Source organism: Anopheles marshallii, chromosome 2 (genome assembly GCF_943734725.1).
Source record: "Anopheles marshallii chromosome 2, idAnoMarsDA_429_01, whole genome shotgun sequence".
NCBI lineage: Eukaryota > Metazoa > Arthropoda > Insecta > Diptera > Culicidae > Anopheles > Anopheles marshallii.
Genome location: NC_071326.1, coordinates 17,752,458 through 17,971,859, shown reverse-complemented (window position 1 = coordinate 17,971,859; position 219,402 = coordinate 17,752,458). Strand labels below are relative to the sequence as shown.

The window sequence follows — 219,402 nt, the reverse complement described above, 5'->3', positions numbered from 1 at the left end:
AAACACTCACACACCGTCGCACGTGGTCGTTGTGTATCCATCACCCGGCAACGGTAGCGATCGCGTCTAGGTGTACCGCACGGAGTGAGTCAGCAAAATTAATTACCGAGCCCATTAGAATTGTTGCATTCCAACGGGTTACCAATGGGACAGCACTTGCCTGTCCAGCCCGTACGGCTGCATCGCCTGATCAAACGCGGCACTTGATGATGGATGGGGCTTTGTTTCTAAATTGCGGACGGGGCGCGTCCAGACTATCAGTTCACGAATGTTTGATATTTAAATTTTTGGGCTCGGACAACAACAACGTTGTCTTTCGCAAAAAAACATCCCCCGACTGCTCACGCTAGTATCTTATCGAGGATATGTCTTGATACGCATTCGTTACGCGATGATGTGTCCTCCCATGGTGATCGGTGTGTCCCATGCTCACGTCTCTCTCTCTCTCTCTCTCTCTCTTTCTCTCTCTCTCTCTCTCTCTCTCTCTCTCTCTTTCTTCTGTGAGTCATTTATTTATTTCCCATTCAGTATCTCACAGTTCGCCGTACTGCACACAGCGACACAATCAGCAGCTATTGATTGAACGACCGATAAGGGCATTGAAAGGTACGCCGACAAAAATCGGCGCGCTCGGTTGGGTTAGGCCAGTGAAGGGTAAATAGAAGAACCTTCCTCAACCAGTTCCGAATATCACGTTCGTGTCCCGGTGGCGGTATAAAGTTTCCCGAGCCTCTGCTTTCCGGCCGCGTCCCAATCACGTGCCCGCGTGATACGGTGCCGGTGGGTTGTGATGGATTACGCGACCACGGCGATGATAAGAGCGCTCGGCATCGAGTGCTTCGAACTTGCGAAAGGCGTACGACCCACGTCGTCCGTTTTGCCGAGATCTGCCACGAAATCCTCCCCTTGCGCCGTGATTCAATCCGTTCGATGGGGATTGGGCACGGTTTGACATTTGCAATTGCGCACCCTGGCAGCGTGACCGGAAAACGTGCTTGCCATCGTGCTGGAACGGGTCTGACAGGTGCCTTTAGTGTTGCAGATGCTTGACACCGTGCACCGTGCCCAATCGTGTGAGAAGATTAGCTTAGCCGGGAACCTTCATAATTCGTCAAACTTTAGATGTTTTCGGTAAGAAAACAAAACAGTTTATCTGTTTTAACTGTTATATACTACGCATTAGGTGCCCGCTAAGCATGCATCTACTCGTACGATAAATTAATCGATGTTGGATCGTCATCGCCACCAGACCGGCTTAATAAAAACCGGCTCTGTGCGCCTTCCCTAGCTCATTATCCACACCGGTACCGCTCGTCAACGAAACCCTGGGAAACAATGTTGTAGCAAGAACCGAACCAACCAGGATCACCATTCGTGCCGCGGGCCGCACCGATTCTGCAGCCGTTGCTTTTCGCGTCTTGGGCGACCCCTAAACTTGTTGGGCGAAACAAGGAAATTGTTGAATTGAAACAAGATAGCAGAAACAGTAACAGAGGCAGCAAAAGCCCAACAGACAACACCGGACGAGCCGCACCATCGCACGTGTTCGCGACGCGTAGATCGTGCGTTCGGCTTCCCATTGTTGGAACCGCATCGGGTGAGTGTCAGACGACGTACGAAAACGTAAAACAAGACAACGGCACGCTCGCCAAACACGTTCTTTCAATGTCACGGAATGTCATTTACCTCCGCGATTGTTAAAAAGTGGTTTTATACCGTTGCGATCGAAAGGCGACTGCGAAACGCGTTCAACGCGGTGTGTCTTCGCAAAACAGAAACAGAGCCAACCAATGCGCGGTGCGCGGAACCGATCGCTACAGATTGGCTCGGTGGACAGTGAATCCGTTTCTTTGTCCGCTCCGGAAGCGCATGACATTTGACAGCTGTCAGATTTTGTAGATAGTGTACTGTACACTTAATGCGCGCTACTTATTGATTGGAAGTACTACTACACCAACATTGAGAGACAATTTTAGGTACTGCTTCTTAAATTAGTTTACTTCTGACGAAGATTAACGCGATCATGCCACAGCAATTGACGTGCAAACAGTAGAATGCGTCGCAAATGGTGTTGATAGCTCTCCAAAGACTGTCCAACCAACGAAGATGGAAACAATCTTTCACTGTGTGTGTGCTTTTTTAATTTTATTTCTACCCACGGAAATCCAGATAACCTCTCCAGATTTCGGCACAACCTCAACAGCAGCCGTTTGGTAAAGGCTATCGGTGTTGAGCTCAAGGGGGTCTTGATTAGTTGGGCAACCGCAAAAAAAAACATCACTTCTTGGAACAAGTGAAGCAGGCAGTCGCAAAAAATGTCTGGTCGCCGATGGAATGGACCAGCCTCGTGCTTCGTGTCACGATCGAATCGCTAATCTACTGCTGCAAACGTTCTAGAAAGTGTTGCACAGTTGACTTCAGTATGGAAATCTCGCCTTACAAGCGATATCACACCCTGCGATCAGTGCCACAATAGTGTGCACATGTTCGTAGGATGAAGTCATTAGGCGCATCGAGGGCTAGTGAGTAAACTTATCCTAACAATCCGCTACTCGTATGGGAAATGATGAGCGAAAAAAACAGCAGCAAAAAAAACCATCAGTCAGTAATTGTAACATGCATCCGATATTCGATTTTCTCGTCGATTCTCCATCACACCGCGTGTGGGGAGAACGAGGGAACAGAGACTAGCATGACGACCAGTGCACCTTTACGTAACGTATCATACGTAAGGCATGACAGCTTAGTACCGCTTAGTACGCTTCCCGTGTGGCTGGCGGTGGCGATTCTTGGTGCACGCGAGGATAAAAAAAATTCTTTCGCCCAAGTTGCACTAGAAAGGCACCTGATAGTGCTAGTGTTACGCTGTTACGAGTGGTAGCACGTGTTATTCCACGTTCCACCGTTGGCACGACCTAAAACCCACGACTCATAGTGTCCAACGGTAGTTACGCTTCATCGATGACGCTCATCGATTTCGAGTTCAAATATTCGGCAACAGTACAGTTGTTTGGGTGTGTTATACCCAACACTACGGCCGGTCACGGTGCAGGAAATGTGCTCATTTGTCCAACCGTTCCCAAAATGCCAAATGTCACGCCGGAGTTGCGCGCAAGAGTGTTGACCATGTTGCGGTACGGTACACCTTGTGCACTGCCACGTGCACGTGACGTCAAGCCCTGGTCGGGGGAGGGGCGGCATGTTAGGCGGAATTTGCATTTCAGTTAAAGTTGTTCTTGCCATTTTCTTACAATTCGTTACATTCGTACGTCCCGCGAGTGAGTGCTGGTGGCTGTGAGCCAGAACGGGACACAAGCAACGTTAAATTATGCCCTAGCTTAATCAGGATTGACTTAGTGACATTAAACTGGATAAGTGAGGTGTATGCACGAGCTATCGCCCAAATCGGGGTGATGAATCGATAGCGAGAAAGAGCATTACTCTTCCGTTTGTAGCATGGGTAAGCTTCTTGCTTAGGGCTACGGTAACTTCAGCGTAGTTGTGCTTACATCGTAATCAGTGCCGCGAGCGTCCATTTATCTACAACTCCCATATCCTGGTCGAATGGAACATCATTTCATTCGTTTGTGTGTTTACCTCTGCTTATCAGTTCCTTCCGTACCCATGCAAAGCACACATCGCATTGTCTACGCGTTTATCGGCCAAACCGGTCGGTCAACCTGTCCACTATGCTTGTCTGCAAAAAAAAAGCAGTGCGACATCAATAATCACGCGAATTTCTACCATTTCCACCAGCTACGACCTTGACGAAGGTCCCGGCGTGTGTGTGGGTGTGTGCCGGTAGGTGATGGTCGCACGGCAGTACTGCTACCGGTCTTATCAACCGTCCCAATCCTGTTCACGAGCCCACGAGCTGGTCGAGAGGCAAAGAATCTAGTCACGAGATATGGGAAGCTTGCGACACGGTGAGCTCTTTAAGCTCGCGATGTGACGCACAACACAAGATAACAGTCGTTGGCGTGCTTATCGATTGTGGTGGAATTCTAGGGTTTTTTTTTTGTTTGTCACTTTTTAACAGTACCATGCGCCTCCATCATTAAACTAGTAGCGGTAAATAGTGCAATAAAAGCTAGATTTGTGGGTGGAATTGCTTAGATAATTCAATCTAAATTATGGTTTCCAAAATTTGATACTAACATACTTTCATTCACCATTGCACCAAGTATGCTTTAGTAATGAGGAAGTGCTTCAGAAATTATCTCCTTATCTCAGGTGTACTAAAGATGTCGTAGTTCACTGAACGAATGGGACATTCTTGTATCGAACATTAAGCATTACTATTTCAACCACACCAACACTGTTTCACTAACCAGTACCTCATTCATAGGCCAATGGTTAAAGAAACTGGGCAAAATATGCTCGGGCCCATATCAGTAGCGTGAGTGCACACGTTACCATCCCTTATCAGCCACGTACCCCGGTTGGAAAGTTGGAATGGATTCTGAACGGTTGCGATTGTGAACCACATATACCAGTGCCCGTTACGCAATTGTTTCGCTTTCATAAATGAAATCGTACTGCAAATAACGAAATTAAAGCGAAAAACAAAAAAACGATTTAATTGAATCCCAAAACTAGTTTAAAAACTGAACTTTGTACGATTAATAGCTTTATTTACGTTGATAAAATCAGACGAAAAACACCTTAACTCGATGTAAATTGCCCACTTAAAGAAAAGTCCCTAGTTTAAACGTTTGTTAATTCTAAACATGGTTACCTTCAATGTACAAAGTTTAAGATTTAGCGAATTTCTCTGCTCCTTGCTGGTGTATTGGATCACCATTTGGACTTGGAACTCATACTCGTACTTTCGCAGAAGCAGAAGCATAAACACCGCCGGCACCGTATTTTGTATACATTCTCTGTCACGTGTACGTCCGCGTTAGAATGTGCATAATGGCACGACGTGAGCCACCGACTACAATGGCGATCCAATTTCGGATCGATTCCCCTTCCGTCCTCCCGTCACGCAGCAAGCGCTGAACGGTCGATGGTACGAATTAGGTTCGTTGTAACCGCAACGTACCCGGTCTAGTTACTGAAAACGTTCCGAATTCCATGTGACGATCAACGTGATGTTACGGACAAAGCTCCACAATGACAACGTGTCGATTGGCATGCGTTTAAAAGTGGCTTTCCTTTTTACTGCACGTGGGCGGCAGCTGTTTGCAAAAAGAAAAACAAAGAGGGGAGAAATAGAAACTTACTCTTTACTCAAGTTGATGAAAATAAAGATTACTATGGGCAGTTCCGTTCGATGCATTCCATTTTGCGCAAATAACGTATCAAAATCATCATAATCGTAACATAAATCAATCCTGGTTTGTTCTGAGTTAGTACAAAGTAGTACAAAAGTTAGTACAAAACGATCGTAATTCTTCTCACGACTAGTGGTAACTCGTGATCGGATGGTGAGAAATTCCTAACACCATACTAGTGAAACTGCCTAATTAGTAGGGAGGATTTGCATTGTAGCGTTGCATTCGCTGGTGATCACAATCTCACGCAGTGCGAGTGCAACTTTCGTTGTTCGATCGTACATTCGTTAGTTGCTCGACGACGTAAACAGCACGAGCAACAATGGCCACCGGCTTGAACAGCAGGCGAGCCTTATCGATGGATCTGGTGAACAACAGGTTTGCTTTGACTGCACACACATCCTGGGGACTGCTATCGGCCGACAAACGAAATGGCTGGTACTGGTTCTTAAAATAGGTTCTCGGTGATCAAGAGATGCAGACGCGCGGCGGTCCCTGGGCGCTGGACTGGAGGTGTAAAGATTACGGCAGAAACAGAGAGCCGAGACGTGTTGGCGAGATCGCCTGCAATCGAAGTGGGGTCTCGGCTGGGCGATAATGCTTATCACGCGTTATTCATTCTCAGCGCGTTTGCTTAGTGCTCAAGTGTTCCGATAAGCTCCGGCAAGGAGCGCTTCGGGCAAACTTGGTTCATGAGATATGAGGTGGGATTATGGCAAACGCAACAACTAAAAGCCATGGTGGCTGAAAATTGTTCCATTTTGGCTGTTAATACAGCTTCAGCTGATCCAATTGCATAGATTACCAATGTACTTCCTCTCAAAACATGGGTCAATGTTACTAGAACAGGAAGAATGTTGCCGCCAGGTTGAAAGCGCTATGAATATCATAGACCAGCAACTTTCTGACAAATTAATTAAATTGGATACCAGAAGAGTATTTTACACGATCATCTGGAGAGGATGAACCTTCCGTGTAAACTGCTATTTATTGCATGTTGAAAAACAGTACGTTTTTCGTTAATACACTCTGCTATAATCGTGTCCATCACTGTAGGGGTGGCGTTACGCAGCGTAACGCTTGAAGCGGAATAGCGTATTCTATGTAAAAATGTATTTCTTTACTTGCGTCATTATCTTTGGAAAGTCAATCTTGAAAACATGCAAACCAATTCTTTTAATGTGCCTCACATTGAAAATGTTTTAAATAAATTTAGAAAAAAGCTTAAAGATAACCACGTAACGAAAGCATTGAGCTGCACAATCTAAACACGCATTTGACATTCATCAACTTCGTCCTGCAGCTGTCACAACACAAATCACATTGAAAAATCAAAGTTACGAAAACTTAGGCAATTTTTTCGATTCACCCGCAAATAGGCCAAGTTTGATTAGAATTTTGTCAAATTATTCAATCCCACAGGTAAATAGTGCTTCTTTAGCTATCTTAACTACAAATACAGGTTGAGGCTATTGAATTATGTAACCTACCGGCTGGATAGAATCACATGCGCCATACACCAAGTTTTGCTATTAATTGTTACTCTATTTTCTACCTAGCCATGGGAAACACGGTGTCAGCGGCAGAAAAGGTTGCTTCCAACATCGTGCCCAGCACGCTGACGAAGGGTGAAGAAGCGACATTACCAAAAGGACACCCGCCTCTCGGCGATAAATCAGCTATGGGCGGTAATCCACCACCCGAATGTCCGATGCATCAAAAACAGCAACCCAAAGAACAACCAGTGCTGGTATCGGAATGCCCTGTCAAGCACGATGGAGCTGATGTAAATCCGCTTAATATGATGCCACCCGCGAATCAAAACCCAGCTCCTGGACAACCGTTCCCACTTCCTACGGACCGTCAAACTTCGTCTATTCCAAAGGCAACCGCCGACGGAAAGCAGGAGTTCTGGTTGTACCCAAGTCAGCAAATGTTCTGGAACGCAATGCTGCGCAAAGGATGGCGCTGGGAAAAGGACGACCTCGCACCCAAAGATATGGATGACATTATAAAGATTCACAATGCCAACAACGAACAAGCTTGGCAGGAGGTACTTAAATGGGAAGCGCTGCATGCTCGCGAATGTGGCAACCCACGCTTGAAGAGCTTCGGTGGAAAGGCAACAGATTTCAGCCCGCGGGCGAAAATTCGCAACATGATGGGATACGAGCTGCCTTTCGATCGACACGATTGGATCATCGATCGTTGTGGCAAGGATGTGCGCTACGTTATCGACTACTACGACGGTGGAATGGTTGACGAGAAGTACAAATTTGCACTGTTGGATGTCAGACCCGCCATGGACTCGTTTGAAAACATTTGGGACCGTATGAAGGTAGCGTACATGCGATGGAAGTTTGAGCTGGAAGATAAGTTAAAGGAGTTGACAAATTAAGCACGCTGCAATTGATCGTAAGAACGATGTAGAGCCTACAGCTTACCGACAACATGTATCGCAAATTCGGTTTAGAAATTACCGAACAATTCGTGAAGGAGAATATTTAAATCAAATAGATTTATTGCACACAGTAATAGCGAAGTAACGGTTATGATTGAAACAGTTGCGTAGAGAATATAACAAATTCTCGAAATAAATTCAAGGCGTCGATTTTTACCCACCCAAAATATTGTATATTATAGAGGATTCGAAACTAGTGCGTTTAAAGCGTACTCTATATAAGATTATTTATGATTGAGAACATCTTTTCAAACAGTTTTTTAGCTCAAATCAACATACAAATTGTAAGACCCAATGGTCATAATAGTGCACATCAATCGCCCACTGTGCAATGAAATTCAAGGCAACCCTGCACAGCACTGTCATCCGTTTCATTGTTTACGTTTCAACCGGCGCACGTGTACTGAAAAGTGTATAAATACGAGGATAATAATTGTGTGTTTTCCGTCGTCTTATTAACGCAAATAACAATGGAAGGCGTTGGTCAGCTATTTGGAAGCGTGCTTGAAAGTGACGATGGTTTACAAGCTGTATTTCTCAACAATTTGGATGAACATCAATCATTTTGGACGGATGTAAGAAATAGCGAAAATCCTTGGAACAGCTTCTTTGCCATGTTGTTGACTTTTGTTTTATATTTATAGCCTCAAAATGATTTGGATGTTATATTCACTAGAATCGGGACATTGTTGGCGGGCGCCAAAACACGAGATCGTGCTTTAAACATTCTTAATCACCTTCTGTCCGACTGCCCGTTGGATCTGGTTGAGGAAAAAGCCCAATTCTACATGAACGTTTGCACGAAAGTATGTGACCAGTATGGGCCAATGCAAACGATTCCGCTTGTGTATAAACTGTTGCAGCAACTGATCCATCGTTCGCTGGGTTCGAATGAACTGCACAAACTGTTTGTGAGTAATTTACCCAAACTGCTGGAATCTGTCGGCCCGAAGCTACCACCGGCTGCTATCCCGTCGGCTTTAAGCTTCCTGGAAGTGGCGATGCAACATTATGCTGGCTCATGTGGCCCACTAAAAAATCGCATCGAATCGTTCCTTTACTCGCTGGTCGATTCTACCAATCGGCACGTTATCAACAGTACGGCCCGCTGTCTGCTGCTGTTGCAACAGATACGAGGTGGCGGTCAGCACGGTTCCTTGCATAAGAAAACCTGGCAAGAGTACTACCTGAAGCTGGTCGATACGATTCACGATCTGTTGAACCAAATATTCGCCCACACGCCGGAAACGTTCGATGAAGAGGAGAATTTAGAATGCTTAAAGCTAGCGCCGATTGCAAAAAATATCAACCCCATTCGCAAAGCTCAGTTACTGGCTATTCGTGCTATCAATATGATAGCTTGCCTTGATCAAGCCATTGTGGGAGCGTATCCAGTGCAGAAACCGATCACCCCGTACAAAGCACTGAATCTTATCCTCCGAGGGCTTTCCGTTTCCTGCGAAGCGATGGGCAAAAATCCTATTGCGGAGAATATAGCTTTCGGTACATTCCTACCATCGATCCATGTCGGACTGCTGGAGGTGTTGGATGGGTTAGTGTTGGCCCTGGGTACCAATATGCTGATGTTCGGTGAATCAATTTGCGAGATATTCCCAAAATGTCTCAGAGCGACGCAGGGTAATCGCAACGATTCGGAAGGCACGAAAAAATCCTTCACCCGCTTGCGCAAGAAGATATACGAAAGTGTGCAGTTGTGGTGCGAAAAGATGCGCTACGGCAGTACTATTGAGATGGTAAACGAGCCATTGCTGGAGCAAATAGTGCGGGACATCACACCGTATGCAAGCGAGGTGACGCTGAAGATGGGTGCTACCGGCAATAAGCGACTGTCGTCCAGAGCCAAAAGAAAGCTGCAAAAGGAGCAGAATGCTGCCACGGCTCTTAATCAGAACCATTCGAACCGAGGCGGCATTTCGGAACATAAGGAACAATTAATTGATGCCGGGAATGAATCGCTTTGCCAGGCGGCCTTAGAGTGCCTGACGGTTATGCTGCAATCGGCCGGGTGTTTCATAAAACCCGTCACCCATAAGCTTTTGGAGGAGAAAATTGTTCCGCTGTGTTTTTCGTTTATTGCAAACCATCAGCTCAATGGACTGTACAGTAAGGATGGCGCACGGGTAGCGTTACTACGCACATTTGCTGCCCTGATCGTGAATCCACACCGTCACTGTCCTCCACCGTTGCAATACGCGAGCTACATTTTCAACACACTGCAAACGACCGATGGCAGTCCGGCTGTGCGTTCCGTGGCGGCTGAGTTAGCTCGCACGATGGAACTGGTGATACATCCCTGGAAGGAAACACTGTACTTCCCCGCTGATAAATCTGCCGTTAAGGATGCGTTGGCAAACAAAGAGAAACACCCGTTGGCAATGAATTTATTGAAGCTACCAGCATCAGCCATATATCATAGCAATGGGCATTATCAAGATAATGATAGTGTTGATGTTGTAGATTTGCTGCCGGTTGAACCACAGAACCGTAGCTCACCGAAAAAATCACCGGCAAAGAGCGCTGAAGAGGTAACATATGAAAGCGATGGAGAAATTAACGAATCGCTAGCCGTAACGGAAGCGAGCGAAGATTCATTGGTTGCTGGCGAAGAAGAGCAAACTACCGAAACGGAACCTAACGGATGGGTAGAACATGTAAGCCTGGATAACACGAACGATGAGGGAAAAGCTAATGAACCACAGTTAACTGTCCCGGATGGATCGGATTGTTATAATGAAGGAGTTATTCAATGCTTGGATGATGACGATGATGATAAGCCAAAAGATCCTGCTGTAGTTTCGATACTGGATAGCGACGAGGAAGAACACCGCAATGACGACGATATTGTGGAAGTCACGATGGAAGTGGACTTCGGTGCAAAGCAAATGAATACTGCGAAGACTCCCTTAAAGCATACCATTACATCGCAAACTAAGGATGATGAGACACATGGCATAACGCCCAAAAAAGCCAAACTCTCGCAAGACAGCTGCAATGGTGCCGGTAAAACCAAAAACATTGATGATATCGTAAATGAGATGGTGGCGGAATTCGTTGACGAACCGTAGGATGATCATCGATTCGGAATAGTTCTAAAAACATCTAAATGTTCTTGAAACAACTTAAATAAAGTACAGCTTAAATGTATGCAGTTGTACATGCTTGTTTCTAACTTGTTCATCTTGTTACATTTTCTAATGACTATTCTAATAGGCTATTGAACAGCGTCAAGAAGTTACAAATTACAAATTTATGAAAATAACAGAACTTCTGAAAAAAATCCTATCTAAATGCACTCCAGCGACAAATTTGTGTATACAACCCTGCATACATGTAGCTCTCACAGTGGGATCTGAGATCTGTGACAGACTATAATGTTTTATGGTTTATTTTTCTATTTTGAAATTTTCCGCCCATTTATTTACAAAAAATATTCGTTTAAAATATTAACTTACTTTTGGCGTGTAGTCAATAATAGATGTGTTCATTTTTAAGAGAAAAAAAATCAATAAATAAGTTGCATATGAGCTCACCTGATGTACAAGCGTCCTGTCACGGATGGACGTCAAATTTGCGCGCGCAACTTTGCTATCGCAGAGCGTTATTGTTGCGAGTCTGTTTGGTTACGATTTTGTGTCTCTATTTCGCGATTTTCAGGATAGTTTTTGTTGTCTTTTAGTTGTTAAAACGCAGAAATAATGTCGGTAAGTATTAAAAGTTTGATTATCATATGAAATCAAGTGTAAACGGTGGGAATTTTCCACTTCATCGTTAATATATTTATACCCACTCGAAGGATACACCAAGCTCCCCTGCCCCGAACCTACCGTCGGACATGGACCGACGAAACTTTCGCTCCGGCATGACTTCCCCGGTGGGTGATTTCGAACCGTTCGAAGATGAAGCGGAAATCCTTGGCGACACCACTGTGCGTGAGGAAGTTTACGACGAGGAGGAAGAGGATGGAGAGGAACTGTTCGGTGATAACATGGAAGCGGATTACCGACCTGCACCGCATCTCGATCGGTACGACATGGACGATCTGGACACGGAAGACTACAGTGACATCTCGCAAACCGATCGCGCTGCGGCTGAGGCTGAAATGCGTCGGCGCGATCGCGAAGCCGGAAAGCATCGGGATCATAGCGATCTGTTCTACGATAAGAGCGATGACGATGATGAGATCCCCAGGGCAAAACGGCGCGCTGCAGAGAAAGCGGCCGAAATCGGTACCGAAACAGAAACCGATGCCGAGATGGTTGAATCGATCGAAAATCTCGAAGACACCAAGGGGCACAGTATTAAGGAGTGGGTGTCCATGTTGGCGCCACGGACGGAAATTTCGAACCGCTTCAACAGCTTTCTGCGCACATTCGTCGACGAGAAGGGTCACTATGTGTATCGGGATAGGATTAGACGCATGTGCGAGCAGAACAATTCCAGCTTCGTTGTGTCGTACACCGATTTGGCGCACAATCAGCACGTACTTGCGTACTTTTTGCCCGAGGCCCCATTCCAGATGCTCGAAATTATGGACAAAGTAGCGAAGGAGATGGTGCTGAGTCTTTACCCTACGTACGAGCGAGTAACGAACGAAATCCATGTACGCATTTCCGATCTTCCACTGGTGGAGGAACTGCGCACGTTCCGTAAGCTTCATCTAAATCAGCTTGTACGCACGCTAGGCGTTGTCACGGCAACGACGGGAGTACTACCACAGCTGTCTGTCATCAAATATGACTGCGTCAAGTGTGGCTACGTGCTGGGACCGTTTGTTCAGAGCCAAAACACGGAGGTTAAGCCAGGTTCATGTCCGGAATGCCAAAGCGTTGGTCCGTTCTCGATCAATATGGAGCAAACGCTTTACCGGAACTATCAGAAGATTACGCTGCAGGAATCGCCGGGACGCATTCCGGCTGGTCGTATTCCGCGGAGCAAGGATTGCGTGCTGTTGGCCGATCTTTGCGATCAGTGCAAACCGGGCGATGAGATTGAAGTTACCGGTATCTACACCAACAACTACGATGGTTCGCTCAACACGGAACAGGGCTTCCCGGTGTTTGCCACGGTACTGATCGCAAACCATTTGGTGGTGAAGGATAGCAAGCAGGTTGTGGCTTCGCTCACGGACGAGGACATTTCAACGATTCAGCGGTTAAGCAAGGATCCTCGCATCAGCGATCGTATCACGCAAAGCATGGCTCCATCCATCTACGGCCATGAATACATTAAGCGCGGTCTGGCTTTGTGCCTGTTCGGAGGTGAATCGAAGAATCCGGGTAATAAGCACAAAATCCGTGGCGATATCAATATTCTGCTCTGCGGTGATCCCGGTACGGCCAAGTCGCAGTTCTTGAAGTACACGGAAAAGATTGCACCGCGGGCGGTGTTTACCACGGGCCAGGGTGCTTCCGCCGTGGGTTTGACGGCATACGTACGGCGCAATCCTACCACGCGCGAGTGGACCCTCGAAGCTGGTGCGCTCGTGCTGGCCGATCTTGGTGTGTGTCTGATCGATGAGTTTGACAAAATGAACGATCAGGATCGTACCTCTATCCACGAGGCGATGGAACAGCAATCGATTTCCGTTTCCAAGGCGGGCATTGTGACATCGCTGCAGGCTCGTTGTGCCGTGATCGCGGCCGCCAATCCAATCGGCGGTAGGTACGATCCAAGCATGACGTTCTCCGAGAACGTGAACCTCTCCGAACCGATCTTGTCCCGTTTCGACGTTCTTTGTGTCGTGAAGGACGAGTTCGATCCGATGCAGGACAAACATTTGGCGGAATTTGTCGTTGCATCGCACATCAAGAACCATCCGTCGAACGTGGATGAAACTCCGGTCTCGCAGACGCAGGACACAATGCAGATACCGCAGGATCTGCTGAAGAAGTACATCGTGTACGCGAAGGAAAATGTACATCCCAAGCTATCTAACATGGACCAGGACAAGATAGCCAACATGTACTCGCAGCTGCGTCAGGAATCGCTATCCACCGGGTCGCTGCCAATCACAGTGCGACACATCGAAAGTGTTATCCGTATGTCGGAAGCGCACGCACGGATGCATCTGCGCGATACGGTGCAGGACGTGGACGTCAATATGGCCATCCGCATGATGCTGGAAAGCTTCATCGAGGCGCAAAAGTTCAGCGTAATGAAAAAGATGCGTTCCAGCTTCCAGAAGTACCTGTCGTTCCAGCGCGACCATTCCGAGCTGCTGTTCTTCATCCTTCGACAGCTGACGCTCGACCAGCTGGCCTATCAGCGCTGCAAGGAGGGCGGACGACGTGGCAAGGAAAGTGGCGACCGTCCGCGTACCACTGTGGTCGAGGTGTTGGAGAAGGATCTTTCCGAACGGGCGAAGACGATTGAAATCTTCAACCTGAAACCATTCCTGGACAGTGAACTGTTCCGACAGAATGGTTTCACATACGATGCCAAACGTAAGGTGATCGTTCAGGTCGTTCCGGAAGCTGCGGAACCTTGAACGATTTAGAATGTTTTTTTTTTTTTATGTAATTGAACCCATCGTCACAAATAGTTTTAAGTCGCTATGATTTATTAACGTTTACACTGTTCTCTTTTACACAATTCTCATTTTACCCTTTTTGTACAATACGTCAAGGAATACATTACGAATAATAAATGTGTGTTGTGTGTGCAGTTGCCCTGACCATCCAAGCTTAAATAGAGAATATGTTTCATTTGTTGGGGGTATTACACTTAAAATCGGGAATTCTTACCTTTTCTTCCCGCTGTCGGGTAGATACTTAGTAATTTCATGGCTTTTCATGACTGTAATATCGTGGCGAAGTGGCATCAGTATGGGGATTGCGTCTTAAAGCGGTTAGAACCGTACAGATCATTATTCGCCTTCCTTGCGGCGTTTTCTCCTCCTTTTTCGCTCCTTCTCCGATGCGGATGAATCCTCACTAGAACTGCTACTATCGCTACTGCTGCTGCTGCTGCTGCTGCTACTACTATCACTGGAGCTACTGCTACTCTCATCCTTCGTTCCCTTACCTTTCGGGACGTCTTTTCTGCTACCCTTTGTCTTTTTTACGCTTTCCGATTTTCGGCTACCGTTGGTGGGCTTCTTTCTCTTGATTAAGCGGGTCTTTTTCTTGACTTTATCATCCTCCGAGGAGGAATTTTCATCGTCACTACTGCTGCTATCACTCGAGCTGCTGCTGTTGGAGGAACTTCCGCTACCGCTAGTGCTGCCGCTGCTACTGCCGGAATCACTGCTGCTAGAGTTGCTACTAGTGCTGCTACCACTGCTGCTATCGCTCTCATCGCTGTTATCCGATGACTCGGTGCCAGAAGTTTTCTTTTTCTGCTCGGACGACTTACTGGTGCTTTTCATTGCTCCGGATGACTCTTTTCCCGACGCTGAATCACCACTGCAAACAATGGGGGGGAATTATGATTAGCAATAATTGAACGTATTGAATGAATATTTAAAGATGCCACATGCCAGTGCGGTGGCAAAAAAAAAAGGTTCTGTCTTACTTTTTTGTGCCGATTTTGTTCAGATTCTTTTTCAGCACCTGGGTACGGGATGAACGATGAAGATACTTGCGCTTGCCCTGGCATTCATAGCTCCAGTGGCCATATTCCAGACATTTCTGGCATCGTATCCCTTTGGGAAAAGCTGCGGCTAGTTTTGCTTCTCTGTAAAAAAAGGCAATACAAACGCAGACCCATTAGCCACTTTGGCCGTACATTGGAGTGGGGACAACTATAAATGTGAACACTTACTTTTGCTTAAGAGCTAGCTTTTGTGCACCTAAATGCATTTTGCTGTGGTGAAAACTTGCAGGACAGGAATTACTGTATCTTGCCGGCAATCGGCCAATATCCTAAATTTTCATTTGGTAAACAACTTTGTGCTTTTCCGATATACGACACAAGCATTCTCAGCTGTCATTGGTTGTTGGGTCGGAGGATAATGCGGGCGAGTATCAACAACGCAAAACAACCTTTTTGATGAATGAATAAATGTCGTTTGGAAACAACATGCATGTGAAATATTGATGAAAACAGCAATGTGGATTTAAAATCGCTATATTGTTGCATTATTTTAACTTTGTATTTCAAACATTGGAGGAAAATCGTTCGCAACGCATGTTTGATGCTCGTACACGCCATCAATGCGACGGTATAAACGCAACCAAAAACAGCTGTCATTGTTATCAAAGGCGGAGCAAAAGTTGTTTTCATTGTACGTATTGATACAATCCCAAGACGAACGAGCATTTGGTCGCCTGCTACAAACCTAGAGAAAAGTAGTATATTTTAACAGTGCGTAGTGCAGCTTACACAGTGCATTGAAGTGTATCGTGAAAACCCAGCATTAGCCCAGCAACAACACACAGCCCGTGTAAGCAGGAAACCAGACAAAATCCACAAGCGAAATTGGTTGTCTGGGGCGGAGAAATTCCAACTGTTGGGGTGTGCGTGACCGTGGTGGTGTGCTTTAAAAATTGGCCAACGCAAATCAAACAAAATAAGCGAAAAGTATGAAATTTCAAACAATCACTAGCATTACAATAGCTATGTAATACGGTAGTAGCACATAAGCGACCATGGGACAATGTTTATGCTGTAGTAGTAGTACTGTATACGGTTAATTCACGTCATGACGAGGGAATTTTTTCTTTAACAAAACTGTGCAGATATTTCGCCAGTTATGTACAGCGTTTACGGGATGGACACATTTCGCCTCCTTCCTATAGGTATCGATTTTTCTGTCCTTCTGTTCTGCACTGATGCGGCCTAAGCGAGGGATTTCGCTAGATTTTCCAGCAAAGTAAGAAGGGAAAACTCACAGACACGTAGCGGGGTTGAGGGCAAGGGTTTTTGTAAGTACACGAATGGTGTGGGACAGTCAACAGAAGCATAATTAACGCCAACGTATCGCTCGTTTACGCTCGTCATACATTCATCATTATGCTGTATGGCGTATAATTTTAGCTCCACTCATCTCTTGTATTGATTATTTCGAAATCAAATTAAATTATTTGCTAATGGCACACAACACGCTGAACCTGTATGAGTCGATCGATCCCTTCCACGGAAGAGAATTTACCACTTTCTTACCATATTTACAGTACAGTGGCGAAAGCTGCTGTATTATTATATTAGCTTATGTACCTAGTCGTTGCTTTTAAAATTGCATTCAATTGTATCACATTTGTTAACAATATTTGCATAGGCTTGCGGTCGTTTTTTTGTGCTACGTCACAATAAAAAAGGATTATTGATGCAAACTGCCACCAATTGTTTGTACAGTCATTCCCGTCAATGTTGTGCTTTGGACATGATGCAGTTGAATTATTAACTACCAACGTGATGTTACTGTCGGGGTGACCCGAAACGTTTGCTGTTACGAAACGTCGGTTTTCATTCATAAAACACCGGTGAAAGATTGGTAAAGAGAGGCAGCAAAAGCTACAATCCGTACCTTTGTCTTTCCGTACAGCAGCTGCTAAAGCATGCCATTGGGCAACTAATTCATTCCTGTCCAAACTTTCATCGGTGGTGTATGATAATGTTTTTTTTTTGGTTTTTTGTTTTAGCAATGACACGCATCAGTTCGATCGGTTCGGTCGCATGTAGTACGCATGTCATGTGGCACGATTCATACTCCTGCACAGATGGAGAGAAAGCGGGAAGGTCGCAGTTTTTAATGAACGCTTTCCCAGCTCCACCGATATCCTTTCCCTGCTCCCAAGCACACAAACCAGCGAAACGATGCAAGCTTTTCCTTTAAAAGCTCCAACGCAACGGGAAAGGAATGTTCGCTAAGTACACTACAGCACGTCCAGAGCTTTCTATCCATCATCTCTGCGGGGCAAGCGTGTGTGTTTGACGCTTTTCATCGCGATTGAGGCAGCATCAACAGCGAATGCGCAATGCTGGTTGGAGGCACTTGAAAGCTCCAGCATAAATTACGTGCCTAAAAGGACGAAAAAGGACGAAATACACACGGACGCCCGACGACGGTTTCCGATCGGGTTACCTTGCTTCGATTTAGTTTATACGTTCTTCGGACTTCTGTTGGAACAGTCCAAATTTCGATCGGCTCGCCAAACGTGACTGTAAAGCTTAGTGAACGGAAGCAATTTTTAATCTCATCTACCGTCGTTTCCGGATTCGATCCCCACGGTACGGTTCTCCCTTTTTCTGCGATCTGATTCAAGTGTGTAACGTGACAAAAAAGAAATCGGTTCAATTACGAACTGGTCGAGTAGTTGAGCAAAAAGGCTTGAGGGACGACCCTATTGCGTATGGTCTTAACATGTGTGAAAAGCAAACGTGCCAATTCGTTAGAAAAGGAGTACGAGTGTCAAGTTTCATCAGAATTGATTTTTTTTGTTCATTTCATATCCCCAAAAGAACACAAGTTTGACTTGAAGATTGCAAGTAGAAGAACATATTTTCTGCTGTTGGATAGTCTTATGTGTAAAACAGTTCCTTTTAGTATTCACGCAACTTTCACAGCCTTCTTAGCTGGCTGAAAGAAGTCACCGTAAGGCTAAATGGTACTGGCGTAATAAATCTTCCCTTATTTGCTTGTGTAATGTGAATGTGTGCGTGTGTATATGCTGTGAAAATATCAACGCCGACGCAGGATGCGGGTGGGAGCCCCTTTTGCGGATATGTCGTGAAAAGCTCGATTTGTCGTTTTGCTATTATTACCTCACTGCCCATCTTCCCTTCATTTGCCGGTATTTATGGAAACCGAAAGCTTTCGGAACACTTCCTGATTGGGAAGAAAAGAAAACTGTCCTTTCGCTCACTTTCCTCAATGACCGCGCGGTGTATGTGTGTGTTTGGAAAGTGGCAGATTCTGTTTTTTCCATTTCGAGCATCTGACGACACACGGCTACTCTCGCTACGTACGGCGTTCGTGCGTTGGCGTGTGTTTGTGTTATTCCTAGCTTTCAGCCAGTGGGGAGTAACTGATTTTCCCCACTAGCAGCGAAGAAATGGGAGAACTCTCTGGTCTCTGACTGATTGTCACATACACGACGTTATACCAACACATTTTGTTCGTGGCAACATCGAAGTAAACGTTGCCTCGCGTCCAAAGCCAATATAGGATTGCAATACTGTAAAGTCATCTCAGCAGCAGTAGTAGTCAGCAGGCAGCATCCAGCCGAACAGTGGTTACGGTCATTTTGAGTATTGTGAAGGTGCTCCTTAATAAGGATATAATCCATTGTACTGAGTTATATTATTATTTAGTAATATTCAACCAACTGTATCTGCAGTGATTGGAGTCAATTTAAGAGTGTTAAAAAGGACTTATTCACAAGTACAAGACGTGCAAATGTGCTACAAATTGTTGATAAGGACGATCTCTAGACTACTAGATCACGGCTTGGGTGTAGTACTATATATTCAATAAGCTATTGTTTTGTGTGCTGCGCGATTCAGCCCTTGTGACACAGTGTAGCTAGTATAGCTGAAACATAACACTTGGATGGGGTCGGTTTTTTGCTTGCAATTATAGTAAAGTGCAACCGCGCTACGTAAAACGTATCCTTAAATTGTGCTGCAAAAAGTAAAACTAGTATTGATTGTTAATTTAACACACCAAAGCACATCACTCGAATCGCTTGGTTCGACGCGACACCCTCCCCTTGGTAGTGTTAAGAAACGGCTTTAGTTAAACGGGACCCAAGCAAGAACAAAAATTCTACCATCACAACCCAAGAACCCTTTTCCCACTCCTCCTTGCTTGCAGTGAACATGTTTTCCGGATTAACGAATCAAGTGACTTCGTGGATTGGAGCGGCCAAGGGCGAACCGCAGGACGAAGAAGTCCCGACACCCCCGAACTCGGCCGCCACCACTGCAACAGCGACCACTTCCGGTGCTACCGCAGCAACGACTGCAACTGCAGATGCAACTGGCGCAGCAGCGGGCGGTGACGGTGGTGACAAAAGGTAAGTGGGTCTAGCTAAACGATTGGCAGCGTATTGTGTACACAACGTCATGATTTTGGTCGGTTTTTTGGGCAAAAAAAGCAAACAATTGCTGTGGGTCATTAGAGGAACAAAGCTATCCAAATATTTCTTCCGTTGGTTCAGGTTTTTCTTCAAGGCGGAAAATTCAAATCACATGATACAAAATGTTCTCTCTAGCTTGGTTAAAATCTCATTTCGCTCTTGCTCGACGTAATACTGATATTTGCCGTTGTATATGATGTTTGGCTCTCTTCGCCTTTCGGTGTAATTCAGTGCACATTTGAACTATCCTTTTAAGTCGCAGTGGGTATACGTGTGTGTTGTGTGTGTGTGTGTGTGAGCTCGGTTGCGTGCATTTTCTCACTCTCCGTCTCTCGATCTCTCTGACATTTGTGGTATTGTGTGTGTTTTTTCCGTTCCCTTTCAAAGCTTTCAACTTGCTCTATTTTTCTGCTCACATGCGAGCTTTCTTCAATTTTGACACTTCCTAGAACCGAACACTATGCTCCGTGGCGTACTTGTATTTGTGTTACATGTTTTTCTTCTACTCTTCTTTAGCGATACTATTTTTATTTACGCAAATACTTATCGCAGAAAGTGATTTATGTAAATTATCTGCTGAAAATGAAGATGTAAAGTTATGCTAAAGTTATGCTTGATTTATTTATTATATGAATTCGTTTAAAACAAACTAAAACCCTTAGATGGTATCTCATTGATCCTATTCAATTTGATTTAAGTATATTCTGACATATCTCGTTTCGAGGTATTTGATTCTCCCCTCATTTGCTTCTCGTCCTGCAATGGGCCTAGTTTTTTTATGTTTCGATGCAAAGATGTACGCACGGAGATGTGCCGTACCAGTATCCAGTTGTTCAGTCACATGCTTGTGTCTTGGTGGAATATTTGCTCTAAAAGAAATTGAAAACCAATGATGGCCCTTCGGGCAAAAGCTGTGATTGAAATCACATTCACACTTGACGCAAATCAAATTTGATTTCACATTACCGTGCTTTAACGGTGTTTCCCGTATCATATGCGACATTTTGTTTCCTTTGCTACCACACTACAATGTTGTGTAAATTTCACTGAAAACGAGACACATCGTTTTTCAGAATTTTTGTGCCATCCATCTTTCTTACCTGTTTATCGGGCGCTTCTCAGTCCTGGCCTGCTGTAGAAGAAACCACTAAACCGCGCACGATCGAGCGCCATCTTACTGTGGATTTATTAAATTACAGATATTTCTTAGATACACCAATGCTCTTGCACTTCTGTACTAACTTTTGAAGCACTTTTAGCCGTCTGTGAACGTAGGGTTTAATAATACTGTCAACGTTGTTTTGCTTCGGAGCAAAACGTACAGGAAGTCCGCCGAGATAAGCTATTATATAGGACCGCTATAACCTGGGAAAAATCTGCGTATCTTGAATTTCCGCGTAAGTCGAATCCGGGAGTAAAATCGGTTATACTTCAAAGTTAAATAGTTGACTTCCTTCCTAAGTCCAAAGATTTAATTTATTCAGCAAAGCAGGTGATTTTTTGAAAGAATGCGTAAAAATAAATTAAAAGCAAATGTTTTATATTACAAAGGAAGGTATTTTCAACCATTTTTCAATTTTTTGGTTAAATGTTGTGCTATAAACTAACTCCAGCTGTCCAATTTCTAAAATCCGCGGATCTCCGAATCCACGTACAAGTGGCACCGCTTGTCTCGGGGACTGTCTGTATACTAATAAGAAAAATCTTGAAGTTTTGACATTCTTATTACACAGTAACTCTGTTTTGTTTTGATCAGTGTTGCTGATAAACATTTATTTCTCAGTGTCGGAAAACAACTTCCATTTCACAAAGATGCGTGTCCGTGTTCTTTTCATTTTACCTTTAATATCCGTTTCGCGAATAAACCACACAGAAAGCAATCTTTTCAAAGTTCTTGGTATGTAAATGAGTCAGTAACCGTTCCATAACACACTTCTTCTAAAAACGTGTTGCGACAATTTAACGAACAACACGTTGTTGAGTTCCAGAAGAATGGGAAATATAAAAACCAGCCGATCAACTGTACTCCAACCGTCAGCTAATCCTGCCTGTGTAAGTACGGATGGCCTCACTTTATCTCATCTTGGGGATAATCCGGCTGTCTGCTATTTTTGTTGTGTTGTTTTTATTTGCTATATATCACTAGGATATCTGTTACATGCGGTACGGGAAAAAAGGAGAAAATGTTTACCCACTGTTTATTGGGCATTGGACCACCGTTGGGGTATTATTAGCTGTTTCATTTCCGTTGTAGGCCATATGTCAAACGTACCCAAACTGGGCGACAATAAAAAGGACATTCGCTCGCTCCGTGGACAGTACACCCGCCACCGTACCAGTGTCGGTCTGATGTCCTGAGCGTGGGTGACATCGTTCTGCCTTACCGGGAAAGTTACGTAACTGGCAGCTGCCAAACGCAGGGTGAGCTTCACTCACTCGAGAAGATGATCCTTCTGATGAGGGATGAGTGCGTGTGTGTGTCTGTCTGTGGTTCTAGCAAGGCTGAACAAAATAACGTAATTTTGAAGTGGAATCGAGCGCAAGTGAAGGAATAAAATGATGTGTTGTTGTTGTTTTACTACTAAAAAGCTCGATGAAAGGATATCGTTCGGATCGTTCCCACTTGGCATTTTCATCATCTCACATCATCATCACCAGGATTGGATGAATACTTTTTTCCACTCTTGCAATAACGAAATGTGGAGTAAACAATTTTTCTTTTTACCGTTTCCGTTTTATGATGATTTGTTGTTGTTCGAGGGGGTTGCTGTTACGCGTAAGGGTGGTATCAGCTATGTATACTTCTGGCTAACTTTAAAGCTATTAATTACCTATCTCTGTGGAGATGAGTGTTGATCTGTTCTGAAGCTTGTGATGATAGTCTGGTTATTGTAATCCACTATTGAGAATGAAAATGTCGAGTGGCATTATGCTTCGGTACCTATGTATTTCGTTTCTAAATTGAGAAATAAACTAAGCAAAACAGGGATGAAATATGTCTAAAGTTGTGAGAAGGAAACCCCTTAAGAGGAGAATCTCCCGCAGAAGCCCAAAATGTTCTTTTTTTTTAAATAGATTTTATTTTTTAATAGCAAAATTACCTCATATCTTGGATCAAATGTGTTTCCATTCGAGAGTATCGTCTAAAACCATTAAAATTCAAAAGTCGACATAGGTTTTGAAGACATATGCGTAAATCATGGATTATTAATTGTTGACAAAATGGTGGACGTTTAGGTTTTAAGAAACGGAGTATATGTTTTTTTTTATAATTTGGTTTTGAATATTTGATTCGAGGTATTGGGAATTGGAATCAAATTTCGGAAATTGATCCTTCAGCACTTAAGCAATATATGGAGACGCCTGGTGGTTGTCAGTACAAGATTAATTGTAAGCATAAAAGCTTGAGGAACTATTTTTATTGCGCTATTTCACAAGTAATTTAAAATGGTGTCGATAAATATGTGACTCAGATAAAACCCACGAGTGATTTTCGTCGAACACATTTTAATCCTCACTAGAGAAAAGATGTCATTATGTTCAGGTGCGGTAAAACACCCCCAACGAGTACGGTGATATTTATTGCTTAATTGATAATAAATCAATAATCCTTAATACACCCTGCCATCGTATCGTGAAGGCATGTGCTCGCATATCAATCACGAGTCGATTAACGTGTTGTCGATTTTCCAATTGCGACTCGAAGCGTTTATACCATTACGCTTGTGAGGGTGCAAAGCTCGGTAGCATAATATTCGATTATGATCACGTCCGCGAGAGTAAATGGAATTTTAGATCCGGAATATTTTCCTCGTCAGCACCTATGGTCATGGGTAGGAGAATAAGATTCAACATTCCTATCCGGTCGCCACTTAAATCATTTAGCACGGGTAGGGCGTGAGCTGTTCCGCCTTGAACATTTCGGTGTGGGCTGGTTTTGGTAGTTCATTGATTTTGTGGCTTACATTTTGCAGACACACATTGCTACGTGGCCAGAAACTTGATTTTCGAGACAAACGAAACAAAAAGGCCCCTTAACATGGAACATCTCCACAAAAGCATTGTATCCGCGCTGGGATGTCGGGTCATTCTAGACTGTTGATAATCAATATCGTTGATCTTTTCGAATATGCAATGTAAAATTGGTCTGAACAATCAATAAGTTCTCCGTAGGGATGAGCCATATTTTTAAAATCAATAAAAATGAGTTATGGTAAAGACCTGTGGAGCAAATATGAGGGTTTTCATTGTCCATCAGATTCGGTTTCGCGATAAATAATAGCTTCATTAAAACGTTATCTCAAACGTAAAGTAATCGATCATAATGTATTCCTTTTAATCACTATGATACAAAAACCACTAATGCGGTAATTGAATTCTCTTTAATATTTTGAATATTTGCAATAAAAATAGCTCAAGGAATTATGTTTAATTTTGTCTTTATTTTAAAGGTTCTTCCATTTTAAGATTGACGTCACCATAAACCATCAACAAATGCGGAGCAAAGGTTATTGTGTGATCTCTTGTTTCGGTGATATTTTATGGATTCACCATTTGGCCTTTACAAATAGCTTCCGGCCATAGGATGATGGTTTGGGCTGATGTGAATAAATATTTGTCCGTTCTTTTAAAAGCATTTTTGATGGAGTGCATAATGTCTTTATGCTGTCCATTTTTATTAGCAACGCTGGTGTTTACCAACCAGTCGTTTAAATACACGTCAATATGTTGCGGAGTATTTTGATCCAACTGTGGCCATGCAAAGGATACATTTCTGGTGGGTTTTTTTTCGATCTTTTTGTTTTTTTCCCACCGGGCTAAGGGATCTATTGTGGGCACCATTCGGGGAAGGATAATGTTCAGCTTTATTAACATTCAGAAGAAATAATAAGAATTAACATTCTTTATTCGCTGCTTATCTGATCATGTCTAACAATTGTGCCTTCTCCATTTGTCCTCGACAGCCCAACCAAAGGTGGCGTTTTCTCTGGCGTCTCGTCGAAGGTAACCGGTTGGCTTGGTAATGCCTCCATCCCGTCGATGCCAGCCATTCCGACGGTTTCGATGCCCGCGATGCCAGCGATGCCTTCGATGCCCTCGATCCCGGGACTGCGGAAGGCGAACCAGACAGACGAAAACGGTGGCATCACGAACGAGGGGCTGGTCACGTCGCCCGAGAAGGCTAGTCAAGGTATTGCCGGCTCGACGGATGCTGCCGATGAGGAGGACCGGTCAAGGTATATTAGGTAAATGGGCCTATACATAATTGATTGAAATTTGAAAATCCCGCAGTGCTAATGAATTAGAAGGGCGAGAGAAAAGGAACGAGAGTTGGATAGTGTCACTGACGCAAAATAATAGAGAGCACATAAACGCGCGCACGCGCGCTATACTATGGACAAAGTGGTTATGTCGATCGGTTCTTAGAGCACTGATGTTATCGTATGCTGTGGTGTTTTAGTGACACTGGACCCTCAAATAGTACTTGAAGCGTCCGATTAACGGATCATATTGAGCATGTTCTTTCCCACTTTATTAGTTTAGACCATGATTCTTTACCTCTCCAATAGGACTTTAATTTTTCTATTACTTGTGGTTAGTCTTTTAGTAATATTGTAGATGTAATTGACTAAGCTAGATGGAAGCTGATAAAACAGATACATCTAGTCGTTGGTTGCCTTTCATATATCCTTAGGTGCCTAAAAATTTATTTATCATTATTTAGTCCCGCCATTAAGCCAACAATAGCTTAGATGTGTTTCACTACTTCGTTTTGTAATGTCCATTTTTGTCTGTTATTCGCCGAATATTAGATAATTGTTGCATGTTATTCTTCAGTTTGTATTGTTTTTTTTTGTGTTGAGTTTACGATCAATGCCTACGATTGCACATTGATAAAGATGTATTTAATTTATCGTTACTAGAATTAATCCGATTATCGATATTGCCTAGTATGAAATCATTACCGATAGCAGTCGAGAACTGTTACGGGAACTTCGGTTCCAATCAGATTAGAATCTTCAACTTAGGGCGTGTTTGGTCTAATACGGAACTGCGCAACAGCACATTACTTGCGAATATCTTGTGCAATCGATAATTTCATTATGCCCAATGTGTGAACGTAACACATTAATCCGGAAATCATGAGCAATTAGTTGTGTGGGTACGACATACGATACCACATTGTGGCTAACAGTGAGAGGGTAGAAACGGCTGCAGCTAGACCAGTCGGTGGTAAAATGTTAATGAAATCATTCGGCATGATTTCCTGTTCGTCGTTCCCTGAACGCCGATCAGCCGAAGAGAGACGAGACCCTTTTTTACGATGCAATGTAACAAGTTAACATGTGGTCCTAGGAGAAGTTAGAAAAAAAAGAACACATCGATCTATGGCAGCAAGTTACAGCAACCATGAAGCAAAAAATAGGAACACAGAACCCAATTATCTGTACAATCTGTTGACAACGGTTTGAACACGTTGACGTCCCGAGGGAGAAACCAGTTTGTCACGTAGTGTGCTCCATCACGTTAACACCAGCGGGTGGTGGTTTTCCGTTTCACCCCGGAGCTCACTGAGCTTCCGGTAACATCCGGAGTTTGGAGTGCCTTTCCAGGCCGATACTGCCGGTCGTTGCTTACTCGTCCGGCGTAAGCTTTATGGCAGGCTGATTATTGTTGCAGTGTGGCGGGTAGGCACCAGTAATCGATGGCACCATCCCCCATCCTGCAGCTACTGCTGATCGACGGTAGCGAGAACGGCGGTTAGATTGGTCTCGTGCAACGCCGGATGGACGTCTGTTTACTGTCGGTTCCCTGCCGGGGCGACGCATTAAAACACTAATCAAATCCTGCTCGTTCGTCCTGGCTGACTGGGGTGCAAGTCCGTCGTTGACTGCCGCTGACAGATTGCTGGTGGTCACTGGCAGTGATGCTGAATAGTGAATTAATTTAGATTTGCCGTCCTTGCAGACTGCATCCAGCGATGTCGGGCGAGATAAAGCAAGACAGTTGTTAAGTAATTGACCGGTTTTGTAGGAAACACATTGTTTGCCTTGTAAAGCTGTGACATTTGCAAGATAATATTTAGCATTGACAAAAGCACACCGCTGCATGTTGGTGTGGGAGAAATGTCTGTAATTTCCATGTCTTATGTTTGATGTTCTTTTTGTTGCTCTCCCGAATGTGTGTTTAGTAATTGTTTTGCCTCCTCGTGGGTTTGGTTTAACAACCTTTTTCTCTTTCCCTACCGATTGTCAGTGACACTGTTAGTATGTAAGCGCTTGCGAAGTAGATTCTTTGCATAATTGTCAATACAACCGCAGCGTAAGTTTACCCGCGTTGCGCTCAACCAATTGGTACTGTTTGGCACGTCTGCCAGTACGCCACCGCTCACCGCATTGTTTCCATTAAAAATTGCAATGATCAATCACGATGACCACGATCGCTATCACTATCACTGTTTTTCATCTCCGTCTAGCCGGCGGTTGCCGCTCTTTGTGTTTCATTTTGCATCGCATCCTTTATGCATTACGCTAAACCATCGTGTATAAAATAGTTTCACATAAAGTTGTTTTGACCACTAACCACTAATTCGACTTTGCCGTAGCTCATCATTAGCTCAAATCGACCAACATCCAACAACTCGTACTACTTATTCTCTCGATCTGCACTCCTTTATTTTTGTTTGCAAATAGCTCAACGCATTGCCACTCATGATACACTCATGATCTCTCAACCACTCCGTAGTAAACCAAAAGCTCCGTAGCTCATTTGCGTAATCAAAGCAAAGCAGTAGTAAAAAACAAAAAAAAAATCCTAAACAAAAGAACAGAGCCGGTTAAAATAAAACTATTAATATCAGTACAAAAATATACAAAACCAACTACCGCAACTACTACCAACTTCATCAGCAAACAACATAAAAGGCAAAAAGAAAACTATATATATACTTTTCTCTTTGAATAGATAACTCATGAAAAATTTCTTCATTTGTGTATGGCCCATTTGAACTCTAGTTTTAAGTAAATATTTGTTTAGTGTGTACAATAATTCATTAACCGTTACCATTACGTTTATTGGTTTGTCAAAATTAACGCACTCGCATACAACTTCATCCCCACCCACATGTGTGTGTGTGTCACGAGGCAAAAGAGGAACAGACGAATCGTGTTTCGCGGAGATCACCGGAGCTCGGTGGTTTCTCTGTTTGCACGCCTTCATCTGTTCGTCTTAAGTATATCCGATTCTTGTGGGTTGTCTGTTGTGGCAGTATTAAATAATTGATTTATAGCGCAAAGTTACACACGAAACACATTCCATGCGATGGAGCAGCCCATTCGTTCACGAATCTTCCGCCATTGGGCTTTTGTTGATATTATTTGTTATCAAGTTATTCCACATCGGTTACTGTTTTTTGGGTTTGTTTTCGCGTGTCGCAACATTATTTTCCGTTCTTGATTGATACTTTTTCGGTTCCCTGTTTCTTGTTTTCTTTCCTCAACCTGTATTCAACACATCCATTACCCATTCATAACTCACCTAGACGAAGGTGAAGGTGTGAACAGAACCCACTAGCATCAACAACATCAACAGTACCAACTACTAAAATAACAACTACTACAACAACAGCAACAGCAGCACCACCAGCTGATACTCTCACACCGATGGCAGTAGTGAAGCAAATGTAGAGTAACAAAACAGGAACCATGTTAAGCCCCGAAGCAATGTATGAACGAATACATATAAATTCCTACCGCTGGACGGATCGTGCAAATCGCAACTAAACTCGACCAATTGGAATGTAAGGCGGGCGAAGCTTGCCGACACACTTGTACACGTTCCACTCAAGTTCATGTGTTCAGCACTATCCATCATCGGGCATGTGACAGCATCCCTGGGCACGATACGTGGAAGGTCAAGGGGTGCGAATTTTTCAAGTCATGCTCCAAGACTTGGAGGTCCATTTTTGTATGTTTACAATTATTATTATTATTAAGCAATTATTGCTCGTAAAAGATTAACTTTTACGTTTAAATCATGGCTATAATTTTGTCACATTTGAGTGTTATTGCCGTAAGTGTGGCTTGTGCTTGCAAAAACAAGTCCTATTTATGTGATGTGTTCAGCAAGATTAGTGTGCAAGATGCACAATGTTATTTATTTAATCAGCTGAAGTCTCGCTTATATCGCCAGATGCAACTGGGTGGTTTACATAAAGCAGATGGTCGTAACCAGAACAAATAGTCTAGCAATTGCGGCACTAATTTGAAAAACTGATTCAGAAATGAATCTATCGAAATCGTTCATTCCGAACCGAATGGCGTCCGGATTAATTTTATCACCCTTTTCTTTGTCCTTTCTTTATCTGCTTGATGTCAAAGCTGTTAGAAAAGCTTTCCACAGCAGGGTCACTCGAAAAATGTCAAGGATTGGAACAGGATCGAAAACTCTTCATCCGACCTTGAGCACTTCCCCCGGATGAAACTGCTGTCGGATTGATGAATTGTGACATATTTTTTTTGTACCAGCTACAGGTTCTCCTGTACTGTATTCTTGTACGTCAGTTTTTTTGTTCGTGACGAAGCTTTCATTCTCTGCGTTTAATTCGATTTTTTTCTTTACAAAAGGCAAAGATGGCAACTCATCGAGTGTCAACCCGTTTGCCGTGCCCTTTTGTCACCCTTCTGCCGTAAGGGTTGAATCTGTCCTTCGTTTCACAGTTTTCCCACAAACGTTTGCTGTCGGCCAATGTGATGTGTTTTTGTCGGGGTGAGAATTAGGATTAGATAGAGAAGAACATAGACATTGCGCGTTCTCGGAGCGTGCCATTGCGACGGAAAAAGTTGAAAGGATCGTGTTGTAATGACCTTTGCGAATGACGCGAATGTTCCTTGTAGGTTCTGTTCGTTGTTGGCAGACTTTTCATATAGTTATGTGTAAAAGGAGCTTCCACAGATAGTCAAATCCCAAAATCTTTTTCATACTATTGGGAAGAATTTCTCCTCATAATATCTAGAGTACATCTTGTTCCAATTTCGTTCCCTTCAACACCAATGTCCAAAGTGCTCAACTGTCAATCTCGAAAAAAAACCACTAACTAACCTTGTCGATCTCGAAAAAACTAACCTGTTTAGCAAACTATACACAGCACAGCATAACGCAAATACGTTCCATTAGCAAACACTGTACTGCACTACGCCGTGAATATTGTATGGATTTTCCTCTTTCAATTAAATACCATATACTTTTCTCCCTTCCTTGTCACGTTTCTCTACATACTACCCTCGTTGTCTTACCATACGCCAGCAGACCGCAGGAAAGGTAGAGTTAATTGTGGCTTCTTTACTGCACTTTCATGCTCTTATTCCGTTGTTCAGTTTGACTCTTGATGGCTTTGTTTTTGTACTTATTTCAGTCAACATTTTGGGTTTGTTTTTTCGTCCACATTTTCCATTCTATGTTAAGTCAACGTGCTTCTTTTAGAGCGATTTTCACTGGCTGTACCTTTTTGTGTCTTGCCACACTGAAGCGGCAGCGTGGAAATAAGTCCAATTATCAACTACCTTTTTAAACGTGTGTTTATTTTACATTGCGGCTGGATTTGGATTGTGGTTTTGCTTTACGCAATCTGGGTGGTTTTTTTTATTACTTCTTAATGGCTTATTTTCTTGCACTGCGCGGTTTGTCGGTTTGCTGAGAAAGGGTTATCCCAGCCCCGAGTTGGTGCGTGACAATGGCACTTATACCGCGAATTTTACTCCACCTAAATTCATAAACTTTCCAGTGCAATTTGTGTGTACGTTTTCGTTTGTTTGTTGGAGCTACCATTTTAAAATGTTCTCATCTTGAAACAAGAATTTCATCGCGCGAAATCGATATTTCTGGCTTGCGTTGCTGTTTTTTACCATTTAAACAGCGAAATTTGTTATATCATTTATATGGCTATGTCGCTATTTATCATTAAAAGCAGCCGAATAGAAGTATGATTTTACTTGCCATTCGTGACAATATTACCCGGTGCGATTAACAGTTTATCGCATTTCCAATATAACATGAACATGAAATGCAATACAGAAAGTTCGACAATTTAGCGATAATACAGTTGAAGTACAACATAAGTACAAAAAACCCGTTTTAGAAAGAAGAAATGGAAGAAATTTGCACGCTTTTTTAAATTCACTACACTGCGGTGTTACTCGAAATGTGTAATGTGTTCACTTAAGTAAATCGAAAAAAAGAGATATAAAGCATATTTTGGATAACATCTATGCTTGTTTTCAATTGTTAATTTGCAAGCAAAATTTTATATTATTGTTTCCATTGTTCGCCATTTTCCTCCGGAAGTTAGTGGATAGCTTTCCCTTAGATGTTTTACCATGTTCGTATATTTCAATTACTACGTACGTTTTGTGCGATTAAGCAGTTGGTTAAAACTCAGTAGACCCATTAGAAGCTGGCAAGACTCATCTGTTTTATCGGAAAGTATCGAATTGTGTTCCAAACTAGTTTAGATACTCCATCATAATCGGTTCCATCAATCGAGTACAGTCGCAAATCAATTAATTTGTTTGCAGTTGCAATTTTGTATTGTTAGTGTTAAAGCTCACGTGAATACACGGAAATAAAGTATTACTATCTTTTTACTCTCTTAGCCCAACACGTTGCTGTTTACACTTATATTCGTACACTTACACAAACCCTTGAACGATGTCTGTCACTTTATTTTGCATAATCGATGCAATTTTTAGCTGTTGTTTTTTGTTGTTTTTGTCTTTTGCATAAAACATCCTACTAAAAATTAATTTAAATTAAAAAAAACACTATTTTTACCATTTTTCCATTTTCTTCTCTTCATTAACTTGCTCTTACTAATATCTCTATTCACTTTCTCCTTTTGTACACCTATTTAATCTAACTCGAAATGTTACATCTTTTTTCCAAATACACAACTTACACTATCTACTTCTTAAGTCAATGCTGCGTTAATTTTTTTTGTCTGGCGTGTTGTTTTATTCTTTGGTTATCGAATGTACCAGTTTAATGCTCTTCGAATGCATTTTCTATATTTTGGCTATTTTTATTCGTTTTGGTTTTGTCTGACAGAAAGCAAGTTTTGCTTTAATATTTATTCGCTGTGTCTATTTAAGTACTTTGTTCGTCCATTCCTAAGAATCATGCTAAAGACGTATGTTTGTGTTTGTGTTTTTGCTTAATTTACCACCATACAGTGCCACTGGAGGAGCAGATTCACGTCCTGCAACCGGCCCCGGAACACCAACTGAAGAAAATGCTGGACAAATCGGACAAGGTAATGGTTTGGAATAGAGCAAGGAGAAAAGTTTACTGCACGCATGTGAAGATCGATGTTAAAATGATTTGTTTTCTTGTTTGTGTTCGTTTAGTCACACATAAAGTCACCGCCGGTGCTAAATCGATTGGTTCGTTCCTGTACTCTTCGTTCAATAAAGCTGGTGATAAGATCAAACATCTAAAAGATAACGTAAGTATCGTAACGTAAGTTTTTGTAACTCGAAACAAAGCTAATTATTTCATACATTTGGGGTGGGTGTATTGAATATCGAAAACAGAGTATTCTGGGTGAATTTAGCAAGGAGCAAGAGGCATTCATCAAAAATCAGCAAGGAGGTGGCGGTGCCGGTGCCTGTCCATGGACCGGGCATGCTAATGAGGCAAAGATCAAGGAGGAAATTCTCAGTCTTTCAGCTGTAAGTTGTGTTCAGTGGAGATGATGCAGTAAAGATATCGAAGAATGTAGCAAATCTAATGATCCCGCCTCTTTCAGGATCGCCGAAATTTCGTTCGAGCACCACCGGCAGGTGTTGAATTCGATTTTGACTACGACTCGTCTTACCCAGTCGCATTGGCCATCATGAATGATGATAAGGAACTGGAAAAGATGCGATTCGAATTGGTTCCCAAAATGTGAGTAATTCTTTACCGCCTGAATGCATCATCGCCCCAAAGAAAGCGCCTAGCATACTGTACCACTGATCTACTGATTGTATTATATTTACAGTATCACGGAAGAAAGCTTCTGGCGTAACTACTTCTATCGTGTATCCTTGATATGTCAAGCGGCCGATTTGGGTACACTGGGCGATAATAATGAGTTCGTTAAACGAGGCGCTAGTGAAGATACAGAGGGTAATGTACACTAATTCCTTTACTTCATTGTGTCCCGTTTCTGTCTGATGAAACGTACCCCATGCAAACGTTTTTTTCCCCGATCCACTGTTCCTTTTATTTATGGTCCATTGCGATATTAGCAGAAATTTTGCTTCCACTTTGCATGTTTAAAAATCCTTTACAACGAAACAACGGTTTTGTTGAGCCTACTGGTTTTGTGTTATTCTTTTCATTACCTTCCAAAAAATTGTAGTAATTGCAATATCGTGTAGCTTCCACGTGGTATGACAATAGTGCAGTTTTGAGATATAGAAAATCACTCTAGAATAGACTAATCACTCGCTTAATCTCGATGTCCCATTCGAAACCTAGCACCGTTAAGCAAAACGTCAAGGTTAGGCCGAAACTCCACAAAATCAGTTGTGATTAATTCTAAGAGTATGTTCTGATTGTACCTTTTGTTTTGTAACATATAGTTTCCCTTCATTTATAAGTAGGTTAAGTTTATATTATTTTATTTTTCTTATAATTTGTCATTTTAATTTCACCACCAACATTACTCTAAAAAGATAGCGAACAAACTTCATCTGTTGGGTCAATGCCTAATCAAAGCGGTGAGGTAAGCTCGCCTGCTTCCAGCCCTGATGAGCAAGCTGTTCCAGCACCGACGACGCCAGAGAAAACACAAACGACAAAAGAGAACACTAGTCGTAGTGTCAATGTTTTGCAACCTGCTACCAGTGGTTCCGTCGGTACCAGCAAACACACACACAGTGAGTTCATTTCTGACAGCTTTCATACAAACGAACAAGATCTGGAGGAGGTGAAAGCTGGCATGAAAAAGCTCGGAATCGATAGCCTCGCTCAACAGGCAAATGAATCGATCGGGGTTGAAACAGAGAAAAGTGGTAAGGAATGATAATGGTGACGCTTTAAATGGGTGGAAACAAGGAGTACAATGTAACAAATCGTAATCAAAAAATCATCTTACATTAGTAAGAGTTCATGTTGCATACTTGTCTCAAGCTCTGAGATAATAATGTTTTTATTATTATAAACTTTACAATGACCTTATAATGTGTTCTATCAACCGTACCAGACCAATGACCAACTGTGATCAAGGTGGTGCAGGTTTTGGTACAGCCGTACAGCATTTCCGTCTGCAAACTCAACTGTTTTCACATGTAGCACAATTGAGTGATTGTTTTGAGCGAAATGGACACACCGTATACAGTGCTGTTACAGAAGAAAACTACAGAAACAATGTCTTACCGTCGCTTAAGTTGCTTGATTTTCAAAATAGTGCTTATCAGTTTCAATGCATGGATTTGAACGATACTTAATACAATGGCAAATTTTGTGGAACATTCGCACCAGCAAAACTAACACTAGATAGCGCGTATGGCTTTGTAGACAAAATAGAAGCAGTAACAATAGTCATGCAGTTTCGGCGATTTATGTAAAACAGTCAATATCTTTTAACCTTTTTGCAGATAAGCAAGCAAACAGCCGCATAACCACCGGTAGGTTGGTTTCTGATTATTAGCCTTACCCTTAGTTGAAAAAGTGTGGTCCGTGATTAAACGCTTAAGATTTGTATCGTAATACCGTTGCCCAACCGATCGCGTTCCAGCAAGTACCGTCCGTCCGTATTTTCCATATCCAATTCTATTCCTCAGTTGCGTACAGAGAAAGTCAAGATACTGGAATGCTAACCAGTGAAAGCAAAAAGCACTAAACAAGACGAAAATGAGAAAGCAATCACATTATTAATCATTTTAATCGTGTTGGTGATTGTGTTTGCTTAGATAAGCTCAATGCACGAGAGTCATCTATTATATTAGCCTATCCCATTCTCTGCCCATTTCAGATGATCGTTTGAAAAACGGGCCAGTGTTACGGAATTGTTGTAACATACGCTTTCCCTAAATTCTTCATCCTATCGCTTCACAAATTCCACACACTCATCTGATATCAGACCGATGCAGATGGTCAGAACTGTTCTATTTGCTAACGGTAGGCGATAGTGTTTTAATTTCTCGAATTTCTCTCTATCCTTTACTGCATATTTTGATGTATCTCTCGCTCTCTCTGTGTCTCTCTTCCTTTGATTGATCATGCAACCTCTTCTATAATCATTTGTGTGTACTGTGTAATGCTAGAATAACAAACGCAATACCATCTTTTGATCGACAATACAAAAATAGTGCCGTTAGTGCTGTTTCTGTAATTGTTTCTAAAACTCCCAGTTCCATCTTCATTCAATCATTGCATTTGCCTGTTTATTGGAATTCGCATTTTTCTTTGTTTGATCAAAATTATCCCTGCCAAAAAGGATTGTATGTTAATCGGATAATACAATAGCATTTGAAAGTCTTGAACTATGGTTTAACATAAAAAAACCTTGTCGTCTTTTCTTGTCGATATCCACTTATAGTTAAATGCAATTCCTTCACATTCCTTTGCATCCCAGTATCAGAGAAAGCGAAAGAGGCAAAACTAACATTAGACTTTGTACAGCTGCACAAATCGGTGGCGTACAATTCGAGAAAGCAGATCTATTAGCGTGCATTGTTGTGCCTGCATTTCTTCTACACTCTCGCACTGTGTGGTCTGGTGAAGCGCTCTGTCCGCACAAACCCTGGCTTGTTGATGCTGTTGCTTGTCCGTCTATCGCTCACACTGGTGCCCTTGCTGAGTAACCGATATGTTATGTGCGAATGTGGAGATTTGCCTGCGTGTTCCTTTGTGTTTGTGCGTGCGTATGTGATCACTAGTATAAAAATGTGATGAAAGTATCCGTATTTGCTTTAGAATAGTTCCTATCAATGTGTGAACGCGTGATACAAACGGGTTTTTGCCGATGTGTTGATTCGCTTACCGCTTACTAAGCCGTAGTGATTATTTCCATTTAAAATTTCTTTACCATTCTGATGTTCTGTAGTTTTCTTTGTAATGCATTTAAAACGGGATGTGCTTCCTTATGTACCACGAACGTGTGTGTGTCTGTGTCCGTTATGTTTTACCTCAAACGATTTTACACGAACGATGCGTAATGCATAATATCTAGTCGCAGTGAAAATCTTCATATATTTGCGTATTTCCATTCAAGTCTTTAGAACATTTTGAAATCATAAAATAAATGTATCAAGAGTGACAACAACACCAACGAACAAAATGTAACAGTGTTTTGTAGGGATGTGAATCATCGAACACATATTTTTAAACACGGATATATTTACATTGGTAAAGTAAAGTTGGTGGTTTTACTAATTATTATTAACCTTTTTGTATTGATTCTTTGTATTTGCATTTTTTTTATATAATTGAAACACGTGTTCTTTACTCACGTGTTCGTTCATTGTGTTACAACATAATTAAATAAATGATGCATGTTCGTTTTTAAACTAGACGACAATTTCTTTCGCTTTTCCGTTGCACTAATTAAACTATTTCATAGTTATTCTTTCTCTTAAGTATGTATTCTCTTTACCGTTGATAGTTGTATTAATTGTTCGTGCTGCGTGAAAAAATGTGAAATTATGTGTGTTTTCGATTGATATTAATGCCACTTGAGTCAAGCAAAATATTTACCTTGGAAGAGAAAACATAACAACATGTGATTTTAATTCTACAGTTGAATTTAAAATTAAATGTTTGACTGTGGATGGATGGATGTTCAAGTGGTGATAAATTTATGAAAAAATGAACAATTAATCGTATTGCGAATGGTGTTGGGAATTATTAGGGATAAATAGCCGCGTAAAATTCTATATGAGAATAATGTTGCAAGTAAAGGTTTTGAAAAAAGACTTCTTCTAAAATGTGACCGTTTAGGAAGAACCGATTTTATACTCGTACAGCAGCAGAAATAACCAATCGGTAGTTGCTAATATTCTATTTGCAAAATATAACAAACCAGTCCAGGACCGGTTAAGTTCTATTCGCTAATTAGCTTCTTGTCTTGTTTTGGTAAAAATTGTGTAATGTGTTTTCCATTTGCAGCCCAGATTTGAAAGTACTGAGAGCACTTAGTTAATATAATTAAGATTCATGGATCTAAATCTTTCAGCTGAACTAATGAATCTGAATCTTTTTTCTGAACATTGATGAAGCCTCAGAAATTAGTTAATGCTCAAAGATTCAATAAATGGCGAGTTTCTCTTAGAGTAATCTAATGTGTCATTGCTTATTTTTTGGAATTTATGAAGATCAATTTAATGAAAATATGTTGATCTGATTTGCTATTCTTTGGCTTTAAAAAAATTGGCTTAATTCTAAAAGAGAGAAATAGAGAGAGAGATAGAAAGGTAGTTATATATAGAGAGAGAAAGAAAGATGAATCTTTTAGAATTCATTAATCTTTTGAGAGTCAACTACTGATATGAATGACTCCTCAGTGATGATTCATATAAAGACTCTTATAAAAAAAATTAAGCACAACGCGAGTGAGAAGCGTTTTGTTACATAGGCTGTTTGCGTGAGTTTTGTATTGGATTTGGCAACTATGTTGTACGCCCATGAGTTGGATGTTTGAGTTTAGTTCCAGTTAAGTTCTACGTGATTTGGTTGAGGTAGACAATTTTCATCGGTTTGTAGTCTGACGCTGACTTTCGTTTGCTCCACTTCTCGTTATTCATGTTCTATCTACAAACGCAACTGCTTTAAATGTTCTTTCATTTAGTTGTTTGTCGTTTTTTGTACTTTTGCATCAGGCATGATTTCAACTTTAATTCCCACTCTTTTCTGCATTTGTTTTCTGTTATTTGTACTTCATACTGTAGTACGAAATAGCATCCTGGTTTGATCAATTATCATGTTTTTTTTTGTTATCAAGTTTAGAACAATATGTATTCGCTATCCCCATTCCTCCACAACTTCTTGTATATTTCCCAAACAAACACCAGGTTAGATGCGTTTGCATCAAACTGAAGAGAAAGAAGCATTGATAACAGTGAATATTACTAACATACCTTTCTTTTTCTTCTTGCTTTTCCCGTTTTTTATACCGTTTGTTTGTCTTCTTTAATTGCGTCCTTATGCTGCTACACGTTGACTACCAAATGGATCACCAAACAGCCTAAAGCAAGCATAGTACGATACAGAAAGTAAATCTACCGTAATCGCACTTACTCTTATTGTAAATGATGGAAAGGTATCTAAATACGAAAGCAGTATCTTATTACACGTTGTATGATATAAAAACTAACGTGGAGAAAGTGATGGCAACAACAAAAAAAAAAAACAAACGAGTGCGGGAAAGGCAAAAAGCGGCATGAGAAATTCATACAACTGTGAACACATAATACTGAACTTCTTCTTAAATTCGAACAACAGAACAATTTACAGTATCTATGTTTTCGCGCCTAAAAACACGAAGTATAAGAGATTAAACTTCAAATGCGAACCTATTAAAAAAAGATAAATAATACAAACAAACAAAAAACATACACACACACATATGCAACAAAAGGACTAATTAACACACGTGCGAATAAAGTGTTAATATAATATAACAAATTATACACGCCACTGAAATGTATATCGATATCGGGTGGGTTCAAATATTGCAATTAAACAAAAACTAGAAAAAGGAAAAGCTGAAACAACCACATCAAAACCCGTTGAAATATTTTGCTGGCTGCAGGGAAGACTTAAGCCGCATACGAACACACTCACACACGAACACTCACTTATAATCGTAATGTGGAAAACAGACAGAAAAAAAACACACCACTTAATAAACTCACGTTTAAGCTAGTTATACACGCGGTAGTCGACGGAAATATTTCACTTGAAGGTGGTTCGCAACCAATAACCTTTCCGAAGCAAACAAAACAAAACAAACAAACCCACATATTATATTATCGGCATCAATTAGTGACAATTTCTCGACGAAGACAATTAGTGCGTGTGATCGCAGTACCGGCAGGCAGGACAGGCACACACTCCAGCAGCAGCAAAAAAGCGGCAAATCGTAATACAAACCGAGACACTCGAGATCCTCCTTTAGACAAAGAGACGCGCCCAGTATAAATAAATTTATCACAAAAAAAAAACATCGACCTGTACTTACAATTAGTTATCCTAGCTATGATAATCTGTTCAAACGTGACACATTAAAACCAAGCATATAGAGCAAACCAAAACGATAAGGAAAATGAGAGAATCTTATATCGAGAAAAGATATTTATTGTTGTTGTTTCCACTTGCTTAGGGAATCTTTATGTGAAGAAAAAACGGAGAACTATGGAGGAGAGGCCACATCAATTCATTCTCCCATTTTACATGCGATGTTTAAGCGGGTAGCATGAAGAAAAAAAAACGAAAGAGACTACTCAACTCTTACCTACCAAGTATCGGAAAACACTTATCACACACTGTCTATAAATTGTACTCAACCACCGCCCGATCTATTGTTGACACATACAAAACATACAAATCTATACCCTCATACCCACGATTCGGCATTGGCATGTATGAGTATACATAACGCATTACCCATTCAATAAGTGTTCCTTTCTGTCTAGATGTGAATTGTCTCTCTTTACTTCCTCGTACACTCGAACTGTGAATTCCGACAGGATCGTTGGGCGTTCTGTTGTTCTGACAATTACTAGAATGTTTGTTATAACGCTATTCGGCTGTAAACTGGAAGCCCAATATGATGAAAGCAATGCAAACCTGGCAGTTATAATCGTTGTTTTCAGTCGATGTTATGGAGTGTTTTATTTTTTTGGGGAAGAGAGATGTTTATCTTTACGGTAATCTAACATCGTTAGTCGTTAACGGGGAATGATGAACACATAAAAGCGAGTTATAAATTAAATTGTTGTGTTATCATACGTTGGCCTACAGTTGGGCAGACTGTCCGCCAAATGGCATTGTAAATCAAAAGAAAATCAAGCTGCTTGGTACCACTGGTTTTAAGTTCAACAAATCATCAATTGTTGTTTTTACTTTAACCAGTTTGCCTCAAGATGATTGGCTGTGGTTTTAAAAAGAGAGCAAAGGTATGAATGTTGATGAGAACATGGTATTATTTATAGCCATCCCTTGAAGGGAAGATTGCCGTTCAAACCGATTCGCGACACTCCTTCGCGAACTAATCGTGATTTACTTCTTATTACCCCACCTGCATGTGGAGCTATGAGTTGCCGTATGATTCGTTATCTCATGACCCACCGAAAAGACGTTCCGTTCGGCATAGCAATGTTCATTTCCCTGTCATGCTGCCATTTCAGTTACAACTGCTATTACTTGCTTTTGTTTTGAAAAGAGTACTGTCAATCGTAAAGTGGTGTGTTATGCGTTTTTAAAACAAAAGCGAAACCTTGGTGACGAATAGCGAGAGAGTAATTCTGTAGCAATAAGATATGTATATTGGATGTTAAAGTTGATCTTCCATTTTTCATGTAAAGCTTATTCATTCCACGCGTATGCCTCCGCATTGCAATATAAAAGCCACTCACTTAACAGTGCTGCGCGGTTTGGTCGGTATCCGTTATTAGTGTTCTGTGTTAATATTAAAAAGTTTATTTAACGCTAATTTACTAGTATCAATTACGAACAATAATTTATCGCCCTTTGAATGATCGAAGGCTCGCGGTACACGGTTTGTTTATTGTATCCGTTCTGTACTTTCTTCGCGTCTTTTGTCTTACCTTGATAAACTTTAAGGCGCAACGCGACCAGTTATAGGGAACTCACAAGAAACCGAAATATGTAACCCGACAAACATGCAGCGCGCGCTACGCAACAAAAAAAAAACAATTCAGACGACCCACAGAACAAATGTTACAAAGTAATAGCTACAGCAGAAGCAGCAGCAGTCAGTATTCATACCATACAAAGCTAGTATTGAAGAGATAAATCAGAGTTTTTCGATGTTATGCATTTGCGTTGATTCTATTCTAGATCAGTATATTTGCACTTTACGAATGCGTGTGCGAAGCGCTATAACAATTATCAGAATGGCGAGCGTGTTGCGAAGCGTACCACGGACGACCGATTAGGGTTGTAATAACGAAGCAAAAGAAACAGGAGGTAAAAAAACCTCAAATCCCATGGCAAACGGTACCATCGACTCCATTCCCGGTTATTCCAACAACAGCAGTGGTATCCTTGCCGGTAAAAACAACAGCAGCGGCGCATCCTTCTCCCGTTGCGTTGCACGACAAGTACAACATCTGCGGGCCATGTTGCAGGCGAAAACAAAACTGGAACCAACTAGGCAGAAATGAAAGCCAACGAGATGCCAATTGATGGGACGATCAAGGAAAATGGCGCGCTTCGTAGCTATATGGTATTGTAAGGATATAGGCAACGAGGATGTAAAAAAAAAAATCTACAGAGATATGACAATACAACCGAAAACGTGATGCAACATTAAACAAAAGAAGAAGTAAACAAACAAAAACATTGTGCGAAACCAAAGGAAAACAAAAAAAAACACACACACACATATATTTAAACGTAAATGAACGTAAAACATCAAGTATGTGAAATGGAGTTCACCCAGTAATCTAATTCTCCTAATCCCCCCTCAAAAAAGAAGCAACAAAACAAAAAAAACACTGTTCCTCTCTGTATGTATCTGTGTGTGCGTGGTGTTGAGAACTTAACAAAACTCTAACGAAACAAATCCAGTATCCAGTAAATGATGAAGCGAACCGAGCAAAACAGAACACTTATCGATCGATCGGTTCGTAAAATGTAAAATGATGAACGCATTGCGGACGCGTGGGTGTGTTTGGTGTGACGTGTTTAGGGAAAAGCGGGGGGAGGAAAAACGGAACGAGCCGACAGATTAGTAAAACACTTATTTAAGAGAAGTGGCAAGCGATCGGGAACCCGCGGTTAGCGCATAACAGGCATTGAGAGCCGGGAAGATGTAAGGGTTTTATTTTTTCCGCTGTAAAGCATAATTCCCAACAGCCCATCTGGAACTTTAGTTGCTAACTTCACACATACACCTTTTAATTCCCGTTCCCGGATAGTTTTTGTTGGCTTGCTACGCTTTTCCAGACGCGCAACAACAAAGAAAACCGGATGTGATGGGACAAAAGATGGCGTTGCAGTGTTGTCGGAAAGTATACATATGTGGCACACGAAGGCTAGTTAGTTAGTACGATGTCTCTTACCTTGTTTTCCTTCTTCTTCCTCTTCTCGTTACGTTGTTGCGTCGCCGTCACATGCAGTGTAGTGCCACGATTTATTACCGGATCGGATTAGTCAAAACTTGCAATCATGATAACCTAAGAAATAATACAAACACACAAACAAACAAAAAATATATCGATCACTGGGCAATGGGAATGGCAAGGATATGTGAGTGAGCAGGATGATGGAGAACGAGGGATGGCCTATCGGGCATTCGAAATCAGCAAAACAGCAGAACCTTATGGTTGGCAAGAAGGAAAGAAACACTCAACAACAACAACAAAAAAACAAACACACACACACACTAAATGAACATACATAAATAAATACACCAAAACAACACAACTTAACAAAAGGAAAAAGGACAACCAACCAAAAACCAAAAACAAGGTAACAATGAGGAAACAAAATATTGGACATTGCTGCACACATTTTCACAAACTAGTGAAACACACACAAGAACACTCACACACACGGAGACGATTATTCTGTATAGAGAAAAATAAATTTTAAGGCAATTATTGATTCAAACCAAACTTGCAATGGCTTTCTGCGTTGTTACTGATTGTTCGGTTTGCCCGTGCAGGGAATAGCTCCCATAGATTCTTACTTTCTTCACGCGCAGGAAAGAAAGCGATGGTATTGATGGTATTTGTTTACTCTCAAAGGTTGGTGTGTGCACTTTTGACGGATTACTTAGTGGATGATGTTGCACTGCAACTTGTTCAACTGGTCTTTTTTTTCATCCATTACAATCCATAACCAGCTTTCGGTTCTATGCACATTGTTGTAACCACATGAACATGCCATTTTGCCTTACTGTTTTGGTCAGTTTTTCTTCTATTTTTATCGTTTTTGTACAACAAATTTATTTATTGTTTCTGATAGTTGTTTTATTATTTTGTTAGACATTTTTTAACTTCAATGTTATAATTGTTTTACGATTTGTTTACGTTTGTGCAAACCCCACACATTACGTATTGTTTGCGCGTCCATCATTGGTTGCACTTATTTTGCTTTTGCTAATTTGCTGCTAACGCTGTCTGTGTTCATTCTAGAGGAGCAATGGGAGAAGGACCTGGAGGCGGAGTTGCAGGACTACGAGCTGGTGAACGATGGCAGCAACGAGCGCAACAGCAACTGGGAAAAGGACGTGGACGAGCTGCTGGAGGATGAAGCGGACCTGAAATAAAACGAATGCTTCAATCAATTATTTTGTAATATGATCAACTGCAGCGTTACGAAGTGAAAACCAAATCGAATTTGGTAAAAAGGGCGCCGAAACAAAAAAAACAAAGGCATGAGAATGGGGATATGGCAGGTTTTGAGAAGTATACTTTTTTGTCTAGTGTTTTGCACAGTTAAGCTCTAAGTCATGTCTGCACTTGTTGCGAAGGGGGGTAATGAATGAAACAGCGACACGTTCACGTTTTTTGTAACCCGGTTTTTTTGGGTTAAAGGCACAACCCGGTCCCGTCAATGAATGAACACGTTTCCATGTTGAACTCTCCAACTTGATCGCTTTCGGTGAACGGTCGAATGGAATGAAAGGATCAATCACGTTCTATGTTCCGGTCCCATCCCACGGCACTGAGATTCTAAACCTTCCTTTTGTGTGTATGTGTGTGTGTGTGGAAGCTGAATGCACCGCCAGTTTGCTCCTTTTTCTCCGATATCCATACCTTTCGGTACTGTTTTTATCTCATTTTAGCAGCGTTTTGTTATGGGTATGAGAATGTTATGGACGAGGAACAAACGCTGCTGCACCGCGCTATGCTCGACTAGCGCATCATCTTACAAAGCAATTGATTATGTGAAATGTACCGATGATGAATCGGGAGGTGACATACACACACGTGCGATCTCCGCCTCTTTGATGAGGTATAGAATAAAAACGAACTAAACACACCAAACAAGCTAACTTCGCTTTAATAGACCCACCAATAGAATCGGCCAGCCTGTGACAAAGCGCTATGTGTGTGAAGTGAGTTTAACCCATACTCAGACTAAATAACCAATAAGACATACATAAAGGATAAAGAAACAAGTTAAATATTTCGTCGACGATGGGAACACGTATTGCAAAGATTTCTCCCGATGTATGAAGTTTGCTATCGTTTTTGAATTTAATATTTTAATAGTTTAATTGTAAAAAAAATATCTTATTTAATTAACACACATTTCTAATTTGTATTCTGAGTTGCTAAACAGGTTGATGCTAAGTTTGAGGCTCGTAAAAGAACCTCCTTTTTTGTCCATTCCAGACACAACTTTACATAACGTATAGATTACAAACCGTGCGCCAAATATGCGCAGTGCAAGTTGTTAAACTTTATAGAAATGCTATCAAGGCTATTACTACCTTTTATCCAAACATTTAGCTACCACGTAACCAGAATGTTCCATTATTGAAGGAGGCATGCCATTATTGAAGGAGGGAATTCTTTCAGGGATAGTGTGGTGTGCATAATGTGCGTAGTTTAAATGGTTTAAGAAAAAATATATAAATAGCATAGCAATTAAACCATTGTATCTGATTTCGTACAAAATGTAGAGCGTACATATCACAACCTGTTTATCCGGTCTGCGATCGAATGATTTCACGTTTCACAAATCACCAAGGGCTCAACGGTAGCGCTGGTTCACTCGGGCCTGGTGCCAGGGGTTGTTAGGTTTTAAGGGAGGCTAATATTCTTGACCGAAAGCGCAATCGGAGCGTCACGATGGTAACCGCCGTCCGCAAACACAAACGTCGACCTTCGGCACAAGTGGCTGCGGAATGGAAGGAGGGGAGAGGGGAGGGAGGGGGGGGGGGGGGGGGTGGGGTATGGTAGTCCGCACCTGCAACCGCAAGTGAGTGCGGGCTTTTCCAACCTTGAAAGTGTGTGCGTTGGTGCTTCTTGACTTTCCAGCGCCATAACCAAACCGCTGGATGAGGTACAATTCTGCACAAAAACCGGGGCGTTTGTGGCGTGCGCTATGGTTTGCCATCTTCGGGGTCCGCACTTTAGTTACGTTCAGGTGCTGCGTCGGTTCGCACCATGCGAACGAATTGTCGTAAACGAACCGTAACGACGCGATACCGTGGTGCACCACCGCGCTCGCCGTGATCGCGGTATGCGAGAGATGACACCGCGCTAAAGGTCTGCTGTGGTGTCCACTGTTTGCTGCAGTAGGTGCGTTTGTGTGCGGTTGTGGGAATTACCGCGGGAATTAGTTGAACATTTCGGATAGGTGATAAAATTGATACGATTATAGTGTGGGAACTTACACAACTAGTGAAAGGAACGGTTAGAAGCTAGGGCACCTGTTTTTTTTTTCCCCACTACGGGGTTTTGTGGCAATGTGATTTTGTGTTAGCGTTACACTGCATAACAACCGAAGCCAAGCCAAATTTTGTGTGGAAAAAGGAACCAGAAAGGTTTAAAGTTGTATCATTTTTGGTTTCTTTTTTTCGCACTTTGGTAAACTCTTTCCGCTGCGTGTCACCGCGGGCTGAAAATCTACTGACCGGGGGGACACAGCAGAGGACCCCAACGTTGAAACTAGAGCCAAAGCGAGGTTTTTCTATTGAGTTATGAAAAATTTGCTGTCATCGTACGTAGAATTTATTGCTTAAGTTGTAAAATTAGTAATTAAACACATTTAAAAAAAAAACCCCAATTTAAATGCAAAGCCGAACTTAAATGTTTGCTTCTGAAAAGCTTTTTAAGTCTAACAAAAAATCGGTTGCGTACGATGACAGAAAATATTGTTTAAGATCGGAAAATTAGAATCGCATTCAAATTGGATGAATCACTTTCCCGTTGTAGTGTCGGCGCATTTAAAAAATTCGGTTGCGAGATAACCGTGCTCGGAGCGTTCCTTTATTGTTTTGGTCTGTGTCTTTAGAATGCAGTGTCTCATCGGAACTTCGGCTGAAGTTTGGGGTAAAGCAGACACGCGTAAGAAATTTTGTAAGCCTTGCCAAGTGTACTACCCCCTGCCTAATCTATCTGCGGACAATTTTCATTCCACTAGTATCAGTTCTACGCAGCGTCTATTTGTGCAAGGTTGCTCTACTTTGCTGAAACGGTTTACTTTCTTTCCTCCAGCACAAAATCGCTGGTCCGTCGGGGGTCAGACAGAGAATTAAAAAAACACACACACACACACCACGCGCTTCATGTAACGTCGGTTATGTAACGCGTCACATTTCTAGCCATAAAGTTCCCAGAACCGAGCCATGCAAAATTTGTTCGGTTACAAACCCATGCCCAACGTTGGTTCGTTTGTAAAATGTGCCACAAAAAAAACAACCCCCCACGACACCATGAGTCACCTTGAATAAGGGAGAAGAAAGTGGAGAAGCATAATGTGTGTGTGTGTGTTTGTCGCCCGGTTTATGCGAACCCCAGCAAAACGTTTGCTGGTACTGCATTGCGTCCCCATGCCGACGGATTAAAAGCATGTGCTTCTCTTGCGATTATGATTTTTTATTAATAACTGTTTTATAACTTAAAAAAAAACAACAATACTTTAGTTATAGTTATGCAAATGCTCTGAACAACCACATAGAACCCGAAAAAAGGTTTGAACCAGAGGGAAAAAAAACGACCGTCGAGCGACGTGATGAGCGCGTCATCACACAAAAGCAAAGAGTTGACAACGGAACGGAACTCAAGCGAAAATAGACACACACACACAACAGCAACAACAAAAAAGCATATTCCCTGTACACCGGCAGCTTATGTCACCTCTGCAGACCTGTCTCCTTCCCAACTCCACCTGGGGGTTTTAGTGGCAGCCGCTCTACTCCGCACCGTCCTCCGTGTGGCTGTTCCGTCACGTTGTGACTTTTGGTTTGTTTGGCCTCCGTTGCGCCGTTCGGCATTGTTATGGTAACGGATTAGCTGCCGAACGGGTGGTGGTGGTCGTCGCATACGCGTCGTACCCACAGGGTAGGCGTATCGTTCTGGCGCACTTCTGGTGGATATTCGCTCAAACGCGTCAACGTGTTCGGTATGCGGGCGTTTCGCGGCTTAGTTTTGCGCTGTCCGTGAAATTGGTGCTGTCGTAAGTGCTATGCTTCCGTTAACGGTGGGCATTTTAGTGAAAAAATGGAAGAGCACCTGCAGGATGGTTTGGTGAAGTGTGGAAGACAATGTGCGAGATCTTCCAAGTACCTCCGTAGCGCCTAACCTGCCAGCTCGCAGGTGGACACCGCTGGTAGTCAGCTTTACCGCGAACCTCCCACGTTCCCATAATCGTTTTATCGATCAATCGCTCGAATGGTTTTGCCTCCACCGGCAGAGCGATGCTGAAGCAATACTGAAATCGAAACTCATTCTTCAAACCAGGCCGCCCAGTGTTCATTCAGATATGGTAATGTGTAAGGAAAAGAACACCACACGCAGTTGTTGGTTGTGGCAACAACATTGGAAGCAATTATACGTCCGGTGGTTGTTTGGGTCTGCCTCAAATGGTGCTTCCAAAACAAGAAGCCACGCGTGCAAGAAAGTGGCGAGGCAAACACTTGGTCGGACATGCGTAAGATTGTGCGTAAATATGTGTGTGTGTGCGGGTGTGCGGGCGTCCAGGTAACCCCCACCATCTTAACACCCTCCCGCCTCACCCCCCTCCCCTCTTATCACATCATGTCACGGTAAAGATCGCGTCACCGCGTGTTGATGGCTGCATTTGCTACCAGTGCCGCGATCATCGCCCGCCGTGCACGAACACCGAAGGGCATTAGCATTGGATGCACCGAACCGTAAAAGTTTCTACACTGTGGCGTGTTTGGTAAGGTTTAAACCCGTAGTCCACGGCATATTCTCGGGCGGGTAACGACGAAGCGTGAGCGTACCCGTGTGCGTAAGGGAACCGGAAGTGCAGGAAACACACACACAAACGCCTGGACATCCTGTTTTCTGATGTTGCGCCGTGCGGGTGTATTAATGATGTTGTGTCCCTGGTATGTCCCTGCGGGATTCGACGATTATCAATCACTATCATTATCATCGCAGTCAGCACTACAATCCGCGCACCCATTTAAAGAAGGGAGCACACCCATATGGACTGTTTCACACACAAACAATACGGAAATGCATTTTCGTGTTGGTTAATGTTGTGCTCTGTTTTTTTTAATTCAATTTTAATATCTCCCGCGTACAGTTTGCATGCGTAGGAACGATACTAAGCACAGCAATAGTTAACGGTGTGAGTGTTTCCAGTTGGCTTCTGTAGTACATGTGAACATAAATGGCGGGAAAACGGCACAAACATAGCCACCGGATGCAGGTGCAAGTGCATTAACGTAAAGACTACATCAAAAACTTTCCAATGCCACGCTCCAACATGATGCATTCGTGTTTTAGCCGCTGTGTGGTATGTTGTGGTAGAGGAAATAAGCATAAACAAGACGCATAATGTTCCCTATTGCGTTGACCTGTACATTACACCAACAGGCACCTTTTCTCAACAATGTAACGAGGATTTGGTGGCTTACGATTTTTATTTTCTTGTTTGACCTTGAAAGGATTTTGGATTTTATCTTGTATAATACCGTGTGGAAATAATCAGAAATAATCTGCATATGCTGCAAAAATAAACACCAATTGTGATACAATAAGTACAAATGATGATGATGAATGTGTTGGCAATTGATTATTAATTTTTAAATGTGACGTTGATGTTAACAAGATAATGTGACCAACAAAATATGTTATCGGTACCAACGGGTAGCCTCGTGTCTCGTGGTGTTTCGTTTGAACCGTTTTAATCGAAACCGTCGTGGCGGGTACCTTTTATAGACCGCGGCTCTGGTATGAATAAATCACCCGTCCACAAGAATAAACTAAGTCTAATAAACCACTTTTGAGGGAATCTTTGAGCGCTTAGAATCTTTAAAGAAAATGATAATTTTTGTGATTTTTGTTTTATAATAAGAACAACTACACAAAATATTGAAACAGTAGAATTTCTGATGAGACTGTACAACTCCCCCAAAAAAGAACTGAATTTAGTTGTAGATCCATAAAGCCTCCAACCACAAGGTAATAATGTAAGATAATGTAAGATGGAAACATTTATAGTAAGGTATTACAAATAACGCAGACTAAAGATACAGACGAAAGAGACCTTCCAAAAACGTCCGATAAATTAAAAAAAGGTAAGGTTTTACACTCAAGGTTCCCTTGTTTCGTATGGGAAACGATGTATGTCGTGATCGTGTAACGAATTTGATTTTCCTTATTAGTATTACATGTTGTCGCCGTTTTTTTTCTGATGTAACACAAAGTTCCTCAATAATTTCCACGTTTTTCCTTTAATTTAATCAATTGCGGCTAAATAAAACGTTTCATTGACCAAAGTAATAAAAATCAAACGAAAGCAACAATCGTCCGGAAGATATAGTAATAATAACACACCCTCCATGGAACACAGGGTTTATGTTTCGCGGAGTTCGGTTGGGGGACAGGGGAGCGAGGTACCTCGTTCAGCTGGTCTCGTTCCGCTTCGATAAAACGGGCATGGGCAAAGAGACGTAGCAACAAACAACAACAACAAAACACCCCGCAAACGTACAAGCGGGCCCGTTTCTGAGCAACGGCCGACCTGGGAAGGAGCCCCTTTGTGGCTTCCATTTGTTTACCGTCGGTCGAACCGGTAGGATCATCCTCATCGTCGTCTTAGCGGTAGCTTTGGTTGGTTGTTTCTTTCGGTCGCGCCACGTGCCATGGTCAAACCACTGTCCACCGATTTCCACCGGGAAACGCCATACGCCGGGGATCGCATTAAGCTAATCGGTTAAATCCGTGAAATACCTGGACGGTCAAATGTGGATGAATCGTGGCTCCGACACTTCTACCTCCGTTTCAGGACATCGAAGGGTAATGCACGTCAGTGAACTGTGTTTAATGTTAGCAGGAATGCCATACGGTGCGGTGAGCGAATGCATTCCAGCACTGCAGCGTGCAGTTGTGTCAGAACAGGCGAATCCAAAGTGCAATATGTGGTGTTGATAGAACGCTTCTAAAAGAGAACAGAAGAAGCATGGTTTTAGCCAAACAAACGTACGTACTCAAGAAGTGTTTAACGAAAAATGGACCAATAACATCGAAAAGTGCGTCGAAGAGTTGTGTTTCATGGTTGAGAAGTGAAAAGAAAACAAAAAAAAACCCACCCTCAAACGGCATTCATGCACGAGAAGTTCCATGCGAACGCACGCTACTTCCACGTGAAACGATGATCGGATGCTGATCGTACAGGACCGTGTGTGCGTTCGATGGTAGGAAAATTCACCACCACGCTGAGGCGCGATTCCACAAAGGGCTGATTCGCCCGGTTAACGCTTGTAATCGAAGCAACAAATCGAAGTCCAGCCCAGTCGCTGTATCTAATGAGCGAAAGCAACCAGCGCCACAAACATCCAGCACGGTACGGAGTGTCGTCCGAGTGAAACCTTCCCCGTGTACGGTCGATTTGATAATGATGGAAGGAAAACGGTGGCAACGCGCGTGCGTTGCGTGTCTTATCGGTAAGTGGTCCACACCGCGGGACGATTGGGCGAATGTTTGATTTTCGCAAAGGAAAACAGTTACCAAACCGCGCCCTTCGCGTGCTTTAGATGGTCGACAGACAGTGAGACAGCGAGAAATAGGACGGAGATGACGGTGTGCGGTTCATGACAGTGCTTTGTTTCCGTTTCCGTTGGCTTCGGAAAAGACAACAAAATGCTTCAACTGTTGAATTTTTGCGATCGCATTTTATCAATGGGACGTTCGAGAGACACACCAAAAGCTGAACGAGTTAGCAGAAAACGTGTCCATTTTAATACTTATATAGAAAAATACTAAAAATTGGCTAATGATAAGCTGATGGTTAAACTCATCGCTTAATAATCGTCATTAACCTAATAAAAACGAAACAGAAAGGAAAAGCTGCTGCCGCTTTATGTCCCTCAAAACAATTTCAAGATCAAATGCTAGCCTGGCACGCGTAGGTTGTGCTAAGGTGGTGCTGCATTTGTTTCATTAGTTACGCTTTCCCAGGTCCGGCGATACCATCTACCGGCCAAGATTGCATTAGTTATGCACCAAAGGCATGCACTCATTATGCTTATGCACAACTGCGCCACCCAGCAGGGCAGGGCCGCGCTGGAAGCGCTAGAAGAGACACAGGAACCATGTACACATCGCTAAAGAATCATCATAATCGTTTTACAACAGTTTTCGACAACAATCGAAAGTCACATTAGTCTTTTAATTACATCGCCAATAACCTAATGAACTGCAACGCATCAGGCGCCGACAAAGTGGAATGCGTAATGAGTGCCTGAAGTTTGATGAGTTCGCCTACACGAAAGGGAATCCTTTCTGCGTGTGATCCTTTTGTTGACGTTCGGGTGATCGCGATAGTGGAAAGTTTTTGTTTTTCTCCCCCACGGAAGTGCATACCACGGGGTACATCGTTACGGTTCAGTACCCACTGCTGTTCTGCGTCCTGGTCGCTTTCCATAAGGGGACATTAAATACCACTCCCTTAGCTCAATTACACCCTCGATTGAACACACCATTCTACCGGGGTGAAATGATGAAGAAAATAGAGAGCGCAGCACGTGGCCAAACTAGGTGATAGGTGTTCTAGGCGAGAGTCTTGGCGAGTCCCCTTTAGTTTTGGGAACTGCTCCGTTTATTTCAGTATGTGGTATTCCACCCGCTCACACCCTCATTTCCGTCAACCCAAGACAATGCCGCTTGCGTTCTTGGATGGTTTAAGCAATGTTTCCTTATTTATTTGATTCGCTTCTTACCGTTTTCCATTCTTTCCCGCAGGTATTTTGTTCGCCTTTTGTCAAGCGATACCACACGTACGAGGGCAGGATGTGTACCCGGTACAAGCGTCATCACCTTCAACATTACCGGGCTACACAACTCCGACGGCTGTGGTGCCACTGAACACGCATGGAACTGTACCGTACACGGTACGTCCAGCAACAGATGCTTCGAGCAGTGCATTGACCGAACCCGCAGAACCGTCCGAGGATAGTTCCACATCGGAAGGTAGCTTCCTTTCCAGCGAAGATAGTACCAACTATGATACCTCACTATCGGAGCATGAGCTCACGTCGCTCGAAACTTCCGGTTCGCTCGAGGTGCAGGATGGGCGAAGTCTCGAAAGTGTGGAGGATCCTCTGCAATCGTTGACGGTAACGAATCTTACCACCGACAGCACCCAGGAAGAAACCGAATCGAACCCGTACCCAAAACTATTGTCAGAGCCAATGGTGTCCAGCACATCAGCACAGATTGACCAACCGATTACAAACACCTCACGTGTGATGAGCACTTCCACCACCACCACCACATCGAACGATACCGAGGACGAAAGCACAGGCTCAAACTGTACTGATCGGCCGTATGTCGACATGTCTCGCACTGAGAACCGACACCCGTATCACCATCAGCGGCAGATGTCGCGTGCCAACCGGATACAGCGTACATCGAACGCAACGGTTCAGTTGCACGGTGCACGAAGCGGTGCAGGACAGGAACCGTATCCGTTGGACGGCGAGAACGAGCACGTTGAGCTGTATGCTGCACAGTACGGTTACCGGGTGTATCGGTTGAAAGGTGACCTGATGCTAACACTCATTGTTGAGTCAGATGATTTTGGGGCAATGCTATTCACGATTGATCGCATTAATGACCTTCGGCTAGTGACCGGCGGGCGGGGAAACGCCAGCATAGGTAAGTGGCCGGTGGGAAATGGGAGCGAAATCAGAGAATTAGGTTTCAAAATAATTTATTCCACCGAACGACCTTTAGCAACTAAATACCTTCGATTGTGAATCGATTCTGTACGAACGCAGTACGATTTTACCGGGTGGCCTCATTTTCTGATAGAACTAATCAAACACATGCACGAAACATTTCGTTCAATTTGTTCGTGTATAATATTTTGCTTATTTATTTGCAGGTGTGAACATAATTCATCTCCTGAATACTTCGCTCAGCCAACGAACCCTGCAGCAGGAGGTAAATGTTCTGAAGGAATGCTCAACGAACACGATCGGTATCTTCGTCAGTTCGCGGCTATGGCCCTCGGTTCGACTTCTGTCGGAAACTCTCGACTACAACATATATCCGCTGCCATCAACAAACGAGCTCCTTTTTACTAAAGCCGCCCATCTGCTGTACGAACTGCCCTGGTCGAACGGGAACTCGTCCGCGATGGTATACTCCGGCTCGAACGAACTGTCAACTCGGTTCAGTACCATCTGCCGACATGAACATCTCTGCTTGGAGAACTATCCCAGTAGCGATACAATTTACATACTGCTGGGACTGGAACCGGCTATCAGCTTTGCGTTGAACGGTACACTCGTGCTGGTGCTCACTGGAACTGATCGTTTGTATCTTCCTGGTGCGTATAATACCGAATCCCTGTGCAACACAGGCAACCTTCGAATGGTCGTGCATTCTTATCCATATCTCTATCTCTTTTTAGATCTTCCGAATGGAGCGTACGTGATAGCGGAAACAGAACTGAATGTTGCCTCGCTCGGCTACTCCTGGGAGCGCTACGGCACTACCTTTCGCGGCTCGGAACTTCTAGCCTATGGCAATCTGCTGCTCGAGATAGTTGATCTTCTGAACCGTGCCGGAAGCGATTGCCGAAACGCAAGCATCGAGTGTATGAACAATTGGAAGTATCATGTAAAACGATCAACGCCGGAGGTACTGAACCGTCTCCAGCTGAAGAATTCCACCCAGTCGATCAAGTTCGAGTTACGGCAGAAGCGAATCAATGCAAGCCCGATCGTAAACCGTACGGAAAGCACGCAATACGATCATCCAGACGACAACGAGCTCAGGTTAATTGCTAGTTCTAATGCGATCACTAACTACACGACCGTCTATGAGCGGCTAGCGATCAGTGCGGACGTACCGTCGAAGTTGGGTACGATTTTTTACTGCGCGAAAGAGTTTGAAATACGCCATCCGGATTTTATCGAGCGACATCATCGTCCCGTGTACTACGGCGGAGTGCCTGATGCGGAAGAGTACGGCGAGATGTACTGGCAGATCAAGATGGAGGCTTGGGTAGCAGCAGGTCTGACGGTATCATCGCTGGGCATACTGCTCTGTGCGGCTATACTGATCTTTCTGATCGTACGTGTCTGCATGGACGACATTCTCGAAGGACATCCGTTGGGGAGCATCTTACTGTTGGTTAGCTTGATACTACAATTTGCTGCCTTCATCCCGTTCAGCCTCGAGTACACGGGATACACGGCGGATCTTACGGGTCATCGGACAGATGCGATGCTAACGTGGAATGCACACTGTACGGTGAAGATCTTCCTCGTGTCCATGTGCTACTGCATGACATTCTCGTTGCTGCTGTGTCGTGCGATCATGCTTGCCTCGATCGGTAGCGAAGGCGGTTTCCTTTCGCACATCAACGGATACATCCAGAGTGTGATCTGTGGTTTTAGCACCCTGGTTCAGCTCGGACTCTCCACGCAGCTCGTGATCGTACTGCACGCGAACGCACACAGTATCTCTTGCGGTGAAATATACTACGGACACTGGTTCTGGGCGGTGATAGCATATGATGGCGTGCTGCTGGTATCGCTCATCTTTCTCGCACCCTTCATCTTCCGCTCGCAGCGCAACTACCGGGAGGGCTTGTTGCTTGTGACGGGTTCGGTATTATGTTTGGTAATATGGACGGTTTGGATACCGCTCTGTATGTTCGGGTACGAGTGGCGTGAAGCTGCCATCTCGCTGGGATTAGTCGCTACCGCGCTGGCGGTGCTGGTTGGCATTATGATACCGCGCTGCTTCCTGATGGTACGCAGTATCGCACGTTCGGATCTTGTACAGGCGCTTCCTTCGCTCACCTCACTAGCATTTGCCCAAGCTAATCAATTCATTTCAGATCAGGTAAGCAACCGGAACGAATGACACTAGGTGCCATACACTGCTAATAATATTGTTTTGCCCATTTAGAGCGTATATGAGTGTGTTAATCCGGCAATGCGACAACGATCTCCCACGGACGATAGTTTCGTTATGGATCAGGATCTGGATGAGGCATATTCGGCAAACAGTGAAATTCCAACGCTGCCACTGCGTGGTCAACGACGTTTGCGCCAGGAAAATGGTACCATAACCATGAGCACTAGTAATGGAACGATTGGCAACCATAATGACACTATCGTTTCACCGATGGATCGGCCGGGTGGTAACGTCACCCACATAGCACCGAACTTCTATGGCATCACCAATCCGTACAGCTGTACCGACTCTTTAACGTCAATTTCACCAAACAAGATAACACGTTTCTAGACATCCCACGGCCACGAAACAGATTGCTTTGGGAAGCGATTAGCACGTATCAGCAAAACCTTATTTCGTAATATTGGTGCATAAAATCTAGTCAAACGCATCCTTGTACCGTGCAAGTAGGTGTTTCTGTATGCGTGTGTGTGTGAGTTTTGTCTTTTTAAAATCAAGTGAGAGAAAATGTTAATTTCCATGTGCTGAGCTTCGATTTCCATTAGTTTTATCCATTGAGCTATCTTAAAAACTATTTATTGTATAACAAATCGAATGAAAATAGACACACGAAATCTATGCGTTTTCAAATTGCTTTTATTCCATTTTAGTTGGTCTTGTTTCAAATGTCGGTACGGATAGAATTGTACATGGTTCTTATTTATCTTTAACGGCACAACAACCTCAAGGGGCCTGCCATTTCTGGCTTTCTGTGACTGTTTTTACTCGTAGCTGAATAGTCAGTCCTGCGTATGGGGGAAGACCGGTGCCGCTACCATCATGCCATCGGATCATTGCCGGTGCCCAATAAGAGTCCGATAATAGTAAGATCACATTCCGTTGACTTCCATTCCCTGTAAAGGTCCCAGGTAAATGTGCAGGTCTTATGAAAGTTTCCATTCCAGTATCAAAAGAGTGTCAAATGGGTCCCATTAGAGTCCATGTGGACCCTTCAAAGGTTGCTGACAGTTTCATGATAATATCCATTGAAAAACCTTATTAAGGACTCCAGGAAAGTTTCAAAGGGGTACCATAGGAGTCCAAAAAGGTCCAATGAGAGCCAATGAGGATTGTTATGGGACTGCCCGATAACAGACCCAATAACAGCCTTATCGGGCAGCCCGATAACGATCCCAATAACAGCCTTATCGGGCTGCCAGTTAACAGTCCCAATAACAGCCTTATCGGGCTGCCCGATAACCGTCCCAATAACAGTTTTATTGGGCTGCCCGATAACAGTCCCAATAACAGCCTTATCGGGCTGCCCAATAACAGTCCCAATAACAGCCTTATCGGGCTGCCCAATAAGAGTCCCAATAACAGCCTTATCGGGCTGCCCAATAACAGCCTTATGAGGCTGCCCAATAACAGTCCCAATAACAGCCTTATCGGGCTGCCCAATAACAGTCCCAATAACAGCCTTATCGGGCTGCCCGATAACAGTCCCAATAACAGCCTTGTTGGGCAGCCCAATAACAGCCTTATCGGGCTGCTCGATTAAAGTCCCAAAAAAAGTCTTATCGGGCTGCCCGATAACAGTCCCAATATCAGCCTTATCGGGCTGCCCAATAACAGTCCCAAAAACAGCCTTATCGGGCTGCCCAATAACAGTTTTGTTAAGCTGCCCGATAACAGTCCCAATAACAGCCTTATCGGGCTGCCCGATAATAGTCCCAATAACTGCCTTATTGGGCTGCCCGACAACAGTCCTAATAGCAGTCTTATCGGGCTGCCCGATAACAGTCCCAATAACAGCCTTTTCGGGCTGCCCAATAACAGTCCCAATAACAGCCTTATCGGGCTGCCCAATAACAGTCCCAATAACAGCCTAATCAGGTTGCCCGATAACAGTCCCAATAACAGCCTTATCGAGCCGCCCAATAACGGACCCAATAGCAGCCTTATCGGGCTGCCCAAAAACAGTTTTGTTGGGCTGCCCGATAACAATCCCAATAACAGCCTTATCGGGCTGCCCGATAACAGTCCCAATAACAGCCTTATCGGACTGCCCAATAACAGTTTTGTTGGGCTGCCCGATAACAGTCCCAATAACAGCCTTGTCGGGCTGCCCAATAAGAGTCCCAATAACAGCCTTATCGGGCTGCCCAATAACAGTCCCAATAACAGCCTTATCGGGCTGCCCGGTAATAGTCCCAATAACAGCCTTATCGGGCTGCCCAATAACAGTTTTGTTGGGCTGCCCGATAACAGTCCAAATAACAGTTTTATTGGGCTGCCCGATAACAGTCCCAATAACAGCCTTATCAGGCTGCCCAATAAGAGTCCCAATAACAGCCTTATCGGGCTGCCCAATAACAGCCTTATCTGCCCGAATAACAGCCTTATCAGGCTGCCCAATAAGAGTCCCAATAACAGCCTTATCGGGCTGCCCAATAACAGCCTTATCTGCCCGATAACAGTCCCAATAACAGCCTTATCGGGCTGCCCGATAACAGTTCCAATAACTGCCTTATCGGGCTGCCCGATAACAGTCCCGATAACAGCCTTATCGGGCTGCCCAACAATAGTCCCAATAACAGCCTTATCGGGCTGCCCGATAACAGTCCAAATAACAGTTTTATTGGGCTGCCCGATAACAGTCCCAATAACAGCCTTATCGGGCTGCCCGATAATTTTAGTAACTAGTTTTCCCTCTAATACTAAGTTTGTACTAGTTTAGCACCCGTATACTGTATACTAACCTAGTATTCTCCCGTATACTAGGTTACTACTATTTTAGTATCCGTAAACTATTTTAGTATCCGTAAACTATTTTAGTATCCGTATACTATTTTAGTATCCGTATACTATTTTAGTATCCGTATACTATTTTAGTAACCGGATACTAAATTAGTATTTTGCCGTATACTATTTTAGTATCCGTATACTATTTTAGTACTATTTTAGTATCCGTATACTATTTTAGTATCCGTATACTATTTTAGTAACCGGATACTAATTTAGTATTTTCCCGTATACTATTTTAGTATCCGTATACTATTTTAGTAACCGGATACTATTTTAGTATCTGTGTACTAATTTAGTATGCATATACTATTTTAGTATTTCCCCGTATACTAAAATAGTATACGGATACTAAAATAGTATGCGGATACTAAAATAGTATACAGATACTAAAATAGTATACGGGAAAATACTAATTTAGTATCCGGTATACGGGGTATAGTATACGGATACTAAAATAGTACTAACCTAATATACGGGAGAATACTAAGTTAGTATACAGTATACGGGTGCTAAACTAGTTCAAACCTAGTATTAGAGGAAAAACTAGCTACTAAAATTATCGGTCAGCCCGATAAGGCTGTTATTGGGACTGTTATCGGGCAGCCCAATAAGGCTGTTATTGGGACTCTTATTGGGCAGCCTGATAAGGCTGTTATTGGGAATGTTATCGGGCAGCCCAACAAAACTGTTATTGGGCAGCCCGATAAGGCTGTTATTGGGACTATTACCGGGCAGCCCGATAAGGCTGTTATTGGGACTGTTATTGGGCAGCCCGATAAGGCAGTTATTGGGCAGCCCGATAAGGCTGTTATTGGGACTGTTATCGGGCAGCCCAATAAAACTGTTATTGGGCAGCCCGACAAAACTGTTATTGGGCAGCCCGATAAGGCTGTTTTTGGGACTGTTATTGGGCAGCCCGATAAGACTGTTTTGGGACTTTAATCGAGCAGCCCGATAAGGCTGTTATTGGGCAGCCCAACAAGGCTGTTATTGGGACTGTTATCGGGCAGCCCGATAAGGCTGTTATAGGGACTGTTATTGGGCAGCCCGATAAGGCTGTTATTGGGACTGTTATTGGGCAGCCCGATAAGGCTGTTATTGGGACTGTTATTGGGCAGCCCGATAAGGCTGTTATTGGGACTGTTATCGGGCAGCCCGATAAGGCTGATATTGGGACTGTTATCGGGCAGCCCGATAAGACTGTTTTTGGGACTTTAATCGAGCAGCCCGATAAGGCTGTTATTGGGACTGTTATTGGGCTGCCCAACAAGGCTGTTATTGGGACTGTTATTGGGCAGCCCGATAAGGCTGTTATTGGGACTGTTATTGGGCAGCCCGATAAGGCTGTTATTGGGCAGCCCGATAAGGCTGTTATTGGGACTATTACCGGGCAGCTCGATAAGGCTGTTATTGGGACTGTTATCGGGCAGCCCGATAAGGCTGTTATTGGGACTGTTAACGGGCAGCTCGATAAGGCTGTTATTGGGACTATTACCGGGCAGCCCGATAAGGCTGTTATTGGGACTCTTATTGGGCAGCCTGATAAGGCTGTTATTGGGACTCTTATTGGGCAGCCCGACAAGGCTGTTATTGGGACTGTTATCGGGCAGCCCGTAAGGCTGTTATTGGGATTGTTATCGGGCAGCCCAACAAAACTGTTATTGGGCAGCCCGATAAGACTGTTATTAGGACTGTTGTCGGGCAGCCCAATAAGGCAGTTATTGGGACTATTATCGGGCAGCCCGATAATGCTGTTATTGGGACTGTTATCGGGCAGCCCAACAAAACTGTTATTGGGCAGCCCGATAAGGCTGTTTTTGGGACTGTTATCGGCCAGCCCGATAAGGCTGTTATTGGGACTGTTTTCGGGCAGCCCGATAAGGCTGTTATTGGGACTGGTATCGAGCAGCCCGATAAAGCTGTTTTTGGGACTTTAATCGAGCAGCCCGATAAGGCTGTTATTGGGACTGTTATTGGGCAGCCCAACAAGGCTGTTATTGGGACTGTTAACGGACAGCCCAACAAGGCTGTTATTGGGACTGTTATTGGGCAGCCCGATAAGGCTGTTATTGGGACTGTTATTGGGCAGCCTGATAAGGCTGTTATTGGGCAGCCCGATAAGGCTGTTATTGGGACTCTTATTGGGCAGCCCGATAAGGCTGTTATTGTTATTATCATCCTGATAAGGCTGTTATTGGGCATCCCGATAAGGCTGTTATTGGGACTCTTATTGGGCAGCCCGATAAGGCTGTTATTGGGACTTTTGTTGGGCAGCCCGATAAGGCTGTTATTGGGACTGTTATCGGGCAGCCCGATAAGGCTGTTATTGGGACTGTTATTGGGCAGCCCGATAAGGCTGTTATTGGGACTGTTATTGGGCAGCCTGAAAAGGCTGTTATTGGGACTGTTATCGGGCAGCCCGATAAGACTGTTATTGGGCAGCCCGATAAGGCTGTTATTGGGACTATTACTGGGCAGCTCGATAAGGCTGTTATTGGGACTGTTATTGGGCAGCCCGATAAGGCTGTTATTGGGACTGTTAACGGGCAGCTCGATAAGGCTGTTATTGGGACTATTACCGGGCAGCCCGATAAGGCTGTTATTGGGACTGTTATCGGGCAGCCCGATAAGGCTGTTATTGGGACTGTTATCGGGCAGCCCGACAAGGCTGTTATTGGGATTGTTACCGGGCAGCCCAACAAAACTGTTATTGGGCAGCCCGATGAGACTGTTATTGGGACTGTTGTCGGGCAGCCCAATAAGGCAGTTATTGGGACTATTATCGGGCAGCCCGATAATGCTGTTATTGGGACTGTTATCGGGCAGCCCAACAAAACTGTTATTGGGCAGCCCGATAAGGCTGTTTTTGGGACTGTTATTGGCCAGCCCGATAAGGCTGTTATTGGGACTGTTAACGGGTAGCCCGATAAGGCTGTTATTGGGACTGTTATCGGGCAGCTCAACAAAACTGTTATTGGGCAGCCCGATAAGGCTGTTTTTGGGACTGTTATTGGGCAGCCCGATAAGGCTGTTATTGGGCAGCCTGATAAGGCCTGGTATACAGGCCGTAACCTAGTATACGGGTTAATACCAAAATAGTATACAGATACTAAAATAGTACACAGATACTAAAATAGTATACAGATACTAAAATAGTATACAGATACTAGAATAGTATACGGGAAAATACTAAATTAGGAGCCGGATATTAAAATAGTATACGGACACTAAAATAGTATACATACACTAAAATAGTATACAGATACTAAAATAGCATACGGATACTAAAATAGTACTAACCTAGCATACGGGAGAATACTAAGATAGTATACAGACACTAAAATAGTACACAGATACTAAAATAGTATACAGTTACTAAAATAGTATACGGGAAAATACGAAATTAGTATCCGGATACTAAAATAGTATACGGATACTAAAATAGTACTAACCTAGTATACGGGAGAATACTAAGTTAGTATACAGTATATGGGTGCTAAACTATTACAAACCTAGTATTAGAGGGAATACTAGTTACTAAAATTATCGGGCAGCCCGATAAGGCTGTTATTGGGACTGTTGTTGGGCAGCCCGATAAGGCTGTTATTGGGACTATTACCGGGCAGCCCGATAAGGCTGTTATTGGGACTGTTATTGGGCAGCCCGATAAGGCTGTTATTGGGACTCTTAATGGGCAGCCCGACAAGGCTGTTATTGGGACTGTTAACGGGCAGCCCGATAAGGCTGTTATTGGGACTGTTATCGGGCAGCTTAACAAAACTGTTATTGGGCAGCCCGATAAGGCTGTTTTTGGGACTGTTATTGGGCAGCCCGATAAGGCTGTTATTGGGCAGCCTGATAAGGCCTGGTATACAGGCCGTAACCTAGTATACGGGTTAATACTAAAATAGTATACAGATACTAAAATAGTACACAGATACTAAAATAGTATACAGATACTAAAATAGTATACAGATACTAGAATAGTATACGGGAAAATACTAAATTAGGAGCCGGATATTAAAATAGTTTACGGACACTAAAATAGTATACATACACTAAAATAGTATACAGATACTAAAATAGCATACGGATACTAAAATAGTACTAACCTAGCATACGGGTTGAATACTAAGATAGTATACAGACACTAAAATAGTACACAGATACTAAAATAGTATACAGTTACTAAAATAGTTTACGGGAAAATACTAAATTAGTATTCGGATACTAAAACAGTATACGGATACTAAAATAGTACTAACCTAGTATACGGGAGAATACTAAGTTAGTATACAGTATATGGGTGCTAAACTAATACAAACCTAGTATTAGAGGGAATACTAGTTACTAAAATTATCGGGCAGCCCGATAAGGCTGTTATTGGGACTGTTGTTGGGCAGCCCGATAAGGCCTGTTATTGGGACTGTTATCGGGCAGTCCGATAATGCTGTTATTGGGACTGTTATTGGGCAGCCCGATAAGGCTGTTATTGGGATTGTTATTGGGCAGCCCGATAAGGCTGTTATTGGGACTGTTATTGGGCAGCCCGATAAGGCAGTTATTGGGCAGCCCGATAAGGCTGTTATTGGGCAGCCCGATAAGGCTGTTATTGGGCAGCCCGATAAGGCTGTTATTGGGCAGCCCGATAAGGCTGTTATTGGGACTCTTATTGGGCAGCCTGATAAGGCTGTTATTAGGCAGCCCGATAAGGCTGTTATTGGGACTCTTATTGGGCAGCCCGATAAGGCTGTTATTGGGACTGTTATTGGGCAGCCCGATAAGACTGTTATTGGGACTGTTATTGGGCTGCTCGATAAGGCTGTTATTGGGCAGCCCGATAAGGCTGTTATTGGGACTATTACCGGGCAGCTCGATAAGGCTGTTATTGGGACTGTTATCGGGCAGCCCGATAAGGCTGTTATTGGGACTGTTATTGCGCAGGTTGTAGTGCAATAAGCTTGTTATTAGACTGTTATCGGGCTGCTCGATGCCACAAAAGTAGCAACTTAAAAATGATTATATTCGATAGAAATTTAAAAATAAATAAAATTATGATTTGGTTGCCTTAAAAACTATTTGTTAGCATTAAAATCGAAAATCTACGTTTTCGAACAATCTTTAAACTCGGCTTTTTTCTTAGAATCCGTTTTGCTTTGCTTCCTTTTTTTCGCAATTTTTATTTATTTTTTTCGTGCAGTTTCCGTTCAGGGCTCGTTTTGAATCAACTTTACAAATAGCACAAATAGAGTGTTCACAGTTGTATTTACATAGCAGTAAAAAAAATCCACTGGTTTCAAACAAAGATAGATAATTTGAGTAAGGTGAGAAATAGGGGCGATCTAAAAAAAGGACGAACAATTATAATAAATATTTCGATAGTTTTCGCAAACTTTAAGATAATTTTATCGCAACTATTCTTGCCTAGTCCGGAATGAAAACAAAACCGCACAAGGCAACCATAGCGAATAGCCAATAGCTCTACTCGCGTGAGCATAATGTGGTTGCTGTCCACACACACGCAACACATAGCCACACACGGCGATCGTATCGCTCGCCGCTACGATCGTATCGATCGTATCGCTCGTATCGTACAAACATCAGCGTCTCACCGTGGCGGAGAAAAATAGAATGCTTACTCACTATGGAACACACAGCCAGTCACAGCAACTCAGTATGGAAACCTTCTGCTGTCATCACGCTCGCCATAGTGAGATGCTGTCAAATTGTGATTTGGGACCGCTTTGTCATATGGGCAGCAAGCTTGCCAAGAGGGAATGAATTAAATGAAATGTCACGATCATGTCCGAAATTCTTACCACTGTCAAACGACTTCATCAGTTTGTTTACTTTTCATATGCGCTACGAATCGATACGAAGTTGGTAACCAAATCGTTGGGATTTGCTTCCGTTCGAACGAGTTTTTTTTTAGTTTCATTTTGATCAGTTTTACTCCTGCTGGCAGACTAGTTCGATATCGTTCACCAGTGATACGGCGTTACCTCATAGATACATTTCAGCATTGGAATGCGATTGATAGAGAAGGTTTTTAATCCTACGGGCAAAAAGCATGCCGGCACGCTCATATTCTTGCACGGTTCTGGTAAGTGTTATGTAAAAACAAAAACCCATACGTACAGCATAACATGAAGAATGGGGGTCACCGGGTTAATCATGTACCGTGATTATAATTTCAATTGCCTTAACTATACATTGATGTACGGTCCGGTTTTATCCGTTCGCAGGCGATACAGGGAACGGTTTGACGGAATGGATACGATTCCTTCTAGGCCGCGATATGGAATTTCCGCACATTAAGGTGATCATACCTACGGCACCTGTACAACCGTATACGCCAATGGGAGGTGAAAACTCTAACGTATGGTTCAACCGAAAGCGTATCGAAATGGACTGTCCCGAAATAAGAACCTCGCTAGCCTCGATATACGACACCGTCAATGAAATGGTAGTGCGCGAGATGGCCGCTGGAGTACCATTGAATCGAATCGTTGTCGGTGGCTTCTCAATGGGTGGTGCACTGGCAATGCACACCGGTTATCATCTGAACCGAGACTTGGGTGGCGTGTTTGCCATCTCTTCATTCCTGAACACCGGCAGCATCGTGTACGATTCGCTCGGTTGTATTTCGGATGACGAACAGCTACCAGAGTTGTTGATGATGCACGGCGAACGGGACACACTAGTGCCGCTCGAATGGGGTCAAACAACGTTCGACGAGCTGGCCAAGCTTGGTGTACGGGGTCAGTTCGTGCCCCATCGGACCGCACTACACGAAATCAAGAAAGATCAACTGCTGCGGGTTATCGATTTTGTGCAGAAGATCATACCGGAACCGATGGACGATGTGTTCGAAACCACGGCAAAGTCCGATACGACAAAGTCTACCAAAAGTATAAAGAAAGGAAAACTATGATATTGTACCGATGCAACACATCTTAAGCAGCCAAATATCACCCGATAAGATAGAACAGTTATTTTTTATTGTTTCGTGCGCTTATCAGCCTTGAAGTGAAGATGTTTTGAACAATGACGTTGCAAAACGAATAGGATGCCTTACGGCCAACGATAAGGAAGGGTTTTGCGATTGGCGGAAATTCGGTTGCTCCTGCATAAGGAAGTAAACAAACGCCAGTCAAGTAACGCACACACACACACGTTAGTCAGTTGCGAAAAAAAAACCCTACACGGCTTAACGCATCTAAAAATAAGGCTACACGAACTTGTTAGACGTGGTATTGGGGTGGGGGGGTTGGTTACTATTATTAGTATCCTCGTGGCAAAATGCATCGTGCAATAAACCTTTAGGTGCAAGGAAAAATAAATGTTCGTTTGTTTTTGTATGATACATTACAAAATAAAAAGCTAGGATCAATGAAAATCTTTGAAAAGGATAACAAAAATTTAAAATTCCTGCTCTGTAGCAGTACAATAGATAATTAAATCAAAGAAAAGTGATTAATACTGAAATCCATTTGAGCGTTTGTTACCTATTGCATAATTTACCTGTACTAAAAGGATACTTGTGTCCGTTGGATGCAGAAATATCCCTACAATGACAACATTGTAGGTATACATTCCTATAAAGCTTTCTTAACAAGTCGTTCTTCTTGAACGACCAGTGTGGAATGTCTTCACCATTCAATGAACATGAATCATAAGTTGGAAATCACACGCAAGAAAGTATTGTGCCAAATGAGTTTAAAATCCCTTTAAGTAGGTCACATGGGAATCCATTAACGATTCGTCCCATTCACACCTATAGTACACAAACAAATCTATGACTCACAAGAACCGCCAGGGCAAAGCATTTTCCCCAGTGGTGCATGAACGATTTTGTTTTTAAGTGATGGACATCACGCGACGCATACATCGTGTGTTACAACGTGCACATTACCTTGGCGACGGTCCGTTCCCATATCCCTTGCCTTTGGTGGCAGTTCAAGCGGAACAACTCAACGCAATACCTCAGTGCATGATCGCACATTGCCATGATGACATCGAGTAACGTTCGTGGTTCGCTGCAAGATGCCCACGCCATCGGTGTCGTTGCTTCTTCGGATAACGATCAAATTCAGGATCATTTTGTAGCCCGTTCCGTTGCCGTCCTGTTCGTTTCGCAGCGAGGTCTTCAACTGCGAAAGTTCCACTCTTTACTGCCCTCCGGCAGTGGTGCCACTTACACGATACAGCGCTGTGATTTGGAGCGTTGGGTAAGAACAATATTTTGTACCGATGCACAGAATTGGCCAAATAGATAACTTATGAAGAATCTGTGTTTTCTTTAGTCGCCGCATCAAAAGCTTGCATCCGTGGGTATTACACCGGACTATTGCTCCAGTACCGACACAACGGACTCAACCGGAAGCAATCGACCGGTTCCGCACGGTAATTTGGTACGATTTGTCGATGCGTCGCACTCTACAGTCAATGAAAGCAAGCGTGCTAGAAAAGACGAAGGCTGAACAAAACCTGCGACGATTAGCGAGGAATCAAGATCATAACCGATATTACAAAAGGTACGTATACTTTACGGCCATCACACTTTTACGTTCAAACTCCATACCAATCCGTGCTCATGTTTTACATCGTTAAACAACTTTTAGTTAGTTTAAGTACATATGGAACATTTGTTTAAAATAATTTCGTTACATGAATACAGTCATTCGTAATCGAATCGATAGTGCAGTGCAGGACATTTCCGCAAAACAATTCTAAACCATCCTGTTCCCCTGTCAAGCATACGGCGGTTACAATTCCGTCGTCCTTCATTAAACCAAGAGTGGCAAAAACAATTTACCGCGTCAACGTTAACGAATTCTGCCGCACGAAAGCACGTAATTAATGAGCTGTTTGATTGCACCTGCTAGAATTCCCATCGTAAGGATGTATTTTTTCGCGACTCAAGGTTTGCATCGCTGTACGAGTGCAAAAACGCAAATAGGAATAGCACAGCAATTGACAGACGGTGGGACGAACGGTTTGGCACTGCACTAATCAATCGCATACAATGTAAGAATGCCGCCCACGGTTTCGCGTTCAATCAAATTATTTTCACTTCACGTGTCCCAATACAATGAACGTACCCGTACCCATACGCTGATGCGGTACAACTGCAATTTGTATTTGGAAACGTTAACCAAGTGTAAGCTTTTAGTTTGAATGTTCGTAAACCGGTTAGCATAAAGGTGTAGATGGAAAAAAGAACCGTACAAGCACCAACCGATAAGGAAGGTGACTTCATCATCAGCCATACTGGCAATTAAATTTGCATACATTGCAATCATACCGGCTGTGTGGAATCGGGAATCTTGACATCTGCCAATCGGGGAAATGGGAGATAGTCTCACCAGTAGCACAGCACCAGAAATAGACCAGTGGTGTAAAAGCGTTCTTTTTTTCCAACAGCTGTGTTTGAAATGGTTTGAAAGTCGTTAGGCAAATCCATGCAAATCTCCCTGTGATGAATGTGCTAGAGTAAATGTTTGTTTTGTACCTTAATATTGCTTCACATTGGAATCGTTGAGCTTTCCAATAAGCTAATGACAATTCAACATGGGAGTAGCGTTTTTTTTTTGTCTTTGGATAACATATTTTCCATTCACTGGATACGTGCTGGGGTACTGGCTGGCAACCGGTCTACCTACAACGGTTGGACGAAGCCTCTCTACTAATACCACATGTTGCGACAAATGAAGTTGGGACTATATAGAACTCGGGTTTGTTCTGGTTTCTTATTCCGATATTTGCAATGTGTAAGCTTCGCATACGACTCTGAGAACTTTGTGTGAAACTGACGAAACGCTCGTAAACCCGGTCGAGAGGTTGATGCTGTAGAGAATTGCCGGCTCCGTATTTTAGAAGGACAATGAAGGAACCGTAATAATTACAAGTTCTTTGAGGCTGTACGACGAACTCACTATCGTACTCGCTATCTATCGTCTGTAGAATGACATGAAACGACCTCCAGTCTGTAAAAACCTTTCAGGTCATTCACATGTGATGATAGATCATCCTGACATCATGCAGCGAAGTCTGTTGACTGACGACGGCACTCGACCGTGAGTAGTTTAGATGACTCCGGATAAGTTAGCAAGGAAGATCCACTGAGCACTATCAAACAAAGCGGACTCTTTAATTTCTGCAGTTTAAGTGTTGTTTATTAGTTAAACAGATACAAATGCTCACTTCTTGCAGTGCCATGCCGTATACAGTTCTGCATGTAATTTAACCTGTGTAAAATGAAGTATAATAAAAGACTTTTAGAGATCGTCAAGAGCAAAAACTTCCAATAATCCACAACGTATCATTACAGGGGCAGAATGGATGTATAGTTTGTGGCAGTTACTTACACGACAGAACAAAATGTATTCCAGACTGGTGCATCCGTAGCAACGACGGACTGTGCGGCAGCGCGGCATAAGTCTCTTAAGGCAAAAATGCAGCCATCACCGGTACGGTAAGGCGGTGTATTGTTAGCATCGCCGGTTTTCACACGACAGGACCGGTCCAAAGTCCCGCCCGGACCAATCCCCCGTAGCAATGACTGATTATCCGGTTATTTGGTAAAAATAGATCTAGTACGCCAGAAATGGCAGATAATAGAACCTTAGTAGAGAATGGTTATGCCTGTCAATGTTAATGTTAAGTTAAGAAGCAAGCAAGCAAAAAAACTGGTAGAGTATAATAACGGTTACGTTATGAATAATAATAATATCATTCCATGTCAGATCTCGTGAGAAAGATCATGCGGTGGCAATTATAAAGTCTCCAGAACTTACATACGCCCGTTGAGTACTATCGGTCGTAGTGAATAGGAAGATTGTTAGGAGAATCGACTATTCCTAGGACGTTCAAGAGGCTTCGAAGCAGCAGAGCTCCATTCGCAGATGGAGTTATTATTTTAATACCTTTAAGTTCTTTCGATTCCCAAATAAACTGCCGAAAATTTCAAATGATCACCTTAAGGTGGAATGTACTAAATCTGAAGCAACTCATTTTAGAAAATTGAAGCAACACTGTCACGAGGACAAATACCAGAAATGGGAAATTTAAAGACAAATTGGTTTTGAAACATGTGGCTCAGACTATGAACTAGAAAAATGTAATTTAAAAACAAAAATAAATTACTAACAAAAAACTATAAGTTATGGAGAGCATGCTTTGCAAAAAACAAGCATAACGCTTTTACAAATGCCGGTACAAAGCGTCAATCTTTGTTTTTTTTTCAACATTCTGGAGCGAGCATACCGACTCAGGGCGGAACTCCCACCGAAGTAACGTTTGTCTACGCGACGCTTCGATTCGGCGCACTAGTGCACTGACTTCCGTGCATCAGATTCGCTTCAGATCCCAAACAAAACAAATTCGCACGGACCGCGGAATGAGCGCAGCTTTCCATCCGGATGATGCTGTAACTCGGTGCAACCAAGTTGCGAGGTGTCGAGCGAGTACAAAACCGTCCCGGAAGATTCCTTAAAACACATTATCAATCTTCGAAACGTGTTCAGTCTACGATTGCTTCTGGTGGCGAAAGCATCGACCCTTCTGTAGCAAGAACTCTCGTTGCTTTCCGGTTTGTTTCGATTCTGCTGAGAACAGATAGGACTGCCAAGTGGTATTCAGCCTTGTGGAAGTGTGCAGTGCCAATAGTTAATGTTAAGTTATCAATTCGTGTACAAATTTTATCTTTTGCCTGTGCGTGCTTGTCCCAGCACACAAAGCAAGAATGATTCCTTGTGTTGCATCTCTGTCAATTAGCACAAAAATTCACAGTTCAACGAAGAACAATAGCTTAGTGTAGTAATTAATAAGTGCGTGTGGAAAATTCTCTCATCCCGTCGTCCCGTGGTGGGATTAAAACAACGTCTATCAGCAATTGATGTAAGTGAAAAAAAAAACGAGTGCGTTAAATTATTATATGTTTTGCATTTATTTGCACCACTTACCCCACTTTACTGTATGGTGGGATGCGGTAAACGGATATGTGAATCCTTTATAATTAATTAATCTTGCTTCCATTCATCGTCGACCGTACCGAATCATGTTAATAGCCTCGTATGGGTATATTAATTGAATCTGATGGTCAATTATGTACGTCCGATGCCCGTCGCCTTTGCGTACAAAATTGATGACTTGATGTTGATAAGTTATTGCAGTTTGTTACACAAATTGCTACGAGCCGAGCACAAGCCTGAAAACTGTCACTCAAAAAGGTGGCTGTATAAAGGAATATGAGCGGGGTTAAGCAGTTAATTACCACTCAAATCACGAACCAATCGAAAAGTACTCCTTCTGTCGATTTGGTGTGATTATTCCCTTGACGCCCGTGTATTTCGCTGTATAGCGACACAGACTGACCAGAAACAAATGTTAGAAATGCCAAGTGAAAAATTTCCAACCAAACAAAAAAAACTTGTTTTTCCACCCGAATGCATTCCACGAGTCATTCTTCCGCACCTCGAGGAACCGTCCAGGCTCTTAACCTCCCAACCCACCCAACAAACGCTTTGATGTTTGTTGCTCTTTCCGGTTTTCGTTACGTTCGCCAGCCCCTCTCTCGACCATCATCTGATCATTTGTGCGCGACAACTCAGTTTTCTTTCGAATTATCCTACCCGTTTGCACCATTCCATCTTCTACGTGACATAGCTGCAAGATGCTGCCAAATTCACATACTTTTTCAAATACCCAATAAACACATTCGTAACCATCCTTTTACGGTAACCGGCAAATCGGCAATGCCAGTGCTGACTGATGTCTTGCATTCGCGCGCTACACGGTAAACCCGCACTCCCTCTTCCCTTATTTGCCGCTTGCTGACAGAAATGTGCCCACAGAAAGTCTCAAAACGATACGAGATGAATGTTTAATAGCTCGAAACATGTGTGGTTGGTTTTTCCACAATGCTATCGGCATCGGGAATGCAACAAATTGAGAGAATGCACGAGATACAACCGAACGATATTCGGCAAGCAAGGTGCATATGTGTTCCGATCATGGGCGTTTTTTGTTTTTCATTAACTCCTTATGAATTTTATCCTTGCAAACTGGGGAAGAAATTTATTTTAGTAAATGAGTTGTTTTGATCAAAAGATTGTACAGTCGGCATCATTTCCCGATCATTCTGACGGACACGGATTACAGCCATTCCAACCCAATTTGAACCTTCCACACGTGCCTTGTCTAAGAAGACGACTCAAAAGAGCTATCAGACAACGTCATCCATTGATTTCGTAGCACTTGGAAGTCCACATCCTCTCCAAGGTGCCTCAAATCACTTAACTATCTTGAACATTGTACAAGTTCTATAATTCTGACTTCTGGCGAGTACACCTCACCTCATTGCGGACGCATCACTCCATCTTATTTCGAGCTCGATACGTGCGGAGCTCCTAAAAAGATGACGAACTGAGTTACCCGGTGTCCCGGTTTTAAACTATTGCTCGGAAAAAATCATTTGGTCGATTCCTATTACTGATCTTTTACTGATCTTCGAGGAGAATCAAACCTCGTTTTAAGTATCTTTCTGCCAAAACGCAGCGTAAAGGTCAACTTTAGACAAATTTTCAAATCAAGATAGGTGTTTGCTTTAAAGGAAGTTTCTTCAGATCACCAATCTGTACAACACGCATCTGTTTGCCTAAATCACAACTTGTACAAAAGTTTTTCTACTCCAGCTCTATCGTTTCTTCCCGAATGTGCTACATCAGAAAGTCGTAAACCAACGACATTTGTATTAGCAGTGTATTTCAAGATCTGGTCCGGTCTGTATGCGGTAATTTGAAGAGAATTCGGACTGGCCCATCCATCTGAGCAACATCTCTGGAGGTAGCAGAAATCGTTGAAAAATTGTCGAGCGGCCTTCGAGTGGTTAATCACACTTATTCCTTTCCGTAAAACCCATCTTTCTCTTTCTGTTCCAGATTCCACCAATCACGCATCCTTCGCTAGACGCTGCACAAAACGTAATGCATTCCCGCATGCTGATGGTTTGTTGGAGGCGTAAACTTTTCTTTTTCGGCGCATCCTTGCTGTTCCTGCTTGCACTGTGGTTTTGGGGCTTCCTCTATACCACCCACATTACCGAGGACGGTGGCAAGATAGTGTCGGTACGGGAGCTTATGCTTGGCAGTGCGCACGGTCGACACGAGAGTCTGCTGCAGCGGTTAGGTTTCCACGATCGTCACGATGCTGGTCAGGATGTTGGCAGTGCTGATGTGCATGGCGAACAAGGTTCGATACAGCTGGAAGGTGATGCAGGCGGTGTCAAGTTTGTCAAACCGACGCTGGGTGGATTACGTTCAGCCAAGGGTATGTGGGCATATTAAACTATCAAGCAAACGAATAAACGAATAGTTATTCTCGTGCACTATCTGATTACCAAAGAGTCAAAACTTCGACTTGCCAGCTCTTTGTTAAATGGATAATATGCATGAATGATCGTTATTTACACAAATTGGTCGGCACTATGATGATGTTTATGCAGCACTTAACCATCACTCAATAACATCACTTCCCACTCTTCCTTCTTTTCCTTAAAGGACGGCACACCAAAGATTGGGATGTAATCATGCAGGATCGAACAGATGATGGGAAACTGGTGAACCAGCAGGTGAGTGCCAAAGGGCAACGTCACATCACCGACGAAATGCGTATAGCGGCGGAGCGACAAAGCCACTACGAGCACGAGCTAAAGCGCATGGGCGTTCCGGTAATTGCCGGCATTGGTCCAGGCGGTAGACCTCCTCCGGCCCAACGATTGGTACACTTCGATCTAAAAGGAGCGCCACCGAAAGTATCCTACCTTCGGCGGCTAATGCCGATCCTCAAAACCCTAGGAGCCACGGGTATTCTGCTTGAGTACGAAGACATGTTTCCGTACGGTGGCTCATTGGCTCCGTTGGCCGCTCGGAACGCATACAACCGCGACGAAATTCTGGAACTCCTGAAGACAGCTTTCGCACTCGGACTCACCGTCATCCCTTTGGTGCAAACGTTTGGCCATCTGGAATACGCACTGAAGCTAAAAGAATTTGCCCACTTGCGTGAGGTGGAAGACTCGCCACAGGCTCTTTGCCCTAGCTACAACGCTTCGATGGCATTCGTCGAGGAACTGTTAGCGCAAGTGATCGAGTACCACGTGCCGGCCACAAACATTAATCTTCTACATAAAGAAGACATTGTGCGACTGACACCAAAGTTGACGCACATCCACATCGGTTGCGATGAGGTATATCGGCTAGCTGAATGTCCTCGCTGTCGACATCGGCTTAAGGATCAACTGTTTCTTGACCATGTGTACAACGTGGCAACGATCGTACGGCGACGCTGGCCGCATCTGCGCATCATCATATGGGATGATATGCTGCGCCATATGGCTCTCGATGCGCTACAAGCATCCGGCATTGGGAAATTGGTCGAGCCAATGATCTGGGTGTACGCGGAAGATATCTACAAGTTCGTCCAGTCGGCCACCTGGGAGAAGTACGCGTCCGTGTTCAGTACGGCATGGGCGGCGTCCGCGTTTAAAGGGGCCCACGGTGAGGGTTTGCTGATGCCTCCGATTCGTCGCCATCTAGAGAACACACTCCGATGGCTCGCGGTGATGCAGGGCGAAGGCAACCGATTCACCCACGGATTGCAAGGCCTGGCCTTGACGGGTTGGCAGCGATACGATCACTTTGCGATACTTTGCGAACTGCTGCCTGCCTCGCTGCCCAGTCTTGCAGTGTGTCTTTCAACCGCTGCGAAAGGATATTTCGACGTGAGTGCAAGGACCAACCCCGTACTCAGTAGTCTAACCTGCCCGGAACCAACCGGTGAGCATCATGCCTGGCTGGAGCTACACAAAGACTCGCTGATGGTGATGTTTTCGCGCTGCATGTTTCCGGGCAGTATGGTGTATCGCTTCATGCTTCGTCTGGCGACACTGACGGGTGAAACAGAAGAGTACACGGATGCAATCCGGCAAAAACGCGGCTGGTTAACCGATTACAACATCCGGCATAACTTTAGCAGTGCTGCGCGTGTTGACGATTTGCTGGGGGAAAACTATCGGCTGCTGAATGCTGTCTCTAACCTTGCCCGTACGGCTGCCTCCACACTAACGGAGGCGTATGATCATGTAAGTAGTTGCAGTAATTCCGTTGTATGCTGAGAACTTAATGATAATTCCATGCATTCTACGTTCTTCAGTGGACCTATGGAGAATTCATTGAGCAGCGCATTTTTCCGATGCTGGAAGAACTGAAACGCTTGGAACGCGCTGGAGAGGGACTTAAAAAGCGCCGATTCTGGTCACAACGTCCGCTGCCCTACCTTAAACCGTTCGAAGTGCTAGGGATTGACGAGAAAACCTAGCTAGCCGAGTATGTTAAAATTCCCTTTCGACACTGAAAAATGCATTACGTTGAATAGGTTTACAAGGTTTTAGACCAACGTTTCCGGTGTTAGAATATTAGCGATCGATCATCCCGCAGTCACGCACAGTCCTGTTGTCGAGTCATTTTGTATACGATTAATCATATTCTCGCCAAAAGTTGATGGTACACACGTCCGATAGCAAACCACGCGTGTGTTTCCCAACAAGACTGACAGAGAAAGTATAGCGTTACTTAAGAGATAGTGAACAGACAGTGAATTTGTAGTCGAAACAATTAAAATATAAACAAATTCGCATGAGTTAGCAGTTCTCAGCGTAGCGTGTGCTTTTCTCAACGTTCAAACCCAACCGAATAGTGGAAAACACTCACCGATTACAAACCGCAGGGACGTTTATTAACCGTATCGATCTATTGCCGGTTCGAAGCAGGCGTAACATTGGTGATCTCCATCGGTGATTGTTTTTTATTGTGATCCACCGTCTCGTGCAGCTTCCGATGCACCCGTAACGGTGTTGGCTGGGAAAATGATTGACCACAGATATCACAGACGTATGGACGTTCCTTGGTGTGCGTCCTACGATGACAGTCTAAGGCGTTGCGGCGTGCATACGCCTTGCCACAAATGTCACAGGTAAGTGGTTTCTCGCCCGTGTGGCTTGTCATGTGGACTGCGAGATCTTTTCGCGTGATGTACCCCTTATTACAGATCTGGAAAGAAAGGTCAATCAATAGATTGCTATTACTGAAATCTCAGAAAGCCTATCATAATGATGATCATACGTTTTTTGACCGTTTAACGTTTCTTTGACATGATCAGAACACCTGCAACACTTACTTCACACACGAACGGTCGCTCGTTTCGATGTATTCGCTTGTGTACGTTCAGGTAGCTTTTAGAGGTGAAATGTTTCCCACACTCCTGGCACGGATAGCGGGTGCTCGCATCGTCCCGCTTCTCGTGATGCTGTTCGATGTGCGCCCGCAACTGAGCATTCTTCGTGTACTGCTTGTCGCACAGCTCGCAGGCAAACGGTTTCACACCGAGATGGCGTCGATTTTTGTGATCTAGTAACGCTTGCTTTGACTTAAACGTTTGCTCACACAGTGCGCACTGGAAGTTTCGTTCCGTGTTGTGCGCTCGCCTATGGGCGGACAAATAGCTACGGTGCTGGAATCCTTTCTGACAGATATCACAGCTAAACTCGAAGCTGTTCGTGTGTCGGGCCACATGCTCATCGAGCCCGATGCGCGACTTAAAGGCTTTAGTGCATCCTTCGAACGAACACTTGAACGGTGCCAATCGCAGATGCGTGTTTCGGTGGATGGTGAGCTTTTGTCTGGTGCGAAACGTTTTGAAGCAAATCTCGCACGTTTTGTCGTTCGCTAACTCAGTCGTACCGTTCGTACAGGTTGTGCTACTGCTGGCGGTAGCAATTTCCGTTTCACTGAAGTCAACCAGAGAAAAGAACGAACCATCGTTCTGTTGAAGCGCTGAAATTTCACTGCACTGAACGTCAGCAATTTGTTGGGAAGATGAAATTGCACCCGTCGGCTGTATCTTGTCAGGTGTAACATTGTACACGTCCGCTATTATGTCTTGTACGTGCACTTCGGATAAAGACTGGAAAAGAAAGCGCATCTTGAAAGATAACATTATTTTACAACAAAGCCAATTTGCTTACCATTTCTCGATTACCCTCTAACGGTGTCGTTTGGATGCCTACAAAATCATCATAGTTAAGATCATCATCCTGGTCTACGGAAAGTGTGCTGCTATTGATTATGTCCTTATCACACGCTACGGCCATCGTATGGTATGGGTCGAAACAACCGTTGTCATTGGGCTCCGTAGGTTGCACAATATTTACCGCGACGTCAGTACCGTGGTGTAAGTAGCTTGAGCATTCCTGCTGCAGCACAGCCTGCTTGCTTATTCTGGTGTCATTCGTCGATATTGAGATTCCCAGTGCATGTTTCATCTAATGAATAGAAGAGAGCTTTCGGTAATAGAGCTATCGATCCGTACGTAGGCAACACATTACCACTAATTCGCCATCGTTTGTTGAAAAATCGAGGTCTTCTTTTTGCAAATTACGAATAATATCGTCGTAATCCTTACTGAGCTGGTGCTTTTCCGATTCGTCCATCATAAATTCATTTCCGGAAAAGTTTATATCGGCCAGCTCGTTGTTTGAATGAACTGACTGTTCTGGTTCAAATACGCTATCAACCGTTCCGGGCACCTGGGCCGCATCAGCTGCAGGATCTAATGATACTTTACTCGAGCAAGGCACTGATTGCTGATAGTATTGTATGAGCCCTATAGATAGAGGTAATAGGAATACATCGCTGTAAAAAGGTATCTTCCATAACATAATAAAAGCCGCTCTTACCATTGTAATAATCCTGGCTCTTGATGCTTTGTTGCCGAAAGGCGTAGAACAGCTCCAGCTTGTAGATACACTCGTTGCAGATGAACTTTGAGAAAAAGTTCGGCTCGAGATCGTTTACCTCGATGGAGATGCATTCCCGTATGATTTTCGGCAGACTACGCAGTACACCGCTCGGCGAGGTGATGTACATTCCGAACAATTCTTCACACTTCATTAAGCACAATCTGCATAACACGTTATTCATTCTCGTCGGCCCATACGATCAGCCGCCTGTGGAAAGTGTCTACGATTACTGACGAGGTGGTGGTCGCTAAACACCAAACAGCTGTTGCGATTTATTGAAAATTACAACACAAATAACTGCACACCATCAACGGCACGGAATCGCATTTGTTTGTTTACACTGCACTGAAATAGAACTGTGGAATGCTATGCACTCATTTGCTTGACGTTTCATTGCATAGAATTTAACAAAATAGTTTGTTTTATAAAAGTATAAAATTTATCTACGTCATTGCTTTAAGATAACATAATTGTATGATTAATTAGAAATGTTGTTGTGTTTTTTGTTTTGTGTAATCTAGCTACGCGTTTCCTCTGTGCGTGGAAGAAATGTCAAAACAGGCAGTGTTGCCATATTTGCCTCCTATTTAGAAAATGGCAACAAAAAAAACGGTTCAAATTATTTTTTTTATTGCATGATTAACAGCTAAACTAACCTTTTTACGTTGTTGTGAGATAAATTTGCTGAATGGTTGAACATGTGAAACATATTGGCAAACTGCTCAATCGTTCAAATAGTACAGTTGGCAAAGCACAACTCACAATGAGCCAAATCTGGGTTCAAATCCCGACTCTACCCGACTCTACCACTTTTGTTACCGGCCAACGACCAACGGTTGCAGCAGTAGAGTAATATAAGAATACGAAATTGTATGAAATTACTCAAGTATATGTTATTTTTATTTTTATTTTCCTATTGATTACATATTTAACAGATTCTCAGCACTCTTATCTTATTTCACCGAAAACAAACAGACAAACCAAAACACATTCCACATTACGTACTATGCTATTTAAACCAGACTAGAAAGTATTTACATTTAAAAAGAAAATAAAGATCGATAAAAAAGTTCAGTTCACTCTCTAAGCATTTGATGCAGCATTGATGCTAGAAATCGGTAACAAATAATATTTAAACCAGATTTACACGGTTTTGTTCCTTTGAATTTGAATTATTCCTCGTAAAATTGCACACGTTTACTGTTCGTATCGGTATAGAGTCACACACTTTTCTAGACTATACTGTTTGCAGTGCACATCATCGAAACTGCTAAAAGATTTTTGGATCAGTCAACTACACTCACTCAAGTTGTGGCTGCAATTATATAGCATAAATCTTCATTAATTGAACCGAAAATTGGAGAGAGAGAGAGAGAGAGAGAGAGAGAGAGAGAGAGAGAGAGAGAATGTAAACCCGAAATAATAGATGCTGAACATTTTTGAAAAACTGTTTCAATGTTGGGAAGAGAAATGTGACACTCTTTTCCGGACAAATACTCACTCACTACTATTGCTAAAAACGTAGAGAGTATCAATACATGATAATCATAATGCTACACTTATACATTACGGCAAGCCCTTCTTCATATCTACAATGCACATTCTGCACGGCGTCCCCTTCGTGCTTTGAAGCGAGGGTGCAATATGTTGTGCAGTAAAGGATTCAATCCTATTTGCCACATCTGGCAAACTAGTCCCCATCACACCACAATATCCGGTATCATAGCAAGTTGCGGAACTCCGTCGTTTCGGGAACAAAGATGTTTCGCTGTGAGTGATTTGAGCGGGCTAACTCCTTGCGGAAATAGTCTATCGTTTTCATGAGTCCTTCTTGTAACGGGACCTGTCGGAGTGTAAACGGAAATAAAACATATGATTTTATTATGTTGTCCCAACCAGTGAACCAGTGAAATGATCAAATACATGGTTCATGAGCGATTAATTAATCTATGAGTCATTCATGAGTCATTAAGCAATCGTGGATCTTTGAGAATTCATGAGTCTTCAGAATAGATTAGGAGTTATTCATGCAGTTCGAAAATTTCACTTAGATTCATGAAGCATAATAGGAATCACCCAACAATAATTTTAACTCACCCTAGGTTCCCAGTTGATGTGTTTCTTTGCCCTCGAAATATCTGGTTTCCGTCGCTGAGGATCGTCTTCGACGGCGGGCAGTTCGATGATTTTGCTCTTGCAGCCCACCAGGTCGCGTATAATTTCGGCAAAATCTTGTATCGTCCGTTCGACCGGATTGCCAAGGTTGACAGGTTGCGTATAGTTGGATGCCATCAGCGCTACCAAACCGTCAACCAGATCCGACACATATTGGAACGATCGTGTTTGTCGACCGCTCCCATAAATCTGCAAAAATTAAAGTTCAATACAATCAATATTCTCCTAACCTCATATTCAAAATCACTAAATACCCACCGTTATGGACTGGTTCTGTAGCGCTTGTATGATAAAATTAGACACGACGCGCCCATCGTTCATGTGCATTCGTGGTCCGTACGTGTTAAAGATTCGCGCCACGCGTACATTCACTTTCTCCTGCTTGGCGTACGCGTAGCTCAGCGTTTCCGATACGCGTTTGCCCTCGTCGTAGCAGGCACGCGGTCCGATCGGATTCACATGGCCCCAGTAGGTTTCGGGCTGCGGATGCACATCGGGATCACCGTACACCTCGGACGTGCTGGCGATCAGTACCTTGGCGCCCACGCGTTTTGCCAAACCGAGCACATTGATCGTACCGAGCGTGTTCGTTTTGATCGTCTTGACCGGGTTGTACATGTAGTGCGGCGGACTGGCCGGGCTGGCCAGATGATAGATTTCGTCCACCTCGATGAACAGCGGATTAACGATGTCGTGATGGATGAGTTCAAAATTTTCATGCCCCAACCAGTGTTCCACGTTGCGTTTCCGGCCCGTGAAGAAGTTATCCGCCACGATCACCTCGTGGCCTTGCATCATGAGATAATCGACCAGGTGCGATCCAACGAAACCGGCTCCACCCGTTATCTGCCGGAAAGTGAGAGCGCATTAGAGGAAAGTGAGAGTGAGTGTGGTGTGTTGCATGTATAAATTTCTCCTTCTTCATCGTCTGCCGCAGGAAACTGGGCATGGTTGACATTAACCTTGCCGAAATTTAACTGCCCAAAGTTATGACATCACGCACGTTGTCTTTCTTTATGGCGTGAAACGTGACTGGGCGTGAGGAATGAATTACAACTGCTGACTATCAATAACGGTCCAAATGGTTATAACAAATATGAATTTTATTTAAATTAGTATACAACATAATCGAATTCATATAACATTTCAAAATTACGTGACACACTTCGCCAGGTTTGTTGGAAATCTGAGCTTCCAAGAATGTTGTCTATTATAACGATTCGAATTATTTAACGAACAACTTGGAAAAACAACTTTTTGAAAAATGCTTAAATTTAAATTAAACAATTTAAACAATTTAAACAACCTAACAGCGACATAGTGGTCCACTAGTATAACATGTTATCTATATCTATGTCCACTAAGTATATTTATGTCCACTTAAAATAAACATGCACAGTTTTCCTAATGTAATTTGACTAGAGTTCATTGTGCTATAAAAAAAAGGTTACATTACCCGCAACTTCCTTAGGTAGCTAAAAAGATCACGATAAAAAAAGTAGCACAACAAGCAAAAACGCGTTTGTAAATAAAAAAAATGAACCACATTTTCTTGCCATTCTGTCAGACTCTCCCTGCAATATCTCCTTTCACGCAACGGATAAACCCTAGAAGGTTCATATAATTAAGTTTAACAGCCGACATTCACCTAAAACTCCGTATCCACAACCTTGATAACATGGAGCTAAAGCAAAAACCAGCTGACTTTAGAAAACCTTTTAGCCAGATCGTGCGATCGCTCTGATGCTGATAGAAGAATAAGGCAGCTAAAACTTCGATCGATAGCGAAATGGTAATAGGCTTCTGAAAAGGTAGGGATATGGAGCAAACGGGTATTAAGCGATCTTAGTGATAAAAAAGAATCCCAAAGGCGACTGCGACTGAATGTGCATTGTGTGGTTCGGTTTCTGAGATCCTCATGTATGCTACGAGCTAGGAGTGGCGATCGTTGCGTTGTGTACACATCCCCAAGGGTTTACTTTGCCATTACATGCTGCCATGACTGGAAGCTCAAAATTATGCTCCACTATTGGGGAACCATTGCATAACTTTGTTGAACTCCATTAAAGACGGTAGCATATATGTGGCGGGGTTTTTTTGGTGTTGTTGTTATAAGTCAGCGCAGTTCAACTTGGAACCCAACCCGCAAACGCTTCATCATATCAACAAGCTCATCAACGTTCGGATGAGTGTGTGCCACGCAGCTGAACAGTTTGCTCAGCCTGTTCCCCCGCTCTGTAATCCTTGGGCCGGTATTGCCAATACCCAAGCGATCGCACGTGTGTTTGAGAGTGTTATGTACCAATCGCCGCGGACCGTTCCATCATCTTTTCGGTAAATATTATCACAAGAGTTAACAGCCCCACAGCCTGTCGGCGATATATGGTCAAACGAAGCTCTTTAACATTGTTTGAAATTTTCATTCCGTGGTTAAACGGAAACATTACCGGTTGATATATTAAACCATTTTTAGCTTTTGCAAATTGTTCAAGTCACCAAGAAGTGTACACTTCTGTTACTAATATATTGGGCGTGACTCGTCCGATGAAACTGACGTCTAAACGAAAGATGTGTTGAGCCTTCTTCTGATTCGTATCAAATAAAAAAAATATATTCGAAAACTGTTGTACTCTAACTTCCAATGGATGAAGCAAACTTTTACTAAAAGAATAACCTTGAGGTGAGTTCACTAGTTGTTGTAATTTGTTGAAAGCGAAACGTTTTACTCTATGCACGGACAGTTGATAACAAAAAAGTATAATTTATCTGACATCACGTAGAGAATTGGTATCATTGCTAATGAGGTATTCATCAAGGTTAGCCACAAAGTATTTGGTCCAAATTACGTTTAATGGTCCGACACAGCGCGCATCATTAAACGTGGTGCAATGGCAAAAAAAATAACAAACTTACCAGTATCCGTTTACGATTTTTGTAGTTCAAAAACGTTACGTCCGGATATTTGCGCGGTATCCGACCTTCCAGTTCCTGTATCTTCCGTTCCAGCTCCAGTATCTGTCGTTTAGCCTCGTGCAGCTCGTTTAATCGCGATTCTCGCTCGGGATCGTCTAGCGCAACATCGTCGTGCCGTTTGGGCATCACGCCAACGGATGATCCCTTCCGGAATGACCGTAGCTTGTTTTGCATCAACACCCGTTCAACATTGTCATGGCCCAATGGACCACCAACGTCCGCATCATCATCGTTTGGCCCATCGATGCTGTTATGTTGCCTGTGACCGTTGCGATCGGCCACCGACAGTACAAGCCGTTCCGGTGATGGACCGGCCCGCCGATTCTCCTGCTCGTCGGCCGTGTTATCTACCGCTCCGACAATCGCGTTATCACCGTCATCATACGCGTAGTGTGACATCCCGTTTGTTGGACTGCCCCATGATTTGTACAAACAAATCACTGTGCGTGAAATCATTATGAAGCAAAAGAAAAGAACCAATGGAAAGTAATAGATACATAAATACATGAAACGCTCAATCTGCTTAAAAGAAATCTTTTCGTTTGAAGATATTTTGAAAGACTGTTAACGGATATTGCAACGGTGTCCGAGTGGACCTGCTCTTGCTTGTAAATAAATCGGTAAATGCCATTCAACCGCCTTTATCGCCACAATTAAACTTTAAATAAACACATATCCTAGCACCATGGTAACAACAACGCAATCACGCACTTTCACTACAAGTCTTATGCCGCAGCGAGGAGCGTACGGTCCGGCTAGAATGGTCACACAATATTTCCACAATTCTTGCTCACTTCTTGATGGGTATGGTGAACGTTTAAAAATATACTGATTATTCTCGAACATTTGTCCGATTCTCCATCCTTCGTCGGTTTTGCACACAGCAGGATAGGCGGGTAGGCAACATCCAACAATGTTAAGAACGTAAACAAAACTTTTAACGACCTTTCACAGCATATTTGACAAAGTTTACACTGTTTATTGGAACCATCTTACTGTGTGGCGTAATGCATTGCTTGTAGGAAAGATTGTTATCCTTTTATCACTGCTGAATGGGGTGCCATTTCTTGTGGACGAAAGTAAACTTTGCCAGGAACGTCCCTAGCAGAGCACGCACAGAACGATTAGGTCCCGTCGATTGGTACGCAACCAAACAGGGGAGTTTCATGCACGTAACACCTACCGAGCACGATCGTCACTCCGAACGCTAGGAACTGCTTCATCTTTCTCTTCGAAAACACCATGATCACTCGGTGGTTAAGCGAAAATTTCGTCCAAAAAACTCCACCGAGCGCAGAAGGCAGCACTGTTTTGACATGTTTATTTTGTCATTTCTACCCAGTGTCAGATAGGTATGCTACATGCGAACGTGCGCGTTGGTAGTGGTGTGGTCCGGTTGCTACACGACGAAGAGAAAAGCGAGAGCGAATATGTTTGTGTACGAAAAGTGCGTGGAGAGAAGGAGACGCAAAATCAAACACCGATCAGCTGTCATGGATGAGGGGAGGGAGGCGGGGGTGGAAAATGAAGTAGCAATCGTGGTAAAGTAGCGTGTACACTACTAGCAACACTATGCGCGGTAAATCTGAAACAGTTCGGAGAATACACGAGATCGGTCAAGTCAGCGTTTTGGATGAGAGCCTCCTTTCCAACCAATGCGCATGATCTCGTTTGATTGCACCGTAGTGTAAGCACCGCTTCATCCCATTGAAAGGGTTTACGCTACATTGCACCGGAACGTGAAAGCGGTTTGGTTTACTGTATTTATTTTGTCCAACATTAATCTCTCCACATGTTTGCGGACTATTACAACTATGTTCTACTATATGCTACTTTATCCACACTGTTAAGAACATTACTTTTTCATAATGTGGTCACTCAATGCTTCAAGCGTAACTGCAGGATACATTTTTTGTTTATCCCATGAGCACGCGCCAATCTCGCGTGCTATTAACGCCCAGTGAGTCAGCGTGCATTGTCCCAGAAAACAAGTCTATTTCGTAATGATACACCCGACGGTTTCGTAATTCGAAGTAGCTCTCAATTTTTTTTACAACGAATCTGTGAAGTTTGCCGAACACGCGCTGCCGTTTTTAAAACTAGTTTCTGTTGCTTTGCGAAATGTCTACAAAATGGCTGAAGAAATGCGAAATGAAACCACCAACGGGTTGAATAGCTATCCATTTGCATACACGCTTTTTCAAGGTTCGAAAGGTTCGTTTTAAAACGTATGTAGTCTACCAGCATCATCTCCATCATCCTCGTTTGTCCATGCATCAAAAGTTGGGATTTAAAAATCATAAGCGATACGAATCAATTTTTTCAAACAAATAACACGCTTGTCCAGTATTTCGTCAAATGAGTGGTATCTGACCTTCATGGTGAGTGCATAACATACAGCGCATTTTCAATTTCAATTGAACACCTGAAGTAGTAACAGTTTTATATAACTTGACTCTGATAACACATGCAATCGGTATCGGTGCGATGCAGGTGGAAAGTGAATTCCGGCCATGTGTTTCACCCCAGCACCTGTGGCGTGAATTGTTTCAATCATATCTCTCCGTTAATAATTGAATGATCACGATGAGAAATCTCGTTTTGATGTGTAGTAAAACACTACCAATAGAAGCAAAGGGTTTCAATGGATACACTTATGACGACTTCTGATGCAAGGTGTTATTGTATGGGTTAGAAATATTACGTGGAGGTTTACGGCGTGCGACATGCAATCGGAATTTCAGTCAAAGGAGTAAAAGCAAGTTTAAATCTTTAGTTCCACAGTCATCTTTTGATCTAATCATGTGTTCAGGCATATTGGTCACGAAACTATTAAAAATATTCCCTATTACGAAATTCTCGATCACAGCATTTAGTTTACTTTATCTAGCTTGTTGTCTGGTTTTTCTTATTCATTTTTCTGTCGTAAGAAATTTATGGAATGAAATCTTTAGATCTATTTGTGAGATTGTCATTTTTTCAATCGTATTAAATGCCATCATTAATAATTCTTTTCGTTCGGCCTTCTTGGCAACTCTACACTTCGATCAAACTGGAATCACGCTCAACCGTGTAGCGTACTAGCTTTCCGTACCGTTTTAACAATTTTTTCCAGTAACATTCGACATCGCCCATGCGCAAATTATTCCAAACATGATCGTATCCTCGCTCGGCAATGTCACGCGCCAGCTGATCATGCTGTTGGAAGAACCTGATTAATGCTTCCAGTTCCTCTGGACTACTGCGTACCGGTACCGGGACGTAATGTACCCATGGTTTCAATGAGGGATAGAAAAATTCTAACCATTCGTCACCCACATGGAAAACGAGCGAACGGCACAGGAATAGATGCTTAAATCTAAAACTAGCGGCCACACCGCGAAAGTTAAACAGAAACCGATACCGGCAGTGCTCCTCCAGCGTCACTTCTCGCGCCGGTTCTGCGTTCAGCGTATCCTGCGGAGATTTCCAGGCTTGGTTTTTCGTGTACTGCGCGTCAACGAGCGATGGTTGCGCACGGGACAGTAGCACCAAGGCATCACGCTCGTCCGAAGTGCGTGAACCACGGAAAAAGGCTTTCGATTCCTTCGAGTCCCAGTCGGTGCTTGCTTTCGTAATGCTTTTCCGATGGAGGTCCCATCTCCCTAGACCGGTTGGATAGAGAGCTATGGCTGGACCGCCCTCCCAAAAAGCCCAGGCGGGATACATTATGTCGAGATATTCATTTGTTTTGCTAAACGAAAGTACTGGTATCCTTTCTTTGTTCCAGTGCCTATGGATTTGGGGCCAATCGCGACAATTCACGATCAGATCCATGTCGGGTAGCAATGACAGCAAAGGTTTCACGAAATGTTCCACACCGGAACACCGTGCCGGGAACATGCATTCGCGTTGCCGGTACAGCTTATGACCGACCACCTGATAGTGCGTTCCATACTGCTTCGCTCGGTTGATCGAGTCTTTCGTGATGCCATGCAATTTGAACGGTTTTAGGTCAGCCTTTAGTACGTCTGTGTGGCAGTTGCAATTGGTGTTGTTGCAAGGAACATAACCCGCTACGGATGATTCAATTGCGCTAAAATATTTGTTGAAATCTGTGGAATTGAGCATACCATAAACATAAATTAAACTGAATACTGTTTGTAGACATTCAATCTTACCTGCCGAGTAGAAGTCATTGCTCACAGTATCTGTCTCCTGTACCGTACACTGTTCCTTTGCCGTGCACATCCCTTCGTCGGAGGAGTGAATTTTTCCTACGCATATAACTAAACATAATAGGAAGCATTTGAATAACTCCATGTTATTTTACTTCCGCTAACACTACACTGGCGGTATTGAGATAATTTGAGCGAGTGATTTATGTTGCAAGACTCTAAATTTTATCTAAAAACTATTACATTATGGAAATGCGAGATCCAGGGTCAGTTTGTTGTTGTTTACGTTTACAGCCAATTGTCAACGGAGCGGTTGACAGGAAGATGATTTTTTTTTCTTTCTTTTAGTTACCCTTGCTTATTTATCGGTCCGTTTGTTGTGATCTGGGTTTTCTGACGTGAATCAGTTGCATAGAGGTGTAAAGTGCGTGTAGCATGGAAGAAATAGTCGTGTAGTATCAGTGTTTTAGCAAAAAGTTTCCTCTCAACAAACAACTCCTCGTGTGGTGGAGAGTCAAAACGTAGAATGACGATAACGGAGTATATTAGTGCCCTGTCCGAAAATCCCTATTTCGGAGCCGGCTTCGGTTTGTTCGGTGTCGGTGCCGGGGCAGCAATGTTACGTAAAGGAATGCAAGGTGCACTGATACTGTTCCGGCGGCACTACATGATAACGCTGGAGGTACCATGCCGGGATAAATCGTACCAGTGGTTGCTCCAGTGGATCACTCAGAAGGGCGCCCGACAAACGCAGCATCTCAGCGTGGAGACGTCCTTTGAGCAGCGTGATACGGGTCACGTTAAAACGCGGTACGACTTTATACCGTCCGTCGGCACGCACATCATGCGGTACGGTGGCACTTGGATAAAGGTAGACCGTGCCCGGGAGCAGCATACGCTCGATCTACACATGGGTGTACCGTGGGAAACGGTACAACTGACCGCATTCGGTAGGGATAAGAATTTGTACTTCAAAATTCTGGAGGAGGCCCGACAGCTGGCGCTGAAAAACACGGAAGGAAAGACGATTATGTACACGGCGATGGGTTCCGAATGGCGACCGTTCGGTCATCCACGAAAACGGCGTCCGATTGGTTCCGTAGTGCTAGATGAAGGTGTTTCGGAGCGTATATTGCGCGATTGCCGGGAGTTTATTAAAAATCCACAATGGTACTCGGACCGCGGAATACCGTACCGGCGAGGCTATTTGTTGCACGGTCCGCCCGGATGTGGTAAATCTAGTTTCATCACTGCCCTGGCTGGAGAGATCGAGTTCGGTATCTGTCTGCTAAATCTGTCCGAGCGTGGCCTAACCGACGATCGGTTAAACCATCTAATGAACGTTGCACCCCAACAGTCGATCATACTGCTGGAGGATATCGATGCCGCGTTTGTGTCGCGCCAGGACACACTGCAGCAAAAGGCAGCCTTCGAGGGACTTAATCGGGTGACGTTCAGTGGGTTGCTTAACTGTCTGGATGGTGTGGCATCGACCGAGGCACGCATCGTCTTCATGACCACCAACTATCTCGAGCGCCTCGATCCAGCGTTGATACGACCGGGCCGGGTCGATGTGAAGGAATACGTTGGCCACTGTACACGCCATCAGATGGAGCAAATGTTTCGACGGTTCTACACCGGTACGGATGCAGAAGCGAATGCGCGCATTTTTGGCGATCGTGTTGCTGCGGACGGACGAAACGTTAGCCCGGCACAGATTCAGGGATACTTCATGGTGCACAAAATGTCCGATCAGCAAACCGTACTGGATAATGTGCAGCAAATCTGGGACAGTACATAAGTGCGGGAAGCCATTGGAGGGGGGGTATAGGTATTAAACTTATTTAAATAAATTTCATTACGAGGCACAGGTTTCGGAAATTGATTTAAAAAAGAGTCCGAAACTGTTTAGAGCGATTAGAATTAATTATTCTTTGAACATGCTACTACATCTAATATTATACGCCTGCCTAAACATATCAGCAAAGTGCTTAATGAAGAATATTTGTCTCCTTACAATGATCTTCGCTAAACGCAGCCCACCTCACATGATGATCTGCATATCTATCTAATAAGTGTTGATGTTTGAGAGCAACAATCAATCCAATATCGGTTAGGGAAACTATGTTTTATAGTTTGTACTCATTCATCCATGAGTACATTATTCAATGCTTTTCCTATACACGTGTTTTTTTTTGTAATAATACAATCCAACGCAGTACGCAAGGATACGTAAACTGAATCGTATTTTTGTTTGAGTTTTGCACAGTTTTAAATCTAGCACATAATAAACAAACGCCTGGGGGAAAGAAAGTGTTCAGTGCATTATAGTAGCATGCACTATCAGTTTTGTCATTTCCAAAACCTTTTCCAAACTTGGCAAAATCAAAACGAGAAGCAGCATGTGACGATAGCGAAATGGAACAAACAGCACAAGTAAAGTTAGAATCAATGTATCTTCGACTGCCGTTAGTAGCTAGCCTAGTGTTGGGCTTTTCGGCGCTCAAGCAGAGAACGGGGAGATCCATCGAAATTTGTCCTTTGATGATGCATCGTGCAGATCCTTCGTCGGTATATCGTAATGGTAGAAGTTACACTCAATCTTATTAACGCAATGCTTGCCAAAGCGGCACATCTTCGGATGCAGATACTGACACTGGTTGTTGACGCAGTTTGGATAGAATTTGCACACAGGCGGAAGCGGTTTCGCAATAATCGACTTATAGTTTTGTACCGGAACGACGGATGATGCTGAAAGAAACGAGACACGTTTAATAATCGATTAAACCAGGAGCTACGTTCATGCCCTACGAACCTAATGGTGGCGCCGACAGGCCACTCGAGGTGCCGGTGGATGCACTTTTTGTGTGCATGAAGTTACAGTCCAACCAGTGACATGTTTGATCGTATTTACACATTGGATGGAGATAGAGGCACTTGTCGCCAAATTTGCAGCTAGGAAACGCTTTGCAAGGTGTGGTTGGGTGGAGAAACTCGCACGCATCTCCCTGGCGGCAGATGGGGAAATATTTGCACCGTTCTTTCAATGCACCACCACTAACCAATTTGTTGCTCTTTCCTTCCACGCCCGACAAAGAAACAGCACTGAGCACTGTAAGGGTACGAAAGGAATGTAAATGTGTTTTTTTTTGTTCGACAATTTAAAAAGGGCCAATTACTTACATGGTGGAATATCATCGAATTTTCGGCTTGATTCAAGCTTCTTAATTTTCCTTCCGGGTGACTTTAACCTGGTGTCGCGACTTTCCCTCCCTTCACCTTCTCGCTCCCATTCGCGGCGCGACTCCTTTCTCGTCGAGGACCGTTCATCACTGTCACGCGATGGACTGCGATGCTGTTGTCGATGTTCCTCTCTGCTTCGTGCTCTTCGGTCGCGGTGATGATGATGGTGATAGTCATCATCACTGTCGTGCCGTTCGTCCTCATCAGTTAGATCGAACTGAATCGGTGAAACTCGTTTCCGTTTTCGGGACGATGGTTCCATCTTGTCATAATCGGACTTGGACATGTAGATCGGTGACGAGGATACACTATCGTCCATCAGCTCCTTCGTGCGTTGCAGTAACAGCTCATTCAATTGATTCGGTGAGCTGGAAACATTGCGCGTAGTTTCAGTACGCTTTGAACGACTTTCGGTTGAGGAGGTATTTTTTGGCCTCGGGGCACGTTCCGGACTAACCGATGACGTTCGGCGACGCGACGATGAGTGACTTTGGGTAGAACGAGAGTTTGATTTCGGCGATCGGTTCGCTCTCGACGAGGAAGAGTTATTACCGTAGGACGGTGCTGCTGCACGTGAAGTCGAATTTGATGTTGCAGTTGGAGAGCTCTTACTAGCTGGTTTAACTGTTGCCGGTGCTGTTACAAGCTTTTCACTAAACCGTTCCTTACGTTTCTTGAGCGTCTCTTCCATCTCTTTGGAATCCTTTGGATTGGGAGATATTGTTGCCGATTCTCGGGAACTTACTTTGAACCCAATACGATCCTTCACGGACATTCTTCCCTTAGTCTGTTCCGATGGTACTGCAACGGGCGGTGGTGGTGGCGTGTGACTTGGCGACACTTCTCTGTCCACCGACGACTTGAAAGCTCCATCTAAAGTAACCACAAATTTTGTATCCTTGCTCTCGTTTGTAGCAGCTTCCTGTTCCGTGCTGGGTGCATCTTCTTCGGTCACCTCCATTTGATAATTCTGTGTTGCGGATGGTTGTGGCCCATCGTATTCGTTCTGGAGGATTTCTTTAAATTCCTCATCTACATCGCAATCCTCCATCAGTACCTGGTTTGTTATATCTACTTCATGTACCTCCTCTTCCTCTTCCTGCTGGTCGTGATCCACTTCCTCTGTAAGTTCGTTGAAAGCTTCTGCTTCGTGCGCTGTGTAATGGGTAATGGGTACGCGTTCGTATTGGGCGTCTACCGCCAGATTACTATTAGCAACGCCGGAAATTTCAATCACAAGCTTACGCTTCATATCTGTCCGGTGCAAACCACTGCCATCCCTGGTGTTGTCTATCGTTTTCTTAAGATTCGCCACCGTCGATCGTTGTGCTTCGGCCATTGCTTTTAGCAATAGGTTCTTGCTGGGCTGTTTTGCCTTCGGCACAATGGGCCGTGGCTGTACTTTTATAACACTGGCCACTGGCACTTCGATCACGTCTTCGTTGTACTCCGGTTTCGGTGGAAGTACGATAACCCGCGAACCTATGCGTCCTCGCACGGTATCCGTCCCATTGTTAACGTGACCACCGGAACCGGAACGTTCCCGATTGTTGTCTCTGGTCCATTCGCGACTGCGTGATCGCTCCCTAGGACGAGATTTGCGTCCCATCGATTGATCATCGACTCGCTCTACACGATCGCGTTCTAAGCGACGAAAATTACTTTCTCGAGATCTTGCACGATTAGTATCATTGCGTGAGTGGGATGGTGGTAAACGTGAGACAGGCGATCTCGTCTCGCGGATATTACGTTCACGGCTTCTTTCCCTCTGGCGGTTGTCTCCCTTCATGGTACCTTCCTGACGCACCCGGTTTTTTGGTGCTGACTGTTCCTGTGATGCTTCCTTGCGCCGAAAGAGGGGCACATAAATTTCTCTCTCCTCGCGTCTGTGTGCCGATAGGCTAATGATGGTACTTTTCGTTCCAGAAGCACCTGAATTGGCAGCGTCGCTAGATTTGTTCACATCCTTCGTGGTAGGTTCTCGCGTAGTTCTTGTATCTAAGTTTACAGCTTTTTCTCGCTCGGCAGTGATGGAAGGTTTTTTGGTTCCCAGGCGTTCTAAAACTGACCGTTTCTTAGCATTAGCTTGTTGTGTGTCTGTCGACCGTGAAGCAGCCAATGGTGCAGTGCTTTGAGCTGGTGGCGCTTGCTTCGAAGGCTCCGCAGGGCCCATAGTTATTCGTTGCCTTTGTTTACTTACTGTGCTTTGTGACGGTTTGGTACTTCGCGTTGAAGATGCTTCATCAGAGCGAGCGCGCGACAGCAGCAAATCGTCCTCATTGGCCTTCAACAGCAGCAAATCTTCACTATCTTCATCTGAAATATCCGTCCCTAATGACCTCAAATGACGCTTTGCAGCGCTGATCCGCTCTTCAATTTCCTTCAGTTCACACAGTTCCTTGTGGTGCTTTTGGACCACACTGGCGCTAGCAATATCAACGATCGAAGGCACACTGCGCTCTTCACTGGCCGTTGGTGGTGTTTTGCTCTTCAGTCGATCGCGCGATTCCGATCGCTCTGCCGGTGTTTTCTTCGCGACCGGTATGCTGTCCGACTCGAGCGATTTCTTTGCCTTTTCTATGTACTGATGTGCGAATACTTCTGTTATCGAAGTTGCCGGCAATACTACTGCGGGTCTTGGCGGTGTATTGTCCTCCGTGCCGCTCATGCGATTGGAGACCTCGGCGGCTTCCTCCCCGTCAGTGCTACGGTCTCTCCGTTTCGTTTTCTTGTCTTTCCGTTTCTTATCCTTCTTTTTGTCTTCCACCTCGGACGATTTTCTTTTCGTGCTTTCTTTTGATTTGGTCGCAGCGGTCGCCGGTAGCGTCACTTCCTGCAGCTTTTGCAGCACCTGGTGCAACCAGTTTACGAATATCTCGGTTTGTGCACCGAGAAACAATGACAGATCATCGACCATCTGCTGCCGGGAGCGTTTGTTGGCCACCATTATCATCACGTAATCCGGCAGCTCATCATCGATGTAACCAGTACCCGAACCGGTGCCAAGCTCGATTAGCTTCGCCTTCACGGCACTCTGGAATGCATATCATACAACGAAATGGGTTCAGTTTGGTACAACTCTGCTGGACTGCTGGTTACCGATTGGGGCAGACCAAACAAATCACTAAACTTACCCTCATTTTTTGACCAATCTCTGTACCTAAGGTATCCATTATGTGTGTTTAGAAAACGGATCAAACACCCAATTGTGTGATAGTTTTGCAACGAAAGATGGAATAGTCTGGTAACTTTGTCTGATATTTATGCTGCACGAAAACGCAAGTAAACAGACGGAAGGTTGATAAATCGACATGGAAATTTTCGCTAGTGATGGTCCGCTGACACCAATTTCGTGCTCCATTTGACAGGTGACTGGTTCCGAACCGTTCCGAACTACAGGGTGGTTCGTGAGTTTTCGTAGAATGATGTATTTGAATTATCTAAATACGTTAAAACTTCATTCCCTATCGTTCAACTTCCTATTGAACGTGTAATACGACTATAATTTTGTATTTTACGGTACGAATAAGAAAATTGAGAAAATAAGAATAAAGAAAATAGAAATATGATGTTTCTGTACAACCGTTTCAAATTCTTGTACCGTTGTAAACATAAACAGTCTTGTTGCAAGTTTTGTAGAGTCGTAAATAAAAAGCACTTTTCCGCATGTTTATTATTTCACTTAAAACATTCTTGTATTAAGCAAACGTTACAATATCTTATACGGTAGTAGAAGGTAAGAAAGATATTTTAATTCATGTAAGAAAACTTTGGTTTCAATTCCCCCTTTCGATGTTGCCTGCAGTCGAACAATCCTTATTTGGTATGCAAGATACGTCCTTCGTTTCTCGCATTCGATTACCTAGTTGCTTGGCATCGTGATACTGCATCCGATACATGCACTACAGTAGATACATTAACTAAAATGGCCCAATGAGATGTATTGCTTTCGATGCGAGTTTCTTTTTTGTTTGTGTTCAAGTTGCCGATCCTATCCCTTTTAGTATTCATAGCTATGTAAGTTAAACAATAGTTACTTTATGGTCCTTTTCTTCTCAATTATGCTTAAAAACTTTCAGTCAAGTTACGTTCGTCAATCCTGCTCCTTACATAGTCCAGTACAAGCCTGGTTCAAGTCGGATAAGTGCTGTAGGGTTTTCGATCTGCGCCTATGATTTATCTCATGTTATATGGACTCGCATATCACACCGTTTCGGTACGTTTGCTTGGGAAAATGTGTATGCAGATCAAAAAACCTTAGTATAAACTGTTTCCTATAAATAAGTATATATTCATCCTCGTGACCTTTCCTCGTAGCACTTCCAGTAGACTAGAGTCTTTATATAAAACACATTTGAACAGTATTTTGTTAATATTTCATCAGCTATCAAAATCACACACGCACACGCAGGTTTTAGTTTGCCTCCAACGTTTGGATTTGCAAATCGTATTATGTATAATAATGTTATCGTTCAGACGATGTATAATATTTTTCCCTCATACACTGGTGATACGATAAGTGGTACCACTTTCAACGGGGTTTGCACATTTTTTCCATTCTGAATTTTATTATGCTACGGGAAACAAAGCAGGGTTTATGGTCTTGAATCATTAAATGTTATACAAAAAAACAAGATATGGCAAGAAAAATTAAAGCAAAAATTCCATTGATATATAAAAAAATTTCATTTGTAAGGGTGTACATTAATGCCTAGTATAAATTAATAAATAGATAATATCATTAAATTATTTAAAATTCCATACCATCCATGCCAAATGATTACATGTTATGGTCTTACGTACAAAATCCGTGTGAAATGAACAAACCACCATTTTAGGCCAAAACTGTTTTAAGCAAGAACAAATTGAATAAATATTTCAAATAAATTAAAGAAAATATGGCGCTTTACAAACCATTACGCCAGTTACAAACGTGTTGTCAGTTATTTTAGTATGTCAAACATTATGTGAAAGCTTTACAATTATCCTACCGATCAGAGTAAAATTAATGAATGAATGAATCTAGTATTACAATGTCCCCTGCAACACAAAGGGGAAAAAATAACAAATAACTTGGCGTTTTGCTACTGGTAGCAGCATTTTCAAGATACACTGCTTGAAAAATGGAAAGCATTCAAAAAGAATCTATATTAGCATTATGTTTCCTTCGCCGGTCAGCAGCTTGTCACCGATTTCGTTAGACGAATCATTTGTCATGATATTGTTTTGCCATTTGATCTGCTCCTCGTCAAATGGTAGCTCTGCATCTAGTTTCTCCTGAATCTGGTCGAACGATGTTTTAAACTTTTCCTCGATTAGGCTGAACGATTGAATGGTGGCATTATCATCAAACTCATAGTTGTCGATCGATATGTTACCGAACAGGCTGTCTAAGTTGAGTTGACCGCTTCCGTCCAGCGCAGTTGCACTATGATGGTGCTGATAGTGGTGGCTATGTTGGCTTTGCTGATTTCCATTGCCGTGTGACGATGATCCACTCGGACCGACCAAATCAATTGCAGTGCTTGCGATCGTGGTCGGAATAGCGGATAAAGCATTTTTGCGTAAATATCGTAGCGTATTGCTGGTGCCATTGGAGGACGGGATGATCACCGGACCATTCGGACTACTATTATGACTGTTTTCCTCGTGTGAATGCACTCCATAAGATTCACCCATCGTATTACCAATGGAAATGGTGCTGTTCGCTTGGTCAATACGACCAGCTCCGCTAGTGCACGGAGTTAAGCCGGCGATCTTCATTCGCTTACCATCAGCGACAGTAGGATTTGTGGTTGCAGTCCTTTCGGCTGACATATGTTGCTGGTGCCGTTGAAGTTCCCGACCATCCGTGCCAGCTTTACGTTTCTTTTCCTCGTGGTTCGGAGCATTCACCTGCACACTGTTTACCGCATTTGCCGGGGTGTTGCTGCTGCATGTACTGCTTTGATCGCAACTTTCCAGCACCACATGATCGATCTGATCCATAGACGAGTCTCCGATGCTGCCTTCTTCCGTGGGAAAGATCGTTTTGAACGTTAACATATCTTCGACTTGGTCACTCAGCACCGATTCCGACAGCTCATTTTCGTACATGATCATGCCACTATCTGTTCCGGCCGGTCCAGGCGATGGGCACGCGTAGTTGTCGCCAGGTGATGAGATGTCAATCGTGGCCATACCTTGTACCTGTGGCGATTGTTGCTGCTGCTGCTGCTGTTGTAGTTGCTGTTGTTGGAGCAGTTTAGCCTGCTGTTTGGCACTTTTGTTGCGAATTTTACGTTCATTCTTCATGGCCAATTCTCGAAGCACGCTCTCATCCGTCACCACGAGTGTTGTGATGAATTTGTTGATCTGTTCTTTCGGTGGTGCCCGATCTGCATGAACATTGTACAGATGCTTTCGTAGCGATGCCTTTGCCTTTAACGGGCCACGATCACAGTATGGACAGGTATAGTACACACTGTCATGAATTTCCATATGTCGCTTTAATTGGTAGTTCTGGAACAGAAAATAAACAGTGTTTGAAATTTGTTTTGGTGAATTGGTTAAAAGCATCACACACTGCTATCACAGTTTACCTCATTTGAAATGTATAATCCAATACACAAGATGCATGAGTTAAATTGTCTTGCATTACTCATCATTCAATGTTACAATAATAGTAAAACAGTAACAGAAATTAAAATGGGAAAAGCGAGTTAAAAAAAATAGTTCTTTACCTTCGTAAATACACGATCACATTCTTCACAAGGAAATGTTTGCGCTGTTTGCGAGATGTTGCACTCGTCGTCGGGAGTTAAGGTACATTCACGACCGTCCTATTATAACGCGATGCACCATCGTAATTGCAGTTGATGAAGCGTATATAAGCCATTTATATAAAGCCGCATTGGGATGATTGCGATGATCGAGAAAGGTGATAGAAGATAAATGGTTAGTGAAGCTGTGGCCATATTAGTTCATTTAACGCACACACACACACCTACTGCTTAATGAGTTGTAGGGTATAGAAATACAACGATTACACAAATATGCTTTAAAAACGAACACTTCAAAATTCCACTTACGGATAAGTCTTCCTGATTGAGACAGGTGTTGATTTTGTCGATTTGATGTTTATTATCAACGTTCATATCTTCCAGGACACTGTTGTTCGGTGAATCGTTCGACGCTACCACCGACACATTTGAGAGTGTAAGCATGCGTGCAGGGGCCGTGCTTTGCGTAATCATCGTGGAGGTGGAAGGTGTCGTAAGGATGCCACCATTAATATACCGATGACCATCGGAAACAATGCCACCTTCGGTAGCTAAGCCAACTACATCGTTTTTAAGACACGCTGCTGTAGAATTCACACCCGAAGGAACCATAATGGTGGCACCGGTTAACTGCAAAGTAGTTGTTCCGCCTAAGTTCGCACCCACAACGTTCTGCTGCTGGTGATGATGCGAATGGTGAAGCAGCTGATTATGCTGAGGAAGATGGCTGGAGATCGGTACCAGCTTCGGTAGTTTGTCCGTAGAGTTTAATACTTTCAGATCGATTTTATTTCCTAAAGCGTTAATGCCACCGTTACTACCTGTGCCGGTACCGTGTGTGTTGCTTTGATTGAGAAACAGTTGACTAGTATCGATCAGATTGTTTTTGGTAAGTTCCACGTTGGAAATGATGATGATGCTATGGGATTTGCCAGCTGCGGACGAGGTGGTTGTTGACGTGGCTGTTCCGTTTGGGATCGCCGTAAGTTCACTGTGTGGCCCCTCATTAGGGTTGGTAGGTATCAGTGGATCCGTTATCCTAACGCCGGTGATCGTACTGTTGATACCCACGATTTGAGCTCCTGCAAGAGGAACAGTGCTGTTGTACACATTGTCCAGGGAGTTCCTTCCACCGTCAGTGATACATGAGGGCGAATGCTTCTTTTTACTGTGCATCCGGAACTGCCCACCAGCGGATCCATGTTCTGTGGACAATGATGATGATACTGCAATTGATGCGTATTGTGGTTGCTTTACCATTGCACCAGCATTTCTCAGCAAAACATGTTCTTCCGTATGTTCAGAGGTATTAGATACCGTTGTTGCTGCCGCAGTTGCTGCTGCTGCTGCGGCTGCGGCTGCAGCTGCCGCAGCCATTTCTTCTTGCTTTTTGCTCTTTTGCGAAAGCTTCGTAGCCAGCGCCTTGGCAATCGCTGGTTTTATAGGTGAAGTTTTCTTCTGATTCAACTGACTTAGTACCTTCTTTTCCGATTTATAGTCGTTCGAAACGGTATAAACTGTGTGCACCTTGCGGAGATGTTTTTCGAGAGCGTTGGGATTTTTGAATAGCTTCGAACAAACGATACACTTGTACAGTTGCTTTCCGTTGGGAGCTTGCACGTTCGTGATCATATCTTGGCTGGAGCTCATGTTCGTGATCGGCATGATGGTTGTGAGATTGGGCACGTTTGGCGCGTTGGTTAGCGGTGAAGCGGGAGTCGAGCCCGTGGTTCCGTGGCTGGGTTCCTTTTTTATCTCCGCTTCCGTCAGTAATGGAGGATTCGCTTCACGATGTGCAACACCCATTTTTGAGTCGAGGATATCATCTTTGTCGTCGCCATGTGCCGTAGTAAGCCGTAGGGGGGATACGTTTTCGAGTCCCTCTAGTGCTTCGATGTTTGGTTTTAAATCTTCATTGGGGAGAGGACTGGATAAGTCTTCGAACGATGCACTTGAAACTTTCGAACCATTTGTACCATCTCCAGTCAGTTTTTCCAATTGTTCAACAGGTCCACTGTTTGTTCCAATGGTTGGGTGTTCATCCTGCGTGAGATCTTTGTGTATTTTCATGTGCCTTTGCAGTGACCAAGAATTGGACAACACCTTCAAACACTTGGGACAGTGCAGGTAAGCCGTTTTCGATTTCCGTTCGCTACACTCGTGCTCCTTCAACTCGTCCGCCTGCTGGAATAGTTTCATGCAAAACACGCACAGATACAGATTGTGTTTGCGCACGTGCTTGTCGAGATTCGATTTGGTCATATATTTGCGCAAACACACCTCACAGATGTACTTTTTATCAGCATCCCCCTCTAGCCCAACGTTACTTGCAATGCCCATCGAGGGCGGTGTCGGTGTTGCGTTAGCAGCTCCGAGACCGGTGTCATTTAGTGTGATCAGCGAATCAGATGAGGATGAAAACCGACTGTGCATTTTCTCGGCCGGACCGTCATTTTCGTTCACTGCGTGGGTCGTTGCCAGAAGATCGAATCCAGCGCCATCACCGAATGCTCCATCTATATCATCCGTACCTCTTTCGTAGCTCAATAGGCTATGGTTACCATCGGATAAGCCACCAACTACTGCCGCATCACCAAATCCCGTTTCAAACGAAATGTTTACATCGCTCGCACCGAGAGAGATGTTAATTAGATCGGCAGGACTTAACGTATCGTTCGGAAGGCACTGAAATTCAGCCACGGTCGACATTGATCCCAGCTGCTGGTGTTGCTGCTGTTGATGCTGGTGCAGCTGATGCGTATCGGTATGTGCGGGCGAGATCTGTTCCGTGGAGTAAACGTGCCGAGACAATCGTAGCTCGTTTGTTGCCTCCGTCTGTAACGATGAGATGATTTCGCCCTCGTGGTGCTGCCCCGGTAGCATACTCTGCTGCTGATGTTGCATATGCATATGCATATGCTCATATTCTAGCTGACTAGCGGGAATGAGCGAGGAAGAGCTGAAATAATCATCCACCAAATCAGGCACGCTTGTAGAGACTCCCGATTCCAGCAGATCCATATCGAAGATATGCTGCTGCGATGCGGAGGTAGAGTATTTTGGCGATGTCGTTTTCATCAGACTATCGATCGGTGGTAACGATACCGTGTCGTATGTCATCGTCGTGGAACCGGGAGATCCTACACTACTCTCCCCCTTCGCTATAGTACCATTTTCGGTGTCCATGCAGAAACTGCTGCTGTTGTTATTGTTATCTATATCGAGTGTTTCGCCTCTACCGTTGGTACATCCTAAACCGTGCTGCAGCAACGTTCGATCGTCGTAGGAAGATGAGAGCACCATGGTGGAAGAGCAGGGATTTCCATTTGCAGCCATAGTGCTGGTGCTGCTAGCTGTACTGCATTGCGATATGATGCTATGTGCGCCCCCGGTACTCCCACAGCTACCCACGGTAACGGTTGGACGGATGTAAATATCATCCAGGAAGTTGTTGCTCTGATGCTTTTCCAAATCGAAACCGTAATCCATACTGACCGATCGGAGTATGTTTGTGCAGATATCGTACGAGCTGGGTTCTAACATTGAGGCACCGATCTTGGCGGCGTAGTTGCGGGAGTACCACACCCGTAATATGTCCCCCAATTCGATGTCCCTTATTGCGGTGTAGTAGATTTCGTCGTTTTCCTAAAAATATACATGTAAACAATTATGAGTGGAAGTAGTAGTAGCGGTAGCTAACACAATGCCTGCTGTACGCACAATAAGCACTACTAATAATACATTAAAGCAATTAAAGGATTGACTAATTTTGCTTACTGAAAAGTGATCCCAACCTTCGACACAATCGGTTTCGTAAGGGGAAACATAATGAACAGGCTACCCACGAGAGTTAATCTGTCTTTAAACAACTATTTAAAGATAAGCGAACACTAATTACAATTGTTTGGAGCATTTCGCTTGCTACATTCTCGATCGCGTATTAATGATAAGCAATCGGAACCACTGGGCAACCCATACCCACACGCGCACTCACATCTCCGCTACGATAGTAAAACGGCATTACAAATTTTGTGATAACAGACTTGAAGACCCTGCGGCAATACATTTGTTGCCGATGGCAGAGTTCATACTAGAGAGCATAAGATTTCAGATTCCCCCCCGCCTTCCCCCATCCCTCCCAGTCTTACCTGATAACAAATAAGATTCTGCTCGTTGGAATACCGTGCCAGGTTAACGTGGATCATCCAGTTGCATTTTGATTCGTTTCGTGTGTCTAGGTAGATGTTGCGCGTACCGCTGAGCAGTGGCTGCAGGTCGCTGCTGTACTCGTCCTGCTGGTAGTACGGGCCCGCAAACAACACGAGCGGAAATGGAATATTCTTGATCGGGACGTAAGACTTCTGGGCGAGCAGCGGACCGAACCGGGTTCCCTTGGCAAACTTTTGCGACGTGACGACACAGCTGCCCGCATGGCTGTCCATTATCAGTAGACCGTTCGGGACCGACGACCTTGAAAGGTTAAGCGCCGGCTTATCCTTAACCTGGAAGCGACGAAATACGAATACGGGGGTATATGATAATACGGCCATTTGGTGGAAGAAAAACATAGATTATTTTACATCCTCCTGTGCTATGTGGGGTTCCGTTCCTGCATAAAAGCGCATATGCTGGACAGAATTGTTAGTTTTCACCACCGTTGACTGGAATTAGCCGAGCACAAAAACGTGCCCGCACATAGTATGTCAGACATTTCCCTGGTATGTGTGTGTGGTACACGGTTCTCTCCGTCCTGGATCCCTTCCGAGATGACACCAATTCACTATTCGGCATGAACATTGTGGAAAACTTGTTCCACACACTAACGTGAGCGGTGTTGTTCTTCTGTGAAATGGTCGGAAAACTGTTGAGGGTGTTGAGGGTGGTAAAAGGCGAATAGTGGTGTGAAATGTAACACACAAAAAACACATCCACACACACACACACACTCCCTCGACATACCGTGTTCCCGCAATTCATCGACACGAGGCACCGATCCGACCATTTGCAAAGTGGTCGCCGTCACCACCTTCAAAATCTCAGCCAAAAAGCGCAATGTGTTTTCCATAAAAATTTCCCTCTCTATTGTGTTCTCTTTTGGATGATCCTGCTCTCTACCTTGCTCACCGAATCTCGCAGATCGATCTTACTGCTCCGCTTATACGCACGGGGGTTTTTTTTTTCCTTTGGCCACCAATACTTGGACGTTGTTTTTCCCGTGCCTACACGTACACGCACGAGTTTTTCCGTGCCCTTTTCTCACTGTAGTCGTGTGCACACCTTCACACGTTGAGGATAAAAATATTGACTTTTTTTTCTCCACCACCACCACCACCACGAAATCACAGATCACCCCCGTCACCATCCCTACCCCCTACCCCCTACTCCGTTCTTCCTTCCCACACGTTTTTCCGATGGATCGTGTGGCCGTGTTGCCGTGTCTGTTCCTGACCATTCTTCTTCCAACCCTGGTGGTCTCTCGTCAGCCCTTCGCTCTCTATCGGCCACCAGCAATCCAACGGAACTGCCAACACGATTTGGACTGGGAGGGCGCGAGAGAGCCGAACTGCTGCTGCGCAGACCTGTACCGAAAACAGGACCGGATTGCGCACATGTGTGTTGTCATGGACATTATAAAATGCGTAAATTATATAATTTAATCAGAGAAAGTGATCAGTCCATTACCGCTAGGGTACTACCACTCCAGCAGATACACTTAGAATTGGATCGGATCGGGTAGGTTAAGTTGTGCAAAGGATGCTGTGATGTGTGAGGATGTGCGCCACTGTCTCGCTCGATATGGGCGGAAGTGTGCACACACGCACGCACGCACGCAAACCATGAGCTTACAAAACACACCAGAACGGCAACTGTCAGACACATACGCACAGGAACGAAAAGACATGGGGTGGTGAGATCGTGTGTCGAATTTTCTTCCATAAAAGGAATTCATTTCGCTAGTCCTGCCATTTAACCGCATGGTCTGCTGATCGTACCAATTGTACGATGAAAAAAACCTCCTATCCGCGCTAGTCATCATCGCTGGCCATTTGTGAGCGATCAGTTACAAGAGTTTAAACATTGCTTTCGAATGATACGGATGAGATTATTACAGATCTAGCACAATTACTCTAGCTGGAACACACATTGATTCGTGCCTAAAGCTGCTGTTTTGAACGAATAGTTGTACTTACATGATCTCCTTTGGCATACTCTGGGCAGTTTTGGGTGTAATGCGAAGCCCCGCAGATGCTGCACACTAGAATCATCGTACCGTGCGATGCAACGTGTGTGCGACGACCAGATGTGGGCGAATGGTGTTGGCGGACGGCGTACGCGTTGGCGGGGGCAGGATCAACCCGGACGAAATGCAGCCAAGATGAATGGGCAGGTAGTAGCCGTGGTGGGCCGTCGCACGAATTTCCCCAGCACCAGCGCACCCAAACATGAGGAATGTCCAATATGGGCACAAGAGGCACAGGATGTACGCGATCGGAACAGGTGCACAGTGTGGGTGGTGTGTGTATGTGTGCGCGTGTTTTTTTTATTCGCCCCGCGCACAGGAAGTCCGCCGATGAAACGAAACAGAACGCAGCAAAAACGGAATGAATAAGAAACACGAAAACGAAACGGTGTGATTTTTTTTTTCCACCCGCAGGCCGAATTTTGCCCGGGGCCCCAACAAGAGCGTGGCCACTCCGGTCGATTCCAGGGCCTTGAAGGATAAGGGTTTGCAAACCAGCAACGCAACGGCACCAGCCACCACCTAGGCCAGCCAGCGACTACGACTACACTAAGCGCAATACTAGCTAGTCTGGCGCCGCTTAGCCCCCCGTACGTATCGGGGAGAACAACAAGGGAGAGATGATCGTCGCCGCGGCGAGGATCGCCCGCACACACTACTTCACCGAGCGGTCTGGGATGCTGCGCGAGCTGAGCGCGAGTTTTTGCTCGCGCGTTTCTCCATTGCTCTCGTCTAGGGTTTTGCGGTCGACGAGAGAGCGCTGTGCGTGAAAACGTGATTGTGACACAGAATATTTGCGATCACGATATTAGTGTACAACCGCACTGCAACACGCTTACCCTCATACATTCGCGCGCGCGCCCGCACACACACACAAAACCCTCCCAATCGCGGAGTAATCTTCATTCACAGTTGCTACTGGCAAGAACTGGGGCGCACAACATGGAGAAGGGGAGGCAGAATGGTGGCTAGGTCTTCACACTGCGAAGGGAAATGAAACATTGTCTATTTGACTCACGGCACGTTTGGGCCGCGCTCTGTAGGGGTTTGTGTGTGGCCGATTAATTACATTCCTGCACACGCATACGCACCAGAAGCGAAAGCATTTAACCCTTGGATAATGGGCCGGTTCTAGTTAGCAATCGTTAAGAATTAATTCTTAACCCAAGCCCAACGTTTATGATGTTATAATGCATTTAATGTCCTATCAAATCCCAGTAGCCATTCGGGTATCCGCGTAGTGTTATGTGTGAAAGTGGTGTGCATGGGCATATTTTTTGAAGTAAATAGAAACTTGACCGGTATTTTCATACATTCACATCAATATAGAGCAAAAGAAGTGATGAATTCCCCAACAGTAGTAAATCATAGTTTAGGGTTATTTTTCAAACGTATTCTTCTACGCTCGTTACGCTGTAAGGGTTCTTTAAGGGTTTGCCACAAGAAGGAAAACATTAAATGTTCTTTCACAATATTGGTGAGATTTTCTCGAGCTGCGCAACTCGCAATGAAAATTAAGCTAGAAAAAAAAACCCCACACTCTTCACCCTTTCGCCTGTGAGGGATGTGAAATAAAAAAAAACAACCCCCCCTTCCCTGCAGCCCCTCCGGCACACACACACATATCACGCCACATAGTTCTGTTGTTTGGGCACTAGTATTAGAAGAGCGGTAATATTACGATTAGCCGTACAAATTGGGAACAAACGTACACATTCGTGAACAAGGAAAATAATGCGAGGCAGATGTTTTTTTTTTGTTAGTGTGTCATCTAGCAATAATGTATGATTAACAACAAACTGAATGCTTTTAAAAAGGAACAAATTGATCATCTTTTTGAATGTACATTTTAATTGTTGATATTATGCCCAACAGTCCAACACAGTGATTGGAGGGGAAATTATTTATTTGAACTAGTGCACAAATGACATTCGAATTCAAACATTAAAATGTTTTTTTATGCTTGTGAATGATTAAAAAAAACGATTATTTGTTCTTTTAAACAATTTTAATTGTTCCTTTTTATAAAACAATTTTTCCCTCGTTAGCATTGTATTACAAGCACCATTATGGTCTTTCTTACTCAAATTATTCTGTTCTTCTTCTTTATAGGAACAACAAACTCGTGGAAAGGTCTAAGGGACACTGTCATTTATGGCTTTCTTTGACTTTATTTACTAGTTGCCGGATAGTCAACCCTAGTGTTGTACTTATTGATTCTTTTGAGAAGAGTCATTCATATGAATTTTTAGCGAGAAGGCATGCATATCAGGAATCGACTCTCTAAAGATTCTATAATCCAAGAGCAGTGGAGGTCATTAATCTTGAATGATCTGAGAGTATTCATATATATTTTGAATAAGGATTCCGATTCATTCATTCCGCTCAAAGATTCACTCAAATTCATGAATCTGAATCAGATTTACCCAACACTAGTATCTTCAGTTTAAACTGGCTTACCTAATCATACTCTAAACTTCATTGAAAAAAAAAAAAAGAAATAGACAACAAAGGAAGTTTCTGGTGCACAAAGTACACATAACTACCCATCCTCCTGATCTCTCAATTACTGATCACTCGCTGATCTGCTTTTCCGATCTATTCACCCGATATTGTCGATCTGGCATTTATAATCTCTTTTTTCAACTGGAAACGACCAGCATGCTGAACAAAAGTCCTGTGCCGGCCCCGATCTAAAGATGTAGAACCAAGACGAAAAGATCTCTCCACAGTTCCCCTTGAAGGTTGAAGAAATTAGCCAAAAAGTAAAGAAGTTTCGGGACGATATAGACTATGTTATGTGTGACCAGTAGCATCTAACCAGTAGGCAACCTCCCAGAAGGTACAACTGAAGCTTTTGATGATAATTTACTTTTTGTGGTTAAGGATTACGTTTTACCGGAGATCACCAACCCTTCTAGTGGTACTCAGAAGCGATGAAATATACATTTTTGGGCAAATATTAAACATGGAATCGAATTTAATATCTTCACGACCAACACAGAGTGACAGACAGCCAAGGCAACGAAAAAGCCAAACCAAATGCACAATATTTTACATACAATATTTTATTGTGGATGGCGTTAGCTAAAGTTCTGGCCAGTTGGCGCATGATCACCCGATCTGTCAATATTTGGTCCAAGAATCGAAATAAATATCGTTTAAAATAAGAGCGATAAGTACTAGGTAAATTGTATCAAACTAATTTGGTGCAATTTTCTTGTCATATGCTTTCGAAAACTGGCCTGGTTTTAATACTGATTATAAATCTCCCCTTCGGGTTGGGTTTTGATACAAGTCGTATACTGTGAATAACAAACTAACCCTCATTTTACTATTCACTGATTGATCATGTTAACATCATGCATAAACTACGGAATAATTATTTAACACCAAAATATATGAATCCGAAGAAGTCAGACCCGTTCCCATATGTCTGGTCCCCTTAGTTCTAGTATTAATAATTTACATCTTTGGAAAGAAAAAGAATACAATTAAAGGCAAATTGTACAAAACAGTTGTATCAATACAGTACAGGTAGTGTGGATTTTTGCTGTGCCGAAATGACGATCCACGGTCTGGGCTAAAGATGGCAAACACTGGGCAAAACAGTGTTAACGAACAAAACCAACACTCACGACAGGGTAAGGTAAGTTTTGGGGCATGGCAAATTCACACGTGTTGTGTACCGGAAATTGTACTTACCATTCTCAACGAGCTGCACATTGTTCAGCACCGATAATGCGTCAAAACATGCGTTTGCCGCTAGATCGCTCATAACTGTGACTGCGGGTACGTGGCGGACGGTGAGAGTTAGGAGGCACCCGGGAATGGTTGGTGCCGGACCTAACTCCTTCGTCCTTCGATTGTTTACAAAAGCAAAACGGTTCGGGCTCCAGGCCGGTTCAGGTTGCCGCGTGCTCTAACGATGGAACGATGCGTCGAGAGCCTTTTCCTTTCAGAGAATTCCGAGAACGTAAGTACCTCCCGTTTTGCTACCAGCACGGACTGTTCTTCTTCATCGAACTGTTAAACACGATTTGATTTGTTGTTTTGTTTCACTTTCACACGTGAATGCTTTTCCAGTTACAGCAAAGACAAGCTAACCTCGAAATCACAAACCGGTGCGCGAAACCAATGCTCCATTCAACAACCTCGCGATGCACTGACGTACACTGTTGATTGATCGTTAAACATGCGCTAGAATTATGCACAAACAGGCCGTAGAGAGTGTGTCTGTGTTGTGACTCCAACAACCGCGCTAGCTAATTTATGGATTTGGTTCGAAATTTAACCAACGAATTAAATAATGACAGTTTCACAACTACCACTACTGCCCGCAAAAAATGCCCCACAGAAACGGTGCAATATTCCAACAATTCGGACCAATCAATGCAAGAACAACCATTGTCACTGTCGATGGATTTTTCCTCGAAATCGAGTCTGCACTGTGCCTCTCTTGTTCATTATCCGTTCGCTTTATCCGTACACCGTATGGGCAGCTCCTGTAACGATGTGTTGGTGTAAACCATTTTCACCAAATTTTCACCACTCGCCCTCGAACCCCAAACGGATCCTAGAAATACTGTCTCGCGCCACAACACCACACTTCATTTCACACGAAAACAGGACACAGTTTCGGTACGGACGCAGCCAACCCACACGCTACCATCGTTGCCTTCACGAGTTGGGCGGGCTTCAAGGAAATGTGCTCCCGCGGGTACGATCGCTGCAATCTCTCCAGCCAGTAAATCGTTTTCTTCATTCCCGTGACTTAACTGACAGCTCGTGAAACCTCCGTCCGAGCATGCGCAAACGTGCGCAGCATTACACGGGCGCATCCGTTCACTAATGAGGAAAGTGTGCGTGAACACCCCGGTACGCACACATGCACACGTACACGATCAATGCACTGTGCACGGTTGACGATTTGGCAGCGCGCACATAAATCTATGCAAATAACTGCCTAGGCCCACACACACCGCTGTTGCATATGCATGAGTTTTCCGGGGCTCCTTTTAAAACAATGGACAGCGCGGCCACTTCACCGTTTGAACATGTCACGGAAACCGGACCAGCGAATGACAGACATTTACACCGAGTATCGATCAGTCGTCACACGTCTGGGACGGTTCGGTTTAAGCTGTGCTGCTTGTACACAGGAGTTTACGCTGGGGCACATCAGAACTAGAGGCACACCGAGGAGATACTACGGTTATCCGAACGGTTGGTTCTTGCACGCACGCACTCTCACCGCATTGGATCGTTCACGGCGAGCAGCAGCCACACACTATACACAGTGCTCGTGAGAGCGGACCACAACGAACTCTCGCCCGAAAAAAAACACCGGAGCTGTACACGTGTTGGTTTACATTCACACTGTACTGGGCGTAGACGAATTGTGATGGTAGAGGTATGTATTACCATTCCATTTATACAAAAAAAAACGATAACTCTCCTTTTAAAAAATGCGATTAAGATAGGAATATCCCCAAGGACATTCGTAGCCAATGTACTGACAATAACCCAATTCCCAGATACGGTTCGAGATTCCGAATCGAAAAAAAAAATGTGCGAACAGCTCCCGTCTTGGTGACTTCATACAATTCGCAAAATTGAACATGTTTTCCGATCAATCCCATTTGACGCGTTCAATAGTAATGTTTCTTTGGTGGAAAAACATACCTTGGAACTGTGACGAAAAGTTATGATTCAAATCAACAACACTGGCCATGTGTACTAGACAGCGAAATTAGTCTCGCCAGGCTAGGGTAGGTAAGTCATGTCATTAGAATGGCATCGGACGACCCAGCCAGTAAAGACCTTTAGGTCTTCCACATGGACAGCGGTGGCGTGGTTAGTTCAAACTGAAATGGTGTTGTTGCGTCCGCCAAAGGGAGTCACCATTCAACAGTTTTCTATGCCTAAATAGCAGCCGTTACAAAGACAATTGTTTTGTTCAATTCAGTCTTTATTTACAGATATTTATTTACAACTCGTAAAGAATCTGCATATTTTAACACTCGTGTGTGTGTGTGCTTGTTAAAGGTGAAGGAAAAATTGGTCAGTTCATGTTTGTAGAACCGACTGCATTAATGTACGGAATCGGCGAATGTGTAGTTTTCCATGGTAGGGTTAGGTACTGTACCGTACTAAAACAAAAATAAAGAACATCATTAATGTCCAGTATGTTATCGTTACTCGTCTTGTGATTTTACTGACGATCGCCGGAACGATCGTTCGATCTATAGTTTGGGCGTGATGCATTATGATTCCTCCTATTATTTTCGTAGTTATCTTCGCGACCTGACCGATGCGTTTCGTTTCTATTACGGTTAACAGTATACGGTGCAACATTTGCACGACCGGTTTGTCTAAAGGTAAATCGACTCTGGTCCCACCTCTCTGCACGTACCTCACCTCTACTACCTCCTCTACCACCTCCTCTGCCACCTCCTCTGCCACCTCCTCGTTCGCCACCACCACCGTGGCGCCTACTGTTCCACTGATAAACTACGGGCGGAGGTTTCTCTGCGCGCTGACAGTGAGCCATAAACTCCTCATCCAAATCAGTGAACCGATGCGCAAACTCATTTTCACATTCCTCTAGAAACGCTTGTTCCTCCGGGGAAAGGACGTTGATGTGCCTTTTGGGATCAACCATGATTTATCCTTGCCTCAGTGTTTTTGTATGTGTGGGTGTCTCAATTATCACGAAGAGCTTTCTCTTTCATAAGCAATGAATTCACGTCTGGAACAAACAAAGAAAATGATCAACATAAACAAGTTGGCTCCGTTGGTTTCGCTTCCTATACTTACATCCTTCGGTAATAATGTTTTGAAAGATGAGAGCGTAGAAACCTGCCTCGGAAGGAAAACTTTGCTCAGCAGTCGCGCTCTCAATAGGTTCGAACATCCACCCGAGCAGTGTATGGCACTTGGGACATACACAAACCTTCCAGGAGTAGCCAGGGAACCAGGATGACTTGTGTGTCCACTGAAGGGTGAAGAATATGTAAGTAAATAAATCGATAATGTGAACTGGGTATGCAGGTACACCAATGCACCAGGCGTTTCAGTGCTCTAGTGTCAATCATTACCGGATGGATTTTCACGCAGGATGCTTGTTTCACTAGAAAGATGTGAAACCTAATCCCGAGCGGGTTTTGTACTTCCTGTATTAGAACGGACCGGGTGTCTGCAAATGTGTGGTTCGTAGCGCTAAGTGCCAAGGGGCTATATTTGTCAAACGCTAGGTTTGCTACACTGACATCATTACCACAGGTGCGGCATATAAAAAAATCTATAAACGATTGCAAAATTGGAAGTTAAAATGGTAAAGCACTTCAAGAAACGCAGCCGGCATAAATGTTGCTTTCGCTGATGCCGATTATAAAGCTAGCGCATTGCTTTCATTATCGTTGGCCAGGCAGTCGTTTTCCCTTCGAACAGCACTTACCTTCAATTACGGTTTCCTCCACGTTATTGTCGCCTGCCAGAGAGCCGCACGCAAATAGCAAAACGATGAAAAAGATGAAAGAAACTCGCATAAATTTATGCTTTTGATTGCACTTCATTGGATAGCATTTCAGAGTGGGAATTTTACGGAAAAGAAAAGTCAAAAACAACAATAGTGATGGGCGGGCCTATATGTCAGTAGACTGACAGTTAAATGCTTCCGATCCGGGTTCGGTTCGTACAGTTCCGGATTATAAAACGCGAGAAAAGGACAACCGTTTGAAAATGTATCGCTGTGTACCCAAATAACCGTTAATCAAAATTTTGTGTGCAATGAGTATGGGTTGAGCTCCAAAATTAAATTTAATCTATTATTAAAAACTTAAGCAGAAAAAAACTTCTTCTTTATCGGCACAACAACCTCAAGAGGTCTACCCTGCCATTTCTGACTTTCTTTGACTTTGTTTACCCGTACAGTTTGATGATCAGACCTGCGCACGGGGGATTGGTCCGGATGGGATTTTGGTACGGTCCGATCGTGAGAAGACCGACACCGTTACTAATGCACCACCGAGCCGCCCCAAAGAAAATAACTTGACTTTCTATGAAGCTCAAGTTATCTAATTAAAAATAAAATAAAATTGCATTTGTTTTTGTTTAATTTGATGTAAAGTTTTAGTTCAAACAACATTTTATTATCTTTCTCCGATATTTGCCTTGTTTTGTTTGAGGCGGTGTAATAATTACACACATGCATCATCTTATTTTATTTTATTTTATTTCTGTTCCGCTTTATAAGGAAAAAAAAATTGCTGTTACATTTGCTTTATTTACCGTGCTGCGTCAGACTCAATATTTATGATACTAAACCAACATCACAAAGTATCGTTGATATTTATTAATCTTTACGCCTAATCGTACACTAAGCATTTGGTAGAAACAGCTCATCATAAGGAACGTTTTCAAATACATTCGATATAATAGCTCGGAAAATTTTCGTAAATGCCCCGATGATGGCAGGCTTCAACTCCTTCAGGATGTCTTCCCAGTTGTCGTTTAGGAATTGGTTCATATTGTCGCCCAGTGCCTTATCGCCGTTGAACAAATTAGTCAGATGCATGTAGAACCGGGTCGTATCGAATGTGGCCTTAATTTTGTTCATCTGGTAGTACTCTTTGCCATTCGCTCGCTTCTCTAGTCCACCGTTCCACTTCATCAGGAAGTCGCAGTTAACTGTAAAGTGTGTATTGTATCAAAGACAATGAAAGAGTTGCATAAATAGTAACAGTCATTTTCTTGCAACCATGAAGATGATCTTACCCATAGTCATGTTACTGGCACCTTCACCCTGGATGGGGAGAATCAGCACCTTCCCCTTAATCTTGTAACTCCCAACAAGCGATGCGACTGGCAGCAGTAAATTCATCTCCATCACGTTGGGACTCGCCGTCAAACCTCTGCAGATGGAAAGAATTTGTTACATTGCAAATGCACCGCTTACCGGTGCGTTGGTTAGGCTTACTTACTTGGCCTTTTTCACAATTACATCCTTAAAACCGGTGATGTCAACATTTTTAAAGTTTAGCACAATGTTAACTGGCCCCGTACCCTGCACGATATCCATTTCGTCGATACGCAACGGATCCAGAGAAGCGAGTGCTAGCCCTGGAACGCCACCCTGATACTTGTGGAATGTGTCGGTCACGGCTTGGACGATGCATGGTTCGTCGCCCACCTTACAACGGCTGTAAGAGGCAGCTGTAAAGGATGTAATGGAGTAATTGGTTTCATTAAGTTTCAATGTAACTAGTGCAACTTTATTTCCTACATAGAAAGTGATTGTCTGTACACTTTAAGGTAATTTGTGCGCTGCCATTCGCTATAATAGTGTAAAGCTCCGGTGAACAAATACCGAACGAAAATAAAAAAAGCTAATGATTGCTATGACACACTAATCACTCTTGGTTTGTTACAAATGTGCGCGTAAACAATTCATTAATAGCGCGCAAGCTGGATACGGAACGTGTCGCATCTTCTATCGCACCGAGACATCACACATTGGCCGGTTTGGACGATCCGGAAGAAACAGCACGAAGCCGGTTTGTTGAAGAGAAGTTCAAGATTAATGCCAGCGACCGGTCTGATTCACGTGCTGGAGCCCATTGGCATTGGACGATGAAACTGGCTGGTGATTTCCGTTTCGTAGATTGTTTTTTTGAATATTGTTTGTATTCGAGCATCGGGTAAATGTGAAGCAAACGTTAGAGTTGCTTGAAATAACGCAGCTAAAAGGAAATATCCAGCACACACTTGCACGTTCGCTTCGATTAGCATATTGATTATAGCGAATCAGTTTGAACAATGCACTAAGGTTTATCGGAAACTTTTTGAAAACGTAATTCTGATTCATTGAAGGAAGATGATGGTTGACCTACACTCACAACCTTAACACTGTGTGCAGTCAGCAAGTAAAACTTTATGGCTTTTTGTGAAGCCGATACGTACGTAGTTTGATACCATTGCCTAACGCCACCAATCCCGACAGACACACGAAAACCACCAATCTATGCATGACGATTCAATCACCAATTTTGGACCCTACGATCGATTACGGTGGACACTTGGATTCTACACAGTGCGCCGTTTGAGCGGGATCGATCGGTAGCTGTGCTGTAGCCTTCCGAGCAGCGTGCACCGTGCGTGGTAGGCGCGAAAGTTGAACCGAAGCTATAGAAGCTGCCCGGCCAGTGTTGGTCTTATATATGGCTAGCGCGGGTGAATGCCGCACTGTTGTTGTGGTTTTCTATTTGTCGTCCGCTGATAGGCACTTCTTCTTCTTCTACTCCCCCCTCCCCTCCCCTCCCCACCAGTGGTAGCGTTTTTGCGAAGGTTTAGGTGGATCGGTGCCGGCGGGATCGGTCGGTTCTTACGCTGCCATTAACGCCATCCCGCGTTGACGTACGTCATACCCGGCAGAACTGGTTGCGATGATCTTTTTTTTTTCCCCAGCGGACGATCTCGCCCGGAGACGCACGCGTTCGGTGCACGGTTCAAACCTATTGTAAGGTGGAGCGAAACACACAACAAAAGATTGCAAACAAAGCGACCTATACAGGCGGGCGGCAGGTGAACCTGAATGATCAAATTGCTTGCTTTGGCAGGTTCGTCGCGGCGCGTCCTGAAAAGCGAGAACAGTCTTAATAACAGGATAGGCAGAACCTTATTTGCACCCCTAACACCGAAGGTGACTTATCGTTGTGGGTGGGGTTTTTTTTTCGTGTATGTTTACTATCACACCTGCAGGCTGGGATTTACATCTTCTAAATGAAGTAACCAAGCTAATTTTGGTGGTTCATACACCTGACTTCTGACTTTCCTTATGGTGATTGAATGGTTGTAACTCCTCATCCATATCATCTTAATGTTATGAAAACATTTCACGATTACATAATTCTCTATTGTCCACACCTTACTTTTGAAGTATCGTTGGATATTACCCAACAAGAAGGATTTTTTTTTAATATGCCCCAGTGTTGGAAATAACTAGACATGGAAACTACTACCGTTGCTCTAGAATCAGATGGATAATACAAATACAAAATACGATATGGCGCACGTACGCCATGCACGCTCGTTATGGCAACGGGCGGTGGTGGCATTACCCACCGCAAATGATAACAGTAATTATTGAAGATCGGTAAATGATCGGAAAAAGTAAAAAGCCCGCTCCGCACACCGAACGTTCGTGACTTATGCGTCATGCGGCACATGTAAGATGAGACACGTTCTCACAATTCTTCCCCCTCGCATTGGCCACAGCATCAGTCGATCGGTTCACGGAGCTTTAAACCGATCGGAATGGAAGCAGTACCGGCGCGTTCTGCCGACGATCAGCGAGACATAAAAGGTTAATGAAAACCAAACCTCCTCCGAATGTGCTACTGCTACGACCGGTACGTTCAGATAAATGCCCAAGTGCTTATATAGTTTTTTTTTGTATTTGCCCTGTCGGTTAGTTAGTACACGGTTCGGCCGGCTGATGCCGGGAGATTTTGCTGTTAACCCTTAAAACGTGTCGGGCTTTAAAAGTTCGTGTGCTCCTTTTGAAAATCGCACGACGTCCGGCAGGAAAGTAATTGGCGGCACTTCTAACTGTGGCAGGCAATCTGGAATGAAGGGAACGATCTTTACCACAGCAATGACTATAATTGCTCAGGTTGTTAACATTCGTTTGCCGAGCTACACAGGAAATGGTGCATGGGAAGATATTTGAATGCTTCAGCAGCGCACCGGTGGCTGATAAATAATAACAGATAGTGTACCCCATTGATCTAACCCGGTGATGGCGAGAAAAACTAAGGTGAAAAGGTTGTAGAAACAAACAAAATTGATGCTAAAATGGCACGTGTTCGGCAAAGTGCCAGGCTAGTTATCTGTCGATAAATCGAAATTGAATGAAACCAGTGAAAAACTATCTTCGCTAAAGTACACGGCATTCAGGAAGCTGAATTAAACATACTACATCTCATTTAGTATGCTCACATTACCCGCTGTGTGTTTCATTAGACATGTTCTTGTCACCGTTAATCATGCTGTATGCTGTTCCATCTGCAATGTAATGCAATCTATCCATGTTTTGCATTACCCCGTCCGGCAGGCAAAGCGGAAGCAAATCGTATCGAATAAGCAAATGGACATGTTTCCTTCGCAACTGTCACGGTTGGTCAATAGATTGTTCCTGGGAGGAAACGGCACGCTCGCTACCGTTATGCGGAATCGCATCGGTGAAGCATGGAAGAATGAGTAAAGTTGCCCCCAAAGTAGGGATATTCCTGGTTCGCTGGCCTCATAAATTCTCTTAAATTAAGTCTTTGTTTACATTCACCCACCGTGGAAGCGAATTTTGTCAATACAAAAACATAAAAGAGATTTATTTTTAATCAATGCTCAGCACAGCTGCCATGATGTCATGCTCTCGCTTTGTACCAAGTTCTCGTTACGCAAAATTGATTATCAAGCTTTGAATAATTAGTAGGACATAAACAGGAAAAACAGTGCGATGAAGATGAAGAGATCAAGATGAAAAGATGATATGTACAAAAAGTAATCCATTATAACGATAATCTTGAAGTGGAGTACGTCATGATCATTAACATCGACGGATTCTAAAGGGAGATGATCAAGTATTTTCTGCTTCGCTTTCTTGTGGCGGTACTTTGAGTGCTTTGTAAGGTTTTTTTTTGTTCCTTGTTGTCTAGGTTTTTTTATCTTGCTCTTTTGGGGAAAGAGTTTGTTGTTGACAAAACAATAAAATGTTCCTAAACAAACAGTATTTAGTGCTATGAGTACCAGGATTCACACAACAGGATCGATCGAAAATCCTCTCCAAATCAGTCCCCTGTAGCAGGAACTGCTGCTGAGAACTAAAGCCAAGGAAAACTGAACTATAGTAAGATGTATATAAATTGTTAAAATTCAGTATGTGAAGTACTCATTTTCCTACGATATGAAGTGCGTAATTAATACTTATAACGCAACGTATATATAAAATTCCACTCCTCACTTGACTTGCCTACTAGTCTTATCGGTGGACGCATCAACGCCATCACTCCACCTCAATTCGTCCAGGTTTTTGCATCTACTTGGTTGTAAAGTACTGGATAATTATGAATTAGTCATTCTCCCTAGAGAAAAGGGTATTTATTTTAGAAAACAGATCGAACCAGAGTTTGCCTTTTGGTTTTTACAGCTATCTCTTCTATCGCTTTGTTGGGTACACGATGAATAAGTAATGTACATCATTGCTTTTTAAAGTGCATTTTAATGTGTATTGCTCTGGTAACATACCTCACACCTATGAAATGCATACATACTACACTTATGTAAGTTTATTGCAAATCAATTTCATTGATAATTTATTTCACTGCAACTTATTGGTAACGTGCCTCTCCCCTCGATAACACCACATTACGCTAGGTAAAGCTCATTGTACGGAACCTTGTTGAAAACGTTGCTGACGACAGCATCAAATATCTTTGTGAAAGCCGCCGATATTGCCGGCTTCAGTTCCTTCAGAATGTCCTGCCAGTTGTCGTTCAGGAATACATTCATGTTATCACCCAGCGCCCTATCGCCGTTGAAAAGGTTGGAAAAGTCCATGTAGAACCGGCTCGTATCGAAGTGTACCTTGAATTTTTCGACCTGATAAAACTGTTTGCCATTCCTGTCCACAAGCTTGCCGGTCCACTTTAGCGAGATATCACAGTTGACTGAAAAGGAAGCATCCAGCGATCAATATTGCATTTCGTTGGTGAAGATCGTCCTTAAGATTAATGCTTCAGAAAAAACTACTCACCCATGGTCATGTTGCTGGAACCTTCGCCCTGAATAGGGAGGATCAACACTTTGCCATTAATTCTGTACCCGCCAACCAGTGATGCAACCGGTACGATCAAGTTAAGGTCCATCTTGGTGGGGTTGGAAGTGAATCCGCTGCAAATGACCATTTCAATCGGTAAGTCCACACAGTAGCGTAAATGTATACTTAGCACATATAATCTGTTTGTTGCATCCATGAAGTACTACATCACATTAACTCTAGACGTACCTTGCTTTCTTTATTTGTGCATGTTGGAATCCAGTCAGGTCTACCTTTTTGAAGTTTAGCACGATGTTTATTGGACCATCGCCTTGTACGATGTCCATTTTGTCGATGCGCAGCGGATCCAACGGTACGAGTCCAATTTCCGGTACGCCTTTGTGGAAGTTCCGGAAGGTGGCGGTAATAGCCTCCAGCAGGCAGTTCCCATCTTCCTGTTTGCACCGCGAGAAGGAACCAGCTGTAAAAAATAGAGACGATTCTAGTTGTTACCTCATTGCTAGCAAACACTTCTGACACTGCAATAAATGCATCTAGTCTACTAACTGGCCTACAACTGGGTACAAGGATACGAGAATCGAGCGCGTATAATGTCAGGTGAAACTGTTTACGACCGGTATAGAAACAACCATTTTATTAGTCGACTACTTTAGATGGCAATGAAATGGCGGTAAAACAATTAGCAACACGTGGTACGGCTTTAACCGGTCACATGTTTCGCTCGTACGGCTAAGCAACCTCGAGGCTCCACGGTAGTTAGCGATACGAGCTGCCAGGCCACCGGCCATATTGTTTAACTAATGAGAATCCATCAACTATTCAAATCATTTTGCACTGCACCGGCGCCCAGTGTAAGCTGTATGCAAACGAGTCCTGTTTGATGGCATGTGTTCGCAATTGGTGAGAATAAATCGCTTTCATCACGCAACGTTCGGTGTTCGAAGGGGATTGATTTAAAACGCAAGGCGTCAAGAGATCATCACCATCAAATGACTTGATTTGTTGTTTTCTGGTTTTTTTTTTGTTTCTGCTAATTCCAAGAACGCAATGTGTTGTCGGAGCAAGTAGTTAAATACAGTATATAATAACCATAGTGTAACTAAGTAGAAAATAATTATTTACAGATCAATTCTAGATACAATAGGCCAAAAATTTGAATAATAGCGTACTATCAAAGCGAGATGTTTTGTTGTTTTGTTGTTGTTAATTTAACTAAACAATCTCCTTCCAAAATCAATAAAAACAAAATTAGCAATAACTTCATCCGTGCGCACGTGTAAATTCAATGTCCGCCAAAGGAAAACACCGAAATTAACCCTCCACGGTTGCTGAACACTCATCATTCATCCTCATTATGCTCACGATTCACTTGCTGTGCGGGAGTTTACTGAACTAATAGCTGATGCAAACAGAGTCGAAAGGTGACTGCTACATCTAGTTAATTTTGTGCTAACTGCCCGTGAACAACTCCGAGCGGCATCATTCGTTCAAGGACACAGCCGCCCCACGGATGCGTCAGATGCGTACAAATATTAGCGGAAAGAATTAAAACCAACCGTACAGGAGAGGCTAGTGCCCTCACCGGCCATCTTAATGTTTTGAGGTTCGTATCTCATTAACAATATTGCTTGTGATTCACTTTTCCCCAACTACAGACGTCTGTGACACCCAAAATCTGACCGACACACTGACTCGCTGTGACGTAAAACGGGACAATGGAACCATAAATACGTACGGAACTTGGCTGCGGATCCGCACCCGATAATGGTGGCGGTTAGTAGTAGAACAATTTGGTGTTTCATGTTGAACGGCTTCACTACTGTACGGAACACGCACTTTACACGCACCGGTAACTGTCGAACGGATTGATCATTAGACGCCACGCGACTAGCCAGCACCGATCGCACGATACGGACTGGGACACTACGGTACCGTGCGGATCTATCTTATATGCGCAACGCCGATCTCGGTGACTCCGCGAATCAAATCGGAGCGTTGGCCCGTTCTAAAACAAAGGCGGTACAGCAAACAGGTGCTGGGCAGTGAATGCAGTAATAAGGAAAAAAAAATAACCCAACCAAATCTGAATAAAACCGACCGATCACCAACACGCACACACTCCATCCGAGCCCGATCCATACGTCACCGGTGTTTGAACGCGGCTCGGGCGTAGAGTAAGTATTGAGCACTACCAACACCAACCAGTGCCTTTAACGGTGCGTGCAACAGGATAGTTTACGGAGAGGTAGTACCTGAAGTGATCTGTTCCGATCGGCTGTCAAGTTGTGTGCTGTATGCTAGAGGTTAGGTTGTGGGTAGTGGCTGTTGAAGAGCCTTTTTTTGCCGTTCCATGTTTTGCCTTCTCACCGTCACTAATGTGAGCTTCTAGACCACACACTGTACAGCTGAGAGGTTGGCCTTCTACCCTCCAGCGTTGTGTTTGCCCCATGTTTGGGTCATGTCGCGTCATATCCAGTGTCGTACATTCGATGGTTTGGCATTGCTTGTTTTTTTTCTTACGCAGGCATAGCGGAAGGATCCAGTTATCCGGTAGACCTACTCGTTGGCAATCTCCTTAGCAAGTGCTGGTCGTTGAACTTGTGATTACAGTTAGTATTGGAGGCGAATAGTAGTTATTCCGTTTGCTTGTCAACTATTCTCATTCAACTAATACGTCAACTACTAATACGAACTACTGTCAGCTACTAGTTTTTTTTACTAGGGAACTTTTTTTTAATTTTCAATCCTCTAGTCAATCCTTTGTGCAGCAGAATCTAGCAGATATTTTAACCCGGAACGGATTGATTGTTTCTTATCATATACGAAACAACGATCGAGTAATTAATTAATCGAGTAATGAATTAAAGAATCGTTTTTTTTTTTGCATTCCGTAAGCCATTAACATGCTTCACCATTTAATGCAACGGCGCTAAAGCATTTCTTACTGCTATTAAGTGCGTTGACCGTAAACGTGATACAAAAGGACAGCCCATAAACACCGTAAGATGGCTGCAATAATCCTTACGCAGCTAATTAATTAACCACTATCGGCTGAAACACCGCACCATATGTGCAGTGAAATAAGGCAACAAAAAAACAAGGTAGATTCAATGGTAGGAAAAAGAAGCTACCATAAGCAACTGCTTGATGAAAATCTCATCTCCGCACGCTGATGCGGAACTGAAATCCGCAAACGAGTTTCACTAATGGTGTCCGCTTGATAAATGGTTCCAACCTGTCCAGCAGACTGTCGTACCGGGCATTAAACTGGAAGGATTGTCCTTGACATTGACCGAAGATAGCAACCGGTACGGTGTAGCAAAACTGGCCGTCTAACAGCTGCTGCCCTTGGAAGCTGCTGTGACCTACAAAACTGCCAGATCAAGTATCGTCTAGAATTACGTTTGGGACTAAAAAAAATCGAAAAAGGAGTAGAGAGTAGTTTAGAAAATGAACAAGAGTTCTTTTTGCCCATTGCTTTCGTTCATGTGTTACTAAATGTGAATGTGAACGAAGCGAATATGAATATCGGCGAATTATTGTAACTCCTAAATGTGCTGTTTGGCAACATAGAAAATGGTGTAAGTTCAACGGCCGGCTGTTTATAATCAGTCGGAAATCAAGTCCGATGGAACGTTTACATTGTAGCGCGTGTTTGTTGCGCGTTGTTGATTGGCCTTTTTTCGAATTTACTACCTGTAGTTGGCTGAGCTTTACAACGCAATTAGTGCATTAGTGGATTGCATAAAGGTGCATATGGAAATGTACGCATCGATAGAATAGGAAGGGAATTTCCCACGCAATAGCAAACATTCAAAATTTGTTGGATGCAATACGTGTTAGCTCTAGAGCGGGATGATACAAAAACCGCCTCTAATGATCACCGATTACTACGTCACGACGACGGGTAAGACGACGATAGCACCTCGATAGCCATAAACCGCCCGAGAAGCATTGCTGATTAGCATAATCGTAATCGCGATGGGGTACTGGAATTTTGTTTTCTTTTTTCGTTCACGATACATGACCGCTTTAGTGTTGCGAGAAGTTAGGTCATTGCGTTGTTAGCATTATGAAGCGGCTGGATGATCTCTGCCAGAACGATTTGTTCCTGTTCGAAGAGCCAGCCGTTGGAAGGGGAATTCAATGATGAGCATTGAGGCGGTTTTTTTTGTTTTGGTATAGATAATTTATATTAGCTATTGGCCTCGAAGTGTTTGGTTTGTCTGTTCCAAAGAGCTTGAGAGTGTGCACTTCAGCATACGGGGGTTTGAAGCTGAAAATTCCGGAATGTTGGCCTTGAAGACATTTTTTACCATTCATCTTAATTGCTGCACTTCGCAAATGAGAAGTCGAATGTAAATGATAAAAAGTAAACAAAGCAAAAAGTATTATGCTAATATGTAAGAAGATTTAAAACTATCTTCGTGTTGATTAATGGTAGTTGAACTTTGAACTTGAAAGTGGCTTTGTTCTTTTCTTTCTAAATTGTATTAAGTAAAATAGTTTGAAAGGGATGTTTAAAGAAATTTTCATTTTTTAAAATTGTTTCTAGTTCTGATTGAAGATAATTAATTTATAATTTTTGAAAGATTTTTTTTTCATTTTCATTAAGTTGTTATACTTTATAAGAAGTAACGTGAAGTTGTTACATTTTTGTATAGATTGTTCAGCATTGTATATATATATTTTGTTCCATACATTTTTAGTTCCATACATTCCAACCTCTACAACTTAAATATAATCCTTAGGTCATGATGTTGATTTTATTTATTGAAAACTGGATCAATAAACGGGACAGCCCGGTGGCCCGGTTGCGGGGCTGGTGTTCACACGAACGGACCGGACTAAAATCCTATCCAGACCAATCCCCCATACGCAGGACTGACTAACCAGCTACGGGTGAATAAGTCACAGAGAACCAGAAATGGCAGGCATAGACCTCTTTAGGTTGTTGTGCCGATAAATATGAAGAAGACCTCTTTAGGTTGTTGTTGCTGATAAAAGAAGAAGAATCAATAAACATTATACCTTATTGCTAACTGCTGATGCAAATTGAAAAATTTTAGGATGAGATTTCTGAGTGGTGATGAATATACAACATGATCATAGCATCCTGTACTGTACAATTGCTGTACAATCTTGACATCTTGAAAGAGATTCCGAAATCGAATTGGGACTTCAAAATTGACAGAAGTCGAAACGCTTGAAGCTTCCATCTTGCATTCATGCAGATCGCGCTATAGCCGAATATCACGAGCAGTATCAATCTTTAGGAACAATTGTGCAAAGGTTAAGGTAGAAACCAAACAATAAGAAGAAGTTCCAGAGAATGATTTAACAGGTCCGCATATTTAAGACCGAATATGGCGAAGTCTTACAAAAACTAAAAAGTAGACTAGAGAAAATTCCTGTCTCAGTTGGGTGAATAATGGGAGCATTAAGTCAAAGTACTTATTTATAGAAGGTGCTTGTTCATATCTGTTAATATCTCTAAGAAAAATGAGATTTACTAGTGAAGATTTGTAATTAAAGCTGTCTGTGTCAGAGCTAACGTGGTTCTCACAGTTTTCATTTAAAAGTCTTCACCGTTGCCTCTTTAAATAGAAGACATGTAGAGCTGAAAATTCCCTCTAGTTTGTGAATTTTTAAAGCTTTCTTTTTCATCAAAATGCGTATCGATGTTGTCATCTTTGCACATTACCGACTTAAGCTATGTGCTGCCTGCCACTTACCTGTTGCATACGGATGTTGCTAAATTATTAATTTTGTTATGGAATGACAAAGAGATACAAGAGACACATTTTGTGTGTGATGTTCAGACAAAAGCATAGGGATATTCATCAATAAGTGTTGTATGTTTTATGATGCCATTTCAACGACTAAACAAACATTCATAAACAACCAACTTATTAGAGAGAATATATTGCCACGTAATACGATTTTTAAGCAGCTTGGTATAGCGTGAGACGAGAAATTAATCTTCAGGATACACTCTGAAAATATTACTGACAAAGTAAATAAGATGCGATTGTTTGTAACACGACACTCTGCTGAAATCAGGTCTGCGCTTAAAAGTGTGCTTGCTAAATTAAACACGAATGAAAGCCGGCTGAGTAGCCAGCTAGAACCCAGAGATAAAGGACATTTTTGCACAACGAATATACAATTTAACAATTTAATCTTCTATTTGGCTACTCACTGCATTCAAACGCATTGATTTCAGATTCGCACGCGCTCCACAAAAGGCAAAGCTAGAATTTATAAATTTGATCTATGTTTTCAATGAATCAAGGGTCTATGTAGACCCATGAATTATGTTTGTAAATAATAAATAATACTTTGCTGCCGTACGTAGTAAAAATGTTTGCTCGATGAAATCATACACAACACACCCCATGTATCTGTTCTATTGAATACTATTTAATTTTATTAAAATGTCTAGGAAATAGAATAAAGTGTTGTTGTAAGGATTCATTCACACAGCTTTAAAGTAAAAAAAAAACACACACACACACATTTCGTACTCGCACCACTAATTAGTAGTTTGTAATTTGTCAACTAATCCGCCGTGCCAAGTTTCTCATCGCTGCACGGTGATTCTTGCATCGGTTGATCGGTGCCTTGATCCATTTGTGACGCTTCCAGCCGTTGAGCCGCCAGCATGGAAGCTTGCTGCTGCTGTTGCTCGTGTTGTTGCTGGTGCTGTTGTTGCTGCTGCTGTTGCTGCTGACGGTGGATATCCGCCAACAGCTTATGGCTTGCCGGTTCATAATCACAATCGGTGTGCATGGAATGTGGCGGCAACGGTTGCGAGGTGTTCTGTTGCTCCTTTTTAATCTGCGCATCTAGCTGCGAGTGCAGTGCGTTGGATTGGTGGTCGGTTGCTTCGCACCGTGCACGGTGCACTTTGGTTCCCCGACTGGGGTGATGTTTCGGTGGTTCGAGAAACATGCGGGTGGATTGCACCAGTGATTCCTGTTTGATTTTCGATTTGCTCGTACCGAAGAGCAGTGGATGCGGTGCCGGTTGGGGTCCGGTGTCCTCCAGTGTGGTCATCGCGGATTCATCATCATCGTCGATATCGTTACGCATCCCTTGTCCCTCCGGGCGATCATCGCCCGCAAGCTGATCGTTGTTGTTGATACTGTCCGCTTTGGTGTCTTCGTTTTCGTCCTCGCGCTTACCACCGTAAAATACGGCATTCCGCAAACCGTAGCCCGAGTTGAAGTTATCGCTGTACTCCACCTTGAACTGGCTGTTGTAAATGTTCTGATTTCGCTCGTACTCGTAGTTGTTTGGCTTCAGTTTGTTTGCCATCACGTCACACTCGAGCGACATCAGACTGTTGCTAAGCTGATCCTGCAGGTTGGAGAAGCGCGAACCGGCGGTGCTCAGATTGCCGGCCCGTATGAGTGTGCTGAGGCTGTCCGGTTTGATCGCCGCGTAATCAGCCACCGCCATCGAACCGAACCGTTGCTCGCTGTTTGCCACGCTGTTGCTATTTTCCTGCGATTGCTGATCCAGGCTCGGTACTTGGTGCGGGTGCTGATGCTGGGTTTGTGGTTGCTGCGTGACAGACTCTTTCCCTGCCATCAGGTGGTTTTTACCGGCAGTTCCGTCCCCGTGCTTGGAACCTTCCGTCGCACCTGCATTGGTTCGATCGCCACTTCCAGTGCCGCCGAGTGCTGATCTTGCATCCGGCCCACTGAGCAGCTGATGGTACGTGAGGATCTTCCCGTTCGGATCGCTTTGTGCGGATGGATTGCTGCGGCACATGTAATTTCCCGAGCTGTTCACACTCGTCAGTATCGTCGTCGGGCTGGGGCTGTCGTTCATGCTGCTCGTATTCATGTGCTGCACCTTTGCTGCCGTCATGACGCCCGCAATTGCCGAGCCGCCCTTTTCGTTACAGTCCGCCTCGTAGCAACCGCCACCCGGTGTGCGATACTTGGCCAGATGTTGGTACACCTGCTTAATGCGCTCCATGTTGGCGCGTGACGCGATCGCATGGTTTACCATCGGTAGCGGATAATCCTTGCCGATGAGACACTTTGCCGCACGCTGCACACTCTCGGACGCATTCCAGGGCTCGTGGATGAAGCGGGTTGGAAAGTTCTATCAAAGCAGAAAGGAGAGAGCAGCATTAGAGATTGAGTTACCATGAGGTCACTGTTTTATGGCATACAAAACTCAGTAAATTTAACAGAGATCTGAACAAAGAGCGACAGAGCACAGAACGAACAGAACAGCATACCTTTAACACCGGCAGATACCGTCGTATGTAGTCACCGTTCGGGTCGGCCTTGCGGCCAAACTTGACCGGGCAGTAGCAGTGGAAGAACTGTTGAAAAAACGACGAACACGACAGCCACATCCACATGCCGGCATTGACCGACCAATCTGCGTCTAGCAGCAGTTCCTCGAACACCTTCATGCCCTCCTCCCAGGATATCCACAGATCGCCACGTGTCAGAAAGCATGCCACGGCATGGCGCGCCAGATGGTGGATCCAACCTTCCTCCCGCAACTGCGTCATGATCGCATCGATCCACGGGAAACCGGTCTGTCCGCTAGCCCACTTGGCGAGCGCTTCCGCGTTACGGTCCCACGGTATCTGCACGCAGATTGGGTTACCGGCCATCTTGTCGAACGTAGGATTTTTGGTAGCGGCACAGTAGAAAAACTCACGCCACAGCAGCTGCCCGTGCAGCGACAATGGCGGGCACGCTTTTTTGATCTTTTTGTACAGATCGGTCAGCTGGTAGTAGAAGAGTCGCGTGCTGAGACATCCGAAACGCAGGTAGGGTGAAAGACCCGTTTGACTAGCGAGCAGCGACTGGGGTGTCATCTTGGGCCGGCCAAACGAAGCGACCCACGCTTTCCGTTCGAGGTGTCGCTCGAGCCGGGCAAGTGCTTCTGTTTCGCCGCCTATCCAAACCGGGGGCCGAAGGGCTTCCGTCTCGAAGCCCAGCTCCTCCAGCGTTGGCACACCGTACTTGTCGTCGTGGTCGTCGTACTGCGGCGTGGTAGACTTCCCAATCACATCGAGCGTGATGGAGGCTTCCGGCTGGGGCGGTGCATCCATTGAGGCGATAATGGCTTGAAACTGATGGTACGTTAGCGGCGCCCGGCCTCCATTTTTTTCGATGATTCTAAAAAATTAATAAGAGCATTAGTTTTTTTTCCTGCTTTTAAACCGCAGCAATAGGGCAGTAGTAACCTTTCCAAATTGTACAACGTGTGAGATGCAGCTGAGATGACCTCGATTCCGAGTTCCTTGCACATCTCCGAAATGTTGTGGTCTCGCACCCGGCCAAACGGTTCGGGGTCTTCTTCGAACGTCAGACAGGTGGTTCCCCATTCTTTGAACAGCTTTGGTAATGCGTCCGCCGGTTGTCCACGTATTACGAATAGCCGCGAATTTAGTTTGCGCAGGTTCCGATCCAGATCGTCCAAACATTGGAGTAGAAATCTGTAAGTGCAGGTGTAGTTTGTATCATTTTAGTTAGTTTCTACTATAATTGCATTTGTTTTGGGAATAAATAATGTAAAGAAGCTCCAAGTTGATAATCTTTTTCCAGATAGATAGTCAGACTAGGCTAGTCAATAGTGGCTAAGCCTAGACCGACGAACAGCTTCAAACCCAAATACGAAAACGGATGAATGTTTTACAAATTGTCTTCTGAAGGTTGTTTCACTGTAAGCTGTTGTACAATTCTTATTATCGGAACAAGCGTTACATTCCCTCACGTTTCTATTTACAGCACTAATGCTATTTAGTTCACAGTACGTGTGCGACCTTCAAAGCTTTAGTAACCGAGGGGAACGATCGGTAGTACAAACAGGGAATCATGTGAGCAGATAATTAGCACTGCTTAGCACAAGTTCACAAAAACCTCTTGGTCTGGTTCAATTCTTCACCGATTCTAGCGTAACATCAGTTCAACAACTGTAACTGCTGTAACTGTAAGTGTAAAAAGAACTGCTAGATTACAGCCAAAGATTAAATTGCATAATGCACACTTTGAGCATCTTCACACAAAAACTGCTAAGAAAGTTTATGAAATTCACAATATCAGATGGCAGTTTATTGGGAATAATTGGTAGCAGCAATGGTGTAAATAAGGACACTAATAGATCCCAGACTTTGTAGTGCTTTAGAGTTCTCCAAGTCCAAGTTAAGTCCAGAAATCAGCAATCAACACAATTAAATAAATGTTGATTGATTATCAGCTTCAGAGATCGTCTGTGGATCTCATTCGTGATTTCTTTAATGTGCAAGTGGAAGAGCAAGCATATTGCCCATATCAATCTAAAAAGGTCACGAAAACTAAAAGTACCCAAGGGGATAGTAGTGACCTGCACTGCAAGATATTGTGGTTGCTTCCAGAGGAAGAACCTGAACAAACGATGACATTATATTATGAAATATTTTTGACTTTTCTATATAGTTTTCAGAGGCAAAATGTGGTCATATGGACGGAATTACTATTTATTTCTATATTTCTAATATACAAGAATAATGAATGAATATAATGTTTATATATCAGCTATATGATATGCCGCACATTTATCTGTATATCTCAAGAGTCTGGTAAGAATGTACCCCAATTAGTACGTCGATAAACATGCTATTGTATATAAAATTTGTTATGTAACATATTGTTTGCTATAGAAACATTTTCCTACAATTTTAATCACCTGCAGGGGATGCTTTTCAAAAACTTTTCCTCCTAGCGAAAAATGATGAAGTTCATTATTGTAGCGTGAAGAAATGCGTCAGCATTTTCTTTCTGTCTTTAAATTTTCTCCCCATCCCCGAACAATCTAATGAAGTTCTTGTTCACATACTGTGTATGGAGAAAGGGCAGTAGAAAATGTAAAGCAAAAAAAAAAACAACTACAGGTGACATATAAACCAGCCACATCGACACATTTTCGACATCATCCGCATACTTGCGTGGTGGGTGGAAAGGATCTTGGTTATGGCAAAACCACCAGGGGCCAAGTAAGCCTAGTAAGGTACGTAGGTTGGCGATGGATAGCAGTAACTGCTACGTAACGTTTTGGTACGAACGCAGTTGCGCTTCACATTGTCTGCCACGTGATTGTTAGTCAAACGCGGCCCCGCAGTCACAATAGCACCGGCTGCGGGGTGTGCGTTGTGGTGGGAGGTAGATCGGTTCTGCGGAACCCGTTGAGAAGATACGTGCAGGAGACGTTGGAGTTGCTGCGGTATGTATTGGGTACGATTTTCCCCGCAGCAAGGCACGGTCGGTGCCGGAGTGTAAGTGCGCGGTGGTTGTGTTTTTGTGTAATCGTGGCCACACTGCTCTGTCACCTGATTGTCATCATCATACCTGCGCCGTTTTTGCCACTTTTTTACCATGATTAGCGTAACCGATCGGGGGTGGTGGTGTTTATTGAACAGTTTTTCGGGTTTCGATCCTGCTGGGGGGCAACGTATTACAGCATTCGAGACCAGATTACTTATCGGAACGTTACGAAATGCTTCATTTTCTAGAGCTTTCGCAATTGACAATATTAACTATTAATACTCATATTAAGTTCATGTAACTTTTTGATAGAATATTATGCTACATGTGATAAATGAAGAAGCTAAACATATTAAATTGATTACAAATTGATCAGAAAATATCTTATTTGTTAGATAATTGGTGATTGTTTTCGTTTTCAACAAGCTTTTATATCAAAGGTTATAGAAAAAAAATTACTCGTGACATAATTCTTCACATCTTTGAGTGACTTACAATTGATACAACCACAGACCATAAAGATTAAAAAAGGGGACTAACAAAAATGATGTATTGATTCATAACGGATGTAATTTTGCACAGATTGCAACGAATATCGCGAACGCGACAGAATTTTTGTAAAATTTTGTAAAGCAACAACTTTTCTACTAATTTTAACACCGCTCAGTACACTAAATCGTTGGTGGTGTATTTGGGTGTACGGCGTCGGTTCCGGTCAATAAAGTCAACGATGGCAAGAAATGGCAGATCTTCTACACCTCATGCGGTTGTTGTACCACTAAAGAAGAAGTAGAAGATACTGATTTTTGACAAAAACCATCTTTTTTTTTAATTCTCTTGAGAACATCCAGGTTTTTAAAAGTTTTCGAAAATAGAACACTATTTTACATCCTTAAACTTCATTTAACATTGTAATGCTTGTTGAAGAAATATAACAAATACGGTGCAAGTGTACCTTTTATGTGGTTGTTGTAATGTGTTGCAAAATGGTATATTACTACCGGTACAATCAGCAGTACACATTCACCAAGTTCTGTCACATTGCATCGGTTTGTCGCAAAAAAGTGCCACCGAGAGAGCGATATCATCATTACACTCGTACTCGAGGCCATCGAAGCCGAAGCACATTTATCGCGGGCGAATGTTGTTGTGCTCAAAAAACAAGCCGGTAGTGTACGTACAGTGTTTACCAGCACCATCGATAAGCCACCGGGGCAAAACAGAGAATAATGCATTTGTGCAGCTGCTGCAGCTGCATGGGGTGGTGTGCGAATGAGATACCCGCGAGTTCCATTCAGAAACCAGATACTAACACTACCGAACCAATGCGTGTGTGCAACGACGATCGAGGGGTGGCTATATACGGTGGGAATAACATCTACGAGCTTTTCAGGGTTAATTATATTGCTGAATGTGCTGATCGCTTCCTTTGCGAGTAGTGGTGAGTGCTGTTGCTTAGAAATGTTCATACAAAGTACGTCATTCATAGTTCCCGAAGGGGTAATTGTTATTGTTATGTGGATGCACTCGTGTAGAAGTGCCCGCCGATGATGGCGTCGACCATGATAGTGATGATCGTGATTTGTTAACGTAGGCAAACATGTGTCGTTGCATAATGGCTGTTTGCTGATGACACGGGAAGCGACACAGCTCCGACGGATCGATTAAGGGAAAAAATGGTCACAGAAATTCTAAAAAAAGGAAAATTTTTGAGATGTTCAAAAGAAAAATTTGCTTAACCAATCTTTGAACTGAGTGAATGCATCTTAATCTCTATTTCAAAGATTCATTAATCCTTTGATATTTTCTTGCCTGTCTTGTACATGATTCGCCACCGCTCGGGAGTAAAAAACGTTCCGCAACATAAAAAAGCTATGATCATTCTTAGCTTACCTCCATTTGTTTATGCCCACGTTTGAGCTACCCGCGAACCAGGGATCGATGATGAAAACACACCGAAACGTTTTGGCACCGCGGAGTCCTTCGCGCAGGGCAGGATTATCGTGCAACCGTAAGCCCTTGCGGAACCAGTGCACGGTGTGTTTGTCGCGCATCTTGCCACCGGACTGCTGCAGATGATGCTGATGATGGTGATGCTGATGAGCGTGCGGCGCCGAATGCTGACGCTGTTGATCCTGGGATGAACTTTTACCACCCTCATGTTGTCGTTGTTGCTGCTGCTGGGTTGAACCGCTGCACGATATTTGCTGCTTGTCGGAACTGTCCGGCCCACCGGTCCCGGTGCCAAAGTTATTCATGCCACCCGTGCCTCCCACCGTGCCGGATGTACTGGCCGAAAAATGGCCGATGGATGAGGTTTTTTTCGTCATGATTAAAATGTTTGCTGAAATTAAATGTTTGAAAATTATGTTTCAAATTGAAGAGCCTTGCTTCTAAAACCAGGGATCGGCAAAGCACAGTGAGGCCAATGATTTCAAAATGCGACTAATCAGCAACGTTCTTTTTCACATTTCGCCGGTATTTTGAGGATTTTGAGCTATTTAACATTGGCAGGCATTAAAAAAGCACTACGGACAGATTGCAATCATAATTGTGAAAAGACGTGTGCCGAACCCTGTTCTCATTGGAATTGGAATATATTGGAATACATATATAGATTGGCGTATAGCTCTTACCTAATAGTTAGCAACGGTCGCTTTGCTGATAATACAGTTCATTAATGAGTGTGCCAACGAGGCACGGAAATTGAGGAGGAACTTTTACGTTGTGTGATCATGTTGTGCAAGCGCATCAACTTTTATCGCACACCGTTTACAGATACACACTTTATTGCTGCAAAGCACGATCACTGTGGGATTGAAATAGGGAAGGTAAGTTCACTGTTTTTGGTTTCTTAGCACCCGAGTTGAATTATACGATTAGTTGTGTTATTGTGCAATAATGGCAGATCCTATCGGTTTCATGCACTCTTAAAACGACCATTAACCATTTTCGGTGCCAAAAGCCAATTGGCTGCTAACGATAAATATAATTTGCCTCCAACACGACGTAACACGATGCTCAACTATTTGCAACGTTGCACTTTTATGTTTTTATGCTTGTGGTGGATTTATTTAGATTTTAAACCCTTAAAACCATGCCTTCAACCTTGCACAGGGTACATTTTTTTTTTTGCAATAATGATTTTCCGCTTACAATGTATCACTATCCGTGTGTTTGTATCGGTTTCGTTCGCGTGTGCGTATCGTACTGGGGAGTTTAAAACACAGTCATTTTCACTACTATATGGTGGTCAAGTGATCGACAACACTGAGGGTCACTCACTAAGCTGCTTAACTGGTTCGAGAATTGAATCGACTGCCGTTGCACGCACACACCCTTTAATGCACCAAGCGCTGATAAGAATTGTTTGCATTATGCGCGTTAACGTCTGTGCGAAGAGTTGCATCACTGCGTTGCTCATTTAGCTGTTATATACGATAGACAAGCGAATATAGACACCAAAGCGCGGAATCCTACACTCTGTGAACTTCACTCGTTTCCGGCTGTGTTTTTCCCCCGCTCCTGTGGAAGCACAGTCATCATCATCCACACGCAAACATCATCAAACGACTGTTCCTATGAAGGGAATAATTTTTGCGACGGTACTACCTATGCAGGTTCCGGAACGTCGGTCGGGAAACGAATAGAAAGAGTAAACTCCACCGAGTGAGATATGGAGCCGAACTGTTGGAGAGCGTGAAACATACCGTGAGCCGAAAGGTTGCCACAAGGCGCACATGCGGGTGGGTTTGTTGGGGGGTTTTGCTACACTGTTATGGCTTCGGCCAGTGAAAAACGTTCCGGCGCACACCTTCGCTTGGGTAGACGATGGCTTTCCTGGAGCTGGGAAGATTATTCTCGGATTACGCAACCGTTATGGGGACACACTACGAACCACCCCTAGCACTGGTTTGAAACACTCAGCGGGGGAAAACTTTTTCCTTTCTTTTAGACCGTTAACTTTCGGTGAGGTGTGACTCATTCGACAACGGGGCAACGTGTAACAATTGATGTCAATTTTCACTCCTTGTTAAGTTTTTTGTTTATTTCATACAACATTAAAACATATTTTAATATTCACTCACATTCACATATGTTTAGTTTTAAAAGACATCTCTAGTTGTGAAATATGTTGATCATACTTTAACTCTATTTCACTCATTTCAGTTCACGCACAACAAAGCATTTTGATGGTTACCTTTACTCAAACTTTTCATTAGAACTTAAATGGCACAAATTTGAGAACGAAAGATAAGTTATATCACCTTCACCACCTTCGCGGCGGTCGATTCGGAAAGGTCCAGACAACGGTTTGGAACTGCAACGGAATAACCAACGTCTTCCGAGGATAACGAGATTGAAATCTTATGCACCAACACACGAGATCTTCTCGTTTCGTATGTCAATTTGATTCGTAGGAATGAAGGAATATATTGAATATAAATGCAGAAAGGATTCTAGAACGATCTTCACGATCTTTCGGCACTGTATACGAGCATGGAGTGAATATTCACTTCACGGTTTAAATACTACACAAATGGGATTTTTAGTAAAAATTTTACATTTCTTTTTTTTTTTCACTCTCTAAAGGTAATTTTCACACTTTTTCTAGTTTTCCACTGGTCAAAAATGTACACTTAGCTCCCTTTTTGCTATCAAACACCGTGTTCGTGTCTTTCATCTGCACTGTGCGACGTAGCATACTGGACTGATCCAGAGAGCATCCGGCTGAGTGGACGCGACTGGCCGAGCAATGTGGCTATAGTAGCTCTCTCACACTATGGCAGCCGTAGCAAAAGCAGAGTAGGAAACGGCAACGGTAGTAAGGGCTAGTAGGCGAACGAAAGGGATTGTGAGCCATGGAGCGGGAGTGCTTGATTGGAGGGTGCACAAGATGTGCAATTTGATGACGGACCGACTGCCTGTGGGAGAAAGGACAGGAAAGGGTGGCTGTGTTTGTGTGGCTCGGACACACCGCATTCAACGTGACTTGGAACGCTTGCCGATCGTTATGTATTTATATAAACGACAGAGGGGGGAGAACGGATTTCTTACCGAACCCGCACTCGTCCCACCTAATGCCACACGGGTGTACCTCGTGGTCTGAGGGATGATCCACCAACGCAAACGCGGCTGTAACTAGAACGGTCGACCGGTAACCCGTCCAGCTCCGGGGAGCCTTGGTCCGAGCTCAAGAGATGCATTACAAATTGTTAGCAACAAGCGGCATCCCATGCTTGTGACCTGTTGCGATTGATTGGACACAGTAAAACCGAACAAAACACACATATTGGTAACGCAATCGGATGGCGTCGTCGAGTTCGTGGATGTCGTAACGTACGCCTAAAATCTGCATAACATGTCGGCAAATCAGAATGACTCGATGCGTATCCAGTGGAAGCATTCGCATATTGAAGATAGATTAATGGCTCTAGTCGAAGATATTAGATGCTTCTATTAACTGCTTTGCCTATTTGCGTTTTATACGGTATGTAGACATTTGTTTTACAACTTTTAAACATGTTTCTTCGTGACATCAACTAGAAATATTTTTATTTTAGAAAGAATGATGATGGATATTTGAATAATTTGCGGAGAATTTTAGCTTAATTGTTTACGGCCTAATGGAAATTTTTCAATAATGTGTTGTATTAGTGCAGTGCAGTCTGCTAAACACTTTTAGGTTAGCAGATTGAGCAGACCCAATTAAAATATTCCTGTCCGTCGCAACGAAATTGTCGTTTCTAGCCTGTCTAACTCCTACTCACTAGTATGATTGGATGTTTAAATCTATCTTATATAATAGACAATAATTTAAATATTTGAATTACTATTGAAGCTCGATAACCTATCCAAGACTGTATGTTTACTCTAAATAGTTGCTTTCCTATCGGGCTCACATTCCCAAAGATGGATTGCAAATTGGAAGATTTGCTAAGCAGATAAGATTTCTGATCAGGAGGGATAGTAACGTTACTAGATAAGATACTGTACGAACGTACTATTATAAACTGTAAAACGATTTTATGCTCTATAGTACAACCCGTTACAGCCCATCCATTTTGTTGATTAACTCTACCAGTTTTGTTTTTCTGTTGTTTATTTTTTATTATAATTGTTCGGGATAGGTTCATCACCAGCCACAAACAGGAAGTACGAATTTGCCGATACGGTACGGATGAAATCCAATGAACTTTAGAGTGGAATAACAATGGAGCCACATCAGCAATATCAAGTAAATTTATGATTTTTTGACTGAGTTTTCCTATTTATCAACTCCATTTATTCTCCGTCTACAGCTTCTCCGTGTACTTTCTTCATGTGCTGCTTAAGTCGCACCCTTCGCCCATAGCTTAACCCGCACTGTTCACAGCGGAACGGATCAAGGCCTTCGTGTACCGTTTGGCGATGAAATTTTCGAGCTGTAGGATTGCCAAACCATTCATCACATGCATCACATTTAAACGGCCGCGGATTCACATGGCGATGTTGGTGGTTTTTAAGCGCTTGCTTTCGCTTGAACCTTGCCGGACACTGATCACACGGAAATGGTTGCTCACCAGTGTGCGTTACCATGTGGATGGGAAGCTCAAACTTTTGTTTGAAAGCCTTCAAACACACGGAACACGAAAAGGTTTTCTCAGTTTTGTGCAGTTTGCGGTGGTTTTTTAGTGTAACGATTTGTCGGAATCGTTTGCCGCAGTCTTCGCAGGTATAGTTCTTTTCCATGACCTTGCACACATTTTCATGCCGCTTTAAGGCTGAATTTGTGAAGTAAGCCGATGAACACGATGTGCAAACATACGATCTTTTCCGGTATGGCCGATTTTTATGGTGCCTAAGAAGTGTCTCGGTTAAGAAGCGTTGAAAGCACGTGTTGCATTCGAAGGGACGGATTGAATTGTCCGAGATACGGTATTTTGTGTGTTCTAAATTGCAGTGTGTATTTAGTTCTTGTGCACTCGTAAACTCTGGCGAGGGATTGCAGCCACAGCAAAAAAGTGTAGTGTTATGAATTGCTCGTTCGATTTTAGACGAATCAGTTTGCTCTAGCTTATCTGTGTGGACGAGTGTATCTGTGCCGGGTTGTTCAGTGCCATTATGATCGACCCTAACAAACTGCGATAGTACAAAATGAGGAGTTTCGCAGTCTTCATGGTTCATACTAAACTGCTCGTCTGATGGTTTGAACATTCCATGCTGATGACTAGACAGAATTGATCCTGAGGTTTCCTTCATAGGGTTAAAAGAAAGAACTAATCGTTGATCGGCAGGTTCATTTTGTAATACGCATTTAATCCTTTGTGCCTCACGAAGAATTTTATCCGAAGCTAGATATTTTTCCCGTAGTTCATTGTATTTTATCACCTCGTTCCAGCAAATATTGCACACGGTTTGTACCAGTTCCTCATTTCGGGGGATCTAAAATTGGAACACACAAATAGCTTTAGCTTATGTTTTGAGTTATTAAAAAAGAAAACCTACCTTAATACCAAAGCAAAGGCTGATGATGTTAGCGAGTGGTACACCCTGATGCAGAACGTGTAGCGATACGTACTGAGATGGTTCACAGCTGAGACACAGTCGGCACATCGGTGCAGAGTCGATATTCATTAGGGTATCTATCTTGTGAAAACTCATTGTGCATATAGTCTGCAAGTGTTAAACTGTGCAAATATTAGCAATATTAGGAGATTCTCCTTTCTATTACATGTGAATAGCCTTAATTTTCACAAAACAGCGATTGATGTGTTCAAAGTGAAATGTAAACAAACAGCTGTAAACATTACGTTGACATTTTGTGGTTCCTGCAAATCAGCTGTCAATCCTGCGTGAAGCCGTGTGATTGTAAACATGGACCTATCGTCCATTTATTTAGTGGAAAATTTAAACTCCTACAATTTTGAGGATGTTGTGTTTCTCGCCGCTGATATCAATGCAATTATAGAAGCCCTAATTCAACCGATAGTGATGAAGGATGTGGAGAAAGTACTGTTTTTAGCAAAGCTACTGAAAACTGTTCTTCACATTTGCCGAATGATCGTCTGTAACTACACTACGTTGGAGGAACTGCTGAAGGTGAATTGGAGTTCTGCGGAAGATTACACACAAAAGTGGCATTTTTTTGAGAAACTAGCGCTGGATGATCCCGTGCATGTAATTGCAAGGAGAATACTCCTTTCGAAGGATGGTGAGCAATGTTTGGGGATTATGCAGGAGTTTTACAGACTGTATTACACCAAGGAAGCTTTCAAGGAAGTGTTAGCAAGCGTCCAAAAGGCGATTCCAGCAATCGCCTCACTTAATGCATACGAAACACTGAGGAACACAATATCTGGGACGGTAAACACGCACGCATCTTCCGTGCACTCAGATGAAATAAATATTGTTACATTGGCAAACCATGCGGATACCAACGATTACAAGAAAGAGGCAGAAAGTCTTCAAGAAAAGCTGGATGGATCGGACAACGAAGAACTACTAAAACTACAGATGCAAATCCTACGATCATTATTTAACGATACAACATTAATGAAACGTTATCAGAATGCGTTGAAAAGCGGTCCATACTATCAACTGAATTTGGCTGTTCTGAAGACCTATCATAACCACCTGTTGACAAGAAATATTCTGTATGATACGAATATTATAATGCTGTTGCATTTGCTGCGACAAAACGGTGCTCATGATGCGCTACTTAGAGAGGAATTTTTCAATGAAACCAGACTGGGAGGACCGGAGAGAATGCGAATTTTGCTGCTGGAATTACAAAACTTTATCTGATGTTTAGTAGAACATTTGAGCAAGATAATTGTACGCGAAGCGTACAAAACGTATATCGGAAAAATACATTGTATATGCAGCAGAAAGCATGTCTTGAAAAACTGAAAATATTATGAGAAAAGTAAAGAGAAATGGCAAAAATATTGAAAAGCCAACGAATTTTTTTTATTAAACATGTTACCATACAAAATTAATTTTTCAACAATTCGGCCGGGAATGTACCACTGTGTTCATTGACAGCTCGTCTGAGGGAGCGCTCTACTGCGATACACCCAATACAACAATCAACAATGTAAACATTCACGATCAAAAGGACAATCATTCCGGTGGCGCTAAACAAGCGAAAAATTCTAAATTGTGGGCGATAAAAACGAAATCAACGTTACAATGAAAACGTGCCGTGCGTGTCTGCAAAAGAATGCAGAAAAATATTATTCGATTTTTAAGAAAATCCACCAAATAACACTGGACGGGATGTTTCATTCGGTTACCGGTTTAAGAGTGTCTTCAGGCGATGGTTTACCGCAATGTTTTTGTGAAGAGTGCGCTTATTTTATTGTGACTTGTAACAATTTTCGTAAAAAATGTCTAAAATCGGATGCTAATCTTCGTGCACTTGAAAGTAAAGCTGTTGGCGAAGAGTAAGTACCGGGTGTAGCATAAAATGCTATTTTATGATTGACAATGTTTAACAAAATTCCATTGCGTTTCATTTTCCAAACCATTTGCAGAGAGCTATATACAATTGAAGAATACGGGGACACTTTGGAGGATGGTTATATTGATGAATCGGAAAACCTTGTTACGGAAGAAATATACTATGAACCAGAAGTCCAACCAACGACACAACAACAACTAATCGCCAGTTCTGAACATGAGAGCACTGAATTGCAGGATGACGAAGAATCTGATTACGAATTGTACGGTGTTATAGAGGGCGTCGAAATAGAGGACAATGAATCTTTTGGTGACAATGATGATGGCGTGTTATATGAGGATATTGTGGAATCTATAGACTGCATCGGAAATTCGCACATATCTACGGAAGGGATAGATGAAGCAGCAGCAAAAGATGTGCCACCGACCAGTCTCGTTCTCAGCTGTTGTGCCTGTACCGGATTGCAGTTTACTTCGTTGGAAGATTTAAATCTGCATGGGCTTGAAGTGCACAAGACGCAAAGCTGCTCCACATCCTCCGGGGGTTACAATTGTGCCATTTGCAACAAACGCTCGTGCAAAAATGCCCAGCTAACGCAACATAAACCCCCGCTGGAACCCAAGGAAAGATACGGTTGTACCGAGTGTCCTGCCAGCTACCGTGGCCGTGCGGCCCTGCACAGTCACATGAAAAGCAAACACGTGGGCAAACGAACGTACGTGTGCGACGTTTGCCAGAAAGCGTTCCTTACCTCCAGCACGTTACTATCGCATCGACAAATACACGGCGAGAAGAAATTCCAATGCAACACTTGCTCGAAATCATTTGTTCGCCGCCATGACTTAACGATTCATCAAAATACTCATTCTACGGAACGGCCGTACGAGTGCACCGTGTGCGAGATGCGTTTTAAATCACGTTCGCATTTGCGTGACCACCAATCCGTTCACACGGGTGAACGGTCGAAAAAGTGTCGTATATGTGGGGAGGGATTCCGGACCTACAGCGATCGGCTGGTGCACGAGAAGCAGCATGAGAACATCGATCCCTTCAAGTGTGATCATTGCGGTAAAAAGTATGGTCGGAATTACAAGCTCCAAGTGCATATACGAAAGGTGCACACCGGAGAGCAGCCGTTCGAGTGTACCGATTGTATGAAACGATTCTTCCAGCGATGGGAACTGACGGCCCATCGGCGGATCGATCACGGTGTGGTGGAAGGTGTTAATACAGTCAATATCGAATAGAAGGATGAAAGTTTACTTTTAAGTTTAGCTTATACATACCGTCCACTAAAACTGCAAGCCATTGCATTGGTCAACAATTACAGGTTTATAACAGTTTCAGGCGATTTTACCCATTACAACCCAGCGTATGAAATTCTTTATAAAAAGTTGTATTTATCAAACTAAAATGTCACATCACTGTATTTCAATAATATCAGATAATAATTTAAGAGTGGCCCAAGTGCCAGTACCACTTTGTTGGTCATTTTTGATCAACTATGTGTTGTTTCGTATTGTACAAAACGTAAACGTAAAGTACGTATGAACTCTGTCGAAAAAGTGAGCATAAAAAATGTGACAATTCAGCATTTTGAAGGATTCGATACTGTCTTAATTTGTAAGCAAATGATAATAGATGAAACAGAAACCCATGAATAGGTTTCTGTTTGGTTTTGCATGAAAGCAAAAAAAAAATTCTTTAATTAAAAAAATAAAAAAACTTTTTTTATTAAAATATCTCCAGTTCTGAAGATATCTAAATGCACATTGTTATCAACCCCAATTTCGGGGTCCCTCATTGGTTAAAGATTTCGTACCGCTGGGATATAATGGACTAAAGAAGTTCTTTCGATATGGATGATTAATCTTGTATTTATTGAACAAAATAATACAAGTCATAAAAGATAGCTAAAATTTCTAACATTAGACTATAAGCAACTATTGTAATCCGTATATGTTAGATTATACATAGACATTGTATAATTTAATCTGTAAGAATGTTTGAATTGAATGAATTGAAATGTTGCAGTGTAGTTATGTATTTTTCACATATAAATGATCAAGCTTTAAACATATAACAATTTCCTTTTTTTTAGTAAATCAATTGCCGAACCATACAACTCTATTGACCAGTTTGGATGTGACGAGAACGCTACCGAGAGCGCACTGCGTAAGAGCGAATGCGAGAACGGTGTAATTTTAGCCCTCTTACGCCTATGGATGCATGCCAGACGCTAGCGAAGCGAGGAATGATCTCACGGCAAGCGAGCAATCTACTGCGCTGCGTGTGAGCACTCGCGGATGTTCACCACCGCGTTGCCGGTGTCTCTTGGGTAGTAGGTGTACTCGGTGTGGCCAGCCCAGGACTGCTCGCATTGTCCACGATTGGACACTCAGCACTTCGTCCAGATGCTCCCGTCGGTGAAACCCCGCACGCATAACGTGTGTTGTCAGTACGGAACGGGATTTGAAAGCGTTTGCAAGCGGCACACCGGGCGCGATCGCCGATCGGTCGGTGTGATATTTTGTTGTTGTGAAACTGCAAGGCACCAAAACACACACAGCCGCGTGGTTTTCTCGCGACGAGTTCGGGTTCATTGCAGTGCAGTTTTGTTTTGTTTCCGTTCGGGTAATGCTACGGTGCGTTCCCTTCTTTGTCATGCAAACACCTCAATCTACCACCAGCTCTGGCACGTGTTCGTCACTACGTCACAGTTTTTTTTCTGCCATTAAAAGGCTCATGTTGCAATAATAAGGAATGTGTAGTTGATGCGTCGGTGTAAAAAATGTAACACACTTCTCAGTGATAAAAACCTGCGGATCACAAGCAGCGGCACCGGTTCGTCATAATTTATGTTGTCTAAATGTCAGTGTATGCGCAATCTGGTCCGCGTTCGACGATCGTACGGAGAAGCTGTGTGAATCTAATTTGAGGTGTGTGAAATCAACGCCGTACGCTACGATCGCGATCGCGGAGTGATCGTATATTGAGACTTGTGAGAAAAAAAAAACATAACCTTCTCCGACCCGAACGTGATTTCAATGTTCTAACCTTTTCCGAGTTTGGTAGCTTAATAAATGTACATAATGGTAGCGATAATCGGTGCCGGGTCCTCGCCGTTCACGGTACGTTCGTTTCTTTGCACCGTACGACCTCCACCCGGCCAACACGTAGAGGGAATCGGTTGGATGCGGGTTTTGCGGTTAAAGATTTTTCTCCGCCTGCAGTGTGTGGTTGGATTGTTTGTGGGAGGGTCGGAGGTTAGTTGATGTATTTATAGCGTATTGAAAATGTTGTGAACTTTATATTTCTAAATCGGAAGAGGGGTGGGATCTCGCTTTTGCTATGCCGTTCGGTTTTGGCTGATGGTGGTAAATGGGTTCCTTTTACGGTGGATGAAGATGCTTGAGATGAATATTTTTCCACTCCACAGTGTTTATCGCCGATATTTGATTGCTTGCATCTCCACGAAACCAATTGTGGTAAATATTCGAAACCCGATTTGGGGGTTCAAGATGCGCGTCGATCGAATATCACACACATTCGGTTGGTAATGATGGGCAATAATACACTTTAACAAGTTCGCTCGTTGAAAGCCATGCTGGCAATGTAATGTGTGGTGGTTTGTTGATCAAGAGGATCCAATTTTATTCGCTTGCTAGGAAATATAAAACCACTCTAGAGTAGTTTATTTCGATTTTTTCCCCACATCACATTTGTGGTTTTTGCTATGTCGTTCTTATCCCATAGCGTGAATATTTACGAGCTTGCTAAGCAAATGGACGTCAACAGTTTCGTGCTGACTCAGTCGTACTCTGTCCCATTAGTCGGGGACACATCAACCGTAGAGCATGAAGTTGACCACGGCCCTGACCGTGCGCTCGATGGGTGCGCACAGAACTCATGTGACCCTCCCAGCGTTAGTAGAATGGCCGCACGCGTTCCAAGCCGGCGCAATGTTGGAAACGGGTTCATTGAAAATTTCCGCGTCCGCTTCGGCAAGCAGGATGCGTGTGTCCAAGCGTGCTTGTGCGCTTTATAATATTAGAATCGGCGCCCATTCTCGTCCCCGAGCTGGGGCACTTGAGCGATGGATTATGTTTCAACGGTTGTCAAGCTAACCGACAAGATGGTCTAATGAAAAATCCCGCGCTGCAAAACATGGACGTTGGTTTTTTTTTTAAGCCGGACGAACAACCTTGAGCTTGTCGGTGGCGCATCGGGTGCTATTTTTCATCACCAATGTTTCACTAAATTGTATGATCGTTCGGATGCTGCTAGTCAAGAAACAAACGATTAGCAGCAAGTATGTGAAGAATTCATAATGTATCTTTATTTCGGCAGACATGGCGTAGATTGCATTCATGGGCATTATTAGTCCAGCGAATCCATTCGACAGAAGTCCCAATTACACTTTGTTGCCACCGGGATGGGTACGACTAAACACGATTAATTGCTACGCTTCAACGGTTTCCGATTGCCAGTGATGACAAAATATTGACAGCGACGCAATTGCGGTGAAATTACGATCGATCGATGCACATTCATTCTGGCGTGTGCGATCGCTCCATACGAAGGGTCCAATTGGACGGATCCGTTACACGAACAGCATCATCCGTCAGGCTGCACGGCTGTTTTCGGCCCGATGCCGACCCTGCCGCCATCTGTCGACGACGTACAGCAGATTGCTTGGCAAAGTCACAAGATTTGTCAGGTTCATTAATTACGGTCGGAATGTTGCTGGTGCGAGAACCGGCACGAAACCCATGCAATCGCCATTAATAGTCGCCCAGTGAGGTTTCTAAGGATCACTTCGATTTTCCGTCGGTTCGTAATATTTTGGTTTTGTTTGTTGTTCTTAATTTGGCCAAGTTTCAAATATATCACCTCGGTGGTTGGTACCCCACATCGCGAATGTCTGGAGGCCTTCAGGGGGGGGTGCGTTGAAGTTAAAGGGATCGGAAAGCGAACGGGGGGACGTTCAGCTTGTTGGCCACATGGCGCACACTAGCTGTTGGAACGTACCAGGAAAGTTGTTTAGAGTAGTGTCAGTGTCAGCGGGCAAATTGATTTGTAGAAGTCGGTGCCAGTGAATGCCCTGTGCGCTATCCGGCGTTGCTGCAAGACACAGTACTGCACAAGGCGAGCTTTACCATCGGGGTTCTTCTTGCGTTTTATTTTTTGCGAACCCGGGTATACAGAAACAAACATTCATCTAAATCGGCAAACATTGTGCCAATTTTCAATGCCATTCGCAAGAGGATGTTTGCAAATTTCCTGGCAAATTAATCATTCCGTGATTGTCGTCCGAGATGTTTTAGTCTGCAGTATTATTTGTGAATATAGGGAACGGGCACAGATTGGTGTGAAGTAAATGAAATCAGCAAACTGTAAGCTATACTTTTGTCTATATATTGGTATATGTAGTGTGCATAATTCCACCTCAAGATTATGGTGATTTGCATTTAAATGTGTTCTTAAGTTGGGGTGGGCCCGGTGGTCTATTGGTCTTCACACGGCAGGACCGGTACAAAATCCCATCCGGACCAATCCTCCGTATTGACCAGCTAAATAAACGAGTAAATAAAGCCAAAGAAAGTCAGAAATGGCAGAAGAACAATGGAAAAGCTGCGATGTTGATGGGCTGTTTATGTGATTAGAGTGACCCATCCCGTAAAGTCCTCTTAGATTGTGCACAGGGACAGGGACAAATTCGTGTTATTTCAAAAATTGAGATGGGGTGATGGCGTTGATGCATCCGCCATTTCGACTCCAGTTAAATATATTTCAATGGTTATAGACAGGAAGCAGACATCAAAGGTTTGAAACACAAGCATGCAGAAGTGGACATTCAGAGTCTCGTGTCTAACACGAATCTGTCTTATTTACTTTAATGGCACTACTAGGCTTATTACTATTTCTGCCTTTCTTCGATTCTATACGCTGCAAATAATAAAACAGCATCAAACAATCAAAGTTTATTTACGAGTATAAGATTTTAGTACACAAATAGTGACCAGCTGGCAGTTGCATGATTGCCGATTAAAAACCCGATCAATGCATAATTAAAACACAAACCAGACATCCCATCACCCAGACGCGTACGCCCCAAGCACGGCAGCAAACGATTGCAAGACAAGGCGGTAAAATAAATTAAATCTTTGCACACTTCCGGGCCGAGTTTGCCATCCTCCAGTAGCGCGAGGAAGTTCACTTCAATGATTGCTGTTATTGTTCAAGCGGTGTATCTGTCATAACGTGTCCATCTGCTGTGGTCTAACATGGTCGCTACTCCTAAACCACAGCGCTCCTTAACACTCGGTTGGCATTTTCCCATTTCCATCTCCCGCGCAAAGCGGAAAAGTGGCTGGTCGATACTAACCTTTCCCAAGCCCTCGCGGTCTACTAGTGTCCCAGTCCCATGGAGGCTGTCGATGGAGAGTGATGCGGGAGGGAGGGGGAAGGGGGCGGAAGGGGGGAAAAGAAGAGTTCGTACCCTGGCCGGCAAAAGTCCGGCTGCGATGAATGTTTATTTTTGGATGCAATCCAATTATAAACGCACCATACTGCGAAGCTACGTGGGGCGGAAGATTTGGTTTCACGATCGCGGTGACGAACGAACCGCGGTGCCGAGTGTGCGTGTATGCGTGTCCTTGCCGACTAATAACAACAATCCGTACGAGTCGAGATTGTTGTTGTCCCGTCATCGAGATTGACCATCGCCATCGATGCGGATCGTCATCTCATCGTCGGTAGTGGCGGTTTCGTTGATACGTAAGTGAATCAGTGCCTCTCTCTATCCTCAGTCCCGTAGTCACTCAGCTGTGAGTTTGCGTGTGTGTGTGTGTAGTACGATCTCAGGAGTGCCAAGGAGTGTTGTTTCGAAACAACCAACAAGTTGTGACCAAGTGTACGCAATTCGATGGAGTGATCGTGGAGCGGGGTTCGGTTCGATCGTGAGAAAGATCGTGGGGCGGTGTGAATCCATCCGCCAGAATGCAGCTCGTGAATCGTGGCCATCGAAGCAGTAGCACGGTCAGTGCCGACGGGCACCAGTTGCCATCGACGACCGCGACGGACATTGCACTGATGCGATGGACGTCGCGCGGATTCACGGCCATCCCGGTTGAGCCGGACGATACGGGGTCCACCAGCAGCTCCTCGACCGTTGATTCACTCGTCGCCACCTCGCACAATGGGTCGGCACCGGTTGGTGTAACGCCCAGCGCTCCGTCTGCCGGTGGCGCACTGCAAATCGAGTACCTGACCCTAGACACTGCCACCGGGCAGTGTGGCAGCGGTGCGGCCACGGACGGTGGCAACCGCTGGCACGGGACGACACCCCAGCTGGCTCATCACAAAGGGCAACGGCGAACGAAGCAGCATCGCCATGGCAATGCTACGTCATCTTCGGCCTCCGCCTCGATACAACCGTCCACCACGTCGTCTACCTCCTGTCTGCGCGACTGTCTGCTGTGTCGGTGCTGTCGAAGTGGTCAGTATGCGTTATCGTTCGGTGACGATCAAACGTCAAATTCAATCGGCTCGCGATTTTGATTGGCGATCGGGCGAGTGTGTGATTGAAGTGGCGTTTTGGTTCGCCATTTTTCTTTTGCGGATCGGTGACACGCACGGCTTACAAAGAGGTTTTGGATGTTTCTTTTCTTTTCTCCTCTCGGATCCTTGCGGATGCTGTAGCGAACATGGACGAGCAGAAGGAAGCCAGCGATCAGGAGGAAGGCAATTACGAGTGTAAGTAGATGCGTGGGGAATCGTTTTGAAGTGATATGTAATGTTGGTTGACTGGGTCTTATTAGTGTTATTAAACAAATTTAATCTAATAAAATGCGAACAATCTTAATAAGTGTTCTATAATGAGTTTGGGAGGGTGATCAACAAACATCTGCTGAAAAGATATTTATATTGCGCAAGGTCAGAATGAAATGAGTACAAAAACCACAATAAACATCAATCATTGTATTAGATAGTACACCCTGTTTTATAACCCATATTCTCAAACCCTGATTAATGTTACTACTACTGCTGCTTGTGAAATGAGACTTTTTCTTTCGAACGAATGAGCATTGTAGCAAACAAAAACTTGAGCGTGGGCGAAACCATTTTGTTGACAAATCTGCACACAGACACACGCTCCCCTACAGCCAAACTCACCGTTTGGCATGATTAAGCAATGAAACATTTTGTTCTGCGTCTCGGGAAAACTTCCTCCACCATTCGACGATCGTCAGAGCAGTGGACGAACTGTTGTTAGTCGATGCCTTACAACAGTTTAGTTGAATGATGTAACAGTCCTATCAAATTAAGCGTACGAGCTTGGGCCGCCGCTCGTGGACGTGGTGTCAGTTTAGGTTTGTAGCGTACTGTTGGTATTTCACATTAATGATTGCTCCTTCTTTTAATTAACTGCTGATTGCTCAATTTATAGTGTAATTATAGCCAAAATAAACTATTATTCTTTCAGTAAAGATTCTTTCGTATCGTGACTCGACCCTCAACCGGCTCATGAATGTTCGTGATTCTTATTTGTTGGAATTAATTAATATAAATTAGTATCATTCGGGAGAATGAATATAAATCGATATGGATAGATGGGTTATAAATATAAATCTAAAGCAATGATTCATCCGAACTTTGAATTATTTGACTTGATTCTCAACCGATTTCTGTATCTTCGAAGATTCAAGCATCTTATCAATAATAAACCCTTTTACACATATGAAATATTCCAAGTACTGCTTGCCTTGAATTACTAAAACATATTTAGCTAGTTCTCTTTTTCTAATAGCTCTCCTATTTCATGATTCGTAAGTAATAGAAGCGATGGAAATAAATGAGAATTGATTAATTTTTTGATTCCGGTTCCGATTTCGATTGATCAATCAAGATCAAATTCACCAGCTGCATTTTTGTGGCTGGTCGGCAATCAGTCAGCACTCATTACAGTATAATTTTGGAAGAATATTTGTACTTCTGGCGTTGGAGATGTAATCCAACGTAGTCTCGCAATCACTCTTTGCATAACAACAAACCCGTTATCTTTCGAGAAAAACGGTACACATTAATTTCGCCTTATCGTTTGGCGATTAAAATAAATCACACTCGGTGGAATCAATTTTCAGCTGAAATCATATGAATTCGTTATGAAATTATTCCCTTTTTCAATCGTCTCAAAAATGAGGCAAGGCAAATATACCGTGGGTTGTCTCGGCGGCAACGAAACGTGGTTCTGTGCAGAGGGCATTTTGGTTTCGGCACGCTTACTCTGCTGGCTGTCCGGGATGTCTTATGCATACCGAATCAACTCGACGGTTCAACCATCGGAGCCGTAACCCGATGGAGCTCTGGTATCATAACAACCCAGGGCACCATCCGTTGCTTCCTTCCACCGCGTTCTCCTTGCCGTTGGCTTTGCCGGTAAACAAATCAAAATGAATTTGTGAAATGTGTGTGTGCGTTTTTTTTTGTTGCTGTTCGGTATGAATCTTTGCCAGCTCGTTAAGCCGAACCGAACGCAGGCCGAAAAACCACGTTGGCGGTTGATTTATGAGTGGTGAGTGTGTTTATCGCTTGTGAATTCATAACCGTGAATATTAAATGGGTAGCAATATCGCGTATGAGCGCATGATCACTGCCCATTTTTGGCAACAAGTGGCATATCGCTAGTAGAAAATAGTAAATGTTTAGTGGAATGAATAAAGCGCCCGTATTTCCACTACTTATTTATCTCCTTTGTTACGCTAGTTGCATAACAGCATTGCTATGGCAACCAACTACGGGTTGACCATTCATTTGCACACCTGTCAACTCGATTTTGTTACGGTTGATCGTACACTTTGGAGTCATATTTTAAATGTCCAGTTAAATTTAACGAACCGTTTTTTTTCCCCCGGGGAGAGAAATCTGTTTTTGCACTTTTCGCAATCGATCGTGTTTGAAAGTGTAAGGCCCACGATGACACGACGGGCATAAGATGGCAAGATGAGTGGGTTCTGGCGGGTTTTTTTTTTTTTGTTCAAAAATTTCGGTCACGCTCGCATCGAATACTTTCGAGGACTGGCTTTAAATTTTTAACACGCCACATCGCCGAACGTGTTTCTTTTTCGGCAGCATTCCGTTCTGCTGAAGCCAACTGTATGTGTTAGTGTATTTTTTTTTTTACTTCTTTCACTCTGATCGACCAAACAGCTGCGGGTATGAGCGTTCAATTTATCACACACATACGGACTATTCTTTCAAGGCAGGATTAAAGGCAGAGAGAAACAAAAAAAAAATACGAGTAGATGAATCAATGCAGCAGCCAGGCGTAAAAGCACATTTTGCACATTGCCCGAATAGGGGAGATGATTGGTATGGGAGGGTTTTTTTGCTATTGTTGTTGCTTTTTCGCGGTTTTGGAAGGTACCAACAGCCAGTGATGAGTTTTTGCCGATTTCGGAATCATTTGGCACTGTACATCACGGCTATCGACGGATGAGTTTTCCAATGGTTTGAACATTTTCATTTTCTCTCGCTCTCCACAAGTCGTTGGTGGCGAGCAGGGGGTTTTTTTTTGTATAAGATTCCAGAAAAATGAATCCATCCACTCATCGATCTTTCTAAATGGCAGGGGATTTTGTTTTTGTGTTAAATCTTAAAGTCGATTGTAGCTGATTGCAGGGAATTATTCTCAATTTTGTAATCAAAACGAACTTATGCTTGTAAGTAGTGTTTTCAGATGTGAAACTTATTAATACGCATCTGTTAAATATGTAGTTTAATTATTATTTCACATTTTAAGGCACATTTGAACATAGTATTGCAGATATCTATTTTTGGTGTGTAAAGGAACGTTTAACATGCAACATTTCCTCCTTCTATCGTTTACAAAATAGATCATCGTTTATGGTTTTCCTAGTACCGGTCATATCATTGGCATTGCAATGGGCGAACCTAGAGGAATGATTTGTCTCGGTATAAAAAAAACGCACGAAAAACACATTTACAGCCACTTTATTTATCTTTGCCGTTGCCGGCAAACCGAATAACCGATCTAACGATCACCATTTCTAGTGGACCCCGGTGGGTCATTTTATCCGAATAGCTCACTACGGCATGGCCATTGCGTTTGCCTTCGCCTAATGTGTATGGGATGATTCAATTTCGATTTGATTTTCCGTGCGCGCTCCGTCCGAGTTCTCCTCATTGCGCTCATCTTCAAAAAAAAAACGGAGCGTTCGTGCTTTATGGTACGACGCACTCACACCAACCTTTGATCTTGCCGTGCGTCTGTGTGCTATTACAAATGTCGTAAATGGGCGATACGTTGACCCGCCCACAGTACACCAGAATACTGCCGAGTACACCCAGAATAGTGCACATTCTCACGTCGCCGTTTTGTTTTTGCTTTGCCCGCGTGACAGCGGCATTAATGTCGGTTGCCGCGGAAATGTTCGTTGGTTGGATAAATATTTATTTTGCTATCATCATATTGAGTGCGACTAAGGGCCGCAGGTTGACGTGTTTGTTTTCGGTTGTCTGAACCGGCTCTTAGTTTCGATTACAATTGTTCCACAAACATGTGACTGTTAACATGTGGTCTTCGACTGTGCAAAAACATACAAACAAAGAGAGGGGGGAGGCATGTGTGTGCGTGTGTTGCTTCAATTGCTGGCAAATATTTAAATGTTTTACAAAGAGCGTTGCGCTCTTACGCGGGAAAAAAAAACATTTCCCATTCAATGGAGTCGCCTGGTATTTCATCTTCAGGTGATTGCTGCAACGACTATTAGGTGTACGTATGGCTGATGCTCTGTAAATGGCAATGAATAATATGAATAATGATGTATTTTATTCATTATTGCCTATTTCGCCTATCCTATTGCCTGTCCTTATGTACAAGGAAGAGAGCGCAAGCAATTAATTTTAGTTAATTTTACACAATGTCTTGTTGAAATGTCATACTCCAATAGTGTAATTATGCTTTTCATATCGTTAAAACAGCGACAATTTCAATAGAGTATTGGTTTTTTAATGTGTTTTAATGCTTATAATGTAAATGGATTTTAATTACTCTATAAAACGCTTTTTCCATCTATTTTGGGTCAAAGGCCAGCACCGACAACCATATTGCTCTTATATAGTTCCGGTACTCAAGCACACCTTTGACTTTGGACTTTGTCCAAAATTGACGAAACTCTCTGACACGCGTTCGAGTGAAAGATGCTCATTAGGAGAATGTAAAAGGACAATAGAGGAGATGCTACAATCACGAGCTCTACGAGCTGTACGAAGAATTCCCTGTCGTGCAACGAATAAGACTCATCGGGACGATCAGGTCGATGGGATGGTCATGTGATAAAAATGATACCGGTCGATCCAGCTCAAGAAGTCGTATTAGGTCGTTCTCATAGGCAGAGGGGATACGGTAAACCCACATTGAGATGGAGTGATGGTGTTGATACGTCCGCCAGAAAAACCGTAATAATGGATTTCCAGAGGACGGCGTATGGCCGTTAGTGGTTTAGAGGAATCAGCTTAATCCTGATCAATAAATACGTAAGTGTAAAATGGTCTTAACTTTTCATACTCTGCTTGATCCTCTGATCAGTATCCATTCCGTAGGAAAGCCGTAAACAAATGACTTCTAGGTCATCAGTGCATGGAAGGATTTAGATTGAATTGCAGAAGATGATCTCCGAAGCTTTCATTGCTCTGTCGCGGATGATCCAGTCTAAAGCTGGGTTAAAGAATAGTCTATAGGACCTTTAACATACTCAGGATCCTACTCCTTTTTCCTGAGCAGAACATGAAAGCATAAGAGCTTTCTGAGTAGAATAAACGCAATAACACATTCAATGAAACCTCAAATGTAAGCAGAACAAAACCGTGTGTCGTTCACCATTCAATGCATTCACTAGCATTCATCCAACCAAAGGTTTAGGTTATTGTACAGCCCATTTAGGTACAGCTTTAACACCACTTGACCATTTCTAAATGGTTTATTTATACATTTCCGCTCCCCCAAAAGGATTATTGCCATCATTGGTGTGTGTGTGTGTGTACCGATGCGTATGTAGCAAATGTTTATTCTATGCAAATTACATATTGACCACCGATATGGACGATGATATAACGGGCGAATAAAACGCTTCCCCAACAGTAGATTCCATCTCGATAGAGTCATTTAAACATAATAAAATAACCGTTCAGCAATGCTGGGTTAATGGCGATACTCGTGCCCATCACCGTTAATAGTTATGAGTGTGTCGAAAACACGGCACCGAACCTTCGCACTACACCACTCATCTAAACAAACCACGACGGGAACAACGTGAGAGAAGCATGAAGAGATTGTTCAACATCACTGCGAACTATGTTCTCCTATTCATCGTTCGGTTTGTTGGGGTTTATTTTTAGCAAACACTTTTTGTATGCGTTGGGGTAGTGTTGCTTTTCTTTTTTTAATTTCCATAATAACAGTGTACCAATTAGAAAAGTTGTTCCGAACTTTCCGATTGCTTTCATAATGCTCTACCTCTTGCACGGTACGATTTCTTTCGGTATCTCTATTATCCTCCGTTACTTACACTACATCCAACGGCAGTATTTATGTTTATTGTTGTTTGCCATTTCGTTTCGCTACCACCCACAACATCGAAGCCTGGAACGTGTGCAGGCGTGTCGATGAGTGGAATTTTCATATTTACTATTTACTTACCGTGCTTCACGGTGTTCCGGGCCAGCGTGAAGGATGGGGGCCCGTGTTGTGTTTATGAATGGCTAATACTATCGTATTTTCATATGCTTATTGATTTGCGCTCCGCGTTTTCGCTTCATTCTCCGAGGGAGTTTTTTTCTCCCTAACACTTCGTTCTCGTTGAGTTCACTTGACCGTTTGCTGTTTGAGGATTTAACGTTCTGTGTTGTGTTGACTTTAGTTTGTGGCACGCCAAATCCGACGGTATGAACATTGTGCCAACAATTCGGAGCGTGCTTTTGTTCGGATAAGCGGATCACTTACAGTTTCTCGGGTTTGATGCTCCTGTTTCATCAAACAAACGGGGTTCAATCAGTGTGTGGAGTCGAATCGATTTCGCGCGAGTTATTTGTTTGCCTTATGCCTTACCGTGAACATACCATTGCAAGAGATGGAACATACCATTGTAGTTACAGATGGAGCCGAGCGCACAAAATGGCTCAGGTACCACATGAAAGGCGCCTTTCGAACGTTAATATTTGTAGTGTTGAAGTGTTTACCGAGAGTGGATTTGCGTTGTGCTGCAACGTTTTGATTGACGGAGGGAAATTAGTTAAAATTGTAGGTAATATATTGAGCGAACGTTCAATGCATATCGCCAACAGTGTATTCAGCATAGAACGATTTATCTACTCTTTCGAATGTCGGATGCTTCGTACGCTCAATGCGCACTTGCTCCAGTTCAGAACGTTCTCCACACGCTGTACGAGTTGTTAGTGTTTGGCAGCATTGATGTTTTGAAATATGAACCACTGCAAACGTTTGGGTACGGTTTTATTTTCACACTTCTTTCCCATCTTCCGGTGCTGCGAATGTACCGTCATGTGTTATTTCTGTGTAGTAACAGAACTTCTCTCCTTCATATGCACGACTGGAATGGTGTGATGATAACTCTTCCGTAGCATTTGTTTAATTTTCTTTTTCGCGTAATACTTTTTACAACCCAATGCATTCATGCCGTTCCCTGCGATACTAATCCTTTTGGCGTATGTTTTATTCACTTCAATAAATCAAACATTCGCGTAAATTGTTTAGAAGTTTAACGTACAACATGTGCTTGAAAAAAGAAAAACAAATTGACCTTTACAGCATCAGATGGTGTAGTTGTGTTGCACAATAATAAACGCTGAATTTTCAATCTTAGGTAAAGTATTTGAAAGGCATTGATCTAAAAAGTTTTTTGAATAAACAAATTTTAGATCAAACACTCATTGTTGTCTATGCTTTGTAAATTCATTATAGTAAACTGTGAGCACTTTTAATGCAACAGTTTCAATCTCAAAAAACTGTTTAAATTTATTAAAGTATTTTTAGAAAATAGTGTTGGAACGTCCTACGTACTACGACGTTAGTTTTGTAACTTTTAGTAGCATAAAATGATTACAGACTACGATGGAGCCGCCTAGTACTTTCTACTTCGACAATAACTATGACAACTAGGAAATGCAATTATCAAGAATTACGTAGATACTTAATCATGGAACATGAAGATATATGTTGAACGTAGTTCATAATAAAAGTTAGTCTCGTAAAATTCAGCAAAATAAAACTATTTGTGAATATGATGGAGTCGCCTAGTACTTTTTAAATTCATAATATTATTCGTAAATTTTAAACGTAAACAGTGGGTGAAGTCGCCTAGTACTTATTGAATAAAGTTTTATGTAGCAAACGATCTTTTTAACAGAAAAAATCAATAATTAATCGTATAAAAAATTCATAACAAAGTTCACACCCATACTACTGACGATAAAATCCGCAAATCATTACATGCAGCATATGATCGTTTCCGTTTCCATCTTACAACAACTCAACCGGCAGAACTCGTACTCTCTGTTGTGATGGCACTCGAGAAGAACCTGGTGCGCACCACGTGAGAACGATGAACCGCTCACAACCGATTTAAGCCGATTTGAACTGCCGTCACCCACGTATCAAACCCGATGCATTGTCTTCGGAAGCAGGAAAACAACAAAACAAAACAAAAACACGTTCCGCCGATGGTTTAGCAACCACTCGCACGGATCGTGTTTGCGCCGACGCAAGCACTCATTTGGAAAATGGAATCACATCTCATCTCACGCCTGTATCCTTTGCGTTATGGAAGTGAGAAAAAAATGTATCTCACCGTGATGCAATCACAATTCCAACACGCCCCACATAGTGAGAGGTTCGCTCACAGTGAGCGTCGTGTCGTGTGTTTGTGTGTGTGTGGTTTTCGGATGGAACTCGCGCCCGAAGCAGAAAGCTTCTCGTGGTGGAGCTTACGCGTTCGGGATCATATGTTTATTGTCAGGCGGGTGTATTTTTATCAACTCCATCGAACCCAACGTTCAGTGTTTCGAGGACGGTAGATCGCACCGCAGGTCCTTTTTGCGTGTCGCCGCGTCAACAGCGTGAGTGTGGGTGTGTACGGGTGGTAGTTTCGATTGATTCTTGGTGAAGCGTGTCCGCACACGTCCGCATACAGAGACAGACTGTCGAAATCGATGCTTGCCGAATGAATGCAGCAAAAGACATCCCCCCCCGTTTGGTGCCAAATTAGTTTAAACACTTTCAGTACTGCCCGTATGCAGCAGCGGCTGCATCGTGTAGGCTTCCGTTTGTCGCGTGCCGTCGCCGAGTGGTGTGAGTGTATCTTGCGTGGAAGCTTATTGGCTCCGCAGAACCTGCTTCGTTTTCTTCGCCATAGCAACCGGCCAGCTGAGGTTGCTGATGCGCTTTTTGTTTGCGGGCGTACCGTCGATTCGTCTACCGTGCGTGGAATGCATTGGTCGATGTGAAGTTCAGCAACATACTCAGTAACGAAAAACGTGATATATGTGACTCAAACAATGCAATCCAGCTTTAAACCCGACGTACTTTTCTTTACCAACTTACGCTACAATATCGACATTTCTTTTGTCGATATACTTCAATGATGTGCTTTCTTGGTGTTGTGTCGCTCTTGAATTGTTTTTCGTTCTTCCTGTCCCAATGTACTGCTTTCATATCGTTTGCGGAACCAGCTGGCGTTCGCAAAGCTGCGCTTAGAATCCATTCATTTGTGCACACTGTTCTCTCCGGCCAATTGCAGACAGGATGTTCATTTTCTGCCAGTGGAATGACGTTCACTTCATTTCCTCCCATTGATTATTCTTTCTGCTGACAATCTTGCTTTCCTTACCGTTTATCCGTGCATTCTGGTTCGGGAAGCAGCAGCAGAAAAGCGCAAATATGCATATTTCTTATCGTCCTTCGCAACCATCACAGCAGCCACACCAAGCAGTAGCGTTAGTTGCTAACATACGCGAGTGCATCGGTGTGAGTGTATCAGCAGATCCTTCGACATTGGGGCTCACTTGCCATAATTTGCTGCTTTCCTTCCAACAAGCTGCTGACAGCTCTTGTTCGTTTTAGTGCTCTTTAGAGCGATGCGGGACCGAAAAGAAATCTCGTGGAAAGCTCCCCCGACTTGTTTTTTTTTTCTCTTTGCAAAGACGCATCATTGAATGGCCGCAACTACGTCCTCGAAGTGTGGATACTTCTTGGCGTTTTTACTGCTTCTCCCTGCAGATGTATGACATCGCGCCGGCACTCGTGTTTGCTTCGAGTGCTGGTGTAAGTGACGAATTTCACAGAATTCGTGCTGATCACGCTTGGTACATTTTCTCGCTTAAAGACACATTATGTAACGCTCGAATGAACCCGTGCTAGGGTGGGTTTTGTGCGGGCTAACCCAATGTCAACAGCGTGTGGCGTATCGGTGTGCCGTTTGCCGTGCCAGGCCTGGTACCGGCATTCGGCGGGAAGGTGCGAACGATGGAGGTGGGGGAAGAAATTAATGCCACTACCCTACACATCCGGCGTAACCTTACAAAGAGGGCTTATGACCAAACAATCAAGCAGAGCGTGACATAGGAACGCACTTGCAGCACGCATCCGTTGCCGGGACTCCACCGTTAGGGGTGCCGTGCGCCATCCTAAATCATCAACATCAATTCTGATGAGTTTGTGTCATATGTGACACGTTTTCCGTACATGTTTGCACCAGTCGATCGGAACTGAAATCTATTCGACTTCGATGCGTTGTGGGTGTTTTACGTGTGTATGTGTGTGCAGCGGGTGTGTGTTTGTTTGTTGTTTAATAGCTGGAAGTGATGTCCGGTTCGACGTTACTGGGGCGGAAATACGATGATGGATGGATGCGACCCGGCTAAAGATGGTCTGGTTCGCTCGTGTAAAAGGAAAAGCTTATTAATAATCTCCAGGAAGCGTGGGTCTAAATTAATCGCCACGATAAGCTCCAACGTCTGGTGATATCGACACGTGCCGTTGGGAGGAAATCGAAGATTCAGCAATTTATCCGTTGTATATCATAAACATTTGGTGCTCAAAAAAGGGAAATATTTAAACATAAACAACATATAACATAATACAAACAGAGATTTTAAGAAAGAAAGATAATTTAAAGAAAAAAAATCCAAGAACAGAAATATAGAATTAAATTCAAGCACCCTTCTCTTCATCCATCTAAATTTGTTGTGAAGCAAACCAAATAAAACGACATTGTTGCTCGAACAAAGCAATGAATGTTCCAATAACAACCCTTACCGGAAGGAAGTTCGTACCATATTTACACTACCGGAAGGGAATTGAACGATTATGGTTTGCCGAAGCTCACCGTGCAACATCCCATCCATCCGTCACATTCCCGCTTCATAGCTGGCAATGCATGAAGGTGTTTAGCTCTCGACACGTTCGAAGAAATTGACAAGAATGACGGAGCTTCCGGATTTGTAACCTTCGTTGCCTGGAAGTGTGTTCCCAGTTGCTTCAAACATTCACACAGAAGCAGCTTGGTACGATTCCTTAGCACAGCACAATTTGAGACCAATATTACATCTCGAAAGGAAGATCCGGCTCGACGATAGCATGTACACTGCTACAGTGGGTGACTTTTTTTTGTTTTGGTCGTTGTTGTTCTGACACACAAAAACCAGATAAAGATCTGATGAGGGTGGAGTAAAAATTTGTGTCAGCTTGCGATATGTTTCTGAGACTTTCTTCCCACACTGCTGCTGCTGATACATTGTGCTTTCGTTCGTCGAAAATGTCGGCTTCCTTTACTTTAGCACAGTCACAGCATGTTCGTTTCGTCCTACAATCTGTCGATAGTTTTCTGCTCGATTAAGCACAAGGACAACAACAAAAAAGGGGTTTCTTACCGATACCGCTCTCGTGCATTAGGAGCGTCGAAACCCGTCGGTTGAAATGATAACGAACCGAACCGGTTCAAGCTATGCCATTCTTATTAGCCCATAAGTGCTGAACGCGCTGGAGACGACTGGTAGCTTTAAGCTCGGTAGCGAAGTGTTGCTACCCAACGCACGCAGCACCAAACGGTAGAACAAATTGATTGCCATGAACTGGAGTGTTCTCAATGGAATGATAACTATTCAACGTTTGTTTGATTGCTTTCGGTGATTCAGATCATCGCCTCAGCGTAACCCTGCGTGAGTGGTACTGTATTGTGCACATTTGAATCTGGCATCCGCGGAGGTTGTTGAGCGGGCTGTAAGCCGCATATCATTCCAATATTGTATTGCCCTTTCGCTACAGTGAACGTGAAGTCGTAGGAAAGTCGAACATCAAAGTGAAAGTTTTACGTAGAAATTCCATGCGTCCGGGCAAGGAATGGTGGAATGGATGAATCATTGTGAACAATTTATCGGATTACGAGCGAATTAAGGATGGTATAAAAATGATTATTTGCTTTTGTATTTAAAACATTTGCTTGTAGATAATACCTGTTAATATATTATTTTATGCGATAGAAAATCCAACCCAATAGAAGTAAGGATGTATGAAAGCGTTTATGAAATAAATAACAAGAGAATAATATAAATTTAAATTCACGAGCTGGACCGGGCGCGGCAACGGCGTACACAACACAGACAAATCATTCCGCTGAGCGAAGCGAACAAGGGTTGGCCGTTCCCCAAAGTGATTGTATCGTTACCTAAATTGCATTAGATAACGAAGCCAGAAGACGCTTGCCGCGGAGCAACGCCATAAATATGGTTGGCAGTTCCCAAAATGCTACGCGACGGGTTTAACGCAAGGAGCTCAGCTTATCACCCCCGGGAAATAGATCTGGACCTGGTGTCTGGAAGCGTTTCAAGAACCGCACGCGCACCCGTAACTCGTAGCCGCAGAGTGTACTTTATCAAAAAGGGAAGAAAATGTTCCTTTAATGTCTGGGAACATTTTTGCTGTACCATTTACAGAAGTGCAAAAAAAAAACGGGAAATAAACTTACCACCCCCAGTAGCGAGGTGGTAAGTTTGAGTGAGTGCTATTAATGGAATCTGATAGCGCTCATTTGCATAGGAATAAACACAAATTTATGTTTCGTTAGTTCGTGACTGGAAATGTAATGAATGAATGAATGAATGAATCTATGCCCTGGCAGCTAGCAAAAGCACACACACACACACACACTTTTTGGGGAGCTGAATCGTATCGCATGCCCTCAATCTGGCCGTTTCCCCGAGGAACTATAAGTAACCTTGAAGGTCGTTTTCTGCCGAGGTACCGTGAGGAAACAATGAGAGAATTGTATTTGTATATTTAATATAATAATTAACTTGAAAGGCCTTGAGGAATTTGTGCTCTCCTCAGTCAGTATACGGCTGATAATACAACTGTGAGCTATTATAAATGTAATAAAAATAAATAAATAATAATAAACTTAGAAAGTTTCCCCATTTATCACACAAATTCTTAGAGTAATTAAAACATTTTTTCAATGACTATTTTATTCTATTATAGAATTCTGAATCCAGTTTTATTATTTTATTAAATGAAACGTGTTTCGAATTACAAATTCAAATTGTATCACAATTGTATAACGTATCAAATTTGTTATACAAACATAAAAATTATTTTTGTTACAAAAAATACATTTGTTGCAACCACATTTTGTTTTTAAATTCCATAAGTTTAGAATCACAAAAATTAAAAACTTCCACAAGATTAACTGAATTATATCGAATTAGGTCAATAATGGTCTGCTCGAAATTATTTTACTACACAACGGAATGCTTTCGCATTGTTAAATGTGTCAAATGTGTGTTAAAATTTCACTTAAAATCCCTCGTGGCATATATTGATTCCGATACCTTCGGGTAGGCGGTTTGGTAGAAAAATAGCAAAAACCACGCACGAAAGCTGAAGAATGTGCGACAAACGTGCGCGTATGTGTGTGTTGTTATGTTTTTCGTCGTTGTATGTATTTTGTTTTTCGCCGAACATGATAAATGTTGTCATGGAAGTTAATTCGTCTTCTTACGTCCGCCCATACGTCACAACAAGTCTCCAGGGTACGGTTGATCGAATGTAATGCGGTGCTGGGTGATGTTCGGCACAGAGAGCATACGGTGAAACATATACGATGTATTTTTTTTTTCAGCCAGTTCAGTATCATTCAACAAAGTACCATATCTCCTGATGTAACTTTTTGTTTTATTTATTTAGTTTTTTTTTCCTACCGTCCTTCGGATACGTTTTCTTTACCACTGACCCCACACGTTCCCCTCATCAATGTTGACTGCTGGCATTTGCTGGCTGAGGATCGGACCATCGGAACAGTTCCCCTCACCGGGGGCGTCATTTTGATTCCATAATTCCACGAACGATTATTCATTCCGCTGTCGATACGATGGCAGAAACGAGAGCGAACAATTCGCACGAAAAGCTTTACCCCAGCGGCACTGCCATCTGCAACAAATGGCTTGTTAGGGAGATGGTTTTGCAAAACACACTTCACCATTTGACGCCCGTTTGCGTTTCGGGGGTGGTTTCGTGCGCTTATCGCCAGTGAGCCGAATGCGAAAAACAAAATCATCGATACAGAGCGATACAAATGTATCAAACTGTACTAGGAATTCGGCAGAGAAAAGCCGATCGGACCGACCGGTTTTTGTTTGAGTGGGGATAAAAGAAGCTTAAAATCGGCAATTAGTGTTGTTCAGTCAGACAGACTCATGGTCTGGGGCAGTTGCTTGTCAATATCGGACAAGTGAATCGTTTGGAGCATGCATGATCGATAGATTTTATTGCATTTTGTGATGTTTGTTACCACAACGTCAAGTTATAACTTCAAGAGATTTAAAAGATTTGTTCGACATGTATTATAGAAGTGTTACCGTACTTGTAAGCACGTAACTTGTTCTCGTCGCAGCGAAACAACGTGATGCTAAAATGATCATTCCTAGTATGTTAATTAAAGAGAAAACTTTTCTCCCTTTTTGATTTTCTCTAGCCTTCCCCCCTCCCTCCTAATCCCACACCTACGAGCCCATCAACACACGAGCATCCAATCAAGTTCGGGTACCTTTTATTGCCTCCATTCATCTCAATCCAATGGTGCGATGGTTCTGCGCCACACACACACATCAAACTGTTAGACAGCCGTGTATTGAAGTCATTATCTCGCTAAGAATTGTACCAAGACACTTAGATGCCGTAGCGTTCGCACACGGGCTGGGGCCCGGTCCCGTCTTCTGGCATCTTGAATCTCGGTCGATTCGGTGATTTGGATGGCACGTCATCGTAGACGACGGGAATAGCACGTTTAAGTTGCTGGGTAATAAATTATTCCTTTCCAACGTTCCTTTACCGCATGGGCTGGCTCCAATGGTCCCAGGCACACGAGTGCCAAGAATAGTGGCATCACCAGCACGACGGAAGCTTGTAGCTGCACGCGATCGCACTTACCATTGTCTACGTCCGGGCGCTGTACATGTGCCGGTCGACACGTCCCAAAAACAGCCACCCGATATCGGTTTCTCGCATCGTAGTCACGTGTGGGCACCGCATCCTGGAATGCTTGTACACACACACACACACACACACACACACACACGTAAAGGGTCGAGATTCTCCATCCCAGAGGGATGCAGGGATGAAGATTTACAGGACACGCCAGGGCAGTACAGCTGCGGGAACATCATCAGTCAGGCCCATACGCGAGCATGTGTGTGTGTGTGTGGGTGTGTACGAGGGTGTTCAATCCATGTTCGCATAGCAATGGAGCATGTAAACGCACATTCGTCTCGTGCTTATCATGTGTTCTCCACTTGGCTGGCTCACTCAGGAGTCCTGCCTTCACCAGTGTAAAGTGGCTTCATCGATGATCGAAGCACAGTGTGATGGACGGGGGTGGGAGTAGATATATTAGGACCTCCGATCTTCATTCGTTGCTCTATGTCCTGCAGGATTAAGGCTCGCCACAAAAAACGCCCTCTGAGCCATATTTCTTGTAACGTCCGCTTCCTCAATCACCAACGGAAGACGAAAGTGATGGGATGCAATTTTCAGTATTTTAAGAAAAAAAAAAACATTTATGTCGCTCGTCCCATAAATGTGTGTTCCCCCGAACACCGAACCGGAGCTGGTGTCGAACGACGAACGACTTAGAGTACCCTTATCAATCACCCAACCGTTTTGCTACTGTCATTTTTCAAAAAGTACATTCCACACGGTGTTATTTTTTTGGCGTCTCATTAACCCCTTTCGGTGTACGGGGAAAATAAGGGGGAGGACATTTTTTCTCACATCAAAAATGTGATATTCTCCCATTCCCACGGGAGTGCGCACGTTTTGAGTGGGTAATAATTTTACAAAACTGTTTAAGCGGCTCGCTGGCACGTTTGAGCAAGCGGCGAAAAAGGGCCACCAGAAGGGTTTTAAAAGTGGGATTTTTGTTACTTTGCTTTGCTTTTTTATGTCTTCTTACCCCACCCCTGGTAAGGTGTGTAAAATCGGTGGACTGGAAAGCGAACCGAGGATCAACGATCGCTGGGGACCCGCGTTGACACAGCGTTTAGCTCCTTATAATGTCACCCACTGACACGGTACACTTCCGATGGGAAGAAGGAAGAAGGAAGAAAGACGTATGGAACCGCTCATCCCCGTATGCCCGGTGGCATGAATAATTCAAATTGCCCATCGCCACCACCAGGCCCATCCTCACCCGTACCGGGTCGCTTGTGGATGGGCCACAATGTGCAGAACCCATTGTCCCTGCGGGCGCGCTAGATTTTATGTGTTGACGAAATTATGACGAAGCCTAGCGTAGCGATGGGAAGCGTTAGAAAAAAGTGTCAGCAAGGTTGGGAATAATACTGCGAAAAACAAAAAATTAAAACCATACGATGAAGAACGTTTTGATCGAGGACAAGCAAAAACTCGACCACTTTGATCCAGTGAAAAGTGCAGGGCAAGCTAAGCCGGGTTGTTTGCCAACCCTCACGCCCAATGGTGGGTGGGCGTTTTTTTGTTGTTATCGGGTGTTGTTATTGCTTATGTACTGTTTCTGATTTCTCTCACATCATTCGCACCAAAAAGTGAGGCCCCGATTTGGTATAAAAAAGGGGAGTGAAATATGCTTTATCCCAGTTGGGCCGGTGCTTATCTCGATGGTAAGAATATAAATCCTGGCACATTCATGCGTTCATGACGACCAACTGACAACAGAGCATGGATGGGTGGTGTGACGGTGATGTGGTTAATTGAATAATTAGCTCGACGGATGATAATAACTCACTGTGTGCGTTTGCTGTCTATTCTGTCCCGCTTTTAGTTCCCGGGATCTCTCGTTTCTTCGCTCCTTTAGTCCCACCGATAATATATTAACCGCGCATCATAAATCATTGGCAAAACAGGGCCATGTTTCGAATGCCGATAATGAAAAGTTTGATGGCCAAGGATGGCCTGGAACGGTGGCACCATCAATCAATCTCAGCAATATTACTACAGATGTCGCAGTTGTCGAATGTGAGGTTTGCATGTTCATCTGATATCTGCTTAAAGCTTAACATTGCAGGTGTAATTGAACGCGGTGCCCGTTAGGATGCGTCGTTTTAACTGTTTAACGTAATAAAATCATATCGCTATAGTATTAGCATGAAATAGGGCAATTTTGAATTTATCTTTTGAGCTCCTAATAAATTGTGATTCCTTGTTACAAGACTTTCATCCAAAACTTTCGCTGAGGAAGAGGATAAAATATGTAAACTTGAAAAAGGGATTTCATTTATTTTAACTCTATTTGAAGTTAAAATTCTTATTTATTTGTAAGACAGTCATAAATATAGATATTTAACATCCTAAATGTTTATCGTAAGTCTGCAATTTCTGACTCTCTGTGAGTTCATTTACCAGTAGCTGGAAGGTCGGTCCTGCATACAGGGTCGGTATAGGAATTTGTACCGGTCCTTTCATGTGGAGTCGACGCCATTACCAAAAACACTACGGTCCTGCTCCAATGAGTTTGATGAGAACAGGAATATATGTGATTATGATAATGATCATAGATCATATTCGTTGGCAATACTGTTTCTGACATGCCATCATATGTGTTTTTATTGTGGCTAAAGACTTTTATACATCTTTAGAGCAAATATTCGATTACTGATATGTAATATATACAGAATACTGTGAAAATTCTAGAGTTTCAATACAAAACACACGTAAACTTTATACTAGATTGGTTCCATGAAATTGTATCGTTTCAATTACAGTGAAAATTGGGCCATCCTCATTGAAATACACTCATATTTTTTATGTTTAAAATATTTTTAAACTTCAAGTCATCAAAATTTGAAGACATGTTAGTTATGTGGTGAATTTGAATGGCATGGACGAACGCGAACTTTGTATTGCCACAATAAAGCAGCCCCGATGGCACATACCGCGGCGAGAAGCGAAGGACCGGGGTCGCTACCAATTGTAGCGTTACCCGGTTTTTCAGGTTTCCCCATCAGCGGAATGACAAGAATTTCTCGACCAAAAACGACTCTATAACCAATTCGTTTGCGGCCAGAATGGGATAGCGGATGCAGATGGTGATGCTGATTCTTGAATTCCAGAGCAGTTGGGTGCCGTTTCCTGCTGTACCCGCTTTTGTTCGAAAGCGCGCTAGGTGCTAGGGCGGTGTGTGCCTTTCATAGAAATTCACTGTTCGGATTTTGTGTGCGGCACTTAGCCTTCCCGGTCGGGTCGGTGTCTTGCTGGTGGGGAATAACTTTTCCCAACAATCGTGTCGTGCTATCGGGGTAAAGGATAGTTAAAGGACCACGCAAGAGCAATGCAAACCAGTCGACCGAAAGCCAATTCAAGCCAGCTTGCTGTTTTCCTTCCAAAGGGACCACACACATATACACACCATCTGTCCTTGCACGGCTTTCCTGTACGAATCTGCAAAACCGCCGGCATCTTCTTTTAATCGCCTACGGGGCCACACGTTTGTTATCTTTCGACGAGGTGTGGGTGTGTGTGTGTCATAGATTTGGGAATGAGAAGGTGCTTAACTGTTTGAGGTAAGGGTTTAAGGATTGAGGTTTGGCGCAACGCACAGTTAAGGAGTGAAACTTTTCGTCGTTAGTGCAGTTGCGAAACCGGTAAAGAATAATTGCAGTTAAATAAATTCGTCATTCAACTATGAGCTATGAAATAATGTTTTATAAAGAGTTTTCTTCTCAACAGGGCTTCTAGCTAGGATTTCAAGTACATACACAAAAAGAAAGAGCAAAAAACGAACACATTCTAAAGGTGTGTAGTGTCTAGATGGCTTTTGAATGACTAAAGCTCCACCTGCAGCAGCTCTACCTCTACTCGACAAAGAATAGACCAGCACCACAAGAAAAGAGCTCGGAAAGGAATGATTTGTTGTCCATAGTATGCGTTACCCGTGCGGGTTAACTCGGTGGTAAACTGTGCTTCAAGCACCCTTTTTCAGTCACGATCGACGTTTCTACACCTTTCTGCTAAATGCTGTTAGATCCTCCACCAAGCCGCTTTGTTGTGCAGCGGTAGTTTGCCAAGGAGGTGGAAAGTGTTTCAATTGTTTTCTTTATTTGTTTGATAACCTTTTCACACCACGTTACAACACTGGGGACGCCCCCAGTGTCCCTTCAATCGTCCAGTGATCTTGATACGACACGAGACGCAGACACCAAACATGGACGTACCTTATGGTATGCTTTTTTAGATGTGTTGATAGTGTAAACGGGGTTTTTTTTGTGGCGAAAGAAGAATACACAAAGCTATTCAACACATGACACCTAATCCGTAAAGCGAGAGCTTGGTTTGGAGTTTTCGGGGCAATGGACGTAATAGTGTTGTACAATTTTTGAAGCTGTTCAATAATGGAACCAGATAAAAATGTGTTGCATTAGTGTAAAGATTATTTGTCTTTTAGCAGTAAAATGAAAAAAAAATGAGTCAAAATTTTACCATTCATTAAACACTTGTTTAATGTTTCCTAACTTTATTTGTTAATTCTTATTTCTTATTTATAAGAAAATATTTGGTTTTTTGGTTTTTTTAGTGAAAATTGCCGCAAACAATGGATTTGAAGTAGTAAATTTCAAGAGATTACTATTTTTTTTAATTCTTACTTATATATTGAAAACTTTTCGCCGTATTGTCATTCCCATACGAACGGATGTGAGTACAAGGAGTGCTCAAAGCAGTTCCTCCTTGAAATTTGCCTTATGTTGGGCATGCTCAGTTGTTGCTATTAAACTATTAGGTAAAACATTTTTCGTCAATGTCCTTTTTTTAAAAAGAACACGCGATGATTGGATAATTTAAAGTCAATCATACATTCTTGATATCGATTTGTCGCATATCGTTTTGAGCAAACCCCGATCATTAAAAATGCACAGCTGCACACGCTTGGGAGCTTGGCTAAAGTTTACACTTTGGGCATCAACTTAATTATGTGTCTGCATTTAGGTTTCAAATGTATATCAGCAAATATTGAGACCTCACTGTGATTGAGGCTGAGTGTAAATTTCCCCACAATTCGATCAGTACACACCGCCTAAATAGGCATACTTATGCTTCCCCCCAGCAAGCACATAATAAGCGACCATTTCTTCATTTCATTTCGCCACAAATACAAATGATGTCTTGACACGATATTAAACAACAAAAACCCCAAAAACAAAACAAAAACAAAAAAGCGAAGCTTAAACCACTTCCCATCACCAAACAAATGGAGTCGTTTAGTGTAATGTAAAGGTTTCAATCTACCCAACGAAATAGCAACATCTTTCGTTGCTGCGTCCTTTATCATGAATGGGGTAGCTCCAATTTTTCGAAAAGCCCAAGCCCGCACATCAATTAGATAGATCGTCCAACGGAGGGAAGTAACATTTTTCACATCGCAAGTACTTTCGCCACGATGCCCGTTCACCGTCCGGGGGAGCTTTTATTGAGCTCGAAAGGCTAATCAATCATAATATTACAAACATGCAGGCAAACCTCAAATTAGTGGCTCAAACTACACTGGAACACCGCCCGACGGCGGTTGACTGCTGCTTGCCGTCCGAACCTAGCGTGGGTCTTAATTTTCTTCCGTTATTTTTTTTCCCATTCCAACCATCCCTTCATTTCTCAATGAAGGCACGAAACCGAAGCACGCTATAGTTTTCCATTCGTGTCCATTCGCAAAACCGACTTCGCTACTTGCTACCCGCCGGCAACGTGTAATGGAAATGGGGACCGGTACTGGGCCGGATCAACTAATGTTTTACTCGTAAAAACTAATCCACCAAACGTGTGCGGCCTTACTTACCGGCCGATGGAATTATGACTGAAACTAGGTGGGGGTTAGTGTTCCATTAACCTGCGCTAATGGGTGCGAACGGTGGGTGTGTGTGTGTGTGTGTATGTTGGTAGGCTTTGTCCGTGCCTGGGGCGCACCTTTTTTGGCTTGGCGCGAAAAAAAAACCTACTCTCATTTAGCGTTATCCGATATGCACAAAAATGACAAGTATCAGGTAAATGGAGTCACCGCCTGTTGGCGTGCGTAATTTGGTGTTGCTTTCAGCTTCTAATTTCGCGCTGTTTCGCGTGACAATTCCATACACCATGGAAGTCACCGGTGTAAAAAAAAAACCCTTTTTTGCGTGAACAATTTGTTCTAAATTTGAACTTAATCCCAACTTGGAAACGAAACCAGTATAGTTGTAACTGTTTCGTCTACCAATTCTTTCAAGTGCGTGCGCCTATAGCGAAAAAGGAAGGGTAATAAAATGGTTATTTATTGACCTGATCTTCGATACGTTGAAATTATACCTCCAAATCGCTATTGTACACCACTTCCAGGTGCCATTCTATGGGAATCCGAGGCGAAAAAGGGGGTAAACGAAACAATAACAGCAAAACGCGTCCAATAGGTAAATGAAACAACACACAGCTAGCCAGTCGGCATGCGAAGCGTAAAGCCGTAAAAATGGGGTACCTTTGCTTAGGCTCTTTTTAATCTAATTAAATTTTATTGATTATTTTTTATTTGCACTCCATACCCGTTGGGTATTACGCACGTTCAAACCCGGCCTCTTAGGGCTGATTAGCGTTTAGCTGCTGTAGCTGCGTTGGATTTTTGATGTGAAAATGTAATAAAATAATTCTCACGAACAGTTTGATGGGGGCCAGGATTAAGGTCAGGGTGTAGGGTGTGCTACATGGAAATAAGAAAGAAGTAACTAATGATATTTATGTGCTTTGTGATAATAAGCATGAATGAATAAGTCGATAAAACAACTCGATACTTTTCTATATTAATACAATCAGAATAAGGGGAGATATACAACACTGACTGTTTGTATTTCGCGACATCGAGGCCTTTGACATATCTGAATAAGAATTTTAATTTCTACACACAATTTGACAATTAACAATATTACAGTAGCAAAAAAGGAGCCCAACTATAAGATCTTCAATGTTTAAGCAGTTGGATTGTTTTTCTCACAAGATCATTTACCAAATCTGGACCTCTGTATTTCTCAAAACTCTGTGCTTGTAAGAACATTTTAACCAGATTTCTAGACACAATTTATTTCTTTATTAACAACCAGAAAAACTGTCGAATTTATGACCAAAAACCGATTTTTCAGCGAGTGCCATTTTGTCACGCATTTAAATTACCTAAACAAGTTAAATTAAACAAGCCTAGGGTGAGACAATTTTTATATTTCACAATTATCAATGTCGTAAACTTGGGTCTAATTATTTATCGCGCTGCAAAGAAATGTTTCATCATCTAAGCATCAGGAATTACACCAATTTCAAGAATACGGTAGGTTTTTATGATTTACTTAACTTATGAGCGTCTCTTTAAGATATTTGTAAACTTGTTAATATAAATCTTAATTGTTTTAAAATTACGTTCATACGTTGATACACCTTTTTGCATTAATTGTCTACGTTCTTACGTTGTAGTGATCAGCACACGGCAATTGTAAATTATAAAATGACATTTTAATAGCTCGTTTGCTAAATTCTATCGTCTATTTATCTCATGTACACAATTTCGAACGTGAATCTGTTCTGTACATCCAACTACCAAGCAACGACCAAGCGCTGGAAGCTGCTGGAAGCCAAAGGATCCGAGAGTAAACTAGAGTTGAAATTCTAACCCAAGGCAATAAATGTTATTTCATGAAGATTAACTATCATCGAGCGAGTAGCTTTCCGGTGGTCTTTGGTGTTTTTGAGCCCGAAATAGATTGGATGAAACGCTGTGTGCCCGATTTTACCCACCAAACACACTACGTCAGCCCCGGTTTTTGGCTGGCTACGAGGTTGCTGCTCACGGTTTCCAGTAGCTGATAATGGATACCACTTTAATGAATAGAGTGATGCTCGCTGCATGGCGCAAGCTTTCTGATCGCTTTTGTATCCTCTGTTGCCTGGCATGTAATCCGATTACCCACAACGACGGGTTTATTTGCACGCCTAATATTAGGTGCAATGTGAGGAAGAAATTCGAGATCGTAGTATGAGTTATTGTACTCTTCCGGTAGCTTTTCCGGCACCTTTCGAATGATGTAATGTGGAGTCGTTCCAATCGTGCCATAAAAACGTTTAATTTCTCCATGATCTCAATGGACGCTTTTGGTTCGCCCATCTCAAAACTCGCACTACGTTCGCGAAGTGCAGTTAATAAAGTTGAACGAATGTACACAAACACGCCGAAAGGGTAAATAAGCGTCCCACTGTTCGAACGGATTTTCCTTAATCAAACACGCACTAGACACGCATCCGTCCACCTTCGGGCAAGTCGAGCATTCTTTCGTACCGTCGTAACCGCTCGTTACGCCGAGTCTGCCTGTTGCTGACTTTTGGCAACTTGCCATTCAACCCCTTCATGCGCGGGGTGGTACGCTACCGAGCAAATGTCGCTCCGGTTCGATGGAATTGCCAACCGTTCGAAACAAACAAACCGGAAAGCTAAACGGCCGACCGTTTCGTCGCCAGCGTCTTCACCAACAAACCTCCGCTGCGGTGATCCGCGAAGAAAGGAAACGGCTTCGTTCGTGCTGTGCCGTGGGTCAAAGGGCCGGTTACGGCATGTCACAGCAGAAAACCGGGCTGGAAAACTCCTGGTGGGCCGGAATTCGTTCCGAACGGCATAGGTAATGTGCTGTCGGCTGGATGAAATGTCAACAGACTCTCGGTTTTTCGTAAAGCCCCTTTGCCAATGCGAGGCTCACTCTTGGTGCTCTGCAGATGCGGTGCAGCGCACGGTTTTGGTACGAGTACGTGTGTGTGTGCCGATATGTCACATTTCTTCATTGCGGCACTGCAAACATGGTTTGGTTTTGGAACGCATTCGAATGGGTTTTCGTTTACTGTTAGCTTTTTGCATTTGATAAGCGGTAAGATAATAAAAAAAAGGTACTAGAGCTTTGGTAAAGTTGTTTGACGGTTACTATTATCTGGGAAATGTTACAATAAATGAAGCTACTCATTAAAAATCAAATGAATTGCATAATGACATATCTGTTCTGTTGTTATGTTGGTAGGTCTGGTTTCTTGAAGAATAACAAATATTAGTAGAGTTAGACAAAAGTCTTCATTCTTTTCCCAGAATTAAGCACCAAATTTCGATTAGAATAAAAGTACTTAATTTACATCTTCTTTTTACCGATTGCCATACATTGGTCGTTACCTTTTTATCCACACTTAAATAGAATCAAAACGTCAATGGTAACAACCTTTCGTACGCAAACAGCGCATGGGGGATTTTGCAATTGAGCCGCCCAACATGCTTTCAGTGCCGGATAAGCAAATTTTCTTCATTTTCTCCCACAGCCATACGACCCTGGAAGGGGGGGGGGGGGTGGGTGGTTGCTGGCTAAAAGATGAAGCAAAGCGGTGGTTGAGTTTTACCCGTAGCTCCATTCTTTGATTGACTTTCATGAAGTGCTCCAGCAGCACTGTGAGTGTGTGGAAAGGCATACCCGGCATCCCGAAAATAAACCAAAATGGATCCAAAAGGGCCCCAATCGTGTGTGTGTGTGCATGACTCGTGGTGGTAGAGAGTTTTGAATTTTAATGGAAATTCTATCGACTTTTGGCAAGAAACTAGCGCTACGGTATCGATCGCAATGAGGATTGGGAAGGAAACGGGACCGGGGCCTAACTCTGGGGCAGGAAGTGAACGGTTGCTTGCCCTTTTTAGCCCGCGATAGCGAAGCGGCGCGTACAACATAAACGAGAAAAATATGGAATAATTCAACAAATCCAAATATGGAAAATGAATTGCTCCAGGGGTAGGATTGTAGCGGGCGAACAATGCAGCAACAGTGAAGCGAGTAGCGTACGGTCGTCTGCGAGAGTCGGTTACCATCCTGACAGAGCAAAGCAGCAATTGTGATCGCTTAAGAGCGGGCAAACAAATGTGAAACAAAATGGCAGCGTAAGCAGAGCGTTATGCACACTGTAATCTGATATTAAATGTTGAGACACATGTGCTTTACCATGTTTTACTTTGTGGAAATTACATTGTAAAAAGTGTGTAATTTCAAACTTTGGAGAAGGGAGAAGTTGAAATGTACACCGAATTGCATACCGATGAAAGGAACATTTCGTTCCATTCTCGCATCCCTTAACAAGAACGATAAAACAGGGCAAATAAATATTATTATGCTAACGCGTGTTGCATCACGCGCAACCTAATATACTACCTACCGAAACAACATTTTAACGATATTATCTAAATCCATACACACACACACACGTGCCCGTCAGTGTTTGTAGCTTTTCAACATCATTCAACGCGAGTGAGCGATAACTGCCTGAAAAAAAAATGCTCACGCTCGTGGCTCAATTTTCAAAGCACGATCCCGCGCGCACCGGTTTACGATCCATTTTTGGGGGTTTGTTTTATTGCTTCGATTAAGTCATTGAAGTCGTTTTCATTTTCGTGATAATTTTTCCAACGACGCTATTTTGTCAGCGCGATGCCAATAAAGGAAACACGGGAATCAAAACCATAAAATAAGCACAGGAAGGCAAAATGTTCACACACACACACATCCTGACTCCCCAACGGTGGACCGGCCAGATCCCCTCACACCGTTTGCTGACGTCGTCGTTGGTTGTGGCGTAGCGCGGCTTCACTCGAAACTACCCCAACATGGTTGCAAACCCCATTTTGATGCTAGCGGCACGTTCGCGTTTATTTTCAGTAACCGATCCTTATCGCTTCCATCATCGTGTTGCTGTATTTTTTTTTTGCTTCCAAACCACCCCATGGGTGGTTCCTGTTTCTTTCACCTTCAATCCCGGTTGGTACGGAGAAGCAGGATGTCGGATGTCAGATTTACTGTGGGTACAATAAATTGGTAAGAAATTTAAAGGCATTCGGTACGTTAAATTTGACCATCCATCATCGGGTGTGCAGCGTTCAAACACTGACGCGAGCCTCGGCATGTTTAGCTGTTGCTTCTCCACGGTCTTTTGCCTGTCCGATTCGCGTTGCGTGACCATTGAAATTCGCTCCAATCTACCTGCTGATCGGAAAATAGACATCAAAACGATACCGAAGGGCAGTGGAAAGTGAAGAACAAAAAAAAACACAAAATACAACACGGACATGGAAAGGAAAAGCTAACCAGAACACTCGGTTTGGCTAATGTGCAACGACGCAATGCATAATTCGCAAACCGCAAGCGGCCAAGCGGGTTGGGGAGGGAATTTTAATTTTGTTTGATTTAATGCCTCGTTTTACGCGATTTCCTCAACAGTCTCATACATCATTACCGTACAGAGAGAGGGGGGGCCGACGGTAAGGAGAAGCGGAAGTGTTTGTGGACTAACACCAAAGCTACCGTATCCGACATAAACCGTTTTGGATTGCACCGTTGCCGACGCCTCCACATAGCCTCCCCACTATTCCAACGCTGCCTCGCGTCCAATCCAGTGCACCACAGTGCTGTGCGAGAAAATACGAAATTTAAATCGGATTAAAACCTTAAATCCTGCTACCTTTTAGGAATTCCCGTATCCAGTGGGGCGGCTGATGTCATTATCGGATTTTTTGCACCGCATTTTTCCGGTATTACTTTGACTTTAGCACCATGTGTCGTTTGCACTTGGCACAGTGGCCATTGTAGCACATATTAAGGGATACGCTGAATGTCATTGAATCGCAAATAAATACAAGAATTTGTTCAAACAAGTGAAAATCGATGTTGAATCTGAAATATTCAAAGGTGATATATGTAAAACCATTGGTGACACGTGTTTAATCATGAAAAATAGCCAGTCCGTGTTGCAATTCCCATTAGTTGGTGTCATTTTCTTCTCCAAACAAAGAAATGGTACCTTTTTCCAGGTATACTCGGCTAGAGATTTAAAATATGATTTATTATTAAATGATCATCTGGGACCAAAAAGATCGAAACTTTCAATTGACATGATGAAAAAATGGAAGGAAATATTTAATTGTTTTCAAAAAATGAAATAAAATTAACAATTATTGTCCTTACTGATCTCGTTTTTATTTTTGATTAAAAACATTAAATAATTCGTTATGCTTTGTTAATCAAATTTACTTTAGGAATTGGATACGCCGTAGAGATTTGAAGTTAGCATAAAATTTCGAGTGTTCCAACTTTGATGGTTAAGAGTTTTAACGAAATTAAGCAAATTTGTGTACTTCTTAGTTAAAACTACTTTTTTTTTAAAATGGATATATCGGTTGCGAATTTTCAAATTTCATCCCGCCCCAATGCCCATTGTGCACTGGGGAGAATTTGAATATCGGCTGTGAAAAAGAATTCTCCACCGTTACGGCTAAAATATCCTCTTTATGCAATTCCATTATCTACCAAGCCCCATTCACCATTGGGAGACTTTAAATAGGCTTCTTCACATGTGTGAGGGTAGCACGCATTTAAGCCTAGCCACGTTAAAATTTCACCCTCGAATGCCACTCATCGGATTAAACGAGATGGTACATTTGTTTATACTTTCGCACCGCTAGTGATGGTTGTGGTGCGGTGGGTAGCATTTTGTTAAATTAATTATGTGAAACCACGGCATTATCAGGATAATGGAACGGCACTCCTGTTGCACCGTGGATGGAAGCTAAACGCACATGAACGTGCGCGCGAAAGAGAGCTCTCGCATATTCGCAGCAGCGATCAACACGATCACGATAGTATAAAAGCCCCAACCAACCCCAACACCGGCATGATACACCATCGGTTGTTCAAAGCGGCTTACACCGTATATCATAAATATCTATTAACCTGCCGAAAGATGGCCAACACCACCACGGGGGAGGCAAAATATTCCACACCTCGTTATTAATGCTAGAAGCGGAGATGGTTTAAGCACTTCTGCACTGATTTTTCTTGTAAAACTTATCCAGTTATACACACAGCCACACACATTATCATAATCACGCTTACCTTGGCTTGTTTCTTACCACCTTCAGGCTATTTTTTCATCTTGCTTCTTCTCAACAAAAAAAAGAAAAACTCCCCGGTAAATGAGATTGCGCTCGCGGAAAACTTACTCATTGCCTACTAGACTGTTGGGTGGGCTAACGCAAGGAAAAACGTTTTTCCCCTTGTGACTGACCCGGTACGTGAATGGCATGGTTGCTTTCTTTCTGGTTTTTATTAAGTGCAACAGTAATGAATAGTGCCAGATAATAAGTGTTCGCAGGTACTTAACCGTGGCAAGATTTACTTAGGCAAAGAGATATTCTGAGTGTAGTCATTTATTTTGGCGAATGCACTTTGAGCGAGTAGGCTTTGGTTGTGGGAATGGTGTTGCATTAAGGAAGTGTTTTAGGTAACTCGTTGACGGATAGATAGATCAATACCATTGTGTGAACATTACAGTATAAAGGTAGTCCCCGAGGTGCACGGTATCTTATAGACGTAAATTTGGAAATTTGACACCCCTCATTTTTGATTGATCTCTGAATTTTTGGTTAAAAGTGCAAACAAACTGGATTAAGTTGGTTGATATCTTGGAGACTTCCTATAGCATCAACTAAAGTGAAGTACAACAGCGTAGATTGTCAATATGTTAAGTTGTAAAATGTTCCTGAAGACTTGGCGTCGGTGCCTAGCGGGGAGAACAATCATGCCGAAGGGAGCCTTGTTTTTGGTGTGTTTTTTTTCTTTCTTAAAGTTATGTGTATATGTGTGTTTATTAGGTGTGTGAGTATACAATAAAGAACGCTTGATAATATATGAACAACCAACACACAACAACCTTTACTCAGCAAGACAATCGGTGTCGAGCCTTTGTAAACACTTCAATACGCGTTAACGGGATGTAAATCGTGCGGAACCGTTTTTCCCACCCCCATCCTGTGTTTGTGTGTGTTAGATTAAGTGGGAGTGTGCGGGCGTGTGTCCAACATGCTTATGTACCAGGAACATGTAGTCAAGATGTGCGTGATGAAATTATGAAAAACGAAAAACAATTGCTTTTGTGCTTTCCGTGTGAAAAGTTAAATTAATCCCTTGCTTTAATGTGCTTTCAGCGTTTCAACGCACTCCCGTGTGTGTGTGATTGTTTATGCTTTTGTTCTATTTACATATATGTGTGTGTGTGTGTGTGACGTGATCCGTTTGATACTAAACCCGTGATTCCTGTGGGTCCTGTGTGCAGTGTTTGTGTGGATTGACGCGTTGCGGTGCGATCACCCTCCGCCACCCCCGCCCCACCCTAAAGTAACGCAACAACAAAATGGCGGGACCGCATCTGGAAGAGTCCACCGTTACGACACCGTCGATCACGGGCGGTGTCGTGGTGAACACTGCCTCCCTCAGCCTGTCCCGTCCGACCAACCTCGAAAGCTCGATCTGCACCATCGACGATTTTCTCGCGCACTTCAAGCACAAGGAGCTGGAAAACGACGTGTCGAAGTATCTGTCCCACAAGCAGCGGCCACTGTGTCGACGGGTCCTTGCCTACCTGCGGACGGCCTGGATGGGCGCCAAGTTCACCTCGAAGAGTGGTATTTATCCTATGGCATGGTAGCACCTTAGATGTAGTGGACGGGAGAGTAGCCGATTTAATTTGGAGCCAACATTTGGCCGCTTGGAACAAGTGCTTTCAATGGGGTTTTTGGTATAGTTTAGAGCGTTTATTACAGTGTGTGTTTTTTAACTGCCGGCAAGCTTTAATGAACTGCCACAAGCTTGACTAATGATAATAGGGGGTTTGCTTAGTAGTTTGTGCTCGTTATTACGAACCATCTGTTAACAATTTTTTTAGTATGATATTCTGCAGTTGATTGTTTTTCCTTTTTTTTTAAATTTAATTAAATCCAGAGGATACTAAAGCAGATTTAATCCGGCAGATGAAAGCCTAGAATGACACAAACACATTTTCATCGGCGTTTTTATGAGGTGGGATCCGCTGAAATAGAAGCTTCAAGCACAAATTCTTCCATGAAGTTTGTGTAGTCTTAATTTTCGAGTGAACATAATAATAATAATGTGTGTGTGTGTTATTATTACTCAATTGCTGTATTCGTTTGATTGTATGTCATTTTGAAAGGATTTTTAAAGAAAGATGTACAAGGGTATACAAAGAACTGTTAATAACTTCCATATCCATCACAGTATTGTTGCCTCGAAAGTAGTGAATAATTTAGTTTGTAAACAATTTTAGTACGACTCTTTTTTTAGTTATACTATTTAGCAACACTGTGCTTGATTTCATCGAACCCTGATACTAAGCCGGGCGAAGAATAGCCATTCATCAACAAGTACAACGTACTCGAACTTTATAACCTTGCTCTGAATTGAGCGAAAGATGTTTTCCTCCAAAACCGTCGGCAGTTTACGTAAAAAGACTCTGCAGTCACTTGAACCTCTGGTAGTCGATCATAATCCGACGTGAAATTTAAAGTGAAGATGCAGGACTTATTTTCTAAAATTGAAGAATAACCTTCATCAACCACACAGTGTGTTGTGGAAATGTGGAAATATATAATAGGTACAATTATTTGGCATTTAATTTTTCCCATCAAATTACAAAAAATTGCACAAGTTAGAGCTTTGAAGAAGAAAATTGTTACAAACCTTTAAGACATTAATGTCAAGGATGTTCTTACCTTTTGAAGACGTAGAATCCTTAAACATTCATGTTTTCAAATTAGTAATTTTAACATTCAAACATTTTTCTATGAAAGTTTTGTTAACAAATTGTATAAAATGATTCACTATTATTCAAGACACTTGCTATTGACGATATCATCAACTAATTTATGAACTATCTGTTGCGATTTGGAGAGTACGTAAATAATGAGCCTATCTTCATTAGAGTAACTTCAACTTTTTAATATTTTCTATATTAAATTCTCTTCTCAAGGATGCTTCCATTTTTATCCAACTGAAACCACGGACTATAATTCTTGGTTCAAAAAATAAATTCAGCCGTTCAAAGTTGGTTTCCCGCGACATCAATATGAGCGTCTGTGACTAATCGATAGTATTTGTCATCGTTTCTCTATCGTTCACCATGAGTTATAGGATCTCACTTCAGTCCTATGAAAAAAAACAGCCTATAATCCATCTGGGTTTAATCTCGTGACGTTCAGGGACAATGATACATTTGAAAGCTTGTGATGATCCTTAAAATCCACACACACACACACATGATACCGTGGTACCTGAACTAGCGTCGCATCACCATCAAAACCATACGTTATTTTTTAACTGCCCCCGGAAACTGCTTTTCCGTCCGGCTGGGCAATTTTATTATCCCAATACTGCAACTGCCCATAGGTCTGGCATTTTTCTGGCCCGGGGGCTTCTGTTAGGATGGGGCCTGTGATGTATTGCAGACAGTAAAAACTGTTGCCATATTAACTGAAGCTTTCTTTTTTTTTGTTTTTCGTTCGAAACCATCCTTTTTGAGCGTAATGCCAGCGAGAAGTCGATATAATTTACAATTTACGACCATCGATGGTACGTGATGACGATTATTGTTTTCGGATATTGAAAAACAGAGCACAGAGGATAAAAACCAAATAAATTTTTGGACAGACAACGCGAGCGATGGGGGGGTGTTGGCTCACTTTTCCAGCGATCAATCGAAACATTAAACCAATTTATTGTGATGCGAGAATGAACAATATGTAGGAGGTTTTTTTTTCTCGGGAAGAAAACATTGCACTAAATTAATCGAAAATAATCGTACTGGTAAAAATAACCGCCGCGTAATCACGTAAGAAAAACAAAAACACACAACCAAAGAACTCGAACACACGCACACATAGTGGTACGGGCCAAATGGAGAAATAATTCGTTTGATAACACCAAAATCGAATAAAACGCCACCAAATGTCGTTTTCGGTAGCGAATGAATGAATGCATGAATGGAAAGAAAGCCCGGGAGTGAAAGATGAGCCGAGCTCCCACTTTCGGCCAACGTTGCCAAACCACGCGTGGCCAGCCAGCAGCGGACAAACAAGCCGCGGCACACATACACGCAGACACACCCCCACATGGTGGCCATAAAATGGAAGTACGTGAGCCATACTCACTTCGCTCGTGTCCTGCGTTGCATGAAATGTGGTCCGGAAAAAGAAGGAAACAAAAAAGCCGGCAATAAAAAAAAAATACACACATTCCACCACCCATCGGAACAACGGCGTGTCCTGCATTGTCCCGTTGCTGACCTCCCCGGACAAACCCACTAAGCGCACACTTTTGCAAACGAAGCGAAGAGAAGGTTAGGTGGGTTTTAACGCCCCGATGGGCCGTGTCGAACGATGAGTTTGCACGTGTATAGTGCGTCCTTGCCAAGGTAAAGGTTGTGATGGGTATGTGTGTGTGTGTGTGTTTTTATTATTATTCTCAATTTAGCTCCCGTGCTGTCCGTACGAAGGTTTCCACCATTACGCGACCAGAACCAGAAAGTGTTCCAGAGACCGGCGACCGACACTGGCCCACGTAAAACCGAGTGCGCACTGCGTGCATTTCCTCCCAGTTTGGAGCAAAATTGTTGGCATCGCTTGTTTGTACAAGATTACAGCGACCGTTTGATGGGATGGTCATGACCGTGAGGGGGGAGGGGTTATTTTTTTGAGAGTGGGCCCAATGTGATGATGTTGATTTCGACGAGGTTAGGCAAAAAAAAAAACAAGGTACTGTGAGGTTTTTGCACGTGAACTTTGGTGGTTTTTTTTTCGGTGTGCAGGTTGGGGGTTCAGTGGGAAACAAAACAAACATGCAGACCTGGTGTGCCCGGGATGCTCACTGAGTTTGGTAAACTCACTAACACGCTACACGGCCGCGGTGGTGTTGAGAAAAAGCTGCGGGGTTAAACATTTATTTTCACCGATCGACTTTTACCAGGACCGGAATCGGTGCCGGGTGGCCGACCGGCAGTAAAACGGGGAACGGCCGTCAATAAAATGAAGTGAAATGTATATTTTCATAAGCAACTTCTCGCTGCTGTCCGGTCGGGTTGTTGGTGTGTGGGGATAAAAAATCGCGTATGATGATCCGAAGTTCATAATGCAAACGTTTTTTTTTTTAAAGACTAATGCTGGATAGCGATGGAGCAGGGTATTTTTTTATAAATATTCAATGTGTGGCGAGGGTTAGAAGAACAAACCAGCAGTGCAACGAAACCGAGGCGTCATCCATTTATTACGTAACACTAGTAGGGGTACGGAGGGAGTTAGTTGTAGTGTTACAAACTATGCGTTACGTTGTATACAATATGCTGCTCTTGGACTTTGGAAATGGTTTGATCATGGATTTCTTTTAATTGTATCATATACGAATCCTTCAGCCGGTTTGTTTTCGCTTCTAGTTCCCAAGATGAGTCGAGATGGCTTTACAATCTCCACGAAGGAGATAATCATTGACTACTTTGACTTCGCGATCGTTGCAAAAACGACCATAATATTCTTTTTTTTATGTTTTTAAAATGTCCTTTTGCTGTACCAAGTGATGACGTAACTAGAAGAAGAGAAAAAGTATGTCATCTTTTGATCTGATAAGTCCCTTACCAAACAATTTCCAAAAAAAAATATGAAGTGGCTAAAGAAAAATGTTTTCACCATTAATTTTTAGACTGACAAAAAATTGTACCAAATATCGTCATTTATAAATCACCACGCTTTACTTATATATTTTATAAACAATATTCGTTAAGCATCAATTTCCGGTAAGCGTTACGTAGTAAATGGACGATCCCCAAGATGGATGGTACACTTTTCGCAATATCCATGTACCTGTAAGTGTACTATTGCGTGTGTTCTGATTGGAAGATAGGAAAGCTGGTAGCAACAGACCACATTACATGCTTTTCAACGTGCCCTTGTTGTACAAGACGACACAATAATAAACACACACTACCACATACACAGTGCCATTTATTGATAGTATCGACAGCTGGATTAAAAGCGACTTAAGTTGATAATCCTTTCCCGGGGAGCGTTCCATCACTTGGTTGTGGACCGTTCTCACGTGGGACTGACGGTTCTGAAATGGTTTTGCAAATTTCAAAGCGAACAGAAGCAACTTTTGCCCCCGAGCTGGATGAATGGGGTGTTAATTTATTATTTAAACGTGTGTTTGTGTGTGTAGGTGTGTACTGCCTTGCTGTCTTCCCTTCCGAAAAAAACTACAATGGTGGTTGGTTAGTTTGTGTTATTCGTATGAAAGTACAGACCCGTGTAAATATCGACACACCACCAGATAGTGATGGGAGAGTGGTGAATGGGGCTTGTTTTACAGCCTTTTGATTGAACAGCTTTTCACGATGATGATGATGGAGGTTTAGCGGAGTTTCCTTAGCGTTGATTCTGGCTCCCGTTCCGCAACCGTAAAGGTCGCTCGAGAAGGTGTGTGAACATTGATTTAATTTTTTTGCTGGCTATTGTGTACTTTTCAATGGTGTGCTTACGGATAAATTAATAGAATACACGCTAAACTCTGCCTTTCGCATCATACAGCAAAGCTCACTGTACAAGTCCTTATCGAAACGGTAGATCGCATCTTTAGCAGCATCATTTAGCAGGGGTTTCGAAGCACAATCACTTCAATTAGCGTTACGAAAATATTGCCCACCATTTGCCGGTCTGGTTGTGAGAAATAACATTTATTTAGTGAAGCAGTAAAGTAAATGCCGATGATCCTTGGGCAATAATTCATCGCCAACACGGTACCTATCGTCCCGATGCTGCGCACTGTTTCCGGAGCTTCCGGCAACTCATCCTACAGACGAACACTGAACACTACCGGAACGGACCGGACGGTAGACCGATCATCTCCATCGGGAAATGTCACATGAGTTTAATGCGATGGGATGGTAAAATTAGATTTCACCTTCGCCTGCCTCTGGACATTGACGGGCGTTTGGCCAACCGGTAACAAAAAACGACCCATTTCACTTCACCCAATGGGACGGGACGCCTCCCACTGGATGGTGCTGGAAATGCAAATAACTAAAAAGGGATGCCGAATTGAGATGCAGAACCTGCTCGTCTTGTAGAAGACACATGTTCTCGCTTTGGTGGACACGCACACTTGCAAACAGGGCAACGTTGCAAATTTGTGCTACATATGTGCTCGCAACAAATGGAGACGCCTGGTGCTTTACGTGCTGCAGATTGTTAGATACAAGGGAGAGAGAGAGAGAGAGAACCGAAAAGCAAGGCAAACTAAGTTACTTTTTCTAACGATTCTAACGCTTTCTTCTAAGGCATGGGGTGAAACGTTCGTACTCACTGCATTGGTCCGCACTTTTCAGGTCATCTTTCAAGGTAATTTCGCATAACCACTCTTTTATGAAGCATTCCTGCCAGGGGAGCTACAATAACATATTTCCCTCTCAAGTTGTGGGATTATTGCTCGAATTATTGCTTAAGTTTCATTATTCAATTTTGTGATCCCTTTTTTTGTGGGAAATAATTGAAGAACTTGTAATGGCAAAGTTTTCGCTCGAAAAGCCCACCCATGTTGGTTGTGGCATGTTTACCTGCAATTAACTGCAAATCCGTTCCAAACTCCTCTTCTCGAACGTGAACAAAAAGGGCGACATTCGGATTGGAGACTGAAACGGATAAATTATTTACTGCCAGCGAGTGATTTCAGTCCCCGTTTGAAGATTGCAATAAAACTTTGACGTTGGCAAGCACCATTACCTTTTACATACCGCCATTACATCGTTCCTGAAGACACCTTTTTGGGGGAATCGTACGTTCTACCATGCTGTTTTGCACTAGCACCAGCATTAGCAACATCGAAGGGATCCAGCGCGTAACATGATTAGACTAATTAAAAGCAAAACTCGTAATGCGTTCTACTTGGAACGTTAAAAAAGCCGCTGGATTGTTGGAAGCTGCTGCGCGCTGCGCTGTTGAGTGTCACAGAAGCAATAACGTGTAAAAGGAAGATCTCCAACATATGGTGCCACCGGAATAAAAGATAAGACGGGGTTTTTTTTTACTGCCAAATTGTTTAATGTATTGCATATCCCGTCCCACAAAGTGAAGCACATTTTGAGAACCAAATAGGCCCCGAATCGAACGTCTGGCACAAGTAACGAGAGCGGATGGAGAAACCCGCACTTTCATTCGGGCTTTTTGAATAAGCTGCTTGCTGTTGAGGTGGGTAAACCCTCGTTACCGGGCAAGAACTCAAGGGCTAATAGTGGTTGCCGGTCGACAGCCAAACTCACCCTCCATTTACCGGGAATCCACAAATTGGATGGCCAGCCGGGTGATGCCGGGTCCGAAATTTAATTTCATCAAACACTGCCCTCGTTTGTGACCATCGCAGCGCGTATTTGCTTTTCCCTCTTCGTGGTCTTACAAACACACGGCAAAGGAGAAAAGCAAATAGAAAAAGGACCTGAACAAAATAATATACAAGCGCACAGGGAAAAAGCATACCGGTGGAGCATTACGGCAGAAGTACGGCTTACAGTCCGAGGGCTTTCGTTGTGTTTGACATATTTTTTACATGTTACAATGTTGTACTTTTTATACATTTTTTTCAACGGTATAATTTATTTTATCATAATCCTGAGATCAATTTTGATCATTTTTGTTCATTAAATGAAGCCGCTTTTTAGGCTGGTCAGTTTCGATTTTTCTCATTACCGTAATGCAACAACAAAAAAATCCCCGTCTCATCAAGTATGAAGATACGTTTAAAGCAGAAAGCGCTTCCAGACCGCGGCAAAACAAGCGTCAAACTGACACCGAAAGAGCCGCTCTAATTACGCTGATTAGAATTATTGTGACACTTTACTTGGGTTCGGTTTTTCCGATTCGTGTACGCTGGCGATGCTGCGGTAGGCTTTCCATCGTTAAGATTTCTCACAAAACTCGGGCCCGTAAAGCAGGTTGTACGCAAAGGAAACTTAAATCCCACCACTGCCACATTCGGTTGCTGCTGATGGTATCAAATTTTGGCGGCCGCGGGTAACGCGAAACCGACAGCAGCACGAGCGACTCTTTCATCTACGATATAGGCCAAAAAGCGGCGGACAACCGGTGCACCTCGTGACCTCGTGTCAAGAGCCATACTTCAGGAGGAATTAAATTTATTCCTTTTGTAGCGGCCAGCGGTTAGTACCACCGAGGCAGGCAGCAGAGGCTTCCGATCTGCATTCGCTTGCTGTTGCCCGTCGACCGACTTCCTGTTCCGAATGGAATGGGTCGCATCTTTTTTGTTTTTCTCGGCCGGTTACCGGTTTCCTCGCGAACGGGCCAAACAATTGTTGTTACTGATGTAGATGTTTGCTAAAGCTTTTCTTTCCGTTCCCTAGCTTCCGACGGTGTTCTGTAACATGGTGCCTGTGGAAGGATACGTGGCACACGAAACGGAACGGGACACCATTAAAAACATTAGCAACAACCATTTAGAACGCGGTTCGACACGATGGGCTCGGTAGACAATGAAGGCATGGCAAGGGGAAAGGATGAAAAAGTAGCTAACGGTGGGAGTAGCATGCGGTCCGTGGGCCGAAACCTTGTTTGTCGTGATTATGCTCAACGCCGACCATTTCTTTCCGTGTGGTTGAACCTTTTTTTTCTTCTCTCCTACAAGACGCTATCCGCACGTGAGCTGGGCTTTTGCATACAGTGAACGGCCAACGGTGCGCATTCCGGCAATGTCATCGTGGGTGAAAAATTAGTACAAAAGAAAGAACATCGCTAGCGAGAATGTAGGAAGAGGGAGGGGGGGGGACATGGAGGCGGGCAAATGTCCGCACGACATTCTCCGACACGACACGGTGCACTGTAGTTGTAGTAGTAGTAGCAACGCAGACTGCAAGCGTCTGTGTCGTTCCGTTGCTACGAAAACATTTATCATAGGAGATAAGCATCTTTCGGTTCGCTTCAGGCCTGAACGAGCCTTGGGGTTGGTTGGGGATGTGCATTGTATCCCTGTCCGTGCAGCAGGGTCATGGAAAGATGCTAGAACACATTGCGTAGACCCGTTCCGTCCCATTGGAGACGGTGCTAATGCGTGAGTACATTCTACAAACGTTTCAGGGATAGATGATTTGAGGTGGATGTTTGTGAAGTTAAAGAAATATAGGAATAATATTAAAGTTTAATGTTATTGTACTATTATTTCTATATTTTTATTTACAAAGCTCTCTTGTTTTTTTTTGCATTACTCCATTCTACGAGCAGCAATCCACAAGGGCAAACTTAGAGATGGAGCTGTAACTCCCAAAACTCCCCGACTTCTTTACGGGATCAAAAAGTGATTAGAAGCTTACGAAAGAAATCAAGTAAATACATTATGTAATTTAGATTTCCAACTCGCAGCTGCGTCAAAACCATCAAAACCACCGGTACTGTTTGCAGGTCATAACTTTATGCTCATCGGTCATGGATGTACTTACAGTAGATGCAAGAATAAACAAGCAAGTATCCCCCGTGCTAGAAACTTAGTGTCACTGGCATGGCAAGCGGTGTAATACACTCTGCGCTTCGCTGTTGACTTGTCTGTCTGTCCATTCACCGCCATCGGTGCTACGTAGGAGGTGTATTCTCTCGGTTCGGTCACGACCCAATCACCAGCAATTCTTCTTTGGAATTTTGTAATTCAAAACCCTACGGGGGTGGTCAGCCAGTGTGGCCTTATTTTCAATTTGTAAACAAAAAAAAAGTGAGACAACAACAGCATCCCGTCTGTCGGCTGCTAGAGTTCTCCCCGAAGGACACATCGGGCTGACATTATCAGCACTGCGGCCGATGGTAACTTTAACAAGCGAAATGCACTTGGAAAATAAAATCAACGCTCAACTCGTCGCGCTTCAACCAAGTGCTTCATTATTTGTAAATCAAGTTTGATGAACAGTTTATTTTGCAAAGTTTTAGTAATGGAATTACCGAGGACACGGCGATAAGCTAGGGTGGGAAAAAGGCGTTCGAAAACACCACAAAAAGTGGACGAGAATCAGAATGTTTGTGACAGCTGAATGTGTATTAAAGGTGTTCATTCCAAGCTTTCTGAGTTAGCATCCCCCGCACCGGATTGTATTAATGTGGTTCCATGTTTTTTACGCCTACATATCTAGACTGTGAGCTGGAGGAGATCGTGTCCCCGCCGAAGTACCGACCGGAATCGATAGCAGCCCTGTGCGAGGCGACCCGTTTTACCGAGGCAGAAATCAAGCGGATCTACCGTGGCTTCAAGGCAGAATGTCCGGCCGGCATCATACGGGAGGAAACGTTCAAGTTCATCTACTCGCAGTTCTTCCCACAAGGAGGTAAGCCATCTTAAGCACCGGACTAAATACCATGTCCAATCTCCGCCAGCGATCGCTCACAACTGTTTTGCAATGTTTGATGAAGTTCGGTGCAACATAAACTAAATGTTGCCTGGCTGCTCAGTCACCGTAGAGACAGTTTGTGCGAACGGTTCCAGCTTGACACTTATTTGACACAATGCATGGTTTGGGACATAATAGGTTCCCCAGTATAATGCTGTACGAACGAAAAGCCCCAGTACGGCTGTGAGCTACCGGAATCGGTCGGCAAAAATGCAAACCTCACATCCACTTGCATCCCTCGGGAGTTGGACGAAAGATGTCGTTTTATAACGAACAAAATAACTTTGCTGACGTATAATTGACACCCGAGCCAGACACAAGTCGATTAGATGCTGGTTGGAGAGTTGGTAACCAGCGGTGGAATATGTGAAGCGTGAGAAAGGCGAAGGAAATGTTTCGAAGAATTTCCAATCAACCAACGTCTGCCGACAGATCGTCGAAAAGTGTGGGAAGTTGTTTTGTTTTATTTTCCCTGTACACGGACAGTATTTCATTTCTTCTTAGGACAGGCTACTTCTTCTTACCCTTCTTAGTGTTTGCTTTCCATCTGGGCAATAGTTGTGTTATTGTTAACTTAGAAATTAAAACAAGTTTTTCATTCTCTGCCTGATATATAGGCAGGTTTGGGTGAATATTCGGCAATGGAGTGGCTTACGGTAGAATGCTTCCTCGTGATTCTATAATTAGTGCACCAAAAACACAGAAAGAACATTAATGGAAGTAAATTAGAATCCATTTTTACGCAGTGATCGTTGGGTTTGATATGATTCATGGGTGGCAAAACTGATCTTACGTTCCGTAAAATGGGATTCCTTTTGCTTACATCTAATCAGTACTTTCTCGCGGCGTTTGATAGCATCTGATGTTTGTGAAGTTCAATTAAATATTAAGATCTGTGCTTTAAATTATTTAGTAGGAATTCTTTGAGTTCAAAAGAAAATTGGTCAACATTTGAACATAATTGGTGTACGTGAAAGATAAAAAATTCGTTTCACTTATTGGCAATATTTCTCACTTCACAATAATAGTCACGTCGCGATTAATGATTCATTACCATACTCAAATCATTAATAACAACCATTGGCAACGCAATCACAGGAAACCAATATCTTCACAAAGTACCCCCATAAATAAGCAATTTGGAAACCAATTCTTCCGCACTAAAATTATGCACGATCCCTAATTTGTGATCGCACAATGGCAAGAAGTATCTCAATAATTAAGCCATACATTTGAAACGCACTCAAACGCCATGCACACGGAGCAGCGTTCGCAAGAAAAAGGCAGTCAAAAATTGTGGTCCGTTTGCCGTCGTTTGGTGTGCTGTCCATCTCTGCTTTGTGTGGTAATTAATTTGATGCTTGTGCATTATTTCATGTACCCATTGTGCAAGAAGATGCGCCACGGTAATGATGGTAGCGAAAAAATCAATTTCGTTCCTGTATTGGTTGCATTATGCATGAAATTATTTTTTTCTATGTGCTCCTTCTCTTTCGTTCGAGTTTCCTGCTCAGTACCAGTTGCCAGAAACAAAAAAAAACAACATTCGAAGACACTTATCACGATTGAATGAGAGCGTAGCGCAACATTTTGTGAATGTGCTTTTATGTATTGTAGTACATGGAAAACAAAGCACAATTCACTTCCTATAAAATGAAAAGAAAATATGACTTTTTGTTTTGAAAAGCACCTCAACTCGTGTACTAATGTAAAAGCAGTGTTCACCAGTGTCAGCGAAATCCGGTAACGTATTGCCGCCGCTCGCCAAAACGGAGGGTAAAACAACCTTCTTGAGAGCGAAACAAATGAGTCTATGCCGCGGGGCCATGTGCAGTGAAGCCCCACAAAGTCATCGAGTCAAGAGGTCATGGCACGCCCCCGTATTAGTGCTGCACACGTCCACCCTGCACGGAATACAACTTGGGGCGGGAAATTTTCGGGTTAGAAAACAGTCGGTAACAGATAATACACACATCCATTTGCATCTTTTCCATCACACCAGCTAGGAATTAACAGCTAGGAATTTAAATAAATAACAAATAATTCTAAATTATAAACAAGGAATTTCAATCTATTTGTATTATTACATCAGATACGACGATATATAGTATTTTTAACCACGCATATTAGTATATCAAGAGCGAAATTTGTTTTATAACACGACATTGCCTTACCACGATTGTGTGCTGTTAAATTAAACGCAGTGTTCAAATATCTTAAAATTTTTTGCTTATTTGAATTCTATCGGCACAACTTGAAGATATGCCCGGGACATAATCGGGAGAAGCGTACCGCATTGGAGTCATGTATGACTTTTCTGTCTTGGAGCATCTAATTCATCAAATTTGATCGGAAAAAAGATAATCCCAGAGGGATCCCACTCGACCCTTGTCAAAACGATCTAGTAAACCGTGTTTGTAACCATGTAAACCATGAGTTTGTTCGTGAAATGTTTATGAACATTTTACCACCTTACCCGTCAACATTTTATGAACAACTTACCCGTCGAACAGCTATTACCATTATTGTTTAAATACATATATTAGCAATATAGTAGAATCGCTAAGTAAGACGGTCCACACAAAAGCGTTAATTTTAATCAAAAGAAAGATAAAAAATATAACTGATGAAAAAGCAGCGCCCTCTGTTGGCATGTATGAGTGTAACAATATCGGCAAAGAGATAAATGAAAGAGCCACATTTAAAATTTAAATTAATCTACAACAGAACGAATTCCCCAGTAAACAACGTCTGTTGCTGTATGCTAATGTATGGCAACCACTGTGTTTCTGTATTATATTACAATCATCATCATCATCATCATCAGCGTCATCATCATCAGCGACCTTCTTCTGCAAAGCTTGTAACGGCCGCACTTGGGCCCGCCAGCCAAGGGGGAAACACGCCGGCTGTGTGTCGTTGGCGAGTGATTCGCAACGAAATAGTCAATTTACATGAAAATCAACAGCATTTCAAGTACACACCCGAAAAGAAAACTTCGGCAAGGCACGGTACTGCTCCACAAAGTGAAGCGCGTCAGCAATGGGGGGCCCCGGGTGGCCCCATCACGCTTGGTACAAACACCATATTATGGGGTGTGTCGTTGCACGAGCACGAGACTGTTGTTTGGTGCTCGTTATTTTACCATTTCGGGTGCAAAATGGCCCCAGCCCGATTTTACTTCGGACCGGTTACCGGGATCGAACGGCAAGTCAGTTAAGAAAACATGAACGGCACATTTGTCAGAGCGTGCAGGAACAAGGGCAGACAAGCAGTTGCAGAAGTGACAGATATACGTACTTTCGGTGAAAGTTGCGCTTCTTTCGGTTACCGGCCACTCTCATGGTATCGGCAACTGTGGTTTAGTTTGGGCGAGAGCAGGGCAAGCAAATAAACGACTCACAGCCGAAAACAACAATTTCGTACTGCATTTGAACGAGTTGTATCAAGTTGTCGCGAAAAGTCGCTTAACAAATTTGTTTGCATTTGCTGCTCGAGAGTGCCCCAAGGGATTGATAGTAGGTAACGGGGACTATCAGGATTTTTTGCTTCTACTTTGTACACATCTCTCAGAGAAGGTTTAAGAAATGTATGAGACTACTAAATGACGCTCCGGGAAACAAAATACCACTGCAGCAGCATAAATGATTATCGATCGAGTAGCCATCACGCGCTGCAAGCTGTGATCCTCGTGTCCGATAGTTCATGCCTGCCTTTAAAAGTCCTCCGTGATTGATGAGGTCCCGTGGCAGGTCCTTGAACGTGAATGCCCCTTGCCATGCCCGACGCTACATGAAATATCAATTTAAACTTCAAAGCCACGACGGCAAATGGGGCGGCGGGAACGCAGGGTGTAACGATTTGATGTTTCCTTCTTCATACTTCCGCGTCCCTGTCCGCGTCACATCAACAACAACAAAAAACCGAAGCGTAGCAAAATTACTTCTACATCACAAATACCCACACACACACACACACACACACTGTCTGTGGACGAAAAAACTTAGCAAAACGAGATTCGGAAAAGCAAATGGGTATAAAGAATGCGCCGCTGTGGGAAGCGCTAAGACTGCGAGTCCCAGCAGTACTCCAGCATTGAGCGACGATTTTTTTCTTCCACCCAGCTGCAAAAGGAAATGAGTTCGGATATCCTTTAGCTTAACAGTGTCACCGCCAACACAAAGCGATGGCACTGGCCCGTGAGCGCAAATGGCAAATTGCGGAACTGCAGCATCCAAATTGCAGTTTGTGCAAGTAAATAATAAACGAACGTTGGATCCGGGCCAATCCGTTGCTGCCGTGGGTCGTCCTGTTCGTGTGGTTGGAGTGCGAAAAGTTCGCTACACTTTTGCGGAAGAAAAATGTAAATAGTAAATAAACCGGAATGGGAAGGAGGCGAGGATGATTGCATCGTGAAGCAAATTTGTGCGAATAGTGTAAAGCTATAGCTTCTCTCACAATAAAGTCGTTCAATGCGCACAAACGCAATGCACGAGACTACACTTATTGTAGAAGCGTGTAATTGATTTTACGCTGCCTGAGTTGGATGCATTAAAGCATTACCATTGGAATGCACATATCGGATAAAGTACTTAGTCATATCAAACCCTCGCTATCCGTATCGGCTATTGATCAAAAGATAAATTCAAAAGATTGTGATATAACTACCGTGTAGCATAAAATTTCCGCTGATGGATGGTTGGAAGGGGTTTTTACGCAAAACAGCGATGAAAAATATACAACCAAAAGGAATTTTTACAGAATATTTACAGCTAGTTCTAGATCAAACAGATCTGTTTGATGGAAGTTGGAGCTATTTCTGGTTTCGTTTCAAGTTGGACTGGATAATGTAGCAAGTGGTAAAATCGAGATGAAATTGACAAATCATTTTGACACGGCCGATCAATAGGTCTAGGTAGAGATTCAAGTTTAATTTGAACAAGACCCAGCATTTCATATCTACATCAACAAATTCTGCAGTAAAATAATTAGGAATAAGCTCCAATTCTATCATTTGAGTAACTCTGGTTCCAAGTGATGTCGTTGGCACCATTTCAGGAGTCTGTTTAAGTTGAACTAGAAGATGTTGTTGTGATATATGTGGAATTGCTCACATTTTCTTGACTATGAATCAAATTTTCAATCAATTAGCAAATATTTTAGTTAATAATAATTTGATAGCTTACAAAAGTTATAAAAAATGGGAAGAATATGCGATGCGTCAGAATTACGGACGTTCTAGTTCCACTTGATCGGTAAATGATTAGAAATTGATAAAAGATCCTGAAGAATATCAGATATGTCACATCAACCACACCCACTATCCACCACAGAATGCATATGAACTCGAAACCTACTGTACTGACAGCCTATTGACGAATGTAGCTGACTGTTAGACACAACATGCACGGACCTAATTGCCACACTATCGAAATAAATCTCTTAAAAATGTACACTCCAATAAAAATGGGAATAAATAGACTTCGTATTCTACCTTCCCCTTTTCAGCCAATACAGGTTTATATGCACATTACGTGTTCAACACTTTAGACAAGGAGCATACAGGCATTCTTAGCTTCGAGGTAAGTCCCGGTCACACCGCTCTTTATCGCTGCCATATGCACTAAAACCACTAAATCTGCTGATTAGAACTTCGTCCAGGGACTGTCGATACTGTCGCGGGGCACGCTAGAGGAGAAACTATGCTGGACGTTCTCGCTGTACGACATTAACCACGACGGGAAGATAACGCGCGAAGAAATGACGGACATCGTGACGGCCATCTACGAGCTGATGGGTGCCCGGGACGATGGTGGTACCGATGAGGTTAACATCAAAAGCAAGGTGGACACCATTTTCCAGGTAAGCAATCGGTGGGAAAGCTTATCCGAAGGGTTTGCGATTCTTACACACTTTACCGAACGTTCCAACGCGCGGCAGAAGATGGATACCAATCAGGACGGTGTGATCACGATCGAAGAGTTTCTCGACTGTTGCCGGAAGGATCAGCTAATCTCCAGCTCGATGGGTGTGTTCGATTCGACTATATGACCGCTGGAAAAACTGCACACACTGCCCGATTATGTGCTGGAGCGGGGCAGTGACGGGGCGGGCTACGAGGACGACTCGGACCAGGAACCGAAGGGTGACGACAGCAACGAAAACTCGAACGAGAGTAGCTTGCAAACGGCAAGTAAGTATGCGGACAGTAAAGGTTAGCGAATTGGCACAGTTGCCCTGCAAAAGCACGAACAGATGTAATTCTTCCCTTTCTGTTTCGGAAGGGCAATAGCTTTTGGTTGTACATTTATTATAAAACGTAGGAATTTTATGGTCGTAAATAAAATAAAGTTCTGTTGTGTGGAACGTTTTTGTAAGTTATCTTTTCAACAAGTATTTTTTTTTAAATTATTATTTTAGTTCATACTTCATTATGAGTGTTTTAATGATCATTTGGTGAGATTCGTTTGCAAGAAGGTGCTTATTTCCATTATATATTTTTTTAAAGGGATTTGATATAACTTTTTCAAAACTTAACACAAGTCGGTCTATCATTCCCATTTTGAATGTAAAACAAGCACAAGTGGGTAATGGTCAAATAGATCTCTAGCAACATCTCAAATCATCATTATCATCGTCCTTCATCCCAAAACCGCTTTCTCACTCCCCATTCCATGTCAGAGCTGTCGTGGGATTTAAATATCATTGAAACATTACGGGTTTCTTCAACCGCTTCTTTACTCCCATTGGCTTCCTGCGACGCTTTGCTGACCATTCTGCTTCTCTCGTGCAGTACTGAAATCCGACACATCGAACGGACCGACAACGACAACCGCAGGATGCATAGCGAACAGAGTGGAGCAGCTAGCTGCAACTACTGCTGTTACCACCACCGGAAGCGCAAAAACACAAACACCACCGACAACGGGTGCGCCACCATCTTGCCTGCAGCAGCAAGGCACCACCACGAACGGTAATGGTTCGTCAAAAGGACACCGGACGTCCCGGACGAGCAACAAACAATCGATACTGGTGAACGGGCGGGCCAAGACGAACGTGGCCGCGCGGCACCAGAACCACTTCCACCATCACCTGCATCACCACCCACACCACCAGCAGCCCTGTTCGACAGCTCAACACCAGCAGCAGCAAAGCCAACAACCGCCGCTCAAGCACTATCACATTCCGCTGCAGGATGCGTACCACGCGCAGCAGCCGTTGCAACCGCTCCACCTGTCCACGCTACGGCTCGGTCAAGGGTCCTGCTACGCACCGCCGCCACCACCGCCACTGCCCACCGCAAAGCTGGCGCCACCCCAAACGCTGTCGCTCGCATTGCCACCGTGCAATGGAACCTACCTGGGGCAGCTGTCCGCTTCCTCCTCAACCTCGTCCTCGCACCAGCACCACCATCACCACCACCATCATCATCATCACCATCTGCAGCCATCGGGCCGCATAGCTACGATTTCATCTCCAATGTCACCGCCCGGTTCGTGCTGCGGTGTCGTCACCCGACCGAACGAACTGCACTGCTGTCCGATTGGCACGGTAGATCCGTCGCAGCAGCTGCGTGTGGCACCGCAGTCCGACGTTCCTACACCGACACTGGTCAAGGTGAAGGCATGGTACACGGTCACCAAACAGGGCCTCACCTATTGAGCACGGGTACAGCGCTTCCTGGCCGTCGTTGTTAAGACATTCGTTTGTATGATTTTACACTCACCCGCTGATCATAATCACGTTTCATTACGATATTGGCAAAGTGTATAAATTTCATGCGAGAAAAAACAGTGCAACGAACAGCACATCCCACGCGATCATCGGGGATAAAAATTTCGAAGACTATTCACCAAACAATTATCCTCCCAAAACCCTCGCTAGCAGAAGCGTACGCATGACGAAACAACCTTCCTCCTTTTTATAGAACGTTTAGCAGGGGTTAGTTCGTACAACTTTCTTCCAAATTTTCCAATCGGTTAGTTCCTCAGACAATGTGAGCAAAATTAGATGGAATGGAAAGAGTAACAAATATTCTAAACTGAACGTGGTGGCGTGTAATGGGCGGCGAAGACGAAAAGCTTGTTGCGAAGGTGTTAAAGTTCCCACAAGTCCACTTATGTGCCTTCCTAATTTTGACTCCTAAGTGTAGGTTTAACACGATCCGTTACGATAATGGCTACGGTAGACGATACATAAGCACACGTAGAAACGCCCATCGCTAGCGTCCCGACAGTATACTGATGGATGCATTGTGCAGCAAACGATCGTGCTGATCGTGCCTGGAAGGAACGCATGGCAAAAGCCAATGTCCCCATCGGCCGAAATGCATCATTGCCAGTAGAAGCGTGTTTTGTTTAGCTATTGGTTAACGCTCGACGACTTGCGCCGGGATGGTCGTATCTAGACACAAAAGGGCACCCCCCAGGCAAGTTCTTTAGTAACAGGGTACCTAAGGTAAACTTAACGATCCGATTGATGTAAACTGGTGAGTAGGCAAGCAACATGTGCATAATTTTACCACTAACGCAAAGCAGTTGCAAAAAGCTGCGCCACACAACATTTGTCACAGGGAGAGGTGCAAACGTCGTGCAACAACAACCCCGCAAAACGGGCGAAAAGAAAGATTTCACACAAAACAAACAAACAAACATACCTATGCCATCATTTCGAGGGACTCAAACCAATCAAATAAACAAAACTAACCACTACCGCGTGCTTACTAGTTAATCGAAACACTGTTATGAAAGCAAGCAACCGTATCAGTACGGCTTGGAAAACCAAAAAAAAAAAACAAAATAAACAACAATAAACAGAATCGTTAATAGTGTGTAGTTGGAAGGCAGAAGGCGCTCCTACCAGTAAATGTTGATGTGTGTAGTTAAAACAGGTGTTGTTGGCCTATCGTCCTCCCAAACAAGGGTGTGGTGTGTATGTTTTAAACACAAACAAATGTACACGGCTCAATCTTCGGTGCGTCATGGTCAAAAATGCGATACACTTTTGTTACATTTTCCGGATCGCGAAATTCACCCAACAATGTATCATAAGCAATTGAAACACGAAAAACAAAAGGGAAAAGAGTTTAAACTCGTTTTACCCTGGCCAGTGATACACGTACACTGTAAATTGCGAAAATTCCTTTCGAATCAGCTATGCACCACAAAAGAAGGTGGCACATAAGAGAGCAGAGCCGGCGACGTTAACGATTATAATTATTCCCCTTTCAATCCGTGTTTATTGTTACCGTAAGTGTCTCGTAACATAGAAAGCAAATGCAAAACAGCAGCAAATGCAGCTACTACAAAACAAAACAAATAAATTTAACGATGATGAAGCAAAACACACCATAATCCAGGTGACCCCCCCCCCCACTAATAATGTTGATACACAAGTATAGGTGCCGTGTTTTTCTTACCAAAGTGTCACATAGAGCTACAACTAGTCATTGCGTAAGCGAACGTGCGAAACCCCCCGCGAGTTCTATAAGTGTTAATATCTATTCGAATCGTGTGTTACTGGTTAGAGAGAGAGAGAGAGAGAGCGAGAAAAAAAAAACGAATATAACTCCTTATCGAAAGCAAGATGAAACCATTTATATCGCAAATATATGTATATCTCTATATTCTACGTGAAAACAAACAAGAGGAAAACTCAGATTAAACGAAGCATACGGCGGTTGGGGCGAGAAGGGTGGGTTCAAAACCCCATTGGCAAACAAGCAACGATATCATAGTGTCTAATTGTTGATCTAGATGTATAATTTGTAAGCGTTGTGTAGCGGCATCGCGGGTGCAGTAGTCGAAGACCTGTTTCGGTACATGGCATACAGCTCGAAACTATAACAAAAAACCGTTACAGTTGAATACATAATCAAAACCGAATACAACCATGCCATGTTCTATCTCACAGAGCGCATTGTTTGTGTGGGGTACATTAATTTGTGTTGTTTTTTTCTTCTAGTACCTAGTCAGTTTCAAACTATAACCCCGTTCCCCGTTCGTTGCTGTATGTTCTATCTTGTAAGCTTAAGTTTAAGATTGTTGCGGAGCAGAATAAGACATTAAGGCGATCTGAATCCGGAGCAACTTGCTGCAGCATGATTTAAGTAATAGGAAAAGGGGCCGAGTTGTGACAAAGTTTCGGTTCGCGTTTTTGTTGTTTTGTTCAGTGTGTTACACCGTTACAAATGACTAAGCATACGTAGATTTGACTAGCGATTACTCGATGTACTGTGCGGAACTTCCCAAGAAACCGTGATAGCAAACAGGAATTAAAACAACAGCAGGTATTGATACTGTTAGTAGGAACGAAGAACAATGTTATTTCTGTTCCTAGCACTTGCAGCCGTAACTAATGATGATTGTGCGCGAATTAAACAGCAACTTATTGTACGAACGAACGAAGTAGTTCGAAAGCTAGAGAGAGAGAAAACAAAATCTTACTAAAGTTCGTACCGTTCTCAATAAATCCTGATGTGTATATTTGTTAGAAATGTATTGTGTTATTGATTAAATGTTTACGTGTGTATGTGTAAGTGAGAAAACGAAACTGATAAGCAACCAAAATTAAGCTATAGTTTAAAACTGTCCAAATTCCGTAGCAAACGTCATCGTTTGAAAAGTTTTAAAACACCAGTTTCGATTCGTTCTGTATATCTAGCTCCAACGGTAAGCTCAACCAATGTTTTATTTCTTATACATTATTAGGCAAATAAATTTCATCCTATCACTATGCACATAACTTTCGCAAGAAAGGACACTCTTCTGATTATAATTGTTGCATGTAAATAGTGGTAAAAATTGAGTAACATTACCAGCAAACGACCTTTAAAAACTATGTGCGCAAAATGAAATGGACAAAAAGGAAATGGTACTGAATCGGGGTAGGGTAGGTTTGCAAACCAGAACCGAATAGTTTCCGTCTGATTATTTCCGATCCGCGGGCTGAATTAAATGCAATGATTGAAATATCTACAGGTCATGTAGCAAACGTGCGGTATACAACTTGTAACATTAACGAATTAGAATCGTCTCATTCGAAGAAACGTCCAATTGACTTACAACAATTCTAATGATTTCTCAACCCTAATATTCGAATAGGCACCTCTTATATCTTCTTGACCGCAACGGAGTTGGGCCGCGACTGACACTGGACGATTGCTAGACGCATCACAGAAGTGAGCCGTGACGTCCTGACGAATTAGATGATTATTTGAATAGCTTTTGCATAGCATAAACGGTTTGGACGGATCAGTGCGTTGATCAGCACAGCAGGAATGTATTCAAAACCGTTTCCGAACGGAACATGACTTGTAATATGGCTTTAAGCCTTCTGCAGGCGCACGTAAAGAACCGCACGGTGAAGTAGAACTACACGTACGCAGAGGAATAGTGGCATTTAGAAAAGAAACTTTCGCTTCTTTTTCTTCTCCTTTGCCACACTGCTTTCCGTTTCATCAGCATCCTGGTCAATGGGCAGAAGAGAACCATAATGAAAACACAACACAATATTACGAAGAAAATCCCCGTTACCAGCCTTACCTTTTCCGAGTCGATCTTTTTCGATTTAACCAACTTCTTTGCTTCCTTGAGCTTCTTTTTCTCTTTCTTTGAGAGCTTCGTTGACGAGTTGCGTTTTTCGGCATCGGTCAGTGAAAGTGCCGTAGCGCTGGTAGAGGAATCTTTCTTGCTACTTCCATGCTTCGACTGTTGGCTTGCCGCCCGTTCCTCAATGCTTTGTTTAATTGACTAAAATATTTAAACAAATGTAGGCCCGTTAATAGTCCGACTGCCTTCACAATTTGGGTAAATAAATATCCTACCAAATCTTCTTCCGCCTCGCGTATGCGATCCATCTCCAGGCACTCGACAACTTCGTTCCGTAGCTGAACAATCTGAAAAAAATGATACCATTAGTTATCATTTTCTTTGAAAAACACTACAGCTTTTCATATACCTCGACTAGGCGGGCAATCAATGCTTCCTCTTTTTCCTTATCCGAGTCAGTTTTGTTCCTTTCCGGCTGTGCCATCAGCAATCGGATTTCGTACTCCAAATCGGCTTGTTCCTGTTCCAGCCTGTGCATGCGCCGTCTTCATGTGTCCAATAAAAAGATATATTGCCACATATTGTTTAAATGTTTAACCTTTGGCACCACTCTTACTATACTTACAAGTACATCAGTTCGGCTTGCCTCCGAAAGAGTTCATTCTTTTCATTCACAAGCTCAAAGAGCTGCATTATCAAATCTTCCACCTCTTTCGAGTTTGCCTGCAACCTGATATCGAGATCGATGTCCGCTTCCACTCCCTCACACCGTTCCCGTATCATCTTTTCCAGCACGATGCCCTGCTTTTCAAGACCTTGCTGTTGCGTTTCGATGATCTGCAGCTCCTGATGAATTTCCTTGAGCGGCAACATTTTGATAGGTTTCCGTTCCGGCAGTGGTGCAGCGATCATCGGTAAGGCTGGTGCCGGTCCTTTGCGACGTTTCCATTTTCCTTGCGACGATTTGTTCGCAAGAATGGAGAAACCTCCACCGGGACTTCCAAAACTATTTCCTTCGCTAGTTGGGGAACTTTGCGATTGGCGGTTCCGATTTTGTGCCTCCTTGTTGTCTTTCATTTTTTCCCATTGCCGCCCACTGGTATTCGTCGATGCGTCGTGCACCGGTGACTCTGGTCCATCTTCATCCAGTACGAGCGGAACAATGATTCGGCGATAGACTACCGATTCGTTGCTTGTTCCACGACTCATTGTTTCCGAAGGTTCACGATCGGCATTGCTCAGAAGACTCGCATCGACAGCAAGCAATCGTTGGCTAGGTACTCTTGTTAGGCTGTCCTCCGGATGCGATGATTGTTTCGGAGTTGATGTTGTGTTTGGTAATGGAGGCGGTGCCGGAGCCAATCGTTTCTTGCGCGGTGTTGTCAGGGTGCCACTTCCACTGCTAATAGATAAGTTTTCTGTGGATGTTTTCTCCGTACCGGACGAAGCCGCTTGCAGCTGCTGGGTTAGAACCGGTGTCGAAGTACCCAAGGCCGCAATTGGAATATCGGGGGCTTTTCCTTTCTTGCGTTTCGATACAACCATCGACGAAGGGCCACTCTCCAGACTGGACGCTAACGATACATTCGAGCTACTCAACCGGCTGCTTGACATTAAGGAATTGTCTAAAGAACTGATGGAATCGTTATAGGCATGCGCTTTTCTTGGTGTAGGAACCGGTGTTCGACGTGGTGAGGGTTTGGATACTGGCACTATTTCCGGCTCGTCGGTTGCTCCATCATCATCGTCTTCGTCGAAAGGATTTGCTGGGACAGGTTTTGACGAAGCAACGACTGATTTCACCTTCGGCGGTGGTGGTCTCGGTGGTTTAGAAGACGGCGACTGCTGTTGATTATCGTCCTCTTCATCGTCACTACCGAAAGGATTTGTGCTTACGCGGCGCATAGTCGGAACAGGCTTTCCGCCAGTTGGAACCTTTCGTAAATCAGCTATTTCACCTTCTTCTTCATCACCATCATCTCCGAATGGGTTAAGATCAGATGGGTACAGTTCCTCGTCTTTTACATCTTGCTTCGTGCTAACTGGCACGTTATCAGCAGCGTTGCTTCCTTCATTGCTTTCTGATGATATTTTCTTTTCTTCATTCACAGGCACTTCAGAGTCATGAACCGTGTTTTCTACGGTTTCGTTAGGCACCGTACATTTACTTTCAGTATTATCCGTGGGTTCGATAAGTATCGTAGGTGATAATTTCAATTCAGTGCAGTCGTTTTCTTTAGGCACATCTGATTCTTGTATGGTTGGTTCCGATGCCGCAACGGATGGCAAAGTCTCGGTGTCTATCGTCACTTCAACGTCTACCTCAGAAATTTCTTGCTCAACATCCTTTGAGATCTCAACTGATGGCTGTTTGATTTCGGATTGCTTGTCGTCAATGGCATCCTGCTGATTTACGATCTCCAAATCACTGGAATCGATAGTGTCCGTTTCCTTTGCAACAATAGCTAATTCCTCAAGAGCACTGTCCTTTTCGTTCCGAGCTTCACCGGAAGTACTGGTGTTCTTCAATACATCCAAATCTTGTTGTATCGTCAGAGACACAGCTTTTTCAATATCTTGGGAAGATTCGATTTTTTCCATCGATGATTTTCTTTCCATAGATTCTTGTCTTTTCAACTCCGTTTCTGTAACATCGGGAAGTGCTTGATCATATGTCGGCTCGGTATGTACAGGAACAGTCAATTCAGTTTGTAAATCAACTTTATCATCATGGGACATACTGTCTGGAACGATTGAAAGAGTTGTTTTTGTTCCACTGCCCATATCTTCTTCATCCAGTTCTTCCACTAATTTTTCAAACTCATCGTCCACATTATCCGAATCGATCGTATCATTCATCTCTACTCCATCTATGCTATTCGTCAACAAACTCGGTGGTCCGACTGATGGTAATTCGGGCTCATCTTTGCGTTGTTCTACATCTTGGAGCGTTTCCTTCAGGAAGTTGCTCATCCGCGTCTTGCGTTCCAAATTGGACGTTTTCTCTTCGTCACTCAGCGGTGCTGATTCGAAAAATGAAATCCGATCAAGCAGCTTGCTGCTGCGTACGTTTTTCGGTAGCCCTACGGTTGCAGCAACCGGTGTTACACCACCGGTGATAATTGAAGAACGACCGCTTCCCTCAGACGAAGGGGATGATTCGCGTCGCTTTTCCAGCTGTATCTCTTCATCTGGACAGGTTTCACAACAGTATTCACCGTCTATTTCCGTTTCGTAAAAACTACCCACGGTCAGCTGGGTACCGCAACGGGCACATTTCAGACACGATCGATGGTAGCTCTTTTCACCGAAGCTGATGCGTTCTGCCAGAAAGATGGGATTACTACAACGGTTGCAGGATGCACGTTTGGGAACGCCCACAAAAGCCGTCTTGTTTGCCATCTGTGGATTAGTAAAAAGCAAATGCATTAGTGCGAATGTAAGTAAATCAGTTTGCAAAGCAGTGTGAGTTATCAAAGAAAATTAATGTTTAAATTTTCAAACTAAACGGAAATTGTAAAAATATTTCATCTCTCACATAGCTAGGAATAACTGGTAACAGATAGGACAATAAGTCGTAACGGAGAAAAAAACAACAAAAATAACAAAACACGAAAACACCATTTTAAACGCAGTACTAACGTGACGAGTTTGAAAGCAGAGCAGAAAATGAAAATGAAAAGCACTATAGCGAAGAAGATTGACCCTTGATTAATTGTTACCCTATCGTGGTGTTAAAATTTTGCGCCCTTGCTCACAAAAGGAAATGATCACATTAGATCAGTCAACCGGGAAAAGCGACGATTTTGTATGATAATGGTGCGCATTAAATCGCGTTTGTTCGTTGCGGTTGCGTTTAGTCGTGAGCTTTGCAGCAAATATCTAATACATCTAGCACTACAATGCGAGTGTGAGAAGTGGTTTTCTGTGTCAAATAGTGTGTTTGTGTACGATATTTCTGAGCCATCTGTCTGCCATGTTTCGTATACGGAGCTGTCGAAAAGGTAGGACATTACCTGGTATAGTTATTTGCCGTACTGTTTCACCAAATGCCAAAATGCTATCCGGTATATGGAGTAGGTATATATCTGTCGTCCCGGCTGAGTGAACACTGTTCGATGGAGAAATTCACTAGATGTTGTGTAACTGCGACGTTGATTAACACTCGGTGCAATTAGCTTTTCTTTTGAATGATATCGATACGATTTCTATCTTCGCTATCTTCACGATTACAGCGGTAACGGACGCTTTCTTTGCGTTGCATCCATAAATTTGCCGACTACTTGCTAGGGTGGTGCGCGCTTGTGATAAACAACTATTGGGTACGGTAGAGTTTGTGGTGACGTCGATGATGATGGTAATGATGAACGTGACACAGCTTACTAAAGACACACTTATTCTTAACGGTCTACGGGACGATACTAAGCGAAGAAAAACATACAAACAAACACATAACTATGATAACCGTTCGCGTAGATTTATGCTCTGTTTTGGTATTGTTTTATGAGTCGATTTGTTCGGTCTGCTCTCCACTGTCTGCTACTGTTTAACCACGGTTGTTTCGTATTCCGGACGTACTGTTTTTATATGATTCCACGTGAGAGATTCTTCGATGTACAACAAAACAGATCCGATCTTCCCTCAAATTTTAAATAATTGCGCCGTATAGTATTCACACTTTTTTTCTGTATCTTGCACGCAATCAATCCGTTTTTATCTGATATAGTTTGGAGGTTCTTCGTTGCTCTACAGTATTTTGTTTTGTTTACTTTACGGTAGTTCTTCTAAGGCTGTATTTGGTTTTTCCTCCCGTTTTTCTTTTTCCTCTTGTTTCTTTCTTAGACCCGCGACTACTGTGCTTTTAGTGTTGAGATGTCGACGCAGTCTTAATGCCACTTTCTTTTAACAGAAAATCTCCGGCTTATATTGGCCCACAATATCCAAACTGTTGTTATCCTCCTGCGGTGCGGTGATCAGTGTTTGGTCGAGGTGGCGCACATAATTGATGAAATTGTAACGATTGTTTGTTGCACGGGTTTAAAGTGATGTACAGCACACATGGGTAAAAGACGGCGCAGATGGCAGTTTGAAAGAAAAAAAGGAAAGATAGAGGAAGAGAAAAAAACACACGGTGAGCATTTGCTTATCATATTATCGCATTATCACACATCACTTCACAAATGGTGAAATCTACACGGTTAGAATTGCGTACACGCTACTGCCTTCGTTCCCAGAGCATTGTGTTAGGATTGAGTTTGATTAGTAACAAGAACTAAAGTGGTGCATTATATACTGTGTGTTTGGTTAGTTTACAACGTTTAATCACCTGCAGATGCACTATTTCTACATGAAAACGGAAAGCAAACGTATGAAGCTCGTGTCATCGGCATGATGCACGATGGTCAACTAACTATGAAACAGTCAGCTACGTTGATGCTGCATAAACTCTCTGCTCCCTCTTTCTCGCTTTTCGGCCTGTGAATAGGCCAGGATGCCAGCACAACCGAGCATCAGTTAGTCATCTTTTTCTCTCACTTCATTAGAAATAAAGCCTTATCTCCAGAGCAGTCGATGACTCAGGTTGTGATGATCAGCACAGCAAGGGCGAGGCGAGAAATGCCGGCTGGCAAAGGTGCCGTTTGCTTGTGGAACACATATTTGCTTACACTGTGTGGCCGGGGTGTGCGCGTGATGTACAGCACCATCACAGCTTTCAGCAGTAATGCATTAGAGAATGGCCATTTACAACACCTTGATCTCGTCATGTTCAGCTTTGGGCGGGTTTGAACACACGTGCGCAAATGCGTGGTGTTTGTCTGTGGCGTCGACGAACTTTACTTATTTAAAATCATGAAGCGAGATTCAGCTGCTGCGTTGAAAGTAGCATAGCAGTGTAGAGAAATTGCTCCTAACGCAAGAACATTACATTCGACTTCTATATGCGAAATTTTTACAAAAAGTGCTATTCTACAACATTCGTAAAATGAGGCTTTTAGAGGCTCGAAACGTGTGATAATTGACACATTCTTCTAAATAACAACCGACGCGCGGGTGGCGGCGAGAGAAAGGTTCCATTTCGAAACGATAGTTTACAATCCCACTTGGACTCAAATCCATTTGCCTCGCCTTTTCCCGCTGTACAACAAAAGCGGATATGGTGCATGCAACACGCGGGTTGATGTTCAAAAGTGTCGTTCGAATGAAAAATCACTCAAGCGCTTAAAACGACTATTTTTGAAAAAAAGGTAACAACGATTCACTGAGCATCAGACACGATGGAAGCGCGTCTGACAAACAATAGTAATTCGAGTTTATCGATGGTTTGGAATAAAAAAAGATACCATTATCCACGAGACAACAGAAGAAATGGGCCGTTCCCAGTTTCGCAGCACACTTCCGGCTGAGCCAATATCTGTCTGGATGGAACAGAAGGTGCATGAATCGATGAATGAAATTCCGGTGCATGTTAGGTTGCATTTCCGTCGGATGGTAACATCCCGTCCGAGAGTTTTCAAACAACGCCTTTGAATAGTACGTAATTAAGCATGCGTGTTGCACTGTTCAATAGATTGCATGACAACAGTTGATTCGGCAGAATGAAGAATTTATGTATTGTAATACGGTTTTTTTTTTGTGGGGCAGAGAGTGATTTTCATAAAAGAAGTCCAAAATATTGTACGCGTAGCATCAGTAATTACGTTTTTGCAGCGTTCTAAATTGCAGCCTAAATGCCAATTCTTTTACCGATTGCGAATGGAATTGAAAACAACAAACATACATCAATTTTACAGTCGGATCATGCTAGAATATTTTTTACAATAGCATAGATTCAAACACTAAAGTTTAAATTGTGATTTGCGCACTGAATTCATCCAAATAAGTAGACGCTTTGTGCACTGCTGAAACCTATCTCCAAGCTTCACGCCACCGGGTAGACACTCCATTGGAGTGGAATAATATACTCGACGTCCCACAGGCACGAGTTAAATCACAGTTCACGGGTGAGTGAAATTGATACCGGGCTAACCTATTCGTGGCCTCCGGCGGTCAGTATGCAGCTTACACACACAAAAAAAGCTCCAGAAATAGGAACAGAGCCCAAGCAGACGATATACGTGCGTTGTGCGGCAGTGTGCAAAATGCCATACATGAATTGGGTCTACCGCTTCGACACGGCAAGCGCGGCACGGAACTACGTATAATTTGCCATCATTATTGTACATTTCCTTTGCTCAAAACCATTTCCCACTGTGGTAATATTCTATCACGGCTATAGATAGCGTGAGCATTTCCCTCTATCTTGCTGCCCGATGACGCTGTTGTCTATCAGCTTTAGGTTTTTTCTTTTGATCGTATGTTTTTTTTCTGCAATCCAATTACTCTGCATTCGGACGGTTAACCTAGAAACTCACCGCCACCATGTGCCCTGGACAACATGCCGGCAACTACCCGTCCCCCCTGCTGGAACATTGGATGTGATTATGGTAATGATGATATTACGGGCCGATACAACAACATGCACATGAATTGATGGCGCAGAAATGCGCCGACACGGTGGGAATGATCCAGAGGCCACAGAGTGCTGTAACGGTTGATGTTTATTTTCCAGGTTCCAGTGGGAATATGCGAATTGACACGGTAAATTGACTTAGTTTATCTGGCGTGTGAGGCGAATGTACAAGCGTATTGATTTTGGAAGTGAATAAAACTATACTTTAAATTGAAATACAGTCAACTCTCTTATAACGAAATTATTCCGTTCCAGTGTTTTGGTCGCTACATGAGAAACTCGTTGTATGAGGGGTTCTTTTTTTACAACTTCTATTCAAAATAAAATATTCCTTTTTCTTTTCAAAATAATGACAAAGATTGGTTGATATTCTATTATTTATAATTCTTCAATATAATCTTGATTGATGACCGTATTGATGCGCTTAAATTATGGTCCATATCTTGAGAATGTCTTCAATTGAGCAGGGATTTGTCTTCATTGTTATTGTATGCAATTTCAAACTAATGTCCAACGTTACGAATTCATTAACGGTTGGTTGGTCTCTGATGTCGTTGAATTCAGCAGTTTCAGAACATTTCATTTCAGGTTATAATTTCTTCTATGTTCAGACATGGTCATCGAGCAGAAAAAAAAAACAAAATACTTGTTAAAATTTTGCTCGCTGAAAGGGGTATTTTTGAATCATTTAGATTTGTTCGTTATCCGAAAAATTTGTTAAAAGAAGTAATCGTTATTTGGGGGTTGACTGTAATTTAAAATTACTTTTTAGCCGAACTAATGAAGTAAATCATGCCCTAAAGTAATCAATAACCAGCGATCTTATCACTTTTTTGTATTTGTCAACTTAATTCTTCGAGCAAAATAAAAACAAACTAAAAATATTTAACTTATATACTTCATGAGTTCATGACTTGAACTAAGTAGCGAAGTAGAAACAGAAACTAGAAATCCCATTCACCGATGAGTAGACAATCGTTAACGATGAAACCCATCATCATGATATATGACACAGTTCACACGGATAAGGACATTGTAACCATCACCCTCCCAACTATCGCAAGCTAAAAGCATTAGTTCACACTTCTTCCGTAGCGTTGCGTTCAACGCGGATCGATCGAAGGATCGTACGGTTTACGAGCGATTTATGGTTCATTCATTAGCCACGTTGCTTACCTTCGAGGTTAGGTCATCGGTTTTGGTATCCTTATCGGCGACCTTTTTATTTGACGCTGGTTCTTGAAGGTACAGCCAAGGCAGCCAGACAACGAACGTATACGTTGATTTATCGCACGAAAAGGAGAAGAGAAAAAAACGAAATCAAAGGTTAGTGAATAGTGTCGATTTTTTAGATGGGGATTTAATCAAAGTACACGCTGATCATCTATTTATTGGCAACATTTAGCCCATTTAAAAAGTTAAGGCTACTTAAACAATTTTAGAAACTTATAGCAAATGATTTGCTTACGATAAAAAGCATACTTAACCTAGAAAAAAAAATCCTTCTCGACTATGAGTACATTCAATTTGCATGCAGAGTTGATTTCATTGCAATTCCATCATTTATGAAGCCACAAGTGTAGAATCGCAATCGATTAAACAAAAAAAGAAACAAACCCATAGGCTTGGCAATTGAAGTTATCATTTTACCGTGATCGCAGAATCATTTACCATTACGGATCACTGTCAACCGTGCGGACCATTAATTGTTAGACACTCCTGTATTTTGTTGTTGCTGTGTGTATTGCCCTTGCTTTCGCATGCCACTAACCAGCTGCAATACCGGTCAAACACTGGTTTTCGATCATAAAGTAGAATTACCACCACCTTGACCAGGAGAGTTTGTGGAATCGTGCGACTTATAATCCATTCCATTCACCGCTATGCTCAAGCGCAGTGTGTTTTTTTTTGCTGTTGCACTGTAAACAACACACCAAACGTTCAGCACTTGCGCATAAAAAGCGTGCCCGTGTCTAACACAGGGAGAGCCAGCTACCAACACTTCAAGATGGTTATGATTAGAAGCTAAATCATGTGCAGTTCCTGTCCTGCTAGAGGGGGGGATTGATTGAGAATGGTTGACTGTGCATAAGCGCAATGAGCAAACGGGTGCTGTGGTGAGTTCTTTTGCATTCGGTGAACCTACCTTGATTGCTGAACACTCGGTAGTACTGGGACAGGTAGGTGAGAATTGAGAATCGATCCGGCACCTCGTATTTGACCATATCAGCCGGATCCAGCAGCGACGGTATGCCGAGATGTTGCTCCGCGATGGTGAACGCTAGTTCATTGTTGTAGTACACGTTGTCCTTGTTGAGGCTTGCAAAGTCGCTGCAACGGTGCAACAAGCCGGATGCGGTATATGAAAACAATCAACACACGCACACGCCAAATATATGCATCAAACACATAACCACACACACACACACACATACACAAGCACCAAGCAACGTGCGTTTGTTTTAGGGATGAAATAAAACAAGAAAATATCACCGATTAGTGTAAAGTTTTTAACAATAACTGATTTTGCAAAGGGGTTTAGTACAATGGGATTAAGATGGATTTTGTGAAAAAATGAGGATCAATGAGAAAATGAGAATCAATTAAATAATGTTGAAAATATTAAAAGAAAATTCTTAAATTCTAATAAATAACTTAAAAAAGCCTTTCCAAAATAACGACTAATAATAAAACCCAATTCACACACACAAACACTGCACCATTTCTGTTTTTTTTTTCCTAGATTTATTTACAACTTCATTAATGCATCGAAGCTTTACTTTGATATGAAATCTAAAACCAAAACTGAAATATTACAAGCAACAATTACGTTACGTTAACGGTCAATTTGAAACCCGAACGGAACAGATCTTCGGTTTCACGCGACTAATAAATATTCAAAGCGACACGCATAGTATTCGCTCCCAGAAATACGTGCACCAATGTGGCCACATCCGTCCCATACCATGCGAACCCAAAACCCACCCAGAGCGGTACCCTTTTTGGATACTGGGCGCGCATTTATACCATCACTTGGGTGCTTCTCACAATCAACACTCTTCAATATTAATATTAATCATTCACAAGCAACCGCCGTACAGCTTTCGTTCACTCTTTCACGCTTGCTGTCCTCGGTGCAGATAGATTCTTTCCCATTCGCGGACGTCCCTTTTGTGTCTCACATAACAACGTCAATCGGCATATCTATTCAACGCTTTATGTTAAAATTAAACATCAAACCAACCGCTCAGTGAACTGGATTTTCTTCACCACAAACCGGGGGGAAAAAGCATTAAAACACTCCTCATTAAATCGCACAAAAATTGGAGCACAAATCCACACACACACGCACACTCACAGACAGAGTTTTGGAAAAGTCCTCACTTAGCTTATCTACCAAGAAACAAACACGAGCACACAGTAAAATGGAACTAAAAAAAAAAAAAACAACCCGCAAAAACTCACACGGCCACACAAACAAAACACACGCACAAAATCCCTTTTTTTATTTTGCTGTTGCACACACTGCCCACTGAAGGTGGATCTCGCCGCCGAACAACACACCGAAAACGTGAAACATATACTTACTAGTGTGTAAAGTCGATTGTTTAGTATCTATCTCGTGTCGGATGGTTTGTTGGTTTTTTTGGTTTTGGTTTTGGTTTTGGTTTTGTTTTGGATCGAAAGCAAGAAGCCGAAAAAAAATATTCGATTAGAAAGCGTTAGTAATAGCGTGTGGCGGAGGTAACTGCAAACATTGAGGGTTAATGGTTGTTTATGTGCGGTGGTGTATCGGTTTGTATCGAGAGAGTATGTGTGTTTGGGTTTGTGTGTGTGATTGGCAACTATTGTTTGGTACTGTTAGTTCAACATCATTGTTGCGGTTGTAACTTTGTGTGTGTTTTAGAGGGTGGTGGTTGGGAGGAGCTTTCTCGGAGCGAAGAAAGCGAAGGAATCAGGTGAAACGAAGGATAGGATATATATACACGCAGAGTCACTCACAGACGCTAGCGCTGCTCATAATGCTATACTTACATCAAATCCGGCCGGAAGTTGTGAATAATGGCGCAGAAAGCTAGACCGTCCCGCCAAGAGGTGCTCATGTTCGTGATTTTAACGTCCTTGTAGCCTTCGGCTATTCGGCGGCACCATAACTCTAGTGCCTTCGTTCCACGACGCTCGGACATGCTAAATTTTCTGCAGATAGCAGAACCATAACACCAACCATTGATAAGCAACACGCACACACAAAACCACGTAGAGCGCCACATGAAACAAGAAGAAAGAAAATTATTTTGATTAGTAAAAGTATAGAGTGAAATGGTGGATGTGTGCCTTCATTACTTAATGTCAAACGGAATGAGTATCAAAAGCGCGAAACTTCGGTCGGGAAATCTTCGACGGGTTACGACGTCCGGTCCGGTAGGGCTCTCGTTAAACACTGACTTAAGCTACGGGGTTGATGGTGCGAGAGCGCGATCACAACACGACGGTGATGCGGGGACCCACCATGGACGCACCGATGCGTGCCAGACCGACCCCGCGCACGCTCACACCACGTTGGTCAACAGCGCGCAACAACAAAACACGTCCGCATCCACCCGCGGGTGCCCCCGCGATCGCCGCCTTGATGTGACCCTCGCCGAGATTCAGCTGGAGGGTTCGTCACTTGCGCGACGTCACAGTCGTTATCGGCGGAAGGTTCGTCGTCGCTGGCGTGTCGTGTGGCAAAGCACCAACAAGCAAGCCGTGTACCGTGTGCGTGACGCTCTCTCACTCTCTCTCTCTCTCTCTCTCTCTAGTTGTTGTTTTGGTCTCACAGGTTAGATTTCGTATACAGCATTGGAAGTGTTGAATATAAGTTTTTTATCCCCCCTGTAACATAACGTGCAGTGTTTTGCTTCTTTCAAATCATTAAGTCACTTGCTGACAGACCGTACTACCACGAAACCAACTAGGGGTAACTGTCTCCGTATGCCACTTCACCTTCGGACTCACCCTACGACTCTTTTTCCCCTCTCTCTCTCGTTCTCTCTTCACATTGCCTTGGTAAATGGTGATTTATACAAACACCAAAACGGTTCCCTTTCCCCGCCAAGGATAGGAAAGGTCGACACAATACAAAAAAAAACCGACCCATGAATGAAAAAGGTCCAACAAGCATGAAAGATTGTTTATTGTTTTTTTTTTGTGTTTTCCTTTTCTGCGTCGCAGATGAAGTCGTCGGCAACTGGTGTTTACGATAATGCATGCAATACTACCGCATACTACGGGAATGATATGGGAATACTATTAAACATCCAAACCCCCCTTCACTCCCTTCCTTCCAATCATTTTTTAACGTTCCTTCCATTTTTGGACCATCACAGGACGAGCAAATGAGATGGAAGATTAGCGGGCTTGCCAAACATTAAAACGAGCCACGGGCAACCGGCGGTCCGGCTGTGTGCCAGACTCGGAAGTACGGCTTAACCTTCTTCCATTACACAGAGCCCCGGATCGGTGCGGGCTCTTCCGTATTATATTGCTTCCAATCAGCACAACGACCACCAATCAGCAAACCCATTTATGGATATGGACCTCGAGCACCACATCGTGAACCCTAGTGACCGGAAATCGTCAGGCAGGAAAACAAGTTCTTCATGCCCAACGGACCGTTTACGTGTTTTGTGGCAGACGGACAGCGATTGAGCGATGTGATTGAGTAATGTATTTTCACCAAATAAGGATAATCAATGTGCACTAGCGATGGAACAAACATAAATGCACTCAAGCGAACGCGAACGTGGAGTAGCTTAACTGTTGGTATTATTGGTCTTCAGTTAGTAGAAATTTGAAATATAACGTTTATAAATGCAAAATAAAAATGATCCACGATACAATGGGAATTATCTGTCACACGAATATTGCAATCGAATTCAATCGAATCAACTTCGACTTGTGAGGCTTCCTTAAATGTAAATAAATCAACACTACTTAGTACGTTAGGCGAGCTACGACAGGAAAAAATATCACCATCGCCTGTTCACAAACATGTCCGCATGGAAGATTACGATCGATTCACCATTTCGAACGGTAAAAATTAATTACAAGCCACGCATACACGCACGTACACGGCAGCATCCAACTGCTCTGCCCGGTTAAACGGTTATTCTGGTATATCTTGTTCTCGGATGAGCACAACATGCAGATTAGAGATTGGCACACGAGGGGTGTACCTTGCCGATGCTGATGGTTGTCCGATAACAAATGGCCCACATTTTCCCCATCCCGGGCGACGGTGGTGTGAAGAATTGAGATAATTGATACAGGCTTGGAAAATGGAGTTTCTACCAGCTTCAAGTGTTTTAACGTGGAACGTTAATTTAGTTATCACCGTATCGTACCATCTTATTAACGTCTTATAATGGTGTACTATACGATCGTTGTGGCGTTGTGCTAGACGAATCTTTTGGGAAGATTAATTCATACGAAACTTTAACGAGAAGTTATTTAAATCAGAAATAGACTTTCAAAAGACTCACGAATCCTCAGTGCAAACCTCAAACCTTATGGAGACCCCAAGTAAAATGCTCCAGACAAGCTCCTTGAAGGTAAATCTCCTTGAAGAGATAATTTATATTGAAGGATGCATTAAGCTTTGGAACAAACATTTCGATGCAATCACTCAGATTCATGAATCTAAATCAGAATCAGAGACCCAACGGTAGATCGTTGTACTTCCACCTGAACAACTTTAAGAAAAGATACTCCAAAAATTCAAAAAATCCACAAATTACCGCATACTGGGAAAATGTTTATTGCTTTTCTTGCTATTGAATGGTACGAGAAACTATGCGACAAATGTAGCACAACCTCAACAATTGAAACTTATTTGTGTTTTATGAAGAAGAGGATGTAAATGTTAAATCTCATGCAATTGAAATTTATTCCCCGACAAGTTGATTCACTTGTACAACAGCGAACAATCACGACCATTGACAAAAGGGACATATAAAAGGGCGTTATAAATCCCCCAGTACAGGAAGGTACACTCAGGTGACATCATCATCACTCCGCTTCAATGATGCAAATAAAAGCAAGGCAACACAACAACGAACATTATCATTGCACCTGCAAGTGCCAAGTGGACACAGGCGAGCCCCGGGATTTATCGTGCAATGTTAGGCGTAAACAGCGCTACAAACGAGCACGCACCGGGGCCCAGAGTCTCCCTGCGAGTTTCATCGCCGTACGGAGAGCGCTGGGCGGAAATAATCATTATTTTAATTACTTTATTACCATACGAGAGATGTCATCGTGTTGCTGGCGGTTGTTCATCTCCCCCCGATCGTTCCGGATATACCGGATTCAAACGGATCCTGGTCAACAGAAACTTGACGAACACATACCGGGTGGAGTGAATTGGCGAGATGGACAGCTTATAAAAGAAAAACACGACCACCATCTTCCAAACAAGAATCACACCACCAGTTGCTTATCGGCTATCGGCTTCGCCCCTCAATGGCGTATTCGACCGCCCGGGCAAAATGCTCCATTGCAGTGCAACAAACCCGCCACACCCGCTGCAGTTGAGCAGCTTTTCACCGCGTGACTATATCATCGTCACAACCACTTGCCGCATCTTGGAGCTGGATAATGTTATCAAAACGCACTACTTGCTTTAATGGAGAAAGCTCCATTAGCATCCAATGGGCGCAAGCGCAATCGCCGGCCATACAAGCTCAATGACCATGCGGTACTTCGTTGCTTGCGTATACCTTTTGGCCCTCGTCTCGCTGTGGACCGCGTAAGGTTGTTGCCAGATGGCGCCTCCACGTACGATACATCGCCGTATCATGCGTGGAGAAAAGAAAGCAAAGGAAAACGATTAACATAAACGCTACTGTGGATGTTCACCATCTGGTCGTCGCGTCTAGAACAGCAGCTCTCATGTTTTGGGGCACAAAAAAAACCGTTATCACGGGCTTTGGATCTCTACTGCACTTCGGTATAAAATAGTTTTTGTTTTTGGTTATGTGCCAAACGAAACTTCACGCAAACGTCTTCAAATATGTCTTGAATATTGTACTCTTGGAAGTACTACGTAAAGGCTAAGAGTATTATTTCAATTCTTGAACTGAAATATCTTTTTGAAGTACAAATTCTACCGCTCTTTTGTTTCAGTGGTAGATAGATAAAAAAGGCACCAATCGTTTATCCACTAATCTAGAATGCACCGTTAAACAGTACTCTGCCAGATATAGCCCTGATTTGGGACTATTCACAACAACTTCAAAGCACAAGAATAACAGCAAAGAACATTATTTCTCCACATTATGGTCAAAAGGGTCCGCCCGTTTATGATTTATTCCCGCAGGGTTGTAACGTGAAACCTTGCAATTCAGGTTAATGATATGATTTATGGCGCAGGGGGCATTAAACTTCCAGAAGTTCTCGCGCTACCACAAAGCTGCAATTTAAACATTGCCTCCCGTTTGCCCCGGACCCTAACAGATTCTTCCCCAACGCTTCGACGGTGTAACAGTTTTGTGAAGCATCCCGAGCACACGCTGAAGTGCGTTGTTTTGAAGAACTCGACTGCGCGAGAATTTCGTACGCTCGGCAGTGAAGGGTTCTCGTTAGAAGAAAACAAAAAACAAGGTCCGAAATATGGTTCCACGGCTTTTTCGTGCGAACAAATAGCCATCAAGACGAGCACAGAGCAATAAGAAGCCACAATTGAGCAGGTACGGGTCATTTTGGTGGCGCCACCATCGTACATAGTTCCAAATGAAGTACATATTGGTATTTTACAATTAGATTGCTTTGGTTGAACAATAGAATAGATGCTAAAAATCAATGGCCCATTGACATTTCTGATGTACAACACATATTTACCAGCCCCCATTTCATCGTATGACTCATCGATTGCAGACACCAACCATCATTCACTAGCCCAGCGTGTTTCTAAAGAACCATACGTCAACCATTTTCCACACCTACATTAATTGTGGTAATAGCACACGTCGTAAATAATAGTGTGCCGTCTCCGTACCGTGGCTTCCAAAACCAACAACCGTGCCGTTGATGTGAAAGCAAATTGAAACGAAAAGCTCATCCTTTGCCGTTGGTTTTCATCTTTCCAAACACTGCGCACAGGCACTGCAGGCGAAAAAGGGGTGTAGGTGCCACAATGTCACAAACGTGGAAGACCCGGTGTCAGGGGTCCCCCCAGAGCTATGGGGCCGCCTGCCAGCGTTCGCGTATCGTACATTAGACAACAGACACAGATTAAGGGGTACACAGCAGCAACGTAACAAAAGAAAGATACCAGCAGCATAATTTGACGCATATTACGAACGAATATGAAAATTATCGCTTCTCACTGTATAGACGTTCCGGTATGCGGCGACAATTTGGAAGGACACAATTCAAAAGGCAGCGACGGTACCAACGACCTAACAAAAGCGCGACAGTCGCAGCAACTCCAAATGTGCCCCCATCACACAACATCACAAAAAGTTTCCACTGGTTTGAGATATAACGCACCTGTGGCAAACATAAGGCAGCCGTGTTTAGGGGGTGAAGAAACGGGGCGCGAGACATTCGTGTGGTATCGGGGAGAGTCATAACGCCATAAAAAAAAAGACACGGGACCCCAAAGTACAAAATAATGAAGCATAAAATGACTGTGAGAATGGAAGGAACGACAAAAAAAAGAAAAGGAAAACACATTCACAGAATACAAACAAACGGGCCCTTCCGGGCAGGCGAAGAGAAATGTAAGTGTGTCGAATAAAGAGAAGAAAAACGACGGTTCAATTCGCATCTTCAATCAAAGAAAGCATAAATAAACATATAAATATACACCACATCAACACAGTAGAAACAACCTTCGGTAACCGGCTCCTCTAAAAAAAAAAACGAAGGAGAATGCTTCATAAACGCCATCACAAACAAACACCGTGGGGTATTACGGAGATTGCGGTTGTTGTTTCACATTAACATTTTCACTTAAAACCTAACGTGCCCTGGTCTTCGAAGGCTTTGTGGTTTGCACTGGCATGGGGCTCTGTGTATTGTATCTGCGCTTCACGCAGTGTCGTTATGCCGGTGAGTCATGGAGCCCGTGGTGGCGAAGAAATCATGACACCGCAAGCACAGATTGACCGTTCGGGGGGGGAAAAAGCGGTGCTGGAGAGAAGCATTTGGATGCCCGCACCGCAGCACACTAGTGAAGTCTTTTCAAGCAGAACACAGAATTAGAGAAGCCAACAACAAAACTCCTTCATGCACCCTCCGAACGCGACCATCGACCTCGTCCGAAAGTGATCGGTTGAGGATTTTGGTGAAGAAATGATTGTACCTTTTTGCTTTCGCCTTACGATCGTTTTGGGGCTAACAACGCACGTACAAAAAAAAAAAAAACTTCAATGGCCTCCAAACCTGGTTAAGCGACGAACCTTCCCGGCAACACTACCCGCAGCCAACTACACGCTTCGTCGCGTTTGACGTCAGATTAAGGCACACCAGCCATTGCACACACACACACACGGTCGGGACACTACACGGTCAGAATGTTTCTCACTGTGCACAGTGCACCGGACAACGACAAAAACTCCGTCCGCGGTCGTATGTGCTCGTACTTTTCGTTTGATGGATTCGAAATTACCCAATCGGACATCATCACCTGACCAAGGTTACCTGCAGAAGAAGCTCAGAAGCTATTTGCGAAAGGCGGTACACGCGCAAGATGTGGATGTAAAATGGTTGAACGTTTCTGTTCTTTTTTTTGTTCCTTTTCACCATGAACTCATTCACAGAACACACTTCTGCCGGTTGCATGCAAATTAGAGAGCAACCAGTTTTGTTCTCCTTCGTCGAATGCTTCAATGCCCGCCCGCCTTCCCATCAAAATCGTTTCTCGACCGAGAAGACTATTATGAAAAGAAACGCCTTCGGCAAAACCTCCGAGCAGAAAATTATGGAATCGACAGTTTCCATAATTGAATTTGGCGTGAAACACCTTCGGAGGCCATTGGGGGGGGGGGGCTGTAGTGTGTGCCGACCAGGTGGCGGCAGCACACCGTGCCATGAAGCGATGGGAAAGTAGATGTAGGATTCGATCGCCGAATGACACGGTTCGCCGTTGGCTGTGCATATACCGGCGGTAATAATTCACGGGGTTGATCGATGACCTGGTGAAGCAGCTTTGCAACGAGGCGGTGGCATCATATTAGAAATGATGCTGCTTCTCTTACTTCATCAATCGTTTCCCGGCCGTGACACCGTTGGGTGTGACATCAATGACACATGAGGATCGTTCTTTAAATGGTGTTTACTACCACGTTGAACACCTCCATTCGACAGGTTGAATACATTCGAGTTGTACAATAAGTATACGTATTAATATAAATTAGAAAACATAATATTATACAATGCATGTAACGACATAGTTACTAAATTATTTTATTATTTGTCCTATGCAACTGCGATTAAGACATAAGCTGTATTAGCTGAATACGGTGTCTGCATCAGCACCCGGTGGACAGCAGTGTGAACCAACCCCTGGTTGAATAGTTTAAATACCATTAAGGGGTCATAAAGACAAATGACATTAGCTCTAAACAACAGCTGACACGGCAGATAACTTGCATACACGAATTCCCACGACACTAAACACCTCTCTAATGGACCATAGGTGCACAAGAGCTGGACAGATACGAAACCAACAACAACAACAACAAAACAGTCACCGACGTCTGACGACCGCCCGGTCTGGTGGTCATTGCTCTTTGTTCGGTTTGTGTTTTCTCGTTTCTCAAATCCACTCCTAACATGACCACAGGGCGTGTGTTTGCTTGGTGAATTGCATTTTGTACCACGTGCAATTACTATTCCAAATTGAGTGAAGGAAGGACCAACCGGCTCTGGGTGGGTCTTGGCCGTGGTGCGCAGATTGCACGTACCGGAACGGGAATACGAACAAAAATATAAAATCAAACCACATAACCAAACAAACTATCACGCAGGTTGGCAAACATACGACGAACTTGGAATTGGGAAATGCACAACGTACTTGTACGGTGTTGGCGCAATGAAGTACCCACAGCCTCCGAATGACCAAGCCCTGCCACTAACCGGGTGCGCGTGTGTGTGAGTGTTTGCATTAAAAAAGGGAGAAAACACAACAGCTTTGAAGAGAAAGAGAAAGGGTTGTGCAACTGGCGCGTCACGGTTTCCCTCGTCGGCCGGCAGCATGCGTGACTTATGCGTGTAGCCTCCCCGGGCCGAACGAATGGATTCAACATTAAAGTGAAAACGAAAATGAAACTGTCATCTGTCAGTAACAATAAAATGCTATCGTTAGCGCAATCGAAACCCAGCGGGAAAATCACTGTGCACGATTCTCACAGCACACAGTGGGAAGCGTGAGTGGTGTATGGAGATTTACTCTTCCGTAATGGAAGATTGGATGGTATTAATCATGCACGTGCTCATTAAAGTTTAAGCTGATATCTTTATAATACCATTACCCCTTCTCTAAACTGTATGTATTTTTAATTTCCTCATTCTTTCCTTTATTCAAGAGTGCATAGTTCCACCATGAGAGGCGTTATCCTAATCATGTTCATCGATCGTCTTCGAACGTGTACTGCGGAAGTTGCGAAACGCATCCACGATCGATACATTGCCACGGCCACGAGAGCATCGTGCTGTAACCCTTCTGCCCTCGAGCGGCTCTGCTCTCCCTTAACAAGAATCAGGTCAGCAAACTGGTTTTTACCTTTCGCAACTAACAAGATTTCGTGGAAGTCTGACTTTTGGGGGCTTTTGGGGAAGCAAAACAAGTGAAGATCACCGGTAAGATCACCTCTACGCTACAGCCGCACAGGGCGCTGTCTGCAAAAGAGGCTACAGCGACTGAATAGAATTGGGTTCGAGGGGCCACCACGATGACGCCGCTGCTGATGATTGGTTCCCGCAGTACCATGCACCCGGAGGGCCGTGAAAGAATCGTACGTACGTTCTGGTTTCGGGAACGAAAGCAACGCATAAGAAATGAGACTCTCACAACCACCGATCGCCCTCGGTGGTCAACACCGTTTGGCATCAGTTTTCGTTTCGAGGTTTGGTGTCGAGGTGAGGCATGATTCTTGGAAATCGACCAGAGCCCGAGAACCGGTTTTTTTAGCAGCAGCAGCAGCAGCAACAGCAGAGACTTGACCGCTCCCAGGCAAAGTGTCTTCGGGTGACACGGATACTTTGGGTAGTCCGGACGACTGCAATGTTGCAGCGCTATAAAGGCCAGCTCTGTTCACCTTTTTTTTATTATTTTAGCAAGTACAGCAAGACGAAACTAAAGATGATGTGAAAACAAAGCAAAGCAAAGCAAAAAAAAAAACTGCCACGATATAAAGGAAGCCGATCTGATTGTAGTCCTGAATCTTGCCTAATTGAACGATCCTTCTTCGTTCGTGCTTCGCACATTCGCTTACCACACAGGTACGATGTACTTCATACCTTTCACAAGCCTTTGAGGTATTGATTTCTTCATTCGGGCGAACATTAAAAAACGTATGGATTGCCCCATAAATAAACCCACAAGGATGCCGCCAATATGCTGGTGAATAACTAGTTTCATTTAATTTATGAATCTTCGCCCAAGTTGTCAGAGTACCTTGGGCAATAATCATGCAAAATTCAACAACTAAGCAATGACGTTACAATTGCATGTATTTAAATGATAAACCATATTTGGATTACATAAACCATATTTGGATTTGGACGTAATGAAACATCTTGAAGTTATAGACATTTTATTTCTTTTACTATTTTCTAATCGATTCTTCACGGCAAACAGTACAGTACATTCTAAACCGAAATGTCAAATGGAATGTTTGCCAGGCGTTTATATTTAAACGCGAATTAAAATAACTTCCAAGACGTGTAGGTACGGCGTTTACATTTCCAAAAATAGCAAAAATGCATCCTAAAGGCACACTTGCACGCACCACACGGTTGGACAGAACACGGTTGATACAGGAGATGGGTTTCTTTAAAAATAAAACACCCATCCATACGATCGCTAAGGCAAGTACACGTACAACACACACACACACATGTGTGCGTCTTTGGCCAGATTGATTTACTGAGCTAGCAAATAAGCTGTTTACCCTATGTTGCTTAGTCCGGCGATATCTCAAGGATCAACTTGTAAACTTTTTGCAAGCCGTCGTCATAAATAAGAAGTTGTACGGTTTCTGGGACCGGTTTTGGGCTTCGGTGCTATATCTTTCCAACATTTTACAGTAAAGCTGGGGAAAACCTACAACTGAACAAAAAACTGCTAGCACGAGCTGTAATTCAAACGCATTATTCTACCAGTGGTGGCACTTCAAATTTCATGAATAAAAGCGTTGTACCATTGTGATCAATTCAAACTTTCTCACGTACAAACCCCAAAAAGTACCGAGAATCTGTAGCAAATCTCGGCGCCATCACGGTGTAAGTGTGCGAACGCATCAGCAACATTAAAACACTGCGACCCGGCGACCGTACCGAGAAATATGATCTCAGCACATTTGTCCCATTCTGGGACGAGTGGTTGCGCCAGCGGTGTGATTGCTGCCAGGCTGCAGAAAAAGCGTCTTAGCCTTGGGGAGAATTGCTACAAAACTAGCAAATGCAGCAATTCTGCCACCTCGCCCGTGTGCAACATAATCCAGCTTAGGTGGCTCACTTTTTCACACATAGACACGTGCAATGGTTAACCCAACATGTACGAACGCTCTCGGAGGGCCTTCGGCGTTCGCATGCTTCACCGATCGCCATGGTATCGTTGCTGTACGTGGTTTATCCGATGTATAACGTTGGGTGTTTATTTTACCCGCGTCTGGTGTTTTGAATGACACAGAGCATCACATATAAACAACGATATTCATCAAATAGAACTAAAAAATACTAAGTTGAAACTAACAATAAGCAGATAGGTTCTACAATTACTAGTAAAATATAAGGAAACGAGTTCCATTGCGTCTTGTCTTTTTCAAGAGATGTCTATTACAATCTCTCAAATTATAAGACGACAGCCGCATTACTTAAATACTCCCTATCAATTTCTCGCATCACCTGCGTGGCCTCTGGAACTGGTAATTTCACCCCAACCGCACCATGCTAACCCGTCATCATTAGCTGGAGAGCGTGGAAACTATAACCGAACTCTCTAATTCACTGCTGATTTCATAATATTCACTATCGATCGATAATTTGATTTATACAGCCGCGCGTTCGTTAGAAATGGAAATTTCAACCAACACCATTCATCAACAACGCAGAGCAAAGTCGGGAAGCTTGGAAACTTTACTTCCTCAGCTTCGTTTCCTCGATTAACCGCTCTCGCTTTCCAGCAAAGCGAGAAGTTTAGTCGCTTGGTTAGTGGCATTCACCACCACTGGCAGCGTCCACTAGTGGAGATGAAACAACGGATCACATTTTAATGCTCCTTTCTCCCGCTGGTCTCGTTGATTATTGCTAAATTAATTAATTAACTTGATTAATTGACCCGTAATCGATTACGTGATAACATAAGCTTTTGTCCATCCGGTTTGCTCATTGGAGGTATGCGTGTCGATAGTTAATTATGTCCCGGTTAGGTCGGAAGTAGTGTGGAAAAGAAAGTGACAGAGTGCAGTGCTGTAAATGCGTTACTTCATTCGTTAGTTCTAATGTCCAAAAAGCAGACACAGTAACAGGAGCATGTGAACTATGTTTGTTTTTCCTTTTGCGAATACAATCATCAGAAACTTTAGCTATCAGCTACTATTAGCACATTTCAGTCATTCAATAAGCCTTCTTCAACCTTCCTTCTGGTTGAGTACCACATGTCGTACGAAGTGCGATTTTGTAGGAGTTTCTTTTCGTCGAGTACATGATACAAAGTAGCATCCAATCAGTCTTTTCCGTCAGATAAAATCTTCCGTTCACCAATCCAGTTGCAGCACCCTCCCCAGCACGTTTGGGAACGCATCAGTTAGGCGAAAAAAAAAACCCAGTAAAACCTCAAAAGCCGCACCTTTACCAGGCATCGAGATCGAGAGTGAATGGGCTGCGTCCTACGAACAACCCCGGGAACGAAACCGTTAAAAACAAAGCGAAACAAAACGAAAACGATCATAGCATTAGAAGAGCAAAAAAAAAAACCTCACACAGCATTGATTGTATGCTGGTGTGCATTTTCGTTTGGCTGCACCTTCTTTTGCACAAATCGCCTTTTTTCCGACCGATGGTTCGATACCTTACCATTCCCAGCAATATTTTACGGATTGAGCTTTTGCCCTTAGAAGGGGAGAAAAACGTTCCCTTTCGCCTGGCCAAATGGGGCACCCATGGGTTACCACGCAGAAGCAACTATGTAATACAATGTGTCTTTCATGGGCCAAACCATTTCATGGTATTGATTTTGTTGTTGACGCTCAATTAGAAATATTATCAAATTGGCCAACGGTGCAGGGAATTTGAGGTCTTTTAAACGAATACGGTCCTAATATATTCTAATTTATTCTGGATTGTTTTTTTGTACACCGAAAATCTCCTCAAAATTATCGATTT

General features: G+C 43.2%; 22 protein-coding genes across 22 annotated transcripts; 11 read left to right on the top strand and 11 right to left on the bottom strand.

The window, feature by feature from the left end:
• The first annotated feature begins 6,840 nt into the window (after positions 1-6,840).
• LOC128707259 (holocytochrome c-type synthase) lies at positions 6,841-7,677 on the top strand. Its single transcript, XM_053802210.1, has one exon. It carries the CDS (start codon positions 6,841-6,843, stop codon positions 7,675-7,677), a length of 837 nt encoding a protein of 278 aa, XP_053658185.1.
• Positions 7,678-8,210: 533 nt separating this feature from the next.
• Positions 8,211-10,826, top strand: LOC128708985 (proline-, glutamic acid- and leucine-rich protein 1-like). The gene is made up of 2 exons (XM_053803968.1): positions 8,211-8,315; positions 8,385-10,826. The coding sequence occupies exons 1-2, from the start codon at positions 8,211-8,213 to the stop codon at positions 10,824-10,826; spliced, it is 2,547 nt and encodes an 848-aa protein (XP_053659943.1).
• Positions 10,827-11,456: 630 nt separating this feature from the next.
• On the top strand, positions 11,457-14,248 carry LOC128716294 (DNA replication licensing factor Mcm2). The gene is made up of 2 exons (XM_053811218.1): positions 11,457-11,462; positions 11,555-14,248. The coding sequence occupies exons 1-2, from the start codon at positions 11,457-11,459 to the stop codon at positions 14,246-14,248; spliced, it is 2,700 nt and encodes an 899-aa protein (XP_053667193.1).
• A 378-nt stretch (positions 14,249-14,626) lies between these two features.
• Positions 14,627-15,560, bottom strand: LOC128707456 (zinc finger CCHC domain-containing protein 10). The gene is made up of 3 exons (XM_053802408.1): positions 15,523-15,560; positions 15,274-15,435; positions 14,627-15,164 (listed from the first exon to the last, which is right to left on the bottom strand). Exons 1-3 carry the CDS (start codon positions 15,558-15,560, stop codon positions 14,627-14,629), a joined length of 738 nt encoding a protein of 245 aa, XP_053658383.1.
• Positions 15,561-19,516: 3,956 nt separating this feature from the next.
• On the top strand, positions 19,517-43,287 carry LOC128709994 (synapse-associated protein of 47 kDa). The gene is made up of 10 exons (XM_053805034.1): positions 19,517-19,718; positions 24,746-25,027; positions 30,087-30,101; positions 32,009-32,088; positions 32,183-32,280; positions 32,369-32,506; positions 32,584-32,723; positions 32,818-32,945; positions 33,497-33,835; positions 43,148-43,287. Exons 1-10 carry the CDS (start codon positions 19,522-19,524, stop codon positions 43,279-43,281), a joined length of 1,551 nt encoding a protein of 516 aa, XP_053661009.1. The 5' UTR covers positions 19,517-19,521; the 3' UTR covers positions 43,282-43,287.
• Positions 43,288-50,558: 7,271 nt separating this feature from the next.
• On the top strand, positions 50,559-55,426 carry LOC128707632 (protein bride of sevenless). The gene is made up of 5 exons (XM_053802590.1): positions 50,559-50,607; positions 51,905-52,819; positions 53,049-53,495; positions 53,580-55,021; positions 55,088-55,426. The coding sequence occupies exons 1-5, from the start codon at positions 50,559-50,561 to the stop codon at positions 55,424-55,426; spliced, it is 3,192 nt and encodes a 1,063-aa protein (XP_053658565.1).
• An 8,484-nt stretch (positions 55,427-63,910) lies between these two features.
• On the top strand, positions 63,911-64,817 carry LOC128708531 (lysophospholipase-like protein 1). The gene is made up of 2 exons (XM_053803509.1): positions 63,911-63,986; positions 64,129-64,817. The coding sequence occupies exons 1-2, from the start codon at positions 63,911-63,913 to the stop codon at positions 64,815-64,817; spliced, it is 765 nt and encodes a 254-aa protein (XP_053659484.1).
• Positions 64,818-71,871: 7,054 nt separating this feature from the next.
• On the top strand, positions 71,872-74,263 carry LOC128709602 (hexosaminidase D). The gene is made up of 3 exons (XM_053804607.1): positions 71,872-72,214; positions 72,445-74,027; positions 74,099-74,263. Exons 1-3 carry the CDS (start codon positions 71,872-71,874, stop codon positions 74,261-74,263), a joined length of 2,091 nt encoding a protein of 696 aa, XP_053660582.1.
• Positions 74,264-74,694: 431 nt separating this feature from the next.
• Positions 74,695-76,923, bottom strand: LOC128709603 (zinc finger protein 761-like). Its single transcript, XM_053804608.1, has 5 exons — positions 76,680-76,923; positions 76,329-76,606; positions 75,969-76,265; positions 75,122-75,907; positions 74,695-74,994 (listed from the first exon to the last, which is right to left on the bottom strand). Exons 1-5 carry the CDS (start codon positions 76,921-76,923, stop codon positions 74,695-74,697), a joined length of 1,905 nt encoding a protein of 634 aa, XP_053660583.1.
• Positions 76,924-78,462: 1,539 nt separating this feature from the next.
• LOC128709606 (UDP-glucuronic acid decarboxylase 1) lies at positions 78,463-83,134 on the bottom strand. The gene is made up of 5 exons (XM_053804612.1): positions 83,074-83,134; positions 81,831-82,330; positions 79,176-79,763; positions 78,840-79,106; positions 78,463-78,585 (listed from the first exon to the last, which is right to left on the bottom strand). The coding sequence occupies exons 1-5, from the start codon at positions 83,132-83,134 to the stop codon at positions 78,463-78,465; spliced, it is 1,539 nt and encodes a 512-aa protein (XP_053660587.1).
• Positions 83,135-84,926: 1,792 nt separating this feature from the next.
• Positions 84,927-86,192, bottom strand: LOC128709609 (O-glucosyltransferase rumi homolog). Its single transcript, XM_053804615.1, has 2 exons — positions 86,051-86,192; positions 84,927-85,984 (listed from the first exon to the last, which is right to left on the bottom strand). The coding sequence occupies exons 1-2, from the start codon at positions 86,190-86,192 to the stop codon at positions 84,927-84,929; spliced, it is 1,200 nt and encodes a 399-aa protein (XP_053660590.1).
• A 381-nt stretch (positions 86,193-86,573) lies between these two features.
• Positions 86,574-87,848, top strand: LOC128709608 (mitochondrial chaperone BCS1). The gene has a single exon (XM_053804614.1). The coding sequence runs from the start codon at positions 86,574-86,576 to the stop codon at positions 87,846-87,848; it is 1,275 nt and encodes a 424-aa protein (XP_053660589.1).
• A 702-nt stretch (positions 87,849-88,550) lies between these two features.
• On the bottom strand, positions 88,551-92,463 carry LOC128709599 (zinc finger CCCH domain-containing protein 13). Its single transcript, XM_053804605.1, has 4 exons — positions 92,425-92,463; positions 89,231-92,324; positions 88,863-89,159; positions 88,551-88,798 (listed from the first exon to the last, which is right to left on the bottom strand). The coding sequence occupies exons 1-4, from the start codon at positions 92,461-92,463 to the stop codon at positions 88,551-88,553; spliced, it is 3,678 nt and encodes a 1,225-aa protein (XP_053660580.1).
• A 1,972-nt stretch (positions 92,464-94,435) lies between these two features.
• Positions 94,436-106,070, bottom strand: LOC128709598 (uncharacterized). The gene is made up of 6 exons (XM_053804604.1): positions 105,998-106,070; positions 102,243-102,307; positions 100,200-100,553; positions 96,361-99,696; positions 96,013-96,111; positions 94,436-95,791 (listed from the first exon to the last, which is right to left on the bottom strand). Exons 1-6 carry the CDS (start codon positions 106,068-106,070, stop codon positions 94,436-94,438), a joined length of 5,283 nt encoding a protein of 1,760 aa, XP_053660579.1.
• A 2,926-nt stretch (positions 106,071-108,996) lies between these two features.
• LOC128709610 (uncharacterized) lies at positions 108,997-109,869 on the bottom strand. The gene is made up of 4 exons (XM_053804616.1): positions 109,752-109,869; positions 109,393-109,595; positions 109,112-109,289; positions 108,997-109,043 (listed from the first exon to the last, which is right to left on the bottom strand). Exons 1-4 carry the CDS (start codon positions 109,867-109,869, stop codon positions 108,997-108,999), a joined length of 546 nt encoding a protein of 181 aa, XP_053660591.1.
• An 803-nt stretch (positions 109,870-110,672) lies between these two features.
• On the bottom strand, positions 110,673-116,917 carry LOC128716272 (uncharacterized). Its single transcript, XM_053811196.1, has 7 exons — positions 116,857-116,917; positions 116,358-116,589; positions 116,106-116,242; positions 115,722-116,019; positions 111,277-111,495; positions 111,071-111,207; positions 110,673-110,983 (listed from the first exon to the last, which is right to left on the bottom strand). The coding sequence occupies exons 1-7, from the start codon at positions 116,915-116,917 to the stop codon at positions 110,673-110,675; spliced, it is 1,395 nt and encodes a 464-aa protein (XP_053667171.1).
• Positions 116,918-122,690: 5,773 nt separating this feature from the next.
• On the bottom strand, positions 122,691-129,738 carry LOC128709601 (cryptochrome-1-like). The gene is made up of 4 exons (XM_053804606.1): positions 129,302-129,738; positions 125,353-125,604; positions 124,387-125,284; positions 122,691-124,247 (listed from the first exon to the last, which is right to left on the bottom strand). Exons 1-4 carry the CDS (start codon positions 129,736-129,738, stop codon positions 122,691-122,693), a joined length of 3,144 nt encoding a protein of 1,047 aa, XP_053660581.1.
• Positions 129,739-133,693: 3,955 nt separating this feature from the next.
• On the bottom strand, positions 133,694-135,052 carry LOC128709607 (zinc finger protein 510-like). The gene is made up of 2 exons (XM_053804613.1): positions 134,897-135,052; positions 133,694-134,833 (listed from the first exon to the last, which is right to left on the bottom strand). The coding sequence occupies exons 1-2, from the start codon at positions 135,050-135,052 to the stop codon at positions 133,694-133,696; spliced, it is 1,296 nt and encodes a 431-aa protein (XP_053660588.1).
• A 1,530-nt stretch (positions 135,053-136,582) lies between these two features.
• Positions 136,583-138,100, top strand: LOC128716261 (zinc finger protein 436-like). Its single transcript, XM_053811185.1, is given in 2 exon segments — positions 136,583-136,847; positions 136,929-138,100. Coding segments are annotated over 2 exon segments (1,437 nt in total).
• A 5,755-nt stretch (positions 138,101-143,855) lies between these two features.
• Positions 143,856-189,801, top strand: LOC128719508 (Kv channel-interacting protein 4-like). The gene is made up of 6 exons (XM_053813134.1): positions 143,856-144,354; positions 144,558-144,611; positions 183,496-183,687; positions 189,259-189,332; positions 189,400-189,612; positions 189,691-189,801. Exons 1-6 carry the CDS (start codon positions 143,856-143,858, stop codon positions 189,799-189,801), a joined length of 1,143 nt encoding a protein of 380 aa, XP_053669109.1.
• Positions 189,802-189,949: 148 nt separating this feature from the next.
• On the top strand, positions 189,950-191,412 carry LOC128716250 (pair-rule protein odd-paired-like). Its single transcript, XM_053811174.1, has 2 exons — positions 189,950-190,007; positions 190,544-191,412. Exons 1-2 carry the CDS (start codon positions 189,950-189,952, stop codon positions 191,410-191,412), a joined length of 927 nt encoding a protein of 308 aa, XP_053667149.1.
• Positions 191,413-195,150: 3,738 nt separating this feature from the next.
• Positions 195,151-206,996, bottom strand: LOC128719891 (MICAL-like protein 1). Its single transcript, XM_053813531.1, has 8 exons — positions 206,845-206,996; positions 204,956-205,140; positions 203,986-204,047; positions 195,925-198,701; positions 195,709-195,844; positions 195,575-195,646; positions 195,294-195,500; positions 195,151-195,216 (listed from the first exon to the last, which is right to left on the bottom strand). The coding sequence occupies exons 1-8, from the start codon at positions 206,994-206,996 to the stop codon at positions 195,151-195,153; spliced, it is 3,657 nt and encodes a 1,218-aa protein (XP_053669506.1).
• Between the last annotated feature and the right edge of the window lie 12,406 nt (positions 206,997-219,402).

Bases quoted from the DNA above. Each gene is read 5' to 3' on its own strand.
- LOC128709609 (XM_053804615.1), bottom strand. From the start codon at position 86,192: ATGGAGTTATTCAAATGCTTCCTATTATGTTTAGTTATATGCGTAGGA. The intron at 85,985-86,050 runs GTAAGATTGAAT...TCAATTCCACAG, and splicing joins CAATGACTTCTACTCGGCAG to ATTTCAACAAATATTTTAGC.
- LOC128709610 (XM_053804616.1), bottom strand. From the start codon at position 109,869: ATGAAGTGCAATCAAAAGCATAAATTTATGCGAGTTTCTTTCATCTTT. The intron at 109,596-109,751 runs GTAAGTGCTGTT...AATCGTTTATAG, and splicing joins GGAGGAAACCGTAATTGAAG to ATTTTTTTATATGCCGCACC. The intron at 109,044-109,111 runs GTAAGTATAGGA...TGTTTGTTCCAG, and splicing joins AAACATTATTACCGAAGGAT to ACGTGAATTCATTGCTTATG.
- LOC128709994 (XM_053805034.1), top strand. From the start codon at position 19,522: ATGTTTTCCGGATTAACGAATCAAGTGACTTCGTGGATTGGAGCGGCC. The intron at 32,281-32,368 runs GTAAGTATCGTA...TATCGAAAACAG, and splicing joins TCAAACATCTAAAAGATAAC to AGTATTCTGGGTGAATTTAG. The intron at 33,836-43,147 runs GTAAGGAATGAT...TGTTCATTCTAG, and splicing joins GGTTGAAACAGAGAAAAGTG to AGGAGCAATGGGAGAAGGAC.
- LOC128716250 (XM_053811174.1), top strand. From the start codon at position 189,950: ATGCGGACAGTAAAGGTTAGCGAATTGGCACAGTTGCCCTGCAAAAGC. The intron at 190,008-190,543 runs GTAATTCTTCCC...TCTCTCGTGCAG, and splicing joins CTGCAAAAGCACGAACAGAT to TACTGAAATCCGACACATCG.
- LOC128708985 (XM_053803968.1), top strand. From the start codon at position 8,211: ATGGAAGGCGTTGGTCAGCTATTTGGAAGCGTGCTTGAAAGTGACGAT. The intron at 8,316-8,384 runs GTAAGAAATAGC...TTATATTTATAG, and splicing joins ATCAATCATTTTGGACGGAT to CCTCAAAATGATTTGGATGT.
- LOC128709601 (XM_053804606.1), bottom strand. From the start codon at position 129,738: ATGACGAAAAAAACCTCATCCATCGGCCATTTTTCGGCCAGTACATCC. The intron at 125,605-129,301 runs GTAAGCTAAGAA...CTGCACTTACAG, and splicing joins GTGGGCATAAACAAATGGAG to ATTTCTACTCCAATGTTTGG. The intron at 124,248-124,386 runs GTATGCTGTTCT...CTGCTTTGATAG, and splicing joins GGTATCTGCCGGTGTTAAAG to AACTTTCCAACCCGCTTCAT.
- LOC128708531 (XM_053803509.1), top strand. From the start codon at position 63,911: ATGCGATTGATAGAGAAGGTTTTTAATCCTACGGGCAAAAAGCATGCC. The intron at 63,987-64,128 runs GTAAGTGTTATG...ATCCGTTCGCAG, and splicing joins CATATTCTTGCACGGTTCTG to GCGATACAGGGAACGGTTTG.
- LOC128709598 (XM_053804604.1), bottom strand. From the start codon at position 106,070: ATGAGCGATCTAGCGGCAAACGCATGTTTTGACGCATTATCGGTGCTG. The intron at 102,308-105,997 runs GTAAGTACAATT...CGATGATTCTAG, and splicing joins TGTGCAGCTCGTTGAGAATG to TGTGCAGCATCTGCGGGGCT. The intron at 96,112-96,360 runs GTAAGTGGAATT...GCGTTATAATAG, and splicing joins TCAATCAGGAAGACTTATCC to GACGGTCGTGAATGTACCTT.
- LOC128719508 (XM_053813134.1), top strand. From the start codon at position 143,856: ATGCAGCTCGTGAATCGTGGCCATCGAAGCAGTAGCACGGTCAGTGCC. The intron at 183,688-189,258 runs GTAAGCCATCTT...TCCCCTTTTCAG, and splicing joins GCAGTTCTTCCCACAAGGAG to CCAATACAGGTTTATATGCA. The intron at 189,333-189,399 runs GTAAGTCCCGGT...TCTGCTGATTAG, and splicing joins CAGGCATTCTTAGCTTCGAG to AACTTCGTCCAGGGACTGTC.
- LOC128709607 (XM_053804613.1), bottom strand. From the start codon at position 135,052: ATGAGTTTTCACAAGATAGATACCCTAATGAATATCGACTCTGCACCG. The intron at 134,834-134,896 runs GTAGGTTTTCTT...TTCCAATTTTAG, and splicing joins GCCTTTGCTTTGGTATTAAG to ATCCCCCGAAATGAGGAACT.
- LOC128707632 (XM_053802590.1), top strand. From the start codon at position 50,559: ATGATGGAAGGAAAACGGTGGCAACGCGCGTGCGTTGCGTGTCTTATC. The intron at 50,608-51,904 runs GTAAGTGGTCCA...TCTTTCCCGCAG, and splicing joins GTGCGTTGCGTGTCTTATCG to GTATTTTGTTCGCCTTTTGT. The intron at 52,820-53,048 runs GTAAGTGGCCGG...ATTTATTTGCAG, and splicing joins GCGGGGAAACGCCAGCATAG to GTGTGAACATAATTCATCTC.
- LOC128709608 (XM_053804614.1), top strand. From the start codon at position 86,574: ATGACGATAACGGAGTATATTAGTGCCCTGTCCGAAAATCCCTATTTC.
- LOC128709599 (XM_053804605.1), bottom strand. From the start codon at position 92,463: ATGGATACCTTAGGTACAGAGATTGGTCAAAAAATGAGG. The intron at 92,325-92,424 runs GTAAGTTTAGTG...TATGCATTCCAG, and splicing joins AGATTGGTCAAAAAATGAGG to AGTGCCGTGAAGGCGAAGCT. The intron at 89,160-89,230 runs GTAAGTAATTGG...GTACCCTTACAG, and splicing joins ATTCGATGATATTCCACCAT to TGCTCAGTGCTGTTTCTTTG.
- LOC128709602 (XM_053804607.1), top strand. From the start codon at position 71,872: ATGCATTCCCGCATGCTGATGGTTTGTTGGAGGCGTAAACTTTTCTTT. The intron at 72,215-72,444 runs GTATGTGGGCAT...TTTTCCTTAAAG, and splicing joins TGGATTACGTTCAGCCAAGG to GACGGCACACCAAAGATTGG. The intron at 74,028-74,098 runs GTAAGTAGTTGC...TACGTTCTTCAG, and splicing joins TAACGGAGGCGTATGATCAT to TGGACCTATGGAGAATTCAT.
- LOC128719891 (XM_053813531.1), bottom strand. From the start codon at position 206,996: ATGTCCGAGCGTCGTGGAACGAAGGCACTAGAGTTATGGTGCCGCCGA. The intron at 198,702-203,985 runs GTAAGCAACGTG...ACTAATCCACAG, and splicing joins CCGATGACCTAACCTCGAAG to ATGGCAAACAAGACGGCTTT. The intron at 195,647-195,708 runs GTATATGAAAAG...CATTTTTTTCAG, and splicing joins TGATTGCCCGCCTAGTCGAG to ATTGTTCAGCTACGGAACGA.
- LOC128707456 (XM_053802408.1), bottom strand. From the start codon at position 15,560: ATGCATTTAGGTGCACAAAAGCTAGCTCTTAAGCAAAA. The intron at 15,436-15,522 runs GTAAGTGTTCAC...CTTTTTTTACAG, and splicing joins AAGCTAGCTCTTAAGCAAAA to AGAAGCAAAACTAGCCGCAG. The intron at 15,165-15,273 runs GTAAGACAGAAC...CATTGTTTGCAG, and splicing joins AACAAAATCGGCACAAAAAA to TGGTGATTCAGCGTCGGGAA.
- LOC128709606 (XM_053804612.1), bottom strand. From the start codon at position 83,134: ATGGTGTTTTCGAAGAGAAAGATGAAGCAGTTCCTAGCGTTCGGAGTG. The intron at 79,764-81,830 runs GTAAGTTTGTTA...ACTTTCCGGCAG, and splicing joins AAAATCGTAAACGGATACTG to ATAACGGGTGGAGCCGGTTT. The intron at 79,107-79,175 runs GTGGGTATTTAG...TAATTTTTGCAG, and splicing joins TACAGAACCAGTCCATAACG to ATTTATGGGAGCGGTCGACA.
- LOC128716272 (XM_053811196.1), bottom strand. From the start codon at position 116,917: ATGGCCGGTGGCCTGGCAGCTCGTATCGCTAACTACCGTGGAGCCTCG. The intron at 111,496-115,721 runs GTAATGTGGTGT...TGCCTCTTACAG, and splicing joins TACAATGAGCTTTACCTAGC to CCGTTGTAAGGTGGGCGACG. The intron at 110,984-111,070 runs GTAAGATCATCT...CACACTTTACAG, and splicing joins TGCCAGTAACATGACTATGG to TTAACTGCGACTTCCTGATG.
- LOC128709603 (XM_053804608.1), bottom strand. From the start codon at position 76,923: ATGAATAACGTGTTATGCAGATTGTGCTTAATGAAGTGTGAAGAATTG. The intron at 76,607-76,679 runs GTAAGAGCGGCT...CTCTATCTATAG, and splicing joins GAGCCAGGATTATTACAATG to GGCTCATACAATACTATCAG. The intron at 75,908-75,968 runs GTAAGCAAATTG...TTTCTTTTCCAG, and splicing joins TAGAGGGTAATCGAGAAATG to TCTTTATCCGAAGTGCACGT.
- LOC128707259 (XM_053802210.1), top strand. From the start codon at position 6,841: ATGGGAAACACGGTGTCAGCGGCAGAAAAGGTTGCTTCCAACATCGTG.